Here is a 288358-nt window from a genome sequence, read left to right as displayed (position 1 = left end):
AGGTTGATCTCAGAGATGAGTGGTTTGTCTTATGAAGAGAGATTGAGCAGTTTAGAAGAATGAGGGGAGATCAAATTCAGATATATAAGATGATAAAAGGTATGGATAAAGTAGACGTGACGTGGATGCTTCCTCTTGTGGGGCATTCTAGAACGAGTGATCATGGGCGTCATTCTCCGACCCCCCGCCGGGTCGGAGAATGGCCGTAGGCCGCCGTGAATCCCGCCCCTGCCGAAGTCTCCGGTACCGGAGATTGGGCAGGGGCGGGAATCGGGCCGCGCTGGTTGGCGGGACCCCCCGCTGGATTCTCCGGCCCGAATGGGCCGAAGTCCCACCCAGAAATTGCCTGTCCCGCCGGCGTAAATCAAACCTGGTATTTACCGGCGGGACCAGGCGGCGTGGGCGGGCTCCGGGGTCCTGGGGGGGGTGCGGGGCAATCTGACCCCGGGGGGTGCCCCGACGGTGGCCTAGCCCGCGATCGGGGCCCGCCGATCCGCGGGCGGGCCTGTGCCGTGGGGGCACTCTTTCCCTTCCGCCTCCACTACGGCCTCCACCATGGTGGAGGCGGAAGTGACTCTCCCCACTGCGCATGCGCGGAAAACTGACAGCGGCCGCTGACGCTCCCGCGCATGCGCCGCATTTCCGCGCCAGCTGGCGGGGCAACAAATGCCATTTCCGCCAGCTGGCGGGGCGGAAATCCCTCCGGCGTCGGCCTAGCCCCTCAATGTTGGAGCTAGGCCGCCAAAGATGCGGAGCATTCCGCACCTTTGGGCCGGTGCGATGCCCGTCTGATTGGCGCCGTGTTTGGCACCAGTCGGCGGACATCGCGCCGTTGGGGGAGAATTTCGCCCCATAGTCTCAGGATAATAATAATAAAGGGGTAGTAAATTTGTAACAGATGAGGAGAAACTACTTCTCCCAAAGGGTCGTGAATCTGTAGAATTTGCAACCCAGAGTGCGGTGGATGTTGAGAAGTGAGTAAATTTAAGGAGAACTTAGAAAGATTTTTAATTGGTAATGGGTTGAAGGGTTAGGGAGAATGGGCAGCACGATGGAGTTGTGGCTATGATGAGATCAGCCATGATCATATTGAGCGGTGAGGCTAAATTGCCTAGTCCTGCTCCCAGTTCTTATGTTCTTTTTTAACATAAATTTAGAGTACACAATTCTTTTTTTTCCAATTAAGGGGCAATTTAGCGTGGCCAATCCACTTACCGTGCACATCGTTTGGGCCAATGTTCTTATCTTCTGAGAAATAACTATTCTGTCTATTTCCACCTTTCAGCTTTTGGTCTGTGGCCCTGTAGGTAACCTCAAGCACAAATCTGGGGCAAAATTCTCCCCCAACGGCGCGATGTCCGACGACTGGCGCCAAAAACGGCACCAATCAGACGGGCATCGCGCCGGCCCAAAGATGCGGAATGCTCCGCATCTTTGGGGGCCGAGCCCCAACATTGAGGGGCTAGGCCGGCGCCGGAGGGATTTCTGCCCCGCCAGCTGGCGGAAATGGTGTTTGTTGCCCCGCCAGCTGGCGGAAATGGCGTTTGTTGACCCGCCAGCTGGCGCGGAAATGTGGCGCATGCGCGGGAGCGTCAGCGGCCGCTGACAGTTTCCCGCGCATGCGCAGTGGGGAGAGTCTCTTCCGCCTCCGCCATGGTGGAGACCGTGGCGGAGGCGGAAGGGGAAGAGTGCCCCCACGGCACAGGCCCGCCCGCGGATCGGTGGGCCCCGATCACGGGCCAGGCCACTGTGGGGGCACCCCCCGGGGTCAGATCGCCCCGCGCCCCCCCTCCCAGGACCCCGGAGCCCGCCCACGCCGCCTGGTCCCGCTGGTAAATACCAGCTTTGATTTACGCCGGCGGGACAGGCAAATTCTGGGCGGGACTTCGACCCATCCGGGACGGAGAATTGAGCGGGGGGTCCCGCCAACCGGCGCGGCCCGATTCCCGCCCCCACCCAACCTCCGGTACCGGAGACTTCGGCGGGGGCGGGATTCATGGTGGCCAACGGCCATTCTCCGACCCGGCGGGGGGTCGGAGAATGACGCCCCAGGTGCTCGTGATTAATAGGGGGATTTCTTGATTAATAAGGGGACATGGGGTTATGGGGAGAAGGCAGGAGAATGGAGATGAGAAACGTATCAGCCATGATTGACTAGTGGAACAGACTCGATGGGCCGAATGACCTAATCTTGCTCCTATATTCTATGGTCTTATGTTGGCCTCGCTCTGGATCATGAACCAGTCATCAAGCCAACTGAGCTAAAGCGACCCAGGATTAGGGGAAGAGGGATTTCAGTGATGTGGAGAGACTGGGGAAAGTGGGGTTGCTGTCCTTGGAGCAGAAAGGTTAAGAGGATATTTAAAAGAGGTGTCCAAAGTCTTGAAAGTTTTTGATAAGAGTAAACAAAATGGTTTCTAGTGGCGGGCAGGTTGATAACCAGAGGACACAGACTGGCAGAAAAAAACAGTGGAGGGAACGTTGAGAAAGAGGGGTGGGATTCTCCGCAATCGGCGCGATGTCCGCCGACCGGCGCCAAAAACGGCGCAAATCAGTCCGGCATCGCGCCGCCCCAAAGGTGCGGAATTCTCCGCATCTTATGGGGCCGAGCCTTCACCTTGAGGGGCTAGGCCCGCGCCGAACTGATTTCCGCCCCGCCAGCTGGCAGGAAAGGCCTTTGGTGCCCCGCCAGCTGGCGCGGAAATTACTTTGCTGGGCGGCGCATGCGCGGGAGCGTCAGCGGCCGCTCACGGCTTCTCCGCGCATGCGCAGTGGAGGGGGTCTCTTCCGCCTCCGCCGTAGTGGAGACCATGGCGAAGGCGGAAGGAAAAGAGTGCCCCCACGGCACAGGCCCGCCCACGGATCGGTGAGCCCCGATCGCTGGCCAGGCCACCGTGGGGGCACCCCCCGGGGCCAAATCGCCCCGTGCCCCCCCCAGGACCCCGGAGCCCGCCCGCGCCGCCTTGTCCCATAGGTAAGAGAGGTGGTTTGATTCTCGCCGGCGGGACAGGCATTCCAACAGCCGGACTTCGGCCCATCGCGGGCTGGAGAATCGCCGGGGGGAGCCCGCCAACCGGCGCGGCGCAATTCCCACCTCCGCCGAATATCCGGTGCCAGAGAATTCGGCAACTGGCGGGGGCGAGATTCACGCCAGCCCCCGGCGATTCTCCGCCACGGCGGGGGGTCGGAGAATCCCGTCCCAGATGTTTTGAGCAATGAGTTATGATCTGGCGTGTGCTACCTGAACGGCTGGTGGAAGCTGATCCAGTTATAATTTTCAAGCGAGAAATTTGCAGGGGCTGGGGTAAAGTGCAGGAGCAAGACTAAATAGATAACTCATTCAAAGAGATGATATCAGCCAGATGGGCAGAGTGGTCTCCTTCTGGGCTGTATGATTTGTTACCACACCCTGGGCTGGTGCGTGCTTAATTCCAGTCCTACTTGACCTGGAGTTGCAACACAGATGAAATTAGATTTTATTTAAAATACCCGAGGTCCTTGATTAGCACGGTAGCATGGTGGATAGCACAATTGCTTTCACAGCTCCAGGGTCCCAGGTTCGATTCCCGGCTTGGGTCACTGTCTGTGCGGATACTGCACGTTCTCCCCGTGTGTGCGTAGGTTTCCTCCGGATGCTCCGGTTTCCTCCCACAGTCCAAAGCTGTGTAGGTTAGGCGGATTGGCCGTACAAAATTGCCCTTAGTGTCCAAAATTGCCCTTGGTGTTGGGTGGGGTTACTGGGTTATGGGGATAGGGTGGAGATGTGTGCTTGGGTAGGGTACTCTTTCAAAGAGCTGGTGCAGACTCGATGGGCCGAATGGCCTCCTTCTGCACTGTAAATTCCATGATTCTGTAAATTCTATGATTCTATGATTAAGCCCAATAATCTACAGTCACGAAGTTTGTAAGTTTAAGTCATAAGTAATCTTTTAATACTAACGGAATTAAAATTAAATGGACAGAAAATGTAACTGACGATCTACTATCCCTTTCTAACACCTCCCCCCCTTCCTAACCCTCCCCACTCTCTATATATACACACACACAAATAACAGAGGGGAAAGGATGGTGGAAAAGAAAAGCAAATATAAATAAAAAGAAAAAAAAAAGGATCCCTGATCCACTGGGATGACTTCCAGTCAATGTCTTTCTGAAGTTCAGGCCTTCATTTTAATACTTCTTCCTCTAGGCTTGAGATGGTTTTCTCCGGACCGTTTGTCAACTTTCTCTGCAGACTCAACATCATTTCTTTTCCTGGCAAAGGATGTGCCCGGCACTCACTTATTTCAGAACAATAGAGCAGTTCTTTAACTTCAGCTAGCAGGAGAGAGAGAGAGAGAGTCCCTTTCACTTCCGAGGTCTAAACACTTCTACTTCTAACTCCAACCGTTTAAGTTGGTATTGTTTGGCTAATCTTTCCATTTCCACATCACTTCAATTTACTTTTGAAAAGTCATTTTGTAAAATTCCCTCTGATGCTGGGATTGCAACCAAATCCTCCCCAGTTCGGTTTCCTCACCAGAAAGTGCTCCCGATGCTACGCTACCAGGACTACTTGCCTGTGGGCTCTCCTGTGTTTCTAACAGACCTATGCACTCAACTAATACATCATCAGGACGGCACAGTGGCACAGTGGTTAGCACTGTTGCTTCACAGCTCCAGGGTCCCAGGTTCGATTCCTGCTTGGGTCACTGTCTGTGCGGAGTCTGCATGTTCTCCCTGTGTCTGTGTGGGTTTCCTCCGGGTGCTCCGGTTTCTTCCCACAATTCCCAAAAGATGTGCTTGTTAGGTGAATTGGACATTCTGAATTCTCCCTGTGTGTACCTGAATAGGTGCAAGAATGTGGCGACTAGGGGATTTTCACAATAACTTCATTGCAGTGTTGATGTAAAACCTACTTGTGACAATAATAAAGATGATTATTTAAAAAAATCTAATACATCATTGGCAGGGTTGTCCGTTCCTGAAATGCTGTGGCAGAACTCGTGTAGTTCCACGACAGCAAAACTGGCGCCGCACCTGGACCGATTCAGCGACTGCTAAGATGGACAGCACCAGCGCCACATGGAACACAATTGATTCCAATGAGAAACGGTGCCGGATTCGCCGGTTTCCCGATTGACACTCGGGAAGCTGACAAGCTGCAGCCGCATATACACACTGCACACACCATCCCAGTCAACAAGATGGCAGCAAGGAGAGCGGTCTCGAGATTGACGGACGCTGAGCACGAGGCCTGCCTGGACACCATGGAGGAGAGGAGGATGACCCTGCACCCGGCCTGGGAAGGAGGCTGCCAGCCTCCGGCAATCGCCGTACTTGGCCACAGGTGGCAGAGGCAGTCAGTGGGTCGTCGGCATGAGGGGTTGTCGGCGAGCATCCAGCACCTGCAGGCACAGGTGGAGGTGTCCAACTGCATAGGGCGCTGGCCGAGGCTCAGGACAGGGCAGTTCTCTCACAGGCAATCGTGTGCCAGAACCACCTGGACATTGCAGCAGCGCTCCTGAGTCAGCAACACCATCCGGACCAGCCTGCAGTGCCGGATGAAACTGCGCGACCTCCTCAGGGTGGCCAGGGTGAGTAGACAGCAATGAGAGCAGCATGGTGGCGCAAGTGGCTAGCACTGCTGTCTCACGGTCCCAGGTTCGATCCCGGCTCTGGGTCACTGTCCGTGTGGAGTTTGCACATTCTCACCGTGTTTGCGTGGGTTTCGCCCCCACAACCCAAAGATGTGCAGGGTAGGCGGATTGGACACGCTAATTTGCCCCTTAATTGGAATAAATGAATTGGGCACTCTAAATTCAAAAATAGAGTAGGCAGCAATGTGTCCCTGGCACCAACCCCCGACCCACACGCCCGTTACCTTTCCCACCCCATCAGGAGGGCGGTAGAATGCCCATCCTCCACCACATGCGGACACCCATACCAGCCGCCATGGCTGGGAGCCCTGGCCACTGAAGCCACCAGCTATCCAACACCTGGGCTGCATGCGTCGGACTGTCTAACACTTTGTTTTCTGTCCCGTGCCCCCCACAGGAGAAGGCCGTCCTTTGCTGCGGGGAGAGGGAGAAAACTGGAGGGGTACCGCCGGAACTGTGGCCTCTCGCTGTGGCAGAGCAGAGAGCCCTGGACGTGGTCACACCAGGCCCAAGGAAAGGGAAGTCGCCGAGGTGGAGATCAGCCTCGGGTGAGAAAGTGAGACCCCACATAGTTGCAGTTCCCCTTTACACGTGTGTCCCACACCCTAACACCACTCTCACCCTTATGCCACCCTCACATCACCCTTACCCCACCTCCCCCACAACACACCGCCCTCGCATCACCCCACCAGCCCCCAGCCCGTGGTCTAATCATGCGTCTTGTCTTATGTCTTGCAGGACCTGCTGGTGATGGGGGGGTCCTTCTGGTGGTTCCCCGCCCCCAGCCACAACCAGAACCCCCCAGTGTGCCGAGCAGCAATGATGACACCGACACGGATGGGAGCCATATGCCGGAGCTCGAGTCCGGGGACGGCACAGATTTCCCGTCACAGCTGTCTCCAACACCCTCCATCATCCCAGAGATACTCACCTCAGTTGGGCATTTTAGTGAACAGGCTCCTGGGACACTCTCTGGTGCTCACCACACAGCTGCTCTTGTACAGCTGTTGGAAGTATGAACACCCGAGGGGGCGGACGGTCGGAGGGCGGGCCTAGCTGCCATCCAGACGGATGTTGGGCTTCTGGAACAGATTTCCATCGAACGTGGAGATGCAGTCACAGAACCAGGCACTGCATGAGGGGTTGTTGGCGAGCATCCAATACCTGCAGGTGCAGTTGGAGGAATCCAACTGCATTCAGCAGCAGGAGGTGGTTCCGGCAATTCGTGCCACCCAGGCCAACACCGCAAGGGTGGCATCCTTGGTGGAGGCCTTGGGTGCGATGGCTTTGGTTATGGATCAGCATAGGGCAATCTGTGCAGGCGTTGGCCGAGGCTCAGGACAGGGCAGCTCTCTCACAGGCAATCATGTGTCAGAACCACCTGGACATTGCAGCAGCGCTCCTGAGCATGGTCCAGCTGCAGCAAGCCATGGCAGGGAGTGTCGACAGCATTTCCCATGTGCTGGCCGACGTGGCGCAGACCCAGAGGGAGGTGACCCCGATCCAGAGAGAGATTGCGCATTCACCGGCTGATGTGGCGCAGTCCCAGGCGGAGGTGGTCCAATGCTTCTGCTTCATGGCCGCGAGCCTGCAGACCCTGGCCGAGACAAGAGCATGCCTCCAGGACTGGCAGCGCCAGGTGACTGGGGAGCCTCAGGGGTTAGCGCCGGATGCAACCCAACTCCATATAGTAGCCTGGGGATCATCGGTCATCCCGAGGGAGGAGGAGGCGATGGGGCCCGTGCTGGTGACTCCCGCAGGGGAGATGCTGGAACACCGCAGCACCTTGGACTCCACCCTCCCTTCTTTCCCTGGTGCATCTGGTGGGCATTGGGCAGAACAAGGCAGCACCACGCCACCTGGGACACTCGAGCAGCAGCCGAGCCCATCCAGCCTGGTCACCCCAGAAGACAGCTCTCAACGGGGACCCAGGTAGCAGGGCGGGAATCACAGCAGGCCGCCTGCACTCCTTTTTAAAAAAAATTAGAGTATCAAATTATTATTTGTTTCCCATTAAGGGGCAATGTAGCGTGGCCAATCCACCTACCCTGCACATTTTTGGGTTGTGGGGGTGAAACCCACGCAAACACGGGTAGAATGTGCAAACTCCACGCGGACAGTGACCCAGGGCCGGGATTCGAACCCGGGTCCTCAGCACCGTAGACAGCAATGCTAACCACTGTGCCACGTGCCGCCCCTGGCTGCCTCCACTCCTGATGTACTGTCTGGGACCCACCTCGACGTAGCATTAGGACCCATAAGGCCAGAAAGTTAGATACCAATTAAGTTGGCATGGGTGCAGGGCACAGTATAGCATTAGGGGCTAGGGCAGAACTCTGCATATATTTGTTCACATTAAATACCGGTTCACAATGTTACAAGCTGCCTTGGTGCTCTGCCATAAGGGTGTGACAGGAGGGCTGGCCAGAGAGGGGGTGCAGGGTGGGGTGGAGTGTGGGGAGAATGGCCGGGCGTTGTGGATGGGCTGTGCTCAGGGACCGCAGTTCAGCCAGCGCTCATCTCTTCGGTTTCCCAACCCCATCCACCCCACCTCTGCCACCCAATGGATTCGATGGCACCGTGTGATGGAATGGACAGCTCGCAGGCAGGGATCACCCTGGTGGACAGTGGGAAGTGTTACCGTGGGCAGGAGTCAGACGTTGTTGAACGATGTGGAGCACCAACTCTCATTTCAGAGCAGGTTGTCATCATCCTCCATCTCATGGACAATACCCACTGTTACTGCCAACCCAGAGCCCCCAGGGGGTATGTGAACCTGGAGGCAATCAGAGCGTCCCGTGCCCATTGGCCCTGGCGCACACGTCGTGCGGCTTCCCGTGCCTGCCTGTGCCCCGTATCCAGTCCAGCCTCGCCCTCCCTGCATTCTCCTCATCGGACGAGGCCTGGCGTTCATCCTCCTCCGCCAGCACATCGCCGCTCTGCTGCGCGAGGTTGTGGAGGACGCAGCAGGCCGCCACGATGCAGGGGACCATCTCAGCATCATACTGGAGGGCCCCTCCAGTGCGGTCCAGGAACCTGAACCGCATCTTCAGGAGTCGGAAACACTGCTCGATCACGTCCCCGGTGGCTGCATGGGAGTTGTTGTAGCGGGTCTCCGCATCGGTCTGGGGCCTCCGGATACGCGTCATCAGCCATGACCGCAGTGGGTAGCCCTGTCACCCAGGAACTAACCCCCCAGCTGGGGTGGGGCGGGGTAGCACCTTGAAGAGGTTGGGAATCGGCGAGTGTGCCAGGATGGAGGCATCATGCCCGCTGCCTGGGTATTGGGTGCAGACCTGGCCACATATCAGCTGCACATTCATCGAGTGGAACCCCTTTCGGTTTATGTAGAGCGGCCTGTCATCTGCAGGTGTTTGTAGGATGACATGCATCCCATCAATCATCCCCTGGACCTGGGACGTGTCGGTGATGGCAGCGAACTCTGCTGCCTGGCATCCTGGTGGGCTCGGTCGACATTGAAATGGATGTATTGATCTACCTGGGCATGTAGGGCCTCCATGACGGCGCGGATGCACCTGTGCACTGAGGTCTGAGATTCCAGACAGGTCCCCACTCGGCACCTGGAAGGATCCCGTGGCGTAAATGTGCAGGGCGACTGTCACCATGACGGCCATTGGGAGTGGGTAAACTCTCCCATTCCCCTGCAGTGCCAGGTGTACTATGATCTGGCAGACGTGTCGCACAGCCCCCTGCTCAGCCGGAATCTTCGATGGCACGCCCGGTCCCGCAGGTCCTCGAATGACAGGTGCTGTCAGTACACGTGAGGCCTCATGAGGCGCCTCTTTTGCACTTCCTCCTCCTCGACCTGTTGGGCAGCTGGCTCTCCATCCTCGGTGGCTGGCTTCTGTTCCGCTGCTGCATGTTCCGCTGCTGCACGCTAGGCTGCTGCAGGCTCCCCTGCTGCACGCTCCTATGCTGCACGCTCCTCTGCTGCACGCTCCGCTGCTGCACGCTCCTCTGCTGAACGCTCCTCTGCTGTACACTCCGCTGCTGTACACTCCGCTGCTGTACACTCCGCTGCTGTACACTCCGCTGCTGTACACTCCGCTGCTGTACACTCCGCTGCTGTACACTCCGCTGCTGAACGCTCCTCTGCTGTACACTCCGCTGCTGTACACTCCGCTGCTGTACACTCCGCTGCTGAACGCTCCTCTGCTGTACACTCCGCTGCTGTACACTCCGCTGCTGAACGCTCCTCTGCTGTACACTCCGCTGCTGTACACTCCGCTGCTGTACACTCCGCTGCTGTACACTCCGCTGCTGTACACTCCGCTGCTGTACACTCCGCTGCTGTACACTCCGCTGCTGAACGCTCCTCTGCTGTACACTCCGCTGCTGTACACTCCGCTGCTGAACGCTCCTCTGCTGTACACTCCGCTGCTGTACACTCCACTGCTGTACACTCCGCTGCTGAACGCTCCTCTGCTGTACACTCCTCTGCTGTACACTCCGCTGCTGTACACTCCGCTGCTGCACACTCCGCTGCTGTACACTCCTCTGCAGCACGCTCCTCTGCTGCACGTTCCGCTGCTGCACGCTCCCCTGCTGCACGCTCCTCTGCTGCACGCTCCTCTGCTGTACACTCCGCTGCTGAACGCTCCTCTGCTGTACACTCCTCTGCTGTACACTCCGCTGCTGAACGCTCCTCTGCTGTACACTCCTCTGCTGTACACTCCTCTGCTGTACACTCCGCTGCTGTACACTCCTCTGCTGCACGTTCCGCTGCTGCACGCTCCCCTGCTGCACGCTCCTCTGCTGCACGCTCCTCTGCTGTACACTCCGCTGCTGAACGCTCCTCTGCTGTACACTCCTCTGCTGTACACTCCGCTGCTGAACGCTCCTCTGCTGTACACTCCTCTGCTGCACACTCCGCTGCTGTACACTCCGCTGCTGCACGCTCCTCTGCTGCACGTTCCGCTGCTGCGCGCTCCTCTGCTGTACACTCCGCTGCTGAACGCTCCTCTGCTGTACACTCCTCTGCTGCACGCTCCTCTGCTGTACACTCCGCTGCTGTACACTCCTCTGCAGCACGCTCCTCTGCTGCACGTTCCGCTGCTGCGCGCTCCTCTGCTGCACGCTCCGCTGCTGCACGCTCCTCTGCTGTACACTCCTCTGCTGCACGCTCCTCTGCTGCACGCTCCTCTGCTGTACACTCCGCTGCTGCACGCTCCTCTGCTGCACGCTCCTCTGCTGTACACTCCTCTGCTGCACGCTCCTCTGCTGCACGCTCCTCTGCTGTACACTCCTCTGCTGCACGCTCCTCTGCTGCACGTTCCGCTGCTGCGCGCTCCGCTGCTGCACGCTCCTCTGCTGCACGCTCCTCTGCTGTACACTCCGCTGCTGAACGCTCCTCTGCTGTACACTCCGCTGCTGCACGCTCCTCCGCTGCTGTACACTCCCCTGCTGCATGCTCCTCTGCTGTACACTCCGCTGCTGCACGCTCCTCTGCTGCACGCTCCTCTGCTGCACGCTCCTCTGCAGCACGCTCCTCTGCTGCACGCTCCTCTGCTGCACGCTCCTCTGCTGCACGCTCCTCTGCTGTACACTCCGCTGCTGCACGCTCCTCCGCTGCTGCACGCTCCTCTGCTGCACGCTCCGCTGCAGAACGCTCCTCTGCTGTACACTCCGCTGCTGCACGCTTCCCTGCTGCATGCTCCGCTGCAGAACGCTCCTCTGCTGTACACTCCGCTGCTGCACGCTCCTCTGCTGTACACTCCGCTGCTGAACGCTCCTCTGCTGTACACTCCGCTGCTGAACGCTCCTCTGCTGTACACTCCGCTGCTGCACGCTCCTCTGCTGTACACTCCTCTGCAGCACGCTCCTCTGCTGTACACTCCACTGCTGCACGCTCCTCTGCTGTACACTCCTCTGCTGCACGCTCCTCCGCTGCTGTACACTCCCCTGCTGCATGCTCCTCTGCTGTACACTCCGCTGCTGCACGCTCCTCTGCTGCACGCTCCTCTGCAGCACGCTCCTCTGCTGCACGTTCCGCTGCTGCGCGCTCCTCTGCTGCACGCTCCGCTGCTGCACGCTCCTCTGCTGTACACTCCTCTGCTGCACGCTCCTCTGCTGCACGCTCCTCTGCTGTACACTCCGCTGCTGCACGCTCCTCTGCTGCACGCTCCTCTGCTGCACGCTCCTCTGCTGCACGCTCCTCTGCTGTACACTCCTCTGCTGCACGCTCCTCTGCTGCACGTTCCGCTGCTGCGCGCTCCGCTGCTGCACGCTCCTCTGCTGCACGCTCCTCTGCTGTACACTCCGCTGCTGAACGCTCCTCTGCTGTACACTCCGCTGCTGCACGCTCCTCCGCTGCTGTACACTCCCCTGCTGCATGCTCCTCTGCTGTACACTCCGCTGCTGCACGCTCCTCTGCTGCACGCTCCTCTGCTGCACGCTCCTCTGCAGCACGCTCCTCTGCTGCACGCTCCTCTGCTGCACGCTCCTCTGCTGCACGCTCCTCTGCTGTACACTCCGCTGCTGCACGCTCCTCCGCTGCTGCACGCTCCTCTGCTGCACGCTCCGCTGCAGAACGCTCCTCTGCTGTACACTCCGCTGCTGCACGCCTCCCTGCTGCATGCTCCGCTGCAGAACGCTCCTCTGCTGTACACTCCGCTGCTGCACGCTCCTCTGCTGTACACTCCGCTGCTGAACGCTCCTCTGCTGTACACTCCGCTGCTGAACGCTCCTCTGCTGTACACTCCGCTGCTGCACGCTCCTCTGCTGTACACTCCTCTGCAGCACGCTCCTCTGCTGTACACTCCACTGCTGCACGCTCCTCTGCTGTACACTCCTCTGCTGCACGCTCCTCTGCTGCACGCTCCTCTGCTGCGCGCTCCTCTGCTGTACACTCCGCTGCTGCACGCTCCTCTGCTGTACACTCCGCTGCTGCACGCTCCTCCGCTGCTGTACACTCCCCTGCTGCATGCTCCTCTGCTGTACACTCCGCTGCTGCACGCTCCTCTGCTGCACGCTCCTCTGCTGCACGCTCCTCTGCAGCACGCTCCTCTGCTGCACGCTCCTCTGCTGCACGCTCCTCTGCTGCACGCTCCTCTGCTGTACACTCCGCTGCTGAACGCTCCTCTGCTGTACACTCCGCTGCTGCATGCTCCTCTGCTGTACACTCCGCTGCTGCACGCTCCTCTGCTGCACGCTCCTCTGCTGCACGCTCCGCCGCTGCACGCTCCTCTGCAGCACGCTCCTCTGCTGCACGCTCCTCTGCTGCACGCTCCTCTGCTGAACGCTCCTCTGCTGTACACTCCGCTGCTGAACGCTCCTCTGCTGTACACTCCGCTGCTGCACGCTCCTCTGCTGCACGCTCCTCTGCTGCACGCTCCTCTGCAGCACGCTCCTCTGCTGCACGCTCCTCTGCAGCACGCTCCTCTGCTGCACGCTCCTCTGCTGTACACTCCGCTGCTGCACGCTCCTCTGCAGCACGCTCCTCTGCTACACGCTCCTCTGCTGTACACTCCGCTGCTGCGCGCTCCGCTGCTGTACACTCCGCTGCAGCACGCTCCTCCGCTGTACACTCCGCTGCTGCACGCTCCTCCGCTGCTGTACACTCCGCTGCAGCACGCTCCTCTGCTGTACACTCCGCTGCTGCGCGCTCCTCCGCTGTACACTCCGCTGCTGCACGCTCCTCTGCTGCACGCTCCTCTGCAGCACGTTCCTCTGCTGCACGCTCCTCCGCTGCACGTTCCGCTGCTGCACGCTCCTCTGCTGCACGCTCCTCTGCTGCATGCTCCTCTGCTGCACGCTCCGCTGCAGCACGCTCCTCCGCTGTACACTCCGCTGCTGCACGCTCCTCCGCTGCTGTACACTCCCCTGCTGCACGCTCCTCCGCTGCACGTTCCGCTGCTGCACGCTCCTCCGCTGCTGCACGCTCCTCTGCTGCACGCTCCGCTGCAGCACGCTCCTCCGCTGCACGTTCCGCTGCTGCACGCTCCTCCGCTGCTGTACACTCCGCTGCTGCGCGCTCCTCTGCTGCACGACGCTTCTCTGCTGTACACTCCGCTGCTGCACGCTCCTCTGCTGCACGTTCCGCTGCAGCACGCTCCTCTGCTGTACACTCCGCTGCTGCACGCTCCTCTGCTGTACACTCCGCTGCTGTACACTCCGCTGCTGCACGCTCCTCTGCTGCACGCTCCTCTGCTGTACACTCCGCTGCTGCATGCTCCTCTGCTGCACGCTCCTCTGCTGTACACTCCTCTGCTGCACGCTCCTCTGCTGTACACTCCTCTGCTGCACGCTTCCCTGCTGCATGCTCCTCTGCAGCACGCTCCTCTGCTGTACACTCCGCTGCTGCACGCTCCTCTGCTGCGCGCTCCGCTGCAGAACGCTCCTCTGCTGTACACTCCGCTGCTGCACGCTCCTCTGCTGTACACTCCGCTGCTGCACGCTCCTCTGCTGTACACTCCGCTGCTGCACGCTCCTCTGCTGCACGCTCCGCTGCTGCACGCTCCTCTGCTGTACACTCCGCTGCTGCACACTCCGCTGCTGCACGCTCCTCTGCTGCACGCTCCTCTGCTGTACACTCCGCTGCTGCACGCTCCTCTGCTGTACACTCCGCTGCTGCACACTCCGCTGCTGCACGCTCCTCTGCTGCACGCTCCTCTGCTGTACACTCCGCTGCTGCACACTCCGCTGCTGCACGCTCCTCTGCTGCACGCTCCTCTGCTGCACGCTCCTCTGCTGTACACTCCGCTGCTGCACGCTCCTCTGCTGCACGCTCCTCTGCTGTACACTCCGCTGCTGCACGCTCCTCTGCTGTACACTCCGCTGCTGCACGCTCCTCTGCTGTACACTCCGCTGCTGCACACTCCGCTGCTGCACACTCCTCTGCTGCACGCTCCTCTGCTGCACGCTCCTCTGCTGCACGCTCCTCTGCTGCACGCTCCTCTGCTGTACACTCCGCTGCTGCACGCTCCTCCGCTGCACGTTTCGCTGCTGCACGCTCCTCTGCTGCACACTCCCCTGCTGCACGCTCCTCTGCAGCACGCTCCTCTGCTGTACACTCCGCTGCTGCACGCTCCTCTGCTGCACACTCCTCTGCTGCACGCTCCCCTGCTGCATGCTCCTCTGCAGCACGCTCCTCTGCTGTACACTCCGCTGCTGCACGCTCCTCTGCTGCGCGCTCCGCTGCAGAACGCTCCTCTGCTGTACACTCCGCTGCTGAACGCTCCTCTGCTGTACACTCCGCTGCTGCACGCTCCTCTGCTGTACACTCCGCTGCTGCACACTCCTCTGCTGTACACTCCGCTGCTGCACGCTCCTCTGCTGTACACTCCGCTGCTGCACGCTCCTCTGCTGTACACTCCGCTGCTGCACACTCCGCTGCTGCACGCTCCTCTGCTGCACGCTCCTCTGCTGCACGCTCCTCTGCTGTACACTCCGCTGCTGCACGCTCCTCTGCAGCACGCTCCTCTGCTGTACACTCCGCTGCTGCACGCTCCTCTGCTGCGCGCTCCGCTGCAGAACGCTCCTCTGCTGTACACTCCGCTGCTGCACGCTCCTCTGCGGTACACTCCGCTGCTGCACGCTCCTCTGCTGTACACTCCGCTGCTGCACGCTCCTCTGCTGTACACTCCGCTGCTGCACGCTCCTCTGCTGCACGCTCCTCTGCTGCACACTCCGCTGCTGCACGCTCCTCTGCTGTACACTCCGCTGCTGCACGCTCCTCTGCTGTACACTCCGCTGCTGCACGCTCCTCTGCTGTACACTCCGCTGCTGCACGCTCCTCTGCTGCGCACTCTGCTGCTGCACGCTCCTCTGCTGTACACTCCGCTGCTGCACGCTCCTCTGCTGCGCACTCTGCTGCTGAACGCTCCTCTGCTGCACGCTCCTCTGCTGCACGCTCCTCTGCTGCATGCTCCGCTGCAGCACGCTCCTCTGCTGCGCACTCTGCTGCTGAACGCTCCGCTGCTGCACGCTCCTCTGCTGCACGCTCCGCTGCTGCACGCTCCTCTGCTGCACGCTCCTGCTGTACACTCCGCTGCTGCACGCTCCTCTGCTGTACACTCCACTGCTGCACGCTCCTCTGCTGTACACTCCACTGCTGCACGCTCCTCTGCTGTACACTCCACTGCTTCACGCTCCTCTGCTGCACGCTCCGCTGCTGCACGCTCCTCTGCTGCACGCTCCACTGCTGCACGCTCCTCTGCTGCACGCTCCTCTGCTGTACACTCCGCTGCTGCACGCTCCTCTGCTGCACGCTCCTCTGCTGCACGCTCCTCTGCTGTACACTCCGCTGCTGCACGCTCCGCTGCAGCACGCTCCTCTGCTGCACCCTCCTCTGCTGCACGTTCCGCTGCAGCACGCTCCTCTGCTGCACGCTCCTCTGCTGCACGCTCCTCTGCTGCACGTTCCGCTGCTGCACGCTCCTCTGCTGCACGTTCCGCTGCTGCACGCTCCTCTGCTGCATGCTCCTCTGCTGCACGCTCCTCTGCTGCACGTTCCGCTGCAGCACGCTCCTCTGCTGCACGCTCCTCTGCTGTACACTCCGCTGCTGCACGCTCCTCTGCTGCACGTTCCGCTGCAGCATGCTCCTCTGCTGTACACTCCGCTGCTGCACGCTCCTCTGCTGCACGTTCCGCTGCTGCACGCTCCCCTGCTGTACACTCCGCTGCTGCACGCTCCTCTGCTGCACGTTCCGCTGCAGCACGCTCCTCTGCTGCACGCTCCTCTGCTGTACACTCCGCTGCTGCAGGCTCCGCTGCTGCACGCTCCTCTGCTGTACACTCCGCTGCTGCAGGCTCCGCTGCTGCACGCTCCTCTGCTGTACACTCCGCTGCTGCACGCTCCTCTGCTGCACGCTCCGCTGCTGCACGCTCCTCTGCTGTACACTCCACTGCTGCACGCTCCTCTGCTGTACACTCCGCTGCTGCACGCTCCTCTGCTGTACACTCCACTGCTGCACGCTCCTCTGCTGCACGCTCCGCTGCTGCACGCTCCTCTGCTGTACACTCCACTGCTGCACGCTCCTCTGCTGTACACTCCGCTGCTGCACGCTCCTCTGCTGCGCGTTCCGCTGCTGCACACTCCTCTGCTGCACGCTCCTCTGTTGCACGCTCCACTGCTGTGCACTCCGCTGCTGCACGCTCCTCTACTGTACACTCCGCTGCTGCACGCTCCTCTGCTGTACACTCCGCTGCTGCACACTCCTCTGCTGCATGTTCCGCTGCTGTACGCTCCTCTACTGTACACTCCGCTGCTGCACGCTCCTCTGCTGTACACTCCGCTGCTGCACACTCCTCTGCTGCATGTTCCGCTGCTGTACACTCCGCTGCTGCACGCTCCTCTTCTGTACACTCCGCTGCTGCACGCTCCTCTGCTGCACATTCCGCTGCTGCACGCTCCTCTTCTGTACACTCCGCTGCTGCACGCTCCTCTGCTGCATGTTCCGCTGCTGCACACTCCTCTGCTGCATGCTCCGCTGTTGCACGCTCCTCTGCTGCACGTTCCGCTGCTGCACGTTCCGCTGCTGCACGCTCCTCTTCTGTACACTCCGCTGCAGCACGCTCCTCTGCTGCACGTTCCGCTGCTGTACGCTCCTCTGCTGCACGCTCCTCTGCTGAATGCTCCTCTGCTGTACACCCCACTGCTGCGCGCTCCGCAGCTGCATGCTCCTCTGCTGCACGTTCCGCTGCTGCACGCTCCTCTGCTGCACGCTCCTCTGCTGTACACTCCGCTGCTGCACGCTCCTCTGCTGCACGTTCCACTGCTGCATGCTCCTCTGCTGCACGCTCCTCTGCTGCACGTTCCGCTGCTGCACGCTCCTCTGCTGCACGCTGCTCTGCTGGACACTCCGCTGCTGTCCACTCCGCTGCTGCACGCTATGCTGCTGTCCGCCCCGCTGCTGCATGCTCTGCCGCTGCACACTCCGCTGCTGTCCGCTCCGCTGCTGCACGCTCCTCTGCTGCACGCTCCACTGCTGCACGCTCCGCTGCTGCACGCTCCTCTGCTGCACGCTGCGCCGCTGCACACTCCTCTGCTGCACGCTCCGCTGCTGCACGCTCCTCTGCTGCACGCTCCGCCGCTGCACACTCCTCTGCTGCACGCTCCGCCGCTGCATGTTCCTCTGCTGCACACTCCTCTGCTGCACGCTCCGCTGCTGCATGTTCCTCTGCTGCACACTCCGCTGCTGTCCGCTCCGCTGCTGCACGCTCCTCTGCTGCACGCTCCACTGCTGCACGCTCCGCTGCTGCACGCTCCTCTGCTGCACGCTCCGCCGCTGCACACTCCTCTGCTGCACGCTCCGCTGCTGCACGCTCCTCAGCTGCACGCTCCGCCGCTGCACACTCCTCTGCTGTCCGCTCCGCTGCTGCACGCTCCTCTGCTGCACGCTCCGCCGCTGCACGCTCCTCTGCTGCACGCTCCGCCGCTGCATGTTCCTCTGCTGCACACTCCTCTGCTGCACGCTCCGCTGCTGCATGTTCCTCTGCTGCACACTCCGCTGCTGTCCGCTCCGCTGCTGCACGCTCCTCTGCTGCACGCTCCGCTGCTGCACGCTCCGCCGCTGCACACTCCTCTGCTGCACGCTCCGCCGCTGCATGTTCCTCTGCTGCACGCTCCTCTGCTGCACGCTCCTCTGCTGCACGCTCCGCCGCTGCAAGCTCCGCTGCTGCACGCTCCGCTGCTGCACGCTCCGCTGCTGCACGCTCCGCCGCTGCACACTCCTCTGCTGCACGCTCCGCCGCTGCATGTTCCTCTGCTGCACGCTCCTCTGCTGCACGCTCCTCTGCTGCACACTCCGCCGCTGCACACTCCGCCGCTGCACGCTCCGCCGCTGCACACTCCGCTGCTGCAGCTTTCTTCTCCTCCTCGAGCCAGCTCCAGCTGGTACAGCCGCTTGGTATCCCCCAGGGCTGTAGCGACTAGCCGAAAAGGAGAATAGAAGGACATGGGATAGGGTGGAAAGAGGCTGTTATAATGGGAGAAAGCTAGCGTGCATATGACTCGGGCGAGAATGAGTGGGTTCTTTCAGGGGGTAGCAGATGAGTTAGAGAGGTGTGGGCGGGACCAGCGAATCACGCGCACACGTTTTGGGGTTGTGAGAAATTGGGAAGATTCTGGGCGGGAGCGTTTGCGGTCTTAGCCAGGATAGTGGAGGAGGGAGTGGACCGGGACCTTTGGTGGCGATATTTGGGGTTTCAGAGAAGCCGGAGCTCATGGAGAGGAGGAAGGCCGATGTCGTGGCCTTCGCCTCTCTGATTGCACGACGGCGAATTTTGCCAGAGTGGCGGTCGGCATCGCCACCGGGGGTAGCGGCTCGGTTGGGTGACCTGTACGACTTTCTGCAGTTAGAGAAGATAAAGTATGAGTTAAGGGGCTCTGAGGGGAGTTTGGAGAAAAGGTGGGGGATGTTTGTGACCGTGTTTGAGGAGCTGTTCGTCACAGGGGGGTGGGGGGTGGGTGATAGGGAGGGGGGAGGGGGGGGGGGGTGAAAAAGGAGAAAAATCTGTACAAACTGTACAGTTGATTGTTGGGAAGAATATTTCCCGGGGTGTTTATTTGCTGTAACCTATGTTGATACAAGTTTGAATAACATGCATTTAAAAAAAAAGTGGGAGGAAGCTGGTGTTGAGAATACACCAGTTGGGTCAATGCCTCTTCCTGTTGATTCTATGTACGTTTTAACCTTGCCCCTTTGATGCACTCCGTTTCCAATTCAAGCTTTCCCAGGTCAGACATAATCTGAGTCAAAGGCCCGTTGTTTTGGGGCGTATGAACACACATGGCTTCCAACATTTCCCCTCCACCCCCCACCTCCCAAAAAGATGTGCAGGGTAGGTGAATTGGCCACGCTAAAAATTGCCCCTTAATTGGGAAAAACAGAATTGGGTCCTCTAAATTAAAAATAAAAATAAACTAAAATGCCACACTGGAGCTGTAGGAATGCATTTCTGACATAACCATTGCCTGTATTGGAAGGACAGGAAAGGGGAAACAATTTGTGTTTTTGCAGGTATTGAGACCCACGCAGATACGGGGAGAATAGTGCGGCACGGTGGCGCAGTGGTTAGCACTGCTGCCTCGCGCCGCCAAGGACCCGGGTTCGATCCCGGCCCCGGATTACTGTGCGTGTGGAGTTTGCACATGCTCTCCGTGTCTGCATGGGTCTCACCCCCACAACCCAAAGATGTGCAGGGTAGGTGGATTGGCCACACTAAAAATTGCCCCTTAAGTAGAACAAAATGAATTGGGTACTCTAAATTTAATTTTTAAAATGAAAAAAAGACAAGGGGAGAATGTGCAAACTCCACATGTGGCATTTTAACTGTAGCATTCCTGAAGCCACTGATATTTTAGTGCTCAACTGTCGCACTCATGAATCACAACACAAGACTGCCCGAAAGTTCCATTTAACTGCTGTTACCAGTCTACATTCACTTCAAGTTGCTCTTAATTAGACTGCAAAGGTATAACGTAGGGTAGTCCATAAAAACAATTTACACTTAAGTAGCACGTTTCACAAACTCAAGGCATCTCCCAAAGTGCTTTACAACCACTGAAGTGCTTTATAGTCAACTGTAGGAAATGCAGCAGCCAATTTGCATGCAGCAAGCTCCCACACACAGCAATGAGATAAATGACCACATTGTTTGTTTGTGGTGTTTGTTGAAGGTTAAAGTTGGCCAGGACACCAGGAAGAACTTTGTTCACTCTGCCGATGAAAAAACGCAATTGGGTTTAAAACCTCTCCACAAAGACATCACTGACAGTGCAACATCCAGCAGTTTTTGTGTTGAGACTGTCGGCTTGGATTTTGTGCTGAAGTGGGACTTGAACCTAGTCTTTGGACTCAGTGCAAGATCACTGACTGATTAGCAGCTACCATTACTAATGAATGATCCCGAGGAAAATGTTTCAAAATAGGTTAAAATAGTGAAGGTGGAAGGCTTCACTGATCAATGTTGCAAACAGTGATATATTTTCATAGCATCCCTACAGTGCAGAAGGCGGCCATTTGGCCTATTGAGCCTGACCACACCCTTCAAAAGAACATCCTACACAGGCCCACCTCCACCCTAACCCTGTAACCCCACCTAACCTGTACATCTTTGGACTGTGGAAGAAAACCAGAGCACCCGGAGGAAAGCCAAGCAGACACGGGCAGATTGTGAAAACTCCACAGAGTCACCCAAGGCCGGAATTGAATCCGTGCCCCTGGTGCTGCGAGGCAGCAGTGCTAACCACTGTGCCGCCGTGATGTCCTGGGCTCATGTTGTTGTTATTTTCGATGATTTTATGTATGATGCAGAGCTCATGAAGAAAATGGGAAGGAAGTGAAAAAAACCCAGACGCGGATCAAATTTTCATGAACTCCAATTTTATTTTTCCCCTAAAATAAAATCAACAAATGACAGCAACAAAAAAATAGAGGACAGAAATCCTTTTCATAAATATCTACTTTTCATTCTTTTTTAATAAAATCTCAAGACTTTCTTTCCAAAGTATAATACATACAAAGTTTTAAACTATGTAAAACAACCGCAAAGGGGTGGGGTGAGGGGGCTTGGCGGGGGGGAGTCAAAGTTAACTTACATCTTCACTTCAGGAACTGTGACAAGTTCAGGTGCTACATATAATTTGCTAGTTTGAATTCAGAGCCCAGAAATTACCCAGGTATAAATATACTTGCAACAAACCCGTACTCAGCTCAGAATCCTTGGCATTATTTACATTTGTTATTCGGAATTATTTACATGTGTTAGTCCTTAAGACTTCCGTGCAATACACTCCAAGAGGAACGGGTTTGCATTAAACAGGGAACAAGCTTCTACCACAAACTAAAGTTGTCCAGCTTCCACCTACCATCCTTAATCCAACCCACGTAAATGCAGTTAGTCCTGATTACAGGCCGCTGCGTGAGGCATTAATTTTAAGCAATATTGTAAAATCATTACACAGGATACAGCTCAAAAAATGTTGCTGCAATATAAAGTCCCAGGCTTCCTTCAGCCTTGCTCAATCGTAGTCACATTTTCAAAGCTACTGCTGTCACAGAGTTTAAGGTGAGATCCATCTACTGAGTTTTGTTTATCATGATGTACCGTCACACTAAGCTCTCACAAAACAAATTGACTTCTGCTCCTGAATTACTTTTGGAAGTGTGTCAATGTACTTCAGGGGCCACACCGCACAGCATGATCCCACCGACAGAAATTGGTTTAATGGCCACCTAAATTATTTTAATGAGGTTGATCGAAGATAACTATCGGTCAGGACACCAAGGGGAATGTTCCTGTTCCACTTTGATGGGGCTGTGGGATATTCCACATCCACTGGAGAAGGCAGACGGGGGACCTTGGTTCAAAATCACACCCGAAAGAGAGTTGCTGCAATTCTCTCACTCCTGCTCTCAGAAGTGTCAGCCTAAATTTTCTGCTCAAGTCTCTAAAGTTACACACGCCACTGGAGGTTTTGTAGGATGCTTACTACCCTTTGAAAACTGGCACAGGGAGAGAGAGCACGGCACGGTGCCTCACAGTACCAGGGATCGGAGTTCAATTCCGACCTTGGGTGACTGTGTGGAGTTTGCGCGTTCTCCCCGTGCCTCCATAGGTTTCCTTCAGGTGCTCCAGTTTCCTCCCACAGTCCAAAGATGTGCAGGTTAGGTGGATTGGCCATGCTAAATCGCCCTGAGTGTCCAAGGTGTGCAGGTTGGGTGGTTTGGCCATTCTAAATTGCCCCTTAGTGATCAATGCGTGGAGTTATGGGGATAGGGTGGGGTAGTAGGGTGCTCTTTCGCAGGGTGGGTGCCAACTCGATGGGCCGAATGGCCTCCTTCTACACAGAGACCTGGACAAACCAAAGGGCCAATCACACACAGCAGACACTGAAGACGTGATGGAGAGATGGAACACACACACACACACACACAGAGGTGATTAAAAATACAATTGGGGGACTTCCGGTGACGGCGGGCGGGAGGCAGCCGCACATTGGAGGGCTCCCGTGCGGGAACGGCATTTTCGCGGAGTAACGCCCGGTCCTAGGGCCAGCGACGGCAGTAAAAGTCGGGAGATAGCGCAAGGAGAAGAAGGATGTCGAAAAACACCAAAGAACGTCCGGGAAAAAAGCGGCTGAAAGTCCGTTGGAGCGGGGAAAGGTCACCGCGGGGTCAACAAAGAAAATGGAGGCTGGAGCACCAGGGGAGGCCGCAGTGCTTACGGCTGAAGAACTAACTAAGGTGATGGCAGCAGAATTCCAAAAGCAGTTGGCGCAGATTGCGAAATGCATGGAGACGGTGAGGAAGGAGATGAGGGAGGTTTTGAGTGTGCTGGTGGAGGAGGCGGTTTCCCCGGTGAGGACAGCGGTGGCGAGCGCAGTGGCGGAGGTGCGAGAGCAAGGGGAGGCGCTGAAGGAAGTGGAGGAGACGTTATTGCAGCACGACGATCAACTTGCCTCGATGGGGAAGGAGATGCGGAAGGTGATGGACAAGGATCTGCGAGGAAAAATGGAAGATCTGGAAAACAGATCCAGGCGACAGAATTTGAGGGTCGTGGGGCTGCCCGAAGGAGTTGAAGGACCGAAGCCGACTGAGTATTTTGCCACGATGCTGGCAAAACTATTGGGGGAGGGGGAGGACCCCTCCCGATATGAACTGGATCGGGCTCATCGGTCGTGGAGGCCTGTACCAAAGGCGAGTGAGCCGCCAAGGGTAGTGACTCTATGCTTCTGTAGGTACAGTGTGAAGGAAAAGGTCCTGAGCTGGGCCAAGCAGAAGCGGGTGGTGCAGTGGGCTGGAGCTGGTATACGTGTATACCAGGACTTTACGGTGGAGCTGGCAAGGAGGCCGGCTGCCTTCAACCGGGTGAAGAGGGCACTGTACATTGGCAAGGTGCGGTGCGGCATTGTATATCCAGCGAAGCTGAGGGTGACTTACAAGCTCAGGGACTTTTATTTTGGAACGGCAGAAGCAGCGGAGGAGTTTGCGAAAGCAGAAGGACTGTGGCAGAACTGAGAAATTGAGGAATGGCCATGTGCCGATGTGACCTCATGACTGTATTTTCTTCTTTTTTGTATCATTGCGCGCGGGTGTAGAGGCTAAAGGAGCCAATGTTGTATATATTTGGACAAGGGAAGGGACGGGACTTTCACTCGAAATGAGGGCTCTTTGGGGTGTAGGTGGATATGCGGGGTTGGTGTGCTAAAAGGGGATCTTTGGGCTTTCCTAGGGCCGGGCAAGTGGGAAAGGGACCCGGGCGGGGGCCTCCACGCTGGCCGGTTTAAGCCGGCTAGTGAACGGGAGTGAGGTGGGGGGAGGGGCTGCGGCCATTGGAGCCTGGCAGAACAGGGTCTGAGTGGTCTAGCTGGGGTGGAAAGTTGGGGGGAGGGAACCGAGGTTGGGGGGAGGAGTTTTACAAGAGGCAGTGGACGGGAGGAGCTGGAGACTTGGGGGGGGGGGGGGGGGGTACAACTTTGGGGTATCATGTACGGTACTCTCTTAGAAGCTGGATGGCGTTGGTTGGGGGGTGGTGGAGAGCCGTGTAGATTAAGAGTGACTACGGGTAATCCCTGATTCCTTTTTGTCATTTGTTTATGTAAACATGCGGGTTGAGGTTTGGGGGTTGGTGGGCGGATGGGATCGTTGTTATTATGGGGATTGACATATCTTGTTGATCATTGTTTATTGTTGATGGGTGTAAATGTGGGAGAAAATGTGAAAAAGGAGAATTAAAAAAAAAAATACAATTGGAAAAACGCCAACAGTTGGCACTTCACTTAATGAAAGTAAGCAATGAAAGGCAGACTTGAGTGTTGCAATGTGGTCATCGAATCGTGAATCGCAAATCAACTTAACATTCGGAAGCTGCTGCAGAGCTAATTCACAGTTGGAATCGTTCTTTACAGTTGAATCAGGCGAGATTGCAGTTAGGCACTGTAAAATTCTTCACCCTCTCGACTTCCACTGTTCAAACTCGTTTAATATTCCTTCAATCTAGTTTAAAAAGTACTGCACAGAAATGGAGAGCTTCACATCAGAGGTGTCAGAATTAATTTACAATGGGCCTGATCCGGCATCCTGGGTGGACCACAGTCAGCAAGGCCTACTTGGGGTACAAATTGATGCATGTCTCATCTTTTTGGGGGGGCATAAATCAGGCACATTGTGTACCAATTTCTGGGCATAAAGCCTAATCTGTTTGGCTTCAGCCACATTTATCCTCAGTGTTTTGAGGCATCTCCGATGGTTGTTTGAAATTGGCTTTGGGGCAGTGGGTTAGCTCTGCTGCCTCACGGCGCCGAGGTCCCAGTTCGATCCCGGCTCTGGGTCACTGTCCTGTGGAGTTTGACATTCTCCCCATGTCTGCGTGGGTTTCGCCCCCACAACCCAAAGATGTGCAGGGTAGGTGGATTGGCCACGCTAAATTGCCCCTTAATTGGAAAAATGAATTGGGTACTCTAAATTTATTTTAAAAAAATTAATTGGCTTTGGATCACTTTGAATTAGCAAAGACAGAACCACGGGCCTGTTTTTTGCAAGAGGTATGAAGAGTTAACTGGAGTGTGCAGTACACAAGCTCCAGCCAGTTCTGCCTGTTCCAGAGTTTTAATCAGGGTCCTCTAAATATTTATTACCAATAGGCCAATTGTTTTAATTTTGACCCTTTTCTGATATCCCTAACTGCTAGACAGTGTTTTTCTCTCAATTTAGAGTACCCAATTCTTTTTTTCCAATTAAGGGGCAATTTAGCGTGGCCAATCCACCTACCCTGCACATCTTTGGGTTGTGGGGGCGAAACCATCAGACACGGGGAGATTGTGCAAACTCCACGTGGACAGTGACACGGGGCCGGGATTGAACCCCGGTTCTCGGCGCCATGAGGTAGCAGTGCTAACCACTGTGCCACCGTGCTGCCCGCAATGTTAGAGAATATTTGGAAATACTTATCTGAATTATGTTCCAGTGATAAACAGGGGAAATCTCAAACCCCCTCCCTGTCCCCATGCAGTCAGAATCAATGGATCAGGCAAGTGACTTGGCCTTGCCCGACATTCAGCAGGAATATGGGCTTCCAGGGTCTTACTGTGTATAGGTTGACATGCTGCCCAAGTGCAGTTTCAACATCCCAAATTGCTGCCACATCTGAACAGGTAGATTTTTAATCAGTCAGCAAATTAAGGGGTATGGGGATAAGGCAGAAAATGGAGTTGAGGATTATACCAGGTCAGCCATGACCTCATTGAATGGCCGAGCAGACACGATGAACCGAATGGCTTACTGCTGCTCCTACATCTTATGGTCTAAACAGGAGTGTGGCCATTCAGCCCCTCTTGCCTGTTCGACCATTCAATGGGATCATGGCTGATTTGAGTGCCCTCCTTGTTTGTGCTGAACACCATTGTGACTGATGAAATGTGGACATTCTTTTGTAAAAACACAAGTCATCGTGGCAAGCTGTTCATCCTAGCCCTGGCACTAATTGCAGTGAAATGATAATTGCCCCCTCCCGCTAACCTCATCAACAAAAATTATTTCGAAGGGAGCAATGCCAAAGTGAATGAAGAACTCTCCCTGGGGACACAGTGCAAAAATGTGCCACTTAAAGTACCCTTTCCCAACCTAGGGGGATGTCCCGCATACATGTACTGGTGTTTGCTGAACATGGCTTGGGTGCTGGTGAATGCCTGCAAAAGAGAGGGGGGGGGGGAACTGTTAAGGAAATCAGTCTCTGAATATAAAATTAAAAGTGCAGCTGCTGGAGGTCTGAAATAAAAATTGAAAGCGTTGGAACACCCAGCAGCTCTGGCAGCATCTGTGGAGAGAGAGAAAAACAAGAGTCAACATTTTGAGTCCACACGGTTCCGAAGAAGTATAATTTTGAACTCGAAACGTTGACGGTTTCTCTCACTCTCTCTACAGATGCTGCCAGGCCTGCTGGGTTTTTGTTCTCCATACTTTTTGGTGTTTATTCCCACTCCTGATCACTGCCAATTGACCTCGGCTGAGAAAAATGCACTGTGAGTGGAAAATTGGGAATGGAGGAGACCAATCAGCTCCTCGAACCTGTTCTGCCATTTAATTAGAGCACGGCTCGGTTCAATCCTAGCCCCGGGTCACTGCCTGTGTGGAGTTTGCACCTTCTCCCCATGTCTGCGCGGGTTTCACCCCCACAACCCAAAGATGTGCAGGGTAGGTTAGTGGGCACACTAAATTGTCCCTTAATTGGACAAAAAATGAATTGGATACTCGAAAATTATAAGGGAAAACAAATTAGAGCATGGCTCACCTGGATCTTAACTCCATTTGCCTTCCTTTCCTACATGTTCCTTCATATACCACTGCTGAACAAAAGTCAATCTGTTTTGAAATTTTCCATTGACTCCCCCCTCCACAACAGCTTTTTGTGGGGAGAGTGTTCTCCAGTCCCCTTTGTGTGAAGGAGTGCTTCCTGACAACACCCTCCTCCGCACCCCACAAAGGGCCTGGCTCCCATTTTAAGATTATGCCCCCTCAATCTAGCTCACCCACTAGAGGGGATGGTTTCTCGCAACCTACCCTATCAACGACTGTCTGGAATATGGGATGTATTTGGATACAAGCAGTTTGGGGCAGCTATTCATGAATAAATCACTAAAGTCCAAAGATGTGTAGGTTAGGTGTATTGACCATGCTAAAATTGCCCCTTAGTGTCCAACGATGTGCAGGTTAGGTGGGATTATGGGGTTAGGGCAGGGAGTGGTCTTATGTAGGGTGCTCTTTCAGAGGGTTGTGCAGACCCCAGGGGCCTCCTTCTGCATTGTAGGGATTCTATGGAAATTGACTGCTCCTGATCAAGTCCTCGGTCGACACAGGAAAATTGTTTGGTCAGGCCAGTGACCCCAGAGTCTGTGAAACTGAACCTCAGCAAAACATAGTCCCGTTTCTTTGGAAATAAAGATCAGAGCTCCACTATCCCAAATAGGTAAACATGAAGACAAGTGTATCCGTGTCTGCGTGGGTCTCACCCCCACAACCCAAAACGTAGGCAGCACGGTAGGTGAATTAGCCACGCTAAATTGCCCCTTAATTGGGGGAGAAAAAAAAACATTTTTAGATTTTTTTTTAAATGAAGACAGTGCCTCTTTACTCTAATAACCCCACTCACTCCCCATGGAATCCTTTTGGCTCCAGACTTTGCCTCCTGATAAAATAGTCCCTGCATGGTGTCATGTGCTGTCAGCTCAATTGAATTTCTTTGCAAAGATCCAACACAACAGCTTAAGAGCAAAATCCGGCAAGTTCCTGAGGCATTTCCGGTTATGCACCAATTCCTGCACAATTTCCAGTTATGCACCAATTCCTGCCACAAACAGCAATATAAGAATGACCAAATAGTCTGTTTTAGTGATGCTGCCTGAGGTGTAAATATTGGCTAGGGCATTGGGGAGAATCCCCCGCTCTTACATCCATCTGAAAGAGCAGCTGGAACCTTAGCTTAACATCTCATCCAAAAGATGGTGCCCTGACAGTGTAGCACTCCCTCAGTACTGCACTGGGAATGAGGTGTTTGTTCATTATCTTAGTGAATTGATGAGGAATTTCTCAAGATCTTTTTCCTGAGAATTGGCTGAAGCTGTTTTGCACATGTGTTGGGGTGGGGGGGGGGGTTCCCTGAAGATGGCACAGCCAGGAGTGCATCGGATGGTACGGCTTAATGGATTGGTAAGGCTTCTATCACCCTTCCTTTCATGTGCAGCTGGGGTCGGAGAAAATAAAACAAAGACGATGGATGTCTATTAATATTCTGCCACAAGATGTCATACACAGATTAACATAGAATTTACAGTGCAGAAGGAGGCCATTCGGCCCATTGAGACTGCACCGGCTCTTGGAAAGAGCACCCTACCCAATGTTAACACCTCCACGCGATCCCCATAACCCAGTAACCCCAACCAACACTAAGGGCAATTTTGAACACTAAGGGCAATTTATCATGACCAATCCACCCAACCTGCACATCTTTGGATTGTGTGAGGAAACCGGAACAATGCTACCGTGTTGCCCCACATCTCACATTTTACAAAGCTCACTGGAGACATCTAGATGCAAACCTCTGTCACTGCACTGGGCTCTTTGTGCAACTGGACTTTTGGGACTTGCCAATACTTTTACTGAGACATTAGCTTTAGAACAAATGGGATTTTTCAGTTACATTTACAAGAATTTGGATCCAACTGTGCACAGACTCCTGGATCAGTTCATAGAATCATAGAATTTGCAATGCAAAAGGAGGTAATTGGGCCTTTCGAGTCTGCACCAGCTCTTGGAAGAGCACATACTTAAGTCCACACCTCCACCCTATCCCCGTAACCCCATCTAACCTTTTTGGACACTAAGGGCCATTTTGTATGGCCAATCGACCTAACCTGCTCATCTTTGAACTGTGGGAGGAAACTGGAGCACCCGGAGGAAACCCACGCAGCCGCGGGGAGTTAGCCCATAAATTGTCATAATGACCCATTTTTACAATTTCATTCTCCGCATGCAAGTACTGCTGACAAGGTTGGCTCTGAAAAACTGCTGGAGGAACTTTCACTGTATACCCAGTGCTGGAGGATCTTTCACTGTATACCCACAGTGCTGGAGGACCTTTCACTGTATACCCAGTGCTGGAGGACCTTTCATTGTATACCCAGTGCTGGAGGACCTTTCACTGTATACCCACAGTGCTGGAGGACCTTTCACTGCATACCCACAGTGCTGAAGGACCTTTCACTGTATACCTACAGTGCTGGAGGACCTTTCACTGTATACCCACAGTGCTGGAGGACCTTTCACTGTATACCCACAGTGCTGGAGGACCTTTCACTGTATACCCACAGTGCTGGAGGACCTTTCACTGTATACCCACAGTGCTGGAGGACCTTTCACTGTATACCCACAGTGCTGGAGGACCTTTCACTGTATACCCATGTATACCCACAGTGCTGGAGGACCTTTCACTGTATACCCATGTATACCTACAGTGCTGGAGGACCTTTCACTGCATACCCACAGTGCTGGAGGACCTTTCACTGTATACCCATGTATACCCACAGTGCTGGAGGACCTTTCACTTTGTACCCACAGTGCTGGAGGACCTTTCACTGCATACCCACAGTGCTGGAGGACCTTTCACTGTATACCCACAGTGCTGGAGGACCTTTCACTGCATACCCACAGTGCTGGAGGACCTTTCACTTTGTACCCAGTGCTGGAGGACCTTTCACTGTATACCCACAGTGCTGGAGGACCTTTCACTGTATACCCACAGTGCTGGAGGACCTTTCACTGTATACCTACAGTGCTGGAGGACCTTTCACTGTATACCCACAGTGCTGGAGGACCTTTCACTGTATACCCACAGTGCTGGAGGAGTTTCACTGTATACCCACAGTGCTGGAGGACCTTTCACTGTATACCTACAGTGCTGGAGGACCTTTCACTGTATACCCACAGTGCTGGAGGACCTTTCACTGTATACCCACAGTGCTGGAGGACCTTTCACTGTATACCCACAGTGCTGGAGGACCTTTCACTGTATACCCACAGTGCTGGAGGACCTTTCACTGTATACCCACAGTGCTGGAGGAGTTTCACTGTATGCCATTCCTATTTGCCCTTCAGAAGGTGGTGGTGAACTGTCTTCTTGAACCACTGCAGTCCCCGAGGTGAATGTACACGCACCGTGCTGTTAGGGAGGGAGTTTCTAGATGTTGCCCCAGCGACAATGAAGGAACGGCGATATATTTCCAAGTCGGGGTGGTGAGTGACTTGGAGGGGAAGCTACAGGTGGTGGGGTTCCCAGGTATCTGCTGCTCTTGTCTCTCCAGGTGATAGTGATCGTGGGTTTGGAAGGTGCTGCCTGAGGAACCTTGGTGAGTTGCTGCAGTGCATCTTGTAGATGATGCACACTGCTGCCACTGTGTGTTGGTGGTGGAGGGAGTGAATGTTTTAGATGGTGAATGGGGTACCAATCAAGTGGGCTACTTTGTCCTGGATGGTGTTAAACTTCTTGAGTGTTGTTGGAGCTGCACTCATCCAGCAGGGAGAGTGTATTCCAACAAACTCCTAACTTGTGTCTTTCAGATGCTGGTTAGGCTTTGAGGAGTCAGGAGGTGAGTTACTCACTGCAGGATTCCTAGCCTCTGACCTTTGTAGCTACAGTATTTATATACCTGGTCCAGTTCAGTTTCTGGTCAATGACAACCCCTAGGGTTTGATAGGGGTATTCAGTGACAGTAAAGCCAGTCCCGAAAGACGTGCGGTTAGGTGAATTGGTCATTCTGAATTCTCCTTCCCTGTACCCGAACATGCGCCGGAATGTGGCGACGAGGGGATTTTCACAGTAACTTCATTGCAGTGTTAATGTAAGCCTACTTGTGATAATAATAAAGATGATTATTATTATTGAATGTCATGGGGAGGTGGTTAGATTTTATCTTGTTGGAGGTGGTCATTGCCTGGCACTTGGGTTACATTGCTGTTTGTCAGAGCTTCCTGTGCAAATTGGCTCCAACATTTCCAATATTACAACAGTGACTACATTGCAAAAAGTATTTAATTGGCTGTAAAGCCACCTGTGGTCAAAGGCGCTAGATAAATGCAAGTCTTTATTTTTGAACTTCTGACGGTAATATTGCACCACATATTTATTAATAAATAATATTTTCTGATTTGCTCCTGAAAGTGCGAATTCCTCCTGTTGTACTGAGCTACTGCTGCCTTGAGCTTTTGGGATATGATGCACAAGTGGCAACTCCCCGTGTTGCATAGGCCTAGCTGTTTAACCAAGGGAGGCATTACGATTGAGTCCAAATCCAAATAGCAGCGGCACAAACTGGCATGGACCATTGGATAATGAGCTCTAGAATGAACCCGTGCAGTGATCATGGTACTATTCCTGGCAAGCAATTTATCATTTGGGCCAATTGGGGCGCTCAGGCACTATTTGAGACTAGTAAATTGCCAACATCATTATTTGCGGCAGTTGATGAATATAATAGTGCAATAAATGCAGTTGGGAAAGAGGCTTTTGAAACCTGCACCACAGAACCATCTGGTGACCAGAGTCTGCATAAAAACGTGACAGTTGACATAGCTAAATTACATAGTATTTATAGTAGATACAGGCCAGTTGAACAAATAGGTTTATGCTCCACATGAGCTTCCTCCCACTTTATTTCATCATAACATATCAGAACAACCTTCTGTTCCTTTCTCCCTCATGTACTTTTCGAGCTTCGGCTTAAATGCACTGATGCTATACACCTCAATCACTCCATGTGGTAGCAGGTTCCACATTCCAACCACTCTCTAGGTAAAGGAGTTTTTCCTGAATTCTCAGCTGGATTTATTACTGAATGTTATATAATGGTTACAGCACAGAAGGAAGCCATTCGACCCATTGTGTCCATGCCTTTACTCTTAGTTTTTCTGGCCCTTTATCGTATGGAGTCCCTGACAAGTGAAAACATCTTCTCTATTCCTAGCCTTTATTGTTTTGGTGACCACAATCGGGTCTCCTCTCCACCTTCTCTTTTTCTGGAATAAAAAACTCCAGCCTGTACAGCCTTTCTTAATAGCTCCTTTATCAATGGAGCTGTGAAACTAGCCGCAGGTGAATCATGTACGGAAGTGCATTACTGCTGAATGTGGGGCTTCAGGATTTATACAATCATAGAATCCCTGCAGTGCAGAAGGAGGCCATTCAGCCCATCAAGTCTGCACCAGCCTTGGAAAATGCACCCCCTACTTAAGCCCACGCTTCCACCTGAACCCTGTAACCCAGTAACCCCACCTAACCTTTTGGACACCTAGGGCCAATTTAGCATGGCCAATCCACCTAACCTGCACATCTTTGGACTGTGGGAGGAAACCGGAGCACCCGGAGGAAACCCATGAAGACATGGGGAGAACATGTAAACTCCACTCAGTCACCAAAGGTCAGAATCAAACCTGGTTCCCTGGCCCTGTGGGACAGCTGTGCTAACCACTGTGCCACAACTGACTCTCTGAAATCATATTTCCCCCAGCACTCCCCCAACTGCGATGTCACTATCTAACAGTCAGGTTAAAGTTCAAACGAAAAAAATGCTGGGAGCAGAGGCCAATGAGAATTGTGACTATCATCCACCTGCATACAAACTGCAAGTGAACCTGTGAGTGTCCCAGCGCAACACCAAGACAGCAAGCTCACACCCTGGTCACCTGACTGACCCACTGCAACCGATCAGCACCCAATGCCACTCAACAAGCTGCCAATCACGGACTGAATGCCAAGAAGATTGACAGAATGAATAAACTAATAAAGCTAGATCTGGAACCCACTGCCTGAAAGGATGGTGGAAGCATCTGCTACAGTAACTTCCAAAAAAGAATAAATATTTCTTTATTCACTCTTATTTTTATTATTTTTAGAGTACCCAATTCATTTTTTTCCAATTAAGGGGTAATTAACGTGGCCAATCCACCTAACCTGCACATCTTTGGGTTGTGGGGACAAAACCCACAGAAACACGGGGAGAATGTGCAAACTCCACACGGACAGTGGCCCACAGCCAGGATCGAACCTGGGACCTCAGAGACGCGAGGCAGCAGTGCTAACCACTGCGCCACCGTGCTGCCATTTATTCACTTGCATAAAACACTTCATAACTTTAGAAACCGCTAGAACAATGCATTTACACAGTGCCTTTCATGGATTCAGAAAGTGATTCACAGCAAATGAAGTATTTCTTTTTGAAGTGCAATCACTGTTGTAATGTAACATGGCAACCAATTTGTGCACAGCAAGCTCCCACAAACAGCAATTTGATGAGGATCTGTTTTACTGATGTTGGCTAAGGGGTAAATATTGAAATTGGACTCGAAGGGGAAAAACTTTCCGAGCTATGGGCAAAGAGTAGAGGGGGTGAGACAAAATGGAAAACTCAAAAAGCCAGCAGTTACGATGGAGTGAGCTGTGCTGTATAATTCTAATAACTCTCGGGCAGTGAGATAGTGACACAGGAACCCTGAAATTATGCACTGGAGATACAAATGTTTGATTTGGCTGAAATGTGAAACATGCTGTTTTGGTCGCGATCTTAATTTAACCAATTTCTTTCTTCCTTGTCTCTGTACTGGCACAAAACATTACTAACTGGGAGGTTAATGCTCTTTCACTCTCGTCAGATGTTGTCTGACCTGCTGAGCATTTCCAGCATTTTCTGTTTTTATACTGGAATTCCAGCATCCATAGGATTTTGCTTTTGCACTATTCTAAAGCGTTACTGCCAATGTTAAGTATTTGTACAATAGCGTGTCATGATTTAATTTCAGGGCTCCCTATCGCTTGTCTCTTCATTTTTTTTGTAACAGGCGTGAGGATGAAGGCACAGAATGAAAACTAAATTAGCAGCAATGCTGCAATAATCCTTAAAACTGGGCAAGAGAGACCCAGGCTGCTCCTGGTCTCTACCCTCCCACTAATGCTATGCAGTAACTTGTATTTAGATAGCACCTTTAACATAGTAAAACACTCTATGGTGCTTCATTGGACCATAGGCAGATACACATTTAACACATTGAGATATTGGGATGTATGGTTAAAAAGCATGAGTTTTAAGGACCGTCTAAATGGAGGAGAGACAAAAATGTTTCGGGACAGAATTGCAGAGCTTAGAGCCAAGACAGGTAAAGACATGGCCATCAATTTGGAGCTGTGAAAATCAGGAGACCAAAAATGGAGGAGCCATGAAATCCTGGAGGGTTGGAGGAGGCTACGGAGATATGGGTGACCGTGAAGGGGTTCATGCACAAAGAGGAGAACCTTAAATCTGAGGTATCACTGGACAAAGAGCCTCTGGAAGTTGGACAAGGAGCCTCTGGAGTTCAGCGAGCACAGGGAATCTGCAGGTCCACAACCCAGAGGTATCAGTCTTATTATTCTCTCACCTGATACATACTTAACACTTAAGGTGGGTTGGGTTTCCCACTGATCAAAGTCCAATAATTCCAGATGCAACCAAGTAATCACATTAAACCTGACAGCTTCCAATACCCACAAGCTTCTTAAGGACACCAGGGAGGCAGAGGGAGATGCAGTATCTCTCTCTCTCTCTTCATTATGGCTCCAACTGTAATTCACCCAGCTTTCAATACCGGGGACACGTCTGAAATCAATTAGCATCACACTCTAAACTCCCTCTCTAACTCTGAATTCAGCTATTACAGAACAGGAGCTCAGCTCATCCTGATACACTATAAGGGCTGCATTAGTGATGCCTTCACAGATAAACAGTCCAACGATACTGGCTGTCTGGATTCACACATCACCCACACTAAAGCCGGACATCGACGGCAATGCCTTCAAGTAGAACAGTCTGCAAATGCAGACTGCCTGGGTTCCCACATTAATCTGGAGGCTGACATCTCTCCCCAAATCAGGGCCAACACTGTTTTAAAAAATGATTAAGTAGAAAAGTCCAATACGGTTCCTGTCTAAATCATGATTTAAGGGATTGGGAGCTTTCTGCAGCTGCACAAAAACATTTAGTAGCTTGAATTTATTAAGGGCAAAAAATAAAATCAGCCATCAATTTACTTTAACAGATTTGAACCATATTAGTTTGGGAAATGCAGCATAGAGGAAGGTGCTGAATGTAGCCTTGTCTTTGGGCAGGTGAAAAAAAGCCTGCTAGCGGCAAGGGTCTGTCGCACAGCAGAAGAGCAAATTATTCTAGCTAACCGGCATATAATCTTAACAACGTTGTGTTAACATTTGAATTAAGGAGACAGTGTGGTGCTGGGCAATCCAGGACACCACAGACAACAGGAAAAGAGAGAGAAAGTGGCAGTAACACAGCGACAGGGAGAATACAGTGTTTCTTAAATGCTCCGTTATCACAGAATTTGCACTGCAGAAGGAGGCCATTCGGCCCATCAATTCTGCACCGGCCCTTGGAAAGAGCACCCTACTTAAGTCCACACTTCCACCCTATCCCCGTAAACCCAGTAACGTAACCTAACCTTTTGGACACCAAGGGGCAATTTATCATGGCCAATCCATCTAACCTGCATATCACTGGGAGGAAACCGGAGCATTCTGAGGAAACCCACGCAGACACGTTTATTGCTTATTATTATTTTGTTGTGCCTTCTCTCACCTTCTGTTTAATATGAGAACGGCCCAGGATTTTAAAAATGTGCGGACCAAAAGGAGCCTTCCCAATAAAACCAGCCGTAGCAAAAATAAAATGTAACTATTGCGGCAAGCGTGCCTCTTTTTACTGGTAGTTGTGCTGAACATTCAGTCCACTTGTTGACAGCTCCCTGTGGTTTGAATTGGACCAGGTTCTGATCACTCCTGGCAGATGGTAGACCACAGCAACCCTTTTTCAAACAAGTTGTGAGTACGTGACTGATTCCACTAAGATGTACTCACCAGAAATAGTTCATTGTACAATGATTAAAATCCACATGTTGACAGTGTAAAAGACTCTTGAGATAAGAGGTAAAATTACCTCAGTGTACTTTTTCATTATATATATATATAATATCTATCTACAATATATATATATGTGTGTGTAAACTCTTTCACCAAAGAGCTTTAAACATGTGACAGTGGTACTTGTTTGTGGTAGGAGACAGAGCTAGCGCCCCCTGTCCTTGCCGTCAGAGCAGTACTGGCTTCGCTGTACATGGCTTCATTGGCCAGCTTCCTCTCTCGGCAGCATCTGCTACTAAACTGTTTCCAGGACTCCAAAGTCTTCCCGGACCAGATCCAAACTCCAGAAGTGATCCCCACCACCAGGCACATGAAGTACTTCAGCATGAAGATGGCATATTCAGGCCTGGGGTAGTCCTGGCCCCCGGGGCAGGAGCAGCTGAGGGCTCGCTCCCAACGGTCCCTGTAGTGCTGCTCGTAGATGAAGCAGGCCACCACGATGGTGGCGGGTACAGTGTAGAGCACCGTGAAGATACCAATTCGGATCATCAGCTTTTCTAGCTTGTCTGTCTTGGTGCCCCCCTGCTTGATGACGCTTCTTATCCGGAACAGGGAGACAAAACCAGCCAGGAGAAACATGGTCCCCGTGAAGAGGTAAACCACCAAAGGGGCCAGGACAAATCCTCGCAGGTTGTCCAGGTTCTGGTTCCCTACATAGCAGATGCCAGCCACTGGGTCCCCATCCACGGAGCTCAGAGCTAACACAGCGATGGACTTGATGCTGGGAATTAGCCAGGCTGCCATGTGGAAATACTGGGAATAACCAGCTATGGCCTCATTGCCCCACTTCATGCCCGCTGCAAGGAACCAAGTAAAAGACAGGATGACCCACCAGATGGAGCTAGCCATTCCAAAGAAATAGATCAACAGGAAGACCACCGTGCAGAGGGCAGGGCCTGTGGTCTCGTACTGGATGTGGTTATACTCCTTGTTGCAAGCCACGTTGGCGTGGCCCGCAATCAGTCTGACGATGTAGCCAATGGACACAAAGAGGTAGCAGGCGGAGAGGAAGATGATGGGACGCTCGGGGTACTTGAACCTCTCCATGTCAATCAGAAAGGTGGAGACGGTGGTAAAAGTGGAGATAAAGCACAGGATGCACCACAAGCCGATCCAGAAGGTGGCAAAAGTCCTCTCGTCCTCGCTAAAGTGGGGCTCGTAGCACGGGATGGCACAGTTGGGCACCTGGCCTGTCTTGATCTTGTTGTACAGTGGGTGACTCTCTTTGGAGATCAGGATCAGGGGTTCCTTACACCAACATTTCCCATGGCATTCCATGGATTGGGCAGGCTGCTTCCCAGGATGGGGCCACGAAGGCCTCAGATTCTTGCTGGAGGAGCCCTTGGATGCAATGGTGGGCTCCAGAAATGGGGGCGACAAGGTGGTGACTTCGCTCCTGTTGTAATCCATGCACAGGTTGTAGGGGTCCCCGAGCACAGGCAGTTTGTCGCAGTTCATCCGCTCTGGCCAAGCGAAGCCATACTGCCTCATCAGAGGGGAGCAGCCGGACTTGGCCCTCTCACAGACGGACCTGCAAGGCGGCAGAGGTTTCTTGTAGTCCACCAGGCATATGGGGGTGTAGACACTGCACAGGAAGAAGCGGAGGTCCGGGGAGCATTGGATCTCCACCAGCGGCCAGAACTGGTGAACCTCCAGCCCTGCCTCATCCTGGCTGTCGTGGTTGAACTGATTAGGCATGTAGGTGAGATTGTAGCCGATCCCTCGGCACATGGGAACCGTGATCTCCTGGCAAACCATCGCCTTGGAGGCGCAGAGGGCGACGCCAGCGAGTCCCACGAGGCTGAAACACAACTTGACCAGAGACAAGCAATGCACTGGGGGCATGGTCTCCGGAATTGCCCCTTGTGGGGCGGGGGGGGAGGGTTCCAAACTGACTTGTCCTCCAACCTTTCGCCCGGGGGTCCTTCACAGCAACATTTCGTGATCCTCCCCTCCCCAGACCCCGGTTAAACACACCCGCACCTGATAGCTGCTTCAAACTTAAAATGCTGGATTTCAGAAGCGACGAACGAAAACTCAGGTGAAATGTCGATTTCAAGTCAATTTCGTTACGGAAACCAGGCAAATATTTACAAACGAGCGATGAAACATTTCCAATTATTCTTATTATAATCTGACATCTTATTTTCGTTCCTCCTCGATGTTTCCACGTTTCTCCGATCAATCGTTTCTTTTTTTTAACTGCGAACTTCGGTTATTTTAAAATGTAAACTTTTATGTTCAAAGTATCTGTGCGCTCTACGGCTCCGATGCTTCAGTCCACTCCGGTTCCCTCTCTGGTTTAGGTGAGATCGCCGGTACAACAGAAGCACTTGTTCAGGTATAAACTTTTTGGATCTTCCAAGTGTTACTTCTTCCAAAGTAGTTCTCCAGGTGTGTGTTGGGGAGCTTTACCGAACTTCTCGATTCCCCGCGGAATCTCTTTCCCTTTCCCCCCACGATCGCAGGCTATGCAGCCACAGTTCCAAGCCCAGGTAAGCTCTGCATCTCTCGTCTCCAAACAGCGGCGGGCGTTTATCCCCTGCGCTCCTTCCTCCCGCACTTTCTTTTCCCTCTCTTCCAGCTCTTCTTCCCCTCTCCGGGTGCACCGCTGGCCAGACTCTCGTTGCCGTTTGGGCCCGGCTCCAGCTCCTTTTCAGCTCCACGGGACACCTAAGCGCTCCGCTCCGCTTGGCGGCTCCGCTATCAGATCGCTACTTTTGTCTCAAACACAATTGGAGCCCAAAGGTGGAGCTTTGGCCCATCTGCCAATCACCCGCTCTCGCCCCGCCCCCTCCCCCAATCGGAGGTCGCGCTGCGCAGGAACCCCGCCTCCCATTGTCTTTTCCCGCCAATCAGGAGCCGCGGGCCGGCCGTGCTGCCCATTCACAAGCCGGGGAGAGTCAGAATGCCACGCCCCGCATGGAGTGCCGGCCAATCACTCAGTCCCGGCTGCCTCCCTGTCCCCGCCCACCTCCCCGTGCACCAATCAAATGTCCAAACATAGACCAAGCCCCCTCATTATTCTCTGCGCCAATCATTAAAAGGTGCGAAAGCTCTCTGTCTGAAAGTATTTGTTTTACAATCTTAAAATCACACGCCTGTTAGGCTGTGTGAGACTGAAGGTAATTTTAAAAGTTGTACAGCGGCAGTAAGACTCCTCTCCTCTTCCCTCCTCCTCCAGTTTTCACCATGTCCTTTTGAAGGAACATTCTACTTCAATTCACACCAAAGGAAATAACTCCACCAGTGTATTGGATGCCAGAGTGACAGACAAGGGTGAGCGAGGTTTCTGTCGCTGCTCTGGCACTGGCACAGGTTTTAAGCGTGCTGTCTGGAAACGCTGAAACCCTAAACCGGACATCGGTAGTCTGGGTTTTTAAATAGAAGTCTGCGTCTTTTCCCTTCACTAACCTTGCGAGGCGACTGGCTGTTAAACGCTTCCTCCAGCGTCCAGTGAATTTTCGTCATCCGCAAAGCAAACCTCAGTTTCAAAGCGTTTTTCCTGGATGCCCGCCCCACCACCACCCAGTCCTGTACTACTCAGGTGAATTCGGCGCCCACCACTGATGTGATCTGTTTTAACCTGTTCACAACAAAATGCTCCTTGTGGGGTGGGCAGGTGCAACTGTACTGTTGGAACTAAAAAGGTTACATAGGATGTAAGGCCCTTTAGCTCACCCAACTACAACAACTTGCATTTATACTGAGCCTTTTAACAGAGCAATGCTTCCCCAAATCACCCCATAGAGGGCTTGCTCAGGGATTTAGTGACACTGACCCAAAGAACTTCAGCGTAAAACATGGTCACAGACGTACGGTTTAGATCCCAAGTTCAAGACAGCACAATATTTTTAATAGAATCACTTCAATGAGTCAATTATTTTGGATATAGAGAGAGATTCTACCCAATTTAAACCCAACACTCGGAAAGCAACGTCCGATTGGGTGGAAGGTGAAGTTGAATGGATTGAAAAGGGGAAGGAAGCCATTAGAGGGCTATTGTCAGTCTCCCGCCACCCCGCCCTTCTTCTCAGACTCAAGCCCTTCCTGATTAAGCTGCTGTGTACAAATTCCTGTCGCGCAGGAAGACATCACCACCTATGATGCCTAATGTCTATTATAGTCTTTTAACACAGGCTGTAGAAGTCATATGTCTCTAAACTCGGCTCTTCCGCACTCCCTGTATAATTGGTCTCTGGACAGTAATACGCAACAAGGACGAAAGGATGATAAATACATGGAGAATGGGCAAGGGACACCAAGGCAAACGAGCAAAGTTTCTGACTGAAGGGGACATTTCCAGATTGATGGATGGGCTGGGGGGGGGGGGGGGGGGGGTGCGTCTAGCGTATGAAGGGATGAGACTATTGGGATACATGCAGGAAAAGCAACGGCCAAGTTTAGGTATTGGTTGAATGTTCAGGATGGTGGCCAAGAGGCGAGGTCCATGGTCAGGCAGAATGGGGAGAGGCAGAGAAGTGGGATTGAGGGCACAGCCCGACCAAATTAACAATGAACGGTTTCTTAACAGAACTGAAAGCAGAATCCCTCATGACCGCCAATGTGCCCAGAGACGTGTGTAAACAGCGACAGAGACAAAACAAAGGGAATTCGATAGTTGGAGAGAGTTTGGAGTTTATTCTGAGGTAGAAGATAAGGGGCAACACAGTTTCAACACATAGGTAGATGGGAGTTAACAGGCTGAATTAAGACGAGTTGCTCAGAGTTTTAAAGAGTGACTGGGTAATAAAAATGCTAGAATGGATTCTCCCACAGCTGGAAAAGTAATCAGAATCTCTTCTGGTCACATATCCATGCAAGAGGATATCCATTTATATTTCTGAAGGGTGATACTGAAATTGCCCAATGAGGCAGCAGAGGCAGGGGTAATGTGAACTAAACAGGTGGACAAAGTGGTCAAGAAAGCATATGGAATGCTTTCCTTTATTGGTTGAGGTATTGAATACAAAAGCAGGGATGTAATGCTGGAACTGTATAAAGTGCTGGTTAGGACAACAGCTGGAATTTTGTGTACAGTTCTGGCCACCACATTACAGGAAATACATCATTGCTCTGGAGAAAAGTGCAGGGGAGATTTACAAGAACATTGCCAGGGCTGGAAAATTACAGCCAAGAGAGGTTGGATAGGCTCGGGTTGTTTTTCTTAGAACAGAGGAGGCTGAGGGGTGACCTAATTGAGGTGTACAAATTTATGAGGCTAGACAGGAAAGGCTTATTTCCCCTAACTGAGGGGTCAATTGCCAAGGGGCACAGATTTAAGGCTATTGGTAGAAGCATTAGAGGAGTCATGATGAAAACCTTTTCATCCAAAGGGTGGTGGGTGCCTGGAGTTCACTGCCTAACTTGGTGGTTGAGGCTGAAATGCTAAACTCATTTCAAAGGTGCCTGGATATGCACTTGAAGAGGTGTAACCAGCCAGGCTGCGGACCAGTTACTGGAAAGTGGGATTCAAATGAGTGGCTATTTTCTTTTTAATCTTTTTGGCCAGTGCAGACATGATGGGCTGAATGGCCTCCTTCTGCACTGTAACCTTTCTATTGTTCTCGAGATGTGTCCATAGCCTGAATGATGCTGAGTGTGGTACTTCTCAGTGAGATTTGTTTTCACTGAATATAGATTGCATTCAAATAAAATGAACTTGCACAATGTTTTTATTGGTATCATAAAGGAAAACTTTCACCATCTTCATGATGTCTGTTGCTGATTTCTTATGGGATGCTATTGTGGAATTTGATAAAGATGTTACACGTGACAACCAACCTAAAATGATCAGTTGAGCATGCAGTGTAACTCACTTACGCATGCTAGAAGCTACACATATTAATACACAGGGTCCTGCCCTTTGCATACAGAAAGAACATATACACACATTGAGCCCTTTTTCAACTAAACAAAATAGGTGACTTCCATTTCCTGGTTCATTTCCCAGGGCAACGCCTTGACCAATCAGAGTCAACCTGCCTGGTTTGAATTTAAACAAAGCTTGGCAGTTAACTGTCATTCAACAGTTAACTAGTACATTCTCCTTGGCAACAGTTTTATCAGTTGGTCCACTTGTCGACCAATTAGTATGCTCTTCTCAGACAGTATAAATTGTTGTTCCTTTACATTCGGTATTCTTGCGAATTATCCTGAAGAGTGCAAGATGAAAAGCTTTGACAACATGTCCTTTCTCAGCAATTCTAAAGATCTGTACTGCTAAATGACTATAAATATGTTCAGTAGGGTAGCACGGTGGGATAGTGGTTAACAATGCTGCCTCATGGTGCTGAGGTCTCAGGTTCGACCCTGGCTCTGGGTCACTGTCCGTGTGGAGTTTGCACATTCTCCCCGTGTTTGCGTGGGTTTCGCCCCCACAACCCAAAACATGTGCAGCGTAGGTGGATTGGCCACGCTAAATTTCCCCTTATTGGAAAAAATGAATTGGGTACTCTAAATTTAAAAAATAAAAAAACAAATATGTTCAGTACAAATATGTTCTTACAACACCAGGTTAAAGTCCAACAGGTTTGTTTGGAGTCACTAGCTTTCGGAGCGCAGCTCCTTCATCAGGACTCACCTGGGTTGTTAAAGATCCTCTCACCAGCAAAACATTCTTACAGATACCATGGATATGGAATTCTACTTGTCAAATACTTTCTGTGAGATTCTGTTCAATGGGCATCCTGAAGATAGCAAATCCATTGAATGCTATGTAGATAATTATTCATTGAGGGGTAATATACACTCTTATGAAAAGTACAAGTGAGAAAAGGTTGCAGAGTGACCTCACTGGCTTTAAATAAATGCTAGGGAGAGAGGAAATTTCTAAAATGAAATGGGTAGATGCAAATTATCAACTGTCAAGATTATTTAATTGAACACCCTCTAGTAGGGTGGAAGTTTGCATGAATATACACTCTGGTTCTGTATTTCAGTAAAGCACATGTATTACCCATGTAACCACATCTTCTTTTGCTTTGGTTGTGTTGGCATTGTAGACTAACATCCATATTCTGCCAATTTGTATATGGTTAGCACTAGTGATGTACCATCAATTCACTACAAGACGATGAGAACGAGTGAACATAGGCTTTATTATCCAAGAACTTGCCTGCCTGTGACTGCTGTAACAAAGAGCGCCGCCCACAGGTGACAGGTCTATATACCGCCCTGGGGGGAGTGGGGCCAGAGGCGGAGCCCACCAGGGTTCCAGTACAATACATGGAAGGAGATCATATTACCATTCCCTGGCCATAGGCCACAGTACTATACAGACAACTTATATTATGGTGAATACATTCACCACATTCATCCCCTGTTAAAAATGAAGTCCAGCGGGGGTGAAGTGGGGTCATCATACGTTCAGTCTGTCTGGAGGCCAGATTGTTCTTTTGGACCTCCTCAGCTCTGGCGGCGCGGCGGGTAGGGGCGTTGTAGTTGTTGACTCCGAGAGCGTGTTGTCTGGAGCTTTGGTCCGGTGTGTCGGCGACGGTTGAGGGGTGGGGGTAGGCAGGGGGGTGGTGGATGGCGGCAGTGTAAGCGCGGGACAGTACAGGAGCCCCAGGGGGGAGTTAGGGATTCAGGGGGTGGCGGTAGGTGGTGGGGAGGGGGGCGCGTTGACATGGGAACCAGCGGGCGCCAGGTCCCGGAGGGAGACCGTATCTTGTTGTCCGTCTTGGTGCGCGACATAGGCATATTGGGGGTTGGCGTGCAGCAGCTGGACCCTCTCGACCAGGGGGTCGGTCTTATGGCTCCTCGTATGCCTCCGGAGAAGGACAGGCCCCGGAGTTGTCAGCCAGGATGGAAGCGAGACCCCGGAGATGGACTTCCTAGGGAAGACAAACAAACGGCCGTGAGGAGTTTTGTTCGTGGCTGTGCAGAGGAGAGATCTAATGGAGTGGAGTGCATCGGGGAGGACCTCCTGCCAGCGGGGAATCGGGAGACTTCTAGACCAAAGGGCCAGAAGAACGGCTTTCCATACCGTAGCGTTCGCCCTCTCCACCTGCCCGTTTCCCTGTGGGTTGTAGCTCGTAGTCCTGCTCGAGGCGATGCCCTTACTGAGCAGGTACTGACACAGCTCATCGCTCATGAAAGAGGTGCCCCGGTCACTGTGGACCTTTGCAGGGAAACCGAACAGGGTGAAAATGCTGCGCAGTGCCTTTATAACAGTGGCCGAGGTCATGTCGGGACATGGGATAGCGAAGGGGAAGCGGGAATACTCGTCAGTGACGGTCAGGAAGTATATATTGCGGTTGGTGGAAGGGAGGGGCCCTTTGAAGTCGATACTGAGGCGCTCAAAGGGCTGGGAGACCTTTACCAGGTGGGCCTTGTCTGGCCAGTAGAAGTGCAGTTTACACTCTGCGCAGATTTGGCAATCCCTGGTCATGGCCCTGACTTCCTCGGTGGAGTAGGGCAGATTGCGGGCCTTAATAAAGTGGATAAGCCGAGTGACCCCCGGGTGCAAAGGTCATTGTGGATAGCCCGAAGTCGGTCGTCTTGTGCGCTGGCGCATGTGCCGCGGGACAGGGCATCTGAGGGCTCATTGAGCTCCCCAGGACGATACTTGATATCGCAAGTATAGGTGGAGAGTTCGATCCTCCACCTCAAGATTTTGTCGTTTTTAATTTTGCCCCGTTGTGCGTTGTCAAACATAAAGGCTACCGACCGTTGGTTGGTGACGAGGGTGAACCTCCTACCGGCTAGGTAGTGCCTCCAATGCCGCACAGCTTCCACAATGGCTTGAGCTTCCTTCTCGACAGAGGAGTGTCGAATCTCGGAGGTGTGGAGGGTTCTAGAAAAGAAGGCTACTGGCCTGCCCGCCTGGTTGAGGGTGGCGACCAGGGCGACGTCTGGCGCATCGCTCTCTACCTAGAAGGGGACGGACTCGTCCACCGCGTGCATCGCGGCCTTAGTGATATCGGCCTTGATGCGGCTGATGGCCGATCGGGCCTCAGCCGTCAGGGGGAATATAGTGGCTTTGATAAGTGGGCGGACTTTGTCCGCATAGTTGGGGACCCACTGGGCGTAATAGGAGAATAGCCCCAGGCGGTGTTTGAGGGCCTTGAGGATGTGGGGAAGGGGAAGTTCCATGAGGGGGCGCATGCGGTCGGGGTCGGGCCCTAGTATCCCATTTTCCATGACATAGCCGAGGTTGGCTAGCCGGGTTGTGCGGAAAATGCACTTCTCCTTGTTATATGTGAGGTTGAGGGATTGGGCGGTCTGGAGGAACCTCTGAAGGTTGGCGTTGTGGTCCTGCTGATCATGGCCGCAAATGGTAACATTGTCCAAGTACGGGTATGTAGCCCGCAGCCCGTACTGATCCACCATTCGGTCCATCGTTCTCTGGAAGACCGAGACCCCATTAGTGACGCCGAAAGGGACCCTGAGGAAGTGGAAGAGTCGGCCGGCTGCTTCAAAAGCAGTGTGGTGGTGATCTTCCGGGCGGATCGGGAGCTGGTGGTAGGCAGACTTCAGATCTACTGTGGAGAACACCTGGTAATGTGCGATCTGGTTGCCCATCTCCGCTATGCGGGGGAGGGTGTACGCATCAAGTTGCGTGAACCAGTTTATGGTCTGGCTGTAGTCCACAACCATCCGATTCTTTTCCCCGGTCCTGACAACCACCACTTGTGCTCTCCAGCGGCAGTTGCTGGCCTCGATGACCCCCTCCCTCAAGAGTCGCTGGACCTCCGACTTGATAAAAATCATGTTTTGTGCACTGTACCGCCTGCTCCTGGTGGCGACGGGCTTACAGTCGGGGGTGAGGTTCGCAAAGAGCGAAGGGGAGGGGGGTGACCTTAAGGGTCGCGAGGCTACATACAGTGAGAGGGGGTAGGGGTCTGCCGAACTTTAGGGTCAGGCTTCGGTGACTGCATTGGAAGTCGAGTCCAAGCAGCAGGGGGGTGCAGAGGTGAGTGAGGACATACAGTTTAAAATGGGCCTACTCAGAGCCCTGTATCGCGAGGTTCGCGACACAGTACCCCCGGATCTGTACCGAATGCGATCCGGAGGCAAGGGAGATTGTCTGGGACGCAGGGTAGATGTGGAGGGAGCAACGCCTTACCATGTCGGGATGGACAAAGCTCTCTGTGCTCCCGGAGTCGAAAAGACAGGGGGTCTCGCGCCCATTGACCCGGACGGCCATCATCGAATTCTTCAGATGTTTTGGCCACGACTGGTCGAGGATGACTGCACGGAGCTGTGGGTAGTCTGCGTTGTCGGAGGTATCGGGGTCATAAGATGGCAGCCCCCACGGGTCGCACGTGTCGGGCTGAGTTGAAGATGGCGACCAAGATGGCGGGTCGCACGTGTCGGTTGGTGTTGAAGATTGCGCCCCCCACGAGCTGCACGAGGCGGATGAGGCGTCTGAAGGGGGCGGTACCGGCAGGCACGCAGCCACATTGTGGGATCTGTGGACCTGTGAATCCATGGATCGGGCCTGGTAAGCTTTTGACATTGGGGCTTTGGATCGGGCCAGACAGACTCTGGCGAAATGTCCCTTTTTGCCGCAGTCGCGGTGCGGGCTGGGCAACGCTGCCGGGGTTGTTGGCCCTAACTGCAGAAGTAGCAAGATGGTCCCCCGGGCTGAACGGGCAGCCGCGCGGCACAGGCCTGGGATGTAGTCGGGTCTGGAGTAGGCCGCGTCTGTGGTGCCCATGAGGGGTTCGCTGGGTCTGCCGGGAACGCGCTGAGGCTCTGGTAGGCCACCTCTAACAAGGTGGCTAGTTTTACCGTGTCCTGCAGTTGCTGCCGGACGTAGTTAGACCCGACCCCAGCCACGTAGGTGTCCCGGATCATCAGCTTCATGTGCTCATCGGCCTTCACATCCCTGTAGTTGCAGTTGCGGGCGAGTAGTGTCAGGTTCTCTAGATACTCGTCCAGCGATTCCCCGGTGATGCACGATCAATGACCACTAAAGAGAGGTTGTCGTCCAACTGAAGGCTTTAATAAGCTAGATGTTTCCCACAGCAGCTCAGGTACAGAAAGAAGGATGCTGGGGTGCCACGGGCTCTTATACCCCGCCTTGCAGGGCGGAGCTACCATACAGCTTGACCAATAGGAAACATACAATATCTACCAATGGTGTTCCAGCATTACCAGGTACCATAATACCTCTACACAGAATACACATCCGGCGCGTTGACGACGGTAGTGAGGAGGTGCCGCGCGAACACTTCGTTCACGGGCTTCACGAACTGTCTCTTTAGAATCGCGACCGCCGTTTCGTACGTGACTGCGTCCTCAATCATACCCGCGATTCGGTGGCTCATCCGGGCGTGGAGGAGGCGCAGCTTGAGGGCGTCGGAGGGAGGCATTTCAGAGGAGTCGAGGTAGGCCTCAATACAGCGGAGCCAGTGGGAGAAGATTTCCTTAGCTTCTGCTGCTTATGCGTCGAGTTCCAGTTTATCAGGCTTCAGAACGGCTTCCAGAGTGATGTCTTTAGATAATAATTTTTTTTTATATTAAATAATTTTTATTGGGGTTTTCACAAAATATCAACAACAGAATGAAAAAGGAACCCAATAGAATTAAATACAGAACAAAGTAAAACAACCCCGTGCCCCCCTCCCCCCTATACATAAATAATAAATTAACACCCCGAATTAACACAAAGCAAACATAGCAAATATATACACCCCCTCAGATCCCCCAGGGTAAATAAACAAAAATAAAATAGAACCCCCCCCCCCCCCCGGGTTGCTGCTGCTGCTGACCATTATTTACCGTTCTACCAAAAAGTCCAAGAACGGTTGCCACCGCCTAAAGAACCCTTGTACCGATCCCCTTAAGGCGAATTTCACCCTCTCCAATTTAATAAACCCCGCCATATCGTTGATCCAGGATTCCACGCTTGGGGGCCTCGCATCCCTCCACTGAAGAAGAATCCTTCGTCGGGCTACCAGGGAAGCAAAGGCCAGAATACCGGCCTCTTTTGCCTCCTGCACTCCCGGCTCCCCTGCAACCCCAAATATTGCGAGCCCCCAGCCCAGCTTGACCTTGGATCCTACCACCCCCGACACCGTCCTTGCTACGCCCTTCCAACATTCCTCCAGCGCTGTGCATGCCCAGAACATATGGGTGTGATTTGCTGGGCTCCCTGAGCACCTAACATACCTGTCCTCTCCCCCAAAGAACCTGCTCATCCTTGTCCCGGTCATGTGTGCCCTGTGCAGCATCTTAAATTGTATGAGGCTGAGCCTCGCGCACGAAAAGGAAGAGTTCACCCTCCCTAGGGCATCTGCCCACGTCCCCTCTTCGATCTCCTCTCCCAATTCCTCCTCCCATTTACCTTTCAACTCCACCACCGAGGCCTCCTCCTCCTCCTTCATCACCTGGTAAGTTTCCGAGATCTTCCCCACTCCAACCCACCCCCCCGAGAGCACCCTGTCCTGTACTGTGTGTGGCAGCAGCCGCGGGAATTCCACCACTTGCCGCCTGGCAAACGCCCTTACCTGTAAATATCTAAAGGTGTTCCCCGGGGGGAGCCCATACTTCTCCTGCTCACCCAGGCTCGTGAACTTCCCGTCCACAAACAGGGCCCCCAACCTTCTTAACCCTGCCCTGTGCCACCCCGAAAACCCTCCGTCTATTCTCCCTGGGACAAACCAGTGGTTCCCCCGTATTGGGGTCCACACCGAGGCCCCAACCTCCCCCCTGTGCCGCCTCCACTGCCCCCAGATTTTGAGGGTAGCCGTCACTACCGGGCTTGTGGTATACCTCATTGGAGGGAGCGCCTCCAGACTCGTACCCTCACAAGATGCCGTCTCCAGCCTCTTCCATGCAGCCCCCTCCCCCTCCATCACCCACTTGCGCACCATCGCCGCATTTGCAGCCCAGTAGTACCCACAGATGTTGGGCAGTGCCAGCCCCCCCCCCAACCCCCATCCCTACTCTGCTCCAGGAACACCCTTGGGGAGGCACTGGAACAGGAACAAAAACCTTGGGAGCACCGTCATCTTAACTGATTGCACGCTACCTGCCAGGGACAGCGGCAGCGCATCCCACCTCTTGAACTCCTCCTCCATTTGCTCCACCAGCCTTGTAAAGTTAAGCCTATGCAGGGCCCCCCAGCTCCTGGCCACCTGGACCCCCAAATACCTGAAGCTCCTCTCCGCCCTTTTTAGTGGGAGCTCGCAAATCCCCCTCTCCTGGTCCCCTGGGTGAACCACGAACAACTCGCTCTTTCCTATGTTGAGCTTGTACCCTGAGAAATCCCCGAACTCCCTGAGGATCCTCATTACCTCCGGCATTCCCCCCACCGGGTCCGCCACATATAGCAGCAAGTCGTCCGCATGGAGCGACACCCTATGCTCCTCCCCACCCCGCACCAACCCCCTCCAGTTCCTTGACTCCCTCAGTGCCATAGCCAGGGGTTCAATCGCCAGTGCGAAGAGCAGGGGGGACAGGGGACACCCCGGCATCGTCCCTCGATGCAACCGAAAGTACTCAGACCTCCTCTTGTTCGTGGCCACACTCGCCATCAGGACCTCGTACAACAGCCTAACCCACCTGACGAACCCCTCCCCAAACCCGAACCTCTTCAGCACCTCCCACAAGTACCCCCACTCTACCCTATCGAAGGCCTTCTCAGCGTCCATCGCCACCACTATCTCCGCCTCCCCCTCCCTCGCCGGCATCATAATAACGTTCAGGAGCCTCCGCACATTCGCGTTCAACTGCCTCCCCTTCACGAACCCCGTCTGGTCTTCGTGGATCACCTGCGGCACACAATCCTCAATCCTCGTGGCTAAGACCTTCGCCAGCACCTTGGCATCTACATTTAACAACAAAATCGGCCTGTAAGACCCACACTGCAGGGGATCCTTGACCCGCTTCAGGATCAAGGAGATCAGTGCCCGGGACATCATCAGGGGCAAAGCCCCCTCCTCCCTTGCCTCCTTGAAGGAACAGCAACAGGCCCAACAGGTCCACATATTTCTTGTAGAATTCGATCGGGAAACCGTCCGGCTCCGGTGCCTTCCCCGCCTGCATGCTCCCTATCCCTTTGGCCAGCTCCTCCAGCCCAATCGGGGCCCCCAATCCCGCCACCAGTCCCTCCTCCACCTTTGGAAACCTCAATTGGTCCAGAAAGCGGCCCATCCCTCCTTCCTCCAGTGGGGGCTCGGACTGATACAATTCCTCATAAAAGTCGCTGAAGACCCCATTGATGCCAACCCCACTCCGCACCACACTCCCTCCCCTGTCCTTAACTCCCCCGATCTCCCTAGCTGCGTCCCGCTTCCGAAGCTGATGCGCCAGCATCCGACTTGCCTTTTCCCCATACTCATAAATCGCCCCCTGGGCCTTCCTCCATTGCACCTCTGCCTTCCTGGTGGTCAACAGGTCGAATTCGGCCTGGAGGCTATGCCTCTTCCTCAACAGTCCCTCCTCAGGCACCTCCGCATACCTCCTGTCTACCCTCACCATCTCCCCCACCAGCCTCTCCCTCTGCTCTCTCCTCTCCTTGTGGGCCCTAATAGAGATCAGCTGTCCCCTAACCACCGCGTTCAGCGCCTCCCATACCATCCCCACTTGGACCTCTCCGTTATCGTTGGCCTCCAGGTATCTCTATGCTTCCTCAGACCCGCTCACTCACCTCCTCGTCTGCCAACAGCCCCACCTCCAAGCGCCACAACGGGCGCTGGTCCCTCTCCTCCCCCAGCTCTAGGTCTACCCAATGCGGGGCGTGATCCGAAATGGCTATCGCCGAGTGCTCGGTATCCTCTACTCTCGCTATCAGCGCCCTATTCATAATAAAAAAGTCGATCTGGAAATAAGCCTTATGAACATGCGAGAAGAATGAAAATTCCCTAGCCGTCGGCCTTGCAAATCTCCAAGGGTCCACCCCTCCCATCTGGTCCATAAACCCCCTCAGCACCTTAGCAGCCGCCAGCTTCCTATCCGTCCTAGACCTGGAGCGATCTAGTTACGGATCCAACACCGTGTTAAAGTCCCTCCCCATTATCAGGCCCCCCACTTCCAAGTCCGGGATCCGACCCAACATGTGCCGCATAAAACCCGCATCGTCCCAGTTCGGGGCATACACATTGACCAGCACCACCCCCTACCCTTGCAGCTTACCACTTACCATTACCTGCCACCATTGTTTGTCACAATGCTCGACACCTCGAATAACACCTTCTTTCCCACCAAGATCGCCACACCCCCGATTTTTGGCATTCAGCCCCGAATGAAACTCCTGACCTACCCACCCCTTCCTCAATCTTACCTGGTCTGCCACCTTCAGGTGTGTCTCCTGGAGCATGACCATATCCGCCTTCAGCCCCTTCAGGTGTGCGGACACCCGGGCCCGCTTGACCGGCCCGTTCAGTCCCCTTACATTCCAGGTTATCAGCGGATCAGGGGGCTACCCGCCCCCTCCCCCACCGACTAGCCATAACCCCTCATTGGCCAGCCACACGCCCGCACCCCACGCCCGGCCCGTTCCCCACGGTGGTAGACCCCCGTCCCAACCCCCTCTACTCGCTCCAGCTCCCACTTGACCGTAGCAGCAGCAACCCGGCCCGCACCCCCGCCCACCTCCGCCCCCTCCCCCCCCCCCGCCCCCAGCTCGGACCCCTCCTAGCTGCTTTACTCCCCCCATTGCACTCCTGCAAGTCAGCTGACTCCTGCTGACCCCGGCTACTCCCGCCTCTCCTTCGACTACTCCCATTGTGGGACCTACCCTCCTCTCCCGTTCCCCACCCACAGGCTCTCCTTCCATCCCAAGCGCGGGAAACAACCCTCGCTTCCCTGCCCTGGCCCTGCCCCCTCCAGCCTTCAGCGCCGGAAAAAGCCTGCACTTTCCACCTGCCCAGCCCCGCCACCTCTGACGCCGCTCCTTTTACAGGCCCAGTCCCCTCACCCACGACTCGGGCCTCCCCCTCCCCCGCGGGGCCCCATCCCCCCTACCTGCCATCCACTCCTACTCCATTTACTTACCTCCCTCCAAGAGCCCACCCGACAGACCCAACCAAAACAGTGCCCAACCCACCCTAACCGAACCAAAAAGAAATAAGAGCAAAGAACCCCCCCATAAAATGTAACACCCCAACAGCAATCCCCGACCACCCATCCCGACCCTCAGTTTGTGTCCAGCTTCTCGGCCTGAACAAAGGCCCACGCCTCTTCCAGAGACTCAAAATAATGGTGCCGGTCCTTGTAGGTGACCCACAGTCGCGCCGGCTGCAGCATGCCAAACTTCACCCCCTTCCTGTGCAGCGCCGCCTTCGCCCGATTGTACCCGGCCCTCTTCTTCGCCACCTCCGTACTCCAGTCCTGGTATATTCGAACCACCGCGTTCTCTCACCTGCTGCTCCTCTCTTTCTTGGCCCACCTGAGCACGCACTCCCGATCAGCGAACCGATGAAACCGCACCAGCACCGCCCACGATGGCCCGTTAGCCTTGGGCCTCCTCGCCAGCACTCTATGGGCCCCTTCCAGCTCCAGGGGCCCCTGGAAAGGCCCCGCTCCCATCAGCGAGTTTACCATGATGACCACATAGGCTCCCACGTCCAACCCCTCCAGCCCCTCCGGGAGGCCCAGAATCCGCAAATTCTTCCACCTCGACCGATTCTCCATCTCCTCGAACCGTTCTTGCCATTTCTTGTGGAGCGCCTCGTGCGCCTCCACCTTTACCGCAAGGCCTAAGATCTCATCCTCGTTGTCGGAGATCTTTTGTTGGACCTCGCGGATCGCGACCCCCTGGGCCGCCTGGGTCTCCAGCAGCTTGTCGATAGAAGCCTTCATCGGCTTCAGCAGGTCCGCTTTGATCTCCCTGAAGCAGCGCTGGATAACCTCCTGCTGCTCCAGCTCCCACTGCATCCACGCTGCCTGGTCCCTGCCCGCCGCCATTTTGCTCTTCTTCCCTCGCACCTTCTTTGGGTTCACCACCACTTTTTTAGTCGCCCTGCTCCTGGTCCAAGCCACACACAGTCGGGGAACTATTGCAATCTCCTTCCCACACCGGGAAACGTCGGAAAAATTCCGTTGGGGGCCCTGAAAAGAGCCCAAAAGTCTGTTTTTAGCGGGAGCTGCCGAATGTGCGACTTAGCTCTGCATAGCCGCAACCGGAAGTCCTCTTTGGATAATAAATTGATGAACCATCAATTTATCAGAAGACGATGAGAACGAGTGAACACAGGCTTTATTATCCAAGAACTTGCCTGCCTGTGACTGCTGTAACAAAGAGCGCTGCCCACAGGCAGCGGGGGGGGGGGGGGGGGGGCAGAGGCGGAGCCCCACCAGGGTTCCAGTATAATACATGGAAGGAGATCATATTACCATTCCCTGGCCATAGGCCGCAGTCCTATACAGACAACTTATATTATGGTGAATACATTCACCACACCTAGTTAACCAGACATACTAACGTAGTAGTCCTGATAATAACAAACCTATCAATGGAAGTAATCTAGAAATGAGTCTTGAAGTATTCAAGTGATGGAACTATGACTATTTCCTTTGGCAGCCTGTTCCACTGTGGGATTGCTCTTGGGAATGTCGGTACACTATCTTGGAAATAAGTGATCTTTATAGTTTGTGTCGATCAGCTTGTGTTTTGTCATTGTCAGAGGATGTCACGGCTCCAGAATGTCCTCAAACATCTTTAGCATTGCAGAAGAGTTGTGCACCTGTGGTCAAGATCCATTTTGTCAGAGGCTCTTCCTTTTTTTAATATCTTTTTATTGGCATTTTCAAAAATTATAATCAATTATGTACATTGCTGGCCGTGTTCATTCACTGTACAATACAGAAAGGTTTGTCTTTTCCTTCCCTTAAGTTGTGCTATATACAGTCTGCCGCCATCTGACTCGGTGTGTGGTCCCTCCCACCCCCCCCCCCCAGCCCTTCCTTCCCTGCCCCCCTCCCCTCCCCCCCCCCCAGCCATTCCTTCCCTGCCCCCCTCCCTCCCCCAGCCCTTCCTTCCCTGCCCCCCCTCCCCCTTGTGTCCCCACCCTGGTCAGTTTTGGGGAGAGTGTTTCCCCCCCCTTCCTCTCCCCTCCTCCCTCTTTCTTTTCTTCCTCCGTCAACTTCGGCTGTGTTTCCCCTGTGATTGGGGGGAGGGGGAGGGGTAGTTGCCCCATCCTCCCTCCCGCATTGTCCCTTTTGTGTCTCTCCAGCCTTTTCTCATATTCCCCCCTCCCCCCAGGTTGCGCGTTGTCAGTGGCTCTTCTGAGCAGTCTCACTGGGTCATGATAGCCTTTCATTCCATTTGCAGCCAACCGCAGAAAGACTCCAAACACCTCCTTGACTGGTCATACCAAACCTGATCTTGTGTTTAAAACAATAGTCATTTCATGGACCGAAGGCTATCTTCACTTCTTGAGATGTTAGCTGCGGCTCATGTACTGAACTCTCACCTTTGAGTCAGAGGATTGTGGGTTCAAGCCCCACTCTGGTGACTGAAGCACAAAATCTGTTATCATTCCCAGCACGGTGGTGCAGTGGTTAGCACGGCTGCCTCACGGTGCTGAGGACCCGGGTTTGATCCCAACCCCGGGTCACTGTCCATGTGGGGTTTGCACATTCTTCACCTATCTGCGTGGATCTCACCCCTACAACCCAAAGATGTGCAGGGTAGCTGGATTGGCCACGCTAAATTGCCCCTTAATTGGAATTTACTTTAGAAAACGCACTTCAGCCTCACAACACCAAGGGCCCTGGGTTCAATTCCGGCCTTGGGGGACTGTCTGTGTTTGCACACTCTCCCCGTGTCAGCATGGGTTTCCTCCAGGTGCTTTGGTTTCCTCCTAGAGTCCAAAGATGTGCAGGTTAGGTGGGATTACCGGGATAGGCCAGGGGTGTGCGCCTAGGTAGGATGCTGTTTCAGAGGGTTGGTGCAGACCTGATGGGCCGAATGGCCTACGTCTGCACTGTTGGGATTCTATAATGAGCTGTCTTTTTGAGTAAGATATTAAACTATAGCTCTGTCTGCCTCTCATGTGGATGTAAAAGGTCTCATGATTGCACTATTTTGATGAAGGCGTTCTCCAGATAGCCTGGACAGTTTTTAATCTCCCAATGAGCACTGCAAGAACTGGCATGGGCTTACATAGGAACATAGGACTTGGGAACAGGAGTAGGCCCTTTGAATTTGCTCGACCATCCAGTAGATCATGGCTGGTCATGGTCTCAACTCCACTTTGTCGTCTGCCCCCCCGGCCCCCCCCCCTTCTCTGCCTTGAATAAATTCAGTGAACCAGTCTCGGGGGAAGAGAATTCCACAGACCAACGACCTTCTGAGAGAAAAATATTTCTCCTCAATCTTAAAAGGGAGACCTCTCAGGGCAGCACGGTGGCGCAGTGGGTTAGCACTGCTGCCTCGCGGCGCCGATGTCCCAGGTTCGATCCCGGCTCTGGGTCACTGTCCGTGTGGAGTGTGCACATTCTCCCCGTGTTTGCGTGGGTTTCGCCCCCACAACCCAAAGATGTGCAGGCTAGGTGGATTGGCCACGCTAAATTGCCCCTTAATTGGAAAAAATGAATTGGGTACTCTAAAATTAAAAAAGAAACCGAGACCTCGAGTCTGGTGTTCTCTAGTTCTAGTCTCCTCCACAAGTGGAAACATCCTTGTGGTATGTACCTTGTCAAGCCCCTTCAGGATTTTAAATATTTCAATAACATCGCCTCTCATTCTTCTAAACTCTAATGGGTATCAGCTTAACCTGTTCAACCTTTCTTGGCTCCTTCTGTGCTCTAACCATGCTATGATTCTAAAGTAGATAATCTGGTCATTATCAAACGGCTGTTTCTGAGATCCTGATCAACTTGACTGCCAAGTTTCCCACATTGGTTGGAAGGCCCTTTAGGATGTCCTGAAATGTAAGTCTCTCTGTTGCCAAATTGCCAGTTGTGATTCTTGTTTACGATGGACCCAGTTCTTTTTGTAATTTAAGAGTTTAGTCGGCAAAACAGATGTTGTCCTTTTTGTCCCCCACCAGATTTTTATTGAATTAAAATGTCACCGTCTGCCATGGTGGGATACGAATGTGGGTCCCCAGAGCATTACCCTGGGATCTGGATTACTCGTCCAGAAGCTAAACTATCCCCATCAATCTGCTTAGCTCTTCTCTCTAGCTGGATCTAATGCTGAGCTACCATGATGGCCCTTTTACAACAACAAGCTGATTTTATATAGCTCCTTTAATGTAACAAAAGCACTCGGAGGCACTTTGCCCAGAGAATTCCGAGACAAAACTTTGGCAGTGAACCACATAAGGAGATATTAGGATGAATGACCAGAAGTTTAGTTCAAGAGGAGTATCTTGAAGGAGGAGGGGTAGGAGATTTGTTGAGAGAATTTTTTTTTGTATTCATTCACGGGATTTGGGCACCACTGGTTGGACCAGCATTTATTGCCCATCCCTAGTTGCCCTTGAGAAGGTTGTGGTGAGTTGCCTTCTTCAACCACTGCAGTCCTCGTGGTGTAGGTGCACCCACAATGTTTTTAGGAAGGGAGTTCCAGGATTTGGACCCAGCGACAGTGAAGGAACACCAATATATTTCCAAGTCAGGATGGTGAGGGAGTTGGAGGGGAACTTGTAGGTGGTGGGGGTCCCGTGTATCTGCTTCCCTTGTTCTTCTAGATGGTAGTTGTCGTGGGTTTAGAAGGTGCTGCCTAAGGAACCTTGGTGAGTTCCTGCAGTGCCTCTTGTAGATGGTACACATGGCTGCTGTTCATTGGTGGTGGAAGGAGTGAATGTTTGCGGATGGGATGCCTATCAAGTGGGCTGCTTTGTCGTGGATGATGTCGAGCTTCTTGAGTGTTGGAGCTGCACTTGTCAGGGATGCAAGGGCTGATATAGCTAAAGTTGATACAATTTGTGATGTGCAAGAGGCCATAATTGGCCTGATCAATGAGATAAAAGAGATCTTGTAGTTCTTCTTGTTTGTCAATAAATTTAGAATACCCAATTCATTTGTTTTCCAATTAAGGGGCAATTTTAGCATGGCCAATCCATCTACCCTGCACATCTTTGGGTTGTGGGGGTGAGGCCCACGCAGACACGGGAAGAATGTGCAAAATCCAATGGACAGTGACCCGGGGCCGGGATCGAACTCGGGTCCTCGCCGCCTTGAGGCAGCAGTGCTAACCACTGCACCACCGCGCTGCCCTCGAGATCTTGTAGTTCTGCAGGAGTTTGCAGAGATTGGGAAGGGAGAGACCATGGAGGAATGTGAACACAATGCTGGGAATTTTAAATTTGAGCTGTTGCAGGATTGGATGTAGGTCAGCGAGTATCCTGATATTCCGCTAGCTCTACAATCCTCTGGGATTTCTGCATTCTTGTAACTCAGGACTGTACTATCTCAATTCCCCTCAGTGGTTGTTCCGTTAGCTGTCTAGGCCCGAGGATCTAGAATTCCCTCCCTTAACCTTCCACCTTTCTAACTGTCTCTCCTCCTAACACCTATCTCTTTGGCCAAAGTTTCAGCCACTCCTCTTAGTATCTTTGATTCAGTGTGACTGTTCATCTCATCACGTGTTGTGACATGTCTTGGGATGCTTTTGCACGTGACAAATTATTATTCTAACTGAAATGTTCTTTGCAACAAATGGACTTATCATGTGTAATAAACACTCAAATAAACGGAAAATATTGCGGACGCTGGAATCTGAAATAAAAACAGAAAATGCTGGATAATCTCAGCAGGACTGGCAGCATCTGTGGAGAGGGAAACAGAATTTTAAGAAAAATGTTTTTTATTGGGTTTTTCGCACATAGTATATATATATGTATTTTTTTTTAGAGTACACAATTATTTTTTTTCCAATTAAGGGGCAATTTAGTGTGGCCAATCCACCTAACCTGCACATCTTTGGGTTGTGGGGGTGAAACCCATGTAGACACGGGGAGAATGCACAGAAAGTATATTTACAGGTGTACACAAAGGAGAAGAAAAAAAAAGAGAGGATAATACAAACAAGATAACAACAACAACGCTGTATAATTAGAAAAATTGCGTAAATAGAAAATAAAAAACCAAGGGGTGGGAAAGTAAAAACTGGGGAAGTGTATATACATCGAGGTACTGGAGAGACAATTGCAGTATGTATACATGTCTTGTGGGGGGGCGGGGGGTGGGGGGGTGGGGAAGCCAGCCCCCTTTCTTTTTGGTTTTTTTAACAAAGGGAGTACAACATCAGTAATACAAAATAGATCTGGGTGGGGAGGGGGCCCCTGGGTGGCGCCCCTGATGTTGTTTGCTTCTCCCGGCCAGTTCCGGCTGTTGTTGTGCGTTTGCCTCCACTTCGGCCGTCTGTCGATTCTTCCTCCTGTACCTTCCTGTGTTCTCCTTCCAGTTTGTGGTCCCTCGTCTTTCCCCACCTCTGACTCCCCTCTATTCTTCTTAGCCCCCTGTCCTTCCCTCTTCCCCCCCCTTCTCCCTCCCTACAGCTCTCATTTCTTTTCTATTGCGTTTAGCTACCCCCTCTTGCAGGTCTGATACCCCATAGACCGCCACTTTCGGGCACGGCTCCATCCTCACCCCCACCACTTTGGACATTGCCTCGAAGAAGGCTGTCCAGTACCCAGCAAATCTGGGGCAAGACCAGAAAATGTGGGCATGGTTGGCCGGGTCTCCTTGGCACCATTCACATCTGTCCTCCACCTCCGGGAAGAACTTACTCATTCGAGTTCTTGTTAAGTGGGCTCTGTGTACCACCTTTAGTTGTGTTGGGTTGAGTCTTGCGCATGTGGAGGAGGAGTTGACCCTATGTAGTGCTTCACTCCAGAGTCCCCACCCTATTTCAAGCACCAGGTCTTCCTCCCATTTCTTCCTCGTTGCGTTCAGTACAGTGTCGGCCGTCTCTACCAGTCATTCGTACATTTCGCTACAGTTTCCTCTAATGAAATGAAAATCACTTATTGTCACAAGTAGGCTTCAAACGAAGTTACTGTGAAAAGCCCCTAGTCGCCACATTCCAGCGCCTGTTTGGGGAGGCTGGTACGGGAATTGAACCGTGCAGCTGGCCTGCCTTAGTCAGCTTTCAAAGCCAACGATTTAGCCCTGTGCTAAACCAGCCCCTAGAATGTTTGCGTCCAGTAACTCCTCTAGTAGTATCTGTCGTGGTGGTTGTGGGTACGGCCTTGTCTCCTTCCGTAGGAAGTTTTTACGCTGCAGGTACCTTAGTTCGTTGCCCTAGCTAGCTGAAATCTCTCCGTCAGTTTGTCCACTGTTGTGACCCTGCCGTCATTGTATAGGTCCCTAACTGTCAGTGTCCCCCCGTCCTGTCTCCACTTTTTGAAGGTGGCGTCGGTGAGTGCTGGTACGAACCTATGGTTGTTGCAGATCTGGGGCAGAGAGAAACAGAGTTAACATTTCAAGTCTGTATGACTCTTCTTCAGAATTGAAGAGAGATAGAAATATAATGGATTATATACTTGAAGAGGGGGGGCGGGACAGAATGTAAAGTCAGCGGTAGGTTGGAGCTGAGGAGAGATTGACAAAGATGTCATGGACATGAGACAAAGAGGCTGTTAATGGTGCTATTGCCGACTGAATAGATGCAAAGGTAGGACGGCAGATTGTGTTAATAAGACAATAAAGGGGGAGAAACACTGAACAGCAAGGGACATTGAGTGGACATGTGGAGGAGGGATGCGGTTGTGTAGCGATAAGCCGGGGGAGCCGAATAACAGAAAATTAAAGTGGGGAGTCAAGATGGTGGGGAAAGTACACAGTCTAAGAGTGCTGAATTCAATGTTGAGTTCAGAAGGCTGTAACGTGCCTAATTGGAAGATGAGGTGTTGTTTGAGACATGCCCTCCTATATATTACTGTTGATATATTTGCTGCTGGCACTTACTTCCAAGTAGGGTACAATGTATGTTTTTGATTTGTTAACAATAACAATAATAATCTTTATTGTCACAAGTAGGCTTACATTAACACTGCAATGAAGTTACTGTGAAAAACCCCTAGTCGCCACATTCCGGCTCCTGTTCGGGTACACGGAGAGAGAATTCAGAATGTCCAATTCACCTAACAAGCACGTCTTTCGGGACTTGTGGGAGGAAACCGGAGCACCAGGAGGAAACCCACACAGACACTGGGAGAACGTGCAGACTCTACATAAATAGTGGCCCAAGCGGGAATCGAACCTGGGATCTGGTGATGTGAAGCAACAGTGCTAACCACTGTGCTACTGAGTTAGTGAGATTAAGTAGGCCGAATTACTTCCAAAGGCATATTCCTACCCTTACCCTTCTCCATATTCCCCTTCCTTGTTGGTCCTTCATGTCCCAAAGATGGCAATTTACCCTACTGGATGGTAACTTGACTTCTAGGAGTCCTCTGATTCTCTGGCCAAGAGGTCATTCTTCATGCTTGGACCTCGGAGAGTGTGTGCTGACAGGCTATTCAACAATGTGAGGCATCACAATACCAATTCTGTCAGCATCCAGTGCAGGCACATCTACCTTAGCAAGCAAGGTGTGGAGATGTAGAGCCACAAATTAGCTATTAAGAGAGGCTGATTTCCTTTCTGCTCCTCTCTAGAAAGAAAATTCTTTCCATTCCATGGCGCCTTTCACATCCACAGGATGCTTCAAAGCTCAATCAATATCTTTGAAGTAGTCACTGTTGCAATGTAAGGAGTGCAGCAGCCCGGTTGAGCACAGCAAGATCCCACAAGCAGCAATGAGATATTGACCAGATAATCTGTTTTTAGGTGCTGTTTGAGGGATAAATATTGGCCAGGACAGCAGTGATAACTTTCCTCCAGAATAATGCCATGGGATCTTTTGCATCCACCCACCACTTGTCGAGGAAACACAAATTTGTTGTACAAGGGAGTCAGACGCATCTGACAGCAGAGGGAATGATTTATCTTATTGAAAGACTGTGCTTGCTGACATTTTTTTTTAAAAATTGAGTGTATCCAATTAACTTTTTCCAATTAAGGGGCAATTTAACGTGGCCAATCCACCTAGCCTGCACATCTTTGGGTTGTGGGGGTGAAACGGGGAGAATGTGCAAACTCCACATGGACAGTGACCTAGAGCCAGGATTGAACCTGGGACCGAGGCACCGTGAGGCTGCAGGGCTAACCCATTGCACCACCACGCTGCCTGTGCTTGCAGACATGACCAGACATTGTCAAAGGCTGCAGTTAGTGTCAATCAAGTGTGCCGGTTGCAGCAACTGGTGCTAAAGCTGGACTATCAAGTGCTGCACCTTGGTTCAGTGCTGACAATCTTGATTCACTCTCCACTTGGAAACATCCTGAATCAAGCCAATTTGCGCTGTTTTGCTAACAAAGCAGATGCCTGGGATACTCAGACAGTAACACAAATAGAGTTAGAATGGGAAAACAATAGGGAGAAAGGTAAAAGGCCAAGAGAGGCTTGTCTTCACTGCCTCCCTTCTTCAGGTAGAAAATGCTAAGCAAATAAGCGTCTTTGGTAATATAATAAACCTATGTTTACTCGGCTCTGGAGAGGTCGGCGTGTTTCTCGAAAGGGTTTCAATGGCTTCAGAAACTATGATTCATCCCTAAAATAAGTTGCTTTCAGAGGGAAACAGATGTAAAACAATTAGTGGACACCACCACAAACTGGCAGCAGAAAACAGCACAAGGGTCTCCCACTGTCTGACTCAGCTACAAGTAACAGCATGCTTCACTCTTTCACTGTGCAATATCTCCGTGCAGCACTCAGCTCTGGGTTAACCCTTTCACGGGACAAGCACAATGATGAGTACCAGCGATTCGGCCCATCTTTCCTGAAGAGACATTGAGCTCCCTGACAATTGTCCTGAAGTTGTTGTTACCTGTGTTACCTTGTATCTCCTCATCTCGCAATTGAGGTTCAACTTTAAGAGTGCACAGAAGTAGCCTCCTCTGTTCCATTCACTTTCTGATACACATCTATAAATTCTTCACGAAGATAAAAACAAATTACTGCGGATGCTGGAATCTTTTTTTAAATTAAATTTAGAGTATCCAATTCATTTTTTCCAATTAAGGGGCAATTTACCGCGGCCAATCCACCTACCCTGCACATCTTTGGGTTGCGAGGGCGAAACCCACGCAAACATGGTGTTGCTCGTTTTAGCCTTAGTTTAATTGCTCTTGTTCTATCACCTTTGCTCTTGAGTCGCCAGGTATCTTTCTGACACCGCCACGTGGTTCAAGTCCGAGTAATGATCAATAATCCAACACACCGCTTAATAAGAGTTAAATCAACGCACATTTATTATATACAGTAATCAATAGTTATACATTAATTCTACTTCTAAGCTACTTCCTACAACTAACAGGCCAATACTTAACTTTGGAAATGGTCCACCAGGTCAGGGAAATGAATGGCCTTTCGTATGGGTTCTGAGCCTGCGGGATTCAAAGCTGGTACAGGTCGATAGCCAGGAGCGCCTATCTTGTAGCGAGCGTTGGACTTACGATTCTAGCGGCTGTTGTAGAAGGTCAGCAGAAGGGTCGCGAAGGGTGCGGAGGTTCGATATTCTCCAATACTGGAGCGATTCCTTGATCGATGGGCGGTTTTGGGGTGGTTGTTCACCTCTCTTTGTGTAGGCTCCTGCTGGCGCCGAAAAGTCTGGGTTGGCTTTGTGTGTCTAATTTGTTGCACATTGTTCCCGGGGATTGCTCATTTATATTCAGATGGCTGGTGTGTTGTTATGTTGATGGCTGCAGGTATCGATTCTTTCTGGCCTCACCAGAGGCGAATACACAGTTTTACCTGCAGCTGCATGTTTGAGTCCTGTTGGCTGATTTTCCCATCAGCCTCTTCCATTTGCCATTTTAAATCGGGGTTTGGCCATTCTAATCGGGAGTTAGCCATTTTAACTGGCTACATACCCTCCTTGTGATCCTAGCGTGACGGATCACATCATTATGTTACTTTCCATTCCCTGACCTGGGGGGGGGGGGGGGGGACCTCCAACATGGCCTCTGCACTGACCATAGCTCTGCACAAAATGTTTTTCACTAACAATTCTAAGGGCGCTATGTCAGACAGGGACATGTATTACAATACAATAAACTTGGAACCTCTAACTTATCCTTAATATACTACACTCGCTTAAACCATCCATTATCCTACCTTCCTCAATCATACAACAAAATCACAGCATTTCATACAGTCTTTCCTGGCTTGGCAGTCAAGCTCAGGATCATACAATCCTTTTGTTTATGAAAAAGTTTTTTACATCTCTTTATTTACAACAACAATAAACGCAAGTGAATGCACTTTATTATTTTATAATATATTGCGGGGGTCGGGGGTCTGGTTGTAACCGAACATAGGGGATCTGATCCTATATACCGGGGTTCGAGCGCGGTAGGCTCTCCTTCTCCATTTTCGTAGACGCATAGTCTGCACTACACAGCAGAGTATCGCCAACGCTAATAGTGTTTTGATCACATAGGACAGGGAGTACCAGGTTATGAACCAGGTTATGAACCTGGCATACCAAGAAGATGTAGTGTCGCTGGTGACTGGGCTCTGGGTACTGCGGGGCAGTGAAACATTAACGGCTGGGGGGTTTGAAGTCATGGGAGTCGCGGTCACGCTCAACCAAAAGTTCATAAACAGTATGCTGAACTATATGACGGAAGTCCTCATGGCTGTTCTCTTTCCTTTTCTTTCTTTGTTTTCTCCGGTCCTGGAGCTTCTGGAGTTCTGTAGAAACAAGCATAGTATCTGAAACTATCTTTGTTTAATATCTGGTATGCTAGTGTGTCTGTCCTTTGGTGCCAATTATTCCCTTTATAATTGGTCACTATGTGTGACTCCCTCATTTTTTTTCAAAAACAATTTTTAGGACACGGCACACTTCCCAATAATGAACCAGTGCTAATTTACCATCCAAATGTTCCAGGATGTAAATAGCAGATGGCCGGCAACCTAAGGGTTACCTAAACAAACAAAACTTTTTGAAATGAAAAATGCCAAATGAGGTGCGTATGGGCCGCGACGGGTAAGAGGTGAATGGAGTCCCCGGGTAGGAGTCCTACCCGAGCGTAGTTGACCAGCGGGGGGTTCCCAGGCAGGGGGGGTCTCAAGCCGTTTCTCCACTGCCTGAGCAACCGACAAGAACGGGCAGAAATGTAGTCATCGTGGTGGGGCTGCCATAGTGGTTCTATCCTTCGAACCAGAAGGGCAGTTACGAGCAGGCGTCTGGTACCCGAACAAGCGTGTGGCAACGGTTAGTCTCTGAAGGCAAGGCCTCAGAGGTTTCGGCCGAATATACGTGTGGCAGTGAGAAAAATTCTCCTGTCGGACATACAACATTTAACAAACTTACCAACAGCATAAAACATTCTGCAGGTTCCATCAGAAAGGACAACACTTTTCCCAAGCGGTTCCTTTTAAAACATCATCTGGACACCTCAGTTCGCGGTTGCGAACAGGGTCGCAAAGGGGTTGGCGGTTTGGGAGTCAGACCCAAGGTCCCCTCTTCTCCCGGGTGCCAAACTCTGGAGTGGATTAGGGCTGACAGGGCTGCATGATGTGAGTTGGGGTCGCTCTCGTCATTGCAGACGAGTCTGTATGAGTTGTCACGGTGCCAATAATTGGTGTCTAGTTGTGTGGGGACAAAATTGGGGTTGTCGGTGTGGTTCGGTGGTCGGTGGTGGGGTTTGTTCAGAAAAGTGATCAGGAAGGGATCACTTGGATCGTAGTCGGAGTCGCTGGGTGTGGGTCCTGGTGCATGGGGATAGTAGGGAGGCGTGCTGTGGCTATTGTCCGAGTCACAGTCGCTGTCTCTGCTGCTGCAGTCTGTGGGCGTTCCGGGACGGAGTGTATATTTCGGGGGTGGAGTCGAGGTCGAGTCCGTGGCTGGGCTGGGCGTGGTGGGGGTTGGTAGGGTTACGTTGGCTGTGGGCGGGGTGTGGTGTGCTGCGTCAAGCATGACGTGCTGTGCGTGGTTCGACTGTGTTCCATAAACTTTCAGTTGGTTTATATGAAACCACGCAGTCTTACCATTGGGGTACTTTATTTTGTAAACGGATGGGCTGACTTTATCCGCAATGGAATACGGACCCGAGTATTTAGGTGACAGGAATGTGCTGGGGTTATATACAGACAGCATCACTTGCTGTCCGATATTATACTCAGTCGCATGCACTGTCTTGTCGAAACAAGCCTTGCTCTGTTTCTTTCTAGTGCCCAATTTTACTCCGGCTGCTAGCTGAGCCGTTTTAACATTGTCAACTAATGGCTGCACGGCTTTCTCGTGTGTGAGGGCCGTTACTTTGGGGCTGGTCAGGTCTAAATCTAACAAGTATTCTGTGCCTTTCATGGGGCGTCCGGTCATGACAGTGTGTGGGGTGTAACCTGTGGATGTAGAAATAGTGTTACGCAAAAACATCAGCGCAAAAGGGAGGACTGAGTCCCATGTGGTGTTGTTCTGCTGGACCATTTTTCTGAGGGTGGTTTTTAGGGTCCGATTCATGCGCTCCACTATACCACTCGACTGTGGGTGGTATGCTTTGTGGAATCTTTGGGTGATGCTAAATATCGTGAGGACGTTCTGCATGTCACGTCCCGTAAAATGGGAACCTTGGTCAGATTCAATGCTGCGGGGGAGTCCCCACCTTGTAAAGATGTGGTGGGTTAGAATCTTGGCTGTGGTTTTTGCAGTGTTTGTGCGGGCTGGGAATGCTTCCACCCATTTTGTAAATGTGTCTATGACCACAAGTACATATTTGTAACCATTCCTGCAAGGGGGCAATGGACCTATAAAATCAATCTGGAGGTTAGTCCAGGGGCCGTTAACGGGTCGGGTGTGGCTGAGTTGGGCCTTTTTGGCATATCTGTCGGGGTTATTCTGCGCACAGATAAGACAATTTTCTATGTAATGGCTTACATCTTCCTTTAAATTTGCCCACCAACAAAGCTGTTTGAGATGGGCTGTAGTGGGATCGATTCCCTAATGTCCATGACTGTCATGGAACAAACAAATCAATTGGTTCCTGTCCTGTTCAGGAACCACATAAAGGGTGTCCTTTAACACCACACCGTCATGTGTGGTCAGTGTATTTCTAAACCTCTCGTAGGAGGCGGGATACTTCCCTTTCACAATCTCCCTGAGGATGCTATCCTGCTTCTGGGCCTCCACTAGATCCTCAATCTTCGTCTGTGTGACCTGAACTGCACTCACTGGCGCGCTTTCGGGAGGTTTCCAAAAATACCCACGTCTGGAACCTGCCTTAGCCAGTGCGTCGGCTTTTACATTTCCAGGGTGGAAGGAACGATGGTGGCTGCGGACTTTGATGATCCCAAAAGTCCTGTTCTGGGCTTTTCCTAAAATATGACGGAGCAATGGGGCTGAGGGGAGGGGTTTTCCGTCTGCAGAAACAAATCCTCTTGCTTCCCACAGGGGCAGAAATTCCGTAAGGCTGTTACAGACATAGAGGCTGTCCGAGTATATGTCTGCTGGGCTGGGGAAGGAATCTGGGTGCTCAACTATATATGCAATGGCCGCAAGCTCTGCTGCCTGCGCGCCTAAGTGTCCGGGTAGTTTCAACGATATTTCCTCAAGGGCTTGTCCCTGCGTGTCCTCGACATAGATCCCGCAACCTGTTATGTGTTTCCCATCCAAGACTGTGGAAGATCCATCCACATAGATCTGAATGGGCTCACACGTGTCCGTGTGCGGGGGCTCTGAGTTGAATTACCTATCTTTCTGGGGGGTGTCTTAGCAATAAAGGGGCCTGTGTTGTGGTGTGGAGATATAATCTCACATACATGGGGGGTTCCGGGGTACTGTAAATTGTCGGCTAAGTAGGTGTGTGTCTTTGTCCTTTTCACAGTGATGTCCCGTCCCTGCAAGAGAAGGGTCCATCTGGCTGCTCTTATTTGGCTTACTGTACCGTCCTTGAGTCATCCGTCCAGTAAAAGTTGGGTGGGGGTGTGTTCAGTCAGAATTGTGATGGGGTTCAGTCCGGTAATATATGTAAAGTACTGGACTGCCCAGAAAACTGCGAGCAGGTGCCTCTCACAGGCTGAAAATCCCTGCTCCACAGCATCTAAGAGTCGGGAGGCGTAAGCTACGGGCATTAACTGGTCGTGCCGTTCCTGGAGGAGCACTGCTGAAAGGGTGCGGTCTGTGGTCGCTACCTCTATGGCGTAAGGGGAAAGCGGGTCTGGAACTTGTAGTGCGGGGGCTGCTATGAGTGCCTGTTTTAAAGAGTCCACAGCATCCGTATGCTGCGGAAGCCATTCCCAGGGGGCTCCCTTCTTTAGGAGGTCTGAGAGGGGCGCTGCCTTGCTGGCGAAACCGTCAATGTGGTTTCGGCAGTAGCCAAGCAGTCCTAAAAACGACTGGAGGCCTGAAACGTTCTGGGGAAGGGGCAATTTAGCAATCGAGTCAATCCTTTTATGCTCGATCTCGCGTTTACCGTGCGTAATAATTGTTCCCAAATATACCACTTTTCCTTCCAAAATCTGGGCCTTTTTGGCGTTGACTTTACAACCAATTGAATGTAATAGTTCCAGGAGTTCGGACAGAAGCTCAATGTGCTCTTCCTTGGTGTCTGTCTGCAGTAGTAGGTCGTCTACATACTATACCAGACATTCGGGGCGAGAGAATTTTGCTGAACCATTTGCCAGCTGTCGGTGGAAAATGGAGGGGGAGTTGTGGAAGCCTTGTGGCAGGAATGTCCACGTGTACTGCTGTGCTTTAAAGGTGAAGGCAAATTTGTACTGGCACGCCTTTGCCAATGGAATGGACCAGAATCCATTACTGATGTCCAAAACCGTAAAGTAGCGGGAATTGAGTCCCTGCTTGAGCATGGTTTCGGGACTTGTTGCTACTGTGGGGGCTGCTGCAGGGATGACTTTGTTGAGTTCCCGATAATCAATGGTCAGTCGCCATGATCCATCGGGCTTTCTCACTGGCCAAATCGGGGCATTATTAGTGGAGGCTACTGATCTAAGTACGCCCTGCTCTAATAAGCTCTCTATTACTTTTAAGATTTCTCCCTCTGCCTCTAGGGGAAATCCGTACTGTTTTGGGGGTCTAGGGTCGGTCCTGTTACTTGTACGGAGCCAGTCATCCGTCCAGAGTGGTGCTTGTGGGTCGCGAATGCTGCCCTGTTCTTTTGCAGAACTGCCCTGACCTGCTTGTCCGTACTAAGCGTGGTCGGGTTGAACCAAAATTCGCCTATGGCGCTAATTTTGTTAATATATTCGCCTATGCTGAGCGTTGCGGGGGCTCTTGCGGATTTCGCCATCTTCCAGACACACTGGTTGACTGGATCGAATGAAAAGTGGTGGGAATTCATGAAATCGATTCCCAGAATGTGTTCTGCTGTGTGGGGTAGGTCTACTAAAACCACGGGGTGTTTGGTGGTGATGGTTCCGATTTGAATGGGTACAGGGGCTGTGATGTGTCCCTGCTGTGAGTGGCCTGTGAAGCCGCTGAGGGGGAGAGGGCTGTAGTGGGCCACGTGTCCTTTTGAAATAGGGTGGAGGAATTTATGGTGGTGCGGGACCCCCCTGTGTCCCAGAGAAATTCGATAGGCTGTCCCGAATTTTTGCTGCAACTACGGGTCGTCCTGCCCTATCCCAAAGGGTGTCGCAGACCCAACTGGGGGAGCCCGTACACTGTCAGTCCGTTCCGGTCAAGTCCGTCTGATCCGAACGGGCGCTAACGCTATGGATGGGCTCTGTCTTTTTCTTAATCAGAGTGCCTGTCTGTTGGTTGGGCTCTCTGTGGCTTTTTAGGGACATTGCACTCTTTTGTGAAATGTCCCAACTGTCCGCAGTTGTAACACTCTAGTGACTTGGGTGGGGGGCTGTTCTTTCCCTCATTCACCCATGCGGGGTTCTGGTGTGTTGTTTTTACTGCCTGCATATCTGCGCCGGCCTGCTTTTCCTCGCTATTTTTAACGGTGGGTTTGCTCTGAACAGATTGCTCCCAAATGCGGGACAATCTTTTCACTACCCACTTCTCGTTATGGGCCTTCTCTGAGGGATCATAACTCGTACAGGCTTTCTGTCCTGCATCTGTGGCATGGGAGATAAGGGTGCGGGTCCATTTGGCCATGTTGTCTGGGGACAAATGGGCACGGTCTACGTCTCCGAAGACTGCTGCAAAGTGAATCCACAGGCGTCCAGCGAACGCTGTGGGGTGCTCAGATTTCTTCTGCCTATATTTATTGAGGCCATCTACGGGGTCACCCCGGTTATACCCGATCGCATCCAGGATCGCGGTATGCATTTCTGCAAGGGTGCCTCCTCCTACATTCTGTGGGTCGGGAAGGGCTGCTGCTGCCGACGGATCTAAACTTAAAACCATGAGCTTTACATGCTCTCTCTCGTCCAGGCCGTACATGTTCGCCTGATGTCTAACTGTGGCAAAGAAATGGTGGGGGTCTGAGGCGGGGAGGAACGGTGTGATCTTCTCGCACGCGTCCCGTAATTGGGTCACTGTTAAGGGGGTGGAATATAGATATTCCGCATCGTCCGATGTGGCTGTGCGGTGGGCGGGTACAGGGTTCATTGGAGCCTGAACTACCTGCTGTGTGGGGGGTTGGGGTGCTTTTCTCTTTTGGGGCTTTCCCTGCGCACATGTTCCCTGAACATATCTCTGCGCTGTTTCGTGTAACTCGTCCCAATCAGGGCCGTCTTCCTGGTCTAACTTTTCCCCAAAGGTTTCCTGAAAACCTTTCTGAACAGAAAGCAGTGATTGCAGCTCTGCAATCTGCTTCCGGCACTTTGCGTGATCTAAGGTGCTCTGTCTTTGTTCTGTGGTGGCAGCATGCAGTGCTCTTAATGCTGCCTTGAGATCACTACACTGTTTCTGTAATGTCTCTACCTGTTTTTCTGTCTCTTCTCTTACCCGGACTGCACGTTGCGTGTCCTGATAGGTCTTTTTATATTGCGACTGGAAACTGCTTAAATGCACCAGACAAGACTGGTGAGCCCGTTTGGCGTCAGCCACCTCTCCAGCATTTGCTGCCAATTAATTTTAAATTCTCCTTAATTTTAAATTCTCTTTTTCTACTTCGCTTACATCGACCTTACTCAGCCGATGTATGCCCTCAACTTCTTTGCGGAGCGTCTTGATGACCTCCTCTGTGCCTCGCAATTGTGCCAAACAGGACACGATTGCCATCGGCTTGCAAGCTTTTCACAAGCTCTTTTTGTGTATCTCGCTCAGGTTCTCCCACCAAGTATGTCCTATACTTCCGGGACCTGATTCCTCGTTATCGCAGAAATCATTCCACAGGGGCCATCCTTTCCCCTTGAGATATTTCTGGATTTCCTCCTCCCAAATGGGACACTGTCCCACTCGACTGCTGCTGGTCGCTGCGACCGCAAATTCCTCAGGGTTCATGAGGCGCTGCATTGCCTGCATGGCCATCTTTCCTATCCGACTGCTTCTTCTAAATTTGGAACAGGGGGCTAAGGCGGTGTTGTAAATGCGGGTATGGTTTTCACTACTTTCCGAAAATACAGACTTCCGACAGTTTTGACGCAACAAAAATCTATCAGTTTTACCTTATAGCCCTGTTAGTTACGCATGCATACACACACTTCCGAATTATGACTATTGATCAGAACTGCTTGAACACTTGTGGTTTTCTGTTTCCAATTGGGTTTCTAATTCAAATTTCTTGGGTTCTCCCAGAGTGGTTTTCCACTTCTAGATCGGGTCCCATCAAGATGTCGCCAAAATGTTGCTCGTTTTAGCCTTCGTTTAATTGCTCTTGTTCTATCACCTTGCTCTTGAGTCGCCAGGTATCTTTCTGATACCACTACGCGGTTCAAGTCCGAGTAATGATCAATAATCCAACACACCGCTTAGTAAGAGTTAAATCAACGCACATTTATTATATACAGTAATCAATACTTATACATTAATTCTACTTCTAAGCTACTTCCTACAACTAACAGGCCAATACTTAACTTTGGAAATGGCCCACCAGGTCAGGGAAACGAATGGCCTTTCGTATGGGTTCTGAGCCTGCGGGATTCAAAGCGGGTACAGGTCGATAGTCAGGAGCGCCTATCTCGTAGCGAGCGTTGGAGTAAGACTTACGATTCTAGCGGCTGTTGTAGAAGGTCAGCAGAAGGGTCTCGAAGGGTGCGGAGAGGAGAAGAAGGGTTGATTTGAACTTGGACTCTATTCTTATAGTCCCCAGGGGCTTCCCGCCTTTTGGGGCGGACCCTGTACCTGGTTCCAAGTGATTGGACTTCATCCCAATCACTTGGTTCAATATTCTCCAATGCTGGAGCGATTCCTTGATCGATGGGCGGTTTTGGGGTGGTCGTTCACCTCTCTTTGTGTAGGCTCCTGCTGGCGCCAAAAAGTCTGGGTTGGCTTTGTGTGTCTAATTTGTTGCACATTGTTCCCGGGGATTGCTAATTTATATTCAGATGGCTGGTGTGTTGTTATGTTGATGGCTGCAGGTATTGATTCGTCTGGCCTCCCCAGAGGCGAATACACAGTTTTACCTGCAGCTGCCTGTTTGAGTCCTGTTGGCTGATTTTCTCATCAGCCTCTTCCGTTTGCCATTTTAAATCAGGGTTTGGCCATTCTAATTGGGAGTTAGCCATTTTAACTGGCTACAACGGGGAGAATGTGCAAACTCCACACGGACAGTGACCCAGAGCCGGGATCAATCCTGGGACCTCGGCACTCGTGAGGCAGCAGTGCTAACCACTGCGCCACCATGCTGCCCCTGGATGCTGGAATCTTAATCAAAAACAGAAAATACTGGACAATCTCTGCAGGTCTGACAGCATCTGTGCAGAGACATTAGTTAAAGTTTTGAGCCTGGATAACGCTTTGTCAATGCTGGAGAACTGGAAACAATCTCAGTGCTGTGTGTGGGAGCTTGCTGTGTGCAAATTGACTGCTGGATTTCCTCTACAGCAATATTGACTGGACTCAGCGTGTTGACCCAAGAGGACAGGCAGCTAATATAGTCACAGACCCTGCCATAGGAATGATTTGTTGCTCATTGGTGCACTTATGGTGGCACGGTAGCACAGTGGTTAGCACTGTTGCTTCGCAGCTCCAGGGTCCCAGGTTCAATTCCCAGGTTGGGTCACTGTCTGTGCGGAGTCTGACCGTTCTCTCTGTGTTTGCGTGGGTTTCTTCCGGGTGCTCCGATTTCCTTCCACAAGTCCCGAAAGACGTGCTGTTAGTTAATTTGGACATTCTGAATTTTCCCTCTGTGTACCCGAACAGGCGGCGGAATGTGGCAGCTAGGGGCTTTTCACAGTAAATTCATTGCAGTGTTAATGTATGCCTACTTGTGACAATAAAGATTTTTTTTTAAAAAATGTATTGATTCTACTGATCCGGCCATGTCATCTCAGCAATGTGTTTGTTTTGCTCATCACTGTGACCAGACATAGACAGTCTGTTGTCACCCTTCAGATTTTCAGCTAAGACTCCTCCCAAAGCTAGGCTGTAAGTATCGCAAGTACAGAGAATGCTGCAAAAGCTCAACAGGTCAGGCAGCATCTGTAGGGAGAGAAAAATAACAATCCCTACTGATGCTGCCAAACCTGTTTTGAGTTTTTCCAGCATTCTCTCAGATTCCAGCATCCGCAGTATTGTGTCTATCATATGTGTTGCACCTTGGCGCAGCGACAGCAATCTTGATTCACTCCTGTTTCCAAACGTCTGTGAATCAAGCCAACTTGCATTGCCTTTCTGACAAAGGAGATGCAGAACCCTGCTGTCACCACACTAATCATTAATTCTGCCTTTCTCTCATTTGTGCTGAATTGTAACAGCGACGTGCTTCTTTTTATTTTAAATTTAGAGTACCCAATTCATTTTTTCCAATTAAGGGGTAATTTAGTGTGGCCAATCCACCTAACCTGTACATCTTTGGGTTGTGGGGGCGAAACCCACGCAAACACGGGGAGAATGTGAAAACTCCACACGGACAGTGACCCAGAGCCGGAATTGTACCTGGGACCTCGGCGCCATGAGCAACAGTGCTAACCCACTGCGCCACTGTGCTGCCCTTGACGGTGCTTCCAAATGTTCGCTAAATCCTCTCGTAGCCACTTGGCTGTCTTGTCAATCTATTTTTTTTCAAATTAAGGGGCAATTTAGCGTGGCCAATCCACCTATCCTGCACATCTTTGGGTTGTGGAGGGAAGACCCACACAGACACGGGGAGAATGTGTAAACTCCATACGGACAGCGAAGTGGGGCCGGGATCAAATCCGGGTCCTCGGCGCTGTGAGGCAGTAGTGTTAACGACTGTGCCACCGTGCCGCCCCCTGCCTTGTCAATCTTGACTTGACCTCTTAGCTTTGCAGTCCAGGAGCAGCACGGTGGCACAGTGGGTTAGCACTGCTGCCTCACGGCGGCGAGGTCCCAGGTTCGATCCCAGCTCTGGGTCACTGTCCGTGTGGAGTTTGCACATTCTCCCCGTGTTTGCGTGGGTTTCCGCCCCCACAACCCAAAGATGTACAGGCTAGGTGGATTGGCCACACTAAATTGCTCCTTAATCGGAAAAAATGAATTGGGTATACTAAATATTTTTTTTTCAACTTTGCAGTCCATTTCCATCACCTCTCTGAATCCAGATTACTGAGGAAGATTTAGAGTATGATCCCCTGCAGAGTGGAAAGAGAGTACATTTGCGGCCCTGATTTGCCCATGTGTCAGCCATGGCTCTTTACTGTGAGTTAGAAGATTGTGGGTTCAAGTCCCTCTTCAAGAGACCTCAGCATATAAATCTTGGCTGACATTCCAGTGGAATGCAAAAGTCAAAACCGGGACACTTTGAAAAGACCTGGGAAGGCAGGGCTTTGTGATGTTGGACTCAAATGGCTACAGTCTGGGGGTAGGGGCAGTTGAAGGGGCAATTGTATGCATCATATTTTACCCAAGTCCTGCCTGTTCTCTGCAGAAGATCACATGGTGCATGGGACTTGAAGAAGGGCAGGGGGCGTACATCTTGGTGTCTTGGCCATTGTTTACCCCTAAACCCAACAAACCAAAAACAAATGATCAAATTTGAGTATAGGAATAGGGATGTTTTACTGCAATTATATAGGGTGTTGGTGAGGACACTCCTGGAGTATTGTGTGTAGTTTTGGTGCCCTATCTGAGGAAGGATGTTCTTGCTATGGAGGGAGTGCAGCAAAGGTTTACCAGGCTGATTGCTGGGATGGCGGGACTGTCATATGAGGAGTGACTAAATCAGTCAGGATTATATTCATTGAATTTTAGAAGAGTGAGACGGGGTCTCGTTGAAACGTATAAAATTCTAACAGGATTAGACAGGGCAGATTCAGAAAGAATGTCCCTGATGGTGGGGGAGTCCAGAACTAGGGGTCATAGTTTGAGGATAAGGGGTAAACCTTTTAGGGCTGAGGTGAGGAGAACGTTCTTCACCCAGAGTGATGAATCTGTGGAATTCGCTACCACAGAAAGTAGTTGAGACCAAAATATTGTGTGATTTCAAGGAATTAGATATAGCTCTTGGACCTAAAGGGGTCCAGAAATATGGGGGCGAAGGCAGGATGAGGGTATTGAACTTGATGATCAGCCATGATCATAATGAATTATGGAGCAGGCTCAAAGGGCCAAATGGCCTCCTCTTGCTTCTATTTTCTTTTAAAAAATAAATTTAGAGAGCCCAATTCATTTATTCCAATTAAGGGGCAATTTAGCATGGCCAATTCACCTACCCTGCACATCTTTGGGTTGTGGGGGAGAAACCCACACAAACACGGGGAGAATGTGCAAACTCCACACAGACAGTGACCCACGGCTGGGTTTGAACCTGGGACCTCGGCGCCGTGAGGCAGCAATGCTAACCACTGCGCCACCGTGCTGCCCTCGCTTCTATTTTCTGTGTATGTTTCTATATATCACATTTGTTTTTGAGAACTTGGCTGCTGTATTTCCTACATTGCAACAGTCACTCAAAAAGTACCTCATTGTCCCTTGTATAATGTTTTGGGATGTACGAAGTAAATAAGTACCGTCTCGGCCTTTTGGTTAGGATCAAGTGTAATACCTGTTCCTGTCAGCTTGATTCTAGTATGTCGTTTTTGTGGGGACTGTGAATTGGATTCAATATGAATTGATTTTTGGAACAAGCAAGGAGGTCCACTCTGCATTAGCTTTGTAACACTGAGAAAGGAATAAAATCATTTTAAAGACCTTCTTGGCAATCTACTCAATGCAACTCTCCATGTAGGAGGAACGAGGCATGGTAGTGTTGTCACTGGACTGGTAATCTAGAAACCCAGGACAAGATGTGGGGACCTGGGATCAAATCCCACCTTGGCAGATGGTGAAACTTGAGTTCAGTAAAAAAAAATCTGGAATTAAAAGTCTAACAATGAAGATTAACAAGAAAAAATTAATTGGGTACTCTAAATTTATTTTTTAAAACCCTTTGGGTTGTGGGGGTGAAACCCACGCAAACACAGGGAGAATGCGCAAACTCCACATGGACAGTGACCCAGAGATGGGATCGAACCTGGGACCTCAGCACCGTGAGGCTGCAGTGCTGCCCCACTGCGCCACCATGCTGCCCCTGCTTTCTCTTTCAACGAATCTCCTATCAATATCATTAGTGGAACTTTTTTGTGGTACTTTATTGAGAGCTTTGAGAAGACCAATAGCACCATTGTGGTGAATTTCCTTGAGGTGCCTTACCCTCCAACTTTGCATAGGCAAATAAAAGATATGGGGCGAGATTCTCCGACCCCCTGCCGGGTTGGAGAATCGCCGGGGGCTGGCGTGAATCCCGCCCCCGCCGGTTGCCGAATTCTCCGGCACCGGATATTCGGCGGGGGCGGGAATCGCGCCTCGCCGGTTGGCGGGCCCCCCCCCCGGCGATTCTCCGGCCCGGATGGGCCGAAGTCCCACTGCTAGAATGCCTGTCCCGCCGGCGTGGGTTAAACTACCTCTCTTACCGGCGGGACAAGGCAGCGCGGGCGGGCTCCGGGGTCCTGGGGGGGTGCTAGGCGATCTGGCCCCTGGTCCGCGATCGGAGCCCACCAATCCGTGGGCGGGCCTGTGCCATGGGGGCACTCTTTTCCTTCCGCCTTCGCCACAGTCTCCACCATGGCAGAGGCGGAAGAGACTCCCTCCACTGCGAATGCGCGGGGATGCCGTGAGCGGCCGCTGACGCTCCCGCGCATGCGCCGCCCGGCAATGTCATTTCCGCGCCAGCTGGCGGGGCACCAAAGGCCTTTCCCGCCAGCTGGCGGGCGGAAATCAGTCCGGAGCAGGCCTAGCCCCTCAAGGTTAGGGCTCGGCCAGTCAAGATGTGGAGGATTCCGCACCTTTGGGGCGGCGCGATGCCGGACTGATTTGCGCTGTTTTTGGCACCGGTCGGCGGACATCGCGCCGATTACGGAGAATTTCACCCCTGGAGTGTCAAAATGGGTGGAGTGAAAATTCACTCCTATCTCATGGGGTTTTCTACTGTCAACTACATGTGCCAATTGCTCAAGATGGCCTGGATGGTTCCTTTAGCCAAATCATCTCCTTCTGAAGCAAAGCTACATAATGTGTTGTTTCTGCTTATTTAGTCATAGAGCCGTCAACATTTATCAGCGCAGCACATTTATATAGAGACTTTAGTAGCTTCATCAGATCCCAAAGTGTTTTGCAGCCAATGATGTGTTTTTGTATTGCAGTCACTGTCTAACGTAGGAGGTACAGCTGCTAATCTGAGTACAGCAGGCTCCCATAAACAGCAATGTTATAACGGCCCGATGATTAGGGTTGCCAACTGCGAATAAGTTTAGTCCTGGTGGTTTCATCACATACCTTGCCCCCATTCATCGGTCACCACATCCCACCCTTGTGACGCACGGCCTTCAGATGCCAATTGGAAAGCAAAGACTCATTACCCAATTGGATGATGCATGGCTATCAGTCAGACAGCCTCAGCTACCCCACCCCCGCCAGCATTTGTAATATTTTTGGATATGGAAAAGAGAAATGTTCAAACAAAATGACAAGAAAAAACAATCTTTCTTAATGTGCGATGAATTTTCTCCAGGATTACAGACAGCAGCATGCTGGAGAATGATCTTCAATCTTCAGTATTGCTTCACAGCTCCAGGGTCCCAGATTTGATTCCTGGCTTGGATCACTGTCTGTGCGGAGTCTGCATGTTCACCCCATGTCTGCGTGCGTTTCCTCCCGGTGCTCTGGTTTCCTCCCACAAGCCCCAAAAGACGTGCTGTTAGGTAATTTGGAATTTCTGAATTCTCCCTCTGTATACCCGAACAGGCGCCGGAATGTGGCGACTAGGGGATTTTTAGTGTTAATGTATGCTTACTTGTGACAATAAAGATTATTATTATTATCGATTCCTGGGAGACTCCAGGCCAGTCCTGGAGGGTTTGGCACCCTCCGGAATCATTTGATTTTAGTGATGTTGGATGGGGGATAAATATTGGCCAGGACACTGGAGAGCACTCCGCTGCCTTTCTTTGAAGTAAACCAACATTTACATTTACACAAGAGAACAGACAAGAATTTTAGTTTAACATCTCATCTGAAACACAGCCAACCCCCCAGTACAGCATTGGGAGTGTCCGCCTAGATTTTAAGCTCAAGTTTCTAGAGAGAGACTTGACTTCACAACCTTCTGACGAAGAAGCTACCCAGCTGACACCTTTATCGTTATCTTGTTACTTTGTACTTTAAGCCACTATGTATAAAATCTAAACTGCTACAGCTTTTATGGCAACCATCAATGTTTGACAAGCTTAATCAACATTCTAGGGCCTATGGTTACCGAGGTTTGTGTCGTCACCATTTTTAAAATAAAAAAAGATAGGATTTATTTGATCTCCCCTGTCTGCATTGACTCTCTCCTGATAACCATCAGCACTCAGTCAATTTAGTCTCCAGTTTCATTTAGCACCCCCAAGTACATAAATCCCTGGATGGTTATTTGTTTTGACCTCCTCTTGACTGTCTAGGGCCTTTGTTCAAGTGATGTTGATATTGTTAAATTTACTTGGCGAATTACCTATAATTGGTAGCCTCTCACTGGCGTCTTCTTGAGTAAATATCCCTGGAAGTAATCGTTTAGTATGTTTAACTGGTTCAGTTCGTCCTCAGTTTTAGCCACCTCAAACCTTCTGACAGCCGGCCTCTCTCCCTCACTAAGCCTTTCCCGCATCCCCATAACTCTCTCTTCATTTCAGAAACTCCTCATTGACCTCTTTAATCCAGGGTGTGGTCACATTCCTAATACCTCCTTATGTGGTTTGATATCAGGTTTTTACTCCTGTGAAGCAAGCACCGTGGGACCTTAAAGGTGTTTTGTAAATCCAAGTTGTTGTCATCCATTCAGTAAGTCTATGGCACAGCACTGAGGATTGGGTTAACATTCGCAGCACAATCAGGGATCACCATAATCATATCAAAAGGCATAGCAGGTTCGAAGGGCCAAATGGCCGACTCCTGTTTCTATTTCTGATGGTCTTACATTGTGCTCAGGCACTGGTCCAATTTGTACCAGGCACATATTTCTGGTTCTGTACTCCCCAAGATTGTTTGATCATATTTTTCTCACCTTAGGTTGTCCACTTTGGTACAGTGGGTAGTACTTTCGCCAGGTTCATGGATTCAGGCTCCACTCCAGAGGTTAAACACAATATATAGACTGTCACTCCAGTGTACACTGAGGGACTGCTGTGCTATTGGAATTGCTGTTTTCGGATGCACTGGTAAACTAAGGCCACAGCTGTCCTCTCACGTGGCTGTGAAACTTCAACGAAGAGCAGGAGAGTTATCCCCAATGTTATGGCCAATATTTAATCCACAACCAATAGATGGAAGCTCAGTTAATGCCTTTGAACATTTTTGGTTTAGGCTGAGTCAGCAAGAAATTAATGGTGCATACTCCATTTAAAAGGTAGGACTGTGTTCTTAAGTGGATCACCAGAAAGCACAAGTCATATCCATAACTTGACTGTTATGAGTCCATGTCTATGTATTTAGTTTTGGGTACCACCCCAAGGATATACTGTCCTTGGATAAGGTATAATACAGATTCAACAGATTGATAAAGTTGGTCGATAGCTTTAAGTTCCTAGGGGGGTCACCATCACCAACAATCTGTGCGTCTCTACTTCCTACGCAATCTAAAGAAATTTGGCATGTCTGCATCGACTCTCAGAAACGTCTACATATGTGCCATAGAGAGCATCCTATCCGGCTGCATCACAGCCTGGTATGGCAACTGCTTGGCCCAAGATCGTAAGAAACTGGGGCAGCACGGTGGCGCAGTGGGTTAGCCCTGTTGCCCCAAGGCGCAATGGTATCAGGTTCGATCCTAGCTCTGGGTCACTGTCCGTGTGGAGTTTGCACATTCTCCCCGTGGTTGTGTGGGTTTTGCCCTCACAACCCAAAGATGTGCAAGGTAGGTGGATTGAACACGCTAAGCTGCCCCTTAATTGGAAAACAATGAATTGGGTACACTAAATTTATATTTTTAAAAAAGATCGCAAGAAACTACAGAATGGTGAACTCAGCCCAACGCATCACACAAGCTTGCCATCCTCACATTGATTCTGTCTACACCTCCCGCTGCCTCAGAAAGGCAGACAGCATTGTCAGAGACTGCTCACACCCAGGCTTGCCTTCTTCCAGACCCTTCCATCAGGCAGAAGATACAGGGCGGCATGTGGTGCAGTGGATAGCACTGGGACTGCGGCGCTGAGGACCCGGGTTTGAATCCCGGCCCTGGGTCACTGTCTGTGTGGAGTTTGCACATTCTCCCCATGTCTGCATGGTTTTCACCCCCACAACCCAAAGATGTGCAGGTTAGGTGGCTTGGCCACACTAAATTGCCCCTTAATTGGAAAAATATATATATAATTGGGTACTCTAAATATATATTTTTTTAAAGGCAGAAGATGCAGAAGTCTGAAGACCCGCATATCCAGACATAGGAACAGCTTCTTCCCCAGTTATTTGAATCCACAACGACTATCCCTTGGACTGATCTGTTACCTGTAAGAACACTATTCATCTCGCCCTATGATGCTCGTTTGGCCTTGTTCCGCACTGTAACCAATCACTATTTGTTGATGCACCATTGTCAATGTACTCTGTTGATTATTCTTTTGTCTACTATGTATGTACTGTGTACGTTCCCTTGGCTGCAGAAAAATACTTTTCACTGTACTTCGGTACATGTGACAATAAATATCAATCAATCGATACTGGGGGCTTAAACCTGAGGATAGGCTACGTAAACTCGGCTGGTATCACCTGGAACTTTCTGTACAGGATAGCTGGGGTGAGTAGGACATGAAAGGGTCATGGAGTCATAGTTACACAGCACAAAAAGAGGTCCTTTGGCCCATCATGTCTGTGTCAGCCACCAAGCTCCTATCTAACGTAATCCCATTTTTCCAGCACTTGGCCCGTGGAACACATACAAGCCACCAACACTTAAAATAGTGCAACACTATTTTATTAAGTCAGAAACTGTTGAACATACTTTCACTGTGGGTTAACACGATGTTAGATTAAACTAAAGACCTATGCCTGTCCTAACCAGTCAATACACTCAGCACATGGTGAACATCCGTGCTGTAAGCTGTAAGCTCTGTCCTTCTGAGAAGCTGCATCCCGAATGAGCGGGAACTCTGATGCCCCCTGTCTTTATAGTGAGTGTGCTCTAACTGGTGATTGGCTGCGGTGTTGTGTGTGTTGATTGGTCTTGCTGTGTGTCCATCAGTGTGTGTGTCTGCACCATGATATACTGGTGTATATTATGACACCCTGTAGTCCCCTTCCAAATTCAGAAAGGAAATAGCAAATATATACTTGTGGGTCCCTGAAGCTTTAACACCACTACCATTCCTCTAACAGAAAGGGCCACTCTTTGAGCCTTTCCTTTAGCTGTAGCAGTTTTTGTGTATCATGGGTTTCTGGAACATCCATGTACACATGTGTATACGTAAGGGCAGATCGAATCACAGGCAGCAATCTAACCGATCGGAAAACATTAGTGTTGCCAACTCTGGTTGGATCCTTTCCTAGAATTGTACTATCTCCTGCCTCGCCCAGCCAAAGAACCTTCATACTCAATTCCCAATATTTTATTTTGTTAAAAAACATTAAAAAAAAAAAATTTTCCAATTAAGGGGTAATTTAGCGTGGCCAATCCACCTATCCTGCACATCTTTGTGTTGTGGGGGTGAGATCCACGCAGACACAGGGAGAATGTGGAATCCTAATATTTCTGGAACTAAGAAAAATGTTCAAGGATAATGGAGGAAAAAAATTCCGCTGTTTTAATGATCCCATGATTTTTCTCCAGGGTTGCTCATAGCACTGTCCTGGTGATTAATGTTCAATTCCTGGAGACACCAGGATACCCTTGGCAGATTGGCAACTCCTAATAGATACAGACCCTGCTGTTAATCTATGGCATCCTTGTTTTTCACACTTAGGTGTGTCACCTCTCGCCTCACAGAATCAGGGAGAGCCAGGAGAGAGCCAACGACCTACTGTTTACCTTTTACACCATAGCTCAGCACAAAGTTCAGTTATGTGTAATCCTATGTGAATGATTTATTAATGTAATCTCTTAAAGGGGCGTTGTCATCAGTATGAAGGCAGAGGGTATCGTGGCACAATCAACCGTCTCTTTGCATTCTCAGGCAACCAAATGCATCCAGCATTCAGAACCACTGCCTCTATTTAAAAAATAATAATAATCATTTTAAAAAGCAGTGATATCTTACATGCATCATAGGGTTCTGAAATGTGCATTGCTAGGTACAGCACTTCGCAGTTATAGTGTTAAGAGTAGACAAGTAAGTTATTAAAAAATTTTTTTGGTAAAATTTAGAGTACCTGGGGCAGCACGGTGGTGCAGTGTTTAGCACTGCAGCTCTAGGGCAGTGTGGTGGCGCAGTGGATTAGCCCTGGTGCCTCACGGCGCCGAGGTCCCAGGTTTGATCCCGGCTCTGGGTCACTGTCCTTGTGGAGTTTGCACATTCTCCCTGTGCTTCCGTGGGTTTCGCCCCCACAACCCAAAGATGTGCAGGGTAGGTGGATTGGCCGTGGTAAATTGCCCCTGAATTGGAAAAAAATGAATTGGGTACGCGACAATGTAAAAAATTTTTTAAGAGTACCCAATTATTTCTTTCCAATTTTTATCTTGTGCAAAACAAACAGCAATGTGATAATGATTATCAAATCTGTTTTTAGTGATGCTAATTGAGGGATAACCATTGGCCTGGACAGTGGGGAGAATTCTCCTAACCCCTGCAGGGTAGCTCAGTCTGTAAAGCATCAGACTTTTAATCTGAGGGTCCAGGGTTCAAGCCCCTACCTGGGGCCTTCTTTCAGCTCAAGGTGTTCGCTCCCATCAAACTACAAACAAAGGGCGCAATTTATGCCAAATGCCTCAAAGAGAGGTGAGAGCTCCCCTGCTCTTCCTTAAAATGGCACTGTGGGATCTTGTACATCTATCTCTGAGGGCAGATTTAACATTGCATTGGATCGATTGCACCTCCAACACATCTAGGAGCATCAGCCGAGATCTTGTGCTCAAGTATCTGTAGTGGAAAGTGAATCCACAATGTTCTGGTTCAGGATATTAGTTTTCCCCGTTTGCCTCAGTGGGACATTGCCCTTTCACCCTTTGAGTCCTGGGATCCAGTTGCAGGCTCATTCCCGATCAATGAGATGAATGTCATCTTTCTGAACCAGCCTGATGCAAAATGAGTTTCGGGCAACATCAACTCGGTTCCTAATAGATACAAAACCCAGACTGAAAAATTGCCGGATGAAAATTAAGTATAAATTAGCAATCTTACTCAGGGAGACCAAAGGGGAGGATTTCTATGCAAATAGTTAAAGGTTACCATGTAGCAATGGGGAACTTAGGGTCAAGGTATGTCGTTGGAGAACATCCAAAAGATAAAGTATTTCAGCACAGAAACACGCCATCTGGTCCATCACATATATTTGCTTATCTTCTCACCTAGTCAGATCTCTTTCTTGCTTTGTGTTCTTTAACATTCCTCTTTTTGACACAACTATTTCCCTTTTGCAGACTTTATGAGCTTCGCTTTAACAAAGGAATTTCACAGTCTAGCAACAAAAACTTGCATTAACACAGTGCCTTTAAAGTAGTCAAACATCCCAAGGAATTATGTCACACAGAAATTGCCATCCAGCCATGTAAGGGGATACTCAGCAGCCGGCCAAAAGCTTAGTCAAAGAGATAGGAGACTTTGAGGAGCCTTCAAGGAGGAGACTGGGGGGAAGGAAGAGGTTCAGGAAGGAATTCCAGAACTTACAGCCAAATCCCAATCTCTCTGCAAAGCTCTGTAGAACTATGGAATTCCTACAGTGCAGAAGGAGGGTGAGTCTGCACCAGCCCACTGAAAGAGCAAACGACCTAGGCCTACTCCCCCACCCTATCCCCATAACCCCACCTAAACTGCATATCTTTGAACACGAAGGGGCAATTTTATCATAACCAATCCACTTAACCTGCACATCTTTGTTTATGTGATTTGTTTTATTTTTTTAAACTATTTTGTTGATCAGTGGAAATAATTTATCACCATTTGCCTTATTTATAACTTTTGGTAATCTGGAAGTTGCAGTGGAAAAGAAACTTGATTCTTCAAGCATTTTTATTCTGCAACAGGTTTGAGCTACCATAATCTAAGAGAGCTGATGCTGAATCCTCATGCTCTGAACTGTACTCCATTTCCCAGTGCTGACTTACTGTAGCTCTTTCAAAATTCATCATTGGGTTTCTGGGCATTGCTGGCAATGGCTGCATTTATTGTCCATTCCTAATTACCCACTGGAACTGCTGTAGCTTGTGTGATGTACGTGTGGTATTATCAGGTATTGCAGTACCCGAGAGGCTGAAGACCATTGGTTAAACCTAGGAGTTTACCATTGGCTGTTTGGTATGTAGCTCCGCCCTGACAGGCGGGGTATAAGAACAGGCGCCATCCCAGCAGCCCTCATTCTGTACCGAAGCTGCTGGGGAACAGTTCGAGTCTATTAAAGCCTTCAGTTATGTTACTACCTCGTCTTTAATCGTAATTGATCGTGCATCAATTTAATAGACTACACTTAAGCTGAAAGGATGGATCTCCGAATCAAGCTGGAGTGTCTACAACTCAGCCCCCACGCGGAGAACTCGGCGGCGATATTTAAGCACTGGCTGGCATGCTTTAAAGGCTACCTCGAGACGGCCGGAGGCACACCCTCAGAACAGAAACTGCATCTCCTGCACTCAAGGGTAAGCCCTGGGATCTACACCCTCATCGAGGAGGCGGAGGACTTCGATGCTGCGATCGAACTGTAAAAAGGACATTATATCCGCCCTGTAAATCAGGTCTACGCACGTCACCTGCTTGCAACTAGACAGCAAAGCCCCGGGGAATCGTTGGAGGAGTTCTACCGTGAGCTACTGGTGCTGGGCAGAAACTGTGGCTGCCCGCAGGTTTTGGGGAGCGAGCACACGGAACTCCTAATCCGGGATGCCTTCGTAGCATGTATGAGCTCCTCAGAGATCTGCCAAAGACTCTTAGAAAAAGACACCCTGGGGCTTAGAGAGGCACGGGCCCTGGCAGGGTCCATGGATGTTGCCTCCAGAAACGCGCAATCCTATGAGCCCGACCGTGTGGCGGCCCCCTGGACTGCGTGGAATCCCGCAGCGGCAGCCCCACAGACCTTCCCCATGTCCCCGCAGGCCTGCGCTGTAAGACGGCCCGCTAACTCCGTCGGGCCCCGCTGTTCCTGCTGCGGGCAGGCAAAGCACCCCCGCCAACGCTGCCCGGCCTGCACCTCCACCTGCAAAGGGTGCAGCAAGAAGGGCCATTTTGTGGGGGTCTGCCAGGCACGAGCCGTGGCCGCGGTCTCCAGCGACTCCGGACCACCGCGGCAACCTTCCCTTCGGGCCCCAGGCAGCCAGCACTCACCGCCACCCCCCCTATCCTAGGGCCACGTGCGACCCACCGGCGTGGCCATCTTGCCCCTCGGACACCACGCTGGACGGATGGGCGCCGCCATTTTGTCCATCCCCGCCGCCATTTTGTTCATCCCCGACCACCATGTGCGACCCATGGGAGACGCCATCTTGGATGGGGCCCCAGGCCCCCAGCACGCCCAACTACATGCTGCACGATCAAAACCCGCAACCATCTGGCCTCAGTGACTCTGGACCAAAATCGACCTCGGACACTCGCAACAGCAACGACGACGGTCTTCATCAACGGCCACGAGACGTCCTGCCTGATCGACTCCGGGAGCACGGAAAGCTTTATACACCCCGACACGGTAAGGCGCTGTTCACTTGTTACCCACCCTGTAAACCAAAGAATCTCCACCCGCAATGCTGTTAGAGAGGGTTTTTTGCCCCATGGGCAATGAAGGAACGGTGGTACATGTCAAAGTCAGGATGTGTGTGATTGGAGGAGAACCTGGGTTGAGACACTGTTGCCTTGCATTGCCCTTCATCTTGAAGCACACACAGCTAAACCCACTAACAATATAACCAGCAACAAAATAGTCACAACATTCACCCATTTGATAGTGTCTCGATGTACCTTGAATAGTTACATTTGGGCTTATTCCTTGCATCTCTCTGGTTCCTGTGATGTCCTCACGCTGGAGTAGATTTTAAAGCTTATTGCGCGGCAAAAACCCTGCCCATTATACCACCTACCTGATGTCCAAGTCAATGAGTAGGAAAACCGGTTAAAGTTCAAATCTTCCCCCATTGAGCACCTCCTGCTAGATGCAAAGGTGGGCTGGTGTAGAGTTTGAAAGGGAGGACAAAAGAGGGAAATTGGAGAAAGGGCGAGGTTTGTAGGACAGCCGGTAGTAGTTCAGTGATATATCTGCATAAGGTCTAATCAAAGTCAACATGTAGAAAACAACATGTTTCTCGTTAAGTAATAACTTTTCACGTAATGATTCAAAAAGAAAATTGCAACTCATCACAGTGTCTCCAACTTTGGTAATCACTGCTGTAAAGCCATAAAACAATTGTATTTATTTTTTTTTAAATTTAGAGTACCCAATTATTTTTTTTTTCCAATTAAGGGGAAATTTAGCATGGCCAATCCACCTAACCTGCGCATCTTTTGGGTTGTGGGGGTGAAACCCAGGCAGACACGGGGAGAATGTGCAAATTCCACACGTACAGTGACCTAGGGCCGGGATTTGAACCCGGGTCCTCAGCGCCGTTGTCCCAGTGCTATCCACTGGGCCACCGTGCTGCCCCAAACAATTGTATTTATTATGTATATGTGTAATTTAGGTGTTTGTTGTGGCCTATGGATAGCTTGCCTCCAAGATAACAGTGTGTGGATCCACGAGACTGGGGCATTTAATGTAATGTTGACCCTCCAGCGAAGTACTGAAGTCGCTGCACTGTTGGGTGAGACCTTCAAGGTTCTCGTCTGCCCTCTCTGGTGGATGGAAAAGATCCCATGCCAAGTGCCCTGGCATAATGAAGTGCAACAGACATCACCAAAAACATTTATCTGGTCATTATCACATCACTGTTTACTGGAGCTTTCTGCTTACAAACTGGCTGCTGCGTTCTGCTACAGCAGAACAGTGACAAAACCTCAATAGAAGTTCTTAACTTTTTTTTAAAATTTAGAATACCCAATTCATTTTTTCCAATTAAGGGGCAATTTAGCATGTTCAATCCACCTACCTTGCACATCTTTGGGTTGTGGGGGCGAAACCCACGCAAACACGGGGAGAATGTGTAAACTCCACACGGAGAGTACCCAGAGCCGGGATCGAACCTCGGACCCCGGCGCCATGAGACAGCAGCGCTACCACTGCGCCACCGTGCTGTCCTTAGAAGTTCTTAACTGGCTGCAAAGCGTTTGGATGTCCCCTGCACCTGAGGTCATGAAAGGCTCTATGAATAAATGCAAGAGGTTGCTTTTTCTGCACCCCCCACCACCCCCGACATCACATTCCTGTTTACAATAGCAGACAATCCCAAATAAACATTGTGTAAAAGAATGCTTTCTATTTGTTTTAATGTGATATTTCTAATGTGTAAAATGGTGTTAAAAAGCTAAATGTAATTTAATTTTCTTGGGCCCCCTTTCAGGGCTGCTGCTAGAATGTCCAGGTTTCATTCTGGTTTAAAACAGCTGGAACTCGCTGCTCTAAATTGCTATGTTCCCATTGTATAATCAGTTCCAGGACATGTACATGGTCTGGAAGGGCTGCTGCAATACTATTGGCAGGCAATCCCAGACAGTTGGCATTGCAGCTGTCTTTCAAAGGCAGGTAAACAGCAGGCTGTTTCAAAGTGGGTGTATGACACTGTCTCACACCAACACTCCAGAGTTCAGGCAATGGCCAAGAAAATGAGAGACAATGTGTGGTGTTGGAGGAACCATAGAATTGCTACAGTGCAGAAGGAGACCATTTGGCCCATCAAGTCTGCACCGACCCTACCTAGGCCCACTCCTCCCTCCTATCTCCGGAACCCCACCTAATCTGCATACCTTTGGACACTAAGCAGTTTAAGCAGAAATTTAGCATGGCCAATCCACCTAACCTAAACATGTTTCGACTGTGGGAGGAAACCAGAGGAAACCCAGGCAGACATTGGGAGAAAATGCAAACTCCCGCGCATGGAGTCACCCAAGTCCGTTATTGAACCCGGGTCCCTGATGCGGTGAGGCAGCAGTGCTAACCACTGTGCCATCGTGCATAGTGCCGTGAAATCGGGACAACAGTAATTTGCATTTATATAGCGCCATTAACTAGTCAAGTGTCCCAAGGGCTTCACAGAAGATTATCGGGAGGCACAGTGGCGCAGTGGTTAGTACTGCTGTCTCACAGCGCTGAGGACCCAGGTTCGATGTCGATCCCGGGTCACTGTCCGTGTGGAGTTTGCACATTCTCCCCGTGTCTGCGTGTGTCTCACTCCCACAAACACAAAGAAGTGCAAGGATTGGCCATGCTAAATTGCACCTTAATTGGAATAAAAAAAGAATTGGGTACTTTAAATTAAAAATAAATAAATAAGTAATTAAAAGCAAAAGCGTTATCATACAAAGACTGACAACATTGTGAAATCAGAACAGGTGACCAAAAGCGTGGTCAGAGAGATAGATTTTCAGGAGCGTCTTAAAGGAAGATTTTCAGGATAAAGTGTTAATGTAAGTCTACTTGTGAACTAATAAAGATCGTTTGTATGAAAGGTAGACAGAGAAGGAATTCCAGAGCTGAGCCTAGACAGCTGAAAGCACAGCCACCGATGAGGATGAGAAGGAAATCAGGGATGTGCAAGAGGCCAGAATTGTATGAAGTGCAGAGTTCACGGAGGGCTGGAGGGCTGAAAGGAGATTGGGAAAAAGGCAAGGCCAGCCATGGAGTGCTTTGAACATGGGGATGTGCAATTTTAAACTTGAGAAATGAACACCAGAACAGGTGGTCTGTTCTGGTGTTCCAATACAAAACATTCATTGCAAGAGTAAGGCCACTAATTTGCAGCTTTAAGCAGGAATGGTCAGTGTGGTGAGACGGAATCCCAAATCAGCAGTACAATTCTCAGAATACTCACATGATAAATATGGAATTCTGTTCATAAACCTAGTGATCTTGATTATAGGGAATTGCTGCACCATTTGTGTTCTGGATTTTCTGCCATTTTCCCAAATTTCAAGGAAAATGTGTTTGAAATTATGAAACGTCATCCCTGAAAAGTCATGAAATTCTGTGCAATCAAATGGTACTTGACGTAGTCATTGTAAATTCATCTGCAATACATGACTTCCCACGGTTGCAAGATCTTCATAGATTTAACACTCATCCATTTTAATAATGTTGTGGAATGTTACAGGAGGTGGCCATTCGGCCCATCACGCCTGCACAGGCTCTTTGACAGAGCTATCCAATCAGTCCCCATTGCCTCCCCCTTCTCTTTCCTCAGGGCTGTGCACATTTTTCCTTTGTTAAATAAATTTATTTGTAAAATAGGAAAGAATTTCTTTTGTGCGTTTATGAGTAGGGCCTCATTTATAAAACAAATTTTTTGCTACTAGACTAAAACGAAATAGTTCACGGATATTGAAGGAATAGAGTTGGGGGTGGGGGGAGGAATCTGTGTCCTTTAAGCTTTAAAATAACAGCAAGTACTTGTCTTTTGAAAATACGGTTCCATTGGAATGAGGCAAGCAGCATTCTGTCCACTGCTGAATTGACTAATTACATCCAAACCCCCCTCGAGTCTCTTTGTGCAGTGAGGGAGGGCTTGAATGGGAGGCTTCCACTCCAAGCTTTCACAGGGCCAGGACCTTGCACTACATTGCAGCTGCTTCGATTTCCTGATGGCATTTCATGTCCCTGTTGTGGGATCTCTCCGCTGCCTCCCCTCCTCTCCACCTGCACCCCCCCTCCCAACCCCACCAAATGAATCTTGACTGCCCGCAGTACACAAGGGAAGCACAGAAAGCCCCCACTGCGCTCGCTACAGTGATGCTATTGTGCAGCTCAACAATGCACTAATTGGAAGCGACAACGAGGCACTAAGGCCGCTCATGTTTAATTTGTGAGATCCTCAGTAAAATCTCCCCAGCAAATGAGCTAGACGAAGACAACAAATTGGTTCTGTTGATACAAAGTCCCACGAGTTAAACAGGGGAGAACGAAGCATTGCCATGGGACCACCGCATACATCCCCCCCCCAAAAAACTGGAGGGGTTGCCAACTCTAATGTAGTGGTACTCATGGGAAATGAAGCATTGTTGGGACTGCAGCACATGGGTAGAAGAAAACTGCTGAAAGCTGACTGAAACTCTTAGCTTCAGACATTTCAGTTTGAGAGTTCATAATCCCACGCGAGACTTTGGACACACAATCTAAATTGGCACTGTGGTGCAGTACTATGGGAATACAGGAACACAAAGAGGTCATTTATAGCCTGTTCCAACATTCAATTCGACCACAACTGATCTGGATTTTCATTCCAATTACTCGCTTTGGTTCTGAGTAGTGCTGCTGAGTACCAATTGGTTGTCGTCGGAGGTCCTGTCTTTCCGATGAGATGCTGAGCCTAGGCCCCAGCTACCCTGTCGGCTTGATGTAAAAAGCCCACGGCACTATTTTGAAGAAGAGCACTCCCAGATTTTAAAAAATATTCTTTCACATGATGTGGCCGTCGCTGACTAGGCCAGCATTTATTGCCCATCCCTAATTGCCCTTCAGATGGTGGTGGTGAGTTGCCTTCTTGAACCGCTGCAGTCCATGTGGTGGAGGTATACACACTGTGCTGTTAAGGAGAGTTCCAGGACTTTGACCCAGCAAAAGTGAAGGAATGGCCGATATATTTCCAAGTCAGGATGGTGAGTGACTTGGAGGGAAATTTGCACATGGTGATGTTCCCATGCATCTGCTGCCCTTATCCTTCTGTAATGTGGAGATGCTGGCGTAGGACTGGGGTGAGCACAGTAAGATGTCTTACAACATCAGGTTAAAGTCCAACAGGTTTGTTTCGAATCACTAGCTTTCGGAGCACTGCTCCTTCCTCGGGTGAATCCCCCTCTTCATTCACCTGAGGAAGGAGCAGTGCTCTGAAAGCTAGTGATTCGAAACAAACCTGTTGGACTTTAACCTGCTGTTGTAAAACTTCTTCCAGTGCTTATCCTTCCAGGAGGTAGATCATGGGTTGGAAAGGTGCTGTCAAAGGAACCTTGGTGAGTCGATGCATCCTGTATATGGTACACACGGCTGCCACCGTGTGTCAGTGGTGGAGGGAATGAATGTTTACGGTGGTGGGAGAGGGACCAATCAAGCCGGCGGTTTTATCCTGTATGGTATCTAGCTTCTTGTGTGTTGTTGGAACTGCATCCATCCAGGCAAGTGGAGGGAAATCCATCTCCCTCCTGACTTGTGCTTTGTCAGTGTTGGACAGGCTTTGAGGGAGGTCAGGGGGCGAGTTACTTGCCACAGGATTCACAGCCTCTGACCTGTTCTTTTTTTTTAAAATATTTCATTGAGACATATATAATTTAAACAATTTTCAGGAGGAAAAACAACAACGCAAATACCACCCACCCAACCAACAACCAAACCCAGCCAACATGGCTTACATACACAATTCCCAATCCCCCTTTCCTACTAACTATTTCCCACCTCAACCACCCGCCCCACCCCCTGCCCCCCTCTTTCCTTTTACCCTTCCCCCCTGCTGACAGTTTAATTTTCCCCAAAGAAATCGATAAACGGCTGCCACCTCCGGGCGAACCCGAGCATCGACCATCTCAGGGTGAATTTGATCTTCTCACACCTGAGAAACCCGGCCATGTGGCTAACCCATATCCCCAATTTTGTGGGTTCCGAGTTCCCCCATGCCAATAAGATCCGGAATACCAGGGAGGCAAAGGCCAAAACATCAGCCTCTCTCGCCCCTTGGACTCCCGGGTCTTCTAACACACCAAAAATCGCCACCTCTGGACTCGGAACCACCCATACCTTGAATACCATGGACATGACATCGGCAAATCCCTGCCAAAATCCCATAAGCCTCGGACATGCCCAAAACATATGGACATGATTTGCAGGCCCACCCGCACACTGGTCCTCCAACCCTTCAAAGAACCTGCTCATATGGGCCATAGTCATATGCGCCCTGTGGACCACCTTGAATTGTATCAGGCTAAGCCTGGCACACGGCGAGGACAAAGTTGACTCTACTCAGGGCATCCTCCCACAACCCTGCCTCTAATTCCCTGCACAGTTCTTCCTCCCACTTTCGCTTCACCTCCCCTATCGGGGCTCCCTCAGATTCCATTAGCTCCTTATAAGTCTCCGATACCTTCCCCCACCCGACTCCCATTTACGACACTACCTTGTCCTGTACCCGCTGGGGTGGCAGGCGCAGAAAAGTCGAGACCTGCCTCCGCACAAAGTCCCTCGCCTGCAAGTAGAGGAATCCATTCCCACCGGGCAGCTCAAACACCTCCTCCAAATGCAGAAAGCCCCCATCGATAAACAAGTCTCCAAACCGCTCGATCCCAGCTTGCTGCCACCCCAGAAACCCCCCCCCCATCCAGCCCCCACCCTGTGCAAACCGGTGGTTGCCACAAATTGGTGCCGATACCGAAGCCTCCTCCACTCCAATATGCTTCCGCCATTGTCCCCACACCCTCAGGGCAGCCACTACTACCGGGCTTGTGGAGTACCGAGCCGGTGAGAATAGCAGAGGTGTCGTTAACAGTGCCCCTGCATGAGGCCGCCTCCACCCACTCTCACACCGACCCCTCCCCCACTACCCGCTTACTGACCATTGGTATGTTCGCCACCCAGTGGTAGTTTCTGAAATTCGGTAGGTCCAGCCACCCCTCCCCTCGACCCCGCTCCAGCAGCACCTTCTTTACCCGCGGGGTTTTACCCGCTCACACTAATAGATCACCGCATTCACCCTCTTAAAGAAGGCTTTGGGGATAAAAATAGGCAAACACAGAAATACAAACAAAAACCTTGTGAGAACCGTCATCTTTACCGTCTGCACCCTTCCCGCCAGTGACAACGGGAGCATATCCCACCTTCTGAAGTTCCCCTTCATCTGCTCCACTAACCAAGCCAAATTCAGCTTGTGTAGCTGTTCCCACTCCCACGCCACCTGGATACCCAAATACCGAAAGCTCCCTCCCACCACCTTGAACGGTATTTCCCCCAATCTCCTCTCCTATCCTCTTGTTTGAATCGGAAAGACCTCGCTTTTACCCATATTCAAAAAACTGGCCGAATTCCCCTAGGATCCCCGTAGTCTCTCCAATCACCCCCAGTGGGTCAAAAACATACAAAAGCAGGTCATCCGTGTATAGCGAGAGCTGGTGCTCCACCACTACCCCCCCCCCGTTTTATCTCCTGCAAGTCCTTCGACGCTCTCAACTCCATCGCCAGTGGCTCCATGGCCAAGGCAAACAACAGTGGGGAGAGAGGACATCTCTGCCTCGTCCCCCGGTGCAGCCTAAAATAATCCGAGCTCAATCGGTTCGTCCGCACACCCGCCACCGGTATAGCAACCGGACCCAGTCCACAAAACCCTGTCCAAACCCAAACCGCCCCAGGAGCTCCCACTACACCCGATCAAAGGCCTTCTCCGCATCCATGGCGACCACCGCCTACACCTCTCTTCCCTCGGAGGGCATCATTATCACATTTAACAGCCTTCTAATGTTCACCGCCAAATGCCTCCCCTTCACAAACCCCGTCTGGTCCTCCCCTATCACCCCTGGCACACAGTCCTCTAATCTCGAGGCCAAGATCTTGGCCAGAAGCTTGGCATCGACGTTTAGAAGGGAGATTGACCTGTACAACCCGCATTGCTCCGGGTCCTTTTCCCGCTTCAGGGTGGAGAAATCAAGACCTGTGACATCGGCGAGGTGAGCACCCCTCGCTCTCTAGCCTCATTAAACGCCCTTACCAGCAGGGACCCCAGCACTACCGAAAACTTTGATAGAACTCCAATGGGTACCCGTCCAGCCCCAGGGCCTTGCCTGACTCCATTTTAACCAGCCCACTCTGGGCCCCTAGACCCTCCACTCGCTCTTCTTCCACCCTCGGAAACTCCAATCTCTCCAAAAAACACCTCATCCCCTCCACCCTGGCTGGGGGTTCTGACTCATATAGCCTGCAGTAAAAGTCGCTGAACACCCCATTCACCCCCGCCAGATCAAAGATCATAATCCCCCTTCTGTCCTTCACTTTCCCAATCTCCCTCGCCGCCTCCCATTTCCTTAACTGATGTGCTAGCATCCTACTAGCCTTCTCCCCATATTGGTACACCACACCCCTTACCTTTCTCAACTGTCCCACCGCCTTCCCTGTCGATAGCAACACAAACTCCATCTGCAGCTTCTGCCGCTTCTTCAGCAACCACGGGGCATCGGAATACCTCCTGTCCACCTGGAGAATCTCCTCCGCTAACCTATCCATCTCTGCCCGCTCCGCCTTCTCTCTATGTGCCCATATCAATATAAACTCCCCCCATACCACTGCCTTCAGCGCCTACCATACTGTAGCTGCTGAAACCTCCTCCGTTTATCTCCACATACCTCCGAATGACCTCCCTCACCCACACACACACACCATTTCCTCTGCTAACAGCCCTACATCTAACCTCCAGTGCGGGCGCTGCACCCCCCCCCCCCTCCACCCCACCCCACCCCCACCCCACAAGTCCACCCTGTGCGGGGCATGGTCCAACACCACAATTGGCAAGTACTCAACGTCCATCACTCCCGCCAGCAACGTCCTATCCATAACCAAAATGTCAATTCAGAGGTGGGAGTAGTATGGGAGGTGCTGAAGGCGGTGGTTAGGGGGGAGCTGATTTCCATAAGAGCCCACAGGGGGAAACAAGAGGGTAAAGAAAGGGAGAGACTGATTGGGGAGATTCTGAGGGTGGATACGCAATATGCGGAGGCCCCGGATGAAGGGCTATACAGGGAAAGACGGAAACTACAGACGGAGTTTGACCTGCTGACCACGGGTAAGGCGGAGACGCAGTGGAGGAAGGCACAGGGAATACAATACGAATATGGGGAAAAGGCGAGCCGATTGCTGGCCCAACAACTTAGGAAGAGGGGGGCGGCGAGAGAGATCGGAGGAGTTAGGGACGGGGAGGGAAGGATGGAGCAGAGAGCGGGGAGGTTGAACGGGGTGTTTTAAGTCATTTTATGAGAGGTTGTATAAGTCCCAACCCCCGGAGGGGAAAGAGGGAATGATACACTTCCTGGACCAGCTGGAGTTCCCGAGGGTTGAGGAGCAGGAGGTGGCAGGTTTGGGAGCGCAGATTGAGGTGGAGGAGGTGATTAAAGGAATTGGGAACATGCAGGCAGGAAAGGCCCCGGGACCAGATGGGTTCCCGGTGGAATTTTACAGGAAATATGTGGACCTACTGGCCCCACTCCTGACGAGAACCTTCAACGAGGCTAAGGAAAGGGGGACGCTACCTCCGACAATGTCGGAGGTGACGATATTGTTGATCCTGAAACAAGACAATGACCCGCTGCAGTGCGGGTCATACAGGCCCATCTCCCTCCTAAATGTAGATGCCAAGTTACTAGCCAAAGTGATGGCGACAAGGCTAGAGGACTGTGTCCCAGGGGTAGTACATGACGACCAGACAGGGTTTGTTAAAGGGAGGCAATTGAATGCCAATATACGAAGGTTGCTGGGGGTGATGATGATGCCCCCACCGGAGGGGGAGGCAGAGATAGTGGTGGCAATGGATGCAGAGTAGGCATTTGATAGAGTGGAGTGGGACTACCTGTGGGAGGTACTGAAGAGATTTGGATTTGGAGAGGGGTTCATCAGATGGGTTCAGCTCCTGTACGGGGCCCCGGTGGCAAGCGTGGTTACAAACAGGCAACGATCCGACTATTTCCGATGACATAGGGGCACAAGACAGGGGTGCCCCCTGTCCCCGTTACTGTTCGCATTGGCAATCGAGCCATTGGCCATAGCGCTGAGGGGCTCTAAGAAGTGGAGGGGGTGCTCAGAGGAGAGGAACATTGGGTGTCATTATATGCGGATGATTTGCTGCTATATGTGGCGGACCCAGTGGAGGGGATGCCAGAGATAATGCAGACGCTCATGGAGTTTGGAGAGTTCTCGGGATATAAATTGAATATGGGAAAGAGTGAACTTTTTGTGATGCACCCCGGGGAACAGGGCAGGGAGATAGACGATCTGCCGCTGAGGAGTAGCAGCAAGGGATTTTCGATATCTAGGGATCCAGGTGGCCAGGAACTGGGGAACCTTAAAAAACTTAACTTGACGCGACTGGTAGAGCAGATGGAGGAGGACTTTAAGAGGTGGGACATGGTGCCCCTGTCATTGGCGGGCAGAGTACAGGCGGTTAAAATGGTGGTCCTCCTGAGGGTTCTTTTCGTGTTTCAGTGCCTTCCCATACTGATTACAAAGGCCTTTTTCAAGAAAGTGGACAGGGGTATTATGAGCTTTGTGTGAGCTGGAAAGACCCCGAGGGTAAAGAGGGGGTTCCTGCAGCGCAGTAGAGAGAGGGAGACTGGCACTGCCGAGACTGAGTGACTATTATTGGGCCGCCAACGTGTCCATGATATGTAAGTGGATGAGGGAAGAAGAAGGGGCGGCGTGGAAAAGGCTGGAGATGGCGTCCTGTAAGGGAACAAGTTTAAAAGCACTGGCGACGGCGCCGTTACCATTCCCCCTGAATAAATACACCACAAACCCAGTAGTGGGGGCGACTTTGAAGATTTGGGGGCAGTGGAGACGACATAGGGGAGTGACGGGTGCCTCGGTGTGGTCCCCGATAAGGAACAATCACAGGTTCATCCCGGGGAGGATAGATGGGGGATTCCAATCTTGGCAGCGAGCAGGAATTGGGAAGTTGAAGGACTTGTTCTTGGACGGGACTTTCGCGAGTTTGGGAGCATTGGTAGAAAAATACGGGTTGCCACCTGGGAATGCCTTCCGATATATGCAAGTGAGGGCATTTGCGAGGCAACAGGTGAGGGAATTTCCGCAGCTCCCGGCGCAAGGGATCCAGGACAGAGTGATTTTGGGAGCATGGGTCGGTGAAGGTAAAGTGTCCGATACATATAGGGAAATGAGAGACGAGGGGGAGACGATGGTAGAGGAGCTGAAGGGTAAATGGGAGGAGGAGCTGGGGGAAGAGATTGAGGAGGGGCTGTGGGCAGATGCCCTAAGTAGGGTAAATTCCTCGGCTTAGCCTGATCCAATTCAAGGTTCTACACAGGGCGCATATGACGGGAGCAAGGCTGAGTAGATTTTTTGGAGTGGAGGATAGGTGCGGGAGGTGCGCGGGAAGCCCGGCGAACCACACTCACATGTTTTGGTCATGTCCAGTATTGCATGGGTTCTGGGTGGGTGTGGCAAGAGTGATCTCAAAGTTGGTGGGGGTCCGGGTCGAACCGAGCTGGGGGTTAGCTATATTTGGGGTTGCAGAAGAGCCGGGAGTGCAGGAGGCGAGAGAGGCCGATGTTTTGGCCTTTGCGTCCCTAGTAGCCCGGCGAAGGATTCTAATTATGTGGAAAGAAGCCAAACCCCCGAGCGTGGAGGCCTGGATAAACGACATGGCAGGGTTTATAAAATTGGAGCGAATAAAATACACACTAAGAGGTTCGGCTCAAGGGTTCACCAGGCGGTGGCAACCGTTCCTTGACTATCTCGCAGAGCGATAAGGGAAAACAGGAAAGACAGCAGCAGCAACCCAGCTGGGGGGGGGGGGGGGTGTATTCAGGTTTTTTTTTCTTTCCATCCTAGTTGTTTATATTTATTTTTTCAGTATTATTATTTCTCTTTTCTTGTTCTTTTTCTGCACTTGTTGTTAGTTTAATATATTGTTTAAATAACGGTCAATGTACATTTTGTTACAAAGTTGTAAAAATGGAAAATTCTTTTTGATCGAAAAACTTTAGTAAAATAAAGAAGCCAATTCGGGAGTACTTTGTGCACATGGGAAAAGAATGAGTACTCTTTCGTTTCAGCCGTCCAAACCTCCACGGTTCCACCCCTCTCATGTGTTCCATGAACCCCTTTAGCTCCTCCGCTGCTGCCGACACCCTCCCTGTCCTCAAGCTCGACCGATCCAGCCTTGGATCTATAACCGTATTAAAGTCCCCCCCCCCCCCCCCCCCCCATAATCAGCCGACGCAAGTCCAGATCAGGGATCTTCCCCAATACTCTGACCTGTTCTTGTGACTACAGCATTTATATGGCTGAACCAGTTCAGTTTCTGGTCAATGGTAACTTTGACCTGTTCCCACCACCAAGATGTTGGTAATGGGGATTCACCAATGGTAATGCCGTTGAATGTCATGGGCACACAGAGTACCCAATTGTTTTTTTTTTCAAATATGGGCAATTTAGCGTGGCCAATCCCCCTAGCCTGCACATCTTTAGGTTTGTGGGGGTGAGACCCACGCAAACATGGGGAGAATGTGCAAACTCCACACAGACAGTGATCCGGGGTTGGCATTGAACCCGGTTCCTCAGCGGCGTGAGGCAGCAGTGCTAACCATTGCTCCACCCACCATGGGGACATTGTTCGATTCTCTCTTTGGAGATGGTCAGTACCTGCCACTTGTATGGAATGAATGCTATTTCCCACTAACAGACAAGAACCAAATGTGATCCAGGTCTTGCTGTATATGGTCTGGGAGTGCTGCAGCATCTCAGTTAGTGCAAATGCTGCTGAACCTTATGACGCAAGATCGATCATTGATGTAACAGTTGAAGATGGTTGGGCCTAGGCTACAACCCTGAGGAACCTCAGTGGTGATGTCCTGTTGCCTCCAACAACCACAACAATCTTGATCTTGCTGGGGTCTTTGATGCCACACTCAGTCAAATGCTGCCTTGATGTCACAGTCTCCTCACCTCCTGCCGAATATTTAGCTAAAAGATTACCTGGTAAGTAGCACATTTTTTTTTGTTTTGATTTGATTTATGGTCACATGTATTAGTATACAGTGAAAAGTATTGTTTCCTGCATGCTGTACAAACAATGCATACCGTACATAGGGAAGGAAGGAGAGACTGCAGAATATAATGTTACAGTTATAGCAAGGTGTAGAGAAAAGATCAACTTAAAACGAGGTAGGTCCATTCAAAAGTCTGATGGCAGTAGGAAAGAAGTTGTTCGTGAGTCGGTTGGTACGTGACCTCAGACTTTGGTATCTTTTTCCTGACGGAAGAAGGTGGAAGAGAGTATGTCCGGGGTGCGTGGAGTCCTTAATTATGCTGGCTGCCTTTCTGAGGCAGCGGGAATTGTAGACAGAGCCGATGGATGGGAGGCTGGTTTGCACGATGAATTGGGCTACAATCATAACCTTTTGTAGTTTCCTGCAGTCTTGGGCAGAGCAGGCTCCATACCAAGCGGTGATACAACCAGAAAGAATGCCTTCTATGGTGCATCTGTAGAAGTTGGTGGGAGTTGTAGGTGACATGCCAAAGTTCCTTAGTCTTCTGAGAAAGTAGAGTCGTTGGTGGGCTTTCTTAACTGGTGTCAGCATGGGGGACCAGGACAGGTTGCTGGTGATCTGGACACTCCGACTTTGCACGGACTGGACATAGTTGACTTTTGTGCAATGTCTAAGGGCAGCAGAAGAAATACATGGAAGGTGACCTTCTGGGAAGGAGATGATACTAATTAATGAAAAAAATAGCACTTTGCTGTTTGAGAGAGCCAGTTGTGCACTAATTGGCCACCATGGTTCCTACATTTCAAAAGCTTAAAATAAAAGTACTTCACTGGCTGTAGAATGGTCTGGGTTGTTCTCGGATTGTGAAATACACTGCATTCCAGATCAGAACAACTTACTGTATTTAAAAATAAAACTAGCGGCCGCCTTCGATCCCAGCTCCGGGTCACAGTCTGTGTGGAATTTGCACATTCTCTGTGTGTCTGCGTGGTCTCACCCTCAAAACCCAAAAAGATGCACAGGATAGATGAATTGGCCACGCTAAATTACCCCTTAATTGGAAAAAAAAAGAATTGGGCACTCTTAAACCACCCTCCCCCCCCCCCCCCCCCCCAACCTGGTTCTTTTTATCAATCATCTTCAATCAGTCTCCCCTGATTACTGACACCCCCTCCCCCCACGTCTCCCCTGATTACTGACCCGACCACCCTGGAAACAGTTTCTGCTGTGTTTGGTAAAGATGATCTTTCCTTTATGGAATCCTGCCCTATCTTCGGCCCTCGACCTCACTGTGGCAGAGATCAGAAAATGCAGCACAGGCGAGGGATCGATTTTGGGATCTTTTTGCTTTTTATGCCCCACTGCTTGGGTCATCGCAAAACAATCAACAACATACAAAATACTGGTGCATTAGAATTAAATACCTTTATTTTCAGATCAGCTTTATTGGTTTCAACTGTACAAAAATGAATCTCAGGATAATTGCTCCTGTTAAGATGTATATACATAAATATATTATTATATTATAAAAGCAGCAGATCCCAAGTTGGGAGCTTTACCATTGCAGCAAGTATTAGATGAAAGATAGTTATTCACATGTGTCTAGTTCACCTTCTCTACATCTACGGTAGACTCCTTGGTGCAGAACTGTTGTTTGAAGATGTAACTCTGTCACTCTAGGACAAGACAGATTGCGAATCATGGCATCACAAATTTTTTCCCAGTGACTGGAGGAGACGGTGTCCCGGGGCAGAGGCAGGTAACAGCAACCGGGTCAATAAGGAGCAATGTTCCCCCAACAGGTGCTGTATTGCGATGTAGTGCACCAAAATGGCACAGAAAGTTACATTTCCCATTGTTCCATCAAGCGTTCGCTTGCAATCACTTCCACCGTTCACTGTTTGAGAAGCAATGCTGCTGGTTTCTTTCTTCCAAAATATGACTTTCCCCAATACGTGACACCACATCATTTACACATACACACTAACACGAGTGCTTTTTGACTAAAACCCAAACTCAGATACATGCTGTTGAAAGGGTCACCAGCAGTGACCTGCTGCTGTTTCAGTGCGATATCGTCACATCTTCTCCCAGACAGCTTGCTATTTTACTAGGAAATCTTACTTAAAAGGGCATTGATCATGGGTGATGCTCTAAACTAAGTGGTTGCATAACCCAGGCAGAAATAGTGCTATGTGCCAGTTGGTGGGACTGCACCCGCATCTTGACAGGTGCAGGTCATGCCTACTGTTACCTGAATCCAGAACCTGATCCCCGATTTGCAGTAACTGCTCCGCTCTCAGCAAGCTAAAAACAAAAAGATCCTTTAAAAACCCATTCACTGTGCACCAAATACAACTCGACTTTGAACACAACTAAAAATTTACTTTTCAAATTGATATCTTCAGTGGGCCTCCAGTGTGCAAAAAAATTCAATTACAAAAGTGAGTGAGTGAGAAAAATACATCTTTCCCATTACCTTGGTTTTTCGGTTTCCTCAAAATTCCACTCCTCCCCAAAAAATCTTTCACTAGGTGCTTACTAACTGTCATTCCAGGTGCACAATATGTCCCAGTTTTCCCTCCATGCACATGGCCTATGATTCACCTTCTGTAATGTCGATTGTGTGGATCTAAACTCCGCTCATGGACTCCAGGTGCGGCAATAGTGACCAACGTTTGTAATCATGCACCAACTCATTTTATTTATTAATTCAAATTAACACGTTATGCTAACTATCCTGCCTTTTAAAAGAAACTGGGGCAATATTTAATCCCTGGTCAGGCCTTTTGGGGCCAAAATCTTTGCTTTGCCTTTCAAAATCTTTCTTCCTTCCTTCCCATTGCTCACTTCGACCCCCTTATTCACCTCCCCAAAACCGATCGCCCCCTCTTTTTACATTTTTTTTCCTTGCGATGCTGTAAGGCTCAGCATTTGGGAAAATGGTTTCCAAATCTGGAGGCGAGGCCAATGTGCTGGAGAGGGAGAGAATGGAAAGGAGAGAAACACACGGTGGAATAAAACAAGTTGACAAAAAAAAAGCTGTTAAACTAATGGAACATTTGATCTATTCTAAACGCACAGAGGAAAACCATTGATACAATATATTTGCCCCAGTAATGGTCAACTGGTGGTCAGCAAGTGAGAGACCTTGAATGCTGAATTGATGTTTTTCAGAAGCATTGTGAAGGTAGAAAGAAAATTAACCCAAGTAAAACACTGGGGAGTTTGAATATACGCTCCTTTTGTTCTGGGTTAAGGGGTGAGCTTTGTGTCAAGGATAGGGATGCTGGCAATGGGAAATTGAATATTTTACCTCTCTTTGGCACTCAGTGCTCACATCAAATACTTCCAGGATTGGGTATGGTAAAAATGAGATGCAATGTTCTGTCTGCCCCAGCCCAGCAGTGCATCTCAATCCCATGCTGGGAACCCCACCATTTTGCACACTAGCATTGAATAAGGGTGCCAAGTTAAGGGAAATTATATGCACTCACTGGAAACCAATCCACCTCATTTCACTCAAGAGTTTTCAACTGTCTGAGAGAGATGTTGGAAACAAGGCAGCAAATTCAAGGGGTATATTTATAATATTGCACGTTATAATCTGATGGGGGAAGATCTCTTGCACTCCTTGCTTTTTTCTTTACAACACCTTGTCCCACTGCACCCAGCTGATGGTCACCATCTAAATATTCCTTTTCAATCTATTGTGTTACCGTACACAGGGATCAGAGAGCACCCAGCCTTATTACTCCATCCATGAAAGATTAGTTGGAGAATTCTACACTGAGCTAAATCTGACCTCGACATCAGCTGTTTGGACAGGAGAATTCAAACGCGTTGCAAATCTCAAAGTTGTCATCCAAGTCCAATTTTCTCCAGAAAGACCGCGGCTTCTTCAGCAGCTCCCTGTGTACGCACCGTGGGCAGGGAACACTCCTCGACTTGCACTCAGCATGAAACACAGCCCCGCAAATCGCACACCTACAGGGAAAGAAAAAAACCTGTGTACATTACCGAATGGAGATGCCTGGCCATCTTATAATGAAAACAGAAAGAACAACCTTGCCTTTCACAATCACAGGAAGAGCTTTACAGGCAAATACATACTTATCGAAGAGTTGTTACTGTTGTAATGCAATGAACATCACTAGGAGATTTAATAATCTTAATATAAACAAAGACATTTAACCATCGACCCATCATACCAGCAAAAGAGTTAGTCCTATTCACCTATTCTTTTCACGTAGCTCTGTAAATTATTCCCGTTGAAATACATATCCAATAGGGCAAAATGGGCAGATATTTTTGTTTTAGAGAAGGCATTGATGACACGAGTGGTTGGGTGGGATACTGGGCAATTGGGATGTCTGATCACGCAACGCGCTGGGTGGATCTCCAGACAGAGAGGACTCTTTCCCCCCTCCCCCCCCCCCATCTCCCCCACACACACACACAAAAGGCCCTGGTGGAGACTAAATATCGGTCTTCTTTCAGACAAAGGGGTTGAGAGAGGATAGAGGGAGCTATTCGTAATTATGTGGACCAGAACGTCACAGGTGAAGTTTCCGCCAGTATGATGTATGAGGCACTGAAAGCAGTAATTAGGGAGAATTCATCTGGGTCTGTTTCCTCAGATTCAGGGTGGAGCGAGCAGAGCAGTCTCAGCTTTTGGAGGCAACTTTGGCAGTTGATCGTCAATATTCGGAACTGCCTGAGGAGCCGTAACTTAGGAGCAACAGAGGCTCCTGATGGAGATTAAACTGGCTTCTACCGAGAAAGCGGTAAGGCAACTTCATAAAACCAGGGAGGTGAAATATAAATATGGGGAGAAGGCTAGCAGGATGCTTGCTCACCAATTGAGGAAACAGGCGGCGGCGAGGGAGATAGGTAGGCCGAGGGATGAGGAAATCAATGGAATTTTTGAGACATTGTATCGGAGATTATACCGGTTGGAGCCTCCGCTGGGGTATGAGGGGATACGACAATTTTTGGATCAGTTGGAATTTCCGAGGGTAGAACAGGCAAGAGCGCAGGGATTGGGGCTCCAACAGATCTATGGGGGGTGTAGAAGTATGTGGAGCCGCTGCAGTCCAGGAAAGCAAACTGCATAGGTATGAGAGGGGCAAGTTAGACAGGAAAAAGGGGTACAAATGGTACAAACTGTGGATTGTGAATGTATGATTGTAGAAAAGCAATGGCTTACATTTAAAGAATTAATTCATAGTATATGCTCCTTGAGGAATAAAAATCCCATGGGAAAAGTGGTCCAACTGTGACTAACATGCTCATTTATAGATAATGCTAGATTAAAGGAAGATTCTTATAATGTTACGAAAAAGAGTAGCAAGCCTTGGGGTTGGGAGAATGTTAAAGAGTACCAAAGTGGCAAAAGAGAAAATTAGAATACGAGAGTAGATTAGCAAGAGATCTAAACCAGATTTTGAAAGCTGCTATAGGTACATAAAAAGGAAAAGATTAGTGAAAATACACGTGGATCCCTTGTATACAGGAGAAATTGTAATGGGGAATAAGAATATGGCAAAGTTGTTAAACAAATACTCGTGGGCAGCACAGTGGCTAGCACTGTTGCCTCACGGCACCGAGATCCCAGGTTCGATCCCGGCCCTGTCACTGTCTGTGTAGAGTTTGCACATTCTCCGTGTTTGTGTGGGTTTCGCTCCCACAACCCAAAGATATGCAGGGTAGGTGGATTGGCCTCGCTAAATTGTCCCTTAATTGGAAAAAAAAGAACTGGGTACTCTAAAAGATTTTTAAAAAAAGAAATACATATCCAATTAATTCCCTTCGAAATTTAGAATTGAATCTTCTTCCTCCATCTCTTAAGGCACTGCATTCCAGATGGTAACTACTAGCGACTAGAATTTACATAGGTGTACGTTATTCTATCCTTTATATGGGGGCAATATTGCAGCTGAATAATTCAGCGTTGTATTTTGTTAATGACACATACAGGAGTATGAGTGACGGCAGAAACACTGTCACACTGTATTCTATAGCACATACAGCAGTGTTAGTGAATCCAGTAAAAGTGTTTATCTGACTGCATTCTAAAATATGTACAGGAATGTCACACACCTCAGTAATAATATGAAGAAAAGAACAGTTTTCTAAAACACATATAGGATGGTTAGTAATATCAGTAAAAGGATTTCATAACTATAGTCTACCATCATGAGTTATAACATATGAATGGGATGCACTGTCAATCTCTATGGCCATTAGGTCATTTATTAGGAAGAATGAACAGAAATAATATCAAAACAAGCACCAAGACTTAGAATGGAAATGAAAACAAGAGGAGATATACATCCATTGAATATGATCCCCGATGATTGGTAATCCACTTTGTTTCGGCACAATTATTGGTGCGTGGAAATAGGGAACAATTTTATAGTCTCTTCAAATCTGGCCCATTCATGAAAACCTATCAAGCCTAAGGATCAAAACCCACCAATTACCGTCTCAATTTTGTCAGCCCTGTGTAAATAAAAGCATCCAACTCTTTAGGTTAATCATTACTCATAACTTGCAAAACAATCTCTGCTGTCACATAATAGTGCATCTGCGATCGAAAACTCAGTTAAAACTCATTGAACGCATATTTGTTGCGACATGTCCTGTCAGCACAGGGGCCTAGAAGTTTCTGTAGGCCCATTTTCAAGCCTGAAATGTTTGCATGCTTGGAGTATGACAACAGAAGTTGAAGGCACAAGGAAGTGTGCAAAGTGAGAGGCAAAGGTTTGAGTGGCCCAAGAGCTGCTTGCTAAGTCTGTAGGTGAGTTCCTCTTTGCCCACAAGCAGCTCACAGTACAGTTATTCCTTTAAACTTACCTCCGCCTCTTCTGGCCAGTGAAGGCCCGTTTCAACACCAGGTGGGACTCGCAGTCACCAGAAAGATTATACTTCAGAACCAATGACATAGTTGATCCGCAGGTTTTAAATTTAATTTAAACCTGTGGTTGTCTGCATCGGGTGAGCCTTAGCCCACATGTAAGTAGCTGGAGATAAGGTGTGGAATTCTCTGGTCCCCCAGCCGCATGCATCCCGGCGGCGGGATTCTCCATTCCCGCTGTTTGTGAATGGGATTTCCCATTGAAGCCACCCCATGCCGTCTGGAAACATGCGGGCTGAAGAATTCTTGCCAAGATGTCATGGGGTGGGAAAATAAGTGAACACGGCCTCATCTTCAACCCCTCACACAACAGCCATTCTTGCCTGCATGAAAGGGGTTAAAATCCAGGCACACGTGTCCAGTTTTTTTGTGTGGAAATTTTGGAGTACCAAATTATGTTTTTTCAATTAAAGGCAATTTAGTGTGGCCAATCCACCTAACCTGCACATCTTTGGGTTGTGGGGGACAGACATGGGGAGAATGTGAAAACTCCACACGGACAGTGACCCAGGGATTGGATTCGAATCCAGGTCCTCAGTGCCGCAGTCCCAGTGCTATCCACTGCGCCACATGCCGCCCTCCAGTTTTCTGACAGTGGGAATGGAGATGGTGAGAGACCCAAGCCAGAGTGCCAACTGGAATCAGGGATGAGATTTGTACCACAGCACCAGTGGGACAGAACTCGACACTGCACAAGCTCAAAAGTTAACCACTACCACTTTTCCAGAATTGGAACTTTCCCCTCTTTAGTCTCCAGATTGGACTGCTGATTCCAGCTTGAGAGTGAACAAGACTTACTTTAGAAAATTTATCACAGATCGGAATCATGGATTGGAGTGTAAAACCTTTGGAGAGCAAGCTGAATTATCGGCACTCAAATTCTTTATCACAATGAGCACGCCAGTGGGCTCTGTCTGGGTCCTCAAACTGATGGTTATAGTGTTTTCCTTATCTGACATTCAATCCTCCGTTCCAGAAAGCTGTGGGTTCAAGTCCCACCCCAGAGAATTGAGCCCATTATCCAGATTGACACTCAGTGAAGTCAAAACAAAGAACAAAGAACAAAGAAATGTACAGCACAGGAACAGGCCCTTCGGCCCTCCAAGCCCGTGCCGACCATACTGCCCGACTAAACTACAATCTTCTACACTTCCTGGGTCCGTATCCTTCTATTCCCATCCTATTCATATATTTGTCAAGATGCCCCTTAAATGTCCCTATCGTCCCTGCCTCCACTACCTCCTCCGGTAGTGAGTTCCAGGCACCCACTACCCTCTGCGTAAAAAACTTGCCTCGTACATCTACTCTAAACTTTGCCCCTCTCACCTTAAACCTATGCCCCCTAGTAATTGACCCCTCTACCCTGGGGAAAAGCCTCTGACTATCCACTCTGTCTATGCCCCTCATAATTTTGTATACCTCTATCAGGTCGCCCCTCAACCTCCTTCGTTCCAGTGAGAACAAACCGAGTTTATTCAATCGCTCCTCATAGCTTATGCCCTCCATACCAGGCAACATTCTGGTAAATCTCTTCTGCACCCTCTCTAAAGCCTCCACATCCTTCTGGTAGTGTGGCGACCAGAATTGAACACTATACTCCAAGTGTGGCCTAACTAAGGTTCTATACAGCTGCAACATGACTTGCCAATTCTTATACTCAATGCCCCGGCCAATGAAGGCAAGCATGCCGTATGCCTTCTTGACTACCTTCTCCACCTGTGTAGCCCCTTTCAGTGATCTGTGGACCTGTACTCCTAGATCTCTTTGACTTTCAATACTCTTGAGGGTTCTACCATTCACTGTATATTCCCTACCTGCATTAGCCCTTCCAAAATGCATTACCTCACATTTGTCCAGGTTAAACTCCATCTGCCATCTCTCCGCCCAAGTCTCCAGACAATCTAAATCCTGCTGTATCCTCAGACAGTCCTCATCGCTATCCGCAATTCCACCAACCTTTGTGTCGTCTGCAAACTTACTAATCAGACCAGTTACATTTTCCTCCAAATCATTTATATATACTACAAAGAGCAAAGGTCCCAGCACTGATCCCTGTGGAACACCACTGGTCACAGCCCTCCAATTAGAAAAGCATCCCTCCATTGCTACCCTCTGCCTTCTATGGCCTAGCCAGTTCTGTATCCACCTTGCCAGTTCACCCCTGATCCCGTGTGACTTCACCTTTTGTACTAGTCTACCATGAGGGACCTTGTCAAAGGCCTTACTGAAGTCCATATAGACAACATCTACTGCCCTACCTGCATCAATCATCTTAGTGACCTCCTCGAAAAACTCTATCAAGTTAGTGAGACACGACCTCCCCTTCACAAAACCGTGCTGCCTCTCACTAATACGTCCATTTGCTTCCAAATGGGAGTAGATCCTGTCTCGAAGAATTCTCTCCAGTAATTTCCCTACCACTGAAGTAAGGCTCACCGGCCTGTAGTTCCCGGGATTATCCCTGCCACCCTTCTTAAACAGAGGAACAACATTGGCTATTCTCCAGTCCTCCGGGACATCCCCTGAAGACAGCGAGGATCCAAAGATTTCTGTCAAGGCCTCAGCAATTTCCTCTCCAGCCTCCTTCAGTATTCTGGGGTAGATCCCATCCGGCCCTGGGGACTTATCTACCTTAATATTTTTTAAGACACCCAACACCTCGTCTTTTTGGATCACAATGTGACCCAGGCTATCTACACCCCCTTCTCCAGACTCAACATCTACCAATTCCTTCTCTTTGGTGAATACTGATGCAAAGTATTCATTTAGTACCTCGCCCATTTCCTCTGGCTCCACACATAGATTCCCTTGCCTATCCTTCAGTGGGCCAACCCTTTCCCTGGCTACCCTCTTGCTTTTTATGTAAGTGTAAAAAGCCTTGGGATTTTCCTTAACCCTATTTGCCAATGACTTTTCATGACCCCTTCTAGCCCTCCTGACTCCCTGCTTAAGTTCCTTCCTACTTTCCTTATATGCCACACAGGCTTCGTCTGTTCCCAGCCTTTTAGCCCTGACAAATGCCTCCTTTTTCTTTTTGACGAGGCCTACAATATCATTCGTCATCCAAGGTTCCCGAAAATTGCCGTATTTGTCTTTCTTCCTTACAGGAACATGCCTGTCCTGTATTCCTATCAACTGACACTTGAAAGCCTCCCACATGTCAGATGTTGATTTGCCCTCAAACATCCGCCCCCAATCTATGCTCTTCAGTTCCCGCCTAATATTGTTATAATTAGCCTTCCCCCAATTTAGCACATTCATCCTCGGACCACTCTTATCCTGGGTTAAACATTAAACCAAGGTCTCATCTTCTCTCTCAAGACTGCCATAAAGAATGCATGGTACTACTCAAGGGAAAGCAGGGCAGTTCTCCCAGTGTCCTGGGCAACACGCATCTTTTAACCAACATCTAAAGTGGGTTTACTTCACAACTGTTTGTGGGAGCTTGCTGAGCGCAAATCGGTTGCCACATTTCCTCCAATACACGACTACACTTCAAAAGTACTCCATTGGGTGTAAAGTGCTTTTCAACGTCCTGAGGTCATGCAATGTATTATATAAACTCAAGCCCTTCTTTTCCTTTCTGACATTATGAACAATAAAACCACCTTCCCCCACCAATCCCAGTAAAGTTCTCTCCATGGCAGGCTCTTAGAAGTTGAAGTGTCATCCCTTTGGTTACAGAGAGAAGAGACCAGGTGCACTGGTGCTGCACACCTGTGCTAAGGCTAGGGTGTGGCCCGACCAGACTGCTGGGCTTTGCGTCAAAAAAAATGGGGTGTTTCTGGTGGACCATCTATCCATCTCCACTCAGCTGTCTCAGCCTTGTATGTAGTCTTTATCACTTTCAGAAAAGTTATTGTTGGCCTCTGAACAACTGAAATGCCGGATGAATCGCACACTTTCTTTGAAGGGAAACCGAACAGAGAAAGATTAGGAAAAAAAAATACATGCCTGGCCCAGACCGTTTAAACAACATTATGTAACAAGTTCTAGTTGATGAAGCACAAAATGTTTGTCTTGTGCTAATATTAACAATTCTCTTGTGCTAATATTAACAATTCACAACAAATACGAACAAGCTTTGCAAAATAACCAAAGTCAACTGCTTTTTTACATGCCTCTCGTATTATTTGAGAAGCATTCCCAGAACAACAACTTATACTGCATGAGAGGGGGATGCTGATTTCTTGGCAGTAGACTCTGATGGGGCGAGGTGTTGCCCTGGAATATGCACCAGGGAACAGTTAACTGCCAAGCTTTTGTTTAAATTCAAACCACAGAGGTCAATTCTTTTTGTTCAAGGCATTGACATGGGGAATGAACCAGGGAATGGCTGTCCCCAAGCATTTGTTTAGTTGAAAAAGGCACAATGCATGGACCTGTTCTTTCTGATTGCAATGGGCCACATGTGTGAATATATGTGGCGTGAGTTGCACTGATAATCTTTGTCAGTGTAATTCTTTGCACAATCAAGATTGTTAACAAGTATTGTTCAATCTATAACACATCTAATACTGGACACTATGTTCAGAGTTTTGCAAGCATGGGTTGGTTGAGTACATCTGTGGTGGGCAGGTGTTTTTGGCTTGACAGCAGCATCATGTTGGTGGATAGTACCATTCGTGTTCTACTGCATCGTAGCAGCGTGAATTTACTACTTAAAAAAAAATTTTTAAGAACCCAATTCATTTTTTTCCAATCAGGGGGCAATTTAGCATGGCCAAGCCACCTCTCCTGCACATCTTTGGATTGTAGGGCGAGAACCATGCAGATAGGGGAGATTGTGCAAACTCCACACAGACAGTGATCCGGGGCCGGATTCGAACCATGGTCCTTGGCGCCATGAGGCAGTGGTGCTAACCACTGTGCCGCCGTGCCCCCCATGAAATGGCTAACTTTACCTGTTGCTCAATGTTTTTGGTATTTGGTGTTATGTTCTGTGTTGTGGCCTTAGGATAGATGCACAAAAAACATCTAGTTCTTTGACTAGTAAAATAGTTTTATCAGCAAGATGAACACGTGGAAAGATAACTAACAAACGACGATACAAACGGTAACGTAATAAATTAATTCAATGAATTCTCCTGGATCTACTTTTTAAAAACAAATTTAGAGTACCCAATTAATTTTTTCCAATTAAGGGGCAATTTAACATGGCCAATCCATCTACCCTGCACATCTTTAGGTTGTGGGGGTGAGACACACGCAGACACGGGGAGAATGTGCAAACTCCACACAGACAGTGACCCAGAGCCAGGATCGAACCTGGGTCTGTGAGGCAGCAGTGCTAACCACTGCGCCACTATGCAGCCCAGGTAATCAAAATTTTGAGGGGATTTGATTGAGTGAATAAGGAGAAGCTTTCTACTGGCAGGAACGGCAGTAATCAGAGGACAGAGATCTACCAGTAATTGACCAAAGAATTAAGGGAGAGATGAGGAGAATAATTGGAAATTTGGTCACTTGTTATGTAGCCAAGTAAAGCAGCACATTTTTGGATAGGAAGGTTCCACAGCAGCTATGAACAATTAGGGCAGCATTGTGGCACAGTGGTTAGCATTGCAGCCTACGGCGCTGAGGACCCGGGTTCGAATCCCGGCCCTGGGTCACTGTCCATGTGGAGTTTGCACGTTCTCCCAGTGTCTGCGTGGGTTTCACCCCCAACAACCCAAAGATGTGCAGGATTGGCCGACTGGCCACGCTAAATTGCCCCTTAATTGAAAAAAATTGAATCCACCAAGGAACTACTGCCCCAATGCTTTTGTTTATTCAAAGAATATGCAATGTCTGGACATATTCCTTTTGTATGCAAAGGACAGATCCTTGCATATGAATATATGTAGCTTCTAGCAAGCATATTGAGCTACAAGAACACTGCAGTCTACCCATTAATCTAAGCAGACACCAACAAACTAACCTTTTGGTAGCAGTTCCTTCGAAAGGATAAATAATTTGCCCATTGTTGCAGATCCCACAGATGAAGCCTTTCTGGCTGCACAGGCTGCAGCTGTACACGTGGGTACTGGCAAACCGGTTGATCTTCACAAGGAATGGAGTGAGCTTGCCTTCAAAGACCTGGAAAAGGGGAGAGAAAAAAATTCAGAAGTCACAGATAGGACTTCAAAATGGGACTGTGTCTACTGCTGAAATCTTCTGTGCATTTGTTGTCCCCAGACTCAAAGATTCCAATGGTCTCCTGCGTCCCCTTCCCACCCTGTAAATACCGGCTCATCCTACCTCGCACCAAGTCCCGTTCATCCATCAACCCTGTGCTCGCTGACCAACACTGGGTCCCCGGTCCGTCAATGCCGCAAATTCAAATTCTCATTTGTGTTTGAATCCCTGTCTGGCCTCACTCCTCCCCATCTCTGCAACCTTCTTCAGCCCTACAACCCTCGTGAGATTTTGGGTACTCAGGCAAGCCTGTACATCCCTGATTTTAACCGTCCCATCATTAATTGGCCATATACTTCAGTGTCCTCGGCCCCAAGCTCTGGAATCTTGCCCCAAATCTCTTGACCCGTCAAGACACTCTTAAAGCCTATGTTTTGATCATCGGAAGAATCTCTCCCTATGTGGCTCGGTTTGACAATGCTCCCATGAAACACCTGGGAATGTTCCACTATTATTTTTTAATAAACATTTTATGGAGGTAATTTTTGGTATTATAACAACACAATAAACAATGAACATGAAACTATAAACATAGTACAAAAGCCGTCTCCCTCCCTTACAGGTCCCACCTTTATTGATCCCCTACTTTAACCTAAACTAACCCCCCTCCCCCCCCCCCCCTTCTGTGGACGATTAATTTTCTGCGAAGAAGTCGACAAACTGTTGCCACTTCCGGGCGAACCCGAACAGTGACCCTCTCAGGGCGAATTTGATTTTCTCCAAACAGAGAAAGCTAGCCATGTCCGATAGCCAGGTCTCTGACTTCGGGGCTTCGAGTCCCTCCAAGCTAATGGTATCCGTCTCCGGGCTACCAGGGAAGCGAAGGCCAGAACGTCTGCCTCTTTCTCCTCCTGGATTCCCGGGTCTTCCGACACCCCGAAAATCGCCACCTCTGGACTCAGTGTCACCCTTGTTTTTAGCACCGTGGACATAACATCTTCAAACCCCTGCCAAAATCACCCAAGCTTCAGACATGCCCAGAACATGTGGATATGGTTCACTGGTCCTCCCGCACATTTTGCACACCTGTCTTCCACCCCAAAGAATCTGCTCATCCGGGCCACTGTCATGTGAGCCCGGTGAACAAGCTTAAATTGTATCAGGTTGAGCCTGGCACATGTGGCGAACGCGTTGACTCTACCCAACGCGTCCACCCATAGACCATCCTCTATCTCTCCTCCCAGCTCCTCCTCCCACTTGCACTTTAGCTCCTCGGCCTGCGTCTCCTCTGACCCCATAAGTTCCTTGTAAATGTCCGAGACGCTCCGTTCTCCTACCCACCCTCTGGGAACTACCCTGTCCTGAATCCTCCTTAGCGGTAGGAGCGGGAAGGTATACACCTGTTTACGTAGGAAGTCCCGCACCGGCAGATACCTGAATTTGTTTCCCCTCGCCAACCCAAACATCTCCTCCAGCGCCCTCATACTCGGAAAGTTCCCCTCTATAAACATATCCCCCACCCTCTCAATCCCTACACTCCGCCATTTCCGGAACCCCCCATCCATACTTCCTGGGGCAAACCGGCGATTATTACAGATTGGGGACCAGACCGATGCTCCCTCTGCTCCCACATGTCTTCTCCATTGCCCCCAGACTCTCAGGGCCGCCACCACCACGGGGCTGGTGGAGTACTGTGCCGGCGGGAACAGCAGAGGCGCAGTTATCAACTGGTGCCCTTGTATGAAGCCGTCTCCAGACGCTCCCATGCCGACCCCCACCACCCACTTCCTGATCATGGCTATATTCGCCGCCCAGTAGTAGTTACTAAAATTTGGCAGCGCCAGCCCGCCCTCTCCCCGACTCCGCTCAAGCATTACCTTCCTTACCCGCGGGGTCTTGCCCGCCCAAACAAAGCCAGAGGTCACTTTGTTGACCCGTTTAAAAAAGGACCACGGAATAAAGATGGGGAGATATTGAAACACGAACAGGAATCTTGGGAGGACCGTCATCTTCGCCGTCTGCACCCTCCCAGCTAATGACAACGGGAGCGCATCCCATCTCCGAAATTCATCCCTCATTTGGTCTACTAGTCGGGCCAGATTTAATTTATACAGCCGGTCCCATTCCCGCGCCACTTGAATGACTAGGTATCTAAAGCTTCCCCCTACTAATCTAAATGGTAGCTCCCCCAATCGCCTCTCCTGTCCCCTCGCCTGGACTGCAAACATCTCACTTTTCCCCATATTTAGCTTATACCCTGAAAAGAAAACCGGCCAAATTCCCCTAGCATCCTCATGATTTCTTCCATCCCCTCTAATGGGTCCGATACATACAGAAGCAGGTCATCTGCATAGAGCGAGACTCTGTGCTCCACACTCCCCGGGACCAGCCCCTTGAGGCTCTCAGAGCAATTGCCAACAGCTCTACAGCTAGCGCGAACAGTGGGGAGAGGGGGCATCCCTGTCACGTCCCCCGGTGCAGTCTAAAATAGTCCGATGTTGTCCTATTCGTCCGTACACTTGCCACAGGAGCCTGATACAGCAACATGACCCAGTCAATAAAGCCCCGCCCAAATCTGAACCGGGCCAGTACCCCCCACAGATAATCCCATTCTACCCAATCAAAAGCCTTTTCTGCATCCATTGCGATCACTACCTGCACCTCCCTACCTTTCGGGGGCATCATGATCACATTTAACAACCTTCTTACATTGGTCAACTGCCTACCCTTAAGGTCTGGTCCTCCCCAATAACGTCCGGAAGTGGTCCAAGAAATGGCTGATGAAATTCAACGTGGGCAAGTGCGAGGTCTTGCACTTTGGAAAAATGATGTGGAGATGCCGGCGTTGGACTGGGGAGGGCACAGTACGAAGTCTTACAACACCAGGTTAAAGTCCAACAGGTTTGTTTCGATGTCACTAGCTTTCGGAGCGCTGCTCCTTCCTCAGGTGAATGCAGAGGTCTGTTCCAGAAACACATATATAGACAAATTCAAAGATGCCAAACAATGCTAGGAATGCGAGCATTAGCACGTGATTAAATCTTTACAGTGTTCCCCGACTGGAAGGGAACATTCCTGCCTGGTGATTGTTGCGCAATGTCCGTTCATTCGTTGTCGCAGCGTCTGCATGGTCTCGCCAATGTACCACGCTTCGGGACATCCTTTCCTGCAGCGTATGAGGTAGACAACGTTGGCCGAGTCGCACGAGTATGTACCGCGTACCTGGTGGGTGGTGTTCTCACGTGTAATAGTGGTATCCATGTCAATGATCTGGCACGTCTTGCAGAGATTGCCATGACAGGGTTGTGTGGTGTCGTGGTCACTGTTCTGAAGACTGGGTAGTTTGCTGCAAACAATGGTTCGTTTGAGGTTGCGCGGTTGTTTGAAGGCAAGTAGTGGGGGTGTTCCCTTCCAGTCGGGGAACACTTCAGCAGTCAAGGGCATTCAGCCTCTGATCTCCGGGTAAGCGTTCTCCAAGGCGGCCTTCAGGACCCGCGACAACGCAGAATCGCCGAGCAGAAACTTATAGCCAAGTTCCGCACACATGAGTGCGGCCTCAACCGGGACCTGGGATTCATGTCGCATTACATTCATCCCCCACCATCTGGCCTGCAAAATCCTACCAACTGTCTTGGCTTGATACAATTTACATCTCTTTAACCTGGGGTTACCCCATCTCTGGATCTGTAAAGATTTAATCACCTGCTAATGCTCACATTCCTAGCATGGTTTGGCATCTTTGAATTTGTCTATATATGTGTTTCTGGAACAGACCTCTGCATTCACCTGAGGAAGGAGCAGCGCTCCGAAAGCTAGTGACATCGAAACAAACCTGTTGGACTTTAACCTGGTGTTGTAAGACTTCGTACTTTGGAAAAAAGAATAGAGGCATGGACTATTTTCTAAACGGTGACAAAATTCATAATGCTGAAGTGCAAAGGGACTTGGGAGTCCTAGTCCAGGATTCTCTAAAGGTAAACATGCAGGTTGAGTCCGTAATTAAGAAAGCAAATGCAATGTTGTCATTTATCTCAAGAGACTTGGAATATAAAAGCAGGGATGTACTTCTGAAGATTTATAAAGCACTAGTTAGGCCCCATTTAGAATACTGTGAGCAATTTTGGGCCCCACACCTCAGGAAGGACATACTGGCACTGGAGCGGGTCCAGCGGAGATTCACACGGATGATCACAGGAATGGTAGGCCTAACATACGATGAACGTCTGAGGATCCTGGGATTATATTCATTGGAGTTTAGGAGGTTGAGGGGAGATCTAATAGAAGCTTACAAGATAATGAATGACTTAGATAGGGTGGATGTAGGGAAGTTGTTTCCATTAGCAGGGGAGACTAGGACCCGGGGCACAGCCTTAGAATAAAAGGGAGTCACTTTAGAACAGAGATGAGGAGAAATTTCTTCAGCCAGAGTGGTGGGTCTGTGGAATTCATTGCCACAGAGGGCGGTGGAGGCCGGGACGTTGAGTGACTTTAAGACAGAAGTTGATAAATTCTTGATTTCTCGGGGAATTAAGGGCTTTGGAGAGAGAGTGGGTAAATGGAGTTGAAATCAGCCATGATTGAATGGTGGGGTGGACTCGATGGGCCGAATGGCCTTACTTCCGCTCCTATGTCTTATGGTCATATGGAACACAATCCTCAATCCTGGATGACAAAATTTTGGCCAGCAGTTTGGCGTCACATTCAACAGGGACAGCGGCCTGTAGGACCCACACAGCTCCGGATTCTTGTCCCTCTTCAGAATCAGCGAAATCGTGGCCTGTGACATCGTCGGGGGCAGCACCCCTTGTTCCCTTGCCTCATTAAACATCCTCATCAACACCGGCCCCAATATCCCAGAGAACTTTTTGTAAAACTCCACTGGGTACCCGTCCGGCCCCGGGGCTTTACCCGCCTGCATGGCCTTCAGACCCTCCACTATCTCTTCCAACCTGATCGGGGCCCCCAGCCGTTCGACCAGCTCCCCGTCCACCATTGGGAAATTCAGCCCCCCCCCCCCCCAAAGAAGTGCCTATTCCCCCCCCGGCCCCGAAGGGGGTTCCGACCTATACAGCCTACTGTAGAAATCCCTAAAACGCCTTTTTTACTCCTGCTGAATCTCCAACCAGGTACCCATCTCCGTCATTTACTTTCCCTATCTCCCTGGCTGCCTCCCTCTTTCTAAGCTGCTGTGCAAGCATTCTGCTGGCCTTCTCTCCATGCTCATAAATCGCCCCCTCGCCTTTCTCAGCTGCACCACCGCCCTCCCTGTGGTTAACAAGCCGAACTCCGCCTGTAGCCTCCGCCGTTCCCTTGAAAGCCCTGCCTCTGGGGTCTCCGCATACCGCCTATCGACCTATAGTATCTCCTTAACCAGTCAGTCCGTCTCTGCCCTGTCAACCTTCTCCCTATGGGCCCCTTTCGAGATCAGCTCCCCTCTGACCACCGCCTTCAGTGCTTCCCAGACCATCGTTGCTGAAATTTCCCGTGTCGTTGACCTGCAGGTAGTTCTGAATACATTTCCTCAGCCGCTCGCACACCCCTTGGTCAGCCAAAAGTCCCACATCTAACCTCCAGTGCGGGCGCTGGTTACTGTTTTTACTAACCTGCAGGTCAACCCAGTGCGGAGCATGGTCTGAGATTGTGATCGCCGAGTACCCAGTGTCCACCACCCCTGCCAGTAAGGCCCTGCTCAAAATGAAGAAATCGATCCAGGAGTACACTTTATGCACGTGTGAGTAGAAGGAGAACTCCTTCACCCTCGGCTGCCCAAATCTCCATGGATCCACCCCCCTCATCTGCTCCATGAACCCTTTTAGTTCCTTTGCCATTGCTGGCACCCTGCCCTTTTTCGAGCTTGACCGGTCCAAGCCAGGGTCAATAACTGTGTTGAAGTCCCCTCCCATAACCAACCTGTGCGAGTCCAGGTCCGGTGTCTTCCCCAGCATCCTCTTTATAAACTCCACATCATCCCAATTTGGCGCATACACATTTACTAATACCACCTGCACCCCTCCAATTTCCCACTTAACATAATGTACCGACCTCCCACATCCAAAAAACTGTTCTACCCGCCTCAAACACCACCTGCTTATTGATAAGGATCGCGACCCCTCTAGTCTTTGTATCCAGTCCCGAGTGAAAGACCTGACTGACCCAGCCTTTCCTCAATCTAATCTAGTCAGTTACTCTAAGGTGCGTCTCCTGCAGCATTACCACGCCCGCCTTCAGTCCCCTAAGATGCGCGAACACACGTGCCCTCTTGACCGGCCCGTTTAACCCTCGAACATTCCAGGTGATCAGCCTAGTTGGGGGGCACATTGCCCCCCCTTCGCCAATCAGCCATCCCCTTTTTTGGAGCTGCCCCCAGGCAGCCTCCGCCCCCAACCTCATCTCTGTCCCTTGGCCCAAGTCCTTCCCTCGTCAGCAGAACATGTTCCCCCCTCCCCCCACCCAGTAACAACACTCCGTAACCCAACCCCTTTGATAAACCGAACATATGCACACCCTCGATTGCACTTCCGTGAGCTAGCCCGCCCTGCCAACTTGGTGGCCCCCATCCCCGGATAGTCTCCGATCTATTGTTCCCTCCCCACCTTCCCCCCGCTCATACAAACATACTCCAACATCAAACAATCCCCACACAATTGCCTGACAGAAAAAACACCAAAATCTAAACAAGCACACCTCCATCCCACAACAGTGCAAATGAAAACCTTAACTCACTCAGCTCTGCTACTGGTCCCAAATCAATACAGAAGGCATTACAAACAGCTTCCACAAATCCAAAAAAAAAGAACAGAGAAACAAAAACAAACAAAAACATGAACGTTGAAGCAAAGTTCAAAAGTTCTTAGTCCACCACCAGTCCTTTCCTTTTCACGAAATTCAGCGCGTCCTCAGGCAACTCGAAGTAAAAGTGCTGTTCTCCTGGCCACCTCTACACTGAGGTCGTGGTAGACCCGCAGGATACTATTGTCCCACTTACAGCTCCATGTCTGCTTGGTCCACTGTAGAATGCGCTCCTTATCTAAGTACCTGTGGAATCTCACCACCATCGGGGGGGGGGGGTCTCCCGTTCGCAGCTTCCTCATGAGTGCTCTGTGAGCCCTGTCCAAATCCAAGGGTCGGGGGAACGCCCCATCCCCCAGCAGCTTCTCAAACATATCTGCGATATATGCCCCAACGTCCGCTCTTTCGGACCGCTCCGGGAGCCCAACGATTCTCAAGTTCTGCCGGCGGGACTTATTCTCTAGGTCCGCCACCTTCTCCAGGAGCCTCTTCTGCTGGTCTCTCAGCATCCCCACCTCCAACTCCACCGCAGTTTGATGTTCCTCCTGCTCAGCCAGCGCCTTCTCCACCTTCTGGATCGCCCAATCTTGGGCGTCCAATCTAAGCTCCAGCCACTCAATCGACTCTTTTATCAGGTCCAAGCAGTCCTGTTTCTGCTTAGCAAAGCCTTCGTGAATAATTTGCATCAGCTGCTGCGTTGACCGCTGGGTCGACAAACCAGAGGTCCGGTCCTCCACCATGCTATCTCCTGCTGCAGCGTCAGCCCAAGTCTTCTCTGTCTTTCTGTTTCTGCCTTTACGAGCACTCTAGTCCTTCTCTCCATGCACCAGTGTGGGAATTCAGTACACAATTGCCTCGGTCTTCAGTTTTACAGTTCAAGTCCGGTAGAAAATCGGGGGGAAAAGGTCCAAAAGTCTGACCTGAGCGTGAGCCACCAAATGTGCGACTTAGTCCCTCATAGCCGCCTTCTTCGTAGATGCCACCGGAAGTCGAATGTTTCACTACTTTAAATGCACTATGTAAAGCTAAGTTGTTGCAATGACATTTTCTTTTTAAGAACAATTATTTTCTCTCCTCCTCTACTTTCTTGAAGACATTACCTTTAAGAATAACGATCCATTGGCCTTGGCAGTCTCCTCATGGCCCTTCCAAGTGGTCATTATTCACACGTCAGCCGAGACAATGGATGTTGACAAACCATTCAAACGTGGAGCTGGCTCCCATTGCCTACACCAGCAGCAAGAAGTCTGCCCTAGGTTCCCTTCCTTGACCCTGGGGTGATGAAGCCAACTACAAGCCCCGACCAAGAATGGCAAACTCAGCTAAGAACGGGACCTTTAAAGACTTTCATTTAATCTTTTGGGGACTGCCTATTAGAATTTCAGCTCAGCCTCTCCGGGAATGATGTGTTGTGAAATTAGGAAGTCACAGTGAAATATTCCTTCAGGTTGGCAAAGGTACAGCCTGGGTTCGGTGGTAACATTCCCGGTCTCTGAATTAGATGATTGCCCACTCCAACAGGGCAGCAGGGTGACGTAGTCGTTAGCATTGCTGCTTCACGGCACCGAGGTCCCAGGCTCGATCCCGGCCCTAGGTCACTGTCCGTGTGCAGTTTGCACATTCTCCCCATGTTTGCGTGGATTTCGCCCCCACAACCCAAAGATGTGCAGGGTAGCTGGATTGGCTAGGCTAAAATTGCCCCTCAATTGGAAAAAATTAATTGGGTACTCTAAATTTAAAAAAAAGATCCACTCCAAAGACTTCAGCACAAAACCCTAGGCTGGAATTCCAGTGCAGTGTTGCTGCAATGTGGGAGCTCCTGGGCTGGATTCTCCGCCCCGCCCCGCCGGCGGGATTCTCCGTTACGCCAGCTGGTCAATGGGATTTCCCATTGTGGGGCAGCCCCAAGCCGTCGGGAAACTTCCGGGCGCCAGCAAAACAGAGAATCCCGCCCCCTATCTTTTGAATGAGACATTTAAATTGAGATCAGTCTGCCGTCTCAGGTAAATGCAAAGGATGACACTTTTTTCAAAGAACAGCAGGAGAATTTTTTTCTATTGTCAATATTTATCCTTCAACTATCCAAAGATGTGCAGGTTGGGTTGATTGGCCATGATCAACACGGCAAGTAATGGGGATAGGACAGGGGGGGGTGAATATTGGTGGGGTGCTCTTTCGGAGGGTTGACGTAGACTCGATGGACCGAGTGGCCTCTTTCTGCGGTGTTGGAATTCCACGATCATCACTAAAAACAAATTGTCTGGTCACTAACACACTGCTGTGTGCGGGAGCTTGCTGTGCTTGTCCTACAATGCAACAGTGACTACATAAAAATACTTAATTGGCTGGGAAACGCTTTGAGACATCCTGAGGTCAAGAAATATGCAAACAATTCAAGTCTTTGTTTTCACTACCTCTGCATTGTGCTCAAGCCCTACTTTAATGGTTTGAGCTTTCCCACAACCATTATAAAATGTTTACAGCAGACTGGGAGCTCCCCCCCTCCCCTCCCCCCCCCCCCCCCCCCTCCTCCCCCCTCCCCCCCCCCCCCCCCCACAAAGAGGTCCAAGAATCCTTTTAATGGAATCATAAATCCTTATGTATGTCATGAATGGGATAGAGCGCTGCAGGACAATACCTTTTAACCACAGTATATTGTATCAAAGAACACATAGGCTGGCTCCATGTTCTCCTGGCTCCACTCAAAGACAATACCATACTGGTAGATCTGTATGTTCAGGGGGAAAACTAATAATCATAACTCTCTTGCTGTCCTGCTGGTGGATTCCTTATTTATTCAATCAAAACCCCTTCTTATTTTGATGTTAAATCTTCAATTCACCGTCTCTGCTTTAAGAGCAATCTCAACTTCTTCATTCCCTCCACATAACAGAAGTAACTTGTCTCCGATATCAATCCATCAAGTCTCCTCTGCATATTCTCCAAGATCTTCACATCCTTCCTGTTTTAAAAAAAATAAATTTAGAGTACCCAAATATTTTTTTTTTCCAATTAAGGGGCAATTTAGCGTGGACAATCCACCTAACCTGCACATCTTAGAGTTGTGGGGGTGAAACCCACGCAGACACGGGGAGAATGTGCAAACTCCACACGGACAGTGACCCAGGGCCGGGATTCGAACCCGGGTCCTCTGTGCAGCACTCTCTCAGTACTGCACTGTGTCAGCCTAGGCTTTGTGCTCAAGTCTTTGGAGTGAGACTTGAACCCACAACTTTTGGACTTGGGGGGATGAGAGCGCTGGCTACTGAGCCAGTGGCCAACTGGAAGGGCATGCACCTTTGTATATGGCAGAGAGATAATCGAGCGCAAGGAAAAACTATGAAGTAAAGAGGAAAAGTTATGGGCCAGTTAACTGCTTGACTATTAGTAGTACCCTGAAGGTGAGGTTTGTAAAAGGCGACATATTGGCCAGACTCCCACTTCAATTAATTATTGTGAAAGCTAACAGTCTGCTTGTCCCCTCGAGTGATTAATGGCAAATTCAGTAAATTAATGAGGAAAAAGTAGTCTCCTGCCTCTCGTGGGGTTTATTAATTGGTTAGCAGCATAGTTGAATCCTGATGAAAGTGCAATTGGTGAGCCAAGAAATGTTACGCTTGAGCAAGGATCCCCATAAACCGTATTATGTAAAATAAAAACAGACGATTTGCAAAATGTTGTAACAAGGTCTATTTGAATAAATAATGAGAACGACCAGGATAGTCTCAGGTTCAATCCGCAGGCTCTACTGGGGATGTGCCAAGGACACAACAGATGATTGTTCTAGGATTACCAAAGAGAAATAAAATCAGTGAGAGATCCTGCTCCAGATTGATTTAAAGAGGGGAACCCTGATGTGACAGCACGAGATCGGGACGGGCTCTGGCGTCCTTCGCAACTGAATGGTTACCGTGAACCAAAGTTTTAGCATTTCCTTTTCTGACTCTGCAACTATTTCAATTTTGACGAGGGCTCTGAGTAGCACCCTGGGATGTTTCACTATGACAAAGGCACTATAAAATGCAAGTCGTGGAACTTCTGATGGCGTTATGTAGTGGGATGACGTGCAGGAGGTGGCTCCCCCTAGGGTACTGTTTTTTTTAGCCCTTTTCATCCAGTTTCTGGGGGTACTTTTGTTTAAAGACCCACTCGTGTAATGGAATAAGGTGCCGACAAAGAGAAAATGCCCAGGAAGACCCCGTGGGGGGGGGGGGGGGGGGGGGGAAGAGAGAAGAGAGAGAGATTGTGAGAGAGAGAGAGAGCCTGAAGGCAGAAGTTCATCAACTGAATCGTAAGCTTCTCGGGGTTCGTTGATTGAGAAAATGGAGGAGGCAGATTCTGTGACTCTGGCCACTCCACTAGCGGCCACGATGCTTACCGGCAACTTGGTGGCGGAGTTTGAGAAGCAATGGCGGGTAGTGTCGGGGGCCCACCGCAAGTCGATGGAAGTGCCTGGCTCCCATTTGGTTGGCGTTGGAGAAGGCCAACAAGACAGTAAAAGCATCAAGGTTTCTCTGGTGAGGCATCGCGGTCAGATTGTCTCTCTGGAAGTGGAGATCTCTTTGATGGCTGAGGCGAATAAAGCGCTGAAGGCCAAAGTGAATGATTTGGAAAATCATTCAAAGAAGCAAAATATTCATGTTCTGGCATTGCCAGAGAGGATGGAAGGCCCATCGCCCACAGAATATTTTGCAAAAATGTTTAGGAATATGGTGGGGGAGGGTGGACTCACATCCCTTCATGAGCTGGATCGAGCCCACAGGACATTCTGACGGAAGCCAAGTTCCAATGAACCACCGGGAACAGCAATGGTGACGTTTCAGAGCAGAGTGGTGCAGCGGAGGGGTGCTGGCCCATAACCCAGGGGTCGATGGATCAAACCAATTCTCTGCTATTTGCATTCACTCACAACAAAAACTGTGACGCAGTGGTTAGCACTGCTGTCTCACAGCGCCGAGGACCCGGGTTCGGCCCCAGCCCCAGGTCACTGTCCATGTGGGGTTTCCACATTCTCCGTGTCTGTGTGGGGTTTCCACATTCTCCCGGTGTCTGTGTGGGTCTCACCCCCACAACCCAAAAGGATGCACAGGATAGGTGGACTGGCCACACTAAATTGCCCCTTAATTGGGAAAAAGAATAATCAGGTACTCTAAATTTATTTTTTTTGAATTGTGAAGTTTCACAGCTTTCAAGAAAAAGAGCCGGCCGGGAGATGAGCAAAGGAGCACTGCTACTAGAAATGGGAATTCCACGCCATCAGGCTTTATCAGGATATGGGAGCAGAGCTGGCAAAGAAGTGGGCAACATTCAACAAGGCCAAAGACGTCCTGTGTAAAAGTGGAGTCCGTTTTGGGGTGGTGTAACCGGAGTGGCTAAGAGGGACTTATGAGGGGGGAAACCTTTTTTGATGCGCCAGAGGAGGTGGATCCTTTTGCAAAAAAGCATGGGTTGGGGTGTGGGTTGACTGAGGTTTTTGAGCTTTTTTGGATGTTGAGGGTGGGCTTGTGGATAATGGGGAGTTGCTGGGGTTCCTTGTTCATGTTTGCATTTCATTGTTCTTGTGTGGGTTGAACGTTTTGCAACTTGGACTTGGGTGGGGGTTAATTCCAGGGGGGGGGGGGGGGGGGGGTTGATCTATTTGTTATAACTGTTGTGAAAATATACAGCTCCCTATTAGAACACTATATTTTAAAGGATTTTTACTCTTCGGTGACCTTTTTCTGTGAGCATTTTTCTTCACTCTGGGCAGGCGCTGCCCTGCTAGCGGAAGAGTTAGCAAATGGGAGTGATGCAGTAGCGGTGACTGCAGCTCATTATATTAGTTTTGTTTTGGATAATGAGCTTCAGTGTTTTTGTTCTGTTTGGGGTTAGGTTTATTAGAAGTGGGGTTTTAATAGTTTTAGTTCGCTGTTGTTTTTTTTTTTATAAATGTTTTATTGAAAATTTTTTCCCAAACAACAATTTTTCCCCTCTTACAAAGCAAACGCAACAATAACAATACAGAAATTTTAAACAATACACAAGTAACAAAACCCCTTTATCTTTGACCTAAACTAACCCGCCCCCCCACCCCTCCCCCTGGGTTGCTGCTGCTGGTCATCTGTCTTCCCTCTAACGTTCCCCTAGGTAGTCGAGAAATGGCTGCCACCGCCTGGTGAACCCTTGAGCCGATCCTCTCAGGGCAAACTTTATCTGCTCCAGTTTAATGAACCCCGCCATATCATTTACCCAGGCCTCCAGTCCGGGGGGTTTCGCCTCCTTCCACATGAGTAGGATCCTGCGCCGGGCTACTAGGGACGCAAAGGCCACAACGTCGGCCTCTTTCGCCTCCTGCACTCCCGGCTCTTCCGCAACTCCAAATAGAGCTAACCCCCAGCCTGGTTTGACCCGGGCCTTCACCACCCGCGAAATCACTCCCGTCACTCCCTTCCAATACCCTTCCAGTGCCGGGCATGCCCAAAACATATGTGCGTGGTTTGCCGGGCTCCCGCCACACTTCCCACATTTGTCCTCCACTCCAAAGAACCTGCTCAATCTTGCTCCCGTTATGTGTGCTCTATGTAGCACCTTAAATTGAATCAGGCTAAGCCTGGCGCATGAGGAAGAGGAATTTACCCTGCTTAGGGCATCAGCCCACATACCCTCCTCTATCTCCTCCCCTAGTTCTTCTTCCCACTTTCCTTTTAGTTCGCCCACCGACTCCTCCCCCTCTTCCCTCATCTCTCGGTAAATCTCTGACACCTTGCCCTCTCCGACCCACACCCCTGAAAGCACCCTGTCCTGTATCCCCTGTGTCGGGAGCAACGGAAATTCCCTCACCTGTTGTCTAGTAAATGCCCTCACCTGCATATATCTCAAGAAATTTCCCCGGGGCAACTTATACTTTTCCTCCAATGCTCCCAAGCTCGCAAAAGTCCCATCTATAAATAAATCTCCCACCCTCCTAATTCCCAACTGGAACCAGCTCTGAAATCCTCCATCCATTCTTCCTGGGGCGAACCTATGGTTGTTCCTGATTGGGGACCCCACCAGGGCTCCCCGCACCCCTCTCTGTCGCCTCCACTGTCCCCAGATATTCAATGTTGCCGCCACCACCGGGTTCGTGGTAAACTTTTTAGGTGAGATCGGTAGCGGCGCCGTCACCAGCGCCTCTAAACTCGTCCCTTTACAGGACTTTCTCTCCAGTCTTTCCCACGCCGCTCCCTCACCCTCCATCATCCATTTACGTATCATTGCCACATTGGCGGCCCAATAGTAATCGCCCAAGTTCGGTAGTGCCAATCCTCCTCTGTCCCTACTACGCTGAAGGAACCCCCTCCTTACTCTCGGAACTTTCCCTGCCCACACGAAGCTCGTGATGCTCCTGTCTATTTTATTAAAAAAGGTCTTAGTGATTAGTATAGGGAGACATTGAAATACAAATAAGAACCTCGGGAGGACCATCATCTTAATTGCTTGCACCCTGCCCGCCAGCGATAGAGGCTGCATGTCCCACCTCTTGAAGTCCTCCTCCATTTGTTCTACCAACCGTGTCAGATTAAGTCTGTGCAAGGTTCCCCAGCTCCTAGCGATCTGAATCCCCAGGTATCGGAAGTTTCTTTCCACTTTCCTTAGAGGCAAGCCTTCTATCTCTCTACTCTGGTCCCCTGGATGTATCACAAATAATTCACTCTTCCCCATGTTTAGCCTATACCCCGAGAAATCCCCGAACCCCCTCAAAATTCGCATAACCTCTATCATTCCCCCCGCTGGGTCCGACACGTATAACAATAGGTCATCCGCATATAACGAGACTCGGTGTTCTTCTCCACCTCTAATCACCCCTCTCCATTCCCTGGAGTCTCTCAACGCCATGGCCAGAGGTTCAATTGCCAACGCGAACAACAATGGAGACAGCGGGCATCCCTGTCTTGTTCCCCTATATAGTCGGAAATACTCTGATCTATGTCGACCTGTAACTACGCTTGCCGTTGGAGCCCCATAAAGAAGTCTAACCCAGCTAATAAACCCGTTCCCAAACCCAAACCTCCTTAACACTTCCCATAAATACTCCCACTCCACCCTATCAAATGCCTTCTCTGCGTCCATTGCCGCCACTATCTCTGCCTCCCCCTCCACTGGGGCGCTGTACTGTTTTTTGTATGTATATTGGGGTGTGGTATTGTTTTGAGGGGGGGGGGGGGGTATCTTGTTGACAGTGACTGCAGATTTTTCTTTGTTTAGTCCTGCCAATGCATTTGGTGGCCTTCTTGGGCGGGCCTGGTTGCTGTACTTTCCATGGAACCGTTGAACAATCCCTCTTGGTTGAAATGGCTGACTCCAGATTTTTTTTTTGGGGGGGGGGGGGGGGGGGGAGGGGGTAAAGAGAGAGACAGTCAGGAGGTTTCACTTTATCCAATTTATTATTTTATTATCGGGAAGACAATATTGAGAAAGTACTGGGGTGGTTTAGCGAACCGGGCTCCATAGGTGAATTGGACATTCTAAATTCTACCTCCGTGTACCCAAGCAGGCGCTGGAGGATTTTCACAGTAACTTCATTGCAGCATTAATGTAAGCCTACTTGTGACAATAAAGATTACTATTATTATTATCGGGGCAACTTGAGGAGAGTTCATGACGGGGTTCCAGCCTAGGGCATTAGTAACGGCACTGTTGCCATTCACTCCGGCAAGATTTCTCCCGAATCCGGTGGTGGTGTCCACCCTGAGAATCTGGTAGCAATTCAAACAGAATTTTAACCGTAGATTCATGTCTTTGTTGGCCCCTATCTGTAGCAATCATTGCTTTCTGCCAGCGGGTTTAGACTCAAAGATTAGTTCATCGGGAAGGGTTTGGAGGTGTTTGGGGACTTGTTCATGGAGAGACGGTTGGTCAACTTTAACGAGCTGTATGCCTCATGGCGCTGAGGTCCCAGGTTCAGTCCAAGCTCTGGGTCACTGTCCGTGTGGAGTTTGCACATTGTCCCAGTGTTTGAGTGGGTTTCACCCCCACAACCCAAAGATGTGCAGGGTAGGTGGATTGGCCACGCTAAATTGCCCCTTAATTGGAAAAAATGAATTGGGTACTCTAAATTTATTCAAAAGAAACTTTAAGGAGCTGTCAGAAAAATTTCAACTCCCTGGTTCCAATCTATTTAAATATTTTCAGATTCGCGATTTTCCACATAATGTTTTTCCCTCTTTTCCCTTGGCACCACCCTCCTCCCTGAGGAGTGTTTTGTTTTTGACTGGTGGAGGAGCATTCTGTGCATTTACAGCCAGATCCTATCAGTGGCGCCGGTTCTGTTGGATGATGTAAAGGTGAAATTGAATGAATTGGATCCTATTCTGAATGATGAGGTATGGAGTGAGGCTCTTCGCGTTGTCAATTCCACGTCTTCTTGCGCACGCCTTAGTCTGATCTAGTTTATAGTGGCGCACAGGGTTCATTTGACGAAGGGGAGGATGAGCAGTTTTTTTTCTTGGTGGTGGAGGACAGCTGTGAGCGTTATTCTCGGGGGCCGGCTAATCGTCAGCGTTATTCTCGGGGTCAGCTAACCGTCTGTATTATTCTCTGGGGTCGGCTAACAGTGAGCGTTATTCTCGAGAGTCAGCTAACCATCGCCGTTATTCTCGGGGGGGACGGCTAACTGTCAGCGTTATTCTCGGGGGTCGGCTAACTGTCAGTGTTATTCTCGGGGGTCGGCTAACCGTCGGCGTTATTCTCGAGGTCAGCTAACCGTGAGTATTATTCTCGGGGGTCGGCTAACCATCAGCGCTATTCTCGGGGGTCGGCTAACCGTCAGTATTATTCTCGGGGGTCGGCTAACAGTGAGCGTTATTCCAGAGAGTCAGCTAACCGTCGGCGTTATTCTCGGGGGTCGGCTAAACGTCGGCGTTATTCTCGGGGGTCGGCTCACCGTCGGCGTTATTCTCGGGGTCGGCTAACCGTCGGCGCTATTCTCGGGGTCGGCTAACCGTCGGCGCTATTCTCTGGGTCGGCTAACCGTCGGCGCTATTCTCGGGGGTCGGCTAACCGGCGGCGTTATTCTCTGGGGGGCCGGCTAACCGGCAGCGTTATTCTCGGGGGTCGGCTAACCGTCGGCGTTATTCTCGGGGGTCGACTAACCGTCAGCGTTATTCTCGGGGGTCGGCTAACCGTCGGCGTTATTCTCGGTGGTCGGCTAACAGTCGGCGTTATTCTCGGGCGTCGGCTAACCGCACTCGTATGTTCTGGTCTTGTCCCAAGTGGGTGAGCTTCTGGGTCTCCTTCTTTAGCACCACGTCAGAGAAACATTTATTGGTAATTTTAATTTTTAAGAAAGTTTGGAGTACCCAATTATTTTTTTTTCCAATTAAGGGGCAATTTAGCGAGGTCAATCCACCTACCCTGCACATCTTTGGGTTGGGGGGGTGAGACCCACACAGACACGGGGAGAATGTTATGTCAGAGATACTTAATGTTGATCTGGAGCCATATCCGCTAGTGGCCATTTTCGGGGTATCAGACTCGCCGGTGTCACAGACAGGGGTAAAGGTGGATGCCCTCACCGTTGGCTTGTTTTTAAATTCTGTTTTAAAAATTTTTTTTAATGTAATTACTTTTTCCGAGTTACAAAGCCAGGACTCAGAGTGTGGACAGGGGCGAACCCCTAATCCAGCTCCTCGCCTGCTCCAAAAAACAATTCAAATTGAATCCAATTCATGGTCCCCACAAGAGAGACATACCAGATCTGAGCCAGAGGCTCAATCGACACTTGATCTTAGCCAAATTCTGGAACCTACCTCTTCATTCACCTGAGGAAGGAGCAGTGCTCCGAAAGCTAGTGATTTGAAACAAACCTGTTGGACTTTAACCTGGTGTAAGACTTCTTACTGTGCTCACCCCAGTCCAACGCCGGCATCTCCACATCTTGTATTTAAAAATAATATTTTTATTCAGGTCACTTTCATTTTATATGCAAAACATAACACTCAATCAAACAATATACAATTCTCATTATAAACACCACACCAATCGTACCATCCCAGATGCCCCACTTTATATCTATAAAGCAAAACAACCCCCTCCTCTGCTGACAATTATCAACTCTTAAGGAGATTAACAGCCTCCATCTCGAGTAGAACTGCTCCTCCGAACGCTTAATGGAAAACTTTATCTTCTCCAAATGTAAAAATTCTGACAGGTCACCTGTGCACACCGTTGCCTTTGGCATCTCCAGAACCAGCAACCCTAACAAAATCCCCCTCCGGGCTATCAGGGAGGAAAAGGGAACACGTCAGCCTCTCTCCCTTCCTGCACTCCCAGATCTTCCAATACCCCATATATCGCCATTCATGGGCTCAGGGCCACTTTTATCCTGAAGATCTCTGACATTATAAGGACTCCCAAAATCCTGTCAATTTCGAACAGGGCAGAACATGTGTATATGTTGTTCACAAGCCCCCTTAAACACCGCTCGCATCTGTCTTCCAACTCCGAAAGAACCCATTCATACATGTCTTTGTCATATGTTTTCTGTGCACCACTTTGAATTAAGCTCAAGCACACACGAGGAGACTGAATTTATCCTACGTAATGCCTCACTCCACACCCCCCCTCAAATGCCCCACCCAGTTCCTCCTCCCACTTTATCTTCTCCAGCGAGCCCCTCTCCCTCTCCTATAACTGCCCATAGATATCAGAGATCTTACCCTCCCCTATCTCATCATGGGATGCTGGGCTGGATTCTCCGTTCCTCAGACGAAGTGCCAGATGCCAGAGCAGGATTAGTGGACTTCTACGGCGGCAAAACAGATGCCGTGCCTTTTTCCAATTAAGGGGAAATTTAGCATGGCCAATTTACCTACCCTACACATCTTTTTGGGTTGTGGAGGTAAGACCCACGCAGACCGGGGAGAATGTGGAAACTCCACACGGACGGTGACCCGGGTCACGGTGAGGCAGCAATGACTGCACCACCATGCCACCCACTTGGCTGCGCACTTTAGTGATGAGGTTTCCGGAACACTATCTGGTGCACACCACACATACGCAGCAGTACAACAGGTGGAGGTAGGACCCCCCCCCCAACCCCCCCGGAGGGGGTGGAGGTACGGAGGGCGGGCCGACCCCAGGGACGAGCTGCCGTCCAGACAGGTTTCAGGCTTCTGCAAAGGACGGCTCCATCGATTGTGGAGAAGCAGTCGCAGAGCCAGGAACTGCATGATGGATTGTCAGCAAGTATCCAGCACCTAGATGGCACGGTGGTGCAATGGGTAGCACTGCTGCCTCATGTCTCCGAGGACCTGGGTTCAATCCCGGCCCTTGTCCATGTGGAGTTTGCACATTCTCCCAATGTCTGAATGGGTTTCAGCACCACAACCCAAAGATGTGCAGGGTAGGTGGATTGGCCATGCTAAATTGCCTCTTTAGAAATAACAGGAATTGGGTACCTGCAGGTGTAATTGGAGGAGTCCACCTACATACAGCAGCAGGAGGTGGTGCCGACCATGCGTGCCATCCAGGCCAACACTGCACAGGTGGCATCCCCGTGGGAGGCGAAGGTCTCGGCCATGGGTCAATCTGTGCAGTCGGCGGCTGAGGCCCAGGATAGGGCTGCCCTATCACAGGCAGCCATGTACCAGGGCCACCTGGACATTGCAGCGGCACTCCAGAGCGTGGTCCAGTCACAGCGCGCCATGCTGAGTGTCAGCAGCATTGCCCAGCGGCTGGTCAAGGTGGCACTCTTTCGCCACCCCCCCCCCTTCTATTCTTGGCGCATCATGTGGGCAGCGGCAGGACAGCACTACACCACCTGGGACACCCAAGCAGCATCCAGGCCCATCCAAGCCCAGTAGCCCCAGAAGATGGCTGCCCAAGGGAACCAGGTCACAGGGCAGGAACTGCAGAAGGCTACCTCCACTCCTGATGTATCACCTGGCGATCCATCGAGGCGTAGCAAGGCCAGAAAAGTGGACACCAGTTAAGTTGGCATGGGTAAGGACAGCACGGTGGCGGTGGGTTAGCACTGCTGCTTCACGGCACAGAGGTCCCAGGTTCGACCCCGGCTCACTGTCCGTGTGGAGTTTGCACATTCTCCCCGTGTTTGCGTGGGTTTCACCCCCACAACCTAATGATGTGCAGGTTAGGTGGATTGGCCATGCTAAATTGCCCCTTAATTGGACAAAAATGAATTGGGCACTCTAAATTTTTTTAAATTTTTTATAAAGTTGGCACGGGTGCAAGGCACAATATAGCGTTAGGGGCTAGGGCACAAGCCTGTATTTCTGTTCACATTAAACACCTGTGCACAACATTACAACCTGCCTCGGTGTTGTGAGAAGGGTGTGAGGGGTGGGCTGATCTGGGCCGGCCGCAGAGGGGTGGGGGATGGGCGGACATTTCCCCCTCCCCCCCCACATAGTCTCTGCCTCAGTCACCTCACGACTTTGATGGGACCGTGTGATCGAATGGTCAGCTTGCATGCAGGGATCACCCAGGTAGACGGTGGACAGTGCTACCGTGGGCAGGAGTCAGCCATTACCGAACGATGCGGACCAGAGCTCATCCCAGAGAGGTTGTCATCACCCTCCATCCCAGGGCCAGGGCTGCTGTTACTGCTAACCCAGGGCCCGCACCCCATAGTGAGGCTGGTAGGAATCACTGAGGGGGGCTGCAAAGGGGGGGGGGGGGCATGGGAAGCAATGTCCGTGCTCCTGGCCAGTCCCCCTAGTCGGTGAACCTGAAGGCGATCAGAGAGTCCTGTGCCCGCCAGCCCTGGCGCACACGTTGTGTAGCCTTCTGTGCCTGCTCGTGCCCCATGTCCTGCCCATCCGCGCGCTCCCCCGCATCCTCCTCGTTAGAGGAGGATGGGCGTTCATCCTCCTCCACCTCCAGCACGTCACCCCTCTGCTGTGCAATATTGTGGAGGATGCAGCAGGCGATGTGGGAGACCATCCTAGAGCTATACTGGAGAGCGCTGAACCTGTCGAAGCACCGTTCGATCACAACCCTGGTGTCTGCATGGATGTCGTTGTAGCGGGTCTCCGCATCAATCTGTGGCCTCCGGATAGGTGCATCAGCCACAACTGCAGCGAACAACCCCTGTCAACCAGGAGCCTGCTCCCTAGCCAGGAGTGTGCCTCGAAGAGGCTAGGAACCGTCGATTGTGTCAAGGTGAATGCGTTGTGCACACTGCCCGTGTATAGAGCACAGACATGCATCTCATGTTCACACACCAACTGCACGTTCATCGAGTGGAACCCCTTTCGGCCTGTCATCTGCAGGTGCTCATAGGGCGACATGCGTCCCATTAATCACCCCCTGGACTTGGGGCATCTTGACGATGGTAGCGAACTGGGTATCCTGTTGGGGTGGGTCCACATTGAAATGGATACACTGCGCCGACCGGGCATAAAGGGCCTCCATGAGGAATGCACCTGTGCACCAAGCTCCCTGACAGGTCCCCACTCAGCGCCTGGAAGTACCCCACGGCAAAAATGTTCAGGGCAACCGTCAACTTGACAGCCACGAGGAGTGGCTTTCCTCTCCCATTTCCCTGCAGTGCAAGGTGTGCCATGATCTGACAGATATGTTACACTGTCTCCCTGCTCAGCCAAAGATGGTAGGTCTTGAAATGACAGGCGCTGCCGGTACACAAGAGGCCTCATACGGTGCCCCGTTTGCACATCCTCCTAGGCCTGTTGGGTGGCTGGCTTTCCATCTTCACCGGTTGCCTCATGTTCCTCTGGGGCAGGCTCCGCTGCTGTAGCATCCTCCTCCTTGAGCAGCTCCAGCTCACAGCCGCAGCACATCCCCCAAGGCTGCGGCGACTGGGAGGAAGGCCATCATTGATTTTTTTTTCTCTAAATTTGGAGTACCCAATTCATTTTTTCCAATTAAGGGGCAATTTAGTGGGCCAATCCACCTAGCCTGCACAGCTTTGGGTTGTGGGGGAGAAACCCACGCAAACACAGGGAGAATGTGCAAACTCCACAAGGACAGTGACCCAGAGCCAGGATCGAAACTGGGACCTCGGTGCCGTGAGGCAACCACGCTAACCACTTGCGCCACCGTGCTGCCCTAATAATCTTTTTCTTTAAATAAAAGTTGTTGTTGGTGGATGGCTGGCTGGCAATTACTGTCAAGGTTCCTGCACGATTTATGGGGGAAGATAGAAAAAGGAAATTGTTACCTGCCCCAACAGATTGTCAAGGCCTTCAGGGGAAGGGATGAACACTGGAGTAGCGAACATTTTTTTATTTATAGTACTCAAGCAGAGTTGGAGAATCAGGTACCTCATATGGGTATAAAGATAACACTGTCTCCAAATCAAATTGAGAGGAATGCGTGACCATACTGAGGGAGGATCCTTACAGGTGCAAAGAGGCTATTCCTTTGAAACGGAATAAAAAGACTCAAATTATGTATAAAGCTGCTTTTATGCTGCACAAAACCCATTGCCCGGCCATTGCACCGTCCACTGATGCAGTGTGCAGCAAACCCTGAGTAACCGCACTTTTACTTTTCCAGTTGTAGCCAGCTGCATGAGATCCATTGTCAACAACTGACACCAGTACAGATCATACCAGTACAGATCAATATAGAAGTAGCTGTAGACTTTGGTCTCTGATGTATCCCTGCTTTCCTTTGCCCCCCCCAGCAGCAACCGTGCCAACAGCTGGCACGACCCTACATTTTGCAATTCCCTCCTTAATACTCTCCCGCCTATTTTAAAATGTCCCTTCAAACCTCCCTCTTTAAACAGGCTTTTGTTCACCTATCCTAAGGTCTGTTTGTGTCGCAGCATCAAACTTTTGACTGATAATGCTCCTGTGAAGCACCTTGGGATGTTTTACGAAGTTAAAGGCACTCTCCAGTTTCCTCCCACAAGTCCTGAAAGACGGGGTTAGGTGAATTGGACATTCTGAATTCTTCCTCTGTGTACCCGGACAGACGCCGGAATGTGGGACTAGGGGATTTTCACAGTAACTTCATTGCAGTACTAGTGTAAGCCTACTTGTGACAATAATAAAGATTATTATTATAGAAAAGCAAGTTGTTGTTTAAACCCAGTTTTAAATTTGTTCTCTAAATGCACCAAATTAGAATCTCCAGTCCACAATGGACACTACTTCCACTTGTTCGGTCTGCTGGAATTACTGTGTTCTAGACTAGATTCAAATGTGCTTAAGTCACGGTAATGGCGTTAAACCAAACTGCTGGCACAGAAAGAAAGTCATCTTCAATCCTGTCCACCTTAGGTTAAACATATAATTTTTGAGAGGAGAATGATTATTTAAAAAAAAAATTTAGAGTACCCAATTATTATTTTTTCCAATTAAGGGGCAATTTAGTGTGGCCAATCCACCTAACCTGCACACCTTTGGGCTGCGGGGGTGAAACCCACGCAAACACGGGAAGAATGTGCAAACTCCACATGGACAGTGACCCAGGGCCGGGATCCGAAAGGAGAATGAATTTTAGCTCACTGGTCAGCAAGAGATTCAATTCATAGTCAATTAAAATATTTCCTTTTCAAAAAAAGCGGAGTCAATTTTAAACCACTGTAAACTTTACTGACGATACGTGGATCAGAGAAAATGAAAGGGGCCCAAAATATTGGATGTCAGAGAAACAGGGTGCCAGAATAACTTGTTTAGAAATACATTTAAAAAGGGGACTGATAGGGGTGGCATGGTGGTGCAGTAGTTAGCACTGCTGCCTCACGGCGCCGAGGACCTGGGTCATTCCCGGCCCCGGGTCACTGTCCGTGTGGAGTTTGCACATTACATAGAACATACAGTGCAGAAGGAGGCCATTCGGCCCATCAAGTCTGCACCGACCCACTTAAGCCCTCACTTCCACCCTATCCCCATAACCCAATAACCCATCCAAACCTTTTGTGGTCACTAAGGGCAATTTAGCAGGTCAGGGTAATCCACCTAACCTGCACGTCTTTGGACTGTGGGAGGAAACCGGAGCACCTAGGAAACCCACGCAGACACAGGGAGAACGTGCAGACTCCGCACAGACAGTGACCCAGCAGGGAATCGAACCTGGGACCCTGGCGCTGTGAAGCCACAGTGCTAGCCACATGTGCTACCGTGCTGCCTTTGTCTGCGTGGGTCTCACCCCCACAACGCAAAGATATGCAGAGTCGGTGGCCATGCTAAAATGCCCCTTAATTGGAACAAAATATTAAAAAATAAAAAGGGGACTGATATACAATTTTTCTGGACAGTTCAGTATTACAGGCTGTTTATATGCACATAACAGAAACAGGCCATTTGGCCCAACTGCTGTATGCTGGTCTTTATGCTCCACACCAGCCTCCTGTTCCTCTTCAACTAACCTCATCAGCATCACCTTCGATCCCTTGTCCCATGTGTATTCATCTCGCATTCCCTGAAATGGCATCTACGCTATTCGTTTCAACTATTCCTCGTGATGGCAAGGGCTCCACTTTATCATTAGCGTACTCTTTGGGCAAAGACTCTTCTTTTGAATTTCCTATGGGATTTATTTCTATCTTATATTTAAAACTCCTAGTTTTGGACGACACCGCCTGGAATTATTTTCCCTCATGTCTACCTTATCAACATGTTCCTTGTCTGTTTATCGGGTTACCTGTCAGCCTTCTCTTTCCTGGAAATAAAAAAGCCCCAGCCTATTCAGCCTGACCAGACAGTTGTAACCTCATAGTTCTGGTATCATTCTTGAAAGGTTACTGTACCATACTGATGTGGCAGACTATATCCCCCCACCCACATCAGCTCGGTCCCTCTTAATATTCTATTTCCAGCCTCTCCTGCCTGTGATACAGCCACCCTTTCAGTTCAAAGCTGACTGGGTCGTCAGGACATCTTGGGGAGCCAGCGACGAGCAAACTGAATAACAACAATTGTTCCAGGGGCCTGTCAAGCTCGCTTTTCTGCCTGTTGAGTTTGAATTGCTGTAATTAGTTATCTTGCCTGGTGGAGCAGGTCTTGAATAGCTGATAATGAAGTTACAGTGAAGGGAAGGAGAGGGGCTTGAAGGCGGGGTGGGGGAGGAGAAGAGAAGGGAAACCTTCCCGTGAGTAGGCGCACTCATGGTACCTCTGGTGCTGAGCAGCTTGCATGGCTGACTGGAGATTCGGCCATGCATACTCAGGCACACTGACCATTTTCAGGAGCAGGATGATCATGTAGCTTGACAACTCGCAGCATCCCACGTAACTTTATTTCTGCAATCTGATAAGACAATGAACATCCCAATTTACCTTCAACTACAGTAGGCAATACGCTGCTCTCCACAGCACTGTGGAGGGGGCGGCGGGGGAGGGAGGGAGGGGGCGGCGGGGGAGGGAGGGAGGGGGCGGCGGGGGAGGGAGGGAGGGGGCGGCGGGGGAGGGAGGGAGGGGGCGGCGGGGGAGGGAGGGAGGGGGCGGGGGAAGGAGGGAGGGGGCGGGGGAAGGAGGGAGGGGGCGGGGGAAGGAGGGAGGGGGCGGCGGGGGGGGGGGAGGGAGGGAGAGCGCGGCGGGGGAGGGAGGGAGAGCGCGGCGGGGGAGGGAGGGAGAGCGCGGCGAGGGGGAGGGAGAGCGCGGCGAGGGGGAGGGAGAGCGCGGCGAGGGGGAGGGAGAGCGCGGCGAGGGGGAGGGAGAGCGCGGCGAGGGGGAGGGAGAGCGCGGCGAGGGGGAGGGAGAGCGCGGCGAGGGGGAGGGAGAGCGCGGCGAGGGGGAGGGAGAGCGCGGCGAGGGGGAGGGAGAGCGCGGCGAGGGGGAGGGAGAGCGCGGCGAGGGGGAGGGAGAGCGCGGCGAGGGGGAGGGAGAGCGCGGCGAGGGGGAGGGAGAGCGCGGCGAGGGGGAGGGAGAGCGCGGCGAGGGGGAGGGAGAGCGCGGCGAGGGGGAGGGAGAGCGCGGCGAGGGGGAGGGAGAGCGCGGCGAGGGGGAGGGAGAGCGCGGCGAGGGGGAGGGAGAGCGCGGCGAGGGGGAGGGAGAGCGCGGCGAGGGGGAGGGAGAGCGCGGCGAGGGGGAGGGAGAGCGCGGCGAGGGGGAGGGAGAGCGCGGCGAGGGGGAGGGAGAGCGCGGCGAGGGGGAGGGAGAGCGCGGCGAGGGGGAGGGAGAGCGCGGCGAGGGGGAGGGAGAGCGCGGCGAGGGGGAGGGAGAGCGCGGCGAGGGGGAGGGAGAGCGCGGCGAGGGGGAGGGAGAGCGCGGCGAGGGGGAGGGAGAGCGCGGCGAGGGGGAGGGAGAGCGCGGCGAGGGGGAGGGAGAGCGCGGCGAGGGGGAGGGAGAGCGCGGCGAGGGGAGGGAGAGCGCGGCGAGGGGAGGGAGAGCGCGGCGAGGGGAGGGAGAGCGCGGCGAGGGGGAGGGAGAGAGAGGCGAGGGGGAGGGAGAGAGAGGCGAGGGGGAGGGAGAGAGAGGCGAGGGGGAGGGAGAGAGAGGCGAGGGGGAGGGAGAGCGAGGCGGAGAGAGGGAGAGCGAGGCGAGGGGGAGGGAGAGCGAGGCGGAGAGAGGGAGAGCGAGGTGAGGGGGAGGGAGAGCGAGGTGAGGGGGAGGGAGAGAGAGGCGAGGGGGAGGGAGAGCGAGAGAGAGGGAGAGAGAGAGAGGCGAGGGGGAGGGAGAGCGAGAGAGAGGGAGAGAGAGAGAGGCGAGGGGGAGGGAGAGAGAGAGGCGAGGGGGAGGGAGAGAGAGCGAGGCGAGGGGGAGGGAGAGCGAGGCGAGGGGGAGGGAGAGCGAGGCGAGGGGGAGGGAGAGCGAGGCGAGGGAGAGCGAGGCGAGGGGAGGGAGAGCGAGGCGAGGCGAGGGGAGGGAGAGCGAGGCGAGGGGAGGGAGAGCGAGGCGAGGGGAGGGAGAGCGAGGCGAGGGGAGGGAGAGCGAGGCGAGGGGAGGGAGAGCGAGGCGAGGGGAGGGAGAGCGAGGCGAGGGGAGGGAGAGCGAGGCGAGGGGAGGGAGAGCGAGGCGAGGCGAGGGAGAGCGAGGCGAGGCGAGGGGAGGGAGAGCGAGGCGAGGGGAGGGAGAGCGAGGCGAGGGGAGGGAGAGCGAGGCGAGGGGAGGGAGAGCGAGGCGAGGGGAGGGAGAGCGAGGCGAGGGGAGGGAGAGCGAGGCGAGGGGAGGGAGAGCGAGGCGAGGGGAGGGAGAGCGAGGCGAGGGGAGGGAGAGCGAGGCGAGGGGAGGGAGAGCGAGGCGAGGGGAGGGAGAGCGAGGCGAGGGGAGGGAGAGCGAGGCGAGGGGAGGGAGAGCGAGGCGAGGGGAGGGAGAGCGAGGCGAGGGGAGGGAGAGCGAGGCGAGGGGAGGTAGAGCGAGGCGAGGGGAGGGAGAGCGAGGCGAGGGGAGGGAGAGCGAGGCGAGGGGAGGGAGAGCGAGGCGAGGGGAGGGAGAGCGAGGCGAGGGGAGGGAGAGCGAGGCGAGGGGAGGGAGAGCGAGGCGAGGGAGAGCGAGGCGAGGGGAGGGAGAGCGAGGCGAGGGGAGGGAGAGCGAGGCGAGGGGAGGGAGAGCGAGGCGAGGGGAGGGAGAGCGAGGCGAGGGGAGGGAGAGCGAGGCGAGGGGAGGGAGAGCGAGGCGAGGGGGAGGGAGAGCGAGGCGAGGGGGAGGGAGAGCGAGGCGAGGGGGAGGGAGAGCGAGGCGAGGGGGAGCGAGGCGAGGGGGAGCGAGGCGAGGGGGAGGGAGAGCGAGGCGAGGGGGAGGGAGAGCGAGGCGAGGGGGAGGGAGAGCGAGGCGAGGGGGAGGGAGAGCGAGGCGAGGGGGAGGGAGAGCGAGGCGAGGGGGAGGGAGAGCGAGGCGAGGGGGAGGGAGAGCGAGGCGAGGGGGAGGGAGAGCGAGGCGAGGGGGAGGGAGAGCGAGGCGAGGGGGAGGGAGAGCGAGGCGAGGGGGAGGGAGAGCGAGGCGAGGGGGAGGGAGAGCGAGGCGAGGGGGAGGGAGAGCGAGGCGAGGGGGAGGGAGAGCGAGGCGAGGGGGAGGGAGAGCGAGGCGAGGGGGAGGGAGAGCGAGGCGAGGGGGAGGGAGAGCGAGGCGAGGGGGAGGGAGAGGGGGAGGGGGAGGGAGAGAGGCGAGGGGAGGGAGAGCGAGGCGAGGGGAGGGAGAGCGAGGCGAGGGGAGGGAGAGCGAGGCGAGGGGAGGGAGAGCGAGGCGAGGGGAGGGAGAGCGAGGCGAGGGGAGGGAGAGCGAGGCGAGGGGAGGGAGAGCGAGGCGAGGGGAGGGAGAGCGAGGCGAGGGGAGGGAGAGCGAGGCGAGGGGAGGGAGAGCGAGGCGAGGGGAGGGAGAGCGAGGCGAGGGCAGGGAGAGCGTGGCGAGGGGAGGGAGAGCGAGGCGAGGGGAGGGAGAGCGAGGCGAGGGGAGGGAGAGCGAGGCGAGGGGAGGGAGAGCGAGGCGAGGGGAGGGAGAGCGAGGCGAGGGGAGGGAGAGCGAGGCGAGGGGAGGGCGAGGCGAGGGGAGGGAGAGCGAGGCGAGGGGAGGGAGAGCGAGGCGAGGGGAGGGAGAGCGAGGCGAGGGGAGGGAGAGCGAGGCGAGGGAGAGCGAGGCGAGGGGAGGGAGAGCGAGGCGAGGGGAGGGAGAGCGAGGCGAGGGGAGGGAGAGCGAGGCGAGGGGAGGGAGAGCGAGGCGAGGGGAGGGAGAGCGAGGCGAGGGGGAGGGAGAGCGAGGCGAGGGGGAGGGAGAGCGAGGCGAAGGGGAGGGAGAGCGAGGCGAGGGGGAGGGAGAGCGAGGCGAGGGGGAGGGAGAGCGAGGCGAGGGGGAGGGAGAGCGAGGCGAGGGGGAGGGAGAGCGAGGCGAGGGGGAGGGAGAGCGAGGCGAGGGGGAGGGAGAGCGAGGCGAGGGGGAGGGAGAGCGAGGCGAGGGGGAGGGAGAGCGAGGCGAGGGGGAGGGAGAGCGAGGCGAGGGGGAGGGAGAGCGAGGCGAGGGGGAGGGAGAGCGAGGCGAGGGGGAGGGAGAGCGAGGCGAGGGGGAGGGAGAGCGAGGCGAGGGGGAGGGAGAGGGGGAGGGGGAGGGGGAGGGAGAGGGAGAGAGGCGAGGGGAGGGATAGAGAGGCGAGGGGGAGGGATAGAGAGGCGAGGGGGAGGGATAGAGAGGCGAGGGGGAGGGATAGAGAGGCGAGGGGGAGGGATAGAGAGGCGAGGGGGAGGGTTAGAGAGGCGAGGGGGAGGGTTAGAGAGGCGAGGGGGAGGGAGAGAGAGGGGAGGGGGAGGGAGGGCGAGGGGGAGGGAGGGCGAGGGGGAGGGAGGGCGAGGGGGAGGGAGGGCGAGGGGGAGGGAGGGCGAGGGGGAGGGAGGGCGAGGGGGAGGGAGGGCGAGGGGGAGGGAGAGCGAGGCGAGGGAGAGCGAGGCGAGGGAGAGCGAGGCGAGGGGCAGCGAGTCAAGGGGGAGCGAGGCGAGGGGGAGCGAGGCGAGGGGGAGCGAGTCAAGGGGGAGCGAGGCGAGGGGGAGCGAGGCGAGGTGGAGGGAGAGCGAGGCGAGGTGGAGGGAGAGCGAGGCGAGCGGGAGGAAGAGAGGGGCGAGGGGGAGGGAGAGAGGGGTGAGAGGGAGGGAGAGAGAGGTGAGAGGGAGGGAGAGAGAGGCGAGGGGGAGGGAGAGAGAGGCGAGGGGGAGGGAGAGAGAGGCGAGGGGGAGGGAGAGAGAGGCGAGGGGGAGGGAGAGAGAGGCGAGGGGGAGGGAGAGAGGTGAGCGGGAGGAAGAGAGAGCGGCGAGGGGGTGGGAGAGAGAGGCGAGGGGAAGGGAAGGCGAGTGGGAGGGAGAGGCGAGGGCGAGGGCGAGGGGGAGGGAGAGGGGGGCGAGGGGGAGGGAGAGGGAGGCGAGGGGGAGGGAGAGGGAGGCGAGGGGGAGGGAGAGGGAGGCGAGGGGGAGGGAGGACTAGGCGTGGGGGAGGGAGGACGAGGCGAGGGGGAGGGAGGACGAGGCGAGGGGGAGGGAGGACGAGGCGAGGGGGAGGGAGAGCGAGGGGGAGGGAGAGCGAGGGCGAGGGGGAGGGAGAGCGAGGCGAGGGGGAGGGATAGAGAGGCGAGGGGGAGGGAGAGAGAGGGGAGGGGGAGCGAGGCGAGGGGGAGCGAGGCGAGGGGGAGGGAGAGCGAGGCGGGGAGGGAGAGCGAGGCGGGGGAGGGAGAGCGAGGCGGGGGAGAGAGAGCGAGGTGAGGGAGGGAGAGCGAGGCGAGGGGGAGGGAGAGCAAGGCGAGGGTGAGGGAGAGCGAGTCGAGGGGGAGGGAGAGCGAGGCGAGGGGGAGGGAGAGCGAGGCGAGGGGGATGGAGAGCGAGGGGAGGGAGAGAGAGGTGAGGGGAGGGAGAGCGAGGCGAGCGGGAGGAAGAGAGGGGCGAGGGGGAGGAAGAGAGGGGCGAGCGGGAGGAAGAGAGGGGCGAGCGGGAGGAAGAGAGGGGCGAGGGGGAGGAAGAGAGGGGCGAGGGGGAGGGAGAGAGGGGTGAGAGGGAGGGAGAGAGAGGCGAGGGGGAGGGAGAGAGGGGTGAGAGGGAGGGAGAGAGAGGTGAGAGGGAGGGAGAGAGAGTCGAGGGGGAGGGAGAGAGAGGCGAGGGGGAGGGAGAGAGAGGCGAGGGGGAGGGAGAGAGAGGCGAGGGGGAGGGAGAGAGAGGCGAGGGGGAGGGAGAGAGAGGTGAGCGGGAGGAAGAGAGAGAGGAGAGGGGGTGGGTGAGAGAGGCGAGGGGAAGGGAAGGCGAGTGGGAGGGAGAGAGAGGCGAGGGCGAGGGGGAGGGAGAGAGGGGTGAGAGGGAGGAAGAGGGGGGCGAGGGGGAGTGAGAGGGAGGCGAGGGGGAGGGAGAGCGAGGCGAGGGGGAGGGAGAGCGAGGCGAGGGGGAGGGAGGGCGAGGCGAGGGGGAGGGAGGACGAGGCGAGGGGGAGGGAGAGCGAGGCGAGGGGGAGGGAGAGAGAGCGAGGCGAGGGGGAGGGAGGGCGAGGCGAGGGGGAGGGAGGGCGAGGGGGAGGGAGGGCGAGGGGGAGGGAGGGCGAGGCGAGGGGGAGGGAGGGCGAGGCGAGGGGGAGGGAGGGCGAGGCGAGGGGGAGGGAGAGCGAGGCGAGGGGGAGGCAGAGAGAGGGAGAGAGAGAGAGGCGAGGGGGAGGGGGAGAGAGAGGCGAAGGGGAGGTAGAGAGAGAGAGAGAGGCGAGGGGGAGGGAGAGAGAGCGATGCGAGGGGGAGGGAGAGAGAGCGAGGCGAGGGGGAGGGAGAGCGAGGCGAGGGGGAGGGAGAGCGAGGCGAGGGGAGGGAGAGCGAGGTGAGGGGGAGAGAGAGCGAGGCGAGGGGGAGGGAGAGCGAGGCGAGGGGGGGAGAGCGAGGAGAGGGGGAGGGAGAGCGAGGCGAGGGAGAGCGAGGCGAGGGGGAGGGACAGCGAGGCGAGGGAGAGCGAGGCGAGAGGGAGGGAGAGCGAGGCGAGGAGGAGGGAGAGCGAGGCGAGGGGGAGGGAGAGCGAGGCGAGGGGGAGGGAGAGCGAGGCGAGGGGAAGGGAGAGCGAGGCGAGGGGGAGGGAGAGCGAGGCGAGGGGGAGGGAGAGCGAGGCGAGGGGGAGGGAGAGCGAGGCGAGGGGGAGGGAGAGCGAGGCGAGGGGGAGGGAGAGCGAGGCGAGGGGGAGGGAGAGCGAGGCGAGGGGGAGGGAGAGCGAGGCGAGGGGGAGGGAGAGCGAGGCGAGGGGGAGGGAGAGCGAGGCGAGGGGGAGGGGGAGGGAGAGCGAGGGGGATGGAGAGCGAGGCGAGGGGGAGGGAGAGCGAGGCGAGGGGAGGGAGAGCGAGGCGAGGGGAGGGAGAGCGAGGCGAGGGGGAGGGGGAGGGAGAGAGGCGAGGGGAGGGATAGAGAGGCGAGGGGAGGGATAGAGAGGCGAGGGGGAGGGAGAGAGAGAGAGAGACGAGGGGGAGGGAGAAAGAGAGAGGCGAGGGGGAGGGAGAGAGAGAGAGGCGAGGGGGAGGGAGAGCGAGGCGAGGGGGAGGGAGAGCGAGGCGAGGGGAGGGGGAGGGAGAGCGAGGCGAGGGGAGGGAGAGCGAGGCGAGGGGAGGGAGAGCGAGGCGAGGGGGAGGGAGAGCGAGGGGAGGGAGAGCGAGGGGAGGGGGAGGGAGAGCGAGGCGAGGAGAGCGAGGCGAGGGGGAGGGAGAGCGAGGCGAGGGGGAGGGAGAGCGAGGCGAGGGGGAGGGAGCGCGAGGCGAGGGGGAGGGAGCGCGAGGCGAGGAGGAGGGAGAGGGGGAGGGAGAGAGGCGAGGGGAGGGATAGAAAGGCGAGGGGGAGGGATAGAAAGGCGAGGGGGAGGGAGAGAGAGGGGAGGGGGAGCGAGGCGAGGGGGAGGGAGAGCGAGGCGGGGGAGGGAGAGCGAGGTGAGGGAGGGAGAGCGAGGCGAGGGGGAGGGAGAGCGAGGCGAGGGGGAGGGAGAGCGAGGCGAGGGGGAGGGAGAGCGAGGCGAGGGGGAGGGAGAGCGAGGCGAGGGGGAGGGAGAGCGAGGCGAGGGGGAGGGAGAGCGAGGCGAGGGAGAGCGAGGCGAGGGAGAGCGAGGCGAGGGGGAGGGAGAGCGAGGCGAGGGGGAGGGAGAGCGAGGCGAGGGGGAGGGAGAGCGAGGCGAGGGGGAGGGAGAGCGAGGCGAGGGGGAGGGAGAGCGAGGCGAGGGGGAGGGAGAGCGAGGCGAGGGGGAGGGAGAGCGAGGCGAGGGGGAGGGAGAGCGAGGCGAGGGGGAGGGAGAGCGAGGCGAGGGGGAGGGAGAGCGAGGCGAGGGGGAGGGAGAGCGAGGCGAGGGGGAGGGAGAGCGAGGCGAGGGGGAGGGAGAGCGAGGCGTGGGGGAGGGAGAGCGAGGCGTGGGGGAGGGAGAGCGAGGCGAGGGGGAGGGAGAGCGAGGCGAGGGGGAGCGAGGCGAGGGGGAGGGAGAGCGAGGGGGAGGGAGAGCGAGGCGAGGGGGAGCGAGGCGAGGGGGAGGGAGAGCGAGGCGAGGGGGAGGGAGAGCGAGGCGAGGGGGAGGGAGAGCGAGGCGAGGGGGAGGGAGAGCGAGGCGAGGGGGAGGGAGAGCGAGGCGAGGGGGAGGGAGAGCGAGGCGAGGGGGAGGGAGAGCGAGGCGAGGGGGAGGGAGAGCGAGGCGAGGGGGAGGGAGAGCGAGGCGAGGGGGAGGGAGAGCGAGGCGAGGGGAGGGAGAGCGAGGCGAGGGGAGGGAGAGCGAGGCGAGGGGGAGGGAGAGCGAGGCGAGGGGGAGGGAGAGCGAGGCGAGGGGGAGGGAGAGCGAGGCGAGGGGGAGGGAGAGCGAGGCGAGGGGGAGGGAGAGCGAGGCGAGGGGGAGGGAGAGCGAGGCGAGGGGGAGCGAGAGAGAGGGAGAGAGAGAGAGGCGAGGGGGAGGGGGAGAGAGAGGCGAGGGGGAGGTAGAGAGAGAGAGAGAGGCGAGGGGGAGGGAGAGAGAGCGATGCGAGGGGGAGGGAGAGAGAGCGAGGCGAGGGGGAGGGAGGGAGAGCGAGGCGAGGGGGAGGGAGAGCGAGGCGAGGGGGTGGGAGAGCGAGGCGAGGGGAGGGAGAGCGAGGCGAGGGGGAGAGAGAGCGAGGCGAGGGGGAGAGAGAGCGAGGCGAGGGGGGGGAGAGCGAGGCGAGGGGGAGGGAGAGCGAGGCGAGGGAGAGCGAGGCGAGGGAGAGCGAGGCGAGGGGGAGGGAGAGCGAGGCGAGGGAGAGCGAGGCGAGAGGGAGGGAGGGAGAGCGAGGCAAGGGGGAGGGAGAGCGAGGCGAGGGGGAGGGAGAGCGAGGCGAGGGGGAGGGAGAGCGAGGCGAGGGGGAGGGAGAGCGAGGCGAGGGGAGGGAGAGCGAGGCGAGGGGGAGGGAGAGCGAGGCGAGGGGGAGGGAGAGCGAGGCGAGGGGAGGGAGAGCGAGGCGAGGGGGAGGGAGCGCGAGGCGAGGCGGAGGGAGCGCGAGGCGAGGAGGAGGGAGAGGGGGAGGGAGAGAGGCGAGGGGAGGGATAGAAAGGCGAGGGGGAGGGATAGAAAGGCGAGGGGGAGGGAGAGAGAGGCGACGGGGAGGGAGAGAGAGGGGAGGGGGAGCGAGGCGAGGGGGAGGGAGAGCGAGGCGGGGGAGGGAGAGCGAGGTGAGGGGAGGGAGAGCGAGGCGAGGGGGAGGGAGAGCGAGGCGAGGGGGAGGGAGAGCGAGGCGAGGGGGAGGGAGAGCGAGGCGAGGGGGAGGGAGAGCGAGGCGAGGGGAGGGAGAGCGAGGCGAGGGGGAGGGAGAGCGAGGCGAGGGGGAGGGAGAGCGAGGCGAGGGGGAGGGAGAGCGAGGCGAGGGGGAGGGAGAGCGAGGCGAGGGGGAGGGAGAGCGAGGCGAGGGGAAGGGAGAGCGAGGCGAGGGGGAGGGAGAGCGAGGCGAGGGGGAGGGAGAGCGAGGCGAGGGGGAGGGAGAGCGAGGCGAGGGGGAGGGAGAGCGAGGCGAGGGGGAGGGAGAGCGAGGCGAGGGGGAGGGAGAGCGAGGCGAGGGGGAGGGAGAGCGAGGCGAGGGGGAGGGAGAGCGAGGCGAGGGGGAGGAGAGCGAGGCGAGGGGGAGGGAGAGCGAGGCGAGGGGGAGGGAGAGCGAGGCGAGGGGGAGGGAGAGCGAGGCGAGGGGGAGGGAGGGCGAGGCGAGGGGGAGGGAGGGCGAGGCGAGGGGGAGGGAGAGCGAGGCGAGGGGGAGGGAGAGCGAGGCGAGGGGGAGGGAGAGCGAGGCGAGGGGGAGGGAGAGCGAGGCGAGGGGGAGGGAGAGCGAGGCGAGGGGGAGGGAGAGCGAGGCGAGGGGGAGGGAGAGCGAGGCGAGGGGGAGGGAGAACGAGGCGAGGGGAGGGAGAGCGAGGCGAGGGGAGGGAGAGCGAGGCGAGGGGGAGGGAGAGCGAGGCGAGGGGGAGGGAGAGCGAGGCGAGGGGGAGGGAGAGCGAGGCGAGGGGGAGGGAGAGCGAGGCGAGGGGGAGGGAGAGGGAGGCGAGGGGGAGGGAGAGGGAGGCGAGGGGGAGGGAGAGAGAGCCGAGGGGGAGGGAGAGCGAGGCGAAGGGGAGGGAGAGCGAGGCGAAGGGGAGGGAGAGCGAGGCGAGGGGGAGGGAGAGCGAGGCGAGGGGGAGGGAGAGCGAGGCGAGGGGCAGGGAGAGCGAGGCGAGGGGCAGGGAGAGCGAGGCGAGGGGGGAGGGCGAGGGGAGGGAGGGCGAGGCGAGGGGGAGGGAGGGCGAGGGGGAGGGAGGGCGAGGGGGAGGGAGGGCGAGGCGAGGGGGAGGGAGAGCGAGGCGAGGGGAGGGGGAGGGAGAGCGAGGGGAGGGGGAGGGAGAGCGAGGGGGAGGGAGAGCGAGGCGAGGGGGAGGGAGAGTGAGGCGAGGGGAGGGGGAGGGAGAGCGAGGCGAGGGGAGGGAGAGCGAGGCGAGGGGAGGGAGAACGAGGCGAGGGGGAGGGAGAGCGAGGCGAGGGGGAGGGAGAGCGAGGGGGAGGGAGAGCGATGCGAGGGGGAGGGAGAGCGAGGCGAGGGGGAGGGAGCGCGAGGCGAGGGGGAGGGAGCGCGAGGCGAGGGGGAGGGAGAGGGGGAGGGAGAGAGGCGAGGGGAGGGATAGAAAGGCGAGGGGGAGGGAGAGAGAGGCGACGGGGAGAGAGGGGAGGGGGAGCGAGGCGAGGGGGAGGGGGAGCGAGGCGAGGAGGAGGGAGAGCGAGGCGAGGGGAGGGAGAGCGAGGCGAGGGGGAGGGAGAGCGAGGCGAGGGGGAGGGAGAGCGAGGCGAGGGGGAGGGAGAGCGAGGCGAGGGGGAGAGAGAGCGAGGCGAGGGGGAGGGAGAGCGAGGCGAGGGGGAGGGAGAGCGAGGCGAGGGGGAGGGAGAGCGAGGCGAGGGGGAGGGAGAGCGAGGCGAGGGGGAGGGAGAGCGAGGCGAGGGGGAGGGAGAGCGAGGCGAGGGGGAGGGAGAGCGAGGCGAGGGGGAGGGAGAGCGAGGCGAGGGGGAGGGAGAGCGAGGCGAGGGGGAGGGAGAGCGAGGCGAGGGGGAGGGAGAGCGAGGCGAGGGGAGGGAGAGCGAGGCGAGGGGGAGGGAGAGCGAGGCGAGGGGGAGGGAGAGCGAGGCGAGGGGGAGGGAGAGCGAGGCGAGGGGGAGGGAGAGCGAGGCGAGGGGGAGGGAGAGCGAGGCGAGGGGGAGGGAGAGCGAGGCGAGGGGGAGGGAGAGCGAGGCGAGGGGGAGGGAGAGCGAGGCGAGGGGGAGGGAGAGCGAGGCGAGGGGGAGGGAGAGCGAGGCGAGGGGGAGGGAGAGCGAGGCGAGGGGGAGGGAGAGCGAGGCGAGGGGGAGGGAGAGCGAGGCGAGGGGGAGGAGAGCGAGGCGAGGGGGAGGAGCGCGAGGCGAGGAGGAGGGAGAGGGGGAGGGAGAGAGGCGAGGGGAGGGATAGAAAGGCGAGGGGGAGGGATAGAAAGGCGAGGGGGAGGGAGAGAGAGGCGACGGGGAGGGAGAGAGAGGGGAGGGGGAGCGAGGCGAGGGGGAGGGAGAGCGAGGCGGGGGAGGGAGAGCGAGGCGAGGGGAGGGAGAGCGAGGCGAGGGGGAGGGAGAGCGAGGCGAGGGGGAGGGAGAGCGAGGCGAGGGGGAGGGAGAGCGAGGCGAGGGGGAGGGAGAGCGAGGCGAGGGGGAGGGAGAGCGAGGCGAGGGGAGGGAGAGCGAGGCGAGGGGGAGGGAGAGCGAGGCGAGGGGGAGGGAGAGCGAGGCGAGGGGGAGGGAGAGCGAGGCGAGGGGGAGGGAGAGCGAGGCGAGGGGGAGGGAGAGCGAGGCGAGGGGGAGGGAGAGCGAGGCGAGGGGGAGGGAGAGCGAGGCGAGGGGGAGGGAGAGCGAGGCGAGGGGGAGGGAGAGCGAGGCGAGGGGGAGGGAGAGCGAGGCGAGGGGGAGGGAGAGCGAGGCGAGGGGGAGGGAGAGCGAGGCGAGGGGGAGGGAGAGCGAGGCGAGGGGGAGGGAGAGCGAGGCGAGGGGGAGGGAGAGCGAGGCGAGGGGGAGGAGAGCGAGGCGAGGGGGAGGGAGAGCGAGGCGAGGGGGAGGGAGAGCGAGGCGAGGGGGAGGGAGAGCGAGGCGAGGGGGAGGGAGAGCGAGGCGAGGGGGAGGGAGAGCGAGGCGAGGGGGAGGGAGAGCGAGGCGAGGGGGAGGGAGAGCGAGGCGAGGGGGAGGGAGAGCGAGGCGAGGGGGAGGGAGAGCGAGGCGAGGGGGAGGGAGAGCGAGGCGAGGGGGAGGGAGAGCAAGGCGAGGGGGAGGGAGAGCGAGGCGAGGGGGAGGGAGAGCGAGGCGAGGGGGAGGGAGAGCGAGGCGAGGGGGAGGGAGAACGAGGCGAGGGGAGGGAGAGCGAGGCGAGGGGAGGGAGAGCGAGGCGAGGGGAGGGAGAGCAAGGCGAGGGGGAGGGAGAGCGAGGCGAGGGGGAGGGAGAGCGAGGCGAGGGGGAGGGAGAGCGAGGCGAGGGGGAGGGAGAGCGAGGCGAGGGGGAGGGAGAGGGAGGCGAGGGGGAGGGAGAGGGAGGCGAGGGGGAGGGAGAGGGAGGCGAGGGGGAGGGAGAGAGAGCCGAGGGGGAGGGAGAGCGAGGCGAAGGGGAGGGAGAGCGAGGCGAGGGGGAGGGAGAGCGAGGCGAGGGGGAGGGAGAGCGAGGCGAGGGGCAGGGAGAGCGAGGCGAGGGGCAGGGAGAGCGAGGCGAGGGGGAGGGAGGGCGAGGGGAGGGAGGGCGAGGCGAGGGGGAGGGAGGGCGAGGGGGAGGGAGGGCGAGGGGGAGGGAGGGCGAGGGGGAGGGAGGGCGAGGCGAGGGGGAGGGAGAGCGAGGCGAGGGGAGGGGGAGGGAGAGCGAGGGGAGGGGGAGGGAGAGCGAGGGGGAGGGAGAGCGAGGCGAGGGGGAGGGAGAGTGAGGCGAGGGGAGGGGGAGGGAGAGCGAGGCGAGGGGAGGGAGACCGAGGCGAGGGGAGGGAGAACGAGGCGAGGGGGAGGGAGAGCGAGGCGAGGGGGAGGGAGAGCGAGGGGGAGGGAGAGCGATGCGAGGGGGAGGGAGAGCGAGGCGAGGGGGAGGGAGCGCGAGGCGAGGGGGAGGGAGCGCGAGGCGAGGGGGAGGGAGCGCGAGGCGAGGGGGAGGGAGAGGGGGAGGGAGAGAGGCGAGGGGAGGGATAGAAAGGCGAGGGGGAGGGAGAGAGAGGCGACGGGGAGAGAGGGGAGGGGGAGCGAGGCGAGGGGGAGGGGGAGCGAGGCGAGGGGGAGGGAGAGCGAGGCGAGGGGAGGGAGAGCGAGGCGAGGGGGAGGGAGAGCGAGGCGAGGGGGAGGGAGAGCGAGGCGAGGGGGAGGGAGAGCGAGGCGAGGGGGAGGGAGAGCGAGGCGAGGGGGAGGGAGAGCGAGGCGAGGGGGAGGGAGAGCGAGGCGAGGGGGAGGGAGAGCGAGGCGAGGGGGAGGGAGAGCGAGGCGAGGGGGAGGGAGAGCGAGGCGAGGGGGAGGGAGAGCGAGGCGAGGGGGAGGGAGAGCGAGGCGAGGGGGAGGGAGAGCGAGGCGAGGGGGAGGGAGAGCGAGGCGAGGGGGAGGGAGAGCGAGGCGAGGGGGAGGGAGAGCGAGGCGAGGGGGAGGGAGAGCGAGGCGAGGGGGAGGGAGAGCGAGGCGAGGGGGAGGGAGAGCGAGGCGAGGGGGAGGGAGAGCGAGGCGAGGGGGAGGGAGAGCGAGGCGAGGGGGAGGGAGAGCGAGGCGAGGGGGAGGGAGAGCGAGGCGAGGGGGAGGGAGAGCGAGGCGAGGGGGAGGGAGAGCGAGGCGAGGGGGAGGGAGAGCGAGGCGAGGGGGAGGGAGAGCGAGGCGAGGGGGAGGGAGAGCGAGGCGAGGGGGAGGGAGAGCGAGGCGAGGGGGAGGGAGAGCGAGGCGAGGGGGAGGGAGAGCGAGGCGAGGGGGAGGAGAGCGAGGCGAGGGGGAGGAGAGCGAGGCGAGGGGGAGGGAGAGCGAGGCGAGGGGGAGGGAGAGCGAGGCGAGGGGGAGGGCGAGCGAGGCGAGGGGAGGGAGAGCGAGGCGAGGGGGAGGGAGAGCGAGGCGAGGGGGAGGGAGAGCGAGGCGAGGGGGAGGGAGAGCGAGGCGAGGGGGAGGGAGAGCGAGGCGAGGGGGAGGGAGAGCGAGGCGAGGGGAGGGGGAGGGAGAGAGGCGAGGGGAGGGATAGAAAGGCGAGGGGGAGGGATAGAAAGGCGAGGGGGAGGGAGAGAGAGGCGACGGGGAGGGAGAGAGAGGGGAGGGGGAGCGAGGCGAGGGGGAGGGAGAGTGAGGCGGGGAGGGAGAGCGAGGCGAGGGGAGGGAGAGCGAGGCGAGGGGGAGGGATAGCGAGGCGAGGGGAGGGAGAGCGAGGCGAGGGGGAGGGAGAGCGAGGCGAGGGGGAGGGAGAGCGAGGCGAGGGGGAGGGAGAGCGAGGCGAGGGGGAGGGAGAGCGAGGCGAGGGGGAGGGAGAGCGAGGCGAGGGGGAGGGAGAGCGAGGCGAGGGGGAGGGAGAGCGAGGCGAGGGGGAGGGAGAGCGAGGCGAGGGGGAGGGAGAGCGAGGCGAGGGGGAGGGAGAGCGAGGCGAGGGGGAGGGAGAGCGAGGCGAGGGGGAGGGAGAGCGAGGCGAGGGGGAGGGAGAGCGAGGCGAGGGGGAGGGAGAGCGAGGCGAGGGGGAGGGAGAGCGAGGCGAGGGGAGGGAGAGCGAGGCGAGGGGGAGGGAGAGCGAGGCGAGGGGGAGGGAGAGCGAGGCGAGGGGGAGGGAGAGCGAGGCGAGGGGGAGGGAGAGCGAGGCGAGGGGGAGGGAGAGCGAGGCGAGGGGGAGGGAGAGCGAGGCGAGGGGGAGGGAGAGCGAGGCGAGGGGGAGGGAGAGCGAGGCGAGGGGGAGGGAGAGCGAGGCGAGGGGGAGGGAGAGCGAGGCGAGGGGGAGGGAGAGCGAGGCGAGGGGGAGGGAGAGCGAGGCGAGGGGGAGGGAGAGCGAGGCGAGGGGAGGGAGAGCGAGGCGAGGGGGAGGGAGAGCGAGGCGAGGGGGAGGGAGAGCGAGGCGAGGGGGAGGGAGAGCGAGGCGAGGGGGAGGGAGAGCGAGGCGAGGGGGAGGGAGAGCGAGGGGGAGGGAGAGCGAGGCGAGGGGAGGTAGAGCGAGGCGAGGGGGAGGGAGAGCGAGGCGAGGGAGAGCGAGGCGAGGGGGAGCGAGTCAAGGGGGAGCGAGTCAAGGGGGAGCGAGTCAAGGGGGAGCGAGTCAAGGGGGAGCGAGTCAAGGGGGAGCGAGTCAAGGGGGAGCGAGGCGAGGGGGAGCGAGGCGAGGGGGAGCGAGGCGAGGGGGAGCGAGGCGAGGGGGAGCGAGGCGAGGGGGAGCGAGGCGAGGTGGAGCGAGGCGAGGAGGAGCGAGGCGAGGGGGAGCGAGGCGAGGGGGAGGGAGAGCGAGGCGAGCGGGAGGGAGAGAGAGGTGAGGGGGAGGGAGAGAGAGGCGAGGGGGAGGGAGAGAGAGGCGAGGGGGAGGGAGAGAGAGGCGAGGGGGAGGGAGAGAGAGGTGAGCGGGAGGAAGAGAGAGAGGCGAGGGGGTGGGAGAGAGAGACGAGGGGAAGGTAAGGCGAGTGGGAGGGAGAGAGAGGCGAGGGCGAGGGGGAGGGGGAGGGAGAGGGAGAGAGAGAGAGAGAGAGAGAGAGGGGGTTTGCGGCCTCTGCCAAAATGCCTTCTTTGACTAACTGCACAAAAAGAAAGGCAGACACATCGCATCTCTTATGTTGTGTAGCTGGTGCGCAATACCAATGCATTCTTACATACCAGTCATAGCAATTCATGTGAAGTGAAAGAAAGAGCAACTATTACTATACTTAAAGCAAGACAAATGTTTTTTTAAATATTTTTATTTTCCTCCTTTTTCACATTTTCTCCCAAATCTATACCCACCAACAATAAACAATAATCAATAACAAATATGTCAATCCGCATATCAATAACAACAATCCTATCCTCCCACCAAACCCCAAACAACTGCCCGCATGTTAACATAAACAAATAACAAAAAGAAATCAGGAATCACCCAGTCACCATTTACACATACAATCGCCCTCCCCCCAGCCCTCGCAACATCCCCCCCTAATGTTCGATGTTATCCAATTCTTGAAGGTGCATAATGAATAACGCCCATGAATTGTTGAACCCCCTCCACCTTCCCCTCAGTTCAAACTGAACCTTCTCAAGACTCAAGAATTCCAACAGGTCCCCCGCCATGCCAGGGCACAGGGTGGAGAGGTTGCTCTCCATCCCATCAGGATCCACCTTCGGGCGATCAAGGAGGCGAAGGCTACAACATCTGCCTCCGCACCCGTTTCCAACCCTGGCTGGCCCAACACCCCGTGGGCCCGGGATGTCTTGCACTCATAAGAGCATTTTCCACAACTACCCGACATCTCAAAGCACTTTACAGCCAACAAAGCAGTTTTGAAGCACAGTGATTGTCGTAATGCAGGAAACACAGCAGCAAATATGCGCACAGCAAACTCCTACAAACTAATCTGTTTTTTGTGATGTTGATTGAGGGATAAATGATCCAAATAGCGCCAAGGGCTATTTCACATCCACCCAAGCAGGCAGACTGCAGGCCTCGATTTAATGTTTCTCCTAGAAAGACAGCATCTCAGACAATGCCACAGTCTCCCTACTGAAATGGAGTGCCAACCTTAACATTTGTGTTCAAGACCTGGAGAGTGACTTAAACCCTGAACCTTCAAACTCAAGAGGCCGAGAATACTACCAACAGAGCCACAACTGATATTAAAACCTACCACTGTTAAAATCAGACTTTTCTCATTTAGAAAGGAAAGAAACGGTATTTATATTGTGCCTTTTACCACCTCAGTCCATCCCAAAACACTCTGCAGCTAACAAAATACTTTTGGAAGTATAGTCACTATTGTAATGTAGGGAACACAACCAAGTGTGCAAAAATTAGCCTCGATGCCCTTGATTGGGGAGAGGCAAAATCTACTCCTTTGTCGTGTCCAGTCAGCCTGGCTGGAACAAGCTCGGCTTTGGGTGATACCAAATCAGACTCGGTCTCTGTGACCACACGTGTCGAGTAAACTGCCAACAGTCACAGGCAAAACTTGTACACTCTGATAATGGACAATGGTGTCGGTGCCAAAAAACAAAAATCAACGCCTTTAGGAGTCAAGAAAATTGGCAGGAAAAATCAATCACTGTCAAGCAAGTACAGCCTTTTTATTTTAAGCATGAAGAATTTCCCTGACTTCCTTTTTAATTGCACAGATTGTTCAGGCAGGATCTAGACATTAAATCACAAAAAAATGCTTGGTTATTTTAGTTACGGTGAACAGCTCCATTCAATGCAACACGTTGCTCTGGGGACTGCATGTGCCACTTCCCATGTCCACAGGCGGATCTGATCTATTGACTAGATTCGGGTCATGCTAAACCACAATCTGCGGGGACGGACTAGGAACAGGTTTGAGCTTGTTTCCCAAATAAACAATCTGACAATCTGAACATATAAAAGAGGACAGGACAGCCCAAAGGGTTTTGAAAAGCTGCTGAAAGAACTCTGTGCCTGCTATATGATATTTCCACCTGATTAGAGCCACTTACTTGAACTACAATCCCAATCTGTAGGCTTTCTGTTGTTATTAACTGACTTTTACATCAATGGTGTGCCAAAATGCTTGCGACAACTGCCTGACGCACTATTTGTGCAAATGTCTTGCACATCCCAATTCCCTTTGTCCGGTCATAGAATGCCTACAGTGCAGAAGGAGGCCATTCAGCCCATTGAGTCTGCACTGACACTCTAAAAGAGCACTCCACCCAAGCCCACTTCCTGCCCTATCCCAATAACCCTTTAACGTTACCTACACATCTCTGGACACTAGGGAGCAATTTAGCATGGCCAATCCACCTAGCCTACACATCTTTGGACTGTGGGAGGAAACCGGAGCACTCAGAGGAAATCCATGCAGACATGGGGAGAACGTGCAAATTCCACACAGTCACCCAAGGCCAGAATTGAACCCGGGACCCTGGTGCTGTGAGGGAGCAGTGCTATCCACTGTGCAGCTCCATTGGCAGCAGTGCTTTCAGTTGCCTTGGACAAGCTCTGGAATTTCCTCCCTAAATCTCTCTGCCTTTCTTCCCCTCTCTCCTCAATGCGCTCGTTAAAATCTACTTCTTTGGCCAAGCTGATGGTCATCAGTCCCAATACTTATTTTAATGTGGGTCAGTGTCAAATTCTACCTGAATGTGCTCCTTTTAAGCATTTGGGATGGTTTACTATGTTACCGGCGCTATGTAAATGCAACTTGTTGCTGTTTCATAATGCTTCATATCAAGTGGTTTCATGTGTGCCAGTTACAGCAGAGGTGAAACTGCTTTTGTTCATCCAGTGATGACAGCAACAGTGCTTGGTCACTGCGCGCACACAGACATGACTTGCATTCATATTGCACCTTAGTAAAATGCCCCACAATGTTTCACAGTAGTGTTATCAAAACAAGCCTGACAAAAGTAAACAAAAGCTTGGTAAAGATTTTGACAGTCTGGGGCGGCAAGGCGGCGCAGTGGTTAGCACTGCTGCCTCGCAATGCCAGGGACACGGGTTTGATCCCGGCCCCAGATCACTATTTGTGTGGAGTTTGCACATTTTCCCCGTGTCTGCGTGGGTCTCACCCCCCCAACCCAAAAAGATGTGCAGGGTAGGTGAATTGTCCACGCCAAATTGCCCCTAAATTGGAAAAAAAAAGAATTGGGTACTCTAAATTTGTATTTAAAAAAAAGATTTTGATGGTCTTAAAAGAGAGAGAAGTATCCAAAGATGTACAGGTTAGGTGGGGTTACTGGGATGGGGCCGAGGTAGTGTTCTTTTAGAGGGTTGGAGCAGGCGCGATGGACCGAATGGCCTCCTTCTGTACTGTAGGAATTCTATGATCCTAGGTGGAAGGAGGCACAGGCACCAATAGTGGGGAGAAGGAAATGAAGAAGAGGGTCACATCAAAAATGGGCAACTGATGTTCATCTACCCAAACGGAGAACGAGTACATGGAGAAAGATTGTACTCTGCCCCTCCCAGTGCCCTGGTTAAGCTTGGATAATACAGCAGAGACGGGCTGTAGAACCCAGACAATCTCGATGGATTGGTTATTTTTAACAGGCACTGTGCCTCGGAAGCTGGAGTGAACAGTCGTGGTGTTACATACCTGCTGAAGGTCAGCTAATGAGTACAAATGCACGTGTTGCAGAATGTATTCCCTGGGAAAAATCCTGCAGAGAGAAAATAAATTGAAGTGTTAGAAACCTTATTGTGTTGTTACGATCTCTAAATTACCAAGTTAAATATGCATCTGAGCCATCTTGTAAAAGAGCGAGCTTTGCCACTGCGGCACTACAAAGCTGTGTCATGAAATTCAATATCCATCTGCTTATCTGACCTCGCAGTTGTTTCTGCTTTTCCCTCTCACACCCCAGAAAGCAGTGGAGCTTGTTGCAATATAGCTTTATGGGAACTGGCAGCTGTCCGGTATCTCATCGAGCGGCCATTCTTCAAGCAACAGCCTTGATAGCAAGTGAAGGACTTCATGGTGGAGCCTCATTTCAGCATTACCCAATGTTCATATGCGTAAAGTTTCCAGCCACCAGCACTAGATAGCAACATCAATAATAGGAAACCAAGACGATTTATTTTCCCTTGGGAGGCCAGAGGATACAGGGGCCTTTTGTTATGTCACGAAGAAAAGATAGGAAAGACTCCCATTTATACAATGCCTTCCATAATGCTAGGATGCCCTAATCCGCTTTACAGCGATGCTTTTGAAGTGCAGTCACTGTTGTAATGGAGGAAAGTCGGCAGCCAATTTGCACATAGCAAGGTCCTATAATCAGCAATGGCACCAGGGAAACCCATAGTGCCACAGGATCTTTTTACATGATGGGACCTCAATTTAACACATCATCTGACAATGCAGCACTCACACAGTACTGCAATGTCAACCCGGATTTTGGAGTGAAAGTGCGACCAACCGACATGCATTACGCCTGGTAAATCAGCATAGATCAGAGAATGAACACCACCCAGGGCAATTATGCAAAGATCATTTGGACTTCTAGAAGGGATCCTAATGATGAGAAAGAATCTTATAAGAGTGTATTTACTGGGATAGAGAAACTGCACGCAGAACAATACTCCCACAGTCCAAAGATGTGCAGGTTAGGTGGATTGGCCATGCTAAATTGCCCTTAGTGTCCAAAATTGCCCTTAGTGTTGAGTGGGGTTGCTGGGTTACGGGGCCCCCCAGAGCGCAGGAGAGAGGGGGGGAGCCAGAGCGCGGGAGAGAGGGTGGGGGAGCCAGAGCACGGGAGAAAGGGGGGGGGGCAGAATGCGGGAGAGATGGGGGGGCAGAGCACAGGAGAGAGAGAGCAAAGGAGAGAGGGGAGGGGGGCAGAGCGTGGGAGAGAGAGGGGGGGGCCAGAGCGTGGGAGAGAGGGGGGAGCCAGAGTGCGGGAGAGAGAGGGGGCCAGAGCACGGGAGAGGGGGGGGGGCAGAGCACGGGAGAGATGAGGGAGCCAGAGCACGGGAGAGAGGGGGGGGGGGGGGCAGAGCACGGGAGAGGGGTGGGGAGCCGGAGCGCGGGCGAGAGGCACAGAGCGGGAGAGAGGCACAGAGCGGGAGAGAGGCTCAGAGCGGGAGAGAGGCTCAGAGCGGGAGAGAGGCACAGACAGAATTCTCTCTGTCTACACATAGAATCCCTAAAGTGCAGAAGGAAGCCATTCAACCCATTGGGTCTATGCCAACCCCCTGGAAAGAGCACCCTATCTGGGCCCAGACCCCACACTATCCCGATTACGCCACCCAGGACCAAGTTAGCACAGCCAATGTACCTAACCTGCACATCTTTGGACTGTGGGAGGAAACCGGAGCACTCGAAAGAAACCAACGCAGACACGGGGAGAACGTGCAAACCCCACACGGTCACCCGAGGTCGGAATAAAACATAGGTCCCTGGTGCTGTGAGGCAACAGCGCTAACCACTGTAACACAGTGTTGGCCGGCACTGTCAGAAACATATACAGCCACACAGTTGAGGGTGTTATGGGCTTGCACAATTGCTCTCTATGTATGATGCCCTATTCCACCCATGAAGCTCTCCCACATTATGCATTTTTCATTCTGTTCAGCTCCCTGTATAACAATCAGCATATTTAAAGGACAATTGGCTATATTTGGGGTTTGCCATTTTTTTTGTGTTAAAAGACTTGCAACAGGCATAGCTGCCATACAAAGCCTGCAGCTTACACCCTGCACTGACCTATCTACGGTTGCTGATAGACACGAGCCAGTGGCCGCGTTAATGAGGGTATAGGCTGCAGCCCTGCAGCATTGCAATACAATCAAATGTTGTAGCTTGTGTTCGCCAGGAAAGTAGATAGCGCTAATCATTGCTCATTGGAGGGCAGCAAGGTTAGCATTGCTGCCTCACGGCGCCGAGGTCCCAGGTTTGATCCCAGCTCTGGTCACTGTCCATGTGGAGTTTGCACATTCTCCCCGCATCTGCGTGGGTTTCGCCCCCATAACCCAAAGATGTGCAGGCTAGGTGGATTGGCTGTGCTAAATTGTCCCTTAATTGGAAAAAATGAATTGGGTACTCTAAAATTTAAAAAAAAAAAATTATTGTTCATTGGTAGCTCTCTCACTTCTGTGTCAGAAGGTTGTGACTTCTCCAAAGACTTCAGCATAAAATACAGACTCACATTCCAGTGTGCTACCGAGGGACTGTTGCACTGGATGAGAAGCAAAATTGTTTGCCCCCCTCAGCTGGATGTAAAAGCTCCTTTGAACAAGAGCTGGCATTTTCTCCTTCGACATTATTCCAACCCCTCACCAACACACAAAAACAGATTCTTCTTAGGCAGTCCCTCTGGGTCAAAAATTACTTGCTTCCGTGCTAAAAATGCGTTCTCAGGTGACTGAGTCCCATGCACGACCTACAGTCTGTCACAGGGGGGACAGACGGTAGTTGAAGGAGAGGGTGAGTGGGGTAACCTGGCTGCCATGCGTTCCTTTCGCTAGGCTTGAACAGGTGCCGGAATGTGGCGGCTAGGGGCTTTTCACACTTCATTGAAGCCCACTTGTGACAATAAGCGATTTTCATTTTTCATTTCAACTTGCTCTCGGCGCTGAACCAAAGGTGTTCTGCTCCTTGCCAGATGCTTTTTCTCCATTTGTCAGTCTTTGGCCAAGGATTTCCAGGAGGATGGTGACAAATTTTGGTGGCAGCCGAAACAAAGGATGACGCCCCATTATACCTTGCGTTTGACAGTACTGAAGGCATTTGTGAGGTCAAAGAAGGCAAATTATCTCGTCATTCCTGTTTCTGAGATCTTGCTGGGTGCAAATTGGCTGTCACGTTCCCTACATTACAACAGTGGTGACACTTCAAATGTCCTTCATTGGCTATTAAGTGCCTGAGGTGGTGAAAGTCTCCACAGAAATGCAAGCCTGTCCGTCTGTCTTTCTTTTGTAACAACTTCTTTGAATGCAGAGGTGGTGTGCAAAATCAACCAGGTTTCTGCCCCTGATTGCCATCAGTGATGGGGAAAATCAGGTTCGCTGGCATGTTCTTCCATACTTTAATAACCTGACCTGGGGGGCGGGGGGGGAAGCACAATGGTGCACTGGTTAGCACTGCTGTTCACAACGCTGAGGACCCAGTTTCGATCCCGGCCCTGGGTCCCTGCCCGAGTGGAGTTTGCACATTCTTCCAGTGTCTGCATGGGTTTCACCCCCAGAACATAAAGATGCGCAGCGTAGATGGTTTGGCCACGCTAAATTGTCCCTTAATTGGGGAAAGAAGAATTGGGTAGTTTAAATTTAAAAAAAAACACTTGAATAACCTGTTGAAATTTATTGCCTGGGCTCACCAGTGGAAGTTAGAGGAGGACTAAGAGGAAGTTAGGGGATTTTCACAGTAACTTCATTGCAGTGTTAATGTAAGCCTACTTGTGACAATCATTGAAAAAAAAAAAATTTAGAGTACCCAATTCATTTTTTCCAATTAAGGGCCAATTTCATGTGGCCAATCCACCTACCCTGCACATCTTTGGGTTGTGGGGGCGAAACCCACGCAGGCACAGGGAGAATGTGCAAACTCCACATGGACAGTGGCTCAGAGCCGGAATCGAACCTGGGACCTCGGCACCGTGAGGCAGCAGTGCTAACCCACTGCGCCACCGTGCTGCCCTACTTGTGACAATAATAAAGATTATGACTGCCCACATGGAAAGGAGAAAGGGAGAGTAGAAAAACTGCCCGAAAAAGTAGATTGCGGTGGGAGAAAACAGTTTAGCTAATAGTTGGGTTATTGCCATGCCAACAGTCCGGAATAGGAATAAATCTGTCTGCTTGCTAATGAGAGCTGTCTCGAGAATGGAGCCTGCAGCACCTGAGACAGAAAGGTGAACCCTACAAGTACCTCCTTTTTATTGTTGTGTTTACACTGAACAGTCAGTGCACTAATTACATTTGCACATCAATGAATTGCCTCATGTATACTGGGTCCCCCTTTTCATTGATGTTACAGTGATAACTTGCAATCAATATATTAGCTAGCACTACACAGTGGCTATGTTATTTTATATTAAGAGGCAAGTTATTAAATGCTGGTGATCCAGCTGGCTCAAGCTGCAGGTAATTAATTTGAGGTAGGAGCTTGCAGTCCTAAGACACATTTGGCTACTGCAATGCAAAGGGCTATGTAATTACTTCCTTTGCTTCTCTCCTGCTCTTTGTATGCAAAGCTCTGCTGTCTGTGACCAGACCCACATCAAGTCCTGTTCTGTGCGGCATGGTGGTGCAGTGGCTAGCACTGCTACCTCACGGCGCCGAGGACCCAGGTTCGGTCCCGGCCCGTGTGGAGTTTGCACATTCTCCGTGTCTGTGTGGGTTTCACCCCCACAACCCAAAGATGTGCAGGGTAGGTGAAATGGCCATGCTAATTTACCCCTTAATGGGAAAAATAATTGGATAATCTAAATATTTTTTTAAAGTCCTGTTCTGCCATCAATCCACACCCTCTCTGACCTACACTGGCTGCCAATCCAGCAAAGTGTCAAACTGAAATTTTCATCCTCATCTCCCCTTCATTGTTTCGTCTCCCCCTACTTCCTCCAGTCCCATAAACCCACAGAGAATTCTGCATTCATTCAGATCTGGCCTCCGGCATGTTAAGATGTCAGTCATAGCTCAGTCGGTAGTAATTTCACCTGTGAGTCACAAGGTTCTGGATTCAAGATTCCCAGCCCAGAATTTGAGCACAAAAAAATCTGGGCTGGGACTGAGGGCCTGCTGCTCTGTCAGAGGTGCTGTCTTTTGGATGAGGCATTAAACCCTTTTGGCACAATTCAAAGAGCAGTATCCTGGACAATATTTATCCCTGAATCAACATCACAAAAACAGATCATCTGGTCATGATAACTTTGATGTTCTTTCTGTACGTTTCCTGCAAAAGAAGTGTGACTACACTTTAAAAGTACTTAATTGGCTGTAAAGCACTTTGAGTCGTCTGGTGGTTACGAAAAGAGCTATATAAGTCGTTCTTTCTCCCCCTGATTTCCGCCCCTCCACCATTGGAGGTTGTGCGTTCAGCTGCCTAAGCCCTAATCTTTGGCATTCCCTCTCTAAACTTCTCTGCCTTTTAGGCGTTCTTTAACACCTTACCTCCTTGACCAAGTGCACTGGAATGTCATGAGGTTGTGAAAGGTTCAGTATAAAAACAAGCTCATTGTCTCTTTCCTGGCTCGAGTGCACACAGGGTCACCCAAGATCGATAGAGAAGCCCCCAGGGTGAATTTGTAGTCTGTCCAGAGTTAGTTCAGGATCAGGCAGCAAATGAGTTGCACAGATGCCCTCAGTGCTGCTGGGCTAGGGACTAGGTGGGAATAAACAGTCACCCTGGGTCACATTTCTGATCACGAACTTGGTGACTCCTGCCATAAAATGAACAGGAGCAGACTTAAATAGAGAGCAGTGTCAAGGTTTGGCGACAGCTGCCCCAACCCCCATGGCTGAATGACCTGCAGGCTGTCCAGACTCATACACAGAAGAATGTCACCTGGGCAAGGTGCCAGGGTGCAGCTGGCAGGCATGGAACCACACCCCAGCAGGAATTCAGACCTTCAGGACACAAAGAAGAAATCTTGGCGGGACTGGATTGGGAGTGGGGAGAAGGGAAAGGGGAGAGGTGGGAATTAAGTATTCAGAGTCAATCGCAGGCATTCCTCTTGGGTCCTTAAATCAAAACAGTTTGACACAGCCTTGCAACTGTCTGGGTTTATCTCCTTATCCACTTCTGTCAATCAACACAAGTTATACGGCAAGCCTTGCTGCACCTACAAGTATGGTTGAGCAATGGTGCAGTACAAAGTCTCCCATTATCACCACAATTAGTCACCCTCCTGGCAATTAAGTAGATGATTGACTGACAGGTATGTTTGGAACCAAATTAACATGACAACCATTGTTGAGTGCATGCAGTGCCAAAGCACTTGATTCTAACAATTGATTGCGAGTCCCAATCCTTCAGCCCAGCCCGCCAGATAACGTTAAGACCTTTAACTGAGTCTGGCTCGAAAGTCCGAGAGAGAGGTGCAGTTGGGGGTGGTGCTCTTTTTGAAGAGATTTCAGTGTACTCGAACACCTAAATTGAAAATTGGTCATGTGATACCCCAGAACCTGGATTCTACCTGGGAAAGCTCAGGGTCTGGAGTTTGAACATTCGCCCCATGCCTGCGTGGGTCTCACCCCACAACCCAAAGGTGTGCAGAGTAGGTGAAATATCCCTTAATTGGAAAAAAAACAATTGGATATTCTAAATTTATAAAATAAAGAAAAGCGGAGGGTCATAAACAACATAATGAGTAACAGATCTCGAGACTGTGAGAGAAGCTACTTAACAAAAGTATTTTCCTTCTATGGCAGGTTGAGGATGCAAATGTCAGGGAGAATGTGTTAGATACCACATGCTCAATAATTGGGGTCACACACTCTCCCCTGTTCCAGAAGATTGTGAATTCAAGTCGCATTTAGAGATGTAAACACAACTTAAGGCTGAAATTCGAGTGCCGTACAGAGGAAGTGCTGCATTATTGGAGGAGATGTCTTATCTGCTCTCAGGTGTACTTAAGAGGCTCGGTGGCACTATTTGAAGAAGAGCAGAAATGTTCCCCCATGCCCTGGCCAACATTTATCCCTCAACTGACATAGAATCATAGAGTTTACAGTGCAGGCCATTCGGCCCAACGGGTTTACACCAGCCCTTAAAAAAAACAAGAATTAGTCATTTATCATTACTACTTGTGGATTTTGTTTTCCAATTAAGGGACAATTTAACAGGGACAATTTAGCATGGCCAATCCACCTACTCTTTGGGTTGTGGGGATGAGACCCACGCAAACACGGGAAGAATGTGAAACTCCAAACAGCCAGTGACCCAGGGCCAGGATCAAAACCGGGTCCTCAGCGCCGTGAGGCAGCAGTGTTAACCACTGTGCCACCGACTACTTGTGGAATCTTGCTATGTGTAAATTCACTGCAACATTTTTTACATTACAATGCTGCAAGTACATCAAAAGTACTTCATTGGGCATGCGAGGGACCAGGAAAGGGGGCTGGAGGAGCTGCCGCTAAAGAGGGCGGAGAAGAGTTTCCGATATTTGGGTATTCAGGTGGTCAGGAGTTTGGGGGACCTGCATAAGCTTAATTTGGCGTGGTTGGTAGACTAGATGGAGGAAGACTTTAGGAGATGGGACGTGTTGCCACTCTCCCTGGTGGGCAGGGTGCAGTCTGTTAAGATGCCAGTCCTCCCTAGGTTCCGGTTTGTGTTCCACTGCCTGCCCATCCTCATCCCCAAGGCCCTTTTTAAGTGAGTAAGCAGGAGCATTATGGGGTTTGTATAGGCAAGTAAGACCCCGAGGGTCAAGAGGCTGTTTCTGGAGCGTAGTCAGGACAGGGGTGGGCTGGCGCTACCGAACCTGTGTAGTTATTACTGGGCAGCCAATGTGGCAATGATTCGGAAATGGGTAATGGAGGGGGAGGGGGTGGCGTGGAAAAGATTAGAGGCGGCCTCATGCGTGGGCACTAGCTTGGGAGCGCTGGTGACGGCACCTTTGCCGCTACCGCCAACGCGGTACACGACGAGCCCGGTGGTGGCGGCGACACTGAGGATCTGGGGGCAGTGGAGACAGCACAGGGGTGAGTTGGGGGCCTCAATTTGGTCCCCAATACAGAATAATCATAGGCTTGCACTGGGCAGGATGGATTGGCGGATTCCTAAGCTGGCATCGGGTGGGAATTAAAAGGATGGGGGACCTATTTATCGACGGGGCTTTTGCTAGCCTGGGGGCGCTGGAGGAGAAATTTGGGTTACCCCCTGGAAACGCTTTTGGGTACATGTAGGTGAGGGCGTTTGTGATAAGGCAGGTAAGGGAATTTCCACTGCTTCCCGCACGGAGGATTCATGACAGGGTGACCTCGGGTGTATGGGTGGGAGGGGGCAAGGTCTCGGCGGTCTATCAGGAGTTGCAGGAGGAAGCCTCGGTGGAGGAGCTGAAAGGCAAGTGGGAGGAGGAGCTGGGCGAGGAACTGGATGAGGGCTTGCGGGCGGAGGCCCTGGGCAAGGTTAACTCCTCCTCGTCTTGCGCCAGACCTAGCCTGATCCAGTTCAAAGTGGTTCACAGAGCACATATGACAGGGGCGAGGATGTGAAAGTTTTTTGGGGTGGAGGACAGATGCGTGAGGTGCTCGGGGAGTCCAGCAAATCACACCCATATGTTCTGGGCGTGCCCAGTGCTAGAGGGGTTCTGGAGGGGCTTCGCAAAGGCTATGTCCAAAGTCTTGGACACTCGGGTAAAACCGAGCTGGGGAATAGCAATATTTGGGGTATCAGATGAGCTGGGAGTACAGGAGCCAAAAGAGGCCGGAGTTCTGGCCTTTGCGTCCTTGGTAGCCTCCCGGAGGAGGATCCTACTAATGTGGAGGGACGTGAAACCCCCAAGCAGGAGGCTTGGATTAATGACATGGCAGAGTTCATTAAATTGGAGAGGATAAAGTTTGCCTTGCGAGGGTCTGTGCAGGGGTTCTCCAGGCGGTGGCAACCATTCCTAGACTCTCTCGCGGAATGTTAGGTGGAGGTCAAGAGCAGTAGCAACCCAGGGGGGAGAAAGGGGGGGGGGATTTTGGCTTGTTTTTATTATTGTAAGGGGCGTTTGCCCCATTTTTGTTCTTAATTTGTTAGGCAGTTTAATGTTTAGTGGTTTAAGTTGTTGGAGGGGATGGCGTAAGGCCTCCCTTTTTATTTTTATTATGTATATTTTCTTTCCTTTTTGGAGTGTTTTGCAAAAGTTTATTGGAAACCTTGAATAAACATTAAAAAAAAAGTACTTCATTGGAACCAGGGAGGTGGGATGGGAATTTTCAGAGACGGGTGGAGAGGGGAGTTAGGGCATTAAAGGATTTGTTTCTGGGAGGCCGGTTTGGAAGTTGGAGGAGCTGGGGGAGAAATATGGATTGGGGCAGGGGGAGATGTTTAGGTATATGCAGGTCTGAAATGTTGCCAGGAAGGAGGTACAGAGCTTTCCGATTGCACTGGCCCCCACACTGTTGGAACAGATATTGACGGCGGGGGGGGGGGGGGTGTCAGCGATTTATGGGGTGATTGTGGGAGAAGATGAGGTATCACTGGATGGGATACGGCAAAGTGAGAGGAAGAGTTAGGGTGGGCATGGAGGAGGGGTTGTGGTGTGAGGTGCTACGGAGGATGTTTGTGAACGCTGTGGGGGGGTTCCTGCCAAAAACTGGAGGGATATTGAAGGGAGGTCACTCGGGTAATCTCAAAGGTGGTGCACGTGAGACTCGAATCAGGTCCCCTAGAAGCCATATTCAGGGTGTCAGATCGGCCGGGGTTGGAAGGGGGTGCGGAGGCAGATGTCTTAGCCTTCGTCTCGCTGATTGCCCGAAGGCGGATTCTGTTGGGGCGGAGGTCGGCTTCTCCATCCTGCGCCTCGGCATGGCGGGGGAACGGGCTTGAGTTCTTGATGCTCAAGAAAGTAAAGTTCAAGTTGAGGGGGAGAATGGAAGGACCTTGTTTATCATGCATTTTCACGAAATGGATGACATCGAACATTAGGGGGGTGGGGGTTTGGAATGTATAAATTAATGATGATTCTTTTTCATTGGTGTTTTGTATTCAAAATGTTGGGAGCGGTTTGAGGAAGGATGGGATGAGGGGATTGTCGGCTAGGGGATTGTCACTGTGTTTGTTGTTATTGTTAATTATTTGTTGTTGTAAATATGATAAATGTGAAGGAGAATAAAAATATTTTTTAAAAATAGTATTTCATTGGTTGTAAAGCATATTGGCACATCCTGGGCTGGATTCTCCGGTTGCCGACCGGGAAATCGCGTTCGACGATCGGCCGGAGAATCAGAGTTTGCGACTAAATCAGGGGCGCCACCACGTTCGCGATGCTGCGCTCCTTCCAAAGCGGCACACTCGGATGTATCAATGGCCTCAGGACATTGCCTGAGACCCGCCACCCGATGCTGCGCCCCGAGTTTCCGACGGCGTTGGTTGCGTGTGGTCTCATCCATCGGGAACTCGACATGGCGGCTGTGGACTCAGTCCAGCGCCGTCAGTCGGGGGAGGGCAGATCCACGGACGGGGGACGGGACGGGGGGGACATTATTAGGGCCTGGGAGCACTGTGGGGGGGGGTGGCCAGGGGCACGCGAGCTGGCCAAAGGGGGGGGGGGGCACTATTTTGCGAGCCAGTTCCACGAATGGCCTCCGCCATGAAGCACGACGCGGCCACGGACTTGGCAATTTTCCGGCTGCTCTACGTTGCCGGCATGTTAGCCCCCAGCTAAACAGGCAATACCGGTGGCCGTTTTACACCATTTCTTCTGGCATAAAACGCCACCGTTCCCACGCCGGCATATTGGTGAATCCAGTCCCGTGTTTGTGAAAGGTGCTTGCTATACCAATGCAGGTCTTTCGCTTTTAAAAAATATATATTTTATTAAAGTTTTTCGATCAACCGAAAGTTTCCCATTTTACAACTTTGTAATGATATATACATTGATCGTTTTTTAAATAAATAATATGCTAACGAACGGCAACTGCCAACAACAAAATAAGAAAGAACAGAAATAATAACTGAAATAGTGACTTCATAAAATCAAATATAAATAACTAATATATAAACGCACACATAGAACCCCTGACGACCCAAATGCCCCCCCCCCCCCCGGGTTGCTGTTGCTGTCATTCCTGTTTTCCCTTATCGCTCTGCGAGATAGTCGAGGAACGGTTGCCACCGCCTGGTGAACCCCTGAGCCGAACCTCTTAGTGCATATTTTATCCGCTCCAGTTTTATAAACCCTGCCATGTCGTTGATCCAGGCCTCCACACCCGGGGGCTTAGCTTCTTTCCACATAAGTAGAATCTTTCGCCGGGCTACTAGGGACGCAAAGGCCACCTCCTCCACCTCAATCTGCGCTCCCAGTCCTGTCATCTCCTGTTCCTCAACCTTCGGGAACTCCAGCTGGTCTAGGAAACGCATCATTCCCTCTTTCCCTTCCGGGGGTTGAGCCTTATATAGCCTCTCATAAAATACCTTAAACACCCAGTTCACCCTCTCCGCTCCCCGTTCCATCTTTCCCTCCTCGTCTCTAACCCCTCCGATCTCTCTCGCCGCCCCCCTCTTCCTAAGTTGTTGGGCCAGCAGCCGGCTCGCCTTCTCTCCATATTCATACTGCACTCCCTGTGCCTTCCTCCATTGTGTCTCCGCCTTACCCGTGGTCAACAGGTCAAAGTCCGTGTGCAGTCTCCGTCTTTCCCTGTATAGCCCTTCGTCCGGAGCCTCTGCATATTGCCTATCCACCCTCAAAATCTCCCCCAACAGTCTCTCCCTTTCTTTACCCTCTTGTTTCCCCTTATGGGCCCTTATGGAGATCAGCTCCCCTCTAACCACCGCCTTCAGCGCCTCCCAGACCACTCCCACCTGGACCTCTCCGTCATCATTGACCTCTAGGTATCTTTCAATACATCCCCTCACCCTTACACATACCCCCTCGTCCGCCAACAGTCCCATGTCTAATCTCCAAAGTGGGCGCTGCTCCTTTTCCTCTCCTAGTTCCAGATCTACCCAATGTGGGGCATGATCTGAAATGGCTATAGCCGAATTCTCCGTTCCTGCCACCTTCGGGATCAGCGCCCTTCCCAGGACAAAGAAGTCCATCCGGGAGTACACTTTGTGGACGTGGGAGAAGAAGGAAAACTCTTTACTCCTTGGTCTGGTAAATCTCCAGGAATCCACTCCTCCCATCTGCTCCATAAAGCCCTTAAGCACCTTGGCCGCTGCCGGCCTCCTCCCGGTCCTAGATCTGGACCGGTCCAGCCCTGGATCCAGCACCGTGTTGAAGTCCCCCCCAATTACCAACTTTCCCATCTCCAGGTCCGGGATGCGCCGCAACATACGTTTCATAAAGTTCGCATCATCCCAGTTCAGGGCATATACGTTCACCAGCACCACCGCCTCACCTTGCAATCTGCCACTCACCATCACGTATCTACCCCCACTGTCCACCACTATGGTCTTCACCTCAAACGATACCCGTTTCCCCACCAATATTGCCACCCCTCTATTTTTTGCATCCAAGCCCGAGTGGAATACCTGTCCCACCTATCCTTTTCTTAATCTGACCCGATCCGCCAGTTTCAGGTGCGTCTCCTGAAGCATAACCACGTCTGCCTTTAGCTTCTTTAGGTGCGCAAACACCCTTGCCCTCTTAATCGGCCCATTCAACCCTCTCACGTTCCACGTGATCAACCGGGTTGGGGGGCTCTTTACCCCCCCCCCCACCTCGTCGACTAGCCATCCCCTTTTTTAGGCCAGCTCCTCACCCGGTTCCCACGCACCTGCTTGTCCCCCAGATGGTGCCCTCCCGTCCCGACCATCCCATCCCGTAACAGCTCCCCCTTCCCTTTAGCAGCAGCAACCCAGTTAACGCCCCCCCCCCCCCACCCCGCTAGATCCCTCTCTAGCTTAGTTGCTCCCCCTATATTGCTTCCGGGAGTCAGCAAACTCTGGCTGACCTCGGCTTCCCCCGTTTATCCTTAGCCTCCCATTGTGCGAGGCCCCCTCCTTCCTGCGCCCCCTTTTCCTGCCACAAGTTCCATAGCGCGGGAACAAAGCCCGCGCTTCCCTCTCGGCCCCGCCCCTGATGGCGCAGCTCCCTCTCTCCTTCCCCCTCCCCTTCCCCACCGGCGCCCACATTTCTCCGTGTCCCCCCCCCCCTTCGAGGGGAAAGAAAATTTTCCCCCATCTGATTCACAGTCCCTTGCCACCACCTCGCTACTTCATTTCAAACACTCTTTCTCAAATCTAGTCCAACTTCTCCTCTTCAATAAATGTCCACGCCTCCTCTGCCGTCTCGAAGTAGTGGTGTTTACCCTGGTGTGTAACCCACAGTCTTGCCGGCTGCAACATTCCGAATTTCACTTTCTTCTTGTGGAGCACCGCCTTGGCCCGATTGAAACTCGCCCTCCTTCTCGCCACCTCCGCACTCCAATCCTGACACACGCGAATCACCGCGTTCTCCCACCTGCTGCTCCGTGTCTTTTTCGCCCATCTCAGGAGCATCTCCCTGTGCTTGTAGCGGTGGAACCTCACCACTATTGCTCGAGGTATTTCTCCTGCCTTTGGTCTTCTCACGAGGACTCGGTACGCTCCCTCCACTTCCAGGGGGCCCGTCGGGGCCTCAGCTCCCATTAAGGTATGGAGCATTGTGCTCACATACGCCCCAACGTCCGCTCCCTCTGCCCCTTCGGGAAGACCCAAGATTCTTAAGTTCTTCCTCCTCGAGCTATTTTCCAGGGCTTCCAGTCTCTCCATACACCTCTTGTGTAGCGTCTCGTGCGTCTCCGTCTTCACCACCAAGCCCTGTATCTCGTCCTCATTTTCGGCAGCTTTTGCCTTCACTCCACGGAGCTCCATCTCTTGGGTCTTCTGCGCCTCCTTTAACCCCTCAATCGCCTGCAGCATCGGCGCCAGCACCTCCTTCTTGAGCTCCTCCACACATTGCCGGAGGAACTCCTGCTGTTCCAGGCCCCATACCAACTGGCCTCCTTCCGCCGCCATCTTGCTTCTCACTTCCCTTCTTTGCCGCTGCTCCAGAGGATCCTCCGCAATCTGGCCACTATTATCTCTTCTATCCATTCACATCCGGGGGGACTCCCTTCTATGTCGCCTCACAGTGGGTTTAGCCTTCGAAAATTGCCGTTGGGGCTCCCGATAAGAGCCCAAAAGTCCGTTAAAACGGGAGGTGCCGAAACGTGCGACTTAGTTGGTCATCGCCGCACCCGGAAGTCGCAGGTCTTTCTTTTTATTGGCCGCAGCTGACAAATAGCTTTTCAATGAAATCTTTTATACGGCATTGGTTTTCAGAGTGTGGTCATTAAAGCTGCCAGATTTCTGCATTTTTGAACCAATTGAGTTCCTTCATTGTGCAAGCTACCCACAAGCTAAAATCAACCCCCAGTTGACAGCCATGCACTATACTCGTGTCTCTGTGTAACAGAGTAGAGTGCAGCTGGCCTACAGACATCCCCACCAAACATCATTGCTCATATGCCTCCAACAGCAGCTGTGCGATAGGAAAAGATCAAAACATTAGTGCGACAGGGCAGCATGGGTTAGCCCTGCAGCCTCACGGCGCCGAGATCCCAGATTCGACCCCGGCTCTGGGTCACTGTCTGTGTGGAGTTTGCACATTCTCCCCCTGTTTGCGTGGGTTTCGCCCCCACAACCCAAAAGACGTGCAGGGTAGGTGGATTGGCCAGGCTAAATTGCCCCTTAATTGGAAAAAATGAATTGGGTACTCTAAATTTATAAAAACATTAGTGCAACAGTCTTCATCTCATCTACCTCATACATGTCTTTATTATCTTGAGACTAAACTGCCCAATTTTCGTCTGACCAGCCTCCAACCTTTTAGCCTTCGTAAAGTTCAGTTCATAGAAAACTTACTTAGCTATATTATAACTCCAGTTTTCTACTCATCTGTGCGTTGGCTGACTGAAACTAACTTCCAGTCCAGCAAAATGTCAATTTTAAAAAGTCACATTCTTATAGAAGCATAGAATGTACAGTGCAGGAGGCCATTCGGCCCATCGAGTCTGTGCCGGCTCTTGGAAAGAGCACACTACCTTAGCCCACACCTTCATTCTATCCCTGTAACCCCACCTCACCTTTTTTGGACACTAAGGGCAATTTAGCATGGCCAATCCAGCTAACCTGCACATCTTTGGACTGTGGGTGGAAACCGGAGCATCCGGAGGAAACTCACGCACACACGGGGAGAACGTGCAGACTCTGCAGATAGTGACCCAGCTGGGAATCGAACCTGGGACCCTGGAGCTGTGGTGCAACTGTGCTAACCACGGTGCTACCATGTTGCCCTAACGATGTGGAGGGATTTTGTAGCCACGTAAAATGGCTGCTTCCCGATTAATTTGGCCAAAACCAGATTTAAAATGGCTAACCGGAAAGGCTGATGGGAAAAGCAGGTAACAAGACACAAACGGACAGCTGCAGGCAGGATATCATATTCGGCTCTGGGAAAGTCGGCCCAGATCGATACTCAGGGCTATTAACAGCCCATCAACCCAGACATCTGCAGTTTAATCGGCTATCCCCGGGAACAATTGCAACATATTAGCAATTGAATACCGGGCCAGACCTGTCGGCGCCTGCAGTGGCCGAAACAAAGGCAGGTGAATGACCACCCCCCGATCGGGGAATCGCCTTGCAATTGGACGTATCGAACCCAGTGATTGGGAACAAGTCCAATTACTTGGGACTCAGGGTCAAGGGCCGCCCCGGGAGGCGGGAAGCCCCTGGGCCCTATAAAGTGAGGAGCCAAGTTCAGATCGCTCTCTCTCCCTTCTTCGCCTGCTTGAGACCTTTGCAAGAACATCAACCGGCAACTGTAAGTTTGAATCCAGCGATCGCTATCCGATAAAGACTCCTAGCCATCGACCTGTATCAGCCTTTTGAATCCCACGGGCCAGATCCGATTCGATAAGCCATTCGTTTCCCTGACCTGGTGGGCCCTTCCTAAAGCTAAGTATTGGCCAGTAGTGATAGGTTTATTGTATAGATAGTAGGATTATTGTATAAACATTACTTGCTGTATATAATAAATGACCGTTGATTTCAATCTTTCTAAGCGGTGTGCTGACGTATTAATCATAACTTGAACTTGAACCACGTGGCGGTATCAGAAAGATACCTGGCGACGCGTGAGCAAAGGTGACGTAATCAGAGCTAATAAACTAAGGCTAAAAAGAGCAACATAATTGGCGACTCCGCCGGGACCCGACATAGAAGTGGAAGACCACTCCGGGAGAACCCCAACAATTTGCATTAGAATCCAATCGGAAACAAACAAAAAAAAAACCCACACGTGTTCAAGCGGTTCTGGTTAATAATTCACAATTCGGAAGTGTGTGTATGCATGCGTAACTAACAGGGTTATAAGATAAAACTGATAGATTTTGTTGCGTCAAAACTGTCGGAAGTCGGTATTTTCGGAAATTAGCGCAAGCCGTACCCGCAACTACGACACCACCTTAGCCCCCTGTTCCAAATTTGAACGTAACGAGCAGATAAGAGAGATAGCCATGCAGGCAATGCAGCACCTCATGAACCCCGAAGAATTTGCGGTCGCATCGATCAGCAGCGGGGAGTGGGACAGTGTCCCATTTGGGAAGTGGAAATTCGCAAATTTCTGCAGGGCAAAGGATGGCCCGTGTGGAGCGGTTTCTGTAATAACGACGACTCAGGTCCTGGAAGTATAGGGCATACTTGGTGGGAGAACCTGAGTGAGATCCATAAAAAGAGCTTAGCAAAAGCGCGCAAGCCGATGGCAATCGTGTCCTGCATGGCACAATTGCGAGGCACAGAGGAGGTCGTCAGGACGCTCCGAAAGGGAATAGAGGGCATACATCGTATGAGTAAAATCGATGTATGCGAGATGGAAAAGGAAAACCTGGAATTGAAAAGGCAGTTAGAAGCCAAGGACAAAGAGGTGGCTGACGCCCAACAGGGTCACCAGTCTTGTCTGGCGCATTTAAGCAGTTTTGAATCTCAGTATGAGAAGGCTTATCAGGACACGCAGCGTGCCATCCTGGTTAAGAGAGAGACGGAGAAGCAGGTGGAGACACCACAGAAGCAATGTAGTGATCTCAAGGCAGCCTTGAGAGCGCTCCACGCTGCAACCATGGAACAAAGGCAGAGTACCTTGGACCATGCAAAGTGCCGAAAGCAAATTGCAGACCTGCAAGCAATGCTTTCTGTCCAAAAGGGATTCCAAGACACCTTTGGGGAAGGTTTAGACCAGGAAGACGGCCCTGATTGGGAAGAACTGCAAGAGACAGCGCAGAGATATGTTCAGGGAGCATGTGCGCAGGGAAAACCCCAAAGGAGGAGAGCACCCCCACCCCCCACACAGCAGATAATACAGGCTCCCATGAACCCTGTAACAACCCACCGCACCGCCACAGCAGACGAGGCGGAAGTATTATATTCCACCCCCCTCACAGTGACCCAATTACGGGACGCGTGTGCTAAAATCGTACCGTTCCTCCCAGCTTCAGACCCACACCATTTCTTTGCCACCGTCAAACACCAGGCGACCATGTACAGCCTGGATGAGAAAGAGCAGGTAAAGCTCACGGTCCTCAGCTTAGACCCATCGGTCACAGCAGCCCTTCCCGACCCACAGAATGTAGGAGGAGGCACCCTTGCAGAAATGCATACCGCGATCCTGGATGCGATCGGGTACAACCGGGACGACCCCGTAGACGGTCTAAATAAATGCAGACAGAAAAAGTCTGAACACCCCACAGCGTTCGCAGGACGCTTGTGGATTCACTTTGAAGCCGTTTTCGGCAACGTAGACCGTGCCCATTTGTCCGCAGACAATATGGCCAAATGGACCTGCACCCTCATCTCCCATGCCACGGAAGCAGGACAGAATGCCTGTAGTAATTATGGCCTCTCGGAGGAGGCTCATAATGAGAAGTGGGTGGTCAAAAGATTGTCCCGCGTTTGGGAACAAGTGGCTCACGGTAAATCCGCAGCTAGAACCCCCGAGGAAAACCAAGCCGCCGCAGACGTGCAGGCAGTAAGAACCACTCTTCACAACCCCGCCTGGGTAAACGAGGGAAAGAGCAGCCCCCCAGCAAAACCGCAAGAATGCTACAATTGCGGGCAGTTGGGACATTTTGCCAAAGAATGCAAGGCCCCTAAAAAACCACAGAGAGCCCAACTGACAGTCACTCTCAATAAGAAAAAGGCAGAGCCCATACATAGCGTTAGCGCCCAGTCCGGTCAGACAGACTTGACCGGAACGGACTGACGGTGTACAGGCTCCCCCAGCTGGGTCTGCGATACCCTTTGGGATAGGTCAGGACAACCCGTAGTCGCAGCAAAGGTTAGGGGACAGCCGATCGAGCTTCTCTGGGACACAGGAGGGTCCCGCACAACCTTAAATTCCTCCACCCTTGGTAAGGACTCGTGGCCCACCACAGCCACTATCACCCTCAGCGGCTTCACAGGCCACTCACAGCAGGGACATATCACAACCCCTGTACCCATCCAGATCGGAACCATTAATACAAAACACCCCGTAGTGTTAGTCGACCTGCCCCCAACAGCAGAGCACATTTTAGGGATCGACTTTATGAACTCTCACCACCTCTCTTTCGATCCAGTCAACCAGGGTGTCTGGAAGATGGCGAAATCCGCTAGAGCCCCCGCAACACTCAATATAGGGGATTATATGAACAAACTTAGCGCAGTAGGCGAGTTTTGGTTCAACCCCACCACACAGCACGGACCAACAGGTTAGGGCAGTCCTGCAAAAGAACAGGGCAGCATTTGCAACCCACAAACACGACTGCGGACGGATGACCGGTTCCGTACAGATAACCGGACCGGACCCAAGACCCCAAAACAGTACGGATTTCCCCTAGAAGCAGAGGGAGAAATCCTAAAGGTCATAGAAAGCTTATTAGAGCAGGGCGTCCTAAGATCGGTAGCCTCAACTAATAATGCCCCGATTTGGCCAGTAAGGAAGCCCGACGGATCATGGCGCTTGACCATGGATTATCGGGAACTCAATAAGGTCACCCCAGCAGCAGCCCCCACCGTTGCAACAAACCCCGAGACCATGCTCAAACAGGGACTCCATGCCCGATATTTCATGGTTTTGGACGTCAGTAATGGGTTCTGGTCCATTCCATTGGCAAAGGCGTGCCAGTATAAATTTGCCTTCACTTTCAAAGCGCAGCAGTACACATGGACATGCCTGCCACAAGGCTTCCACAACTCCCCCTCCATTTTCCACCGTCAGCTGGCAAATGGACTAGCAAAATTTTCTCGCCCCGAATGTCTGGTACAGTACGTAGACGATCTACTACTGCAGACAGACACAAAGGAAGAGCACATTGAGCTTCTGTCCGAATTCCTGGAGTTACTACACTCCATTGGCTGTAAAGTAAACCCCAAAAAGGCCCAGATATTGGAAGAAAAAGTGATATATTTGGGTACAATTATCACACACGGCAAACGCGAGATCGAGCACAAAAGAATTGACTTGATCGCTAAATTGCCCCTTCCCCAACACGTTTCAGTCCTCCTGTCGTTTTTAGGACTGGTTGGCTACTGCCGAAACTACATTGACTGTTTCACCAGCAAGGCAGCGCCCCTCTCAGACCTCCTAAAGAAAGGAGCCCCCTGGGAATGGCTTCCGCAGCATACGGATGCTGTGGAATCAGTAAAACAGGCGCTCATAGCCGCCCCCGCACTACAAGTTCCCGACCCGCTTTCCCCTTACGCCATAGAGGTAGCGACCACAGACCGCACCCTTTCAGCCGTACTCCTGCAGGAACGGCACGACCAGCTAAGACCCGTAGCTTATGCCTCCCGAATTTTAGATGCTGTGGAGCAGGGATTTTCAGTCTGTGAGAGGCACCTGCTTGCAGTTTTCTGGGCAGTCCAGTACTTCTCATACATTACCGGACTGAACCCCATCACCATTTTGACCGAGCACACCCCCACCCAACTTTTACTAGACGGACGACTTAAAGACGGTACCGTCAGCCAAATCCGCGCTGCTAGGTGGACCCTTCTCTTACAAGGATGAGACATCACAGTAAAACGGACAAAGACTCACACATACTTAGCGGACAATCTACAGTACCCCGGAACACCCCACGAGTGTGAAATCATCTCGCCCCACCATAATACAGGCCCCTTTATCGCGAAAACACCCCCCAGAAAACTAGCCACTCCATCTCAGAACCCCCCTCACCCGGACACATGTGACCCCATTAGGATTTATGTGGATGGATCTTCCACGATCCTGGATGGGCAACGCGTAACAGGTTGTGGGATTTACGTGGAGGACGCGCCCTCGAGGAAATCGCATTAAAATTACCCGGACACTTCGGCGCGCAGGCAGCAGAGCTTGCGGCCATCGCTTACATTGTAGAGCACCCAGATTCCTTCCTCAGCCCAGCAGACATATATTCAGACAGTCTATACGTCTGCAACAGCGTCACTGAATTTCTGCCCCTCTGGGAAACGAGAGGATTTGTTTCCGCGGATGGGAAACCCCTCCCACAGCCCCATTACTCCGCCATATTCTGGAAAAAGCCAAGAACAGGACTTTTGGCATTGTAAAAGTCCGCAGCCACCATCGTTCCTCCCCCCCTGGAAATGTAAAAGCCGACGCGCTGGCTAAGGCAGGATCCAGGCATGGGTATTTTTGGAAGCCCCCCAAGAGCGCCCCAGTGAGTGCAGTTCAGGTCACCCAGGCTAGGATCGAAGATCTAGTAGAGGCCCAGAAGCAGGATAGCGTTCTCACTGAAATCGTGAAAGGGAAGTTTCCAGCCAAGAAACTGGCGTACGAGAGGTACAGAAATATAATAACCACCCAGGACGGTGTGGTGCTAAAGGACACCCTTTATGTAGTTCCTGAGCAGGATAGGAATCAAATGATCTGTTTATTCCATGATGGTCATGGACACCAGGGAATCGAACCCACCGCAGTCCCCTCAAACAGCTTTGTTGGTGGCCTAATCTCAAGAGGATGTATCCCATTACATCGAGAATTGCCTCATCTGCGCTCAGAACAACCCAGATAGAAATGCCAAAAAGGCGCACCTCAGCCACACTCGACCAGTTAACGGCCCCCTGGACTAACCTCCAAATCGATTTTATAGGTCCATTGCCCCCTTGCAGGAATGGCTATAAATATGTTCTGGTGGTCATAGATATTTTTACAAAGCGGGTGGAAGCATTTCCAGCCCGCACCAACACCGCGAAAACCACAGCCAAAATCCTAAGCCACCACATTTTTACAAGATGGGGACACCCCCGCAGTATTGAGTCGGACCAAGGTTCTCACTTTACGAGACGGGTCATGCAGAACGTCCTCACAATATTTGGCATAACCCAAAAATTTCACATTGCATACCACCCTCAGTCGAGTGGTATAGTGGAGCGCATGAATCGGACCCTAAAAACCACCCTTAGAAAAATGGTCCAGCAGAACACCACCACTTGGGATTCGGTCCTCCCCTTCGCGCTGATGTTTTTGCGTAACACTGTTTCCACCTCCACAGGTTTCACCCCACACACCCTCATGACCGGACGCCCCATGAAAGGGACAGAGTACTTGTTGGGTTTAGACCTGACCAGCCCTGAAGTTACGGCCCTCACCCACGAGAAAGCCGTTGAACAATTACTTATAAATGTAAAAACGGCTCAGTTAGCAGCCGCTGTTAAACTGGGCACTAAAAGAAAACAGAGCAAGGCATGTTTTGCTAAGGCAGTACATGCAACGGAGTACAATATAGGACAACAAGTGATGTTGTCAGTGTATAACCCCAGCACATTTCTGTCTCCGAAATACTCGGGTCCGTACTTCATTACGGATAAAATAAGCCCATCGGTATATCAAATCAAATACCAAAATGGTAAGACTGCATGGTTTCACATAAACCAGCTAAAGGTTTATGGAGCACAGTCAAACCACTCCCACCACATCATGCTTGACGCAGCAGACCAAACCCCGCCCACAGCCAACGTAACCACACCCACCCCTTCCACGTCCAGCCCAGACACGGACTCGTCCCCGACTCCACCCACAAACTTTACGTTCCGCCCCGGAACGCCCACAGACTGCAGCAGCACAGACAGCGACTATGACACTGACGACAGCCACAGCACGCCTCCCTACTATCCTGGTCCCACACCCAGCAACTCAGACTTGGACTCGTGACCCCTTCCTCATCACTTACTTAAATAAACCACACCACCGACCACCGAACCACACGGACGACCCCGACTTTGTCCTCACCCAACTCAACCCTACTCATTGGCACCGCGACAACTCCTGCAGACTCGTCCGCAACGACGAGGACGACCCCAACTCACACCACGCAGCCCTTTCCGCCCTAATTCACTCCAGAGTTTGGCATCCGGGAGAAGGTGACGACCTCGGGTCTGACTCCGAAGCCGCCAACCCCTTTGCGACCCTGTTCGCAACAGAGAACTGAGGTGTCCACATGATGATTTAAAGGAGACACTTGGTGAAAAGTGTTGTCCTTCCTGATGGAACCTGCAGGATGTTTTCCGTTGTTTGTATGTTCGTTTAATGTTGTTCGTCCAACAGGAGAATGTTCTCACCGCCACACACCCATTCACCTGAACTTTTTCCCACTGACACCCACCGCGGCCACACGCCCATTCGGCTGATACCTCTAAGGACTTGCCTCAGACACCCACCGCCACCAGACTCTTGTTCAGCGGAACTAACTTTTCAGCTGATACTTGTTTGGGTATCAGATGCCCGATCGTAACTGCTCTTCTGATTTGTCGAAAGATTCAGAACAGCAACCCCACCATGATGACTACATTTTTGTCCGTTCTTGTCGGTTGCTCAGGCAGTGGAGAAACGGCGTGAGACCCGCCCTGCCTGGGGACCCCCCCGTTGGTCAAAAACGCTCGGATAGGGGACATATGGTATTGGTAGCCGTCCTACCCGGGGACTCCATCCAAATCTTACCCGTCGCGGCCCATACGCACCTCATTCGACCGTTTCCTTTCAAAAACAGTTTTATTTATTTAGGTAAGCTTTGGGTTGCCGCCACATGCTATTTACATCCTAGAACATTTGGATGCTAAACTTAGCACTGGTCCACCATTGGGAAGTGTGCCGTGTCCTAACATTTGTTTTGGAAAAAGAAAAATGGGGGAGAAGTCACATATTGTGACCAATTATAAGGGTTTAATTGGCCCCAAGAAGGACAGACACACTAACACACCGGATATTAAACCAAGGTAGTTACAGATACTATGCTTGTCTTACAGAACTCCAGAAGCTCCAAGACCGGAGAAAAACAGCGAACACAGAGAAAGAAAAGAAAGAGGACAACCATGAGGACTTCGGTCATCGTGCTCAACATCTTTTTGGACATTTGGTTGCGCGGGAACACGGACCCCATTACTCCAAACACCCCTGCCGTTAATGTTTCACTGCCCCGCAGTACCGAGGGCCCAGTCACCAGCCACGCTGCATTATCCTGGTGTGCCAAGTTCATAATTTGGTACTCTTTATCGTACGTCATTGAGGCACTGTTAGCATTGGCCATACTCTGCTGTGCAGCACAGACCATGCACCTCCGCAAGTGGAAAAGGAGAGCGTACCGCGCTCGAACCCCGGTATATCGGATCCGATCCCCGATATTCGGCTATGACCAGACCCCAGACCCTCGCGACCTATAAAGAATAAAGAGTATTCACTTGCGTTATTACTGTAAATAAATAAATGTACAAAACGTTTCATTAAAAAAAATGTATGATCCTGAGCTTGACTGCCAAGCCAGGAAAGAGTATATTAAATGTTGTGATTGTTGTTGTATGTTTTAGGAAGATAGGATAATGCAATGTTTAGTGAGTATAGAGTATGGAGGTAAAATTAGAGGTTCCCAGTTTTATTTTTTTGATACATGCCCCTGCCTGACATAGCGCCCTCAAGAATTGTTTAGGTAAATTTTTGTGCATAGCTAGGGTCAGAGTAGTGGCCATGTAGGAGGTGCCCCTCCCCGGTCAGGGAACGAAGAGGACAACATTTATGTGATCCTTCACGCTTCGCGTTAGGATCACAAGACGGGAATGTAGCCACGTAAAATGGCTGCTTCCCGATTAATTTGGCCAAAGCCCGATTTAAAATGGTTAATCGGAAAGGCTGATGGGAAAAGCAGGTAACAAGACACAAACGGACAGCTGCAGGCAGAATATCATATTCGGCTCTGGGGAAGTCGGCCCAGATCGATACTCAGGGCTATTAACAGCCCATCAACCCAGGCATTTGCAGTTATACTCAGGACTCTTAACAGCCCATCAACCCAGACATCTGCAGTTTAATCGGCTATCCCCGGGAACAATTGCAACATATTAGCAATTGAATACCGGGCCAGACCTGTCAGCGCCTGCAGTGGCCGAAACAAAGGCAGGTGAATGACCACTCCCCGATCGGGGAATCGCCTCGCAATTGGACGTATCGAACCCAGTGATTGGGAACAAGTCCAATCACTTGGGACTCAGGGTCAAGGGCCGCCCCGGGAGGCGGGAAGCCCCTGGGCCCTATAAAGTGAGGGGCCAAGTTCAGATCGCTCTCTCTCCCTTCTTCGCCTGCTTGAGACCTTTGCAAGAACATCAACCGGCAACTGTAAGTTTGAATCCAGCGATCGCTATCCGATAAAGACTCCTAGCCATCGACCTGTATCAGCCTTTTGAATCCCGCGGGCCAGATCCGATTCGATAAGCCATTCGTTTCCCTGACCTGGTGGGCCCTTCCTAAAGCTAAGTATTGGCCAGTAGTGATAGGTTTATTATATAGATAGTAGGATTATTGTATAAACATTACTTGTTGTATATAATAAATGACCGTTGATTTCAATCTTTCTAAGCGGTGTGCTGACGTATTAATCATAACTTGAACGTGAACCACGTGGCGGTATCAGAAAGATACCTGGCGACTCGTGAGCAAAGGTGACGTAATCAGAGCTAATAAACTAAGGCTAAAAAGAGCAACAATTTAACCTGAAATCCCTTCACATCCTTGCTCCTCCCTCTCCCTGTAACCTCCTTCAGCCTGACAATTCGACAGGGTGGCACAGTGGTTAGCACTGCTGCCTCTCAGCGCTAGGGACCCGGGTTCAATTTCGGACTTGGGTGACTGCCAGTGTGGAGTTTGCAAGTTCTCAGAGTCTGCATGGATTTCCTCCGGGAGCTCCAGTTTCCTCCCACAGTTCAAAGATGTGCAGTTTAGATCAATTAGCCATGCTAAATTGTTCTTTAGGGTCCAAAGATGTGTGGATTAGGTGCATTATGCATGGGTGTAGGGGCTAGGGTGGGGGGGGGGGGGGGGGGCTGAAGTGGGCCTGAATGCTCTTTCGGAGGTGAGTGCAGACTCAATGGCCGAATGGCATCCTTTTGCACTGTTGGGATTCTGATCTGCTGAGATCTCGGCATTCCTCCAATTATGGTCTCTCATGCATGCCCAATCTCCAACATGCCACCACTGGTGGCCGCTAACTGCCTAGGCCCTAAACACTGGAATTTCCTCTCTCAACCCATCTCTCCATTTCTCTCTCCCTCTTGAGACACTCCTTAAAAATCACAAGAGTAAGCTTTTGATCATTTGCCCTCATAGTTTTTTATGTGGCTCAGTGTTAATTTCTGTCCTGTGAAGCACCCGTGGGATGTTTTAGTGCACTTATGGTACACTGTAAATGGAACATGCTGTAGTGTCGCACAGTGCAGTTAGCCACATATCTGACCTGTGCTCCTACCAAGCGCATTTCTATACTGCATCATTGAATCTTAAATCTGGACTAATTTGAGGAGAGGCACAGGTGGTAATCACAAAGTCTTTCGCAGCAACCTGGGGGGGGGGGGGGGGGGGGGGGGGGGGGGGGCATTAGGAGAGTTGCAAGGTGCAAGCAAGCCGGAACCGAAAAGACAAAACAACCAATGTTGAGAAGGAAGGTGGAACGGTAAAGAAGGCATACATGCCAGAAGCTTCCACACAGACAGGAATATAGAGAAAGATAGAGACCATCTAAAATATATATAGAAATGACTTTCAATAATTATTGAGTCACATTACTTTGTTACTTACCAAGGAGACTAACATGGTGGGCATGCAAAGAGGAGAATTAATACAGACATACTTTCATGCAACCTCTCCTAAGCACTGCCCAGGATATCCTGCTTGTATATTACAAAACTGTAACACTGGAATCCACAGCGGCTAAAGTCCCCTGATAGGCTATGGGCCTTGGCAACATCTTGGCTATAGTGAAGACCTGTCCTCATGAACTAACTGTGCCTTTAGACAAGCTACTCTAATATGGCTACAACACTGGGCATCTACCCAATAAGAGTGGAAAATTGTCCAGGTTAGCCTGATCCAAAAAAGCAGCATGAGGTAACCCAACCAATTGAAACCAACATCAGCCACTCAATCACCAGCAAACTGATGGAAAGGTTTGTTTCTGCTATCAAGTGGCACTCCCTCACCAATAGCTTGCTCATCAATACTCAGTTTTGGTTCTGCCAGGATCACTCTGGTCCAGATCTCATTACAGCCTTGGTCCAAACATGAATACAAAGCTGAGTTCTAAAGATGAGGATTACTGCCTTGCCCGAGTGTGGTATCACAAAAGCCCTGGTAATACTGGAATCGGGGAAAACTCTCCATTGTTTGTTTGGAGTCTTACCCAGCACAAAGGAAGATGCTTGTGTTTGTTGGAAGCTAATTATCTCAGTCCGGACATTATTGCTGGGGTTCCTCAGTTGGGCATCTGAAGCCCAACCAGATTCAGCTGTTTCATCATTGACTTTCCCTCCAATATAAGGTCAGAAGTCAGGATTTTCGCTGATGATTACAATGTTCAGTTCCATTCACAACTGGTCAGCTAGTGAAGCAGTCCATATCAGCACACAGATGACCTGGACAACATTCAGGCTTGGGTGATGAGTGGGAAGTAACATTTATGTCTCAAAAGTGCAGGGAAATGGCCATCTGCAACAAGAGTCTAACCACCTCGCCTTGATATTCAACAGCATTACCATCATCGTATCAGCAACATTAACAAGAAACTTAACAGGACCAACCACATGGAAATTGTGATGACAGAAGCAGATCAGAGGAAAGGAATTCTGCAGTGTGTGACTTTGCTCTTGACTCCAAATCCTGTCCACCAACAAGGAAAAAGTCAGGAATGTGATAGAATAATCCTTACTTGCCTGAATAAGTAGTTCTAACAACACTCATAAACCTCAACACCATACAGGACAAAGAAGCCTGCTTGAGTGGCATCCCACACATCATCATAAACATTCACTCCCTCCACCACTGGCCCTCTGTGGTTGCAGTTTCTATCATCTACGTTTGATGCAGTGTAGCAACTCAAGGCCTCTTTGATAGCACTTCCAAAATCTGCCACCAGAAGGACAAGGGCAGTAAGCACATGCGAACACCACCAGTCACAAACCTTTCCGACTTGGAAATAGATCACTGTCACTTAATAGTTGCTGGGTCAAAATCATGGAACTCCCTCCCGACCTGCACAAAAGGAGTATCTTCAGCACACAGGCTGCAGTCGTTCAAGAATATGGCTCAACATTACTGTTTCTGGGCAATTAAGGATGGGCAATAAATGCTGGCCTAACCAATAGTCCACACATCCAGTGAATGAAACAGTCACTATACACTAGTTTTATTCCAAAACTGGGAGTAGATTTAGGGAGCATACCTTCTGCGCAAATCTTCTGCCACAGAGGCCCTGCAGCTGAACAAGTATGCTCTCAGTGATTTTAGCTGCTGACGCAAACGGAGGACAGTTGCCAGTGCTTCCACATGCTCATACAAATGCGGATTATCCTGCTGCACATCAATAAGCGGCTCTTCAGAGATGTACTCCAGGAACTCTTTCGCTTGTTTTGAAACCTGCAAAGGGTGAAAAGTTTGAAAATGGTAATGTACCAGTGAAATGAACATGGTAGGGTACTGCTGAGGTTAAACTCGATGTCAGGAGTTCAAATCATAACACTGCAGTTTGAAACTTTGAATTCAGTTCATAAAATCTGATTGTTATAAAAGCCCAACTGCTTCCCATTAGGGAAGGAAACTTGCTGTCCTTTTCCAATTTAGGCCTTTATGTGACTCCAGGCCCCATCAACGTAGTGGTTTTGTGATGCCTGAGCAGTTGCATCAAACTGCTTCACATTGTCAGGACAGTTATGAATGAGCAATAAATGTCTTGCCACAAATACCAAAAGCCTAGAATATATATATATTTTTAAACAATAGAGTCGAGGCATGGTAGCACGGTAGCGCAGTGGGTTAGCCCTGCTGCCTCACGGCGCCGAGGTCCCAGGTTCGATCCCGGCTGTGGGTTACTGACCGTGTGGGGTTTGCACATTCTCCCCGTTTGCGTGGGTTTCACCCCACAACCCAAAGATGTGCAGGGTAGGTGGATTGGGCACACTAAATTGCCCCTTAATTGGAAAAATGAATTGGGTACTCTAAAGTTTCGGTTAAAATAAAGCATTTGCGATCAGCCGTAATGCCCTCTCAGTTGATTGTAAAAGATCCCACAGCATTCTCTTGAACAAATGGAGGTGAGTTCTTACTTGGCTAATATTTCTCTCTCAACCCACATGACTAATACTCAGATCTACTGCACAGCGGTAATCCAGACCCCAGGATAATGACCCAGGTTTGAATCCCACCACAGCAGGTGATGGAATTTAAACTCAATAAAATACCTGGAATTAAAAGTCAAATTTTGTAGTAAAAACCCATCTGGTTCCCTGATGTCCTGTAGGGAAGGAAATCTGGGACTTCCGGTTGCGGCTATGCAGAGCTAGGTCGCATGTTCGGTAGCTCCCACTTGGAACGGACTTTTGGGCTCTTTACAGGGCCCCCACGGCATTTGTTTGACATTTCCCGGTGTGGGAAGAAGACTGCAACATTCCCCCGACAGTGTCCCCCAGGAATGGTATGTCTCTTGGTTACCAGACCCGGCAGAAACAGTAAAAGATTTGGCTGCAACTGCAGGATAAACAGAGCCTCTTCCAGCATGCAGGCAGGGAAGGGCAAGTTTAAAGCTGCAAGCTGACTTGAGGGCCTCTATTAAAGGTGAATTCTAGCAGCAGAGGGAACAACTGTGAAAAGATCTACCAAGGCCACTGAAGAAGCGGGGACGAGGCTTCCGGTGGCGGCCATGGAGGAGTAGGTCGCGCATTCGGCAGCTCCCGTCTGGAACGGACTCTCAGACCTTTTTCAGGAGTTTCCACAGACTTTTTGGGGCAGATTGGTGAGGCGAACACCGCCAAAAGGATTCCCTCGCGGGACTTCCGGTTGCGGCTATGCGGAGCTCTTCCGGTTGCGGCTATGCGGAGCTAAGTCGCACATTCGGCGGCTCCCGCAAAAACGGACTTTTGGGCTCTTTTCAGGGCCCCCAAGGGCACTTTTTCGACGTTTCCCGGTGTGGGAAGGAGTTAATAATAGCCCCCCGTCAGTATATGGCTTTAACTAGGAGCGGGGCGACACAAGAGGTGGTGGTGGACCAGAAGGACAAAATGGTGGCGGGCAGAGACCAGGCAGCGTGGAGGCAGTGGGCGGAGGAGCAACAGGAGGGTATCCAGCGCTGCCTCAGAGAGATTAAAACGGACATGCTAGAGCCGATGAAGGCTTCTATTGATAAGCTGCTGGAGACACAGACGGCCCAGGGGGTGGCGATCTGAGAGGCTCGACAAAAGATCTCTGACAATGAGGACGAGATCTTAGGCATGGCGCTCCACAAGAAATGGCAGGAGCAGTTCGAGGAGATGGAGAATCGGTTGAGGCGGAAGAATCTGCGGATTCTGGGCCTCCCGGAGGGGCTGGAGGGGCCGGACGTTGGGGGGGGGGGGGGCCTATGTGGTCACCATGTTGAACTCGCTGATGGGAGCGGGGTCCTTCCAGGGGCCACTGGAGCTGGAAGGGGCCATAGAGTGTTGGTGAGGAGGCCCAAGGCTATCGAGCCTCCGCGGGCGGTGCTGGTGCGGTTCGTCGATCGGGAGTGTGCTCAGGTGGGCCAAGAAGGAGAGCAGCAGCAGGTGGGAGAACGCGGAGGTTCGGATGAAATGAAATGAAAATCGCTTATTGTCACAAATAGGTTTCAATGACGTTACTGTGAAAAGCCCCTAGTCGCCACATTCCGGCGCCTGTTCGGGGAGGCTGGTACGGGAATTGAACCGTGCTGCTGGCCTGCTTTAAAAGCCAGCGATTTAGCCCAGTGTGCTAAACCAGGATATATCAGGACTGGAGTGCGGAGGTGGCGAAGAGGAGGGCCGGGTACAATCGAGCGAAGGCGGTGCTGCGCAGGAAGAGGGTGAAGTTTGGCATGTTGCAGCCGGCGCGACTGTGGGTTACCTACAAAGGACCGGCACCATTATTTTGAGTTTCCGGAGGAGACGTGGGCCTTTGTTCAGGCCGAGAAGCTGGACACAGACTGAGGGTCGGGATGGGTGATTGAGGACCGCGGTGGATATGTTATGCCTATTTTAGGTTCGGAAGGGGGGCCTTTGCATTGTTTTGGGTTTCTTTTTCTCTTTCGGGTTGGGGAGGGTGGATGGGGCGGGTTGGGCACTGTTTTGGTTGGTGGCGGGGCCTGGTAGGTGGCGAGCGCGGGCTTTTTTCCCGCGCCGAAGAGTGGGGAGGGGGGCGGGGCCGGGGAAATGAGGATTGTTTCCCGCGCTTAGAATGGAGGGGGGAGGGGGAGAGCCTGTGGATGGGGAGCGGGAGAGTAGGGTGTGTCACACAATGGGAGGAGTCGAAGGGGAGGCGGGAGTGGCCGGGGTCAGCAGGAGTCAGCTGACTTGCGGAAGTGCAATGGGGGGAGTAAACCAGCTAGGATGGGTCCTAGCCGGGAGGGAGTGGGGGGGAACCGAGTTGCTGCTGCTAAGGTCAAGGAGGAGCTGGAGCGAGGGGGGGGGGTCGAGACGGGGGTATGCCACTGTGGGGAACAGGCCGTGTGTGGGGTGCGGGCGCGTGGCTGGCCGAGGGGGGGTCATGGCTAGTCGGCGGGGGAGCGGGGGTAGCCCCCTGCTCCGGCTGATAACCTGGAATGTAAGGGGACTGAATGGGCCGGTTAAGCGGGCCCGCGTGTTCACGCACCTTAAGGGGCTCAAGGCGGATGTGGTTATGCTCCAGGAGACACACCTGAAGGTGGCAGACCAGGCAAGGCTGAGGAAATGGGGGGTAGGTCAGGTGTTTCATTCGGGGCTAGATGCCAAAAATCGAGGGGTGGCGATCTTGGTGGGAAAGGTGTCATTCGAGGCGTCGAGCATTGTGGCAGATAATGGCGGTAGGTACATAATGGTAAGTGGCAAGTTGCAGAGAGAGAGGGTGGTACTGGTCAATGTGTATGCTCCGAACTGGGACGATGCGGGTTTTATGCAGCGTATGTTGGGTCAGATCCCAGACTTGGAAGTGGGGGGCCTGATAATCGGGGGAAACTTGAACACGGTGTTGGATCTGGCACTGGATCGCTCCAGGTCTAGGACGGGTAGGAAGCCGGCAGCGGCTAGAGTGTTGAGGGGATTTATGGACCAAATGGGAGGGGTGGACCCGTGGCGATTTGCAAGGCCGGGGGCTAGGGAATTTTCATTCTTCTCACATGTCCATCAGGGTTATTCTCGAATCGACTTTTTCATTTTGAGTAGGGCACTGATAGCGAGAGTAGAGGATACAGAGTATTCGGCAATAGCCATTTCGGACCACGCCCCGCATTGGGAGGGCTTGGAGATGGGGGAGGAGAGGGACCAGCGCCTGCTGTGGTGCTTGGAGGTGGGGCTGTTGGCGGACGAGGAGGTGAGCGAGCGGGTCTGAGGAAGTATAGAGAGATACTTGGAGACCAACGACAACGGGGAGGTCCGAGTGGGGATGGTATGGGAGGCACTGAAGGCGGTGGTGAGGGGAGAGCTGATCTCCATTAGGGCCCACAAGGAGCGGAGGGAGCGGGGGGAGAGGGAGAGGCTGGTGGTGGAGATGGTGAGGGTAGACAGGAGGTATGCAGAAGAGCCTGAGGAAGGATTGTTGAGGAAGAGGCGCAGCCTCCAGGCCGAATTCGACCTGGTGACCACCAGGAAGGCGGAGGTGCAGTGGAGGGAGGCCCAGGGGGCGGTCTACAAGTATGGGGGAAAGGCAAGCCGGATGCTGGCGCATCAGCTTCGGAAGCAGGACGCAGCTAGGGAGATCGGGGGAGTTAAGGACAGGGGAGGGAGCGTTGTGCGGAGTGGGGTTGGCATCAATGGGGTCTTCAGGGACTTCTACAAGGAATTGTACCGATCCGAGCCCCCACGGGAGGAGGGAGGGATGGGCCGTTTCCTGGACCAATTGAGGTTTCCAAAGGTGGAAGAGGGACTGGTGGCGGGACTGGGGCCCCCGATTGGGCTGGAAGAGCTGATCAAAGGGATAGGAAGCATGCAGGCGGGGAAGGCACTGGGGCCGGACGATTTCCCGGTCTAGTTCTATAAAAAATATATGGACCTGTTGGGCCCGCTGTTAGTTAGGACCTTTAAATGAGGCAAGGGAGGGGGGCTTTACCCCCGACGATGTCCCGGGCACTGATCTCCTTGATCCTGAAGCGGGACAAGGATCCCCTGCAATGTGGGTCTTACAGACCGATTTCTTTGCTAAATGTAGATGCCAAGATGCTGGCGAAGGTCTTAGCCACGAGGATTGAGGGCCACAGTTCATCCATGAAGACCAGACGGGGTTTGTGAAGGGGAGACAGTTGAACGCGAATGTGCGGAACGTTATCATGATGCCAGCGAGTGAGGGGGAGGCGGAGATAGTGGTGGCGATGGATGCTGAGAAAGCCTTCGATAGGGTAGAGTGGGGGTACCTGTGGGAGGTGCTGAAGAAGTTCGGGTTGGAGGAGGGGCTTGTCAGGTGGGTTAGGCTGTTGTATGAGGTTCCGATGGCGAATGTGGCCACAAATAGGAGGAGGTCCGAGTACTTTCGGTTGCACCGAGGGACGAGACAGGGGTGTCCCCTGTCCCCCCTGCTCTTTGCACTGGCGATTGAACCCCTGGCTATGGCACTGAGAGAGTCGAGGAACTGGAGGGGGTTGGTGCGGGGTGGGGAGGCGCATAGGGTGTCGCTTTATGCGGACGACCTGCTGCTGTATGTGGCGGACCCGGTGGGAGGAATGCCAGAGGTAATGAGGATCCTTCGGGAATCCGGGGACTTTTCGGGGTACAAGCTCAATATGGGGAAGAGCGAGCTGTTCGTAGTTCAGCTAGGGGACCAGGAGAGGGGGATTGGCGAGCTCCCACTAAAAAGGGCAGAGAGGAGCTTCAGATATTTGGGGGTCCAGGTGGCCAGGAGCTGGGGGGCCCTGCATAGGCTTAACTTTACAAGGCTGGTGGAGCAAATGGAGGAGTTCAAGAAGTGGGTAGGGTGCAGTCAATCAAAATGACGGTGCTCCCAAGATTTTTGTTCCTGTTCCAGTGCCACCCCGTGTTTATCCCAAAGGCTTTTTTCAGGCAGGTTAACAGGAGTATAATGTGGGCGCGAGGGACTCTGAGGATGAGAAGGGTGTTCCTGGAGCGGAGTAGAGATAGGGGGGGGCTGGCGCTGCCCAACCTCTGTGGGGACTACTGGGCCGCCAATGCGATGATGGTGCGCAAGTGGGTGATGGAGGGGGCTGCATGGAAGAGGCTGTAGACGGCGTCCTGTGTGGATACGAGTCTGGGGGCGCTGGCAACGGCGCCGCTGCCGCTCCCTCCAAGGAGGTATACCACGAGCCTGGTGGTGGCCGCGGCCCTCAAACTTTGGGGGCAGCGGAGGCGGCATGGGGGGACATTGGGGCCTCGGCATGGACCCCATCACGGGGGAACCACCGGTTCACCCCAGGAAGAACAGGTGGTGGGTTTTAGGGGTGGCACAGGGCAGGGATACAAAAGTTGGGGGACCTGTTTGTGGACGGGAAGTTCGCGAGCTTGGGTGAGCTGGAGGAGAAGTACAGGCTCCCCCCCGGGGAACACCTTCAGGTACTTACAGGTAAGGGCGTTTGTCAGACGGCAGGTGGTGGAATTCCCGCGGCTACTGCCACACACAGTACAGGACAGGGTGCTCTCGGGGGGGTGGGTGGGAGTGGGGAAGATCTCGGAAACTTACCAGGTGATGCAGGAGGAGGAGGCGGCCTCGGTGGTGGAGTTGAAAGGGAAGTGGGAGGAGGAGTTGGGAGAGGAGATCGAAGAGGGGACGTGAGCAGATGCCCTAGGGAGGGTGAATTCTTCCTCTTCGTGCGCGAGGCTCAGCCTCATATAGTTTAAGGTGCTGCACAGGGCACACATGACCGGGACAAGGATGAGCCGGTTCTTTGGGGGTGAGGACAGGTGTGTTAGGTGCTCAGGGAGCCCAGCAAATCACACCCATATGTTCTGGGCATGCCCAGCGCTGGAGTAATTTTGGAAGGGCGTAGCGAGGACGGTGTCGAGGGTGGTAGGATCCAGGGTCATAGAATAGAATAGAATTTTACAGTGCAGAAGGAGGCCATTCGGCCCATCGGGTCTGCACCGGCTCTTGGAAAGAGCACCCTACCCAAGGTCAACACCTCCACCCTATCCCCATAACCCAGTACCCCCACCCAACACTAAGGGCAATTTTGGACACTAAGAGCAATTTATCATGGCCAATCCACCTAACCTGCACATCTTTGGACTGTGGGAGGAAACCGGAGCACCCGGAGGAAACCCACGCACACACGAGGAGGATGTGCAGACTCCGCACAGACAGTGACCCAAGCCAGAATCGAACCTGGGACCCTGGAGCTATGAAGCAATTGTGCTATCCACAAGGCTACCGTGCTGCCCGGGTCAGACCGGGCTGGGAGCTCGCAATATTTGGGGTGGCAGAGAAGCCGGGAGTGCAGGAGGCGAAAGAGGCCGGAATTCTGGCCTTTGCGTCCCTGGTAGCCCGGCGAAGGATTCTTCTTCAGTGGAAAGATGCGAGGCCCCCAAGCCTGAAATCCTGGATCAGCGATATGGCAGGGTTCATTAAATTGGAGAGGGTGAAATTCGCCTGGAGAGGGTCGGTACAAGGATTCTTTAGGCGGTGTCAACCATTCTTAGACTTTCTGGCAGAACGATAGACATTGGTCAATGGCAGCAGCAGCTCGGGGGGGGGGGGTTTACGTTATTTTTGTTTATGTTATTTACACTGGCGGGTCTGAGGGGGTGTATACACCTGTTGTGTTAAGTCGCGGTGTTAATATTAATTTATTATTTATGTACAGGGAGGGAGGGGTTTGGGGGGTTGCTTTTTTAGATTGTGTTTTGTACTTAACCCTGTTGGGTTCTTTTTTCTTTCCCATTTTGTTATTGATATTTTATGAAAACCTTTAATAAAAATTGTTTTTTTTTTTAAATAAGGGAAGGAAATCTGCCATATTACCTGGTCTGGCCATGTGACTCCAGACCCACGGCAATGTGGTTTACTCTGAAATGCCCTTTGAAATGGGCCAGCAAGCCACTCAGTTGTATTCAACTGCTACGAAAACACAAAAAAGGAATGAAACCGGACGGACCACCCGGCATCGACCCAGGCACCGGAAACAACAACGGAAAACCTAGCCCTGTCAACCCTGCAAAGTCCTCCTTTACTAACATTTGGGGCTTGTGCCAAAGTTGGGAGCGCTGTCCCACAGACTAGTTTTTTAAAAAATATATATTTTATTAAAGTTTTCAAACACAATTTTTTCCCTTACAAATCAAAAAAAAAGGGTAACATGATAACTGCAATATAACATTGTTTAACTAACATGGTAAACTAACCAAATAACACTAAGTAATAACCCCCCCCGCCCCCTCTCCCCCTCCAAAAACCAAAACAATTTACCCCCCCTCCCTCTCTCCCCTGGGTTGCTGCTGCTGGCCATCTATCTTCCCTCTAACGTTCCGCTAGGTAGTCGAGGAACGGTTGCCACCGTCTGGTGAACCCTTGAGCCGATCCTCTCAGCGCAAACTTCATCTACTCTAGTTTTATGAACCCCGCCATATCGTTTATCCAGGCCTCCAGTCCGGGGGGTTTCGCTTCCTTCCACATGAGTAAAATCCTACGCCGGGCTACTAGGGACGCAAAGGCCACGACATCGGCCTCTTTCGCCTCCTGCACTCCCGGCTCATCCGCTACTCCAAATATAGCTAACCCCCAGCCTGGCTTGACCCGGACCTTCACCACCTTCAAGATCACTCCAGTCACTCCCCTCCAATACCCCTCCAGTGCCGGACACAACCAAAACATATGTGTATGGTTCGCCGGGCTTCCCCCACACCTCCCACACTTGTCCATTCCACTCCGAAGAACCTGCTCAACCTTGCTCCCGTTATGTGTGCTCTATGCAGCACCTTAAATTGGATCAGGCTAAGCCTGGCACACGAGGAAGAGGAATTTACCCTGCTTAGGGCATCAGCCCACAAACCCTCCTCAATCTCCTCCCCGAGCTCTTCTTCCCATTTTCCCTTCAGTTCGCCCACCAACTCCTCCCCCTCTTCTCTCATCTCCCGGTATATCTCTGACACTTTGCCCTCCCCGACCCACACCCCCGAAAGCACCCTGTCCTGGATCCCTTGTGTCGGGAGCAGCGGAAATTCCCTCACCAGTTGTTTCGTGAACGCTCTCACCTGCATATATCTAAAGAAATTTCCCCGGGGCAGCTCATACTTTTCCTCAAGCGCTCCCAAGCTCGCAAACGTCCCGTCTATAAATAAATCGCCCACTCTCCTGATTCCTACCCGGTGCCAGCTCTGGAATCCTCCGTCCAGCCTCCCTGGGGCAAACCTATGGTTGTTCCTGATCGGGGACCACACCGAGGCTCCCAGCACACCCCTCTGTCGCCTCCATTGCCCCCAGATACTTAATGTTGCCGCCACCACTGGGTTTGTGGTAAATATTTTTGGGGAGAGCGGTAGTGGTGCCATCACCAGTGCTTTTAAACTCGTCCCTTTGCAGGACTTCATCTCCAACCTTTTCCACGTGGCTCCCTCTCCCATCCATTTACGAATCATTTTTTTTAAAGAAGGCCTTAGTGATCAGTATAGGGAGACATTGGAACACAAATAGGAACCTTGGGAGGACCATCATCTTCATTGCCTGCACTCTGCCCGCCAGTGACAGCGGCTGCATGTCCCACCTTTTGAAATCCTCTTCCATTTGTTCCACCAGCCGTGTCAGATTGAGCCTGTGTAAGGTTCCCCAGCTCCTGGCTATCTGAATCCCCAGGTATCGGAAGTTTCTTTCCACTCTCCTTAGCGGTAGGCCATCTATCCCTCTACTCTGGTCCCCAGGGCGTATCACAAAAAGCTCACTCTTTCCCATGTTAAGCCTATATCCCGAGAAATCTCCAAACTCCCTCAATATCTGCATGACCTCTGTCATCCCCCCCACTGGGTCCGTCACATACAGCAGTAGGTAATCCGCGTAGAGTGACACTCGGTGTTCCTCTCCCCCTCTAATCACCCCTCTCCATTTTCTGGAGTCTCTCAGCGCAATGGCCAGTGGTTCAATTGCCACCACGAACAGTAATGGGGACAACGGGCATCCCTGTCTTGTTCCCGTGTAGTCGAAAATACTCCGACCTTTGCCGACCTGTGACCACACTTGCCGTTGGGGCTCCATAGAGGAGTTTAACCCAGCTGACAAACCAGTTCCCTCAGCACCTCCCATAGATATTCCCACTCCACCCTATCAAATGCCTTCTCTGCATCAATTGCCACCACTATCTCTGCCTCCCCCTCTGCTGGGGGCATCATTATCACCCCTAATAGCCGTCGCACGTTGACATTTAGTTTTCTCCTCTTTACGAACCCTGTCTGGTGTTCGCGCACCACCCCCGGGAAACAATCCTCTATCCCCGTTGCCAGCACCTTTGCTAGCAACTTGGCGTCCACATTTAGCAGTGAGATAGGCCTATAGGACCCGCACTGCAGCGGATCTTTATCCCGCTTCAAGATTAGCGATATCGTCGCCTCCGGCATTGTCGGGGGTAGGGTCCCCCCTTCTCTGGCCTCGTTAAAGGTCCTTACCAGCAGCGGGGCCAACAAGTCCACATATTTTCTATAGAATTCCACCGGGAACCCATCTGGTCCCGGGGCCTTCCCTGCCTGCATGTTCCCTAGCCCCTTGATAACCTCGTCCACCCCAATCGGCGCCCCCAGGCCTTCCACCTCCTGCTCCTCCACCCTCGGGAACCTTAATTGGTCCAAAAACTGCCGCATCTCCTCTTTTCCCTCCGGGGGTTGGGACCTATATAGTCTCTCGTAAAAGGTCTTAAACACCTCATTTATCTTCCCTGCTCTCCGCACCGTAGCTCCCATTTCATCCCTAATTCCCCCCATCTCCCTCGCCGCTGTCCTCTTTCGCAACTGATGGGCCAACAGGCGACTCGCCTTTTCCCCATATTCATATCTCATCCCTGTGCCTTCCTCCACTGTGCCTCCGCCCTCCTTGTGGTCAACAGGTAGAACTCTCCCTTTATAGTCCTTCATCCGGGGCCTCCGCATATTCTTTGTCTACCCTCAAAATCTCCCCCAGTAGTCTTTCCCTTTCCTTGGCCTCTATTTTCCCCTTGTGGGCCCTGATGGAGATCAGCTCTCCTCTGACCACCGCCTTTAGTGCTTCCCATACTACTCCCACTCGGACCTCCCCGTCGTCATTGGCCTCCAGGTACCTTTCGATACATCCCCGCACCCTTCCGCAGACTCCCTCATCCGCCAGTAATCCCACATCCAGTCGCCAGAGTGAACGCTGCTCCCTCTTCTCTCCTAGTTCCAGGTCCACCCAGTGTGGGGCATGATCTGAAACAGCTATGGCTGAGTACTCAGTTCCTTCCACCCTCGAGATCAGTGACCTTCCCAAAACAAAGAAATCTATCCGGGAGTACACCTTGTGAACATGGGAGAAGAAGGAGAACTCTTTGGCCATCGGCCTAACAAATCGCCACGGATCCACTCCCCCCATTTGGTCCATAAACACCCTAAGCACCTTGGCCGCTGCCGGCCTTCTTCCGGTCCTAGATCTAGATCTATCTAACCCTGGGTCCAACACGGTGTTGAAGTCCCCCCCCCATTATCAGGTTTCCTACCTCCAGGTCCGGGATACGTCCCAGCATCCGCTTCATAAATCCCGCATCATCCCAATTCGGGGCATATACGTTAACCAACACGACCTCCATTCCCTGCAGTCTGCCACTCACCCACTCACCATCACATATCTGCCTCCGCTGTCTGAAACAATGTTCCTAGCTTCGAATGACGCCCGTTTCCCCACCAGTATGGCCACCCCTCTGTTCTTTGCATCCAGCCCTGAGTGGAACACCTGTCCCACCCATCCTTTCCTTAACCTAACTTGGTCCGCCACCTTCAGGTGCGTCTCCTGAAGCATGGCCACGTCTGCCCTCAGTCCTTTCAAGTGCGCGAACACTCGGGGCCCTTTTAATCGGCCCATTTAGGCCTCTCACGTTCCACGTGATCAGCCGAACTGGTGGGCTGCCTGCCCCCCTCCCCTGTCGACTAGCCATCACCCTCTCGAGGCCAGTCCCACGTCCCGGTTCCGCGCACCCACCCGTTCCCCAGGCGGCCCATTTCCGCCCCGACCACCTTTTCTTTTACCAGTTCCTCTTCGATCTCTGCAGCAGCAAGCCAGTTACCTGCACCCCCCCCCCCCCCAGATCCCCATCTAGCATGATTACTCCCCCCATATTGCTTCCGAAAGTCAGCTGACTTCAACTGACCCCGGCTTCTCCCGCTCTCTCCTTGACCCCCCCCCCCCCCCCCCATGTGGGGAACTCCCATCTACCTTGCGCCTATCTTCCCGCCATCATCTTTCTGGTGCGGGAACAAGAACAATAAGCCCAGTGTTCTCTAAAGCTGTCCCGCCCCTCGTGGCGCAGCTCCCTCTGCCGCCCCACTCCCATTCCCCAACCCCCGCCTATGTCTCTTCTTCCCCCCCACCGGCGCTCACATTTCTCAGTGTCCCCCCCTCCCCAATTTACATCTCTATATACATCAGCATTGTCGTTTCCCCTCCAACATCAGTCCCTCAGTTCTGATCCAGTTTCTCGTTTTTAATGAAGGTCCATGCTTCTTCCGCCGTTTCGAAGTAGCGATGCCTCTCCTGGTGCGTGACCCACAGTCGCGCCGGCTGCAACATCCCAAACTTCACCTTCTTCTTGTGTAGCACCTCCTTGGCTCGATTAAAACTCGCCCTCCTTCTCGCCACCTCCGCACTCCAATCCTGGTACACCCGTACCACCGCATTCTCCCATCTACTACTTCGTACCTTTTTGGCCCATCTCAGAACCACCTCTCTGTCATTGAAGCGATGAAATCGCACGATTGTCGCCCTAGGTGGTTCTCCCGCCTTTGGTCTCCTTGCAGGGACCCGATGGGCCCCTCCCACTTCCAAGGGGCCCGAGGGGGGCCTCAGCTCCCATTAGCGAGCGTAGCATCGTGCTCACGTAAGCCCCGGCGTCCGCTCCTTCCACTCCCTCGGGGAGACCCAGGATCCGAAGGTTCTTTCTCCGTGATCTGTTTTCTAGGACTTCAATCCTTTCAATGCACTTTTTGTGGAACGCCTCGTGCGTCTGTATTTTGACCGCCAGGCCCAGGATCTCGTCCTCGTTGTCCGTCACCTTCTGCCCCACCACGCGGAGCTCCATCTCCTGGGTCTTTTGTGTCTCCTTAAGCCCCTCAATTGCTTGTAGCATCAGGGCCAGCACCTCGTTCTTAATCAGCTCCACACACCGTCTCAAAAATTCGTCTTGGTCCGGCCCCCATGTCGCCTGGGCTCCCTCTGCCGCCATCTTGCTCCTTTTTCCTTCTGCCCCTGTCCTCGAGGGTTCTTCGCGATCTGGCCGCCGCCGCCGATATTTTTCTTTTTCGTTGGGGGGGGGACTCCCTGTTGTCTCACCCCACACCGGGTTTCGTCACGAAAAAATTCCCCGTTGGGGCTCTTAAAAGAGCCCGAAGGTCCGTTCGAGCTGGAGCCGCCGAAATGTGCGGCTTAGCTGGTCATCGCCGCAACCGGAAGTCTCCCACAGTCTAGTTAAACAACAGCCTGACATAGTCAATTTCACAGAATCAGACCTTACAGACAATATCCCAGACACCACTATCACCATTCCTGTGTATTTCCTGTCTCACCAGCAGGACAGACCTAGCAGAGGGGGTGGCACAGTGATATACAGTCAGGTGGGAGTTGCCCTGGAACTCCTCAACATTGACTCTGGACCCCATGAATCTCATGGCTTCAGGTTAAACATGGGCGAGGAAACCTCCTGCTGATTACCACATACCGGCCACCATCAGCTGATGAATCGGTGCTCCTCCATGTTGAACACCACCTGGAGGACGCACTGAGGGTGATAAGGGTGCAGAATACGCACTGGGTGAGGGACTTTAACGTCCATCATTAAGAGTGGCTAGATAGTACCACCACAGACTCACCTGGCCAGGTCCTAAAGGACATAAGCTGCTAGACTGGGACTGCAGCAGGTGGGGAGGGAAACAACAAGAGGGAAAAACATGCTTGACCTCATCCTCACCAATCTGCCTGCTGCAGATGCATCTGTCCATTGACAGTGTTGGTTAAAGTGACCACCGCACAGTACTTGTGGAGACAAAGTATCGTCTTCACATTGAGGATACCCTCCATCGTGTTGTGTGGTACTACCACCGTGTTAAATGGGATAGTCTTTGAACTGATCTAGCAACTCAAGACTGGGAATCCATGAGCCGCTGTGGGCCATCAGTAACAGCAGAATTGTATTCAACTACAATCTGCAACCTCGTGGCCCAGCATATCCCCCACTCTACCATTACCACCAATGAAGAGTGCAGGAGAGCATTCCAGGAACAACATCAGGCATACTGAAAAATGAGGTATTGACCTGGTGAAGCTACAACATGGGACAACTTGTGTGCCAAACAGAATAAGCAGCAAGTAATAGACAGAGCTAAACAATTCCACAACGAACGTATCAGACTTGAGCTCTGTAGTCCTGCCACATTCAGCCGTGAATGGTCGTGGACATTTGAAAAACTCACTGGAGGAGGCACCTCCACAAATATCCCCATCCTCAATGATGGAGGAGCCCAGCACATATGTGCAAAAGAAAAGTCTGAGGCATTCGCAACAATCCTCAGCGAGATTGTTGTCAGTCTCCTCCAGCATTACAGATGTCAGTTTTAAGCCCATATGATTCAATCCACATGATAACAAGAAACGGCTGAAAGCACTGATTACTGCAAAGGCTATGGGCCCTGACAATATCCCGGCAATAGTAGAACATAGAAAAATACAGCACAGAACAGGCCCTTCAGCCCACGATGTTGCGCCAAACCCTTGTCCTAGATTAATCATAGATTATCATTGAATTTACAGTGAAGGAGGCCATTCGGCCCATTGAGTCTACGCCGGCTCTTGGAAAGAGCACCCTACCCAAAGTCAACACCTCCACCCAACACTAAGGGCAATTTTGGACACTAAGGGCAATTTATCATGGCCAATCCACCTAACCTGCACATCTTTGGACTGTGGGAGGAAACCGGAGCACCCGGAGGAAACCCAACCCACGCAGACACGGGGAGGATGTGCAGACTCCACACAGACAGTGACCCAAGCCGGAATCGATCCTGGGACCCTGGAGCTGTGAAGCAATTGTGCTATCCACAATGCTACCGTGCTGCCCTTAAGAACAAATAAATCTACACTATATCATTTTACCGTAATCCATGTATCTATCCAATAGCTGCTTGAAGGTCCCTAATGTTTCCGACTCAACTGCTTCTACAGGCAGTGCATTCCATGCCCCCACTACTCTCTGGGTAAAGAACCAACCTCTGACATCCCCCCTATATCTTCCACCATTCACCTTAAATTTATGTCCCCTTGTAATGGTTTGTTCCACCCGGGGAAAAAGTCTTTGACTGTCTACTCTATCTATTCCCCTGATCATCTTATAAACCTCTATCAAGTCGCCCCTCATCCTTCTCCGTTCTAATGAGAAAAGGCCTAGCACCCTCAACCTTTCCTCGTAAGACCTACTCTCCATTCCAGGCAACATCCTGGTAAATCTCCTTTGCACCTTTTCCAAAGCTTCCACATCCTTCCTAAAATGAGGCGACCAGAACTGTACACAGTACTCCCAAATGTGGCCGTACCAAAGTTTTGTACAGCTGCATCATCACCTCACGGCTCTTAAATTCAATCCCTCTGTTAATGAACGCTAGCACACCATAGGCCATCTTCACAGCTCTATCCACTGGAGTGGCAACTTTCAAAGATGTATGAACATAAGACGCCAAGATCTCTCTGCTCCTCCATATTGCCAAGAACTCTACCGTTAACCCTGTATTCCGCATTCATATGTGTCCTTCCAAAATGGACAACCTCACACTTTTCAGGGTTAAACTCCATCTGCCACTTCTCAGCCCAGCTCTGCATCCTATCTATGTCTCTTTGCAGCCGACAACAGCCCTCCTCACTATCCACAACTCCACCAATCTTCGTATCGTCTGCAAATTTACTGACCCACCCTTCAACCCCCTCATCCAAGTTATTAATGAAAATCACAAACAGCAGAAACCCAGAACTGATCCCTGTGGTACGCCACTGGTAACTGGGATCCAGGCTGAATATTTGCCATCCACCACCACTCTCTGACTTCTATCGGTTAGCCAGTTCGTTATCCAACTGGCCACATTTCCCACTATCCCATGCCTCCTTACTTTCTGCAGAAGCCTACCATGGGGAACCTTATCAAATGCCTTACTAAAATCCATGTACACTACATCCACTGCTTTACCTTCATCCACATGCTTGGTCACCTCCTCAAAGAATTCAATAAGACTTGTAAGGCAAGACCTACCCCTCACAAATCGGTGCCGACTATCCCTAATCAAGCAGTGTCTTTCCAGATGCTCAGAAATCCTATCCTTCAGTACCCTTTCCATGACTTTGCCTACCACCGAAGTAAGACGAACTGGCCTGTAATTCCCAGTAATTCCCAGGGTTATCCCTAGTCCCTTTTTTGAACAGGGGCACGACATTCGCCACTCTCCAATCCCCTGGTACCACCCCTGTTGACAGTGAGGACGAAAAGATCATTGCCAACGGCTCTGCAATTTCATCTCTTGCTTCCCATAGAATCCTTGGATATAACCCGTCAGGCCCGGGGGACTTGTCTATCCTCAGGTTTTCCAAAATGCCCAACACATCTTCCTTCCTAACAAGTATTTCCTCGAGCTTACCAGTCTGTTTCACACTGTCCTCTCCAACAATATGGCCCCTCTCATTTGTAAATACAGAAGAAAAGTACTCGTTCAAGACCTCTCCTATCTCTTCAGACTCAATACACAATCTCCCGCTACTATCCTCGATCAGACCTACCCTCGCTCTGGTCATTCTCATATTTCTCACATATGTGTAAAAGGCCTTGGGGTTTTCCTTGATCCTACCCGCCAAAGATTGTTCATGCCCTCTCTTAGCTCTCCTAATCCCTTTCTTCAGTTCCCTCCTGGCTATCTTGTATCCCTCCAACGCCCTGTTTGAACCTTGTTTCCTCAGCCATATATAAGTCTCCTTTTTCCTCTTAACAAGACATTCAACCGCTCTTGTCAACCATGGTTCCCTCACTCGACCATCTCTTCCCTGCCTGACAGGGACATACATATCAAGGACACGTAGTACCTGTTCCTTGAACAAGTTCCACATTTCACTTTTGCCCTTCCCTCACAGCCTATGTTCCCAACTTATGCACTTCAATTCTTGTCTGACAACAGCGTATTTACCCTTCCCCCAATTGTAAACCTTGCCCTGTTGCACGCACCTATCCCTCTCCATTACTAAAGTGAAAGTCACAGAATTGTGGTCACTATCTCCAAAATGCTCCCCCACTAACAAATCTATCACTTGCCCTGGTTCATTACCAAGTACTAAATCCAATATTGCCCCTCCTCTGGTCGGACAATCTACATACTGTGTTAGAAAAGCTTCCTGGATACACTGCACAAACACCACCCCATCCAAACTATTTGATCTAAAGAGTTTCCATTCAATGTTTGGGAAGTTAAAGTCACCCATGACTGCTACCCTGTGACTTCTGCACCGTTCCAAAATCTGTTTCCCAATCTGTTCCTCCACATCTCTGCTACGACTGGGGGGCCTATAGAAAACTCCTAACAAGGTGACTGCTCCTTTCCTATTTCTGACTTCAACCCATACTACCTCAGTAGGCTGATACTCCTCGAAATACCTTTCTGCAGCTGTTATACTATCTCTAATTAACAATGCCACCCCCCCCCCCCCCACCTCTTTTACCACCCTCCCTAATCTTATTGAAACATCTATAACCAGGGACCTCCAACAACCATTTCTGCCCCTCTTCTATCCAAGTTTCCGTGATGGCCACCACATCGTAGTCCCAAGTACCGATCCATGCCTTACGTTCACCCACCTTATTCCTGATGCTTCTTGCGTTGAAGTATACACACTTCAACCCATCTCGATGCCTGCAAGTACTCTCCTTTGTCAATGTTCCCTTCCCCACTGCCTCATTACACGCCTTGGCGTCCTGAATATCGGCTACCTTAGTTGCTGGACTACAAATCCGGTTCCCATTCCCCTGCCAAATTAGTTTAAACCCTCCCGAAGAGTACTAGAAAACCTCCCTCCCAGGATATTGGTGCCCGTCTGGTTCAGCTGCAACCCGTCCTGCTTGTACAGGTCCCACCTTCCCCAGAATGCGCTCCAATTATCCAAATGCCTGAAGCCCTCCCTCCTACACCATTCCTGCAGTCACATGTTCAGCTGCACTCTCCCCCTATTCCTAGCCTCGCTATCACGTGGCACCGGCAACAAACCAGAGATGACAACTCGGTCTGTCCTGGCTTTTAACTTCCAGCCTAACTCCCTAAACACGTTTATTGCCACCTTTTCCTACCTACGTCGTTGGTACCAATGTGCACCACAACTTCTGGCTGCTCCCCCTCCCCCTTAAGGATCCTGAAGACACGATCCGAGACATCCCTGGCCCTGGCACCCAGGAGGCAACATACCTTCCGGGAGTCTCGCTCGCGATCACAGAATCTCCTATCTATTCCCCTAACCATTGAATCTCCTACAACTATTGCTTTTCTATTCTCCCCCCTTCCCTTCTGAGCCCCAGAGCCAGACTCAGTGCCAGAGACCTGGCTGCTAGGGCCTTCCCCCGGTAGGTCATGCCCCCAACAGCATCCAAAACGGTATACTTGTTGTGAAGGAGAACGGCCACGAGGGATCCCTGCACTGTCTGCCTCTTTGGTTTTTTCGCCCTGACTGTAATCCGGCTATTCTTGCCCTGTACATTGGGTGTGGTTACATCCCTGTAACTCTTCTCTATCACCCCCTCTGCCTCCCAGATGGTCCGAAGTTCATCCAGCTTCAGCTCCAGTTCCCTAACACGGTCTTTGAGGAGCTGGAGTTGGGTGCACTTCCCGCAGGTAGAGTCAGCGGGGACACCGGTGGTATCCCTCACCACCCACATCCTACAGGAGGAGCATGCAACTGGCCTAGCCTCCATCCCCTCTTACCTTACAGAATATACCTCTCCTGTGGACCAACTGGATCTCCGCCCTCCGACTCTGCTCCCAGTCAGCTGCACTCTCTGTAAACTCCTGGCTCTCTTCTCACTCTTTGCGGAAATGTAGGAAACAAAATGAAAGGAGCACCGTACTCCCTCAGTCACCAAACTCTCACTATAGCACTCAAATGCACCAAATTCAGCACTCCCTCAGTCACCAAACTCTCACGATAGCACTCAAATGCACCAAATTCAGCACTCCCTCAGTCACCAAACTCTCACGATAGCACGCAAATGCACCAAATTCAGCACTCCCTCAGTCACCAAACTCTCACTATAGCACTCAAATGCACCAAATTCAGCACTCCCTCAGTCACCAAACTCTCACTATAGCACTCAAATGCACCAAATTCAGCACTCCCTCAGTCACCAAACTCTCACTATACCACTCAAATGCACCAAATTCAGCACTCCCTCAGTCACCAAACTCTCACTATAGCACTCAAATGCACCAAATTCAGCACTCCCTCAGTCACCAAACTCTCACTATAGCACTCAAATGCACCAAATTCAGCACTCCCTCAGTCACCAAACTCTCACTATACCACTCAAATGCACCAAATTCAGCACTCCCTCAGTCACCAAACTCTCACTATAGCACTCAAATGCACCAAATTCAGCACTCCCTCAGTCACCAAACTCTCACTATAGCACTCAAATGCACCAAATTCAGCACTAAGTGCAAACCAAGACTTGTGCTCAAGAACTTCCCACACCCCTAGCCAAACTGTTCTAGTACAGCTACAGCACTGGCATCTACCAGTGGCAATGTGGAAAATTGCCCAGGTGTGCCCTGTATACAAGAAACTTGCCAAATCCAACCCAGCCAATTACCGCCCTATCAGTCTACTCTCCATCATCAGCAAAGTAATGGAAGAAGTCATCTTATTATTTTTTTTAATAACGTGATCCTGTCCATATAGGGCATGTGACAGCTACCTCTCTCATACTAAAGTATGGCCAATCCATTTACGCTATACATCTTTGGGTAGTGGGGTGTGACCCACGCAGTCCAGGGAAGAATGTTCAAATTCCACTCGGACAGTAAACCGGGGCTAGGATTGAACCTGGGTCCTTGGAGCTGTGAGGCAGCAGTGCTAGCCACTGCTCCACTGTGCCACCCAGAAGGAGTCATCAACAGCGCTATCAAGCGTCACTTACTCAGCAATAACCTGCTCACAGATGCTCAGTTTGGGTTCCGCCAGGCTCACTCAGCTCCTGACCTTATTACAGCCTTGGTCCAAACATGGACAAAAGAGCTGAATGCCAGAGGTGATGTGAGAGTGATTGACCTTGACATCAAGGCAGCATTTGACCGAGTATGGCATCAAAGAGCCCGAGCTAAACTGGATGGGAATAAGGAGGAAAATTCTCCACTGGTTGGAGTCGTACCTGGCAGAAAGGAAGATGGTTGTGGTGGTTGGAGATCAATCATCTCAGCTCCAGGACATCACTGCAAGAGTTCCTCAGGGTAGTGTCCTAGGCCCAACCGTCTTCAGCTGCTTCATCAATGACGCCCCTTCCAACAGAAGGTCAGAAGTGGGGATGTTTGCAGATGACTGCACAATGTTCAGCACCATTCGCAACTCTTCAGATACTGAAGCAGTTCATGTCCAAATGCAACAAGACCTGGACAATATCCAGGCTTGGGCTGACAAGTGGCAAGTTACATTCGCGCCACACAAGTGCCAGGCAATGACCATTTCCTTCAAGAGAGGATCTAACCATCACCTCTTGACATTCAATGGCATTACCATCGCTGAATACCGCACAATCAACATCCTGGTGGTTACCATTGATCAGAAACGGAATTGGACTAGCCATATTAATACTGTGGCTACCAGGGCAAGTCAAAAGCTCGGTATCCTATCACCTCTGATCCCCCAAAGTCTATAAGGCACAAGTCAGGAGTGTAATGGAATACTCTCCACCTGCCTAGATGAGTGTGACTCCAACAACACTTAAGAAGCTCGACACCATCTAGGACAAAGCTTGATTGCTCCACCTTCCACAAGCATTTAAACCCTCCACCACCGACAAACAGTGGTGGCCATGTGTACCATCTACAAAATGCACTGCAATAACTCACCAAGGTTCCTTAGACAACACCTTCCAAACCCATGACCTCTACCATCTAGAAGGACAAGAGCAGCAGATACCTGGGAGCCCTACCACCTGGAGTTTCCCCTCCAAGTCACTCACCACCCTGACTTGGAAATATATCACCGCTCCTTCACTGTCGCTGGGGCAACATCCTGGAACTCCCTCCCTAATAGCACAGTGGGTGCAGCTACACCTCAAGGACTGCAGCGGTTAAAGGCAACTCACCACACCTTCTGATGGGCAACTAGGGATGGGTAATAAATGCTGGCCTAACCAGCGTCGCCCACATCCCACAAATCAATTAAAAAAAGGACCCTTCAGCCCTCATGTCTGCACCGGTCAAAAACAACCACCTAACTATTCTAATCCCATTTCCCAGCACCTAGCTAATTAAAAAAAAAAATTAAAGTACCAATTCGTTTTTTTTCCCAATTGGGGGCAATTTAGCATGGTCAATCCTCCTACGCTACACATCTTTTGGGTTGTGGGGGTGAGACACACGCAGACACGGGGAGAATGTGCAAACTCCACACAGACAGTCATCCAGGGCCGGGATCGAACCAGCACTTGGCTCATAGTCTTGTCTGCCTCAGCATCGCAAATGCACATCAAAATACTTCTTAAATGTTATTAGGGTCTCTGTCTCCCCCACCCTATCAGGCAGTGAGTTCCAGACCCCACCACCATCTGGGAGAGAACGTTTTTCCTCACATCCCTCTAAATCTCCTGCCCCTTAACTTATGTCCCCAGGGCAGCATGATGGCGCAGTGGTTAGCATAGCTGCCTCACGGCACCGAGGTCCCAGTTTCTGGGTCATTGTCCGTGTGGAGTTTGCACATTCTCCCCATGTTTTCGTGGGTTTCGCCCCCACAACCCAAAGATGTACAGGGTAGGTGGATTGGCCACGCTAAATTGGCCAATTGGGAAAAAATGAATTGGGTACTCTAAATTTTAAAAAAAATCTATGCCCCCTGGTCATTGATTCCTCCACCAAGGGTAAAGGTTTCGTCCTGTTGACTCTATCTATGCGCCTCATAATTTTATACATCTCAATCCTGTCCCCCTCAGTCTCCTCTGCTCCAATGAAAACAACTCCAGTCTATTCAATCTCTCTTCATAACACTCTCCAGCCCTGGCAACATCCTGGTAAATCTCCTCTGCACCCTTTCCAGTGCTATTATATTCCTCCTATAATATGGATTCCAGAACTGCACACAATACTCTAGCTGTGGCCTAACCAACGTTTTATACAGTTCCAGCATAGCCTCCCTGCTCTTAAACTCTATGTACCAGATAGTAAAGACAAGTATACCATCTGCCTTCCTGACCACTGTATCCACCTGCCCTGATACCTCAAGGGACTGCTGCATATGCACACCAAGTTCCCTCTGATCCTCGGTGCTTCCCAGGGTCCTGCGTTCATCATGTATTCCCTTGCCTTGTTTGTCCTGCCCAAGTGCATCATCTCACACTTATCCAGATTGAATTCCATTTGACACTGATCAGCCCATTTGACCAGCGCGTCTATATCCTCCTGTAATCTAAAGCTATCCTCTTCACTGTTTATCACCCCACCAATTTTTGTATCATCCACAAACTTACTGATCAGCCCTCCTTATTCAAGTCTAAATCATTTATATAAATCACAAACAGCAAGGGCCCCAACACTGATCCCTGCAGGACCCCACTGAATATAGGCATCCAGTCAGATAAGCTCCCCTCGACCATCACCCTCTGATTCCTGCCACTCAGTCAATTCTGGATCCAATTTGCCAAATTTCCTTGGATCCCATGGGGTGTTACTTTGGCTATCAGTCTCCCATGTGGGACCTTATCAAAAGCCTTACTGAATCCAAGTAGACCACATCAAATGTATTTCCCTCATCTACACATCTGGTCACCTCTTCGAAAAATTCAATTAAGTTGGTCGGACATGACCGCCCCTTAATAAAATCATGCTGACTGTTCTTGATTAATCTCTGCCTCTCCAAATGCAGATGAATTCTGATGGTCAGAATTCATAGAATCCCTATAGTACAGAAGGAGGCCATTTGGCCCATCGAGTCTGCATCAGCCCTCTGAAAGAGCACTAAATCCACGCCCACCCCCAAGCCCTATCCCAATAACCCTTTAGCGTAACCTGCACATCTTTAGACACTATGGGGTAATTTAGAACGACCAATCCACCTAACCTACATATCTTTGGACTGTGGGAGGAGACCATAGCACCCGGAGGAAACCCACGCAGACCCGGGGCAAACATGCAAACTCCACAGTCACCCAAGGCCGGAATTGAACCCGGGTCTCTGGCACTGTGCCACACTTGCTTCCAATAGTTTAATTATTGCTTCCGACAGTTTAATAAAAAAAATCATTATCACATTGCTGTATGGGAAATCTGTCATGCAGCAGCTTTTCCCTCAATCATTGCTTATAGTGGGACCTTGTTACACCAGTGTCTGCACTGATTTTTTAAAAATTCATTTTTTACAGGATGTGGGCTTCGCCCAAAAGGCATTTATTTTTTCTCTTGACAAGCAGATTGTATTTTGAAATCCAACTCTCCTGGATACCTACACAGGACAGAACTTCGAAGTACTCACTTTGCATTCTCCATTATTTTAGTGATGTAGAGATAAATGTACTTTAACAAAAATTGTTATATAAATTTAGAGTACACAATTATTTTTTTCCAATTTATTTTTTTAAGGGGTAGTTTAGCATGGCCAATCCAGCTACCCTGCACATCTTTTGGGTTGTGGGGGTGAGACACATGCAGACACGGGGAGAATGTGCAAATTCCACACAGACAGTGACCTGGGGCCGGGATTAAACCCGGGTCCTCGGCGCCGTGAGGCAGTAGTGCTAACCACTGCCCCACCGTGCAGCCCCAAGACACATGTGCTTAAAAAGACTCCAGCAACGTATAAAGATTGGGAGAGCTGCCAGTGGAAATAAATGTTCCAATCCACATTTTCAGAGAATGTAGCAGTCATCGCATGAGTTGAAGATGCTGATTTTGATATTGTTTATCACCTCACGACAATGGTTCAGGCGATGTTCTCTTAAGAGATAGTTTATAGCACTTGTGATAGCTTAAGAGTGTGCAGGTTCGATAACAAATGGTTTATGATGAGTTAAACTAACTCAGCCAGAGGCAGAGACAAAGGAACAGTGCTCCTAGAGAGGGAAAAGACAACAATCAGTAACATTTCCCACTCCTGACTGCTACCAACAATGACAGCTTTCATTTGTTTCATGACTTTAACACAGTAAAAACATCCCAAAATGCTTCACAGGAGTGCTATCTGACAATAACTGCAGGTTTTAAGGAATGACTAAAAGGAGAGACAGAGAAGTGGAAAGGTTCAGGGGAGAGAAAAGGACCAGGAGCACAAATGAGATTTACTGGCTTTAATAATTAGAGGACCAGAATAAAAGTAATCTTACTGACCTGGTTAGGCATTACAACAGTGATTACAGTGCTGTCTGTATGCCTGACACCAGACTCCTGAGGCAGCTAATCTACTCAAAACTCAAGTTGCAGCAGGAGGCTCCCGGAGGACAGCAGAAACGTTTTAGCGATGTTGTCACAGCGTCTCTGAAGAGATCAAACATCCCTGCCAAATCATGGGAGTCCTTGGCCCATGACCGACCAAAAGGGAGGTGGTTTAGAAGGAAAATCACCAAAAACATTGTGTGACTTTGTCGGGAGTGCACAAGAGCAAAGTCCAGTCACCCGAGAGCAGACAAACTTCCAAAAACCTCATCTGCCTGACCGTTCGAGCACTACCTGCCCCACATGTGGCAGAGTCTGCAGATCGTGCATTGGACTTACCAGCCATCACAGAGCCCCTTGAACCAGAGTGGAAGCAAATCACACTCGACCCCGAGAGACAGGATAAAATGGGGCACGGGATAAAATGATGGGCCACACTTCAAGGGCATTTCTTTTGATTATTAAGCACTTCAGGACATACCAAGGTCATAAACGGCACTATATAAATTCAAACCCGTCGCAGACCTCCAGTGGCAGCCATGAAGTAAGTGTTCGCACATTTGGTGGCTCCCGCTCAAGATGGATTATTTTGGTCTTTTCCCTACCCGAAAGGCAAAGTATTTGACAGCAAGAGGTGCAGGAGTGCCAGGGGAGGTTTTAGTCCTCTGGTGTGGCTGGTGGATGGATCCACAGACAAGGAGTGGTACAAGAAGGAAAGAGCAGCGGGAGCAGGAGTGTCTTCGTGTGCGCCACAGGAAAAGATGGCGGGGTCAAGGGGTCAACTTGCCCAGTGGTCAACAGAGCAGTTGGTACAGTTCCTGAATAATAGGTTTCTGCAACAGTGCAAAGAGACCCTGGAAGACCTAGCCAAGGTGGTTGAACCGCTGAGATCTGGGATCTGAGTGGAACAGAGGCTGGAATCCCAGAGCCTGGTGATCCAGAAATAATAATAATAATCTTTATTATTGTCACAAGTAGGTTTACATTAACACTGCAATGAAGTTACTGTGAAAAGCCCCTAGTCACCACATTCCGGCGCCTGTTCGGGTACACAGAGAGAGAATTCAGAATGTCCAATTCACCTAACAAGCATGTCTTTTGGGACTTGTGGGAGGAAACCCACGCAGACATAGGGAGAACGTGCAGACTCTGCACAGACAGTGACCCAAGCGGGAATCGAACCCGGGACCTTGGCACTGTGAAGCAACAGTGCTAACCACTGTGCTACCATGCCGCCATAAAGTGGAGGCAGCGGTGGTGAAGCACGAGGAGCAGTTGGCTTCGTTAGTAGCAGAGTTGGGAGTGATGCGGGAGAGCTAGAAGAGGCTGAGTGAGAAGGTTGAGGATCTGGAGAATCGCTCCAGGAAGCAAAACATAAGGATTGTCGGGATGCCTGAAGGCACTGAAGGTCCGGAGGCCGCGGTGTATATGGAAGGATTCTGGAGAAATTGATGGGGAAGGTTCCTTTGATGAGCCTCTGGAGGTGGACCGAGCGTACAGGGTGCGGAAGAGGAGGCACAGGCAGTCGAACCGCCAAGGCTGATGGTGGTGCGGGTTGCACCGCTTTCTGGACAAGATGGTACTTCAATGGGCATGGCAGACCAGGAAATGTACCCAGGAACGGGGCGAGCTGCAGGTGTACCAGGAACTGGGTGCAGAACTGGCGAAGAGGGGGGCCTGGTTTAATCGGATTAAGGTTGCCCTCTTTTAAAAGGGGGTGAAGTTTGGGGTATTGTACCCGGCCAGCCTGAGGGTGACTTTCCAGAAGCGAGAGCTTTATTTTAAAAAGATTAAAACATTTTTTTTTTTTTTTTAAAAGAATACCCAATTCATTTTTTCCAATTAAGAGGCAATTTAGCCTGGCCAATCCACCTACCCTGCACATCTTTGGGTTGTGGGGGTGAAACCCACACAAACACGGGGAGAATGTGCAAACTCCACACAGACAGAGACCCAGAGCCGGGATCGAACCTGGGACCTCAGTGCCGTGAGGCGGCAGTACTAACCCACTGCACCACCGTGCTGCCCTGCGAGAGCTTTATTTTGACACACCAGAGGGGGGATGGAATTTATGAGGGACTATGGACTGGGAGGAGTGTGAGGACACTGAACGTTGGGAGGAGTTTTGTGTGCTTTTTAAAGTGTTTGGTGGTGGTGTTTCTGGGGCAGGTTCTCACAGGGGAGCAATGATGGCGAGTGTGCCTTTTGTTACTCTTTAGGGGTTGATGGTTGAGTAGTTCGGTGGGGGGCAACTGGAGAGATGAAGGGTGGAAGGAGGCCTCGAGAGTGGCCACCATGCGAGCTGGGCGGGCTAGTTAACAGAGTGAAGTGGCGGGGTTGCCAAGAGGAAGGCGTGGGGGGAGGGAGGGGGGTTGGTTCTTTGTTTGGGGTGGGAGTGGGGAAAATAAAAAGAGGGCTGCTGACATGGGTGTGGTTGGTGTGGCGCAGTTGCTGGTTGAATAGACCGGTTAAAAGGTCGCGTGTGCTCATGTATCTGAGGAGTTTGAAGGCAGATGCGGCTTTTTTTGCACCTGAAGCTGGGGGAACCAGACGAGGTTGAGAAAGGGATGGGTCGGGCAGGTGTTTCATCTGGGGCTTGATATGAAGAGGGGGGTAGCGCAATTAGTTAATAAGCGGGTTGAGTTCGAGGTGGGATGTATTGTAGCCGATCCAGGGGGGTGATATGATGGCGAATGGGAAGTTGGAGGGGATGCCTGTGGTTCTGGTGAACGTTTATGCCCCGAATTGGGATGACGTGAACTTTGAGGCAGGCGTTAGGGAAGATTGTGGAGTTGCATCGGTAAATTATGGGGGGCAGAGTTTGGACCGGTCGAGTCTCAAGTCGTCGAGGGTGTCGGCAATGGCGAGGGGGCTTATGGAGCACATGGGGGGAGGGTGTGGACCTGTGGAGGTTTGGGAGGCAGAGGGCAAAGAAGTTTTCATGACCAAGATGTTGCTGGCTTGGGGCCGACTCGGAGTATTCTGCGATTGTGCACCGCTCTGGGTGAATTTGCAGGAGGTGGTGTGTGAGCGGGTGCAGGCTGCCATTCGGGGCTATGTGGAGCTGAACTACATGGGGGAGGTCACAGCTGTCACCCTGTGGGAGGCACTCAAGGCGGTAGTCAGGGGAGAGTTTATATCTCGCACAGGAGGAAAACGGAGTGGGAGGAGAGGGCAGGACTGATGGACGAGATTTTGAGGGTGGACAGGAGATATTCGGAAACGCTGGAGGCAGGATTGTTGAAGGAGAGGCAGAGGCTCCAGCTGGAGTTTGGGGTCGTTCTACGGGGAAGGCGGTGGGACAGCTGCGGAGGGCCACAGGGACAGTGTACGAGTATCGGGAAAAGGCGAACATCTCTCCAGTTGCCCCAGGATGTTGGCCCATCAGTTGAGAAAGCAAAAGGAGGTGAGGGAGATTGGTAGAGTTAGGGATGATAAGGGCAAGGTGGTGATGGATCTGGAGAGGGTGAATGGGGTGTTTGAGGCATTTTATAGGAGGCTCTACGAGTTGGAGCCCCCGACCAGGGAGGAGGGAATGCGACAGTTCCTGAATGGGTTATAGTTTCCCAAAGTGGAGAATGGGCTGGTTCAGGGACTGGGAGCCCCAATTGGACTGAGGGAGGTGATGGATAGTATGGGGATGATGCAGACAGGGAAGGCTCCGGCCAGATGGGTTCCCTGTATAATAATAATCGCTTGTTATCACAAATAGGCTTCAATGAAGTTACTGTGAAAAGCCCCTAGTCGCCACATTCCGGCACCTGTTCGGGGAGGCTGGTGCGGGAATTGAACCCGCGCTGCTGGCCTTGTTCTGCATTACAAGCCAGCTGTTTAGCCCACTGTGCTAAACCAGCCCCTTGTAGACAACAAATACATAATTTACCAGGCACAGTTCATCCACTTAAACGGAGTCCAGAATGCCTCCTCCTTGTGTGCCTCCTCCATCCCTCCTCAGAGTTTCCACTCACTGCTTCCTTTGGTTGTCATGTCCACGAACGCAGCACAGTTGCTATCACCAACTGTTCCCCAGCAAAACTTACAGGGTGCCCAGATGGCACTAGCAGCGCCAGGGCACCACCCCTCCCGAACGGCATGCAGCTGGGGGCCTCCGATCCCTTTGGAGACCTCACGAGTGTCGTTCCATCTGGTTCAAGTTTGTGGGACCAGTACCAAATGGCGCTCGCCCAGGTCCCCGAGGTAGAGTTTTATAAAACGTTTTGGGCAGATCTGGGGCCACTGCTGGTGAGGGTGTATAATGAAGCGAGGGTGAGAGGGGGATCACCCCCCCCTACATTGTCCCAGGCTTCCATCTCTGTGATTTAAAAAAAACAAATTTTACGGTACCCAATTCATTTTTTCCAATTAAGGGGCAATTTAGCGTGGCCAATCCACCTACCCTGCACACCTTTGGGTTGTGGGGGCGAAACCCACGCAGACACAGGGAGAATGTGCAAACTCCACATGGACAGTGACACAGGGCCAGGACCGAACCTGGGACCTCGGCGCCATGAGGCAGCAGTATTAACCACTGCACCACCGTGCTGCCCCATCTCTGTGATTTTAAAGAAGGATAAGGATCCGGAGCAGTACCACCCGATATCACTATTGAACGTGGATGCCAAGTTATTGGCCGAGGTGTTGGCATCGCAAATTGAGGACTGTGTGCCAGGCGTGATAGGCGAAGATTAGAAGGGTTTTGTGAAGAGAAGGCAGTTGTGAGGAGGCTACTCAATGTAATTATGATGCCTTCGGAGGGGCAGGAGGTGGAGGTAGTGGTGGCGATGTTTGCAGATTTGATCGGGTGGAGTGGGCATATTTGTTAGATGTGCTGGGGCAGTTCGGGTTTGGGCAGGGGTTTCTGGATTGCATCCAGCTGTTATACAAGGTGCCGCTTGCGTTTGTGCGGATAAACCGAGTGAGTTTGGGGAACTTCGGGCTGCATCGTGGGACAAGGCAGGGGTGCCTGCTCTCCCCGTTGCTCTTCGCCTTGGCGATAGAGCTGCTGGCAAAGGCACTTAGGGCATCGAGGGACTGGAGAGGGATTGAGCAGGAGGGTGTCGAGCACATGGTCTTATTTTATGCAGACAATCTGTTATTGTATATTTCGGACCCTGTGGGCAGCATCGGCGGCATCATGGAGATCCTGGGGGAATTTGGCCGGTTTTCGGGATTCAAATTGAATATGAGAAAGAGTGAGGCATTCCTGATTGAGGCCAGAGGGCTGGAAAGGAGACTAACAGGGTTGCCATTTAGAGTAGTTTTGGCAAGTTTCAGGTATTTAGGTATTCAGGTGGTGCGTAGCTGGGCGCAGTTGCATAAACTGAACTTGGCTCGGCTGGTGGAGCAGGTGAAGGCGGACTTTAAGAGGTGGGATGTGCTGTCGCTGGCAGGATGGGTGCAGACAGTGAAAATTACGGTGCTGCTAAGGTTTCTGTTTGCATTGCAGAACCTCCCAATCTTTGTTCCCAAGTCATTTTTCAGGAAGGTCAATGGGCTGATCTCCAGGTTTGTGGGGGTGGGGAAGACCCCCCGGGTGTGGGGGGCTTTCTTGGCGTGGAGGCGAGGGGGGGTGGGGCTAGCGTTGCCAAACATTAACTACTATCATTGGGCGGCGAACATTGCTGTGGTAAGAAAATGGGCCATGGGAGAGAGGGCCGGTGTGGGAGTGGGTAGAGGCGATATTGTGCAGGGGTACGTGTTTGAGGGCTTTGTTGTTGGCGCCTTTATCGTTTTCGCCGGCCAGGTACTCCGTGAACCAAGTGGCGGTGTTGGCCCTAAGGGTGTGGGGGCAGTGGAGGCAGCATCTGGGGCTGGAGACTGTCTGGATGTGGGCGCCAATCTGTAATAATCATAGGTTTGCACCGGCGGCGCTGCATATGAGGTTTAGGGGGTGGGGGCAGGCAAGGATCGAGCGCTTTGGCGACTTGTTCATAGGGGGCAAATTCGCGCGGTTGGAGGAAGTGTATGCATCGCCCAGTAGTGGCTTTAGGTACCTGCAGGTTCAGGACTTTGTAAGGGGAGAGGTGCCATCCTTTCCTGGGCTGCCACCCCTGGGGTTGCAGGACAAGGTGCAGTCGAAGGACGACATAAGGGAGGGGAAGGTGTCGGATGTCTATAAAGAGTTGATGGAGTGGGAGGGAGCCCTGGTGGGGGACATTAAGAGGAAATGGGAGGAGGAGTTGGATGAGGAGGTGGGGCCAGATGTGGGCGGAGGCCTTGCAGAGGGTGAACGCGCCCTCGTCATGTGTGAAGTTAAGATTCATCCAGTTTAAGATGGGCTCATATGACGGTGGCGAGGATGAGTATCTTCTTTGAAGGGGTAGAGCAGTGTTTTTCAAACTTTTTTTCTGGCGACCCATTTTTACCAACCGGCCAACCTTCGGGACCCAACCCAGCCGACCTTTGCGAACCACGGCGAATGACCTTCGCAACCCACGCCGGCTGACCTTCGCGACCCACGCCGGCCGACCTTCGCGACCCACCATTTCCTCTTACCTTGTTTGTTGCTGACAAAAATGGAGGAAATTGTTTTGGGTCCTTTTGGCCCCAATGGTAACTTTGGCCCCCCGAACTTGAAAAAAGGCTGCGACCATATAAAAAAAAAATACGGCCGCACTGCGCATGCGTGCCTGATCATCGGTGCGCATACATGTGCGCAGTGCGGCCAAATTTTTAAAATCTGTTCCTGGCCATTTTGAAGGCCGCTCGCAGCCGGCATTATTAAAAGTTGGCTGCTGTGGATGTTGCGTGCGGATTTGAGCAATCGGGAGCGCCGCGACAGACTACTTCGCGACCCACCCGTGGGTCACGCCCCCGAGTTTGACAATGCCTGGGGTAGAGGATATGTGTGGGTTATGTGCAAGGGGGGGGGGGGGGGGGGGGGGGAAATCACATCCACATGTTCTGGGCATGTCCTAGCCTGAGGAAGTTCTTTGTTTTTATAAATTTAGAGTACCCAATTATTTTTTTCCAATTAAGGGGCAATTTAGCATTGCCAATCCACCTACCCTGCACATCTTTTGGGTTGTGGGGGCGAAACCCAAGCAAACACGGGGACAATGTGACCTAGAGGTGGGATCGAACCTGGGACCTCGGCGCCGTGAGGCAGCAATGGTAACCACTGCGTCATCATACTGCCCCTGAGACTGAGGGAATTCTGGCAGGGGTTCGCGGGTGTGATGTCGGAGGTGCTGGGGGTGGAGCTGGTTCCCAGTCCAGAGGTGGCGGTATTTGGGTGTCGGAAGACCCCGGAGTACAGGATGTCAGAGTGGTTGATGTTTTGGCCTTTGCCTCCCTGATAGCCCGGAGATGGATTTTGCTAGGGTGGTGGGACTCAGTGCCGCCAAAAGCAGGGTTGTGGGTGATCGACCTGACAGAATTCCTGAGGCTATACAAGATTAAGTTCGCTTTGAGGGGGACGGTAGAGGGATTCACCCGGAGGTAAAAGCCATTAATTAATTTCTTTAAGGACGTGTAAGGGTCAGCAAAGGGGGGTGGGGTCTAAGGGGGAAGGCGGAATATGAGGAGGGGTTGGCGTCAGGGGAGCAGGTGGGGTGTGGTTGTTTGTTGTTTACTGAACTGTTTTGTGGCTCTTCTGATTCTTATTGTATATGTGAAAATGCCTTGAATTACAAAGTTTTTTTAAAAAAAATCAAACCCGTCTTTATTTTTCAGAGTTCCGCTGATTACAGTTCTTTTAGCTCCCATTTAAAAATGTTTTTTGTCCTGCCATTGTAGTATAGAGTCTCTGTGCGTCAACCCCCAAAGTGACAGGATTGCATTCTCCAGGGCCTGGTTTGAGCCAGTGCACTGGCTCACATAAGTTGACTTATTTGGTGAATTCTTCAACCGTTCTTTGAAATTATGCCATTGTATCTTCTATGACCAACTGAGGAGGAAGCTGGAGCCTCAGTAACATATTTATCTAAGAGATGGCACCTCAGAGTGCAATATGCCCTCAGTACTGCACTGGAGTATCAGCCAATTGTGCGCTCATATCTCTGGAGAGGGACTCAGTCTAGGATCTTCCCCACCCCTCCCACCCCCGGGCAGCACAGTAGCACAGTGGTTAGCACTGTTGCTTTACAGTTTCAGGGTCCCAGGTTCGATTCCCGGCTTGGGTCACTGTCTGTGCATAGTCTGCACGTTTTCCCCATGTCTGCGTGGGTTTCCTCCGGGTGCTCCGATTTCCTCCCACAGTCCAAAAATGTGCAGGTTAAGTGGATTGGCCATGATAAATTGCCCTTAGCGTCCAAAAAGGTTAAGTGGGGTTACTGGGTTACGGGGATAGGATGGCGGCGCGGGCTCAAGTCGGGTGCTCTTTCCAAGGGCCGATGCAGACTAGATGGGCTGAATGGCCTCCTTCTCCAAATATAAATTCTATGTCAAAATCAGTGGCAAGAATGTCACCAACTGAGCTCAGGATCAGGATCTTTCCACCTGTACATTGCACCAAGCATGTAGGCCCTTCAGTCCCTTGAGCATTCTCTGCCATTCAATATGATTATGACTTTACTTTCCATCTCAGCTACACCTTGCTGCACAATCACAATTGCCTTCAATTCTCTCAGTATTCAAAAAATCTATCCATCTGTGTCTTGAAAATACTCAACATCTACTTATCCACACCTCTCGGAGGACAATATTCCAAAGGTACACTATTCTCCTCACTCAGTCCTAAATGACTGAGCCCTGGTTCCCGATGACCCAGCAAGGGGGAAACTGTCTCCCAGCACTCATCATACACAGTCTCTTAAGGATTTATATATTTTAATTAGATGACTTCTCATTCTTTTAAACTGCAGGAGCTATAGGCTGAGGCTGCTCAATCTTTCCTCATAGAATAATCCTCTCATCTCAGGCAGCACGGTGGCGCAGTGGTTAGCACTGCTGCTTCACATGCCAAGGACCTGTGTTCGATCCCGGCCCCGGGTCACTGTCCATGTGGAGTGTGCACATTCTCCCCATGTTTGTATGGGTCTTGCCCCCACAATCCAAAAAGATGTTCAGGGTAGGTGAATTGGTCACACTAGATTGACCCTTAATTGGAAAAAAAAGAATTGGGTCTACTAAAAAAATTTATTTTTTTATTTTTAAAAATCCTCTCGTCTCAGGATCAGTCTGAGTGAACATTTGTTGCACTTCCCCCTATATCCTTCCGTAGGTAAGGATATCAAAGTTGTACACAGTATTCCAGTGTGGTCCCACCAAGGCTCTACATAAATGCAATCAGACTTCTCAATCGATCTCTTTGTAATAAAGGCCAACACATCATTCCCTTTCCTCCCTGCACCTGCATGACAATATCCATGATCCACTGCAAGAACATTCAAGTCTCTCTGAATACCAATATTTTCCAACCTCGAGCCATTTCAAAAATATTCTGCTTCTTTATTTTTCTGATCACATTATATTAATGCAGCCCACATTATAATTCATTGCCACATTTGTGCCTGCTCACTTAACCTGTCTATGCCCTTGTGCAATGTCTTTGTGTTCTCCCTACTTTCCAGCCTAATTTTGTACCCTCAGCAAATATGGATTCACTTGTTCCCTCATCTAAGTCACTGATGTAGGTTGTAAGTAGCTGAGGCCCAAGCATTGACCCTTGTAGTACCTACTAGTCACTGCCTGCCAAACCAAATATGTTCCATTTATTCCTACTCTTGGTTTTCTGTCCATTAACCAAATTTCAATCCACACTAATAGATTACTCCAATCCTATGAGCCCTGATTTAATGAAATAACCTCCTGTGTGGCACTTATAGCAAATGCATTTTGAAAATTCAAGCGCACAATATCCACTGGTTCCCCTTTATCCATCCTATTAGTCACCACCTCTAAATTTTAAAATATTTTTATTCGCCATATTTTCATTGTTTTTAATGATCGAATTTACAGTGCAGAAAGAGGCCATTCAGCCCATCGAGTCTGCACCAGCTCTTGGAAAGAGCACCATACTTTTTTTAAAATAAATTTAGAGTACCCAATTATTTTTTTTCCCCAATTAAGGGGCAATTAAGCATGACCTATCCACCTAACCTGCACATCTTTTGGGCTGTGGGGGTGAAACCCACAGAGACCAGAGCAGCATACTTAAGCCCACACCTCCACCCTGTCCCCGTAACCCCCACCTAATCTTTTTGGACACTAAGGGTGATTTACTATGGCCAATCCACCTAACCTGCACATGGGAGGAAACCGAGGCACCCAGAGGAAACCCACGCAGACACGGGGAGAATGTGCAGACCCCGCAGACTCTCGCCATACAAAAAAAAACAACCCCAACGATGTAGCACCTAAAACATCGACTCACAAATCAAAAACGAAAAATAAACAACAAACAAGCCCCCCCTTCCCTTCCTTCAGGCAATCAATGGCAACCAACTCTCAAAAGTGCATGATAAACAAACGCCAAGAATTGTAGAACCCCGCCTTCGCCCCCCTCAGCTCAAATGTCACCTTCTCCAGGGTCAAAAAATTCCAGCACGTCCCCCCGCCACGCCGAGGCACAGGGCGGAAAAGCTGACCTCCAGCCCAGCAGGGGATTTTCACAGTAACTACATGTGACAGTAATAAAGATGATTATTATTATTACCCGAGGCCGGAATTGAACCTGGGTCCCTGGCACTGTGAGGCAGCAGTGCTAACCGCTGTGCCACCATGTGGCCCATTTTCTCTCTTTACAGATGCTGCTAGGCCTGTGGTGTTTTTCCAATGTTTTCGTTTCAGATTCCAGCATCCACAGTATTTTGCTTTTATCCGCTTTCATAAATCCATGGTGACTCAGAAAATCATAATATTATTTGAGCAAAATGCCCCATTGTCATATCCCTAATAATGGATTCTACGATTTCCCTTACTACTGATGTCAGGCTAACCGACTGTTCCCCCATTTTCTCTCGCCCGCCTTTCTTAAATAGCAGGTTTATGTTTGCTACCTGCCAATCCATAGGGACCATTTTAGAATCTAGGCGATTTTAGAACATCAAAAGAAATACATTAGGGTGGCACGGCCACGGGGCACTTTCAATTGTGGCGTTTGTACATTCTCCCAGCGACTGCTTGGGTCTCACCCCCACGACCCAAATATATTCAACATCTCTTGCAGCCGTGTCTACTGAACTCTAGGATGTAGTCCATTGGTTCCAGGGGTTTTGTCGTCTCACCAATAAAAAGCAGGAGGCACTGAGAAATGTGCAGAAAAATAAGACCGGACACAAAAATAACTGTCTATTTCCCTCATGAATTGATATGTTGAACAGCACGGTGGCTCAGTGGGTGAGCACTGAGGCCTCATGGCACTGAGGTCCCAGGTTCGATCCCGGCTCTGGGTCACTGTCTGTATGGAGTTTGCACATTCTCCCCGTGTTTGCGTGGGTTTCGCACCCACAACTCAAAAAGGTGCAAGCTAGGTGGATTGGCCACATTAAATTGTCCCTTAATTGGTAAAAATGAATTGGGTACTCCAAATTAAAAAAATAAATTATTTAAAAAAATAAAATATGAATTGAAAAGTTGTCAGCTGTCTCACTATTTTTTGTTTTATAAATGCAAGATCCCAATTCTTTTTTTTTCAAATTAAGGGGCAATTTAGTGTGGCAAATCCACCCATCCTGAACAATTTTGGGTTGTGGGGGCGAGACCCAAGTAGACACTGGGAGAAGGTGCAAACTCCACACAGACAATGTGGACCGGGCCCTCAGCGCCGTGAGGCAGAAGTGCTAACCACTGTGCCGCCCCGCTTTCTCACTATCGCATGTCATGGTCAAATGCACCCACGTGCTCTCTTGATCCAGCGGGGTTTTGAATTTCAAATTATCATCCTGGTTTCCAAATTCCACCATGACCTCTCTGCAGCCTCCCCCAGCCCTACAACTCACCCGAATGGTCTGATCTCCTCTTGCCTCTTGTGCATCCCACAATTTCTATCACTTCACCAGTGGAAGCCATGTCTTCAGCTCCCTTGGTGCCAAGCTGTGGAACTCCCTCCCCAAACTACTCTCCTCCTTTAAGATGCTCCTCCAAACCAACCACTTTGACCAAGCTTATGATTCACCGGGGGTGGGGGAGGGTTTAGCTCCTTGTGTGGCCTGATGTTTAGGTTTTGCAACAGTGGAACACCTCAGATGATTACTCTGTTAAAGGCGCTATATAAATGCAAGCTGTAGATGCAGTTTGTAAGCGGTTGTAAAGGAGCAACACACCTTGTGCTTTGCAGTGTCCCAGTTGTGAACCAGTCGAGCAGGGATCAGAAACACATCGTCCACATGACATGCTTGGCAATAGTACCAGCCACTGTAGGCGCACACCTTGGCATTCCCATAGGACAGTCCCACTGGTCTCTGACATCCTATTGAAATAATATAGAATTGTAAATACAAGAATGAAAGGCAGGAAACACAGTAAACAATTTGTGCATTACCAAGTCCCATAAACAGCAATGAGATAACAAGTAGATAATCTATTCCAACAATGTTAGCTGCTTGCTAAATATTGATCACGACGCATGGGAGAATTCTCCTGTGATTATGAATGCTTTAAAAAAAAAAAAAAATTTAGAGTCCCCAATTCTTTTTCCCAATTAAGGGGCAATTTAGTGTGGCCAATCCACCTAGCCTGCACACCTTTGGGGTTGTGGGGGCGAAACCCACGCAAATACGGGGAGAATGTGCAAACTCCACACGGACAGTGACCCGGGGCCAGGATTGAACCCGGGTCCTCAGCACCGTGAGGCAGCAGTGCTAACCACTGTGCCACCGTGGCGCCCACTCTTCAAAATAATGCTAGGGAATGTTTCATGTCCAACTGATGGGGCCTCAATTTATTTATTTTCTTTTTAAAGTATTTTAATTAAAATTTCTAACATTTGAAAAACATTACATCACAAAAATAAACCAACATGGTGCTGAAAAACAACCTTCACAATATCTCCAACGTCGAGCAGGACCAAAACATATGTACATGATTAGCTATAGCCACTCACTCTCGACTTTGTCAGGTGCGCCCTGTGTACCACCGTTAGCTGCGTCAACCCCAGCCTTGGATGAGGATGAGGCATTCACCGTCTGCAGCGTCTCACACAACCCCTCTCCAGCGCCATCCCCAGCTCCTCCTCCCACTTAACCTTAGCCTTCTCCAGTGACACCTCATCTTCTACCAAAATACTCCCATAAATCACCGAGACATCCCCACCCTCCTATCCCATCACCGACAACACCTCCTCCAGCAACGAGAAGGTAAGTGCTAACAGAAAGGTCGGAAAGATCTATTTTGCAAATTCCCTCACCTGCATGTACCTAAAACAAGGGAACCCAAACATCACCCCCAACTCCCCCCAACTTGTGAACCGCCCTTCCAAAAACATGTCTTTCATCTCCGTAACCCCTCTTTTGTCCCATCGCTGAAACCGTGCATCCATCCACCCAGGCTCAAACTCATGGTTCCTTCGGATCGGCATCAACCTTGACCCCGCCCCTAAGCTAAAATGCTGCCGAAATTACCTCCATATATTTTCAGCGTGGCAACCACCACAGGACTCCCCAAATACCTACCTGGGCTAAACGGGAGTGGCGCCGTTGCCAGTTGTAGTCACCTGTGTTGGCCAACTCCCGACGTAAAATGGAGAACAGCAAAGGCTGCAGGGAAATTCAGCCAACAGAGGCAGAAACTAGCAGGTGCAAGTTACTGTGTATTAAACTCTGCAAAAGCCCAGACAGCATCGATACAAGCAGCCATCTGCATAATAATGTAGCATCCATCTACATACTAATGAGCGATCCCCAGGTACAATCGAAACATTTGGGATAAACAAGGCCATGCCAGACTCCCCGGCGCCAGCAAGAGCCAACACAAAAGAGGTTAACGGACACCTCAAGACCGCCCATCAATCAGGGAACCGCTCCAGTATTGGAAAAATCGAACCAAGCGATTGGAACAAAGTCCACCACTTGGAACCAGGTACAGGGTCCGTCCCGAAAGGCGGCAAGCCCCTGGGGACTATAAAGTTAAGCCCTCAAGTTCAAATCGTTCTTCTTGACTGGGTCACTCAGCAACGCGAACCAACCCTCGACAATGACCGGTTCAGCTGCCGCCAAAAGCCAGTAAGTCTTAAGTCAACGCTCGCTACGAGATAGGCGCTCCTAGCTACCAGTCCGTACCAACTTCGAATCCCGCAGACACAGAACCCGAATGAAAGGCCATTTGTTCCCCTGACCTGGTGGGCCAGACCGAAGCTAAGTATAGGCCTGCTAGTTGTAGAAGTAGCTTAGAAGTAGAATTTATGCATGAGTAGCGATTACTGTGTATAATAAATGTGCTTTGATTTGAATCTTACTAATTGGTATATTGAGTTATTGATCATTACTTGAACCTCGTGGCGGTATCATAAAGATACCTGGCGACTCGAGAGCAAAGGTTATAAAACAGCCAATTGAACCAACCAAAAGTTAGCAACACAGTGCCTGCATCCCCTACTCCCTACAAGAACCTGCTTCCATCTCCCTACTCCAACCACACACTTCGTCCACCTTTGCGCCCAGTAATAGCACAAAAAGTTTGAAAGGCCCAACCTCCCTGACTGCCGCCCTATCCAGAGTAGTCTGCCTAATCCTAGTCACCTTACCTGCCCAGAAAAATGACAAAACCAGTCTATCCACCCCCTTAAAGAACGAATTTGGCAAAAAGACCGTCAGGCACGGGAGTAAAAATAAAAACCACGGCAAAATATTCAACTTCACCGCCTGCACCTCTCCGGCCAATGACAGGGGAGGACTATCCCACCTCAGTAGATCCACCTTAACCCTATCTACTAGACTTGTAAAGTTCAACTTACGAAGCCAGGCCCAATCCCAGGTCACCTGCACTCCCAAATACCTCAAGCGGCTCATTACCACCCAAAATGACAATCCCCACCCCCCCACTCCGACTCCCGGCCCTGGAGAACTACCACAAAACACTAACTTTTAACCAAGTTCAGTTTGTAGCCTGAGAAGCCCGAAATCTCTTAAGCAGTCCCATTATATCCCTCACAAAAGAGCTCGGGTCCGAAATATACAACAACCCTATGACCCCCTTACCTCACTATCCCCGTCCATTTATTGGAGCTATGGCCAAAGGCTCTATTGCCAATAGTGCCTCCCTGCCTCATTCCCCTGTGCAATGGAAAGTACCTTGAATTCATCTAATTTGTTTGCACACACACCATTCCCGTAACAGCCTCCCCGAACAGGCGCCGGAATGTGGCGACTAGGGGCTTTTCACAGTAACTTCATTTGAAGCCTACTTGTGACAATAAGCGATTTTCATATTTTTTTCATTTCATTGGATCCATATACAACAATTTCACCATAGCCACAAACTTAGGCCCAATCCCAAACCTCTCCAACACCGCAACCAGATTGCTCCACTCCACCCATCAAACAAATTCTCCGCATCCAGCGCTGCCACCACCACCTCCCTCCTGCCGGAGAAAGCACCACATTCAACAGCCACCCCACATTTGAAGACAACTGGCTGCCTGTTAGTATTCACGGTAATGCCACCTGCACTACTTCCACTGCCACTGGCTCCTTCAATCCTGCCCTCTCCTACTTCAGGACACTCCACTCCCCCCAAAATCTCTCTCATATCTGACTCATCCTCGAGAGACGAGACTCTGAGTTATACAAATCCTGTAGCTCTCTTCAAAAACGTTCACCTGATCCGGTGCCATCGCCAGCAATCCCGTCCCATCCCTGACCCGAACCCGCGAATGCGGCTTGGACCTGTTTGCCTTCAGATCCAACACTGCATTCAAGTCCCCGCCCAGTATTAACTGGTGCGTATCCAAATCCGGAATGGCAGCCAACATCTTTTTCATAAATACTACGTCGGCCCCAATTTGCAGCATGTACGCTAACCTGCATCACCAACCTCAATTCCAACGCATCCGTTACTATTACGTATCTGCTCCCCGGGTCAGCCACCACTTTCTCCATCTGAAACCTCACCCTCTTACCCACCAGAATCGCGATCCCGGGCCCTGCTATGAAAGCCCGAGTGGAACACCTGACTCACCCAACCCTTCCCAAGTTTCACCTAGTCCTTCACCCTCAAATGGGTCTCTTGCAACCATGTAAGCTCTCAAGCTTTTCAAATGCGAGAAAACTCTTGCTCACTTCACCTGTTACCCCAGTCCTTCTACATTCCAGGTCACCACTCTGACTGGAAGCCTCTCTCAACAGCATCCCCCCTCCCCACCCCCGGCTCCTCCTATCAGCCACAATGACTATTGGCCGCCTCCAGCAGGCGGGACCCAGCACTACCCCCTAGTCACCGTCAGCCCCCTACCCCTCCCCAGAAACCCCCCAACCACTTCCTCTCGAGAACACCTGCCCAAGTTATCATCCTCATCCCCCCCACCATTCACACCTCTCGGGCCCATCAAAACCGGTCCATACAGGTGCCAATAACCGTGGCCCCGCCCCACCTCACTCCCGTTCACAAGCCAACTTTTGTTTGCTAGCGAGGTGGTCCCTGTCCCAAATAGAAAACCAAACCAACACCAAATCCCCGCACATCCAGATCTTCCAAACTCTCCACCCAATAATCCCTCAGGCCCAAAAAAACCCCATCAAATTCCGCCGATCATTACCAACCCCAAAGTCATCCCTTCCCAACCACGACTTTAAGCATAAGTAAGAACAAAAACAAAGAAAAAAAGAGAAAAGAAAGAGAGATACACAAAACAAAAACAAGAGGGGAAAGATCAATACCAAAGTCCAAACTCTTCTCAGTAGAAGTCCTTTGAGTTGTGCTTCACTCTCAACTTCACCAGTTAGACAGCCCCAAACCTCACGTTGCTTTAATACAACGCCACCTTCGCCCGTCCAAAGGCTGCCCGCATTCTCACCAGCTCCGCCGTGAGATCCTGGTATATCCAAGTACCAATGTCGTCCCACCTCACTTCTCGATTCAGCTCCACCCATCTCAACACCCTCTCCTTGAGAACTGTGGAAGTGAGTAGTAACAGCCTTCGTGGTTCAGCATTTTTTGGCTTTGTCCACAGCGAGCGGTGGGCCCTGTCCAACTCAGAGGGAGGGGTCCTCCTCCTCTCCCATCAACATGGCGAACATCCCCACAAAGTACTCTGTTGGCTTTCCGCCCTCCACCCCCTCAGACAGTCCCATGATCCTTAGATTCTGCCTTTGTGACCTGTTCTCCAGGTCCTCCACTTTGGCTCTCAGCTCCTTATTGCAGGTGAACTGGTCGCTGTGCTGTGGCAATGCCTCCTCCACCCCATTCAATGCCTCATCTTGCTCCCATACCACGGTCGACGTCTTCTTTATTGGTGTAAGAGGCTCAGCCACCCACTCCTTGAGTGAGGTCATCATCTTTTTCTGATGCATATCACAATTCTGTGGGAATTCACAACGCCCAGGACCCGGGTTCGATCCTGGCCCCGGGTCACTGCCCACCTGGAGTTTGCACATTCTCCCCATGTCTGCATGGGTCTCAGGGCAGCACAGTGGTGCAGTGGTTAGCACTGCTGCCTCATGGCGCCTTGGACCCCGCTTCAAACCTGGTTCTGGGCCACTGTCCGTGTGGAGTTTGCACACCTTCCCTGTGTTTACGTGGGTCTCACCCCCACAACCCCAAGAAGTTCAGGGTAGGTGAATTGGTCACGCTAAATTGCCCCTTAATTGGAATCACTTAAAAAAAAAAAATGCTTCGAGAACATCCGCTCACCCTCCCCGTCAACACTTTCGCCAGTTTATTCACCCTAATGGGCGTGGCCCCACTCAGCAATCTTGCACCCGCCATCTTTCCTCCTGCTGGACTCACAACCAAACTTGCCGGCGAACCTTCGCTCGGCTCCTTCTTTCCCCGATTCTTCTTCTGGAACTTCAATATCCTACAACTTCTTTACAACTTTCCAACACCTATCCATCCAAAACTATTCCCCCAAAATTGGGTATAAAGGGCCAAAAACCAGAAGCTCTAGCAGAAGCCACCCAACGTGTGCCCGCCATCTACATGTCGCCATCGGAAGGCTGGGCCTCAATTTAATGCCACATTCAAAACACAGCATGTCTGACAGGGTGACATTCCCTCATGACTACATTGGAGCACCTGCCTAGATTTTGCGCTTAAATGTCTGGAGTGAGATTTGAACATGCACAAATGTCTGACTCAGTAACGAGAGTAAACTGTCCATTTGACCCTGGGTGACCACAAATTAAACATAACGACGTCGTTGACTGTTCAGAGAAGTGAAAAATGAGAACACACATTTTAAATATACGGGAGCAAGTTACAGAACATGACTTTTATTTACAAAGTAAAAAGCAGTTAGTATCCAACTGTAAGGAAATTATATCTATACATTTTCATCCAGGTCTCTGTGAACTAACATACGGGAGAAAATTTGCACCACATTAATCCAGATTTGCGAATGCATATCATGACATCTCCACCTGATTTGTAAATGGAGGATTTGTAAATGGAGCGGATGTTGCTGCTGGGGGATGGATTCTAGGAATGAATCACTTCCTATTATGGGTATCTATCATCAACATCAAGCAACAAATGTAGAGCTCACCCTACTTTGCCCCACTGATGTACTTCAGTGTTCCCAAAATCAGGACGGTGCTTTTTGCTGATTCCTGCAATGATCTCTGAGCGTCATTGTCAAATTGGGAATAGATTTTGTGCTGTAGGCGAACGTCCGTTGGGAACGGTGATTTGCACTGTCCATACTTGGTTAACAGACAAGCCCGTCAGTCCATGCTAAACTTCAACACAATTCCCAAAGATGAAAGACCAACGTTCACCAAATGTCCTCTCAACCATTGCCACAGTAAGATATGCAACGCTGTGCCAATTAGCAGCTCACCTCCTTCACAAGGGCCATGCTGCTAACTTCTCCTCTTATCATTCCAATAATAGTGCCCACGAAGGCCAGCACCAGCTGTCTTCACGTGGAATGAAAGTGCAGTTAACTGAGCACGTGCAGCAGAGCTCCATAGAGCAGATGTGAAGAAAGTTGTGAGAAAGGTTGCACTTGCAGAGAGGTTATCCAAGAAACAATCCATTGCATGCACTACTGGGGAGCTTGCCTGTTCCCAGAAAAATAAAGCAGTGGGACCCTCAAAGGCAGCCACAGGCTCCACCTAGCTCTTTCCTTTTTCTTCAACACGCAGCGATGACATGGACTAATAGTGGGATCTACACCAGGGGTTTAATTCCGGGTCGCGACCTGTGGGTGGGTGGCGGGCATGTTTCGGGAGGGTCGCGGCACCCGATCTCAGTGTTCCCAATCGCGTAGGAACGCCCGACTGTGGCCAACTTTTAAAAATGCCAGCTGCGACGGACTTTTGAGATTGCTGGCCTTCCCGCGCATGCGTGCCGGATCAAGCAGTGCGCAGGTCCAGAGGCCAGTGGGGTGGACCGCCTCCTCCTAATGTCAGCGCGCTGTCCAAGGCCAGTTTTGTTTCAGCAAACAATGGAGTCCTCCCACCGGAAGCGGCGGCAGAGAGGTCACATTCCCCGTATGCTGACGTCACATGTTTTGGACGCGAGAGATTCCTCCATTTTGCAGATGCTAGCAGCGCTGGTGTGAATGCCTGGGCATCTGGTGAACACCGCCCTATCCATCACATGAACCCACCTCCCATCCGTTGTTTCTGTCTACACCTCCCGCTGCCTTGGGAAAGCAGGCAGCATAATCAAAGACCCCTCCCACCCGGTTTACTCACTCTTCCAACTTCTTCCATCGGGGAGGTACAAAGGTCTGATAACACGCATTAACAGATTCAAAAACAGCTTCCTCCCCACTGTTACCAGACTCCTAAACGACCCTCTTATGGACTGACCAGATCTCTTCACACATCCTCTCTACCGAGTAGTACTGTACTGCTGTTATGCTTCACCCGATGCTTGTATCTATGTATTTACATTGTGTAATTTACGTTTGCCCTATTATGTATTTTCTTTTCATGTACGGAATGATCTGTCTGAGCTACACGCAGAACAATACTTTTCACTGTATCCCGGTGCGTGACAATAAACAAATCCAAATGAAAGTTTAAAACCCTCAAAACTTCAAAGACATTTAAAGATTAAACATGGCGAGTTCGAAGACAAACCTCTTTTTTTTTTTCCCCAAAGGTGCAGTGAGATCTTAAATCATCAGCTGAAGTCATTATTAGAAATGTAACATTGAATAACAAAGCAAGTGAGATCGCGAGGACCAAGCAGGCTCACCTGTCACATTAAAGGCAAGTGAAAATGGTAGGTCGCGACGGTCAGCCGGGTGCGACCGTTGGCTGGGGCGGGGGGCGACATTCGGCATGGGTGGGTCGCGAAGGTCAGCCTGCGTGGGTCCCGAAGGATGGACGGTTGGTAAAAATGAGTCCTGAGCAAAAAAGTTTGAATAACACTGATCTACACAGACTCTGCCCACCTTGGCAGTGAACATTTGTCTTCTTACAGATTGGCTGTGACGGTCAAAGAGAACTCGGCCCTCGGCTGCCCCATGGCTTAACTCAATTCAGTACTGATATGACACCTTCACGTTTTCACTTTCCCACTTTCAAGAGTTGGGATCTGGAATCTGGGCCGATTCTTCTCCTTGTCCTCACCAGCCGAAAGACAGAAATTGAGAACAATCGCCAAAGGCTCATTGATCAATTTCTTGTTTAAGTGACAGAAATTAAAAAACGCAAGACCATTTCACATATGTAGGGTAGAGATGAATGACTACGAAAGTGTCCTCATCAAAGACTACCTCGCAGTAGGTGGCATGGTGGTGCAGTGGTTAACACTGCTGCCTCACGGCACCAAGGACTCGGGTCTGATCCCGGTCCCGGGTCACTGACTTTGTGGAGTTTACACATTCTCCCAGTGTCTGTCTGGGTCTTACCCCCACAACCCAAAGATGTGCATGGTAGGTGGATTGGCCACGCTAGACTGCCCGTTAATTGGGAATAAAATTAATTGGGTACTTTAAATTTAGAAATAAAAAAGACTACCTCGCACTGTTTGCACTTTGGTCCTCTATTGGTAAGTGAAATGTTTCACAGCCTGTGTCAGGGCCCACATAACAGAGCTACAATTGACCTCTGATCACTATCATTTGAAAGCATCAACTTAGTTTCTCTTTCCATAGATGCTGCCTGACCTGCTGACAGTTTTCATCCATTTTCTTCGTTTGAATTTCAGCATTGTGAGCAGGTAAAGGAGGGGAGAGAAATGGTCCCTGTTCCACTATGAGCTGCTGCCGGTGACCCCGAATTAGAAAGTAAGAGTGAGGGCAAGGTTGGGCTGTGGATGAATGCAGCTCCTACAACATTTGAATCTCAAAAGCATCCAAAAAAAACAATTCTCACTTGATCAGCACACCACCTGCCAACTTTTTAATTAAAAATAAATAAATTTAGAGTACCCAATTAATTTTTTCCAATGAAGGAGCAATTTAGTGTGGCCATCCACCTACCCTGTACCTTTGGGTTGTGGGGGCGAAACCCATACAAACACGGGGAGAATGTGCAAAATCCACACGGACAGTGACCCAGAGCCAGGATGAAACCTGGGACCTCAGCGTCGTGAGGCAGCAGTGTTAACCACTGGCCACTGTGCTGCCCACACCACCTGCCAACTTAAACATTTACTTCCTCCAGTGGCAGCAGTGTGTACCTGATACAAGATTCGCTGCAGCAACTTACCAAGGCTCCTGAACGAGTACCTTCCGAACCAGCAACCTCTAGTGCAGGAGATACGTGGGCAGACCATCATCTGCAAGCTCCCCTCCAAGGCACACGTCATTCTGATTTGGGACTATTTTGCCATTCCTTCACAGTCACTGGATTAAAATTCTCTCCCAACAGTAGGTGACTATAGCTGTCCTAGAGGGTAGCTCACCACCACCTTCTGAAGGACAATTTGGGGGTAGTCAATGGCTGCTGGCCTTGCCAGTAACACCCACGTCCCAAGAATGAACTTATAAAAAGCTGTGTCGCCTCCTGCAGAGAATATCACAGTAACATTTGCCATACATTGGGAATGGGACACGAGTGTAGCCCCTTTTGGTGGGGTGGGGGAGGGGTCACACTGCCAAAGGTCACTTGGGGTGGGTGTGAAATTATACCCCAAACAAAGATGACCATCTCCAGGAGGAAAGGGAAGAAACTTTGATGCAAGTGAGCACAATGGTGAGAATTTATCCACAATATTCTACTTTGACTGTGACAGAGGACCCCAGGGTCATTCTCTCTTTGTCAGTGTCTGCCCTTCACTTCTTAGCTTGTTAGTGCTCTGTGATAAAGACTAGTAGCACACACCTGGACAGAATGCCTGCACGGTGTATGTGTGCAGCATCACCAGCCAGATTGTAAGGGATGACTGCAAATCCAAAAAAACAAACCACTCCACCTCTTCAGCTGACTCAACTTTGTCAGTGCAAAGAAAATAAGCAAGGCAAAAAAGAAAGTTCCCCGTTGTCACAGCAACTACACAATAATAGAGATAAAACTGAGCCCCAATAAAGATAGAAATAAAGCACTGCTGAAAGTCGACATTAGCGATAGTGCTTAACTGTTTAACAGACAAAAATAGTCTACCTTTGTCACAAGCCAAAAGTGTTGATTTCAAGGTGGTGCTGAGTTAGCTGCTCACAGCTGTGATAGCAACTAGCAGGTTACGACAAACTAGCTTTAGTTCCCCACCTGCTGCCCCTGGGCTAGGAAAGGGGGGGGGAAAAAAACATAACCACCATACCTCCTGTTTTTGGTTGCTGTCCAGGGCCGTCTTGTGGACGGGTACAGGGCAGAGCTGACTTTGTGGAAAGTCATGCCAAGAAAAGGGGAAGTATGGTGGCGCAGTGATTAAGGGCTGGTTTAGCACAGTATGCCAAGACAGCTGGCTTGCAATACAGAACAAGACCAGCAGCATGGTTCAATTCCCGTGCCAGCCTCCTCGAACAGGCGCCGGAATGTGGCGACTTGGGGCTTTTCACAGTAACTTTATTGAAGCCTACTTGTGACAATAAATGATTATTATTAGCACTCCTGCCTCACGGCACCGAGAACTTGGGTTCGATCCCAGCCTTGGGTCACTGTCCATGTGGCGTTTGCACATTCTCCCCATGTCTGCATGGGTCTCACCCCCACAACTCAAAGGTGGATTGACCATGCTAAATTGGCCCTTAATTGGAAAAAGACATTTTTAAAAACAATGCCAAGAAAAGGCTGCTTTGGTGGAGGTGGAGCAAGAGGGCACTCATTGGCCACTGGAGAGCAGAGGTGCAAAACTGGCACATCATGCCATTTCTCACATGGGAGATTTTTTCTGCTCTGTGGGCAGCACGGTAGCATTGTGGTTAGCACAATTGCTTCGCAGCTCCAGGGTCCCAGGTTCGATTCCCGGCTTGGGTCACTGTCTGTGCGGAGTCTGCACATTCTCCCCGTGTCTGCGTGGATTTCCTCCAGGTGCTCCGGTTTCCTCCCACAGTCCAAAGACGTGCGGGTAAGGTGGATTGGCCATGTTAAATTGTCCTTAGTGCCCAAAATTACCCTTAGTGTTGGGTGGGGTTACTGGGTAATGGGAACAGGGTGGAGGTGTGGACTTGGGTAGGGTGCTCTTTCTAAGAGCCGATGCAGACTCGATGGGCTGAATGGCTTTCTGCACTGCAAATTCTATGAACCTATGAATGATCTGTTAGTAAGCTGCTCCCCTCGTTGTGCTGGATTTGGAGCCCTCAAATTTCAGACAAGCAAAGGAGGCCATTTGGCCCTTCGTGCCTGTGCCAGTTTTGAAAGAGGTACCCAATTCATCCTATCCCAGTTTGTGTCCCATAGCAATGCATTAGATTTCCTGTCAAAGGTAAAGTTAAGTTGTAGTTAAAGTTACTTAAGGTTGTTGTTGCATTCTTGAAAATTGCAGCATTAGGTGAAACACTTTCAAGTGACAACGTTAAAGCCAGAGATGGTTCTGTTGGACATTTATTGCCTGGAAAAAACAATGTACTAGTTGAAATGCTGCACCGTATACATGGTAGGCTGCCTTCTGTGCTGTATAATTCAGTATTCAATAAGAGGCTGGGGAGAGGCGTTCGAGTCTGGTTCTCTGACCCTTTCCCAAAAATCCACAGAAAACCTTGGCTATATTTTCCTCTGTAAACTTGAGCATTTGTCCCCCCAGGTGCTTTCTTCAGCAGCTAAACATGTTTTTAAAAAAATAATTTGCTCACCTTTCAATCACAAAATGCTGCATTATATTTTGACGTCTTTCATCTCTACACATTGCGGTTAATTGTCGCAATGTTTTCCCCTCCTCCCCCATTCCGAGCATTGTCGACCCTTTAAAGAAAACATTTAAACATTGCTTCACAGATGGCTACCTTCAAATAGATTTTACTGAATTTCCACAGATTCATACCAACAGGTATCTGTATGAAGATCTGCAATGACTATGTGCAACTCCGACATGGACAATGCATGCAAACAACGTGAAAACAAAAATAAAGAAAACAAATTGGGAAAACAGGCCCTTTAAAATTTTAAAAAACTAAATAAAGTTTAACAGGACGACTTAAAGCGAGGAGATACTGGATATCCAATTCTCCTTTGAAAGTTATTAAATTGCTTCTACCAGCCTTCCACGCCATCCATTCCAGGTCATAACATCCATGCAAATGAATTTCTCCTCATCGCTCTTCTGGTTCTTTTACCAATGGTCTAAACTTTTGTTTCTTCTGGGCTTTGAAGCACAACATCTAAGGTGACATTGCCTGGGTAGTATGAAGGGAATGCTGTAGAATTGAAAGCATCATCGTTTTGGTGAGACGTTAAGAGTGAGTCCTCTGGGCAGCACGGTGGCGCAGTGTTTAGCATTGCTGCCTCACGCCGCTGAGTTCCCAGATTCGATCCCAGCTCTGGGTCACTGTCCGTGTAGAGTTTGCACGTTCTCCCCGTGTTTGCGTGGGTTTCTCCCCCACAACCCAAAGATGTGCAGGGTAGGTGGATTGGCCACGCTAAATTGCCCCTTAATTGGAAAAAATGAATTGGGTACTCTAAATTCATTTTTTAAAAGTGAGCCCTCTTAGATGGCGCTATTTCAAACAGGAGCAGGGGAGTTCTCCCCCTGTGCCAATATCTATCCCTCAACCAAAGGATGAAACAGATCATCTGACCATCATCACAATACTGGTTTGTGGAATCTTGCTGTGCAGAAAACAGCTGTCACGTTTCCTACATCACACCAATTAATACAATTAATTGTATTGCATGGTGGCACAGTAGGTTAGCACTGCGGCCTCTCGGCGCCGAGTTTCCAGGTTCGATCCCGGCTCTAGGTCACTGTCCGTGTGGAGTGTGCACATTCTCCCAGTGTTTGTGTGGGTTTCGCCCCACAACCCAAAGATGTGCAGGCTAGGTGGACTGGCCATGCTGAATTGCCCCTTAATTGGAAAAAATGAATTGGGTACTCTAAATTAAAAAAAAAAATTAATACAATTCAAAAGTTCTGCATAAAGCACTTTAGGATGTCCAGAGATGGTAACGGTGCTATATAAATGAAAATGTGGCAATATAATCAGGGCCTAGTTTTAAGGCCGATTAAATTGGATATCCTAAATTAAAGAATTGGACACATTAAATTAAAACCACAGTCTGCAGAAGCCAACAGAATCCAAATATACAGAACTCAGACAGGCTGCCGGGGCCTGTCTGAAGCAGCCGCTGATAACCCATCAACTGATTATCGCTCCTACTTGAGATGCATTGGTCTATTGTCCACAGTTCCTGATAACCCATCAAGCAATCATCACTCCTACTAGGGCGGGCTCCGATGCCCTGTCAAAAGGTCATCACAGTAAGAAGTCTTACAACACCCGGTTAAAGTCCAATAGGTTGGTTTCGAATCAGTAGCTTTCGGAGCACTGCTCCTTCATCAGGTGAGTGCCCAACGCCGGCATCTCCACATCATAACAGGTCATCCACCAGACCATTGGGTACCGAGACCCTGCCTCCTGAGACTCCATTGGCCAAAGGTCAAGGGCAGGTGGGTGGCAACAGGGGGTTAAAAATAGGCATTCCGACATCTAGGAAGCAAAGGCTCGAAGCAGAGACTCGAGACGGGGGGCAGCCAAGAGCAGACCAGGCCAGGAAGGAAGGAAGAAACAGCCAGTGAGAATCACCTTCAGAAAGAGGAACCAGAGGGACTCAGGGATCGGATCTACAGCATACCAAACCACCTTTGCGGGTAGTATAGTTGAATCCTGGGTGCTTCTTGTACATAGTGGGTAATTTATGGGTTAACTATATTTAGTAAAGTGTGTTGCATTATATCGGCGTCCGGACTTTGTTCTCCTCATAAATAAAGACACCTGGGTAAACTTTGATTAAGGAGCTGGTTGAAGTATGTGAATTGACAGATACAAGAAAAGCCTTCCTTTCACTACTGAAAATCCATTTTCATTCAAGTTCCTAATTTAAATTAGTACCCAATTATTTTTGTCCAATTAAGGGGCAATTTAGTCTGGCCAATCCACCAAACCTGCATATCTTTAGGTTGTGGGGGCGAAACCCACGCAAACACGGGGAGACCGTGCAAACTCCACACAGATGGTGACCTAGGGCCGGGTGTTGGGAGGGTCGCAGAGTGATCGATCACGGCGTTCCCGATTGAGGACATAAGTGCCCAACGGCCACGATTGGCTTTTAAAATTGCCGGCTGTGGCTGGCTTTCAAGAATGCCCGCTGCCCCACGCATGTGTGCCCTCTCAGCTGGATCTAGCAGTGCACAGGCCTGGAGCCCAGCGGGGCAGACACCTTCTCCTGATGTTAAAACGCTGTCCCAGGACAAGATTTCTTTTTGAACCGATGAGTCTTCCCCAGATGCGGCAGCAGAGAGGTCAAGCGTCCCGTTCACTGACTTGATGTGCTCTGGGTGCGAAATCACAGAGGAGAGATTCCTCAGTTTTGTAGCTGCCAGCAAGCAACAGGACTGTGAGGAACTGAAGAGGAGTCATTTTGTAATAAAAAAAAAAGAGAGGGCCAGAAACACAAACAGGCCAGTATGTCACAATTGAATCTACTGGAGAGAGCTACTCAGGAGAGTCACGGCAGGTCAAAGCAGTGCTGGTGTGAGCTGTATCCAAAGCTCCAGGGCCCTCTGGTGAACAGCCTACTAAGAAGAAACTGAAATCGGGAACAATGATATTAAAAGATGATAGCTTGAGGTATGTCATTCTTAATTTTGCTAATGCAAATCAGGATGCAAGGCCGTGTGTGTTGTATGCAGAGAAGTGCTGGTAAATGAAAGTTTAAAACCCTCAAGACTTCAAAGGCATTTGAAGACTAAGCATGGCAAGCTCAAAAGAGAAATCTTTTGATTATTTTCAAAGGATGCAGCGAGAACTTAAAACGTCAGCTGAAGTCCTTAGCAAAAATGTAACATTGAATGACAAAGCAAGTGAGATGGTGAGGACCAAGCAGGCTCATCTGTCACATTAAAGATAAGCAATAACGGTGAGTCGCGAAGGTCAGTCGGCATGGGTTGCGAAGGTCAGCCGACTTGCAAAAGTGGGTCCTGGAAGAAAAAGTTTGAAAAATCCAGATATACACTAAATTTACACTAGAGGAATGCAACTGGAGGACACATAACAGCTCGCCCTCTGATTTGCAAACTCCATTCTTGGAACTGATGCATTTCACCCACAAAATTTGTCACATTTCAGTCCTCATCAGTGATGTACGTGATCATACTAGGTATACCGCCCTCACGTTTTCCTTGAGTGTTGCTGAGGTACAATACTCCTGTCTGTGTTTAACAGTTCAAATTATTGCTACAAATACATATAATCTCCTGTGCATAAATGCACAGATGCGACTGGAATTCTATCTACAGCACCGATGGTACACGGTCGAAAGTAACCTTGGAATTTGTCTGCTGGAATGTGCTGATGACCGTTATGGTCCTTATTCAATACAGATCACACTAAAGCATAGAACAGCCGACAGCCAATTCCAGACGCTTGCTCTTCAGCGATTCTGAAGTGACATTGTTCTTTGAGTGGATAGGAGGGAGCTGCTCCATGATGCCTCAGGGAACCCCCCCCCTCCCTCCCAAGCCCGGTCACCACTTCACCTTTCGTGAGTTTTGGGATTGTTCTGCTTCAACTAACACAGATGTTGTAGGATTCCTTTTGACAAAACGTGGAGCTCTATTTATTGCATCTCAAGCAATCGAGGAGGCACATGTACTGGGTCTTAGCAGTGCCTGCTCTATTCAGCATTCTACCCCATGCATCACAGTACTTGAATAGCACGGAAAAGTTTTTTTTTGGTACCACCATGTCTGAATTGTATTATACAATTGCTTATTTACATAGATCTTGGAAAAGGAGAGAGAGAGAAAAAAACCACAAAAGGAAGTTGTTCCTTTGATGTTGCATTCAAAAGCAATGTGCGATGAGAAATGTATTCACTCCCGGGCACTAATTAGCCCCGTTTGTTACATGAATGGGAAGTTTCAGTACCTCACCAACAGGAAGACAGTCTACCTACAGTGAAGAGGCTGGAGAGTGTGCACTCCCTGCCCAGACCATACAGCTCTTTGTTATACTTCCCAGGGTCAGAGTTTGATTAGTGTTAAAGAATGGAACATTCAAGCGGGCTGAAAAACAAGGGAGTGGGATGGGGGGTGGGGGCAAGAGAGGGAATTGGGACAAAGCTTTGTTCGTTTAAAGCTTCATTTTGCAACACACTGGCTTCAAAGGAGAATTTCTTAACCTTGTATCCTTCAGAGTTACATCATTGGAGGGAGAGTTGGCTTTCTCCCACCCCTCTCTCTTTAAAGCACTTCTCCACAGCTCTCTCTCCAAACACTGTTAAGCATCATTGAATAAGCATCTTTGAGGTTTTTTGGGGGGAAGAGGTGGGGGATATTAAACGGGAAGTAATAAAAAATAATGAAAATACTACCGTCTCGATGCAGACCTCGTTTTTAAAAAATTAATTTTTGAGATGTTTTGAGAATTTTTGATAGCGTAGGCTGTGCCAGCATTTATTGCCCATCCCCAATTGCCCGTGAGGGGCAGTTAAGAGTCAACCAATTTGCTGTAGGTCTGGAGTTACACATAGGCCAGACCAGGTAAGGCTGACAGATTTCCCAAGGACATCAGTGAATCATACGGGCTTTTACGACAATTGGCAATGGTTTCACGGTCATCACCAAATTTTTATTGAATTCAAATTTCACTATCTGCAGTGGCGGGATTTGAACTTGGGACCCCAGGGAAGTAATCTGGGTCTCTGGATTACTAGTCCAGTGACAATACCACTATGCCACCACCTCCACCTCAATAGAAAACTCTAATCTGTCACATCCCTCCATTAAGTGAAATAGAATGTCTATGGGGACAAATCATCTCCCATCCATTGCAGTCATATTGTATTATGGAACTTCACTTCAGCACAACATTTCACATTCCATTCTATTACACACTGCTGAATTCCAATGAATATGAAGCACTTTAGCAAATATTGTAGATATCCAAACGTATTAAAGGCCTGCCTCGTGGACACTGCACAATTCCAGTCCACCCACAGCAATAACCCATCACAGAATTCCAAACACATTTACATGGAGAGAAACCTCCAAGTTGGGTTGACATCCCAACTGAACACCACGGTGCTTGCGGTCTCTGTGCCTTTGGGAACTCCAGGGTGTTTCAGGTGTTCTGGATGGTCACATGTGGAAATTGGATTGGCACTTGAGGGAAATAAACTTGCAGAGCTGCAGGAATGGAACATAGACCATTAAAGCGCAGTACAGGCCCTTCGGCCCTCGATGTTGCGCCGACCTGTGAAACCACTCTAAAGCCCATCTACACTATTCCCTTATCGTCCATATGTCTATCCAATGACCATTTGAATGCCCTTAGTGTTGGTGAGTCCACTACTGTTGCAGGCAGGGCATTCCACGCCCTTACTACTCTCTGAGTAAAGAACCTACCTCTGACATCTGTCCTATATCTATCTCCCCTCAATTTAAAGCTATGTCCCCTCGTGCTAGACATCACCATCCGAGGAAAAAGGCTCTCCCTGTCCACCCTAACCAATCCTCTGATCATCTTGTATGCCTCAAGTAAGTCACCTCTTAACCTTCTTCTCTCTAATGAAAACAGCCTCAAGTCCCTCAGCCTTTCCTCATAAGATCTTCCCTCCATACCAGGCAACATTCTGGTAAATCTCCTCTGCACCATTGTGGAATTGTGCAGTGTCCACGAGGCAGGCCTTTAATACGTTTGGATATCTACAATATTTGCTAAAAAGTGCTTCATATCCACTGGAATTCAGCAGTGTGTAATAGAATGGAATGTGAAATGCTGTGCCAAAGTGGAGCTCCACAATACATAATGGTGCAGGAGAATGTAACTGACTGCATTGCTCCAGAGAGCATCAGCTGGACTCGGTGGGCCGAATGGCCTCCTTTCTGCCATTATGGCCCCTTGTGCAGAAGTGTCTCCAGTTGCTTGGACTCAGGGCTTCTGAACTGGAATGGGTGTAGTGACTGCGGAGCAGGTAGGAACCGGAGTTTCTTAGAGCACGCATTCCAGAAGATGGTTACTCTGCAGCTACAGAAAGTGGCAACTGAGTGGCCATCCGACACAGAGGCAGAGGCAGGTCGTGCAGGAATTCTCCAGGAGTGTGGCACTCTCAAATCAACTCCTGCGCGGAATACCAGTGAGGGTGACGACACCTTGGCATGCAGTCCAGAGCATATTCACTGCACCTTGGGCAAATTACTGCACGGGGAGGGAGGCACAGCAAAGTGTAGAAATCGGGATTCAATAGACAGGTGGTATGGCAACCATCGCTCAAGTACTACATGGTGTGTTGGCTAGAGCTGTGAGAAAGGGTTTCATTAATTTAGCAAAGGGCAGCACGGTAGCGGTGGATTAGCCTTGCTGCCTCACGACGCCGAGGTCCCAGGTTCGATCCCGGCTCTGGGTCACTGTCCGAGTGGAGTTTGCACATTCAAAAACTTGATTCATCTACCTGCTATTTCATTTGGATACATACTATTTACAGGCCCAGCAGGTCCACACAAGCCTCCTCCCATCCTATTTCAGCTGCCACCACCAACACATCCTTCTATATACCTTTAAATTAGTCTATTCAAAATAGGCTCAACCACCCATATGGTCACCATTTCCTGAATTCGATGTTGCATTTACTTGTGACTCTATTGTATTTATGGCCACTAGTTCTGTTCTGCCAAGCCCCTTCAACTGCACCTCCCTCTCCCTGCTCCCACAGCTCCCTCCCACCAAAGTATAAACAGCTTCTCTACTTCTACCCTATCACATCCTTTCATCATCTTAAAGACCTTCATCAGTTCACTGAATAATGATCCAACGATACAGATCAATTAGCACAGAAGCATACTTGCCGATTTTAGACTTTTAATAGAACATTACAGCTGGCACCTTTCACAACTTCAGGACATCGCAAAACATTTTACAACCAATGAAATACTTGCAAAATGCAGTCACAGATGTAATGTAGGAAATACTGGGGCCAATATGTCTGCTTGTAATCAACTGACTTGAGACGACTCGTTCTTTTTGCCAATATTTAATCCATAGAGCCAGTCTTTCGGCAGAGCAGCTGCAGTTATTTCAAAGGTGGGACCTTTCTTTAAAATGAAACCTGCTTACAAACTGAAAACTAAAATGCAGCGTCAAGAGAGAACCTCTAATAAGACATGAACGAAAATACTCAACTTTTGTCACAATAATTGGACAAGGGACCCAGATGTGACTGCTAATATCAGAGTCACATTCAATGTTCCTAAAAGGACCCAAAGGCATTTAAATTATAGCAATATAGAATGGCATTAGGAACATAGAGTGTCCCATTCACTCACACATTACAGAATTATCAAACCAGAACCAACAGCTAAATATGTTGCTTTGTCAAGGCAGAAAAGGCCCCCAGTTATTGAAGTTTTAAAAGCACGCAATAACAGCCTCTTGCAACTTATATTCCAGGAACTGAGCAGCAGTATAATTTGGAGCACTGTTATTTTAAGCTCCAGACCTGGGGTTGAATCCATCCTCGACAGACGCAATGGAAGACTCTATCCTCCCATCACTGCTTTTAAAAAATATTTTGCCAATACGCTCCTCTGCTCTGCTCTGTTGAAGGGGCCAAATCTCCCCGAGGTACAGTTTAGAACAGCTGCCGAAGCCCTCAAATGTCTTGCCTGATCTAGCATTAAGTTGTCAATCTGCTCATCTATGGAGGGCTACAATCTAATTATGTCCCTCAGCCATGCATCCGCCACCGGGAGTCACTGGTTCAGCAACTAGAGACAGGAATCTTTCTCTAACTCTCCAGCTTAGTGACAGTGACACTGATTAAGTTTGCAAGTGCTGTTACAGTCAACTTCAGCTACAGTAGGTCAGCACAGTGGCGCAGTGGTTAGCATTGCTGCCACACGGCTCTGGGTCACTGTCCTTGTGGAGTTTGCACATTCTCCCAGTGTTTGCGTGGGTTTCGCCCCCACAACCCAAAGATGTGCAGGGTAGGTGAATTGGCAATGCTAAATTGCCCCTTAATTGGGAAAAAAAATGAATTGGGTACTCTAAATTTATGGGGAAAAAAAGAACTTCAGTTACAGTTATGGGCAATCTCACTCCGAGAGCCTGCAAATCTGCAAGAGTGACAAATACCACATTGGCGAAGTAGGAGGTACTCTTCAGAGCTTGCAGCTAACTCCAGGTATTCAAAGTTTAACGTTAATGTACAAGCCTGATAAAGATTGGAAAATCTGGAATTCACTGAACACACATAGAACCCATTATAGAATCATGCAGCGCAGGAGGAGTCCATTCCTCCCATCATGTCTATGCCATCTCGTTGGAACAGCCTTCTATTGAGTCCCACTCCCTCTCTCTCTATGCCCATTAGGATGGGCTGCTTCCACAAGGATCAAACTCACAACCTCTGCATTTCCTGAGCCTCTACTGTCATCCGAGTACCGTGTTTTGACATATTACACAATTCAAGTCACATATTTTCTGTTCAAGGTCTTCATTAAAGCCATACTGCCCAGGTTCGATGATAAGTTGCTGATTTCAGCCGAGGAGGATAGTGGACCTTCCCCGTGTCTGCGTGGGTTTCCTCCGGGTGCTCCGGTTTTCTCCCACAGTCCAAAGATGTGTGGGATAGGTGAATTGGCCATGCTAAATTGCCCTTAGTGTCCAAAAAAAAAACATTAAGTGGGGATTACTGGGTTATGGGGATAGGGTAGATACGTGGGCTTCAGTAGGGTGCTCTTTGAGAGGACCGGTGCAGACTTGATGTGCTGAATGGCCTCCTTCTGCACTGTAAATTCTATGATTCTATGATTCAAATGAAAATAAAATGACCTGATGTCCCTGCTCCCATTCTAATCCAGTGAACCTGGCTGGAAAGTGCCCGCCTATGAATGTTGCGGCAGAAGGCCAAATAGGGTTTTGTGGTTTGTGGCGATGCCTCCAGAGTTGACTAGCTCACTCGAGGCTGATTTGTGAGGGACGGCTGAAGGAGCTGCTGGCTTCTGTGGATCTGTAAACTAGCAAAAAAAATTTTTCAAAAAAAATCAATGACTTCAGAAGAGGAAGACAGGACAAAAATTGAAGAAGGAGGGGGAATGGAGGAAGTACATCTGACTTGTAACAGACTGGGACAACTCACCAGAAAGGGAACGGTCCTTTCATTTAAAAAAAGAGAAACATTCTGTTACTAGTCTAATAAAAATGGGTGGGCTGGGCCACTGTGTAAATTCATCAGAATGATGGCAGGGCTGATAGCGGTTGCACGGAGTAGGGTTGTATTCCCTCCAGTGTGGAAGATACCGGGGTGATCTGAGCAGCTCTGTCGCTTTTCACTGAGGTGTTAAAAGTGATGGAAGGATTTGATTGGGTAGATAAGAGGGAAATTGTTTTGTCTGGTGTGCGGGAGTCCAGAACAAGGAGGCACAGCCAGGCAATTAAAAGGAGTGATGTCAGGAAAGCATCACTTCACTCAAAAGGTAGTGGAAATCTGGAACACTCTCCCTCCAAAAAGCTGAGGCAGTGCATTAAATGCAAATTTCAAGTTGAAATCAACAGAAGAATCCTTGTTAGGATCAGTATTCAGGATGTGGAGATGCTGACGTTGGACTGGGGTGAGCACAGGAAGAAGTCTTACACCAGGTTAAAGTCCAACAGGTTTGTTTCAAATCACTAGCTTTCGGAGCACTGCTCCTTCCTCAGGTGAATGAAGAGATATGTTCCAGAAACATACCTCTTCATTGACTTTGTCTATATATATGTTTCTGGAACATACCTCTTCATTCACCTGAGGAAGGAATAGTCCTCTGAAAGCTAGTGATTTGAAACAAACCTGTTGGACTTTAACCTGGTGTTATCAGTAATCAGGGTTATGGAACCAAGGTGGTATTTGGAGTGAGGTGCAGATCGGTCGTGATCTAACTGAATAGTGGAACAGACTCGATGAGCTGAATGGCCACATGTTCCCATTAGCCACTGGATGGTATGGTTAATAAATTAAAAGAGGAGCGGCACATGGCACCGTGGTTAACACAGCCTACGGCGCTGAGGGTCCGGATTTGAATCCCAGCCCTGGGTCACTGTCCGTGTGGAGTTTGCACATTCACCCCCACAACCCAAAGATGTACAGGTTAGGTGGACTGGCCATGATAAATTGCCCCCGAATTGGGAAAAAAAATAATTGGGTACTTTAAATTTATTTTAAAACATTTTTTAAATAAATAAATTAAAAGAACAGCGACTCAGCCATTGAAGCAAACCAGTCTGCTTTGTTCAGTAAACGCGTACACACACGTTAGCTTAATGCGTCCGTTGCTTGCGAAATGCGGTTGCCAGTAGCCCCTCACTTCTCCTCCCCAAGTCCTGACAGGCCAATTCAACTGACAAAAAAAAAGCAAAAAACACACCAGCCAGCCCACATCCTGCCACTCTCCACGCCTAATAGCATTTAAACGTCAACCAATTAGTTTCCAGGGACAGGCCCACACATCTTGTATTACAATTTAAATCGCCTTTACTAAATAAATAACACAGGCCCTGAGGTGCCGTTGCTGGGATTATATGTATTTAAAAAACAAAAGCTTCACCATCCATTGGCTAGGTCGGACCTTGCAGAGCGAGACAGGGTTATTACTGTAGCTTTAATGGTCTTTCTAGCACTTTCTTTTAATTTCCGCACTGTCGCTGCCACTTTCTGGCCTCAATTTGTCAAGGCGAACAATGCAGGATTTGTTTGGTCAGTAAGGTCTCAATTAGACATGGCTTTTGGCGTATTATTCACCATTCAGGCAAGGTACAATGGGAGTAATTACTGGAATCTGGACCAAGGGGCTGAGGAATTTGCTGTTAAAAGAAAACTTGTTTTTTTTTCCCCTCTCTTTTCTCCACCCCCCCACCCCAAAAAAATATCCCACACAACGTAACTGGCTGCCTCCTCGCTTAATCCATTGACAATAGCGACAGGCTGTTCTTGTCCATCGCTGTGAATTCAAGTGATAAATAGACATGGGGGTGTGCTGGGTGGATTCAGCCCATGACCTCAGGTCACTGGAGCTGCGATTACCTGCCTGAGTTCAGTCAGCTGTGTGAAAGTACAGAATGCGTGAGTGCTGCAAAGGAAAAATTGAACACAAGGAAGAAAGGCTCGACTATCGTGAGTCCATCTTTGAGTGATCAACTGATTAGCTGTGAAACACCAGTTCCTCCGGTCTGAACTGTAACTCGCTGCATCGAGTGGCTGATGCAGTCTACAGGCTCTGCATCACAAAACGTAGAAACATAGAATCCCTGCTGTGCAGAAGGAACCATTCGGCCCATTGAGTCTGCATCGACCCTCCGAAAGAGCACCCTACCGTGGCCCATTCTCCCCACCCTATGCCCGTAACTCCACTAACCGTTGGACACTATGGATCAATTTTATCATGGCCAATCCACCTAACCCACACATATCTGGACTGTGGGAAGAAACCGGAGTAACAGGAGAAAACCCCCGCAGACATGGGGAGAAAGTGCAAGCTCCACACAGACAGTCACCCACGGTTGGAATCAACCCTGGGTCCCTGGCGTTGTGAGGCAGCAGTGCTGACCACTGTGCTGCCCATGGAGAAATTGCAGCAGAGTTTATGAATAATACAATTCCATAAGAATGGATTTCTTTCCACAGTCCACTACACTTTATTTTTGGTCCATTTATACTCCATAAGATGCTAATGCTGGGTAGGAATAAGACTACTCTTCCTTCTACTTTCATGCCCCCTGCACCGAGATTCCTGACTCAGCTGTGCAACGCCAGTTAAGTACATCAACCTTGGTAGCACTCTTGCCTCTGGAGTCAGAGTTCAAGTCCCACTCTGCAGACGTGAGCATCCAGGCTGACACTTCCAGTGCAGCACACAGTGAGTTCCGCATGGTCTGTGGTGCCACCTTTCACACGAGTTGTTAAAGACCCTCAAGCGGGACACAAGGTTCCCACAGCATTAGTTGAAAAGAAGAAAATGGAATTCTCTGTCCGCCTGGGTCAATAGCCACCGCCTAAAAAACATTATCTGGTTATCAAGCTGCCTGTTGTGGGAGCTTGCTGTGCAATTTGTCTGCCACATTTCTAACACTGCACAGTGACTACCTTTCAAACATATTTAACTGGCTGAGAGATGTTTTGGTTCCAAGGCTGTGAAAGATGTAATATAAATACTTAGTGCTTCACTTCTTTAAAAAAAAACAGGTAGCAGTGATTGGAAATCCTGTGTTTTGAAAATAGTTTTAGAAGCCTGAAGATATCCTGCTCAGTGTACTTTTTACAAGAATCCACAATTCAGGTGTAACAAAGTGTAACAAAGCGAGCAGCGACATTCTCTCCCAACATGGAACCTGAAGTCCTGCCTCTCTAGAGCAGCCCCTGCTGTACTAGACCAGTATTGCTGAAGTACACACCAACCAGCCTCACGCACAAAATGAGTAGGAATCACAAATTGATGCTGGATTTGGATTAAGACTGCTCAACCTCGAGGGCTGCACAGTGGCGCTGTGGTTAGCACTGCTGCCTCATGGCGCCGAGGACCCAGATTTGATCCCGGCTCTGGGTCACTGTCCGTGTGGAGTTTGCACATTCTCCCCGTGTTTGTGTGGGTTTCGCCCCCACAACCCAAAGATGTGCAGGCTAGGTGGATTGACCACACTAAATTGCCCCTTAATTGGGAAAAATGAATTGGGTACTCTAAATTTTTTAAAATGATAATAAATAAATAAAAAAGACTGCCCAGCCTCAGTTCACACAGGATCCTCACAGAAATTGACAGAGACTTGGAGCCAGGGTTGGATTTGAATCCTTGCCCTAAAGGTAAGACACGAGCATTTAACTTATTTGGCAATAATTTCACCTCACCAATTAAAGTGATTCTAAGTAATGAAATGTAAAAAGAAAAGGCAATTGGAACGGTCTTCATTATAATAATTTAACAAACACTGGTGAAAATAGTAGTTATTGTTGCTGACCTATGTCACCAAAAAATGTTTCGAAACCTAGCGGGCAGGTCATTGAATCATAGAATCCCTACAGTGCAGAAGGAGGTCATTCGGTCCATCGAGTCTGCAACGACCATTTGAAAAAGCACCCTACCTAGGCCCACCCCCCTGCAATCCCATAACCCCACCGAACCTTTGCACATTAAGGGGCAATTTAGTATGGACCTTCACCCTAACCTGCACATTTTAGACTGTGGGAGGAAACCGGAGATCCCGGAGGAAACCCACGCAGATACGGGGAGAAAGTGCAAACTCCACACAGACAGACAATCACCCAAGGCTGGAACTGAACCCTTGTCCCTGGCGCTGAGAGGCAGCAGTGCTAACCACTGTGCTACCCTAGTGGAGGCAGGTTAAATGTCCCAATGAGCACTCACTGCAGTCAACAGGCAGTGTGGGGCTTGTGATTCAATTAGACCCTAAGGATTAGATTATGATTCTGTGGAATCCTGGGTGAGCCACTCAGGGCAAAACCACGAGGGGGGATAAGGCCTTCAGCGCGAGTGTACGGGAGGAGGGGGGAGGGGGGTAAGACCCTCATGACAGGCCCACAAGGGGAGGGGGTAAGACCCTCAGGGCGAGTCCACAAGGGTAGGGTAAGACCCTCAGGAGGCTCATGAGGGGCGGGAGGTGGGGAAAGACCCTCAAGGTGAGCCCATGAGGTGGGGGGGGGGGGAAGACTCTGATGGCAAGCCCAAGAGGGAGGGGGTAAGACCCTCAGAGCGAGTCCACAAGGATAGGGCAAGACCCTCGGGGGGCCCACGAGGGGCGGGAAAGATCCTCAAGGTGAGCCCATGAGGTTGGGCGGGGGGGGGGGGGGGGGGGAGAACCCTCAGGGCGAGTCCACATGGGGGTGGCAAGAGAAGACCCTCAAGGCAAGCCCACAAGAGAGGGTGGGGGGTAAGACCCTAAGGGCGAGCCCAGAAAAAAAAAAAAGGGGGGGGGGGGAGAGAAAGGGTAAGACACCCAGGTGAGCCCATGAGGGGCAGGGTGTGGGAAAGACCCTCAAGGTGAGCCCAAGAGGTTGGAGGGGGGAGTGGGAAAGGCTCTCAGGGTAATTCTACAATGGGTGTGGCAAGAGAAGACCCTCAGGGCAAGCCCACAAGGGGTGGTGGTGGTATAAGGCGAGCGCACGGGGGGGGGGGGGGGGGGGAGAGACCCCAAGGACGAGCTCACTGGGAGGGGGCAGGCGGAGGGGGTGTGTGAGACCCTCAGGCTAAGCCCACCTGGGGGTGAGGGGGATAAGACTCTTAGGCTAAGCACGGGGAGGGGTGGGTGGTTGGTAGGTAAGGCACCAAGAGCGGTCAGAATTCTCCCATCAGAATTCCCTCTTTGGCAATAATTTCACCTCACCAATTAAAGTGATTCTAAGTAATGAAATGTAAAAAGAAAAGGCAATTGGAACGGTCTTCATTATAATAATTTAACAAACACGGGTGAAAATAGTCTTGCCCAGATATAATTCACCATCAAGAGAGCAGATTTAAGAGGTTATCCCCTCGGAGAGGAAAGATTGGAGGGGCTCGGTGGCACTGTGGTTAGCACTGCGGCCTCACGGCTCCAAGGACCCGGATTCGATCCTGGCCCCAGGTCACTGTCCGTGTGGAATTTGCACATTCTGTCCGTATCTGCATGGGTCTCAGCCCCACAACCCAAATATATGCAGAGTAGGTGAATTGGCCACGCTAAATTGCCCCTTAATTGGAAACAAAATTTAATTTTGTACTCTGAATTTTTTTTTTCCCAAACAGGAAAGTTTGGCTGTGACAGGGTTGTTTGTTTCCTCTGGAACAGGGAGGGTAGAGGGAGACTTAATTGAAGCATATTAATAATGAAGAGTCTAGATAGAGTGGACAGGAATATCCTATTCCCCATGGTTGAGGGGATATAGATTCCAGGGAACATAGATTCAAGGTAGAAGGCTGAGAGCAAACTGTTACACCCAGAGGGTGGTAGGGATCTGGAACTCACTCCCTGAAAGGCTGATCGAAGCAAAATCCTTCAAGATGTTTTAAAAATTACACGTAAAACTGATTGGGATATGGATTAAGAGCTGGAAAGTGGGATTAGACGAGATGACACTTGTAAACTGATGAGCTCAATGGGCCTCCTTCTGTGCTGTAAACAGTTCTAAATATTCAGTCAGATATCAGTTATACGATTGGGTGGCAACATGTTCTTAAATGAACTTGTATTCATGCTGTTACCATTTGTAATGCATGTCAATGCATCCATTTGCAACAGTACGCAATGTGCAAATGTAACTTTGCTCCTGTATGTGGCAGTGTCAGGCATTTTGTGCTGAGCAAATATTTTCTCGCCCTTTCCAATCCCTTCACATCAGGGGTGTGTAGATTAAGATACGGGGACTGAGCGTGGACCTGGGTAGATGCTCTTTCGGAGGGTCGGTGCAGACTAAAAAAATGTTTTAAAAGGGCAGCACGGTTGCACATTGATTAGAGATGCTGCCTCACAGCGCCAGGGAGCCAGGTTCAATTCCGGCTTTGAGGTGACGGTCTGTGTGGAGTCTGCATGTTCTCCCAGTATCTGTGTGGGTTTCCTCCAGGTGCTCCAGTTTCCTCCCACAGTCCAAAGATGTGCAGGTTAGGTAGACTGGCCATGCTAAATTGCCGCTTAGTGTCCAAAGATGTGCAGGTTGGGTGAGGTTATGGGCATAGGACAGGGGAGTGGACCTAGGTAGGGCGCTCTTTCAGAGAGTCGGTGAAGACTGCACTATAGGGATACTATGGATCGGTCTTAAAATACTGTGCTCCGAATTGTACACAACACTCCAGCTGAGGCGAAAGAAAGGTTCACCATAACCTCCTTGCTTCTGTACTCTATGGCCCAATTTTAAAAACCCAGGATCAGAGGTGAAAGTTATGCTATGGTTATGTAATCATCTGGTTAGACCTCATTTAGAGTATTTCATTCAGTTTTTTTAAAATTCGTTCTTGGGATGTGGGTGTCGCTGGCTGGGTCAGCATTTATTGCTCATCCCTAACTGCCCTTGAACTGAGTGGTTTGCTAGGCCATTTCAGATAGTGGGGCAGTTAAGAGTCAACTGCATTGTTGTGTGCATCTGGAGTCACATGTAGGCCAGACCAGGTAAAGACAGAAAATTTCCTTCCCTGAAGGACATCAGTGAACCAGATTTGGTGGTGGTGGTGGTGGTGGGTTTAAAACGACAATGGTTTCACAGTCATCATTAGACTTTTAATTCCAGAGTTTTATTGAATTAAAATTTCACCATCTGCTGTGGTGGGATTTGAACCTGGGACGCCAGAGCTTTACCATGGGTCACAGGGTTACTAGTCCAGTGACAATACCACTATGCCATTGTCTCTCAACAAACCACAGAAAGGATATATTGAACTTGGGAGAGCGCGCAGTACAGGATCATCAGAATGATAGTTGGGATAATTGGGTTAGAGTACAAAATAAAAGTTGCAGAAACTAGGTTTGTATTCGCACAAGTGCAGTTGACCAATCTGAATGTTTATGATGATGAAAGGGTTTGATAGAGCCCATGAGAAGAAGCTATTTCCTATGGTGGGGAATTCCAGAATAAAGAGAATTAACCTTAAAATTAGAACCTTACTGGTCAGGGGTAGTTTCCAATACAAAAGGGGAGTGGAAATCTGTAACATTCTCCCTCAAAAACTGCCGAGGCTGGGGGCTCCTTTCATTGGATATTTGTTGCCCATCCCGAACTGTGCTCAAGAAGGCGATGGTGAGCCTGCTGCAGTCTAGAGGAAATTGAAAACTCAGACTGACAGATTTTTGGCGGAGAAGGGTATTAAGGAATGTGGAACCAAGGCGGGTAAATCGAGGGGAGATGCAGATCAGCCATGATCTAACAGAATGGCAGAACTGACTTGAGGGACTGAAAGGCCTATTCACTTAAGCCTTGCTTCCTTTCTTTTTTTAATTTTTTAAAGATAAATTTAGAGTACCCAATTCATTTTCTCCAATTAAAAGGGCAATTTAGCGTGGGCAATTTAGCGTGGCCAATCCACCTACCCTGCACATCTTTGAGTTGTGGGGGTGAGACCCACGCAGACACGGGGAGAATGTGCAAACTCCACACGGACAGTGACCCAGAGCCGGGATCGAACCTGGGACCTCGGCGCCATGAGGCAGCTGTGTTAACGACTGAGCCACCGTGCTTCTTTTCTTAGTAGCTGCACTGGCGGTAGTCTGAACCAGATCCCTCCTGAGCAAATTCTGGAAAAAAAACAAGTGCCAGAAGTTCTACCTTCCCTGTGGAAACAAGATTCTCAGTGTCAATAGGATTGAGCCCCTGGGCACATTTCTTATTTAGTAAAGGATGTAAACATTCACCTGCACACCTGAAGCTCTGAGCCGTGAGCCCCTTCTCCACCGCGATGACCGTCAGGAGACTGAGAAAGCTGCTGGTCACTGAGTACCGCTTATTCCTCTGTGTGCCCACACCACTGGAGTCCATGCCTTTTGTCATCAGATCTCGCGAGAAGCACTCCGAACTATCGGCCGCCCATCTGGAGTTAATCACAGCTTTGATTGCCTCTGTCCATTCTTGGGCCTCCCGTTGGGTGTCCGCCATGAGAATGAGAACTTCTTCTGGAAAAGTCAGCTTAAGGCGGGGAGCTGAATCCACCGGTGCTTCAGTGTGAACGCTGAGGCATAGACTAATCCTGTAAGTTGCCAACGGCCCTGCTTGTAAATCATTGGTTTGAAAGTATTTGAATTGGCTTTGGCTAAGGACAAAGGTGTATGAGTTCCAGTTGTTCGGAGGCATCAACATGTGAAGTATTCCAATCCGTACTGCGCCTTCTGTGCACAAGTGGCGAGTCCTGGGCTGGTTGGCCTCCACTTGGCAAGTCCCAGGAGGCCAATCAGGAGGTGGTGGACTACGGGTCCCGTTTGGCAGGCCCAAAGGCTGTGTCAGGCGCAGGGCATGCATTTGTGCCAGGAGGTCCTGCCTCCATTCTTCAGCCTCCCGCTGGGATCGGGCTTGCAGTTGGAGCCAGGCACCATCGGGGAAGAGGAACTCTAGGACGCGGTCACCATGGCTGGCTGACATGGTGATGCTTTGGCAGCGGCTCAGGTAGTATACATTGCAGAGGTGGCAGTCATCTCCAGTTCTTGCGCTGTACAGGCACAGTTCACGGGAACAAAGCTCAACGTAGCACTCTTTCCATGGGCTAGCATGATCCTGCCTTCTGGCCAGGCTCCCTTTCTTTATGACATCTTGTCCAAGGGGCTGAGGATCTGCAGGATGGGAGACAGAAATATTTGTGCCTTGATTATCCATACCTTTTGTCACCTCCAGACTCAACTATCCCAACAGTTTCCTGATGAGCCTCCCTTCATCCACCCTCTGTAAACCTGAGCTCATCCGGAACTTTGCTGTTCACATTCTAACTCGCACCAAGATCCATTCACCCATCACACTTGTGCTAGCTGAACTATATTCGCTCCCAGTCAGCCGCATCTCAAATTTAAAATTTCCACCCATTTTTAAATCCCTTCATGGCCTCGCTCCTCCTTTTCTCTATAAACAGTACTACAATCCTTCAAAATCTCTGCAGTGCCTTGAATCTCTGGTCTCTTGCCAATTTTCATCATCCACAAAAGGTGGCTGTGCCTTTAGCCTCCCAAAACCTCTCATTTTTGAAAACATTCCTTAAAATCTACCTTTGACCAAGCTTTTGGTCACCTGATCCAATATCGGCTTCTCCGGATCCATGTCAAAATATGCCTAACTACGCTCCTGTGAAGAACCTTAGGATGTTTTACTATGTTCTATATGGGCACTATATGAATGCTAAATTGTTGTTGCTTTTACAAACTGCAAAAATCTGAGGGCTGCTTCATGAGATAGCAGATTCTGGCAATTTATTTTTGAACGCAAATCCTATATTGGTGGAGTTGAGGAAGATGCTCGCACAGTTGATAAGAACAGATTTGTCTGTTGCAGCACCCTGTTTTGAGCACTCCAAATCTCACAAGAGCATCTCCTGCTACTTCACTGTGACATTTCCATTCCAGCTATAACTATGGTCTTTCCAAAGCTGCTCATCTATCACCAAACGAGGGGGTGGTTCCATGTAGCAAGTTAACGTCCCCAGGCAACAGAGTCGAACCTGGGACATAAACGACAACTGGGAGAGAACAAGAGACTTTCAGCCGGAGTGAGTTGCATTCAAATTCGTACCTGACAGTCAAAAAGATCAATATTCACTGTTCTAACTTCTCACACTGCTCTCCCTCTCTCTCTTTTCCACCCCTCCCACCCCACTACCCCAGAGATATATTGGTTTTCTTCTAAATTTATTTCCTCCTCCCTTGACAGCGATGTGACTCATTGGTAGCACCTTCACCCGAGTCAGAAGAGGTTGTGGGTTTAATTATCACTCTGGAAATCTGAACACAAAATCTGAATGCAATTAGTTCAATGCGGCACTGAAGGAGTGCTGCACCGTCCGAAGACTGTCGTCTTTTGAACGAGACCTTAAACCAAGGGCTTGGCTTCCAAATCTAATCTAAAAAGGATTCCAGAGGCTATTGAAGAGGAGCAGGGTTGTTCCCTGGTGTCCTGTTAATATTTATCCCTAAACCAACGTATTATCAGATTATCTGGTCATTTATCTCATTGCTGATCACGGACTTGGTGTCTCCAAATTGGCCACCGTATTTCCAACATTATAATAGTGATTACACTTTAAAAATATTTAACTGGCTGTAAAGTAGGTGGGGTTTGATAGGGTAAATGTAGAGAAAATGTTTCCAGTTTTGGTAGAGTTCAAAACAAAGGTAGCCCTAATGAGCTTCTTCACCCAGAGAGTGGCTAGACTGGAACTCGCTGTGAAGTGGTTGAGGCAAATAAAAATCCATTTAAGGGGTAGCAAGATAAACGGAAGGGACAAAGCAATAGAAGGAGCTGCAGATGATGTAGTCAGAGGAGTCTCGTGTGGCACATAAATGCCAAAAAAACGGGTGGGCTGAATGATTTGTGCTGTTCACTTTATGCGTGGAGTGTCATGTGAGAGTACCTTTAAGAAATGTGTTTACTACTGCAGTGATGTCAGAGAGTGGGTGGAGCTGAACTATCTGTCAGCTTTTTACTTTCGTTTTAGGCTGTTTGATGCAGGGTGTGTTTTAGTTTCATTTTCAGAGCTGGAAGCTGCAGTCACAGCCAGAAGGTGCATGAGTCTCTCTCTCTGTAATACAAAGACTGTAAATCGATCCTTTGGTGATTTAAAACGGATAATTACTCTCAATAGTGACTTTAACCTGATATGCTTCTGTTTTAAAGGTTTTTAAAAAAAAAGTCTTCTGGATGTTAAAAGGAAAGCTTAAAGGATTACTTAGTGTTGTATTCTTTGGGGGTTATATTTGAATTGATGGTTGCTAAGATGTTCACTGTTTGTTTTAAAAAGGTTAACTTGAGGTAATAGAATAAACATTATTTTGCTTTAAAAAATACTTTTCCATTTCTGCTGTACCACACCTGTAGAGTGGGCCATGTACAATCTATTAAAAGTTGTGGGTCAGGTGAACTCCATAATACACTTTGGGGTTCTCTCTGGCTCATAACAGGAGGCAATTCTGAGATTGCAAAATGCACCACATTACTGCAAGTTCTTTCTTTAGTGTTGAGTAGGCTTCAGTTGTATGAGGACCAATCTCCCTTTGATGCTTTGCTTAACTGTTCATGTGTCAGTTGAGGCAGTGGGAGTTACATTTGCCACATGGGTGGACTGGGCTTCTCTACCACAGCACAAGAGTGCTAGCAGCCTCAGGTCACTGATCACACAGCAAGATTTCACTGTCGAGATTTTCTCCCTGACCGTATTTCCCCAATTTATATATTTTTTAATAAGGTCACCAATCCAGTTAAACAATAGTGATTGTATAACCAAATCATTGGCACAGAAGGTCATTTAGCCCATTGTGTCTGCACTGTCTCTTTGAACAAGAGACAGTGCAGACACTTAGGTGAACAGATCAGCATATGGGGAAATGGAGAAAGGGGTTAGGGGCTGAGACTGGGATAAGACAGACCCCGGCAGAGCTCAATCCCAACGCCTCCCCCTCTCCACTACCCCAAAAAGAATCCCTACGCCATAGTCCCAGTGCTAACCATTGCACCACATGCCGCCCCGAGTTTTCAATTTCTTACCAGTGTTCAAACCCCTCCATGGTCTCATAACCTTCTCACCTCGGTGATGTTTCCCACCCTCGCAACTCTGCGGCACGCTCCTCCAACGCTGGCCTCATTGTGCATCCCTGATTTCACCTGTCCCACCACTGGTGGCTGTGCCTTCAGTTGTGAAGACCCCAAGCTCTGGAATTCCCTCTCTCAACCGCGCCACTTCCCTTACTTTGAAAAGCTCCTTATAACCTACCTTTTTCAACAGGCTACCAGTCACTTGTCCCAACATCTCTTTTTTTAGGCTCGGTTTCAATTAAAACTCTCCCGTAAAAGCACCTTGGAATATTTTACTACATTAAAGGTGATGCATAACTACCTGTTGTTGGAAAAGCTAATTTCCATTTTTTTTGCAACTGTTAATTCTTTGTAATAAAAGCTCCTGCTGGCAATATGCTTCTTACAAATGATAAGACAGCTAAAAATTGCTTTCCTTTTATGCTGTGGACATGGAGACGACTCTCAGCTTCTTGTACTGTAAGTGAGAGCTCCTGCCATTCATTAGTATTTCGCATCCTTAAAAACCATTACATTCAGCAGACATACTAATCCGCTATTTGCTGGATAATAGATGTAGGTTTTATCACTGCACTTTTCTTTTTAATCCAATAATGCAAATGATCTTATTTTCAGTCTCTGGTGCTTTTAGTTTGGCTGCAGATGACAGTGGCCCATTTTCCTCCTCCTCCTCGACTTGAAAAGACATTTCAAGGATCTGTGATCACCAACATATCTCTCTCACTCACTTCATCGCTCTCTCTCGCTCTCGTTTCATCTCTCTCTCTCTCCCTCCCCCTTACTCTCTTTCCCCTTCACTGAGGGAGAGAAAGCTAGAAAAATATTTCCCCTATTAGAACAGTTCAGACCTCATGGATCTGGGAGGATGCATTCAATTGTCTTATGCTCAATGAGACAGATAACTGTTCATTTCTTTATTTTCCTAAATTTAGAGTACCCAATTCATTTTTTCCAATTAAGGGGGCAATTTAGCGTGGCCAATCTGCCTCGCCTGCACATCTTTCGGTTGTGGGGGCGAAACCCATGCAAACACGAAGAGAATTTGCAAACTCCACACGGACAGAGAACCAGGACCGGGATCGAACCTGGGACCTCGGTGCCGTGAGGCAGCAGTGCTAATTACTGTGCTACTGTGCCACCCATGGTTTGCAGATGGCTGCAGAAGGACTCAGACAGGCTCGGCAAGTGGGCAAAGAATACAATGTGGAAAAATGTGAGGTCATGCACTTTGGTAGGAGAAAGAGAGGCACAGACTATTTTCTAAATGGGGAAAGGCTTCGGACATCTGAAGCACAAAGGAGTCCTAGTTCAGGATTCTTGGTTAACGTGCAGGTTCAGTTGGCAGTTAGGAAGCCAAATGCAATGTTATGAAATGAAATGAAAATCGCTTATTGTCACAAGTAGGCTTCAATGAAGTTACTGTGAAAAGCCCCTAGTTGCCACATTCCGGCACCTGTTCGGGGAGGCTGGTACGGGAATTGAACCGTGCTGCTGGCCTGCTTTAAAAGCCAGCGATTTAGCCCAGTGTGCTAAACCAGCCCCTTATTAGCATTCATTTCAAGAGGGCGAGAATACAACAGCAGGGATGTACTGCTGAGGTTGATCCCATTTGGAATATTGTGAGCAGTTTTAGGCCCCGTATGAAAGAAAGGGTGTGCAGGTCTAGGAGGGTATCCAGACGAGATTCACAAGGGTTTCTCATATGAGGTGTGGTTGAGGACTCTGGGTCTGGGGGTGGGGGGGGGGGGTTAATCATTGAAATGTACAGAATACTGACAGGCCTAGATAGAGAAATAATAATAATCACTTTTTGTCACAATTAGGCTTCAATGAAGTTACTGTGAAAAGTCCCGGGAGGCCGGTACGGGAATTGAACCCACGCTGCTGGTCTTGTTCTGCATTACAAGCCAGCTGTTTGGCCCACAGTGCTAAACCAGCCCTTGACATAGAGTGGACATAGAGATAATGTTTCGACCAGTAGGAGAGACTAGAACCCGAGGCCACAGCCTCAGACTGAAAGGACGGTCCTTTAAAACTGAGGAGGAGAATTTCTTCAGTTAGAGGATGGTGAATCTGTGGAACTCATTGCCAGAGGAGGCTGCGGAGGCCAAATCACGGAGCGTCTTTAAGACAGAGATAGATATATCTTGATTAATAAGGGGATCAGGGATACAGGGAGAAGGCAAGAGACTGGGGATGAGAAACATATCCACCATGATCGAATGGTGGAGCAGACTCGGTGGGCTGAATGGCCTAATTCTGCTCCTATGTCTTATGGTCATATGGAATCTCACAACCCATTTTTCTCTCCAAATGATTTTTATTGCAGCATTAAAATAACAAAACAAATTTGAATAAAGTCAGGAAAAGCTCGTGAGCAAGGTATACAAACATACAAAGAACAATACAGCACAGGAATAGGCCCTTTGGCCCTCCAAGTCTGTACTGGTCATGATACCACCCTTGGCCAAATCCCTCAGCACTTCAGAGTGTCATATCCCTCTAAACCCATCCTTTCCATGCATTTGTGGAGATGCCTTTTGAATGCTGTTAATGTATCTGCATCCACAACCTCACCTGGCAACGCGTTCCAGGCACTCATCACCCTCTGTGTAAAAAAACATGCCTCGCACATCTCCTCTAAACTTTGCCCCATGGACCTTAAGCCTATGTCCCCTAGTGACTGCCCATCCACTCTATCCATGCCTCTCAATCTATCAGACCTCTATCACGTCACCCCTCACCCTCCATCGTTCTAATGAAAACAGTCCCGAGTCTATTCAGCCTCTCTGCAGAGCTAACACCCTCAGACCAGGCAACATCCTGACAAACCTCCTTCGCACCCTCTCCAAAGCCTCCACATCCTTCTGGTAGTGTGGCGACCAGAATTGTGCACAACATTCCAAGAGCGGCCTTATCAAGGTTCTATACAACTGTAGCATGACTTGCCAGTTTTTATACTCGATGCCCTGTCCAATGAAGGCAAGCATTCCCTATGCTTTCTTTACTACCTTGTTCACTTGAAATGAAATGAAATGAAAAAAATATGAAAATCGCTTATTGTCACAAGTAGGCTTCAAATGAAGTTACTGTGAAAAGCCCCTAGTCGCCACATTCCGGCGCCTGGTCAGGAAGGCTGTTACGGGAATTGAACAGTGCTGCTGGCCTGCCTTGGTCTGCTTTCAAAGCCAACGATTTAGCCCTGTGCTAAACAGCCCCTATGTTCCCACTTTAAAAGATCTGTGGACCTGTATGCCCAGATCTCTCTGACTTTCTATATTCTGAAGAGTTTTGCCATTTACTGTATATTTCCCCTCTTATGTTAGACCTACCAAAATGCATTACCTCACATTTGTCCGGATCAAACTCCATGCCATTTCTCTGCAAAAGTCTCCAACCTATCCATATCCTGCTGTATCCACTACACTATCTGCCACCCCAGTAATCTTGGCGTCACCCGCAAACTTACTAATCAGACCAGCTATATTTCCTCCAAATCGTTTATGTATACTACAAACAACAGAGGCCCCAGCACAGATCCCTGTGGAACACCACTAGTCACAACTTTCCATTCAGAAAAACACCTTTCTACTGCTACTCTTTGCCTTCTGTGACCGAGCCAGTTCTGTATCCATCTTGCCACCTCACCTGTGATCCCATATGACTTCATCTGTTGTACCAGTCTGCCATGAGGCACCTTGCCAAAGGCTTTTCTGAAGTCCATGTAAACAACATCCACCATATCAATCCCCATATCAATCATCTTTGTCTCCTCCACAAAAAACTTGATCAAGTTAGTGAGGCACGACCTCCCCTTCACAAAACCATGCTATCTATCACTGATGAGTCCATTTGTTTCCAAATGGGTATAATTCCTGCCCTGAGAATTCTCTCCAATTATTAACTATTACTGACGGGAGGCTCACCGGTCTCTGGCTTCCAGGATTATCCCTGCTATCTTTCTTGAACAGCGGTACCACATTAGCTATTCTCCATTCCTCTGGGATCTAACCTGTAGCCAATGAGGATTCAAAGATGTCAGTCAAGGCCCCAGCAATTTCCTCCTGTGCTTCCCTCAGTATTCTGGGGTAAATCCCATCTGGCACAGGAGCTTTATAAAACTAACATATAAAAGGGGAGCATGGTAGCATAGTGGTTAGCACAGTTGCTTCACAGTTCCAGGATCCAGGTGCGATTCCCTGCTTGGGTCACTGCCTGTGCGCGGAGTCTGCACGTTCTCCCAGTGTCTGCGTGGGTTTTCCCCGGGTGCTCCGGTTGCCTCCCACTGTCCAAAGATGTGCAGGTTAGGTGGATTGACCATTCTAAATTGGCCTTAGTGTCCAAAAAGGTTAGGTGGGGTTACGGAGATAGGGTGGAGGCGTGGAGCTTGGGGCTTAAGTAGGGTGTTCTTTCCAAGGTCCATTGCAGACTCGATGGGCTGAATGACCTCCTTCTGCACTGTAAATTCTATGAAAACCGACAGGCAGATTGCACCCCACTCATGGTGGCGGGGGCATAATGAGCAGACATCTTCAGTCTAATGACAGTGGGGGAGTTGGGGAAGGTGGTGTTGAGGTGGAGCTGGGTGTCATATGTACATGAAAACTAATGTAATGCCTTTGAATGGTATCGCCAAGGGCAGCATGTAGATGGAAAATAGGAAGAGGTCAAGGATTGACAGTTGGCAAACACCAGAGGTAACAGTGCTTGCGAAAGAAGAGAAGCCACTGCATGTGCTTCTTTAGCTACGATCAGATAGATAAGAATGGAACTACGTGAAAGCAGTCCCACCCAGCTGGACGACAGCGGAGAGGCGTGATGTATTTCAAAATGGCTCCTGTGCAGTCAGCTCCCGAGGAGACCCTCTATCTGCAGTCATCTGTCGTCATCATTTGCTTTTTCTACCCTCTGAATCCTCACTTCGGCTGATTATGTTCTCCTGATTCTAACGGTGGGTGTATCATGACCCAAATTCAAAGTTAACATTAGTTTAAACAGCCTCTTGTCTGATGGTTCAAAGTCCATACCTTACCATAATGGGAGTTATTTTGAGCCCGAGATCACAGAGAGCCAGGGGTGGGGGGCGGAATCGGCCTTGTCGGCTCTCATCACACTCCGCCCCGCCAGGCCAGGCCGACGTCATAAACCCCGCCCATTCATTTTTGTTTTATCAGAGTGCCTGAAAATCTGGACTATAAACTCGGTTGTACAGCTGCACACCGGGTTTCAGTCAGAGCCTGACACATTGAAGAAACATGGGAAAATTCCATCCAATATATTGAATGATCCATTTCAAGTCCCGTTCCAATATGACGGGAAACAATAGTCATGAGAACAGTCCAGTGACACTGGAGTTATTTCAACTGGAGCAGAAAACGTCAAGATTGAACTGAGAATTTAAAAATGATGATGAATTTTGATTTAAAAAAAAGACTTGCATTTATGTAGGACCTTTCATGACCTCAGGATGTCCCAACATGCTTTATAACCAATGAAATACCTTTCAAGCGTAGTCCCCATTATAAATGAAGAAAGTACAGCAGTCAATTGTGGACAGCAAGATCCCACAAACAGCATGGGATTCTGGGATTGAGGGATAAGAATTGGCCAGGACAGTGGTGTGGACTCCACTCAACTTATTAGAAATAGTGGCATTAAATCTTTTACATCTATCCGAGGGGGCAAACTGGGCCTCAGTTTAATGCCTTATCCGAAAAATGGCATCTTCTGACCGTGCAGCACTTTCCCAGTACCGTACGAGTGTTGGCCAGGAGGATGTGCGTAAATCTCTGGAGTGGAGCTTGAACCCACAACCTACTGATTCAGATGTGAGAATACTGCCACTCAGTCATGGCATAATGGAAACAGCATTTCCTCTGTTTGGGGAGGGTCAATGATGAAGGGTCTGCCTGCTCTGAGGCACGAGTTGGCCGTGACAGATTGGGGAGAGTTACTTAAAGGGATGACAGTGGAAAGGCAATGGCAAACATTCAAGGAATACATTGGGGAACTGCAGCAACTGTTCATTCCTGTCTGGCACAAAAGCAAAACGGGTAAGAGGGCCAATCCATGGCTTACAAAGGAAATTAGAAATAGTATCCCATCCAAGGAAGATGCACACAGATTGGCCAAGAAAAATAATAGGTCTGAGGATTGGGAGCAGTTTAGAATTCAGCAAAGAAGGACCAAGGGATTTATAAGAAGGGGAAAATACAGTACGAACGTAAGCTTGCAGGGAACATAAAGACTGACACTAAAGAGTTTCTATAGATATGTGAAGAGAAAGAGATTGGTGAAGACAAATGTAGCCCCCCTACAGACAGAAACAGGGGAATGCATAATAAGGGACAAAGAAATGGCTGAGCAATTGAATACATACTTTGGCTCTATCTTCACAAAAGAGGACACAAATCAGATACCAGAAATGCTGGGAAATGCAGGGTTTAGTGAGGGGGAAGGACGGAGGGAGATCAATATTAGTAGAGAAATAGTGCTTGGAAAATTGATGGGATTGAAGGCGGATAATTCCCAGGGCCTGAGAATCTGCATCCCAGAATGCTTAAGGAGGTGGCTCTGGAAATAGTGGATGCATTGATGGTCATCTTCCGGGATTCTATAGACTCTGGAACTGTCCCTGCAGAGTGGAGGGTAGCTGAAGTCACTCCAATATTCAAAAAGGGAGGTAGAGAGAAAACAGGGAATTATAGACCAGTAAGCCTAACATCAGTAGTGGGGAAAATTCTTGAATCCATTATCAAGGTCTTTATAGCAGAACATTTAGAAAGCAGTGGCAGGATCAGTCAGAGTCAGCATGGATTTATGAAGGGGAAATCATGCTTGACAAATCTGTTGGAATTCTTTGAAGATGTAACCAGTACAGCTGACAAGGGAGAGCCAGTCGATGTGGTATACTTGGACTTTCAGAAGGCATTTGACAAAGTCCTGCATAAGAGATTATTGTGCAAAATTAAAGTGCATGGGATTGGGGGAAGTGTATTGAGGTGGATATAAAACTGTTGTCAGAGAGGAAACGCAGAGTAAATAATGGGTCCTTTTCAAATTGGCAGGCAATAACTAGTGGGGTGCCACAGGGACCAGTGCTGGGTCCCCAGGTATCCACAATATATATTAATGATTTGGATGAGGGAACAAAATGTAACATCTCAAAGTTTGCAGATGATACCAAGTTGGGTGGGAGGGTGAACTGTGATGAGGATGCAGAGATCCTACAGCATGATCTGGACAGGTTGAGCGAGTGGGCAAATCAGTGGCAGATGCAGTATGATTTGGATAAGTGTGAGGTTATTCACTTTGGAAGCAAAAACAGGAAGGCAGATTACTACCTGAATGGTTGTAAATTGGAGGGGAGTGTGCAGCGGGACCTGGGTGTCCTTGTGCACCAGTCGCTGAAGATAAGCATACAGGTACAGCAAGCAATAAAGAAGGTTAATGGTATGTTGGCCTTCATTGCGAGAGGTTTTGAGGACAGGAGCAGGGATGTCTTGCTGCAATTATGCAGGGCCTTGGTGAGGCCACACCTTGAATATTGTGTGCAGTTCTGGTCTCCTATTCTGGGGAAGGAAGTTCTTGCTCTCGAGGGAGTGTAGCGAAGTTTTACCAGACTGATTCCAGGGATGGCGGGACTGTCATACGAGGGGAGATTTACTAGGTTAGAATTGTTCTCGCTGGAGTTCAGATGAATTTTTAAAAAAAAAATTTTTTAGAATACCCAATTCAGTTTTTCCAATTAAGGGGCAATTTAGCGTGGTCAATTGACCTACCCTGCACATCTTTGGGTTGTGGGGGCAAAACTCACGCAAACATGGGGAGAATGTGCAAACTCTACATGGACAGTGACTCAGGGCCGGGATCAAACCTGGGACCTCTGCGCCGTGAGGCAACAGTGCTAACCGCTGCGTATCCGTGCTGCCACTGGAGTTCAGAAGAATGAGGGAGGATCTCATTGAGACTTATAAAATTCTAACAGGACTAGAGAGGGAAGATGCAGGGAAGATATTCCTAATGGTGGGTGCGTCCAGAACCAGGGGTCACAGTCTGAGGATTCAGGATAAACCATTTCGGAGAGAAATGAGGAGATATTTCTTCACCCAAATAGTGGTGAGCCTGTGGAATTCATTACCACAGGAAGTCGTTGATGTTAAAATATTGAATATATTCAAGAGGCGACTAGATATAGCACTTGGGGTGAATGGGGTCAAAGGCTGTGGGCAGAAAGCAGGATTAGGCTATTGCGTTGGATGATCAGCCATGATCGTGATAAATGACGGAGCAAGCGCAAAGGGCCAAAAGACCTCCTCCTGCTCCCATCTTCTCTGTATCTATTATCTATAACTCTCCTTTTTCTAAATTGCAAAATTCTTAGGTCATTTCAGTCTTCCATATTTATCCGAAAACGATGGCCCACTTGTCCTTCCAGGACACTGGCACATTCCCATGACACCCAACTGTACCCTCTTTAGGAATGTTTTAGCTAATTATAAACAATTCCTGTTGTTCTTCTTCAATTTAATCCATCGCTCCAGAAGACACCAGACCATGTTGGGCCAACAGGTGCCATCGATACCTTGTAAACCTTTCACAGGCTACTCACCATGGAAGTCCCGGGGAGGCTGATTTCCCCCTCTCTTGCCCAGTATTATCAAGGTTTGTAATCATGCTTTTGCAGGAATGAACTATTCTAGGCACATATCTTACAGCATCCGGAACCATACCTCAGTATAAACCACCATCAGTACAGCAGAAAGCTGACTGGAAATGTAAACAAGAGATAAGAGTTGGGAGATTGTTATCAGAGGGTGAGCCTACATACAATTCAATCAATCAATGTCGAGTCTCTGTTTGGTAATGTAAAGAGTTTTCTTCCCTTGCCTCACAAGGAAGTCCTGAGTGCAGGACTCCTGCTATTTAACGGTAGTAAATTACAAAATAGAACTCAGGGGAGATGGTGGAGCAGTGATAAATGTCACCGGACTAATAGTCTAGAGTACAGGCTGTTAGAATTCATAGAATTTACAGTGCAGAAGGAGGCCATTCGGCCCATCGAGTCTGCACCGGCTCTTTGAAAGAGCACTCTACCCAAGCCCACATCTCCACCCTATCCCCATAACTCAGTAACCCCACCCAACACCAAGGGCAATTTTGAACACTAAGGGCAATTTAGCATGGCCAATCCACCTAACCTGCACATCTTTGGACTGTGGGAGGAAACCGGAGCACCCGGAGGAAACCCACGCACACACTGGGAGAACGTGCAGACTCCGCACAGACAGTAGACCAAGCCTGGGAATCGAACCTGGGACCCTGGAGCTGTGAAGCAATTGTGCTAACCACCATGCTACCCCGCTAGGAACATGGGTTTGATCCCACCATGGAATTTATATTCAATTAATAAAATCCAAAATTAAAAGCTAGTCTCAGTAATGGGGACCATGAAACCATCGTTGTGAAAACCCATTGTGTTCACAAATGTCCCCTCAGGTACGGAATCTGCTGTCCTTACTTCGTCTAGCCTACATGTGATTCCAAACCCAGAGCAATTTTTGACTCTTTTTTAAAATATAAATTTAGAGTACCCAATTATTTTATTCCAATTAAGGGACAATTTAGCGTGGCCAATCAACCTACTCTGCAAATCTTTGTATTGTGGGGGTGAGACCCACACAATGAGGTTGATTCTTAACTGCCCCGAAAAAGGGGCGGCATGGTGGCGCAGTGGTTAGCACTGCTGCCTATGGCACTAAGGGCCCAGGTTTGATCCCGGCCCTGGGTCACCGTCCATGTGGAGCTTGCACATTCTCCCTGTGCCTGCATGGGTTTCACCCCTACAACCCAAAGATGTGCATGGTAGGTGGATTGACCACACTAAATTGCCCCGTAATTGGTAAAAAAACAAATGGGTATTCTAAAGTTAATTTTAAAAACTGCCCCCTGAAATGGCACTCAGTTCAAGGACAGTTCAGTATGGATGACTAACAACCTTGCCAGTGATGCCCACATCCCATGAAAGAATAAAGAAAATATCTAGGAACAGGGGGTCAGTCAACCCCGCTAGCCTCTTCCACCGTTCAATTAGTCCCTGGCTGATCTTAACTCCATTTACTCACCTTGTTTCTGCAATCCTTTAAAAAAAAATAAAAAAATTTTGAGTACCCAATTCATTTTTTCCAATTAAGGAGCAATTTAGAGTGGCCAATCCACTTAGCCTGCACATCTTTGGGTTGTGGGGGCGAAACCCACGCAGACACGGGGAGAATGTGCAAACTCCACACGGACAGTGACCCAGAGCCGAGATCGAACCTGGGACCTTGGCGCCGTGAGGCAGCAGCGCTAACTCACTTCTGCAGTCCTTAATACCTCACCTAACAAAAATCTATCAGTCTCAGTTCTGAAATTTGAGTAGTGGTCTGTGCGGTGTTTGCACGTTCTCCCTGTGTCTGTTTTAAGGTTGAACTGGACTCCCCGACCAGAGGTAAATGGAGAGAAACTATCAAGTAATTTATCAATGAGCTCACTCTTTAAACTTCTATACTCAAGGAAATACAAATCCAATCTATGCAACCTGCCCACATAATTAAATCTTTTTAACCCTGGCATAATTCTGGTGAATCTCCACTGCATCCCCTCCAACGCCAATATATTCTTCCTGAGATGCCCAGAACTGAACCCAGTACCCCAGATGTAGTATAACCACAACTTTATTCACAATAATAATAATCTTTATTGTGACAAGCAGCTTACATTAACAATAAAGTTACTGTGAAAATCCCCTAGTCGCCACATTCCGGCAACAGGTACACAGAGGGAGAATTCAGAATGTCCAAATTACCTAACAGCACGTCTTTCGGGACTTGTGGGAGGCACCCGAAGGAAACCTACGCAGATACAGGGAGAACGTGCAGACTCCGCCCAGACAGTGACCCAGCCGGGAATCGAACCTGGGACCCTAGTGCTGTGAAGCAACAGTGCTAACCATTGTGCTGCCGTGCCACCCATATAACTTACAATCCTTAGCATTACAGTCCACTCAAGACAAAGGCTAACATTCCATGAGACTTCAGACCTGCAGTATGACAATCATTTTGTGCAGTTGACAAGACGTTATACCAACTGCAATATGCGTGGCACTTACCTTCTTGGCTTTGAGTGGCCATTGCAAAGTTTCCACCTTTGGTAAATGAGGATGAGAACGAGACGCTGGAAGGAGGTAACTCCGAATCCAGTGGACAGCAGGCTGGCACCGGCCCAGAGTGCGACTGGCAGTGAGATGGAACAACGTCGGATTGCGAACGACAGAGCAGTGGCCGGTTGGGCGATCGATCCTCAGCCAGATTGCCCCTCCTGGTGTGAGCCGTGCCGTAAATGTTTGAGATGAAGCGCTCAGTGTCCATACCATCAGCCCACTGCTGTGTCGGTCCGTTGGCCATTCTAACTGGTTTGCTGGTGGGTGCATTCTTCCGGATTTCCATTTGCTTTGCAGACTCCGATTTGCTCATTTTCTGAGGTGCACCTCTGCTGCTATTTCGCTTGTCTGACCTCTCACCCCTCGCATTGAGGACTTCATGCCCAATGATCACTGGGACCTCCTGGATGCCAAATACCTCCCGTTTTGGGAGATCCTCACGTCCTATCTGGTCATCAATGCCACTGAACAGAAAGAACTCCTCAGTAGCCTCCAAAGCAGGGCTGATATCATCTGCTTCCAGTGCCTCCATTGACAGTTGTTTTAAAGTCTGGGCTGAGTTACCAACGATTAAGTGATGAGTCCAAATAGTTTGATCAAAAGGGCAGTAAAATCAACTCTCAGGTGTCCAGCAGCTCTGCTCCTTTTAAAAGGTTTCTTGAACATCAACGAGAGTCCTATTCTTCTAAACTGCTGCAACAAGCCAGTTTTATTACTAATGGATACTGCACCTGATCCTTACATCTGACACCATACAGTCCTTAAAAGAATGGTGAAGGGGGTGTGCCAATTTGGCAGTTCAAGCCGACTCAAAGGAAGACAGGGAGTGGTTCATTTACTCTGTTTATAAGATCTATAATTGGACACAGTGCAAAGACTACAAAAATGCTGAGGAAAGCAACTAAAAATATACATCTAAAATTCTGACACAAAAACAAAATATTCTTATTGCCAAGTAAAAGAGTTCATGTCTTCACTTCAACTGTAGGCCTCTAACATGCTATGAAAGCAAAGCCATGTGGATGGACTGGTATGGTCCGTGAGACAATGACGAAACTGGAATTCTTCAGTCTTTTCACTTCAGGAATCTTGCAATATGTCAACAAGCCACAATAGTGTCGAGTGATAGGAGTGCATAGAGGTGCTTTTAGCTCAGCACTCCATGTCGACAAAGCAAAGTGCCTGCATCGTGCAGTAAGCACCACACCTGCCCCAGGGAAAATGAGTGTAGATTGACAGTTTACAATCAATTAGAACACTTCTGGGCTGCCACATATGGGTTGTGTTTCTTGAGAGTTTAGCACGGAGTCCTCCACAAAAGCACGCTATGTCCATTGTTCAATTCTGTCCATGTTGAGAGTTGGATACAGGCAGAACAGGTCAACCCCTGAGGGGAGAAGGAGAGAACAGGTAACTTTCATTCTGTGCTTGCCACATTAAAGATGATCAGTTTTTAATTGATAAAGATGCAGGGTTAAGCTGTAACATCAATGTTAAGAACATTATTTCACACTTGTCCAATCACAGATAATTCAGATGGTTTATATATGGATTAATAGATGGCTACAAACAGGAATATAATCAAGGAGATTCAGGTAATTTATATATAATCTGAGCGGGAGGGAATGGATCAAGAGCAGAAGGGACAACAGGGTGTAGGGTGAATATGAACGAGAGCACTCAGCCAGCATGCAAAGACTAAACGTGGTCGATCGGAGGCTGAGGCCGACAAACAGACATCAGGCAGCACAAGTCTGCTGAACAAGCCCAAGAGCGAGATGACTCTCCAGAAGCTTCAGAAGACAAAGGAGCAAGAGTTTTTTTTAATATATAAATATAAAGCATCCAATTCTTTTTTTCCAATTAAGGGGCAATTTAGTGTGGCCAATTCACCTACCCTGCACATCTTTAGGCTGTGGGGGTAAGACACATGCAGACACTGGGAGAATGTCAACACAGGCAGTGACCCAGGGTCAGGATTGAACCGGGATCCTCAGCGCCGTGAGGCACCAATGCACCACCGTGCCACTAGAGGAGGAAGAGTTTAACACAGGATCTCCGTTCTAGGATGGCACGGTGGCACAGTGGTTAGCACTGTTGCCTACGACGCTGATGGCCCGGATTCGATCCCGAAGTTTGCACATTCTCCCCGTGTCTGCGTGGGTTTCATCCCCAACCCAAAGATGTGCAGGTTAGATGGATTGGCCACAAAATTGCCCCTTAATTGGAAAAAAAAGAATTGGGTACTCTAAATTTAAAAAAAAAAGGATCTGGTTTAGCACAGGGCTAAATAGCTGGCTTTTAAAGCAGACCAAGGCAGGCCAGCAGCATGGTTCAATTCCCGTACAAGCCTCCCCGAACAGGCACCGGAATGTGGCGACTAGGGGCTTTTCACAGTAACTTCATTTGAAGCCTACTTGTGACAATAAGCAATTTTCATTTCATTTCATTTCTCATTTCTCCCTTCTGACCCAGGCCGTCAAAAACAATACGCAGCAACTGGCGTAAAAACAAGCTGCTCTCCAGAATCAAGGTCTTCGACAGATATTGCAACATGGGTGTTAGAAAACGTCAAAGAGATGTGGACCAAACTGCCCAAGAGTGGGAAAGCCAAGAAGAAGTCAAACCAGTCAACAGGGACCAATGCATCTCGAAGATGTTCCTCCAATGGGACTCTGATTGTTGTCTCAGAAGCCCATTAAATACTTGCAAAAGAAATGGCCGTTTCTGTGAGCAATTGTAACTTGGAGTCGAAAAGAAAATTTGGAACTAAAAACTAAAATCAGTTATTTTTTGGTTTCTGATGTCACTTTGTCAGGAATACATTTTTGATAATCGATTGAATTTATTTTATAGTAAAATTGATTTTGATGTACAAAACTTTTTAAATAGATTTTTTAAAAATAAATTATTTCAGCTGCCCACTCTGCTATTGCAGAAAGAGCCCAAGGCTTGGGATCTTTCGCATATCGCCCCCAAGTACACAACCCAACCCTATCCTGAGAAAGACTCACTGACTGCCAGAAATCTATCAGGAGCTGTGCCAATGCTACATACTTGTCCCATCGCAGTTTAGACAGGATGTTCCTGCTGCAACAGGGCAATCGCAAGTGGGCATCAATTCATTGATAACACACAAGGACATTAAAGGCAAAGAATATTTGGGAAATGGTTTAAGGTACACTCTAATACAAACATTCGCGCCCTCCGCCATCAATACACAGAGTCTGTCATGTGTACCATGTACAAGGTGCACTACTGCATCTTGCCAAAGTTTCTTTAACAGCATCTTCCCACTCTGTGAACTCTCAATGCCGAGAAGAATATGGGCAACAGATACATGAGAACATTACCACCTGCAAGTTCACCATCCTGACTTGGAAATATATCGCCGATTCCTGGAAATCCCTCCCGAACAGCACTGTGGATGCACCTACCACATGGACTGCAGCGGCTCAAGGCTGTAGCTCATACCGCCTTCTCGAGGGGCTAGACTAGCCAGCCCCGCCCATGCCCCGAAAATGAATTAAAAGGTAAAGCACCTCTGCTTCTTTTGAATTGTATCTATTTTGATGATGAAAAACTCTTCCAGGTTGGGCAGCACGGTGGTGCAGTGGTTAGCACTGCTGCCTCACCGTGCTGAGGACCTAGATTCGATCCCGGCCTCGGGTCACTGTCCGTGTGGAGTTTGCACATTCTCCACACGGAGGTTGGCTTGCAGGTTGGGTGGGCTGCAGTTCAAGAGGTGGGGTTGAGCTTCAGATAATTAGGTATCCAGGTGGCGCAAGGATGGGCTCAGCTGCATAAATTGAACTTGGCACAGTTGGTGGAACAGATGAGGGGGTGATTTCAAGAGGTGGGATGTGCTGCTACTGTCGCTGGCGGGGCAGGAGCAGACAGTGAAAACGATGGTACTGCCGAGGCTCTTATTTATCTTTCAGAACCTCCAAATCTTCGTCCCCAAATCATTCTTTAAGGAAGTCAATACTTTGATCTCGGGGTTTGTGTGGGCAGGGAAAACCGCACGTTTTAAGAAGGTGCTGTTGGGGGGGGGGGGTTGGCCTTGCCAAACATAATGAATTATAATTGGGCAGCAAACATTGCTATGGTGAGTAAGTGGGTAGTGGGGTCAGCGCGGGGGCAGATGGAGGCGGTCTCTTGCTGGGGTACAAGTTTAGGGGCATTGTTGATGGCACCTCAGCCATTCTCGCCGGCCAGGTACTCCACGAGCCCAGTGGTGGCGGCGGCAGCATCTGAGGTTGGAAGGTGCCTCGGTGCGGGCCTCGATAGGGGAAGTCAAACGGAAATGGGAGAAGGAACAGAGTGGGGGGGGGGGGGGGGGGGGGGGGGAGATGGAGGGCTGGTTGTGGGAGGAGACTCGGAGGACAGTGAATGCGTCCTCATCGAGTGCAAGGCTCAGCCTTATCCAGTTTACGGTAGTTCACAGGGAGCATGTGACAGTGGCTAGGATGAGTAGGTTCTTTGAGGGGATAGAGGACAGGTATGGGTGGTACGCGGGACGCCTGCGAATCATGTTTACATGTTTGGGCATATGCTAAACTGAAGGGGTTCTGGCAGGGGTTCGCGGACGTAATGTCCGAGGTGTTGAGGGCAAGGTGGTCCCAAGTCCAGAAGTAGCGATATTTGGAGCGTCGGAAAACCTGGGAGTCCGAGGAAGCGAGAGAGGCCGATGTTCTGGCCTTGCCTCCCTGGTACCCCGGAGGTGGATTTTGCTAGAGTAGAGGGACTCGGAGCCTCCGAAACCAGGGATGTTGGTGAGCGGCCTGGCGGAGTTTCTAAGGTTGGAGAAAATCAAGTTTATCTTAAGCTGGTCGGTTATGGGTTTGCCCGGAGGTGGAAGCCATTCATCAACTTTTTCAAGGAGAATTTTTTAAAAAACTTTTTTTAAAAAAATAAGTTTTGAGTACCCAATTATTATTATTTTTTTTCCAATTAATGGGCAATTTAGCGTGGCCAATCCACCTAACCTGCACATCTTTGGATTGTGGGGGTGAAACCCGTGCAAACACGGGTTGAATGTGCAAACTCCACACGAACAGTGACCCATGGCCGGGATTCAAACCGGGTCCTCAGTGCCACAGTCCCAGTGCTAACCACTGCGCCGCAAGCTGCCCCTTTTTCAAGGAGAATTGAGGCGTCAGCAGGGGGAGGGAGGGGGATATATAGAGGCTTAAATGGGGAAGGCAGGATGGGAGGGGAATGGCAGGAGGGTCGTGGTGTTGGTTAGTTATTTATTTATGATGATGTTCCTGTTTGTTCTTGCTCTTTTGTTGCTTTGTACTTACTGTTCCTATGAATGCATTCTATAAACTATTTTTTTAAAAATAGAATAGAAAGGTGTTTGATGGCCTGCAGACACGATGGGCCACTGGGCCTCTTTCGGTGCTGTAAAATTATGTGACATAATAGGATCACTTTTGTGATCACATTGATATTTGTGGGACCTTGTGCACAAACTGGAGTATTTTCAATTTTACAACAGCGAATTCACTGGGAATAAAGGTGCCCTGAGGTCATGAAAAGCACGATACCAATGCAAATCTTTCCCTTTTACTTTGACATCAAGGTAGCAGTTGGCTGCGACGCCAAGGACCCGAGTTCGAATCCCAGCCCCGGGTCATGTCCATGTGGAGTTTGCACATTCTCCCTATGTCTGTGTGGGTTTCACCCCACAATCTAAAGATGTGCAGGTTAGGTGGATTGGCCACGCTAAATTGCCCCTTAATTGGAGAAAAAAATAATAATTGGGTACTCTAAAAAATGTTTTTAAAAGGTACCCATCAAGGAGCCCTAGCAATTCTGGAGTCAATGGGAATTGGGGGGGGGGGGGGGGGGGGGGGGGGGAAACCTTCCGCTGCCTGGTGTCATCTCTGGCACAAAGGAAGATAATTGTGGTGGTTGCAGGCCTATCATCTCAGTTCCAGGACATCACTGCAGGAGTTCCTCTGGGTAGGGTTCTAAGCCCAACTATATTCAGCTGCTTCATCAGTGACATTCTTTCCATCATAAGGTCAGAAGTCATAAGGGGATGTTCACTGATGATTGCACAATGTTTGGCACCATTTGTACATGTCCAAATGCTTGGGCAATATCCAAGCGTGGGCTGACAAATTCACCAAGCAACATTCACACCACACAAGTGCCAGGCAACAACCATCCCCAACAGGAAAGAATCTAACTATCACCCATGGCATTACCATCGCTAAAACTCCCACTATCAACATCCTGGGGTTACCACTGACCAGAAACTGAATTGCACTAGCCATATAAACACTCCCCAAAGCCTGTCCATCAACATGGCACAAGTCAGGAGTGTAATGGAATACTCTCTACTTGCCTGCAGCTCCATCCAACACTCAAGAAGCTCAACACCATCCAGGACAAAGCAGCCCCTTTGATTGGCACGCCATCCACTACTTTAAACTTTCATTCGCTCCCTCCACCACCGACTCACCGTGGAAGCAATGTGCACTATCTACGATATGCACAGCAGGAACTCACCAAGACACTAGGAAGCACCTTCCAAATCTATGACTGCTACCATTTAGGGGCTGGTTTAGCACAGTGGGCTAAATAACTGGCTTGCAATGCAAAACGATGCCAGCAGTGTGGGTTCAATTCCCGTACCGGCCTCCCCAAACAGATGCCAGAATGTGGCGACTAGGGGCTTTTTACAGTAACTTCATTGAAGCCTACTTGTGACAATAAGCGATTATTATTATTATCTAGAAGGACAAAGGCAGCAGATACTTGGAAACAGCACCTTGGGGAAGTTCCGCTCAGTCACTCACCATCCTGACTTTAAAATATATCGCCGTTCCTTCACCTTCGCTGGGCCAAACTCCTGGAACTTCCTTCCCAATAGCACAGTGGGTGTACATACACCTCAGGGCCTACAGTGTTTCACGAAAGAAGCTCACCACTGCCTTCTCCAGGGCAATTAGGAATGGGCAATAAATGCTGGCCTACCTAGCACTGTCCACATTCTGCAAATTAATTTTTTAAAATTGTATACACCCAGTAGCCTAATTGGTCCTCTATTGCCCTTTAATCCTAACCAAATTGATTTTTTCACCCCCGACTATATTAAAGGTTTCAGCTGTTGTGTCTGACAAACGGTGGAGCAGCTTGCTCAAAACAAGGGTCATGGGCCCAGACTAATTTTGCAACTTGCATTTTTAAAGCAGGACCTCCTAACAAGCTTGACGATGAAGTAAGTATTTTTGAAGTCTAGTCATTGTTGTAATCTGAGAAAGATACGAATAATTTGTGCAAAGCAAGGTCCCACAATAAAATAATCGCCACGGTGTTGGTCGAGGGTTAACGATCACCAGAATTCCTGTTCTTCTCCAAATAGTGCCATGGGATCTGTAGCATCCACCCGAGAGGCAATACGAGGCTTCAGTTTAATGTCACATCCAAAAGATAGAACCTGTGACAGTGCAGCACTACACGGAGTGTCAGCGTAGATTTTGTACTCAAAAGCTATGGAGCGGGACTTGAACCAAAAACCTTCTGACCAAAGAGGTGAGCGTGCCACCCACTGAGCCACAGCTGACAACCTATAAACAATAATATCGTGACTGCCAACAGTATAAGCAAAGCAATCTCTAATGCATTTGGAACAATGTCTGCTCGCCCATTACTCTCACCTACATGCCCCTTATTCCAATGGTAAATACCACTTTCCTATGTTGTAACTCACGTTAACTGTTGATATATCACGCATCGCACCTCCAATGATTTTGAACTATTCCCTTATTCTTGAAACCCCAGCATTGCCATCGAGCCATTCATTGAACTTCACTATTTGTACACAGGGTACCTTTTAGTTGTGGCAGGCAATGGTACTTTCAAGCACATCCCAGCCGAATCCCGTTCATCTCTGTTGTGAAGGACACTGAAGCAGGAGTACTGGTGAGGAGGGAGAAACAAAAACAATACGCCCTCTGGGCCTTTGGAGAGGTGACCTCATTGATTTAGTGTGCAGCACTAATCAAGCTCTCACATGTAGCATCAGAAACATGATGCAGTGAAAAAGGCTGGCCCTGGTAACCCCAGAGCATCAATATTTAACAAGCTTTACGTCATGAAAAGCCAATCAAGTGCTGCGACGGTGCACATATCACAGGACGAAGCTCGAAAAAGTCCACTTTTAAAAACTGCCCTTCTGCTTCATCTCAAATACATTTCCTAGATATAAACTGCGCTGCGATTCTTTTACTGCTTGTTAGCTAAAATGGAAGCAGGACTCTCGCCATTTACATGTCCAGTGAAGGAGATAGAAAACGTTTACTACAAGATCCTACTCCATATGGAAGGACAGTCCTGCTCTGTAAGCCCATGATATTTTCTGTGAATGTGATGAGCGTGTTACCCCTCTTCAACACCATCCTTTTTCAACGCTCTCGCCTCCACTGCCCAATTTGCTTCATTCCTACCTCTCCGATTGTAATCAGAGATTCTCGAGCAATGGCTGTTCTCCCCACCTCCAGCTAATTCAGCATGCCCCTTCTTGGTCATTCACATGTCACCCTTTAGAAGGAGCATCTGCAGGAATGGGGATCAGCTCTTTCTTGTAAAGCTGAAGATATTCAGCTCCACACAGCAAGGGGGCTTTAACAAGGGAGATGTGAAAATTTAAAAACCAGGACCACAACCCGCCATTTTCACAGCGGTGAATATTAGGGAATCAAGGTGTCCAAATGGAGTCACTGTGCAATCAGAAGCCAGATCAAACCTTTACAGGTGCCGGGTGGGTTGTGGGAAAACCAGCAAAAAGGAGGCAGCAGCTAGTCAGCTCAGGGCTGTCAGCTCAGGGTGTTAAGTGCCTTTTTAGAGCACTGCAGGACCTCAGTGTCCACAATCGCTTTCTGCCTTCTCATTTACCTGCCCACCTCCATGTGGGCGTCAGCACCCTTGTCAAAGCAAACATCACTCCCTCACCATCAATTCAAATCTCCTCCTGGACCACCAGCTCAGGCTTTTCTCGACATCCTGTTTGACGTGAGCCGAGTTGTTGAATGACCAGCCCTCCCTCACTTTCTCAAGCACAAACATTGCCTTCTTCCACATCCCGTTCCTGCCCCAAGCTGAGTCTCTCCTCCGTTGAAAACCTTTTTGTCACCTCCAAAACTCAGTAACTCCAACTATTTCACGGCCTCGCAGACCACAGCTTGTCCAAAATTCTGCTACTGTATCCAATCACACAAAAAGTCCTGCCTGTCTGCCACAGCGCCTCGCCAGTCCTTCAGTGCCTTAACCTATTCATTTTCTTATCCAAGTGATTAAATCCATGCATCAGCTCATCTCCTCCTTCACCTCCTCCAAACTTATAATTTCCGCCTCTGAATATTTTGACTCCAGGCTCTTGGACACGCCTTCCAACTTGCCCATCTCTGGTACCCACGCTAAAAATGCCTAGGGCCCACACGCTGGAATCTTCTCTCCAAAATCCTCCATTTCCCGCCTTCATTTCCCTGTCCCAAGATCCTCCCAATTACATTTTCAGAGATTTTTTGTGTCTCGGAATCTATTTTCTCTACACCTCCGAAGGGCATGGGACCAACATCTGCTGTTAAGGCAGGGAGGCTTCCCATTTTGAGAGAGTCCAAAGTGCTAAAGAGAAATAGCAGCTGTGTTAAATATGTCAGGCTTGGTCAGTGATAGAACGCTCAACATGTCTACCCTTTCAGATCAGATATACATGATCCCAGAACACTGTTTCGAGAAAGAGTGGGGAAGTTCTCTTCAAGAAGCACTTCACGGGGCGGCACGGTGGTGCAGTGGTTAGCATTGCTGCCTACAGTGCTGAGGACCCAGGATCGATCCTGGCCCCAGGTCACTGTCTGTGTGGAGTTTGCACATTCCCACCGTGTCTGCGTTGGTTTCACCCCCACAACCCAAAGATGTGCAGGGTAGGTGGATTGGCCACGCTAAATTGCCCCTTAATTGGAAAAAAATAATTGGATACTCAAAATGTATTTTAAAAGATTTTTAAAAAGCACTTCACTGTCTGTAAGGCCCTTTGGCTTGTCCTTAGACCATGAATATATCCTTTTTTCTTTAGAAGGAGAAATATCTAGAACTGAAACTCTGCTTGTGATTTTGCAATTTTGTTAATATGTCGATTTCGGGGGCAGCACAGTGGCGCAGTGGTTAGCCCTGCTGCCTCACGGTGCCGAGGTCCCAGGTTCGATCCTGGCTCTGGGTCACTGACCATGTGGAGTTTGCACATTCTCCCCGTGTTTGCGTGGGTTTCGCCCCCACAACCCAAAAATATGCAGGATAGGTCACACTAAATTGCCCCTTAGTTGGAAAAATTGAATTGGGTACTCTAAATTTTTTTATAAATAGGGCGATTTCAAATAGTTATTGAAATATCAGGACAACACTTAACAATTTTAAGGAGAGATTAACCAGTTCCCCGTGGAATGAATTATCACCCACAGTCGCAATGCAAGATCAATCATACTCCACCACAAATTTTGAAAATATAAACGATAGCTCTTTATCTTCCTCATTAATTAGACTGCGCGCATGTCCATTCAGAGGGAACTCAGACCTTTACAAACACGGGAAGCAGTTCGGCCCACAAATACCACAATACCTCAGGTTTATTTTTAGACTATGCATGTGTGGTAATTAAGAATGCTCTCTCACATTCTGCTTCACCCTGAAAATCACACAGCAAGACATCAGCTACAACTGAGAAAAGTCCACTCAGCCCATAACAAGACTGTGGCTATTTTGACAAGGTTTGACTGCTTAGCTACCAAACAAAGCATGTTCATTGAGGCAGAGTTCACTACTTTGGACTGCAGATCGAAGAAGGGTGGCTGCAGAGCTCCACGGAGAAACTCTAATCCTGGGTACAAACTGTTGAAAATTGTGCTCATACTTTTCGCTATCTAATAATCAGTTCCTTATTAATAATATTCCTTTTAACAATATATTTTTAAAAATAAATTTATAGTACCCAATTAATTTTTTCCAATTAAGGGGCAATTTAGCGTGGCCAATCCACCTAGCCTGCACATCTTTAGGTTGTTGGGGTGAAACCCACGCAAAAACGGGGAGAATGTGCAAACTATACACGGGCAGTGACCCAGAGCCGGGATCGAACCTGGCACCTCGGTGCCGTGAGGCTACAGGGCTAACCCACTGCGCCACCGTGCTTCCTTTTAACAATATCACCTGATGTTATATATAACAGGGAATCCATGGCACAGAAAAGGCCACTCGTGCCAAACTGGCCTATGGTGGTGGTTATACTCCATATTTTCATAGAATTTATAGTGCAGGAGGCCATTCGGCCCATCGAGTCTGCACCAGCTCTTTGAAAGAGCACCCCACCGAAGCCCACACCACCCTATCCCCATAACCCAGAAATCCCACTCAACGGACACCAAGGGCAATTTTGGACATAAAGGGCAATTTAGCATGGCCAATCCACCTTACCTGCATATCTTTGGACTGTGGGAGGAAACCGGAGCACCCAGAGGAAACCTACGCACACACGGGGAGACCGTGCAGACTCCACACAGACATTGACCCAGCCGGGAATCGAACCTGGGACCCTGGAGCTGTGAAGCAATTGTGCTAACCACTATGCTACCATGCTGAGCAAAGATATCCCACTCTTCCACCACCAATCCTTTCTATTCCCCTCTCCTACTCAACATCTCAATCAATCACTAGCACAACCGCTATCAGTGTCAGCTGAGGCTCAGTTGGTGGCCCCCTAACCTCTCAGCCAGAAGGTTGCAACTTCAGGTCTCACTCAAGCACCTAGAGCACATCAGCTCGGCCGACTATCCCTGTGCAGTACTGAAGGAGCGCTGCATTATCAGAGGTGCCGTCTTTAAATCACGCGGCAATCGACGCGCTGGTCAATTATTTCTCCCATAACCAATTTAACTAGAAACTGATTAACAAAGCATTCTTTCACTGGAGTCTTGCTGTGCACTGCTTGCTTCCTATATTGCAACAGTGACTCCACTTAAAAATATTTCATTGCCTGTAATGTGCTTTGGAAAGGCACAAGGTGACAAAAGGCTGGAAATAAATGCCATTTTTTGTTCTTTTTACAATATAAAAGTGGTTCACCATGCCACCTGTGGAATATGGTTTGGTAACACAAATTTGCCTCACAGTTCCCCGACATGTGCATTGCTGCAAATATACTAGTAAGTTATTTATAACAGCCTACACAAAAATTAAAATTTCAGTGTTTGAATATAAACATAAAAAGGTTTTTTAAAAATCTTTTAATATTTTGTTCCCTTTGTTGAAAGCACAGGACTTTTGTTGGAGATCCATTAAGTATCTACAGCCCAACTAACATGATGTGATAGGGAGTTCGAATAGTTTGAGAGGAGAACAAGGGTGACCGTGAAGGGGTGGGGTGGGGTTGCTGACCGAGATTGTGGGGGGGTGGAGAGACTGACCGAGATTGGGGGGAGGGGCAGACCGAGATTGTGGGGGGGGAGAAACTGACCGAGATTGTTTTGGGGGGGGGGGGGACAGACCGAGATTGAGGGGGGGGTAGGAGGGAAAGAGACTGACAGAGATTGGGGAGGGGGGCTGACCGAGATTGGAGGAGGGGCTGACTGAGATTTGGAGGGGGGGGGAAACTGACCGAGATTGTGGGGGGGGGGGGGGTGGAGATCTGACCGAGATTGTGGGGGGGGGGGGGGAGGGAAGAGAACTGACCGAGATTGTGTGTGTGTGTGTGTGTGTGTGGGGGGGGGGGGGGGGGGGGGGGGAGAACTGACCGAGATTGTTGGGGGGGGGGGGAGAGAACTGACCGAGATGGGGGGGGGGGGGGGGAGAACTGACCGAGATTGTGGGGGGGGGGGGGAAGAAATGACCGAGATTGTGGGGGGGGGGGGGGAGAACTAACCGAGATTGTGGGGGAGGGCTGACCGAGATTGGGAGGAGGGGGGCTGACCGAGATTGGGAGGAGGGGGGCTGACCGAGATTGGGAGGAGGGGGGCTGACCGAGATTGGGAGGAGGGGGGCTGACCGAGATTGGGAGGAGGGGGGCTGACCGAGATTGGGAGGAGGGGGGCTGACCGAGATTGGGAGGAAGGGGGCTGACCGAGATTGGGAGGAGGGGGGCTGACCGAGATTGGGAGGAGGGGGGCTGACCGAGATTGGGAGGAGGGGGGCTGACCGAGATTGGGAGGAGGGGGGCTGACCGAGATTGGGAGGAGGGGGGCTGACCGAGATTGGGAGGAGGGGGGCTGACCGAGATTGGGAGGAGGGGGGCTGACCGAGATTGGGAGGAGGGGGGCTGACCGAGATTGGGAGGAGGGGGGCTGACCGAGATTGGGAGGAGGGGGGCTGACCGAGATTGGGAGGAGGGGGGCTGACCGAGATTGGGAGGAGGGGGGCTGACCGAGATTGGGAGGAGGGGGGCTGACCGAGATTGGGAGGAGGGGGGCTGACCGAGATTGGGAGGAGGGGGGCTGACCGAGATTGGGAGGAGGGGGGCTGACCGAGATTGGGAGGAGGGGGGCTGACCGAGATTGGGAGGAGGGGGGCTGACCGAGATTGGGAGGAGGGGGGCTGACCGAGATTGGGAGGAGGGGGGCTGACCGAGATTGGGAGGAGGGGGGCTGACCGAGATTGGGAGGAGGGGGGCTGACCGAGATTGGGAGGAGGGGGGCTGACCGAGATTGGGAGGAGGGGGGCTGACCGAGATTGGGAGGAGGGGGGCTGACCGAGATTGGGAGGAGGGGGGCTGACCGAGGTTGGGAGGAGGGGGGGCTGACCGAGGTTGGGAGGAGGGGGGCTGACCGAGATTGGGAGGAGGGGGGCTGACCGAGATTGGGAGGAGGGGGGCTGACCGAGATTGGGAGGAGGGGGGCTGTCCGAGATTGGGGGGACGGCGGCTGACCGGGATTGGGGAGTGGGGGGACGGCGGCTGACCGGGATTGGGGAGTGGGGGGGCGGCGGCTGACCGGGATTGGGGAGTGGGGGGACGGCGGCTGACCGGGATTGGGGAGTGGGGGGACGGCGGCTGACCGGGATTGGGGGGACGGCGGCTGACCGGGATTGGGGGGGCGGCGGCTGACCGGGATTGGGGGGGGCGGCGGCTGACCGGGATTGGGGAGTGGGGGGGCGGCGGCTGACCGGGATTGGGGAGTGGGGGGGCGGCGGCTGACCGGGATTAGGGGGGCGGCGGCTGACCGGGATTGGGGGGGCGGCGGCTGACCGGGATTGGGGGGGCGGCGGCTGACCGGGAGTGGGGGGGCGGCGGCTGACCGGGAGTGGGGGGGCGGCGGCTGACCGGGAGTGGGGGGGCGGCGGCTGACCGGGAGTGGGGAGTGGGGGGGCGGCGGCTGACCGGGATTGGGGAGTGGGGGGGCGGCGGCTGACCGGGATTGGGGAGTGGGGGGGGCGGCGGCTGACCGGGAGTGGGGGGGGCGGCGGCTGACCGGGAGTGGGGGGGGCGGCGGCTGACCGGGAGTGGGGGGGGCGGCGGCCTGACCGGGAGTGGGGGGGGGGGGCGGCGGCTGACCGGGAGTGGGGGGGGGGGCGGCGGCTGACCGGGAGTGGGGGGGGCGGCGGCTGACCGGGAGTGGGGGGGGCGGCGGCTGACCGGGAGTGGGGGGGGCGGCGGCTGACCGGGAGTGGGGGGGGGCGGCGGCTGACCGGGAGGGGGGGGGCGGCGGCTGACCGGGAGGGGGGGGGACGGCGGCTGACCGGGAGTGGGGGGGACGGCGGCTGACCGGGAGTGGGGGGGACGGCGGCTGACCGGGGTCGGGGGACGGCGGCTGACCGGGGTCGGGGGACGGCGGCTGACCGGGGTCGGGGGACGGCGGCTGACCGGGGTCGGGGGACGGCGGCTGACCGGGGTCGGGGGACGGCGGCTGACCGGGGTCGGGGGGACGGCGGCTGACCGGGGTCGGGGGACGGCGGCTGACCGGGGTCGGGGGACGGCGGCTGACCGGGGTCGGGGGACGGCGGCTGACCGGGGTCGGGGGACGGCGGCTGACCGGGGTCGGGGGACGGCGGCTGACCGGGGTCGGGGGACGGCGGCTGACCGGGGTCGGGGGACGGCGGCTGACCGGGTCGGGGGACGGCGGCTGACCGGGGTCGGGGGACGGCGGCTGACCGGGGTCGGGGGACGGCGGCTGACCGGGGTCGGGGGACGGCGGCTGACCGGGGTCGGGGGACGGCGGCTGACCGGGGTCGGGGGACGGCGGCTGACCGGGGTCGGGGGACGGCGGCTGACCGGGGTCGGGGGACGGCGGCTGACCGGGGTCGGGGGACGGCGGCTGACCGGGGTCGGGGGACGGCGGCTGACCGGGGTCGGGGGACGGCGGCTGACCGGGATCGGGGGACGGCGGCTGACCGGGATCGGGGGACGGCGGCTGACCGGGATCGGGGGACGGCGGCTGACCGGGATCGGGGGACGGCGGCTGACCGGGATCGGGGGACGGCGGCTGACCGGGATCGGGGGACGGCGGCTGACCGGGATCGGGGGACGGCGGCTGACCGGGATCGGGGGACGGCGGCTGACCGGGATCGGGGGACGGCGGCTGACCGGGATCGGGGGACGGCGGCTGACCGGGATCGGGGGACGGCGGCTGACCGGGATCGGGGGACGGCGGCTGACCGGGATCGGGGGACGGCGGCTGACCGGGATCGGGGGACGGCGGCTGACCGGGATCGGGGGACGGCGGCTGACCGGGATCGGGGGACGGCGGCTGACCGGGATCGGGGGACGGCGGCTCTGACCGGGATCGGGGCGGGGGGGGGGGGGGCGATGACCTGGGGGAGGGAGAGAGTGACCGGTGGGAGGGGGGTGGGGGAGTGACCGGGGGGTGTGGGGGGGGGAAGAGTGACCGGGGGGGGGGGGGGGGGAGGTGACGGGGGGGGGGGTGGGGGGAGGTGACGGGGGGGGGGGGGGGTGGGGGGAGGTGACCGGGGGGAGGGGGGGGAGTGACCGGGGGGGGGGGGGGAGGGGGAGTGACCGGGGGGGGGGGGGGAGAGAGTGACCGGGGGGGGGGGGGGGGGGAGAGTGACCGGGGGGGGGGGGGGAGAGTGACCGGGGGGGCGGGGGGGGAGAGTGACCGGGGGGGGGGGGGGGGGAGTGACCGGGGGGGGGGGGAGAGTGACCGGGGGGTGGGGGGGGGGGGGGGGGAGGTGACCGGGAGGGGGGGAAGAGTGACCCGGGGGGGGGGGGTGACCCGGGGGGGGGGCAGTGACCGAGGGAGGGGGAGTGACCCCGGGGGGAGAAGTGACCCGGGGGGGGGGGTGAGTGACCCCGGGGGGGGGGGTGGTGACCGGGGGGGGGCGGTGACCCGGGGGGGGGGGGGGGGAATGACCGGGGGGGGGGGGAGAGAGTGACCGGGGGGGGGGGAGTGACCGGGGGGGGGGGGTACCCGGGGGGGGGGTACCGGGGGGGGGGGGTACCGGGGGGGGGGGGGGGTGTTGACCGGGGGGGGGGGGGGGGTGACCCGTGGGGGTGATTGGGGGGGGGGGGGGGGAGGGGGGGAGGGTGACCCGGGGGGGGGGGGGGGGTGACCCGGGGGGGCGGGGGTGACCCGGGGGGGGGGGTGACCCGGGGGGGGGGGGGTGACCGGGGGGGGGGGTGACCCGGGGGGGGGGGGGGGTGACCCGGGGGGGGGGGGGGGGGGTGACCCGGGGGGGGGGGGGGGGAAGTGACCGGTGACCCGGGGGGGGGAGTGTCTTTATCTGGGTGGAGGTTGCTGACTGGGCGGGGTATAAACTGTAAACAAACCGCTTTCCTCTCCGCCAGCGGCCTTGTTCTATTCAGCAGAAAACCGCCTCCGTCTACTCACAAACTCCTCACTCCATCCCGCGCCTCACGTCACTGAGGCCACACCGTCCCCGCCACGGCCCCAACCGCCGACACACATTCCCTGCGGGCCGCGTGCCGCACCGCAAACCCTGCTCGCCGTCTCTGTCACGCGGCACAAACAGGGCATCGGACAAATGGTCCGCCCCAAATACATGTTGTTGTGACGGGAGTTTTCTCATTGTGGAGGGGTGTTTCCTGGCGGAGATTATAATTTATTGTTGAAATGGAAAATAAAATAAAACATTTCAGACAGCAGTCCTGAATAGAATAACTGAATCAACCTTGCATGGAGGACCAAACTTATTTTCCCCAGCGTTTCTCATGCCCTTCTCCGACGAATTGCTGTCTCAGCCAGCACCCTGGTGTTCATCCCATTTGATGTCAAGCAGCAGCGACATGCACTTTTATCATGCCCCTGAATAAGAACCTACCTAGTCCAGCTGCAGAACAGCAGTCAATGCAATTCAAATAAATGTTTGCCGTGTGCTGTTTCTGAATGGCATGATACCATGTTGTAAAAAATGTACTGCTGCCCATGAAACTCTTTACCAGATGATCTCTATCCTACCTCGCACCAAGTCCAACGCAGCCATCACACCTGTGCTTGCTGAGCTCAATTGGGCTCCCAAAGCAACACCATCTCAATATTTAAAATTCTCATCCATAGACTCCTACAGTGCAGAAGGAGGCCATTTGGCCCATCGAGTCTGAACCGACCTCTAATAGAGCACCCTACCTAGGCCCACTCCCCACCCCACCCCTGTAACCCCATAACCGCACCTAACCTACACATCTTTGGACTGTGGGAAGAAATTAGAGCAGCCAGAGAAAACCCATGCAGACATGGGGAGAATGTGCAAACTCCACATAGGCAGTCACCGAAGGCTGAAATTGAACCAAGGTCTCTGGCGCTGTGAGACAGTATAGTGCCACCGTGCTGCCCCATCTTTTTTTCAAAACCCTTTATGTTCTCAGCCCTATCTTCGTCAGCTCCTCCAGCCCCACAACCCCTGCAATTTGTGCACTTGTTCAATTCCTGCCTCTTGCAGACCCACAGTTTCCTTATAGCCCACCATTGGCAGCCATGCATTGTGTTGCATGAGCCATGAACGCTGTCCATGTCCATTTCTTCCTTCTCCTGAAGACAGTCCTCAAAATCTACCTCTTTGACCAAGATTTTGATAATCTGCCTTAATATCCGTTCATGTAGCTTTGTTTCAAAGTATATCTGATTACTATTCCGTGACGTGCCTCGGAGCGATTTACCATGCTAAAGACACTATATAAATGCAGGTTGTTGCCGATATGGTAAGATTAATATATAGATATTACATATGAATATATATAGGCTAATGTGAAGCACAAAAATGGCTTGGTTCCTTGATGTTTCGCATCCTTTTTTAGCCTTCAAATTATAACTATTGGAATTCTATCACCAATAAACTGATAATTTAGGAAAAATATATATAACTTTATTTTATTGTCATCTGTGGCTCACTGGTAACACTAGAACCTCCGAGTCAGAATTCAAGTCCAATTGCAGCGATTTGAGCTCAAAGATTTTACTAACAAACCACGGTGGCACAGTGGTGAGTACTGCTGACTAACAGCAGGACTCAGGTTCGATTCTGGCCTTGGGTGACTGTGTGGAGTCTGCACGTTCTCCCCGTGTCTGCGTGGGTTTCCTCCGGGTGCTTCGGTTTTCTCCCATAGTCCAGAAATGTGCAGGTTAGATGGATTGGCCGTGATAAATTGCCCTTAATGTACAAAGATGTGTAGGTTTGGTGGGTTGGCCATGATCAATATGCAGGGTTACAAGGATGGGGTGGGGCGGGGGGGGGGGGGAGTGGGGGTGGTGAGCTTAGGTAGTGTGCTCTTTCAAGGAATCAGTGCAGACTTGATGGGCCAAACAGCCTCCTTCTGCACTGTGGATTCTAAGGATTCTATGCAGCACTGTGGCATTGCTGCACTGCCAGAGGTGCCACCTTTTAGGTACGACTTAAACCAAGTCCTTGCTTCTCCTTTCAGCTGGACCATACTATTTGAAAAAAGATCAGTGTATCATTCCCCATGGTGCCTTGGCAAATATTTATCGTTCACGTAACATTACTAAAGCAGATGACCTTGTCACTATCTCTTTGCTGTTTGTGGAAACTCTCAGTGTGTGTATTTTCCTACAATACAGGTGACTACAATTCTAAAGCACTTAATTGGTTCCGATGGGCTTTGGGAACTTCTAAGGTGTTGTATAAAAGCAGTCATAACTTGCTCCTGAACATGGCCAGGTTGGCTGTTAACAAGTCAAGTTAGCAGGTGATTGATGGGGTCACCTGGCGTGACTGTCTGCCTTTCTTCTGTGGCTACGTTTGCAGCCGGGTGGCCTTGGAGAGAGAGCACTATTGAGGCCTACTGTGCCCTGTAGGCACCGTTGGGGTGCTTTATTGACTCCCACTTTCACATTTTGAGTTGATGTTCATAAGTTTCACACTTCAAAAACGTTGCCACTGACAGGCAGGCATTTGACTAATAGACTGAGGGCTGGACTCTCCGCAGTTCCGCGCCGAAATCGCGAAGCGTGGTTGATCGGAGAATCGGCTCAGACGCCAAAATTGGGTTTGATGCCAGTTTCGCACTGGGTTTGGATTCTCTGAACCTGCCAACCCGACGCATGGCCTGGAGCATCGCATTATCTGCCCCGACGGCCGATTCTCCGGGGCCTCGGGGTCTTTCCAGTCGCCGAGTGGGGACCTATCCGACATCTTAAAGGCATCGGCGCACAGGTGCATCTGTGCCATGACAGACGCCCTGTATGCCCTGGTGGACCCCCCCCCCACCCCCCCCCCCCCCCCCCCCGACTGCGGGGTGACTTGCTGGGCGACAGAGGTTACCCGTTGCGGCCATGGCTGATGACGCCCGTGCAGAGGCCACAGAGCGACGTGGAAAACGATTACAATGATGCCCATTGTGCAACCAGGGGTGTGGTTGAGCGGTGCTTCGGGGTCCTGAAGTTGCGCTTCAGGTACCTGGACCGCTCTGGAGGGACCCTCCAGTACAAGGCTAGGAGGGCCGCCCGCATTGTGGTGGTCTGCTGCGTCCTCCACAATGCAGCCCAGCGGAGGGGCGTTGTGCTGGAGAGGATGAGGAGCAAGGGCAGGCCTCGTCGGCCGAGGAGCATGAGGGGGAGAGAGACAATGGGCGGGACATGGGTGCTGGCATGCGGTGGGGGGGGGGGGGGGGGTCCCCCAACTGTGGGGGGGGGGAGTTACTCGGCAGGGGCACGGACACCACAATACCACACTCCTTCACCACCAAACCACTCCTAGGTGGTTCCCCAGATGGTACAGCTGGAATGGAGGTGGACTGCTGTGACTCCTGTCCATTTTCTCTTACCTTGTTTGCTGCTGACAAAATGAAGGAATCGCAATCGCGCCCAAAGCACGTGATGGCAAGGTTCAGGGGCCGTGACCTGCGCTCTGCCTCCCTCAGGCAGGAAGATTACATAGAATTTTTTAAAAAATCTTCGATTGCGCAAATTCACGGTAAAGCCGGCTTTTATATTCAATTTTATTTATTTTTTGTTAATTGTAACAATGTTGTTGCACGGCACGTTTAATAAAAGAGACCAAAGCCCGTGTCATCGTCAGACTCTTCAGATTCTTCCTGTTTCTTCTCTTCCTTTCTCTCTTCAGCAGCAACAGGGGCAGCGGCAGAAACAACTGCTGCAGCAGCTGGGGAACTGCTACTAGCACCAACGTTGCAGATCAGACTATTGACGTCAATATTAGCCAATGCCTTGGCAAACAGACTAGGCCAGTAAGGCTCAATGGTTACACCAGTTGTTTTAACCAGGGCATTGAGTTTGTTTTCGGTGCCGGTGACCTTGTCATCATGCAGGATGAGCGCGCTGCAGATACAGGCGAGTTCCAACGTGGAAGCCATGGCGCTGGATCTCTGCGGGTGGATCCGATGGTGCTAGTTGCCGGGGGGAAACTCGGCTTTATCTTCGTTCAAAAGAACTGAGCACTTCCGAACCGGGCAGAGCGAGCAGCAGCCGGCTTTTAACTATGCCGGCTGCAACCGGCCTTTTTACCATATAAAACAAATGCGGCCGCACTGTGCATGCGTGCCTGCTCACAGGTGCGCATGTGCAAAGCTCTGCGTATGCGCACCGATGAGTGGGCACGCACGCACAGTGCGGCCACATTTTTTTAATATGGTAAATAGGCCGCTCGCAGCCGGCACAGTTAAAAGCTGGCTGCTGCGGCTGTTGCGCGCACATTTACGCAATCAGGAGCGCCGCGATGGACGGCTCCGCGACCCTCCCAACACCCGGCCACGACCCACCTGCGGGTCGTGCCCCCGACTTTGAAGATCACTGACCTGAAGAAAAGATGGTGGGTGGGAAGAGTGCAGGAGACTAAGGCAACTTGCTGACAAGCACGGCTTGCACGGCTTCTTCAGTGCAATTAAAGCCATCTACATACCGTGTGCCCAGGAACCTACCCCACTAAGCACCGAAAATGGAGAGAGGTGCTTATCAAAGACAGAGAGGCAGTCAACGCCCGCTGGAGTGAACTCTTCATTTTCTTAAAATAAATTTAGAGTACCCAATTATTTTTTTCTCCAATTAAGGGGCAATTTAGCGTGGCCAATCCACCTAACCTGAACATCTTTTGGGTTGAGGGTGTGAAACCCACGCAGACATGGGGAGAATGTGCAAACTCCACACGGACAGTAACCCAGGGCCGGGATTCGAACCTGGGTCCTCAGCAGCGCAGTCCCAGTGCTAACCACTGCACCACATGCCACCCTTGAGTGAACCCTTCATGACCTCCTCAACCAAGACGCATGTGGCCTCGATGCCATCCCGCGACACGCCATGCGCCACCATCTCACCACAAGCCAGCCCGCCCTGAGGTTGAAAAAGCCACCTGATAGCTGAAAGACAACAAGGCCTCTGACGTAGATGGAATCACTGCTGAAGTACTAAAATCTGCCACAATAGCAGAGAAGTTAGCACTGTTGCTTCACAGCGCCAGGGACCCAGGTTCGATTTCTGGCTTGGGTCACTGTCTGTCCGGAGTCTGCATGATCTCCCCGTTTCTGCGTGATCTCATCATCCTTGTCTGGAAAGAAGAAAACATGCCGGGAGATCTCAGAGACACTGTAATTGTGACGATCTTCAAGAAAAGAGGCAGGCCTAACTTTGAAAATTACAGAGGGATTTCCCTACTGTCTGCCACAGGAAAAGTTATTGCGAGAATCCTCCTCAACCTCATCCTCCCAGTGGCTTGAAGAGCTCCTCCTTCAGTCTCAATACAGCTTCCGCTCGACAAGAAGTACAATGGATATGATCTTCAGCACACGACAAATCCAGGAAAAGTTCAGGGAGCAGCACCAATCCTTGTACATGGCCTTCTTCAATCTTGCAATCTCGGCCCCGTCAATCGTGAGGGATTGTGGAACATCCTCCGTAAACTTGGCTGCCCGCAAAAATTTGTCATCATTCTCTGTCTGCTCCACGATGACATGCCAGCTGTGATCCTCTTCAACAAATCCACCACCGACTGTGTTGTGGTTTTTCTCTTTTCTACAAAATAAGCGGAGAAGCCTCAGTTACAGAACCATTGTTTATTGACCAACTGGTTGGGAGAGCACAGCTTCAGAGATAGACCTCCAAAACTGACTGCCAGTGTATAGAATTGGCTGATATTTATACAGAATATGATTATGTATGTTACGTATATAAGGATATTGTTTGCATTAGATCATGTCTGTTTTAAAATTAAATTAAATTAAAATTAAATAAATTATGCGCGGGCAGCACGGTGGCACAATGGTTAGCACTGCTGCCTCATGGCGCCGAGGACCCAGGTTCGATCACATAGTCCACGTGGAGCTTGCACGTTTTCCCCATCTCTGTGTGGGTCTTGTTTTTAAATTTTAGAGTACCCAATTCATTTTTTCCAATTAAGGACCAATTTAGCGTGACCAAGCCACCTAGCCTGCACATCTTTGGTTGTGGGGGCGAAACCCACGCAAACACGGGGAGAATGTGCAAACTCCACACAGACAGTGACCCAGAGCCAGGATCGAACCTGGGACCTCGGCGCTGTAAGGCAGCAGTGCTAACCACTGCGCCACCGTGCTGCCTGTATGTCTGTGTGGGTCTTACCCCCACAACCCAAAGATGTGCAGGTTAGGTGGATTGGTCACTCTTTTGAGGTCCACCAACAAAATAGAAGAAAGGAAACTTAGGGACAAAGCAAAAAAGGGCTGCTCCTGTTAGGGGATCTGCCCGAACATAACAAAGATCAACGGAAACTTAAAAACATCAAATAAGACTGCAGTTAAAGGGGTCAATAAAGCACCCCAACCCCTGCAGTGCCCACTGGGCACGGAAGGCCTCGATGGTGCCCGTGGACACCGCATGCTCCCTTTCCAGGAACACCTGGCCGCGAACCTAGCCGTGGAACAAGGGCAGACAGTCTGGCCGGACGACCCCCTTGGTCGCGCGCTGCCTGGGCCCATAAATGGCGCGCTTCGTCAGGCCCAGGAGCAGGTTCACAAGGAGGTCGCCGCCTTCTCTGCCCCTCTCCGCACCGGGTGCCCGTAGATCAGGAGCGTGGGGCTGAAGTGCAAACAAAACTCCAGCAATAGATTGGTTAGAAAATTAAAAAGGGGGTACAGCCGAAAACATGTAACATAGACATGGTCCACGGACTCCACGAGGCTGCAAAAATGGCAGGCTTCTTGGGAGTCCGTGAACCGGTGCAATCGGTGGTTGTACAGCACTGCTGCATGCAACACCCTCCACCCCAGGTCCTCAAGATTGAGGGGGAGGACTTCT

The 288358-nt window shown here is 51.2% G+C and overlaps 2 protein-coding genes and 2 pseudogenes across 3 annotated transcripts; 2 read left to right on the top strand and 2 right to left on the bottom strand.

The window, feature by feature from the left end:
• Nucleotides 1-24340: 24340 nt before the first annotated feature.
• Nucleotides 24341-38818, bottom strand: LOC140395164 (frizzled-5-like). Its single transcript, XM_072482667.1, has 2 exons — nucleotides 35775-38818; nucleotides 24341-26419 (listed from the first exon to the last, which is right to left on the bottom strand). The coding sequence occupies exon 1, from the start codon at nucleotides 37958-37960 to the stop codon at nucleotides 36218-36220; it is 1743 nt and encodes a 580-aa protein (XP_072338768.1). The 5' UTR covers nucleotides 37961-38818; the 3' UTR covers nucleotides 24341-26419; nucleotides 35775-36217.
• A 36234-nt stretch (nucleotides 38819-75052) lies between these two features.
• On the top strand, nucleotides 75053-75229 carry LOC140408101 (U2 spliceosomal RNA; annotated as a pseudogene).
• Nucleotides 75230-99928: 24699 nt separating this feature from the next.
• plekhm3 (pleckstrin homology domain containing, family M, member 3) lies at nucleotides 99929-281878 on the bottom strand. Of its 2 annotated transcripts, none has more exons than XM_072482654.1 (8): nucleotides 281790-281878; nucleotides 264600-266037; nucleotides 249580-250488; nucleotides 219839-219984; nucleotides 183110-183303; nucleotides 155361-155424; nucleotides 111362-111519; nucleotides 99929-102509 (listed from the first exon to the last, which is right to left on the bottom strand). In XM_072482654.1, exons 2-8 carry the CDS (start codon nucleotides 265180-265182, stop codon nucleotides 102335-102337), a joined length of 2229 nt encoding a protein of 742 aa, XP_072338755.1. In that variant the 5' UTR covers nucleotides 265183-266037; nucleotides 281790-281878; the 3' UTR covers nucleotides 99929-102334. The 2 variants fall into 2 exon arrangements, with proteins under 2 accessions (XP_072338755.1, XP_072338746.1); XM_072482645.1 differs by lacking the exon at nucleotides 281790-281878 and adding an exon at nucleotides 281489-281636.
• Nucleotides 266210-267393, top strand: LOC140407133 (small nuclear ribonucleoprotein Sm D2 pseudogene; annotated as a pseudogene).
• Nucleotides 281879-288358: the final 6480 nt, after the last annotated feature.

This window comes from Scyliorhinus torazame, chromosome 2, assembly GCF_047496885.1.
Source record: "Scyliorhinus torazame isolate Kashiwa2021f chromosome 2, sScyTor2.1, whole genome shotgun sequence".
Classification (NCBI taxonomy): Eukaryota; Metazoa; Chordata; class Chondrichthyes; order Carcharhiniformes; family Scyliorhinidae; genus Scyliorhinus; species Scyliorhinus torazame.
The sequence above is the reverse complement of the archived record's forward strand: the minus strand, read 5'-3'. Positions and strand labels throughout refer to the sequence as shown.

Bases quoted from the DNA above. Each gene is read 5' to 3' on its own strand.
- plekhm3 (XM_072482654.1), bottom strand. From the start codon at position 265,182: ATGGAGGCACTGGAAGCAGATGATATCAGCCCTGCTTTGGAGGCTACT. The intron at 183,304-219,838 runs GTGTGTTGCTCC...CACCCTTTGCAG, and splicing joins GGGACACTGCAAAGCACAAG to GTTTCAAAACAAGCGAAAGA. The intron at 102,510-111,361 runs GTTAGTTTGTTG...CTTTCCCTGTAG, and splicing joins GAAGGAACTGCTACCAAAAG to GTGTGCGATTTGCGGGGCTG.
- LOC140395164 (XM_072482667.1), bottom strand. From the start codon at position 37,960: ATGCCCCCAGTGCATTGCTTGTCTCTGGTCAAGTTGTGTTTCAGCCTC.